We start from the raw sequence: 276,770 nt of genomic DNA on the forward strand, positions 1-276,770 counted from the left end.
TCCACCCCATGACCGCAGCAAAGATGATGCGAGCTGAGCACAGCTCTCTTTGGCTCCAAGTTTTGACACATCCGTGTATTTTCCCCACACATTTTCCCTGGAACTTGAATCACTTTAACCTTAAACCCCAAATTTAGCACAGCAAATTGAGCCCAAATGGGACTCAGCCTGGGTCTGGGATCAGTTGCTACTGCTTGGTCCTTCTTCCATGGGAGTGGAAGGGTGCTCAGGTTGACATCGTCACTGAAGGATGAGCCCCACATCATCTGCCTTTGCTAACCAGGACCTGCTTGGCAGTGGAAAAGGTTGGTACCAGCCCTATGGCTGCCACAAGCCATGGTCCTGGTGGCCAAATCTCCTTTACAATGGCCCATCACGGAGCACTGTCACTCGTGCAAGTCTTTTGTATGTGCTTAAGGTACCTTTACAGCAGGACATGGGTGTGAAGTCTCTGAAACACAGCGATGTAACAGCTAATCACAGGGACAGTCAATGGTGGGTATCACAGGAACCTCACTGCAGCGCATGACCCTGCACAGACACAAACCAGTTCACATTAAAGAAGGATTTGGGAAGTCAAAGCTGGTGTTTTGCTCTTTTTGGGGCTGTTTTTTTAAAGGTTCACAAGTTTCTTTCTTTGCTGCCCTCTGATTTTCTATCATTTAAAACATGGAGCATATTCTGCACACAAGTATGGAAACACTGGAGGTAAGGAAGCAGCTCTTTCCTGTGAGGGTGCTGAGGCACTGGTACAGGGTGCCCAGAGAAGCTGTGGCTGCCCCATCCCTGGCGGTGTTCAAGGGCAGGTTGGACACAGGGGCTTGGAGCAAGCTGCTCCAGTGGAAGGGGTCCCTGCCCGTGGCAGGGCTTGGAGCTGGGTGAGCTTTAAGGTCCCTTCCAACCCAAACCAGTGTCTATGATGAAAAAGGTTTCACATTAAGTGGCCAAATCCCAAATCCCTTCCATGAAGGATTCAAATCCACTTTCTTTGCATGCAGAAGAGCCCAGGCCGGGTCAGTCTGCTGCAGACCATTCAGTTTGCTCACTGACCACAACCTTGTTATTTCGGGCCCTCTCCTTCCACTGCTTGCATGTCATTTGCATTGTTGAAAGTCCAAACAAGCTCACTTCAGCTTGCAGCTCTCGTCCTTCTCGTTTCATACATCACTGCTCGCGCTGGAATCACAGCTTTGCATGGTATTTTGTCCCTGTGCAAGAAGCAGAAGAGAAACCAGCTTACCCCTCTGAAATCCCAGCGGCTCTGCAGTGCTGACAGCAGGGAAAACCCACAGACGGGTCAACAGATGCGATGGGGAGGCACGGGATTCCTGCTTCAGCCTTGTTTCAGCAGCCCTAGGGGTAGGAACCAACATGATGCTGGTTAAGAGCTCTGCACCTCGCTAGTAACTGACCTGGTGCGGATCCCTGCTCTGGCTCATCGCGGTTAGCATCAGCAGCATGTGCCCAATCCTATTCCTTCTTGCAGATCCTCCAAGTCTTAGGTATTTAACAGAAATCTGCTTATTCACATTTCTTTTCCCTTTTCCTTTCCCTGGTTAAAGCGCTCAGCTCCACTCTTGATTCGGATTACACAAAGATCTACTTACACTTGGGGTCTGTGTGCTCATCCAGCTGCCCTAAGCCCTGAGAGTATAGGAAGAGAAGGCTGAGAACAAGGCTTTCCTTGGAGCTGCTAAAGGCACCACGGACACAAGACCTGGGGCTGCTCCCTTGGCAGCTGAGGTCCTTTGAAAGCAGCACCGCCCTCGAAACAGAACACAGGATGAGGCCATGGGTTTCACATTGACAGTTTTATTAACGCCAACTGGTTTAATCTTCGTTTTCTTTTTAAACAATAGCACAAAACTGGGTGAGGGAAGCAGTCTGACATTAGTCTGATGACCTTCCGAAACACAGTGAAGCCACACCACATACCAATTGCTGTTAAAGGGTAAAAAGAGACGGAACCCCAACCTTTGTAATTAGAGGGTGTCGTGCCTGGTTAGTAGACCACGCTGCTTTGGGAAGGGAATGATGGCACAGAGCTTGGACTTGATCAGCACGTCAGTTATCACTAATTTAAGGCTTCTGAATCAAATGACCATCGACATCACAAGAAAAGGAACAAGAAGCTACCGTTGCTAGGGCCAGGAGGAGCTTGGACAAGCTGGGGCTTTTAGCCAGGTTAACGGTGTGTCTCGAGGAGGAGAGGCCTGCCCCAAGAGCAGCCACACAGGAGTCACCTCCTCATCTGCATGCATGGGGAGGGTGCAATTTAGGGAGGGAGTGTGTGTGGTGTGGGGATAATAAAGAAAACCCAAACAAATTGCATGACTCTTTCTCTTCTTTAATGTGGCTATGAAAGATGTTTCCTTACAATCCCGTTATCTCTAAGAAGGACATCAGCAAGTGGATCCAAGGAGGAAAACCGAAGAGCAACAGAACAGTTTGTCTTTGTGCTGAGAGGTAACACAAAAGGGAGGGAACTCGCTATCCTGAGGTTGGGGGGGGGGGGGGGGGGGGGGGGGGATGGTGCTGCAGGAACATCTCTCCCCCAAAACCTCACGCTTCCAATGCTGCACGGACTCTATGTTATACCAGCTACCTGCCTTCCCCAGCGACCTGCTCCACACCGCCACGCTCAAGAGGGCATTCACCCAGTCCTGCCCCAGGCTCGCCACAAAATGCCACTGACCCAGCAACCAGTGGGTTCCTTTGATTGAGAGCTTGGTTTTGGGAGGGGAGGCTGTAAAAACCAGAACATCTGTCAAGAAGTGGCAGGAAGGGGGTGTTAAATAGTTGAACCACTGACAAGGCTGGAGGAAGTTTCACAGTTTTGTTATGCTCTAGTTTATTACTATCATATTTACACGTTTTTCTCTCTTTTTTTTCCTTTCTTTTTTTTTTTGTGTGTGGTTTGTTTTTTGCTGAATTGCTGAGAATTTGACTAGGATTTCAATCTGGAGTGTGAGCAGGAACCAGTTAAACTACATTCATTGTCCAATCCCCACTGGCTTGAGAAAAAAAAAGACTCCAAATTCTTGGCATACGAATCAGGTGTTGGGGTCGCTCCTCCCTCTCCCCATGAGGCGGCAGCAGGACTGCAGCAGGGGCATGCACAGCTTCACACCATGGCTGGTGGGGCCTTGCGCTGCAGGAAGTACTGGTGGATGTTGTCGGCGTCCCTCTTGAGCCAAGCTGCGTTGAGCAGGATGTTCTCGCAGCACTGCTGCACCGTGCGCTCTGCCGAAGGGGCTGGGTGACTCTCAAAGAAGGCCTGCACGGCGAGACAAGGAGGCACAAAAGCACAATGTAGTCAGTTCTAAGTAACGTGAAGTTTGGTGGCTTTCTAATGGGAAAGGACTGCGGTGCTTGAAGGTACACGACCATCCAGCAGGGTGGAACACAGGCACCGGGGAGATCAGAAGTCACCGAGTTCCCCGGGTTATACAGCCATGGGAATGAGGTTCTATGGCTCATGAGACCCAGCCCTGTGCAGTTCTGGTGTCCTCAGCATCAGGACTTGGAGCTGTTGGAGCAAGGCCAGAAGAGGCCACGAGGATGAGCAGGGGCTGGAGCAGCTCCTGTATGGAGCCAGGCTGAGAACATTGGGGCTGTTCAGCCTGGGGAAGAGAAGCTGCGTGGAGACCTCTGAGCAGCTTCCAGTGTCTGAAGGGGGCTATAGGGATGCTGGAGAGGGACTGGAGCAATAGGAGAAGGGTGATGGGTTCAAACTGAAACAGGGGACGTTCAGGTTGGAGATAAGGAAGAAGTTCTCCCCTGTGAGGTTGCTGAAGCGCTGGCACAGGGTGCCCAGAGAAGTGGTGAATGCTCCATCCCTAGCAGTGTTCAAGGCCAGTGTCTTGGGCAACATGGTCTAGTGTGATGCATCCCTGTCCATGGCAGGGGGTTGGAACTGCATGATCTTAAGGTCCTTTCCAACCCTAACTATTCTATGATTCTATGCCCACAGTCCTGCTCCCACCAGCATCACACACTGAGGCATTTGCAGGCTGCTTGTCGCATTTGCAAGACTGGCAACTTCAGGTACAGAGAGGGAACAGCAAAATGCTCCATTTCCCTGCTCAGGAAAAGCAGCATTTCTACACTGCCTCCTGCCCCACCTTGTCCTTGCTGCCAGGGACAGCAAGCAGCACTTGAAGAGATGAGTTCCATCCCTCATTGGGAAGCAACAAACGAGCAGCAAATCAAGTGTGTATTTCTGGATACTTGGAAGAAGACACTAACAGAAGCCTCGAGTCATTTTGCAGAAGCATTTGTCTAGGTATCAGATTGCTGAGCGTTCTACCTAGGCCTCTTTCCAAGCTGCATAATGACCTCCAAGCACCAGCAGCACTCAGGAGTTTTGCTGAAGAGTCTCACATTTCTTCCTCCAGAAGCAACAATATCGATCCCTTGCAAACAGCTGAAGAAACTGCACCAGAGGCTGCTGTGACTTTGCATTTTAGGGTTGGTTAAAGGGCAGAGCAAGCTGGCATGGCTGGGAGTCATCCCCCTGCTCAGGCAAGCAGGCTGTGGCAGTCACCTCACCCTCATGTCCACTACAGGGTGACACAGAGACTCGGGCACATGAAGTACACCAGCTAAAGGCCTGCTGCCTCAGGAAGCAATCCTGGAAAGCAGCTCTGATTTGGTCTGGGAAGTGGTTTGTGAAGTGTTCTTTAAGAACAGAATAACTATAGAGGAAGATTCCTCTGTGAAATCTCTTCTGCTGCTAAATCCTTTCTAAGAAGAGATCACTGGGTGATAAAACACTGATGGATGGAGTTCATGGCTCAGCTTGTCTTATAGAATCATAGAACAGTTCGGGTTGGAAAGGACCTTAAGATCATCCAGTTCCAACCCCCTGCCATGGGCAGGGACACCTCACACTAAACCAGGTCACCCAAGGCCTCGTCCAGCCTGGCCTTGAACACTGCCAGGGATGGAGCATTCACAACCTCCCTGGGCAACCCATTCCAGTGCCTCAGCACCCTAACAGGGAAGAATTTCCTCCTTATATCCAATCTAAACTTCCCCTGTTTAAGTTTTAACCCATTGCCCCTTGTCCTGTCACTACAGTCTTTTCAATAAGAATCCCTCCCAAGCAATTTCCTAACAGGAAAGTGATAATGAAGGGCCATATTTTTAAGTTTCTTCTCCCAAGAAGGAGCCCCTGTAAATGGGCAAAGAGTAAATGATAAAAGCCACCCACGTTGTCAGAACTCTGCCAAGCCCAGCGCCTGCGCTCCCAAGCGCGAGGGGATGCTCGAGCCCAGCACTGAAATCCCATCACCCTGAGCCACCGACTTCACAACAGACTCTCTACGAACACGTTCACCTGCTTTGCATCAAAGCCTTGCTCTCAGTGCCCAGCACAAAGGAACACATAGAGCTTTTTCACATGGAATTTAACCAGTTCCTGCTGTGTTAATTCCCCTGGGTGCTACTGCTGTCACAGCCCCAAATGCGTTGTATCGGTGTGGGGAGGGAGAAAGTGGCAGCTGGTGTTTCAGCTTACTACAGAAGTTGTGATGACTACTGGCTTTAATACAGCTATCTTTAAAGGTTGTCTTTTGGGGAGGCTTAAAATCCCTTCCAGAAACCGGGCTGGATTTGCTAGAAGTTTAAATGAGTGAAAGTAATGAAAGAGGAATCACATTGCTCTGAAAAATGCCAATTTAACACCTTTCAATACAATAACTCAACCTAAAGCAATCGGGGAACTGGGCAACAGACAAAATAGAGCCACAGCTCAAAGCACAAACTCATGCCTCTTCCATCAGTGCTTACAGTCCAGGGCACACAACGTTTGTCACAGATGAAGTTCATCGCTCCTTTCCTTCCAATGTCTTACCTTAACTTCTGCAGCCATTTTATCATTTGCAAATCCATCCACTGTTAGCTGAAGGAAAAAACAGCACATTAACCGAGGGTAAGCATTTAGCGTTTCAGATCTAACAGTTTAGGCTTGGTCCTGTACATGAACAGGGTTTGTCTCAGCTGCACGTACCTTTATTAGTCTGGATATTAAGAATCCACCTTGGTATCGATTATAAAGTTCCTCCCAATTGTCCCTTACAAATTTCCAAGCAGCTTTCCTCCCCTGCTTGCTGCCTCCAGCTACTCCACCAATAACAGATACCGTGTCCTGGGGACGTACCTCTTCCTGAAGGGGAAAGTGCAGACAGGTATTCAAGAGTGTTCCAACAAATACAACACCCTGGCTTTCTGCACTTGTACATCACATCTGCCAACACCACCTTCCTCTTCCCCTCCCAAGCTTTAAGCTACAACTCAAAGATTTAATCCTTAAGGTTATTCCTCCTATTCTAATGCATTCCAAGCATTCTCTCAGCAGAGGTGAGGGAAGCAGCAGCTTTGCCAATGACTTACTGAAAGTGCAAAGGTGAGAACTTTTTGAATCAGTTCTGGTTGAGAGATGGCTCCAAGAACGCGTTCGATTCGGTTCTTCTCCTCCTGCATGTCTGCTTGCTTGTGAAGCTTCAAAGCCAAAGGGAGTAATATTAGGGCACAGGATTAAATGCTGTCTTCTTACCCAGCACTGAACTAGAGCTGCTAGATCAGTTGTCAAGGGTAATACATGACAAATTGAACTTGTTCATGAATCATCCTGCAGCTCTCCACGTTACAGACCTCATTACACGTGCATTAGCAGAAATTACCAGTAGTAATAAACTCATCTTCACCACTATGTAAGGTCAAGGAGGACCACGCCTCCCAGCAATGAGAAAGAATCCTCAACTGAGAGCTGCAACACTCCACTAGGTGGCAATTTCCTACTACACACGGACCAAGGAAGCCCATAAGGAAGCCCAAGGGTTCACATCATCTGTAGAACGTCAGCCTGAGCTTGTGTGCAGACAAACTATGTCTTAGAGGAACTTGTAGGGTGGAATATTTAGCTTCTTGTTGCATAAGCTGGCAGTGGTAATGAGAGTGTGCACTCACCTTCAGCATAGTGTCTAAAGTAGTACTATCTCCATGCTTCAAAATAGTTAGATATACCTAAGACAGAGCATAAACAAGGAAGGTCCTTCAAAACCCACACTTTCAGAAATGCAACCATCAATCTCTACATGTTTGGGTTAGATTTGAGACAAGTGAACAGATCTGGCACTGATCCCTTCCATGTTAAAAGTGGATTTGAGAAATGCATCAACTCCTTCAGCTCTTCCTCAATTTCAGCATGATTTTGGGAATTTCAACCACAGCAAAACACTAAAAATGGAGATCTTTGTACCAAGCCACACCTAAGTATTAAGTACTTCATATATACTCAATCCATATCCACCATAGTCAGACTTTGTGCTCCGCAGAGCCAAGCTGACCACGGTGCTTTCAAACCTGGAGGACGCAGGCAGGTCGTGGATGGATGTGAGTGGGTAGAAGTCAGCTCAAGTTCAGCACTGCACCTAAATAGTCTTCAAAACCCAAAGAGCAACCCACTCTAGAGACCAGAGTTGCCCTGTGGCAGTCAGTGTGGTACAGGTGAGCTTATGAGTTAGGACTATGTATTGGCCATGAGAGATGAGGTTTGCTTGATTCAAGAGACACAGAGATGCTTGTACCATGCTCCCCAGTATCATTTTCTTCATAACTGGACTTCTCCAAGCTCCCACTACCTCTGCCAAAACCAGCCGGTCCCATACCTTGCCTCTAGCTTCCCTATTCTTGGATATCCAAGAGCTCAGTGCACACAGTCCTAAGACAGAGGGGACAGCCTTTAGAGAACCAGCATTTACAGTAACCTACAGGACTCCTCAGATCAGCTGACAGCACATGCTTTCCTTCCACATGGTCCTTAAATCGGCGTCGGGCTTCTTCTAATGTCGCCTTGTGCCCAGCTTTTCCTAGTTTGCCCAAGACCAGCCCTCTCAGAAGTGCATCTAGATGACCTAGTGAGTGAGGAGCAGGAAGAAAACAGTATTATTTGGAGACACAATTCAACAATTAAGTGTTCTTCTACCTAAAGTCATCAATGAAGAGCTGTATAAGAATCCTTCCACATGCTTGAGGAGATCTAAAGAAACCTTTTCTCACCTTCCTTGGTGCCAGCTGGAGAACACATTGGGTTTTTTTTAGGGCAAGAGAGTCAGGAGAAGATGATTCCAGCCCAAACACAACAGGCTAGGCCTGTAACCTGAGCTAAGGCTGTACTAGTAACCATCTGCATCTACAACAGGGCTAGGACAAGCAAACATGCACACACATGGCTTTCCATCCTTGCAGTCTAATGAGTTTTAGGCACTCCAATAGATGCAAAGCTAAAGAAGATCTGTAATCAGTGACTGTTTTAGCTTGTGCCTGATAACAGGGGGTTATTGTGGGGGTTTGGGTTTGTCTGTCTGGTTTTAAGCATGGGAATACGCCTGAACACCTACTTCAGCCTCTTCTTCCTCCCTTCTCTCCCCGTTCCCAATATTTGGTTGGCTGATTTACACAGGAGTTTTCCAAAAGCACTACTGGATTTCAGAGCATAAGTTTCCTACCCTCTCCAGGTTTGGGGTCCCATCCCAGTCTCTCCCCTATTGGTGAAAAGACATCTTTCACGAACACCTGGATTTCCTCATAGAAGTCTGTGTGGGACAAGAGTGTTGAGAGAATCTCCAGGTTACAGCTGAGGTCGCTCCACACAGTATAATTGGGCTCATTCACAAAAGCTTCCATGACTTTTAGAACCTCTACAGTGCTAATGATTCCAGCTCGGGCCTGGGAGAGGAAAAACCACAGATTAATCTTACTTCCAAACGGAATTAAGGTTATTTAAGAGCACATCACATTATTTTATAGCCTTCAGTTTGCACAGCCTGCATATAAACTCTAGTTTCTCTGTTGCGGGGTTCTGCCAAGATGAGTTAACACTGCAGTCAAAGCACCTCATGGCACACGATGCTTTTTATGCACAGGTAAGCACTTTACAAGGAGGCAGCTACACAATTCTAAGCACATTTTACAACCAAGAAACAGAGGAGGAAATAAAATGACTTAACAGAATTGCAGCAACGCTGGCAAGCACAAGCAAACCCCCAGAGTTATTCTCAGCCACCCACCAGCAATCTTATTTTAACTAAAAACTGTAAAGATGTAGAGACTGAAGTTTTGCTCTTTGGGAATGAAAAGCGGCAGAAGTCTGCTTCCTGCTGCACCCATGAAGCAGTACAAGAAGTACCACTGCCTCTGCACCCCTGCCAGGGAGAGCTGATGTGAACTGCTTTACAGAGGCATGAAAACACCTCTACACTTAGTGCAGTTGATAATACCTCCCGTGGATGCCCCCAGCCATTTCTGTTAATCTGGAACTAGACCAGTAATTTATGGTACTGGAAAAGAGGTGAAGATTAATTTTTATTATCTAAGCTACATTCACCTATGATAAAAACACGATTAGTACTGAAACCAAAAGAGGAGTCTAACACAATGTTCCTACGTGTATGATTTGCTCATTGGACTGCCCAGAGAAGCTGTGGATGCCCCAGGCAGTGTTCAAGGCCAGGCTGGATGGGGCTTGGAGCAAGCTGCTCTAGTGGAAAGGTGTCCCTGCCCGTGGCAGGGGTTTGGAACTGGATAAGCTTTAAGGTCCATTCAACCCAAACCACTCTGGGATTCCATGGTTTGGAAAACAACTCAGGCTGCAGTCTCAAACCCCTTCAACTAAGCCACAACAGGAATTACAAGTTAGAGAGGCAGGGTATGAAGCCCACATGTTTAGAAGTCTCCATTCACTTGCTGACTAGCAAGAAGAAGAAACACACTGTGAAATGCAGAGTACAGCAGCTGACGGTTCAGAGCTGGCAACACCAGCTTGGGGGGCAATCCCAGTGAGAAGCCCCAACAGGCACCTCCTCCAGTGGAGGGCAGTTACAAGCCCAACTGCATAAAGCACGTGGTGCTGACAGGGTTTGATAAAGTCAAGTGGATCATTGAAATCTCCTTATTTTGAGGAGTTAAAGAAAGGAGGTTCTCAAAATGATTTTGGAAGTAAGAACCCTACAGTTCTTCCCCTCCAGAGTGCAACAGGAGTTCTAGACAGTGCTTCCACAGGGTTTTTAAGTCTTAGACTACAAGTTAGAACTTGTCAAGGTAATAGCTGTGATGTATGCAATAATCCCAAAGGCACCTTGCCTCCCGAAGCTGAGGCTGCCTCTTCAGACACCCATTTCTGCAGTTCCTGTAGCTCTCCTATTAAACACAGCTGCAAAGGGCTGCTTACCAGAGAGAAAAGATCATTCTGCAGGCCAAGCCTGTCCACAGGGGGTAGGGAGAGGTCTTTGATGGCTGGTATTAAACTCTCCAGCATGTCAGGGCTATACTGGGTACGGTAAAACCCAACTGTTCCAAGGTTTAACTGAAAAGGACCAAAAGAGTGAACAAGAATTAGAAGTAAAGAACAAAGGAGGAAATGCTTTTTAGTTTATGGACCATGAGACCTTTCTCAGTTTGGTTGGTGTCAGTAATAGACCTCAGCTCACAGATTTGTACTCATCTGCCAACAGCAAAAGCCTTTCCACTAATGAAAGATGAACAGGACTGTTTTTGCTCAGGATGGATTTTAACTAAACTGGGGCTGCCACAGGGTACCAGGAAAGCTCCCCCAGTTCAACTCAAATGCTGCCTCTGGTTGCACACTGGTTTTATGGTTTGGGCTTCTATAAGGTTCAGGTTTTAACTGTCTAGACTAGTCTGAGAAGGCAAAGGACTACACTAAGTGTTACAGAGAGGAGCTAATATGCAGTAGCAGCACAGAGAGGCCCTTCCATAAGAAAAACAAGACTGCAGGGGAGAGAGGGGGGAGAATAAAAGAAGAGGGAAATGAAATGTGAGGGAACACGACAGTGACAAACTTCCTTCCAGGACTACGTTCTCCTTGGTGTCAACTCACCTTCACCCACTGGTCTGGTTTGGTGTCTTTCAAAACCAAGGTGAGCTCTGGTTTGTCCATCAGTATTTGCATTTTGGCACAGGTGGGGTCATCACTTGTACAAATACTTATGGGGACCATCCACATGGGCAAATCCTCCCCTGAAAGAGGAAATAACAATAAGGAAGGGCTAAGGACAAGGAATGGGTGCACCCAACACTGAGATACCCTGCCTGATGTTCAGACGAGGCTCAGCATTAGCTGAAGCAAGGCTACTTAGACTGAAATCTAAAAAGGCACAAATCTGAAGGAAAAGGGCAATTCTAGAGCTAAAGCCCAAGAATCAATAAATCACCTTTCAAGCCAAATGCTTTAATTTCTCTAAGCATGGAAGATGGGTGGAATCTGTGCCTGCAGACAGTGCTGGCTGCTTCTGGAGGCATTTTTATCTCAGCACTTCTATAAAGCCAGCAGCTTGCACAGCTCCTCAGATGGCCTTAAACTGGCCATCAGAAAAGCATCTTGGAATGAAACCCAAACCAAAGGATGCAGACCAATGCTGTTCTCCATGCAAGGAGGACATGGAAACCACATGTGAAAGCAGTCAAGCTTGGCTTTTCTGCAGTTTAACAGATACTTCAACACATGTACCCAAGCAGAGCACCTGCCTGTGGTTTCATCTCTGCTACTGCATGGCAAGCAGTGAACACACCATTCCTGCTCTTAGCAATCATCTTACCAGTATATGGTCCACTGGCACAGAATTTCTTCTGGACTAACTTCAGCACTTTGTCATCTTCTTGCTGAGGGAGGGAAAAGAAGGAGAAAAGAGAAAAAGGAATTCTCAGAACATCTCATCTGAGCTTCTCTATATCACAATCCATTCCTGTGCCCTCTGTTCAAAGGAGTAACTTACACTCCTCTAGAAAAAGAAGCGACCTCAAAAAACCATTCCAAAGCATTCATCACTGTTGTTGTTAACACACACATACCCCAATTCCACATTTGAATTTGTCTGACTTCAGCTTCCAGGCAGTAATCCTCACTCACCCTGCAATCTTGTAGCATAAGCACAATTGAACTGGAGGGAGAAGCAAAACGTGTGGCAAAGGGAGCTAAGTCAGATATTCCCTCCCCCCAGCACACATTTCACACACAAAGAGCCAAGAGGCAAGGTCAGCAAACTCCCAGCACATGATCTAAAGAGCCTGTGGAATAATTCCATGTTGCTTTGCATTAGGTTCCTCAAGCGAGCTGCACTTCCCCTCTCTTCAATACAGAACTGTCACTCAACAGTGACCCACTGTGCTGCCTCCTGATCAAAGAGAGGGATTCAAATGCCCGGGTGCTAAAGACAGAAGTGCTGAAAACCACACAGTTAGATTTACCTGTTCAGCTTCCACATAAATGAGTGGAAATCCCATTTGTTTGGTCCATGTGTTCATCACAGCAGCAATAGGTTTCCCACTAACTTCTTCCAGGCTTTCCCAGAGATCCTCTGCAGAAGAGAAGCCTGACTCAGGACTCCCAGAGTCTTGCCATGTCAGGCACTATTAGGGACACTCTGTGGGCACCGGATGGGGGAGGCTGTATTGCTACTCCTGTTTGTCCTTCATGTTTTGGGTTGTGCTTTTATCAAACCATAACAAGCGATAGGCAAGAAAAAGGCAATAGCTCAAACTACTCGTGGGGGGGGAAAAGAGGGAGAAGAAATCTTCTTTACTCCTCCAAAAAATGCAATCAAGACACATTGTGATAAATGAGCAAAAAGGAGCATCAAATATTCAAAATGGTAAACAGAAAAAGCTCTTCCTTAAAGCTTTCCATCTATTACGCCAAGAGCTGATGGAACAACAGGGGCTGGTTTTGGCTGCTAGAGCACGATGTTCCACTTCCATATTTATGCCTGCTACACAAAAAGGGTTCGAGTAAAGAAAGCGCTGCGCGATGTTAGGGAAGACTTTGAACTGTTTAATCATACATGCAATCAATACTGCAAAAGGAAGCTTGCAAAAAAGGCTTGCTTGGCAAACCAACATACTCCATTTCTAAATTAGATTAGTACACAGATGGGGTTATCAAGGGGAAATGCAGCGCTTGCAGATTACCCCAGCCACGTACTCCTGAGACAGAGAAGCCTTGAAGGATGCTGAATTCTGGCTGTGCGGGGGACTCTTGTATGAAACCAGAAGCAAGGGACTAAATGCAATGAGTTCCTTGCATTTCAGTTCTTTCGGGTGGAAAAGCAGCTGTTTGAGAATCCATCACTTTAGCACTAAAGAATCTGTCTCCAGAAACCACTTCTCAATAAAGCACATCACCACCACCAGTTACCTGTAGCTGCATTCTTCTGCTGGAACTTCTTTAAATACAGATTCATTCCTTTCCGAAAGTCCTGGAATATACAATTGAACAGGTCATGGCACCAGGAGGGAGGGTTTTCAGTCCTCCCTTCCACACTGCATTTGCATTCAAGAATCAGCCAAGGAATCTTAGGATCAGTACGTACATCTGTAACTCCTACGCTTTCCCACTATCTTATTTCTCCTTGGTTAGTTCAAAGAGAGCCCAGATACAAAACACAGATTTAAGGGAGCTTTTTTACAGTGAAAAGATTCAACAATCTACATTTGGCTTTTTATCAGCCTATCTTTTTACCTCATCACCAATGTAGTCGTGTAGCATTCGGATTACAGATGCTCCCTTGCTGTAAGAAATAGCATCGAAGATTTCATCTACTTCGGAGGGATGGCCAACACTAACCTGTGGTAAAGGGATAATTCACAGTCAGAACCATGTTAACTGCTGTTAACGTTTTCATTTTGCTTGTTCTAGTGTTAAGGAGCTGACTTCTCCCTGTAGAAAGCACATGCACATCCACCACTAAGCTATCTTAGTGGATTCTCTGCCCCTGGGCAGTTCAGCTTCTCCACATATGGTTGGGTTAGGATTGGTTTATAGGTTTAACATACTTTAACTCACGTTTTGGTATTCAATCGAATAGATTTTGCTTCAATCCTTTGGCTCAGCGCTTACCCAAATGCAAAAATACCCCAGTGGAAATAGAAGAGAGAAGAAGACAGAATTACTTCAATGGGATGACTGTTGTCTAAGGCATCAAGCTCTTGAGCACGGGTGTAATCAGCAGAAACAAACTGAGTCCAGATATCATACTCGGGGAAACAGTGATCTACACACAGGTACTCAATCCAGGAGGCAAATCCTTCATTCAGCCACAGGTGGGTCCACCATTCCTGGAAAGAGAAGGTGGCAGAATGAAGAACACACTTCCAAACAGCTTCATGTAATCCACAGTAAGTCTGCAGCAAAGATAAGCTGTTAAGGGGCTAGTTTAGTGCGAATCAATCAGAGAAACACTTGTAAGCACAAATTCCTCTCTATAAAGAAGTCCTCAATCCAAGAAGTAATCAGCACCCAAAACCCATCTTCCCCTTAAGTTTTACAAACTCTGAATGGAGGAAAATGCCTCAGGTACAAGTGAGATTCCAAATTAAGTTAAAATTGGCTGATTTGGGGCTGCAGAAGCCATGCACGTTTACACAAGGAACTCCCAAACCTGTGATGTACTGGCTTCAAGCACCTGCTTGCAGGGTCTTGGGAGAAGGAATGTTGGATCTAATGAATGGAGTAAGCTGAAGCTGTTTGTGAGCAGAAGAAGCTGACAGAGAGGTTCCAGGTTTTAGCATTAAATGGGATTTCTTTGCAGGTTTCAGCCTTTGCTGGCTTTTATTCCCAGCAAAATGACTTAAAACATCAAAGCATTCAGACTGGCAGCTCCCCAGATATCCAAAGTGATTCAGATGAGCTGCTACGGAGCAACTTGTCAGCTACTGGACCAGAACTTGCAAGGCTGAGCTGGTTACTCAGCCTGCTTGGTATAAAAAGCCTGATGAGTGAATTGTGCCTCCCTGAAAGGAAAACAGCGAATTACTGCTTCCAAGCAACCTGGCTAACCAGAATCACTCCCATGGAACACCTACTCAACTCTGTGTTCAAACAACTGAACATCACTGCACATGGAGAAGATCTGGGAATACCTCTAAAGAACACACTAGTAAAGAGGGAAGTGGTAATAAAGCGCTAGTGAAATACTTGCTTCCAATATAGCATGCCTGCTATAAAGGAGCACTTGAACACACACATGATACGAAGCACATGTCAAAGAGAACTAGAAGAACTTGTAACTGTTAGATACCATGGTCACAAGGTTTCCAAACCACTGATGAGCAAGTTCATGTCCTACAACCAGAGCAACCCACTGGCGAGATGAAGAACAGGAATTTTTGGGGTCAATGAGCAATGCAGTCTCCCTGTAGTTAAGAGAGAAGGAAAACTCAATGGAGTGGTACATACCCAGAGAATAAAACACAATCAGAAGTAGGTTAAATGACCTAAGCAAGCTAAAAAGTGATCAGTGCAACTGAGAAAAACCAAAAGCTGTTTCAGTTTAGACATTATTTTGGGAAGTTCCACAGCTGTTGGAATGCTTTGGAGCAGTAATTCCTTATGGCATGCAAGAAAACCAGTGCAAAAACCCAGGCAGGAGCAAGAAAGCTTTTTCCTTCATTTATAGAATAGCTCACCTATATAATCTAGGTCCCTTAACTCCCTTTGCACTGCATGATGGATGCACAGCAAGTCTCTCCCTCCCTCATCCCCAAAGGAATTCCAGCTCTTCCAAGTGCACAACCAGCCGTGTTACACTCACCACCACACACACGAGTCTCCACACAGGGCACACACATGTAGACACACAAGCACTCCCTAGGTCAGGCACACAAGCTAGAACCCCCCCTGTCATGAGCAGGACTTGGTGGCTCACTCAAAGGGGATCTCAAAAGGGATGGTGCCTGCAGGTTCTGCCAACCCAAAGGGATGGAGCAAGAGTGCCAAACAGTATATGGAGGGCAGGAATTAACAGCACAATGGGTTTTTTTTCTACAAGGAGTAAAACACCAGGTTTCATCAGCACTGTGCTAAGCAGACAAGTAGATCTGGGTTTAGTTTTCAACCTGGGCTCAATTTTCCATTGCAATTTTTAAGGCCAAATTAAAAAGCATAGCAGAAGAAATCCCACCTATTCCAGGCTTTAAAGTCCAAAGCTGACAAGAGCAATGTTGTCCAAAGTGGAAGGAAAAGCATTCTAACAATGAGCACAGAGAGTGGAATAATATCAAGCAAAAGTACAAAAGCTTGATCAGCTGAAGGGGAAAAAAAAAAGCAAACTGAAAAGGAAGGCAAGTCCTTCGTTGTAATTTACTTGTCTCCACATGGCTGCATTGTGGGTGTAATTCACCAACTTGCCCATGACATAAAGTAACTCTTCCAGCTGTGTCAGTGAGTACATCACTTTTATAAGGGGGGGGGGGGAAGGGATGAAGAAAGTTCTCTTGTGGAACAGGCAGTGCTGCCAGACACTTCAAAACCTCACACCCTTGGACAGTGGTTGTACTAACTCATTCTGGCCTTCCTAAGGGCTGTACAATGCAGAAGTCAAAATCATCCAAACCGAAGCGAGAGTTGAAGGTATTTACTCAGTCTTAGTTGGGATGATACCCAATAATTACAGCTGCCTACAACTAATCCAATTACTTCCAAGAATTAGTGAACAAAGAGGGGGGAAAGACAGTATTTTAACAGCATACCTATAAGTAACAAGGCCCCAGTTCTCCATGGCACCTTTATAAAATAAATACAAAGGTTTATTGATATTGATACACACCTCTTCCTAAAGGTTTGAAATTCAAATAAAAGACAGTTCATCAATAAAGTGAGTTACTTTACCAGCAGCAAAGTCTGCAATAGCTATGAGATCAATTTTAGGAAGAGGGTAAGGAACATTGAAGTAGTCCTTATAAAAAGGCAGAGTTTTAGCAGCAACCTGTAAGAAATGAGAGGAGAAATGTTATGTTAACTTAGAACAACTGGTGAAACTTGGAAATTTATGACTGAAACTGCCCTAAGAAAGCAGCAGCCACAAGATTTCTTCCAGAAGCCCCATTCCCAGCTTCCAGAGCACAATGGTTTGGAAGACTCCCATCCCCTTTTTCTCCCAGGCTGTAGCCTACCCTTCAGCCTTTCTCATCATCTTTGAGCCCAAGTCTCCATCACCAAATCAGAGCTGAACTAAACCGTATGTTTTTGTCATTAGAGACATCAGTTTGCCCACAGCTGCCATTCTCTTTAATACCAAGCCCAGTGCTCTCTGAGCCATTAAAGCCAACACAAGCAGCCTCACGAGCCCTGTGTGGAGCGAGGTAACTGAAGGAGGAGTCCAGGCTGGCGGAGGTCACTGCAGCAGGACCAAAGTCACCCTGAGCACATTTACCTCTAATGCAAACTTTCCTTGTTCTGCTTTGCCCACAGGAGTGTAAACACGCACTAAGACACCATCCAGGGACCTGGCCTCTACGAAGTCATATTCTCCCACCACAAAGGCTACAAGATAGGTGGACATTATCGGGGTACGGGCAAACTTCACTTCCACCAGGTTCTCATCGTCCGGGTACGGCTTCCTGTCAACAACATTCTTCCAACAGGAAAGGGAATGGGTTAGTTTCGTGGAAGTGGAACTGGGTTACACAATCCATTTGAGTGACTGTTCCATCAGTATGAGTCATGCATTCAGAAATGAACGGACTCCTCTGACAATGATTTTAAAGATACAGACCATGATGTAGTTCCCCTTCCGAACTAAAAGCGCCCCGTCACCATGGAAGTGGACTCTCAGAACTTACATTCTATTACTATGGAATGTATATTTCATATTCCGGCTATCAGCTGCTGGCCTTCAAAGAAAGTATTGCCCACATCCCAATAAAGCATCAGGCTTTTGCTTTTAAATCATGGAATCAAAGAATAACAAGGGTTGGAAAGGACCTTAAGATCATGCAGTTCCAACCCCCTGCCATGGACAGGGATGTATCACACTGGAGCAGCTTGCTCCAAGCCCCTGGGTCCAACCTGGCCTTGAGCACTGCCAGGGATTGGGCAGCCACAGCTTCTCTGGGCACCCTGTGCCAGTGTCTCAGCACCCTCACAGTAAAGAACTTCCTCCTTAGATCAAACCTGAACTTCCCCTGTTGAAGTTTGAACCCATCACCCCTTGTCCCATTGCTCCAGTCCCCAATGAAGAGAAACAGAAACAACAACCACGTGGTCAGAAACCATAACCATGCGGGTGAGGTTTGCCTTTACAAGTAACAGTGAAAGTCGGCTACTGGCATTAAAAAAAGTCTATTTTTAAACTGACTTGCTCTTCCCCAGCAACATAATCTAGAGATACATGCACCATGGATCAAGTAGCAACCTGTATTTGTGACTGAGATACATCTATTTGCAAACTTCATCCCAGAAATTCCCTGGAGCAGAAAACATGCTTATTTATCTCTAGTGCTTATGTAGCTATAATAGCTATATCAACACACGAAGGCTTCTTTTCTCTGCAGTCACTCTTCATCAAGCAGCACGTGGTCTGACACCTGCTAAGAGTTTTTTAACCCACCACCGCTGTGGTGTGTACAACCTGTTTGGGTTTTGGGCTAGGACCTGACATGGCAATCTCATCACACACTATTAACTCTCAAACAATCCGTTCCTACAGCTTTGTTCAAAACAGTCTGCTCACACATCAAGAACTTACCATATTGGACAAAGCTACTCTGTCTTTAGGAACCACCAAAGAAATATCAAATGTGGCTTTAATGGCAGGCTCATCCCAGCAAGGGAAAGCTCTGCGAGCATCAGTAGCCTGAAAGAAACAAAAGAGCATTAAACAACCAAATGGCAAGGGACTGTGGCAATAACACACAGAGAAAAACGCAGCACATTTTAGAGGCAAGGACTTGGATGGATGCTGGCGAGTCACTGGTGTGGAGCCTCTTCACTGACACTCTTGACCTCTGCCTTAGAGCGTTTTATTCTCATTCCTCTCTTGGTTTTAAGGAAAAATAACAAAAAGCAGCAGAAAAGCACTCTGTGCTCTGATGGAATTCTACAGGCGGACTGGAATTCAGCAGAGTCATGACAGAAGCAAAGCTCAGTCATGTGAAAGCAGAGAGGGCACCCAGGCGTTCACAGACCGTACACACAAGACCCCCTCGTTGTGTTCTGTCAGCACACTGCGCCCATGAAACGTTCCATTTGTACCAGGGAAGTGCTCCCTGCTTTATATAACCAGGCAGATAACTATGGGATTGTAATTCTGTTGTCATGTCCAGGGTTTATGTAATACTTAAGGCAGAATCTGGCTCATATTTTGGGTGTCATTAAGATACTGAGATAAAGGCAAAGCGTCGTATTAATGTAACAGACTTCATAAAGGCAAGTTATACAGAGGTATGTGACTACATCTAAATAAAGAGCTGTTCTTAAACACTGCTATTGGATATACACAACGCATCTCGCATCAGCATGATCCTTAGCTGGGGAACTGCCAGATCCAGAATTTACTGACCTTGAATTCGCAAAGATAAAGGCTGGGTTTAGTATTATCCCTCCACACTAAAGGCAAGTTAACCTAATGAGTAGAGTTAAAGCCAGGAAACTGTGTCTTTGCTCCTTCTAAGTGTAAATCCCGTGTTAAGAATGACATTCCCCCCAAAGAAAAACACAGCCCATACCTCAAACTGAGTGACAGCAGCATAGCGTGTGTCTCCAGTAGGGGTGGTGTATTTACTTCGGTAAAACCCTTTCATTTTATCATTCAGCTCCCCTACAAAGTCTATCTTTAGTGTCCCTGTCCCTGTAATAGAAACAGATGGGACATTGTTAGTCACATGTGCCAAATGGAAGGTTTATTTGGTGCGGACCTTCAGGCCAGGCCATTCAGCTGATGTCCCTTCATCTCATCCCCAGCCATCGCTTCTTTTGCCAGCCTCCCTCAAACCCTTCACTCTCCTTCCACAAAAGCAGCTCCAGTAGAACAATGCAGGCAGAGCCAGACTCACCACAGCATTTGAGCATTGATCAGCAAGCAGAGCCTGCTGCAGCCCTCATCTCGTCTTCTAAACACAATGCACTAACCAGGAGGACCTCCCTCCAGCCAGCTGAGATGTCTGATCCCACAGTCCTTACCTTTGAGTAAGGCTGGCAAATAGAGGTGGCTACTCCATAATAACAGCATCCTATGAAATGTATTCCAAAAGCCAAGATAAAGCACTGGCTGCGTTCAAGCTTCTAAGTCAATTAGTCTCAGGATTTATTCTGCCCTCAATGTCTCAGTGCAAAAGGGGAAACCTGATCTTGATCAGGGAGGCAGGATGCCAACACCCCATAGAATGAGACATGAAAATTCTATCACCCTCAAATCTCTCTATTTGTATTGGTCAGGAGGAACTAAAACTGCTTCATTCAAATCAAGGAGCTGCGTTTCAATTGACAAGCTTCTCAGAACAAAAAACTGCAGCATTTCAAATGACTTAGTATGGTCATGCCTAAGAAAACACTGCAGTAATTCGGATCAGCTCCTTCGTGGTAAGAGGAAAAGAGCCTCAGTAGCTAACATAAATAGCTTCTGAGCCTAACTTCCAAGAGCAGGTAAAGAATTAGTCACCTGAGGTGTTGGAAGCAAACATCAGCATTAGTGAAATAGCATCTTCAACTCCAGAGGCTTCACAGAGTGACTTATAGTGAAGAGACTCCCCAGGGAGCACTGCAGTCCCAGTCTGACTTCAGGGAAGACAGAGCTGTCCTACTCCAGCTTTCTCGAGTGCAAATGTCTTAAACACATGGCTGGAAGCATGAAAATAGCTCTTACCTTTCTGAAGAGTACTGGGAAAGGAAAGAGTAACCTTTTCGTCCTCGTTTTGATAGTTGAACCCTGTGGCATGTACCTCTGAAAGAGACAAACAGACCACTTGGTTTGAAAGAAGGCCCAGAGATGTTCTGAACATTTCAAATGAACTGAATCAGCCAAATCCAACAACATGCTTCTGAATAATCCATAAAGATATAAATGCAAGCAACCAACGAAACCTGGCGGTTGGAACTAGATGGTCTTTAAGGTCCCTTCCAACCCAAACCATTCCAAGCCTCAATGACTCCTAACACAAGCTGCTTGTCCCAACCCTCTCACATCACTCAAATCAAATGAAAACACACCTGGGATCATGAAATGGTTCTAGGAACCTTTAGAGGTACTTTAAAATTGATTCAGGAAGAAAGATTCAATGAACAGCTTCAGTTCTCTACTGAAGTAGATCCTAGCTTTGAATGGTCGCAAAGGACAAAGAAAGAATGCTGGAAAGTGTGGTGATACAGGAACATCCTAACAGAAAAACCTTCCACTCTATCAGCTCCTTCCTTACACATGGAATTCTGAGGAACAAAGCTTATTTGAAACAACAATTTAATTTACAATGACCTGTTTCCATGCTCAAGTATCCCTGCAAGGATCCAGGTATTTGGTTTCAGAGGCAGCCGGAGCACGCTCACGAGATGTTCAGTTAAGCTGTTCCATATGTGACAACAGGAAACATGGCTCTGTTCTTCTACAATGTAAAGTGCTATTTATTCTGGAATAGCAGGATTTCAGCCTTAACTCAGAGTTAATACCAACCTCTGCTCACAGAGAACAAATGCAGGAACTGCATGAATGCATTAGCCTTAACTACTGGTTTCACAGGGCTCTGCTCAGTGTTTAATCAGAGCTAACCACCATGCCAGGGTACATAATCCACGAGTGCTTACAATAAAACAACTCTAGCTGTAAAAGAAAATACAGCACAGAAACAAATTCAAGGAAAAAAAATGTTCTTTGGAGGGCCAAGTAGAAGAAACTGGTCTGTACTGAGGAGTTCCAAGGCTTTTAAAATCCACTCCAAGAGGGATCAGATGGACCATTCAAACAGAACACATGCCAAGGACATCAAAATGCCAGCAAGCACTGGGGCAGTGAGCAACACAAAGTAGTTCAGCTTTGCTTCTTGTAACTCTGGGGAACACTGAGGCAGGAAAGGAGATGACAGAAGAGGCAGAGAGAAGACATTCAGGGAACAATGCTAACGTCCAACATCCCAGGTGGGCTCCCCAGCAACAGCGAATGGAGCTGACTGCTGACTACACCTAGAGCCACTGAATTTTGACCCTGGCTATCTTGAAGAGTCCAACAGACAATAAACCTGCTCTGCAATAGCATATTAGTGACCCTGGGCAGGGCTGGATACCTGTTGGGAATTTATGTTAGGCTTCCCAGGAGGAATCCTGCTGCTGGACAGCCTGCAGAGCTGAGCTGGCAGCCTGTGGTCAGAGGCTGAAGGAAAACCTGAGAAATGCCTGATACAGATCAGTACAAGAATGCAGAAACACTTCCCCCCACCCCTCAGTGTGTGTTTCAAATGACCACAGCAAACCAAACCAAACCAACCCCGTTTTTATCTTTTTACAGCTTCGAATGGAAACAATCTGATAGCAAAGACAAACAACACCATGACTTGAGGATCATAGTTCTAACCTACTGAAACTGAGAAATACAGAAGAATGCGGGTTATGCAGATCTTCTGCCAAAGGTTGACAATGGAGATCAAGTTTCCCCCTCCTCCTATCCCAAAAGTGGATTCTTCTTTGGTGTATTGGAATTTGTAGCTCTGATATGTTATAACCTTTATAACCTGCACTGGGGAAGACACAGGCAAACGTGCCCAGTGTTGGAAGAAGGAAGAGCTTTAAGGGTTTTTCGTCCCTGGGAAAACACCATGTAGAGAGCAAGCTTGCTTCAAAGGGCTTCTCAACCTGGCTTTTCCAGTGTTAGATCCCAATTACACCACGGTTAGAAACAAGGTTTAAACAAGTTAGAGTTCAAATGGGCTGGAAGCAGCCAGCTCAGGAATGATGCCTTGTGCTCCCAGCGCAGGCTGATCCCAATCCCCACTGAGGAGGCAGAGCTGTGCGATACCCCAGCCCCGCTTGTCCTGACCATCTCATGAACACATAAAAGCTTTATCTGCCTCCACCACAAGGTAACGCTCATTTCCAGCTTCACAACATGGGTACTCCTTGAGGAATTGGGGTCTTTCCGCTCTCAGCTCCAGCAACTTCTTGCCATTCCCACAGAGAAGCTGCTTATCCATCAATTTCCAAACCAGCAGAATACAAATGAAAGATTCAAAGATACTTTCTTTTTTATAAACTAACTATTCAGTGCCATTAATTTAATCCAGAGGAAAAAGAACCATGGAAAGCCATCAACAATACTTTTTGTTAAGAGTTTAAGAGAACTGCTTATAACAAAGATGTAATTGCAGTAAGAGGCTGTCTGAATTCCTCACAGCATTGAATACAAAAGCTCCTGAAGAGAACAACACAATTTTGGCAGCCTGTGAACTTTGGAGAGTTTGGCACGGCAAGGTTGCAAGTTAATCACTAGCACATTAGTACAGAGCCTGGACCAAGCTGCATGAGAAAGGAAAAAGCTGTTAGTGCTCCATGTCTTTGGGAAAGAAAAAGCATAAAGATCTGATCTCGCCACTCTCCCCAGCTCGGAGCACTCCGTATCAAAGTTGACAATAGCACTGGATATAAATCAGAGCCCCTCCAAAGAGGCCTTTCTGAAACTGCACAGCAACCAGAGTAGAGCAATTGGGCTCATTAACTGCTGTATTACATGCTTCTATATGGGGATCCCAGCCAGAGGTTTGAAGCAGCAGCAAACGTGCACGTATTTCAAAGTGAAGATGAAGCCAAGTGCAAGAGATGGTGTTTTTTCAAGTAGCCCTCGTTCCATGACATGGAGGAGTCCCCGACAATTAAGGTATGGTGGCTTAATGAACTTGCAGCCATCAGCTGAGCTGCAGTGAGCGTGTACACTGCTGCTCTACCTGCAAATCAAGCATGTCAGCTTATACCAGCTACGTGTTGACACAGCGCACACTGAGCTCCGCCAGCATCAGCCACCGAGCTGTGCTGACACAGTTCCCTAGAACACTAATGCTTTCGAGCCCTTTCCCATCTCATGTGTTTGAAAGCAGTGGTTGTAAAACCTTTTCAAGGAGTCAGAGGTATCTGATGTTCCCAAACTGTCCCTGCCAACACAGGCCAGGCCTCCTTAAAAACCCCACCATTACACATTCTGTCACGCCAAGCCCTCTCCAGAAGAGAGGATGAAGATGAGCTTTTCTACAAGGAAAGGTTGCACAACTGGCTTAAACAAATCTAGTTTGCCAAGGGCAGAGACAATAGCCTCATTTTTCCCACCTGGCCCCAGCTGCATGTTCCCATTCCCTTCCTTCCACTGGCATCCCCATACAATCATCGGGGTCAGGAGGTGATGGGTCTCCAAGCTGCCTTTCTTTTTTCCCTTTGCAGAGGCAGTTTTTAGCCAGTGCAGTTTCCTGACCCACAGGGATGCTCTGCAGTGCAACCATGAACTCCAGCAGATGGGAGGGAGTGAGGACAAGCACTGCTGCCCCTTCACAGCAGAGCGATTTCAGGCTGTGTGATGCTCATGGTGCTGTGGCTGTGCCCCCAGGCCAGGGGAAAGCATTGCTTAGATACACTTGGGGCACACTGCTCAGCTTTCCATAGGCATTAGAGATCAGCCACAGCTTTGATATAATCAGCACCTAGCACTAGCACCCAAACATGTCCCAAACCCTAAAACAATGAGTTCTGGCCTTAAAACCTTTGAAAGGTTGAAGTACAAATCAAAATTCACTTGACGATTCCTGCTAAGCAAATATCACTACAGTTGCATCTCATTTTCCATGAGAAACTGCCAACTACCACCCTCCAAGCATCTCTGAACTGAAGAAGCTGCTTTAGATGCCGCTGTATCAGAAAAGCTTTCCAAGCTGAAGACAATGCAGTTCACTGATTATGACTCCATCACAATTTCACAGCCCCTTAAAAGAGAGATTTACAGGACACTCCAACTACTGCACATGAAACTCAATCCCCTAACATTCAACTGAAGAACCAAGTAGCTCCAGAATGATTTTTCGGGTCTCCATTCAGCTGAGCAATCATTTGGACAGAGGTGGAACAGTACGTGCACACCCAAGTGCTAAGGCTGCACTACAGATATTTGACTACAGATGCTAAAGAGCAGCTTCTGGAAAGAACAAACCCAATTGCTCGTTCTGAGGAGTGGGAGGAGCTGCTCATGACTTCAGCAATGGAAAACTCAAGTCTTTTGAGTAGCTTTGTTCCATTACAGCATACCTGGCACAAACAGCAAATCCACAACTTCCAGTTCCAATCACTACACTCATTTTGTGATGAAACAGGATTTTTCGACTCTGAAGCATTGCACAACCCATCTCCTCTCCCAGTTTATTATTCACTGTCACTCAGTTGTGGATTATGCAGCACCATTTTTGACTTTGATTTTAAAGCTCCCTCAGCTTCCCATCAAATATTGGGCAATAACCTGATTTCCCTGCAAATCTGCATTAAACTTTCAAATTCAAATCTCAGTTCTACCCTCTGCTGTATCCACCTTTAAACGTGAATAGGAGGGGAGGGAAAACACGGCCCACAGTTGTAGCCAAAGTTCCTGTTGTACAAGTCACAGTGCACTCAAGACTACCAAGAACTACTAGGGAAAGAATCAACTATTCTGCACCAAAGTCACCAGCTCACCTGCACAAACAAGGGAAAGGGACCCCCTGTACAAGAAGGTCTCTTTCACACAGCTACTTTTCAGAGCAGAGCCACACTTGAAGGAAGATAAGCAGCCGATTACCTTTTGTCTCCCACTTGCAAGCAAATGGGATAGAAACTCTTCCCCACCAAGGTACAGGACTATGAGGATACAATTCCTCACTCCAGCCTTTAAAGGGGAAAATATCCCTAACTTCTCCCTCATTTTCAAACATACTCTCCCACTGGTATGAGCCTCACCTGAGCAACTCAATCCAAAGGATGCAGCTGATACTCCTGTTGGTTCACTGGGCTGTATTTCAGACTCTGGTTTTGAGACCAGTTATACAATCCCCATCCAAAAGCTGCTCACAATAGGAGCGTTAGTAAGTCTGACTGGATCTGTATCAACAGGTGCCAGCAAACAGCCTGCCAATCCCATGCAATTTTCCTTCCAAAGCCATTACACCAGCTGGCACTTTACCAAACTGAAATATATGCTTTTAACCCTATGAAGCCCGAGTATCACTACAGTAAACATGCAACAAAGCTGCACCTCGAGTACTGAGGATACAACGAGCTGCACTCGTGTTCCTTCGTGTCCCAAGCACCGCTTTCAAGGCTGTCTGAAAAAGCAGAAGGGAGGAATTTAAGCCACAGACTCACTTGCAGTGTGCTTGGGTTTAGGTCTCCATTAAGCTCTGCTATCGATACTCTGAAGTTACACAAGTATATGCTGTTAAAGAGAAAAACAGGCCCCTACGAGAGGGAAATCAGCTGTGAAAATACATTAAAATAGAGATCCTCTCTGTTTTACGTATTTTTCCTGATTTGACTGGAAAAAGCCTTTATTCCTAGGTACCTTTTCCATTCATTTTCATTTTCTCAATGACAAAATAGGTGGTTTGGGCCTATGGCAGGGTGGTAGGAGGAGCAGACTCCACACACACTCTGCTATTACTACCACTCTTGTTATCACCTCATTACTCAGTGTATGAAATAGCTCCAGGAGCACTTAGCAACCCGGGGGCACCCAATCAACTGAAGCTCACTAATGAAAGGCAAGCAGGAATGGAGCACCAGGGGACAACCCCGAGCCCAAATGGAGCACGTAGGAAGCACTGCTCTGTTCTTTCACTATCGAAGGCCAGTGGCCAGGCTCCAAGCTCTTTGGTAATACCCTTGCCTGCCACCCTCCCTCCCTGCGACTGCACTTCCTGCTGTGAGCTCTACTTTTCCACAACACACCCATCGAAAGCTACTTCCTTAGGACAGAGCTCCCCATCCACCTAAGCACCGCCAGTGGTCTCAACTGTATTTAAGAAGCCCTCTGGTTTCTTTAATACTCTGTTAAAAATCATTCAAAGCAATTTAACTGCAATGACTCGTTGTAGACATTCTACTTGCCACATACAAATCTATTAGCCATAGGATCATGGAATCATCATAGAATCCCAGCCTGGTTTGGGTTGGAAGGGACCTTAAAGCTCATCCAGTTCCAGCCCCCTGCCATGGGAAGGGAAACCTTCCACTAGAGCAGGTTGCTCCAAGCCACATCCAACCTGGCCTCACAGGGTTCTCCCTGTGACCCTGCTTAAGCTCTTCTGCCTAAGAGCTCACCTCAATCTCTCTTCTGGGAGGTTAAAGCCATTCCCCTTGTCCCTGTAGGCCCTTGTCAAAAGCCCCTCTCCTTTTCCCATGTTGCCTTGCCCTTGCAACATCTTGCTAGACGTCAATAAAGTGTCTTCTGTGCTTTTCCAAACCATTGCCAATGAGTAATTCCTGCTTCAGGCTATTATTGATGCATTCCTTATCTAAACCCTTGTCACAGATCTTGTCAATATTGCAAGGTCCATCAGTACAGATCATGCTCCTACACAGTTATCCAGGATAGAGATAAATAATAATGTAGGAACGGTCAAACATCCTTTAGCCTGCAACACTCGGGTACCACGATGTAGAAAGCAGATGTCATGGAAGCTCAAGGTAATGTATTTAAACATGATGTAAAGGGTAGTGATGACAAGAGAATGAAGGTTAGGTAACAAATTTTATGCTTACAGGGGTAGTTTAGCTTATCAAACTCTTACATTATGTTGCAATCACAGCTGTTAACTGTTGGCAGCAGCATCTCACGTTGGAAATGAAATGGATTAACAGGGAAAAGCTCCAAAACCAAAGGAATCCTACCTTCATCTCCTTCCGGCGCATAGGAAGCTGTGATAATGTCAATGTCCGCACAGTTCATCACAATTTGGTTGGTTGCATTTTTCACCTGGAAGAGAAATGTGATGAGCATCAAATGGGGCTGCCCTGGGTAGGGATTCCCACCTCCCTTTAACCCAAACCCCCTCTGCCATCAAGTGAAATCAAATTCAGCGTTTAAGAGCGGTAAAGAAAGAGATACTCCACTGCCTGCTCTCCCTTGTGGCAGAACATGCACACTTGAATCCTGTTCAAGCCATCCAGACCTACTTATCAAGGCTGGAAATTATTTAAGGGAACAGACTGCCTGTTAAAAATTGGTATGAGAGCTCGACAATAGGGGCCTTGTACACGGCTGGGAATCCAAGACCAATAAAAATAGATAGAAAGCCTCAAGCATCCTTTCAGAGATGACTACAATCAAAGCTCTTGAACCCGAACTTACATCTTTGGGAGCTGCTCAGAAATACAACCTTGGGTACCGTGTGCTCAACTCACGCCACTGGAAGAACTTCTTAGGTTGAAAAACATCTGCCAAGAAATTTGCCTTTCCATCTTCCTGAAAGCTTTCCTTCTGCCAGCTCTTGGCGAGGCAAGCTTTGCTTTATTTAACAAGTGGCCAGCTCCCAGCGTAGTAATAAACTGTCTCACTGCGCCAGCTTTCTATTTGGATGCAAGAGCTTGAATACAGAGGAATTCAAATGAAATATCAATTAATTACGATGGGGTAAAATATTTGGGAATTCAACTAGGAATTATTTAGAAACTTATGGCTGAAACCACCAGAATCATCCCACTGGACTGAACTGGGAACTCCGCTAGTCCAGGACACAATTTCTAGCAGTAGGCAACACCTCTACAATAGAGAGAATTTCCACAACAGCCAACTAGAGTTTAACACAGGCACACAGGAATTGCTTCCTGCCCCAGACAGTAAGCTCCTTAGCCTAAGGATTTCTACCCCTGCCTTGTTTTTTTCACTATTATAACCTTAAAATGCACTATTGACACCAGTTACCCACGTCTGCACACAGCAGAAACCAGCCGGACTGCCCTGTGGTGGGAACTGGTTCCATCAAATACAGAGCTCCCCTGTAGCAACGTGCTCTGCCCATGCACACCAAGTCACCACTCACCAGCCAAATGGAACGGTGTTTATTACAAGTACAGCCAAACTAAGGAGCTGAAGGGTCAGAGTTCCAGCTGACCTTACCACTCTGATGTAAAGGAGCTGGGATCTACACAAGGGGACTACGCAGAAGCAGATATTCAGTCCTAAGCCGCTGTACCCAGGCCCACGGAAGGAATGGCTCCTCTGTCATTTTGTACATAAACACCAAAGTCAAGTGTAGTCAGGGGTAAGAGAGGCTTAAGAAATTTAAATATACAACTTAATAAGTGAACCCCCATCCCAAGAAGGGTCCATTGAGTTAACTAAAGGGCTAACACCAGATACTCCAGGGAAGGCCAACCTGACACATGGCTGGCACAAGACAAACCTACCTCAGAAGATTCTTTCTAACCCCAGTCCCCTGGCTTATTCCTATGAACAGAGTTGTGTATAACACATCCTATGTAAGGGCTTAGACTTTTTGACAAGCCTAACTCTCAGTGACTCCTTCCAACCCCTGTCTGTCAGCCACGCTGCAGTGCATCGTATGGAGCACAAGAGCTCCATGTTGCCTCTTCATGGTAACGAAACCAAAACGATGTCACCTGATAAACTTAACCTGATTCTACAACCACCAGCCTTGCAAAGCACAAAACCAGCAAGTGTAGCAGCAGAAGCTCCACAGGTTAGGTTTGATGCTTCTAGCACAGATTTACAAGCGTGGTGCGCATGCAACTGAAGGATTACAACACTTTCCAGAGCCTCAGATCAAAGCCCAGCACTTTTCATCACTACATGAGGGTTTGGGGTTTTTCAAGGTCTTCTAAAACACACACACACACAAAAATCAGACTGAGAAAAGCTTTTTCTAAGTGTCTAAGGGGGACCTTTATTCAATCTACAAATCCAGATCTCTCTGCATGAAGAATTCAAGATGCATCAAGAGTTGTCCAAATTGCAGACAATGCTGGGTTGAACAATAGGCTCCATCTTTGAAAAACAACTTCTTCTGAGGACAGCAGAACTTTCAGTGCAGTGCTCTGCCTGCAAAATAAGCTCAGGTTTAAGCAGAGACAGCTTCAGAGGTGCCTTAGAAAGGCAACTGCCTATTTTCAGGGGTTTTTCCTTACCTCTTACAAGAGTGCAACCCAGCAGAGAACATTTAAAGTGAACCAACAGCCTATAAAGTGGTTACCTTCCAACACCCCAAGACCAAGAGCATAATCCAGTGTGCAGATGTGAATGCTGACAGTGCACTGTGCAGAACACTCACTGAATTCAGTGGGGCAAGCAGAGATGTCACGTTGGCACAAAGGCTGCGAGAGAGCCCTCCCTCTGATCCACTAAAACCCATGAAATACAGACACAAAACAAAGCTATAAACTGCCCAGCACACTTCCAACCACTCATCCCATAAGAACCCATGCCCTAATGCTTACAGACACCATGAAGATGAATCAATGTGTTTTGCTCTAAGTGGTACCTTGAAACTGCTTGGCCTTTTCTATTAGTACTATGCTTTGCAAGAGAGATACTCTGCTCAGGCAGTGCTTTTCATGAATTCAATAATATTTAAAGGTAAAAAGCATCTCACTGCATTAGGTATAACCAATTACAAAGGTGTGTATATGCAGACTGTCACCCTGCTTCACCTTGCTCTGGAACAGAATCCATTTACTCTTCAGGAAGAAGAGGTTAATCAAGGCAAGAGCAAGCACCAAATGCCCACAATGAACGTAGCTTTGCCAGAAGGCTAAAAGCAGCAGATGAACTAAAACCAATGTCTGGATGGAAGGAGTGTTTCAACACTTAAAAGCTGTTGGGTTTGATGAAACTAACATTAAAATACCTGTTGAGAGCAGCCAGGCACAGACACCTCAAGCAGGTCTGCTCTGCCCCAAAACTGCAGCCCTTCCAGACGTTTAACTGCGGTGGCAACCTGGTGTTAGGCACTTCCCAACCTCCTGCACATCCACACCTCTGCTCTGGGAAGGAAAATCTCACCTAATAGGAGACAATAGCTGAAGTTCCCCAAGAAGTTTTCCAAGATAACATCACTGGATGGAAGAAGAGCTGCAAAGGCAAAATATCTGGCTCCGCAAAGGTGTTGTGAAGCTTTTCATTTTCCCCAGTTATCAGAGCAGGAAAGGACTTGATGGAAAAAGCTTTTTAGGGCACTTCAAAGGAGAATTTGAATGGCTTCAGTAGAATGCCAGCCCACCTGAAACACAGGCTGAGGGGCACCAAAAGACATCACCTACAGTCAAAGCTAATTCCCAAGAGCCAGTTATAAGACCAGGTAACCATGATCTTGTCACTCGGCTTCAGAGTCCTTTCCTAAATGTAGCATTACAACAAGTATGTATGTTTTTAGCCCTTTACTCCCTAAGAACAGACACCTAACGTTACCTCAGTTGTGCTGTAGGTTCTTCCTGAGAACTCAGAACTTCAATGAGAAAATGAATGAAGAGTTTTATTAATCTGCACCTCAAGCAAATTACAGTAAAGTAGTAAATTACCAGTGCCACCACTGGAAAAACTCACTTTATACCAAAGAGCATCCAACTACATACTTCAGGAGTGTCAAATACACACAGGCATGTAAACCCCTCTGTAACTACAATCGATGCAATCATTTCACCTTCTGAATCACAGAACTGAAAGGGGCCTTCTGAAGGGGAGCAAAAGCATTCCTGGTTGGAAGCTTGTCTCATCAGGGTACACGCAGCCCTGAGGTTCTGATTTTGAAGCTCGAGACTCCAACACTTAGAGTCAGATCTAATTTCACAGGCTGGAAATGTAAGTTACAATGCTGGATAACACAATTTCTCCCCTCCTAAGAGATACTGAGCACAAACACTACACCCATTACAGTTTATTTTTTCCAAGGTTTACATAGAAGAGCACCACAATAAATCTTTATCTGGCATGCAGCAGGATCAGAAAACTACAGAGTCTTTAGTCTAGCAGATACTGCATAATTAACCTATAAAAAGCAACAGATACAGGTTAAACATTGCTAAATATAACAGTATCCTTAAGACACATTAAAGGGACTGCAAAAGATACAGAAGAGAGCCATCCACCTCAGGTTATAAATTCTTTATAGAGACAGGTTGCTTTGCAACCAAGGAACACCTCACTGCCATTTCCAATGAAAGAAATGAATCACCACACAACACTCTCTAAAGAAGGTGGTTTATGTAGAGGGAAATACCAGGAAGTTAGAGGACAAGCATGCACCTTCCTGGAGCTCGGCACCAGACAGGTCATCTTTGAAGGCAGGACAGCGTTAAGAACACGCATGTAGAAGCTTAAAGCGAGGGTTGAACTTTGGGAGCCAGATGTTTCTGGAGCTGGTGACTTGTGCTGCACATCCCCTCTTTGTTCCAGCCCCTGGTTCAGCCTCCCAGGAGTCAGAAACAGAATGGAAAAAACTTGGCCTAGACACTGAGTAATACGAGTGCACTGCACTGATAACCAGAGCCTGAGAATCAGGGTTAGAATAATGAAACCTCAAGCGAGCAGATGAATAAAATAGATGAACTATTTCCACCCAAAAATAAGAGAGAACTGAATTGTGCTCGTTCAGGAACAGCCCCACACGCCCAACAAATCAACAGCTTAAAACACTAAAGGGGACCTAACTGACAGAGTGAGCACAGGATTATGAGTAGGCGACTCTTTCAGCTCCAGATCTGCTGCTGCCACGCGACGTCTGCTTCTCCCCCAGCCACGGTGTGCCCTGGCTGCGATCAGGGTTCCTTGTGAAACAGTTCAGTTAAGGATTTGGGAAGATTTAACTGTGACAAATGGCAACTAGAATACTGACAGTTTATATAATTGTTACACAACTCTCCAGGCTTCAGAAATATTCATATGACCCTTATTTAAATCACATGACATTGTTTATTATCATTATCCTATGACAATATTTAAACATCTCAAGCAACCAGACAAAACTTCAGAGAACCAGACAAAACTTCAGGTACTTCACCAAGGCAGCTTCAAAAGCTGATGGCAATCAGATCAAGGGGCAGATTTCAGTATCATTCCTTTATCAAGAGCCAACAAACACTGCCCAGAGGGCCCATTCCCTAACCTGAAAACTAGAAGTGCCCCAATAAACCTCTACCACGTAGCATTTCTCTTTTAGGCTTTGAAAGGAACCTGGTCACCGCTGACACAGAAGCAACAGCCTTATCTTTTGAATCATAAAAGGCTTTATCCTCTGAAGCTTAATTGAAGGAGCCATGTTAAGTGTAACATTTATTATAGGGGCATAAAGACAAAATGTTAAGTTCTTTCTACGTACAAAAGCCAACACAAATGCACTGCCCCAAAGCCAAGGCTGGAAAGTTATTTAACATTTCTTTAGGGCTTGGTGCTCAAGTTGAGAGACTGACTAAAATTCCACACAGAGGGCTGCCAAATCCTATTTAACAGCTCTGAGTGAGAAACGCAAACTCCCTGACCAAGTGTTCCCTTGTAATACCTTGACTAAATATCACAGCCTTCCCTAATGCCACTCTGCTACTAGAGACACAAAAAGACCCCAAAGCAAATGCACACCTTTGAGGCACGTAATGAAATGGTTTCCTCATTTTGGGATTAAACAGGCTTTATTCTGGTGTCAAAGTTTCAGTACTCACCCCACAGGTAAGAAAGTATCACTGATTTAAGAACTTGACGGGGGCTGTTGTTTGTCCAGCCATTACTGTGCTGGAATGGAGCAGAGGGATTAAGACCTATGCTTGATTGGCTACCTGGCTCTTCAAGAGGAGGCAGTCTATGTATTTCCCTCCCCAAAATCTAGAACATTCAAAGTTTGTGCCCTAACATAAAAGCACCTTCCCCTCAATGACTGCACAACGTACACCAGAGCTCTCCAGCATGCTGCACACAGCACACCCCCGATGAGCAGCACTCCACCTCATTGCAAGCTGCTAGCAGAAACAGCCAAGGGGTCCTTACCTGAACCAACAGCACACAAATCTAGAGTTATTTTCTAGATTCAGGAACAAAAACCTAATAAACGTCCGCTTATTCTTAAGGAAGCCATTCCCCTTGTCCAAAGAGCATCCTGTCCATGCAGCACTGCAGGTGAGCTGTTTATTCTTCTCTCCACCCTTTAATTTTCTGGAATGTAGCTTTATTGTGCTTTGGACACCCACAGCCACAAACTTCTCCAGGTTTCCAACTCCAGACAAGCGTGTGAACACATCCCATCCACCTTCCTGCACCTCTCCTGTGCCTGCTTGCATGCAGCTGGGATGTGGCCTCATGATTATTCAGCCTACCACTGCTAAAAGCTATTTAAAACTAAAGATATGTACTCCAGATACGTTCTCCAAGCCTCACCCTCAACTTCTGTTAATTCCCTCTCCCGTGGGAACACCAGGTGAGCTCACCACCATGTGAACACGCGGGCTTTTTACAACCTTGAACCTGACAGATCCCTGTTTTTCCTTAACACATGCCCTCAGCTGGTCGGAAAGTCCAGGATTTCGCATTGTCAGGTGGTATCCATTGCTCTAGGAATTCATTGAGCAATCCCCTGCACAGCAAACAGCATGACAAATAACTCACCAGGGCTACAAAACCCCCAGCAAAACCAACCACCACCTCCACCAAAAGCCTCCAAACTCTCGTTATTCCTGGGTTCAGCTGAAGTTTCCAAGGCTGCTGTTCAATACCACGCTCTCCTCAACAGCAAGGCTGGCTTAAAAAGCCACTACTCCCCTCCCACCCACCCCAGGGGTTATTTTTAACCTGGATGATTTCAGTGATCCCATTTACAGCACAGCCCCACAGCTGTAACAGGCCTGAGGAACAGCAACTTGGGTGCGAGGACAGGAATAGGTGGCTGGGATTAAGACGGAAGAGGCTGGGAATGTCTCAAGCTGCACCATCACGCTGAAAGGCCTCTGAGCACTTGAGCTCAGAGCAGGCTCTGCAATAGGCATGCATGCTTTCAGTGCTCCTTCCACATGACACAAACTTACTCATCTCTGGCCATCCTCCCTCCAGGTCCCAAGAGTCACAAGGTTCGCCATCACCCACTCGCAGGCACCGGCTCCCTCTGTTACCTGTCCTTCAGGTTCAGCAGTTTCATTGCCTCATTGGAAACCAAGGCTTTAACCACCGCTTTAACTCCTGTGTGCATCTCAGCATCATCTCCCTCAAGCCTTCGGGAGCCCTCAACACGCTCATCCTGTTTTAAGGAAGAGCTCCCTCCCCGTTCTGCATCTAATTCAAACCATTGCACAAGGCATGGAAGGAGATTTAGGAAACCTTGGCAGAGCAGCCTGGGAATGACTGTGAGACTCCAGGGCTTCCATCAAACATCCCGGCTTTGAGGCACGGGCACTGGGAAGCCTTTGCCTTTCACACAAGGCAGCAGAACGGGTTGCACACCCTTCCCACTGCTCACCCAGCCTCTCGCTCCAGCTTTCCACGACACCGAGGCCTCCCACCTTACCGTACCACACCGGGGTGGGTGGTGGGGGGGGAGCGAGCGCCGGTTTAACCGCATGTGCGCTTGTTCGGCTTTCCAGCAAAATCCCGAGCCATCGGAACGGCTGGAGAGGGATAAAAGCAGCGCTCTGGAGGCCGGCAACAGGCCCCGGGGTGCAGCCGGGGATACCAGCGCGGCACAGCATTCCCAACGCTCCATGTCCATCCTAACACACACACAGGGGCAGGCGGCACGGGAGCCGAGGGGGGGGCCGCGGCGGCGGGGCGAGGCCCCCAGGGCCTTCCAGGCCGCTCCCGGTGCTGCCGGGGCCAGGGCGGGGCCCCCCCCGGGAGGAGGGGGTCCGTGTACGTGTGTATGGACGGGCTGAATGGAGCGGGAGAGCGGGCGGGCACCGCCGGGGCGGGAGGCGGGGGGGGGTAGCCCCAAGCGGCCTCTCTGCACCTGCCCGGCCGGCTCCGCCGCGCCGAGGGCCGGGCCCTGACGGGAGCGGGAGGAGAGCCCTAAGGGCCCGGCGGTGAGGAGGGGAATGGGAAAGGGGAGATCGGGCCTCGGCGGTGGGAGGGAGGGAGGGAGGGAGGGAGGGAAGGAGCGAACGGGGAGCCGGGCCCGGCGGAGAGAGGGGCGGGCTGAGGGCACGGGTCCCCTCAGCGGCGGCGGAGGATGAGGAGGGGCCGGAGCGCGGCCCTACCTGCACGGCGGCCTCCAGCTTGCCCTCGAAGGTGAAGTCGATGAGGTCGGGCTTGAGGCAGAGTCCATAGTTGAGGGGGGACACGTCGGCGGGCAGCCGCTCGAAGGGACGCTTCTCCGGCATGGCGGGGGAAGACCGGGGGAAGGGGAGGGGAAGGGAAGGGAAGGGGATGGGGGGGGGGGGGGGAAGGGAGGGTTACGGGGCTGCGCCCCCCCGCGGCGGGGCGCCGGGGAGCGGCGGAGCGGGGAAGCTTCCTGCCGGGGACGCGGCGGCCCCGCACCGGCACAGCGGGAACGGGAACGGGACCGGGAACGGGACCGGGAGGCAGAGGCGGCCCCGCACCGGCACAGCGGGACCGAGAACGGGCGGCGGCGGCGGGAGGAGGAGGAGGAGGAGGGAGCAGGGGGGAGGAGGAGGAGGAGGAGGAGGAGGAGGAGGAGGAGGAGGAGGAGGAGGAGGAGGAGGAGGAGGGAGGGGCGGGGGCGCGCGCGCGCGCTCCCGGCACGAGGCGGCCGGGAGGGAGATGAAGGGGGGGGGGGGGGGGGTAGAAGAGGAAGGAGGTGGAAGGAACAGCGCGTGCGCGCGCGGGCACGGCGGCACCACGCGGCCGCGCACGTACGGAGCGAGCGCGTTGGGTAAGCGGGGGAACGGGTAGTGCGCATGCGTAGCGCGCCGGCTGCGATCCCGGTCTGCTGTCGCCGTTCCGTTCCCATTCCTGTTCCCATTCCCGTTCCCTTCCCGTTCCCTTCCCGTTCTGTAGGGACAGGCACCAGGAGGCGCGGAACGGTTCGTTAACGGGAGCTCCTTGTGCAGCTCCCCCGAGGTTCCTGGAACGGGGCATCCCGTTAACGGGACTCGTGGTTACGGTGGTACCAGTGGGTCTTGCGTGGTGCCGCCGGGGGCAGATGGTGCTGGGAGATGCACCCTGCGGCGGCGGGGGAAGGGGGGGGGGAGATGAGCATCACCCCATCGTGCAGCGCTTGCCCAGTGTACGTGGAGGACACCGGTCCCGTTCTGCCTGCGTGCTGCCGGGTGCGGATAAGGCAGCTCCGCTCATGGAGCGAGGGGGGTGCAGCTGTCAGCAACGTCCAGCGCCAGGAAATCATGGGATCGGCTTAAACCTCAGACTGTGTGCAGCTGAGGAAGAGAAGGCTCCTGAAGGGGAGACCTGAGAGCAGCTCCAGTGCCTAAAGGGGCTGCAGGAAAGCTGGAGAGGGGCTTGGGACAAGGGATGTAGGGACAGGCCAAGGGGAATGGCTTTAACCTGCCAGAGGGGAGACTGAGATGAGCTCTTAGGCAGAAGCTCTTCCCTGTGAGGGTGCTGAGGCGCTGTTTCCCATGGCCAAGCAGCCGCCCTTGGGTACCACAGCCCTCCAGGGCTCCCCCCCCTCCCCGGGGTCTGCAGGGTGGCGGAGCATCGCTGGGGCTGGTGGAGGATGCTATGTGAGGAATCCCTCTTCAAAAGCTCCGTACACAATGCAGCGGTTACAGGGTAATAAATGGCCCAAGCGGGTGATGTTGGATGGCTCTTTGGGTTCCTGACAAACACCAGCAGGAAGTTTAAAAGATTCTTAATAAAGGCTTTATATGGGGAAAAAAAAAAAAAGAGGCAGAAAATGGAATTCCTTTGGAAGAGGGGAGCCTGTGCTGGTGGCTTTGCCCACACCCAGATCTGATTTAAGTCTCAGCACCCCAAGAAGAACAGTGCTGCATCTTTGTGGGTGCCACAACCTTCCTCCTTATAAGACAAGAAGCAGCAGCAGGAAACCATTAATTGCTTTCCACCACTAGAAATGCAATTCCTCCTTTTCTTCCCCCCCCCCCCCCCCCCAAATCCCCAAAGAGATTTCTCTTTGCTGAAAGCGGTGCTGGCTGTGCAAAATGCCAGTTAACTGCGGAGCGAAAGGGATCTGCTGGGACATGGAGGAGCCGGTGGCACGAAGTGGGGTGCATGGGGAAAGTACAGACAGCTTTCAGCACGTCGTTAGGAAAACCAAGGGGCCTGGGTTCATCTGGGGCTTCAGTGGGGCTGCATTGTGCTGCAGAGCCCCGAGGAGGGGAAGGGAGACAAGGAAACAGCTGGAATCGCAGCAGCAGGGTTGGGAAGCTGCCACCATCCCCTCCCAGCACCCTGGTGCGGTACAGAGCCCCAGGGGGACATGGGCAGAGCATGGATGTGGTGCTGGGGAGAGTTTTGGTGGTGTTATAGCCCCAGGCTGTGATGCCACCGGGGTGATGGGGAGAAAGCCCCATCTCTGCACAGTGAGGGAAGGGCTTCAGTGGTGATCCCACAGTTTGGGTTGGTTTGGATGGAGGAGGACTCAACCTGGATGTGCTGTGGATGCCCTGAGGCCAGTGGGGAGATGCCCAGCCAACACCACAGCCATGCTAAGAGACCTTCCCGGAGCTAAAAGCCCCTCTCCTCCCACCTTGCCTCCGCTTCCAAAGCCCTGGCACAGCTCGTGGCCACCATTGACCCTGCCTGGGCAGAGCCACGTCTGGGGCTGGGCAGGCACAAGGTCAGGGGCAGGATAAACCTATTCCTGGAGCAGAGCTGCCGGGCACCGCGGGGATTGTCTCCTCTGAGCTTTAATTCCTGTCCCCGATGGCCATGCAGGTCACTGGGTGCCCTGGTTGCCCTGGGGACAGTGAGAGGGCTTGGTTGGTGGCCACAGGGCTCCGGGTGCCATCTGCGGCTGCTGGTCCACACAGGGGATATTGTTGAATGACGGATGCTGCTGTCAGCAAGGATCCGGAAAGAAAGAAAGGAAGAAAGAGAGAACCTCCACAGAGAGAGCTGGGGGGAAGCCGCCTCCTCCGCCGTGTCCCAACCAAACCGGGTTCTCCTGCAGCGCCAGACTGGGGAAGGGAGTGCCTGGGACAAATGGATGGGGTGGAAGCCAGGAGCTGTAATTAGCCCAGAGCCTCTGCAGCCACCAACCGCTGTCAGTGCAGGAAAACAAGGGTGGAAAAGGGGAAGAAAAGAAAAAGATCCCAAGAGAGGCTTTTCTTTTGTGTTGTCCCTGCTGAGAGTGGGAGCAGCAGGAGGGCACCGGCTAATCCTGCCTTGCAGGTCTGGGCCGGAGGCTTAGGGCAGGAATCTCTGGTATTTGGGACTATGGGGACAACAGCCTGGAAGCTGCGAAGTGGCTCTTGGGGCCTGGGTTGGGAGGAATTGTGCATGGCTTCCTCCCCTCGTGCGTGCGGGTCTGACCGTCAGCCTCCTGTTGTGCCTGGGGCGAGTTGCACAAGGATGGAGGGAAATGCATCAGCACCTTCTGATGATACTCCAAATCCCAGCCCTCGTCCTGAACTCTGATGGGGTGAATCCCTGCACGGTGGTTTTGCAACAGGAAGGTCATACATGGGCTGGGGGGCACCATCAAGTGGCATCTCCAGAGGCCAAATCTGCTGGGAGCATCCCTGCCTGCTGCCCTAGTCCGGACCACAGCAGGTAGGGATGCTCCTGGGCTGTGTTCCCCAGCAACGCCTGCAGCAAGGACATGGCCCCAAGGGGGTTCCAGAGCCCTGGAATGGCTGCTCAGGGTGGTAAAACCGGCTGAGATGGCATCACAGGGCAGCTCCGCAGCTGGGAAAGCCGGATGGGCTGGAAAAATCCAGCCCCACAAGTCCGGAGGTGTGGGAAAGCGCCGGGGCCGTGGGGCCAGTTGACTCAGCCCTGGCTGCTGTGGGACAGGATCCACAATCCCATGGCTTGATCCCTGTTTTCCAAAGGAGAAACTGGCTCCGGTTTTCCTGCCTGGGGGGGGGGGGGGGGGGAGCATTGCCCCTCTCCTGTATTTGAGCCCCCACAAGCATCATGCCAGCCTTTGGGAGCCGCTGCAGGGATGCAGATGCGATCCCCACACCCTGCGGTGCCCAGTGCTCCCCCCCGGTGCCCCCCGTTTCGCCCTGCAGGGCCGCTCCCGCCGGCACAGATAACAACGTGGGCCGGGGTCAACGGTCTCGGGCACAGCGCAGCCGTCACTACACATTAACCAGCTGTCCGATGGAGCAACGCTTCCCGGGGAGCCAAGATCAACATTCCCCAACGCCAACTGGGAGCGGGGCCAGGCTGTGCGGGCCCCGCGGGGCTCACACCCCCCAGGATGCGGCGCCTTTGGGGCTGCGCGATGGACCAGAGCCGCGTCCTGCTGCTGGGGACGGGTGCTGAGCACACCGGGGTGGTCCCCAGCTGCAATTCCAAGGGAAGGGGCGTTGGGAGAAGCCGGGTTTGATTGAAGGTGTCGGTGCTGCATTCCCCCCCCCCCCGCCGAGGTGCAGCATCCCATGGGGGTCCAGTGTCCCGCACCCCTGGGAGCTGCTGCACCCTGCGGTGCCAGGAGCACCGGGCATCGCCTTGCTGCGGGGTCCCGCATCTCCCACTCCCCCCGCACCAGGGGTCCCATTCTCCCCGCACCCCCTTTCCCTGTGCACCGGGAGCACACGAAGCAGGACACCCCCCCCCCCCAATCCCGCGCTGCACCCCCCAGCTCAGGGTGTTCCCCCCCCCCCGCGCTGCGCTCATGGGCGGAGCCTCCCCCGCGTCCCCCCCCCTTCCCCCGCAGCCGATGGAATTTTCCACTCGCCGCCGCAGCGCGGGCTCCCGCCGGCCCCGCCCCGCCCCGTGCGCGGCCCCCCTATTGGCCACGCCCCCCCCGTGGCCACGCCTACTTCCCGGCGTGCTACGCGGCGGGAAGATGGCGGCCGCCATGAAGGCGGGCCTGGGCTGGCTGGGCCTGAGGGTGCGCTGAGCTGGGGGAGACTCGGGAATGGGAATGGGAATTGGAATGGGAATGGGCTGTGGGGAGGGTGAGGCCCCGCGGGAGAAGGGATGTGGGGCGTTAGCTACACGGGTATGTGCAGGCTCCAAGCGGCGGCTCTCGCTGTGTTCCATGGGGTCCTTGTCAGGGAGACAAGAAGGGGAGTAAATGGCGGTGCTGGGGGCGTTTCTGGGCCCCTGGGCTCACTGTGGTGTCTCTCAAGGCTGCGGGCTCCGTGCTCCGTGCTGCGGCTCCGGCCGGTCTCGTCGTCCCTGTGAGAACGAAGAAGAAGAAGCATTCCGTGCCCGAATGGGCCAGGGAGCTGAGCCCTGAGGAGAAGGAGAAGAGGCTGCGGGCTTTGGTGGCGACAATTCCTGAGGACCGCATGGAGCGGATGTTCTACATGGCTTCCACAGGTGGCAGAACCTCTGCTTTGGTCGCCCTTAGCTAATGCACAGCATCCTCCTGTGCTCCCAGCGTGGAGCGATGAGTCTGAGCAGAGTGACCATGGTGACAGTGCCTGCAGTAGACTGAACTGTGCACACGGGCTCCTGGTGAGGGGTGGCACCTGCCCTTCACCTCCGAAGTGTGCCAGGCTGTTGGCCCTTCGGCCCTAGGGATGAGGAATAGGGAGGAAGGTCACATTCCTTGCTGCTGGATGTGTCTTATCCACCTGTGTTGTATGGAAGAGGAGGGTAGAAAGCAGGTGTCTGTCACTGTTGACAAGCTTAGACTAGAAACTCTGCATGCTCATATTTCATATTACTAACATGTTATCAGGGTGGAATCCCAGCTCCCAGCAGCCAGGGTGCTGCCCCTTTGTTTCCTTCCTTTTCCTGTTTTCCAGCCTCCTCCTGACCTTTCTTCTCTCCTGCAGCCGATATTATAGACCCCTACGTCCCTCCTGAAGGTGATGCCCGCCTGACGTCCCTATCCAAAGACGGGGTGATGCAGAAGATGCAGAAGCTGAAGCAGACTGCTGCCTCCCAGCTTGCGTACGTGCTGCCTCCTTTTTAATCAGTCTGTGGTGCAGACGTTTTGCTTGCTTTTGTCTTGCAGGGTGAGACTGGGGGGGGGGGTTGTTCTGTACCCTCTTCTTCCATTGTTGCTGTGGTACCACTTAGCCAGGAGTCCCTGGTGTGAGAGTGAACACCAGGCTCCTGTCCTCATGTATCATGTGCACTCATTTTCATAGATTCATAGAATGGTTTGGGTTGGAAAGGACCTTAAGATCATCCAGTTCCAACCCCCCTGCCATGGGCAGGGATACCTCACACTAAACCATCTCACCCAAGGCTCTGTCCACCCTGGCCTCGAACACCGCCAGGGATGAAGCATTCACAACTTCCCTAGGCAACCCATTCCAGTGCCTCAGCACCCTCACAGTAAAGAACTTCTTCCTTCCCTTGTTTAAGTTTTAACCCGTTACCCCTTGTCCTGTCACTACAGTCCCTAATGAAGACTCCCTCTCCAGCATCCCTATAGGCCCCCTTCAGACACTGGAAGGCTGCTATGAGGTCTCCATCCATCCTTCTTTTCTCTAGGCTGAACAGCCCCAACTTTCTTGAGGATCCTTTGGGTATGCAGCCCTGTGTGCATTTTACAGGCAACCAGAGGTTATGGCTTAGTGGGGAGTCTCCAGTTCTCAGCTGCTCCCTGGTAGAAGCTGGGCTTGAGCTGAATTAAGAGCATTGTCATCATCTGAAACACGCAAGATGGTTCCAAGTTGTTCTTTCCTTACAGTAAAGCTTTTCTTATCTTTTCAGTCTGCGGAAGATAAAAGATCATGATCTGGATTTCAGCACTAAAACCTTCCCAGAGAAGGCACAGGAGATATTTATTGAAGCTCACAATTACCTGGCAAAGTAAGACCCTTTCTCTGACTGATGCAGTTAGGTAGAACCTGCTGCTCTTTGCTAATATACTCTGCTTTTCCTCCTTGTCTTTCTGATCCTTGTACCTCCTCTGCCACAGGTACTAGATCTTTTCCTGCCCCCATCTGAGAGGAGGAGAATGTTGGGAATTTGGGCAGGACCTGTTCATTTTGATAAGGAAAGGCAGGTTGCAGGAAATCCCCCCACCTGCCCTGCAGGAGAGATGAGCTGTTGCACCTCGAGTGTCATAGAGTCATAGAATAGTTAGGGTTGGAAAGGACCTTAAGATCATCCCGTTCCACCCCCCCTGCCATGGGCAGGGACACCTCACACTAAACCATGGCACCCAAGGCTCTGTGTCACTGGCAGATGAGTGCGTGCTTGGTGCTGTTCAGGATCACGCTGCAGGGAATTGTTGGGATATGAGGTGATGATGGATCCTGATTTTGTGCTGAGTTGGCAGCTGAGGAGTTTGCTTTTTCTGTTTTGCCAGTAGATTGAGTCTTGTGGGGAAGCAGGGAGCTGAGGAAGCCTCTTCACAATAAGCATATTCAAGTAACTGGGTGTATTTCACTTGCAGTTTTAACAAGCAGAAACTTCACTCCCTGGTGACAGAGCGCTGCTACCCGGTAAGTGGTCCTGTGGATGCAGCTTGTCCTTCATCTCTTGCATGGTGTTTAAGGCTTTAAACCTGACCATCTGTCTCATTTTGCTCTGGATACAGTAGAGACAGAGCTGGAAGGGAAAGCACAATATGAGCTTCATTGTATATAGTACTATGCTTGTTATTTCAAACTTCAGCAGTAGAGATCACACTTAAACAGAGGAGATTTAGGTTAGATAGAAGGAAGAAATTCTTTACTTTGAGGGTGCTGAGGCGCTGGCACAGGGTGCCCAGAGAAGCTGTGGCTGCCCCATCCCTGGCAGTGCTCAAGGCCAGGTTGGACACAGGGGCTTGGAGCAAGCTGCTCTAGTGGAAGGTGTCCCTGCCCATGGCAGGGGGTTGGAACTCGCTTTAAGCTCGCTTCCAACCCAAGCCAGGCTGTGATTCTATGATTCAATTCACATCCTCATTATGTTGGTGCTTATTTCTTTTCCCTTACAGGAGATGGTCCGTGGGAACAGGTACAGAACGATCCGGTGGAAGTTTGTGGAGTCACTGGAGCCCCCAAGGGTGGTTCATGTTCGATGCGAGAGCATTGTGAACCGAGGCAACCTCTACGGGCAGGTGACGGTGCGGATGCACATGCGGCAGGTACATCCCCTTGTGCTCCTCGTGTTCCCCAGCTGCCTCCAGCCTCCTGCCAGCCCAGCATAACTTGGTTTATTTTACAGATTCTGGCCATCTATGACCGCTTTGGGAGGCTGATGTATGGTGGGGAGGAGGTGCCCAAGGACGTTCTGGAGTATGTTGTGTTTGAGAAGTACTTGGTGAACCCGTACGGCACGTGGAGGATGCATGGCAAGATCGTTCCCAAGTGGGCTCCTCCAAAGGACCCCATTGTGAAGGTAATGCCACTAGGAAAAGGCACTGATGTGGTCCCTGGATAATTCTGGACAAAACCAAAGCTGAGTTTCCTGTGACAGGAAGGTGGTGGATTAATCTGCAAGCAGACCTGTTTATTAATGTGGCATTATCAACCTCTAGCACCTGGAAGCTCTAATAGGAGGCTGAGGGCATTTGTCATGTATGTGATAGTTTAGGGGGTTACTGCTCCCTGCACACACTGCCAGGCAAAGCCATGCAGGCGCTCAGTCTTCCTGTGTTAACTAAAACCAGGTCCTAGAGGGGAAGGAGGTGAGAACTATCCTGTTGTAGAAGGCATATCATCCTATTTCCCCTGTGTCCTTCCCCCGTGCTGCTGCCATCTGGTCCTCTCCTGTGTGCGAGGCCTTTGCGTTGCCAGGACCTGCTGCTCACCCCTTTGCATGCACTGCAACATGAAGAATTCCGATCGCAGCAGTTCAGAGCTGCTCTGTGTCATGCTGATTTTGCTCCCTGCTTTTTCAGACGGTGCTGATTCCTGGCCCAACCTTGGATCCCTCACAAGAGTACGAAGAAATGAAGTAGGAAGTTCCAGAGCCTGTACAGAGACAGCCTATGCAAGCAACCCTTTAGGGAAGAAGTGGAGAATGAACGTGGAGGTAACAGCTTGGATATGGCTGTGCCTTTCCAGTGAGCAGTCAGCAAACAAAGCAGTTTCAGAAATGGACTCTGCTCGCTAAGAATGTGTCTTTAAAGAACAAGAGGGGCTTGGCAAGGGGATTCAGGTGAGCTTTCAGAAGAGCTTTACTCCAGGTAGACATAGTGTGCTGCAGCTTAACCCTCTCTGTGTTTCTGTGAAGACAAGAAGTCTGTTCTCTTCAGGAGTGCTCTCAAGGCTAACCCTGTCCTGAGCTTGCCCTGCGAAAGGAGCCCTTGGCAGCAGCACTCTGTTCACACATGGGGTATTTGCCTCTGCCATGGGAAGTGGCATAGACCTGCTGGCCTTTCATTCAAACTTGCAGTAGGCATCAGCGCTTTCTTTTCCCATCCTCTCTGTAGTGATTCCCAGACAGAAAACTGGGCAGAACAGGCAAGCACACTTGAAATCACGTTCTCCTGGGTGGGTGCTGCAGTTGGACTCTTGCTGAGTGAATGCTTGTGAAGGGCCCAGCTTCCCAGAGGGGCTGCAGCACAGCATTGATAACTTAATAAAATCTTTTGCCTTCTTGAAAGAGCATTTGTCTTTGCTGATGAGTTTTGGAGCATTAGTTAGAGCTGCTCCTGAATTCAACAGTGGGGTGGTGGCAGTGAGTGGCTGGCACCATCCTGTGGACACAATGACATTGCCATCAGGGCCCTGGTTTTGCAGGCTGAGTGGGTTGGGAAAATGCGTACCCACAGGTTTCCTTTTTCCATAGCTGAGAGCAAGGCAAGGCTAATCTGTTCTTGCTCTGCTTTGCTCAGGTGAGTTCCATTTACAGAGCAAAATACTTGCTGGTTATCAGGTAACAAAGCATTTTCTTCAGCCGTGTCTTGCTTTTTAACTCAGCCATTTTCCAGAGCTTATGAGTTAGGAGCATTGTTTCCTTCTTTCTCGTACAGAGTGTGCTGTTTGAAAGAGTTATGGCTCCTGATGCTTCCATGTTCAGTGTTTCTGTGTCCTTTTGAAAGGGCAGAGTATCATCCCTATGCTCTGTTAGGAGAGGAGCCAGCAATGGAATCCCTGTCATCTTTTTGGGAAGTCAGAGGGGTGTCACAATCTGTCTGCCTTTCCTGAAGGAACCTACTATACTGAGTCTTCTGCCTACACTTCCTTCATGAGCCGAGGAGAGATTCAGTGCTCCAGCATATGGGAGCTAAAATAAACCCAGATGAGCTGCCTGGCTGGTGTCTGGGCAGCTCACGAGCAGGTATGGATGTGGCTCCTCAACCAGGACCTGCAGACCAGGTTCTTTGGCTCTGGATGAGAAGAGTTGAGTTTTCTGGTGGAGTAGCTGTGTTTTTCCAGGGAGAAAGGCCTTTCCTTCCAGTCTGCCAATGTGTGGCTCCCCATCAGCTTTGCCATTATTCAAACCTCTGCAACTCACCCACTTGTGTTTCTGGGTTTCCTTTCCAGCCTCGCTGCTTTCTGCTGTACCTCTTTCTTGAGCATGTTCAGTATCTTGCCCACAGCCCATAAACCAGCCACTAAAGCGTGTGCTCTGTAGATAATATGTTTTATTGTCTGTATGTACACTTACTTACACCATCGGATGATCGTGGAACACTCAGTGCTGAAGACCACAGACAGCACATGACACCAGCATCCCTTTCTAAGGAGAGTGCAATCAAACAACAAAGGAACAGCAGAACGAGCTCTGAGCCTTGTGTGGATTCAGAGAGAGCTAAAACCTTCACTGGGGGAAGCTGGCTTCCTCCCCTGCTGCATCATCTTCCTGCCCTGGTTTGACTCTTCCCTATGTATTTTAACATATTCAGGTGCCTGCTTGGACCGCAGGGACCCTGCACTGGGGCACCTACCTGTGGGAAAATGATGGGTGGTGTTTGCACCCATCTGGAGAGCTTGATGAAGGTAGGAGATGTTCATTGTCCCCTCACTGCACTGGTCCCCAAGGCCACCACCAGTGACTTCTGGAAGCATGGCCATGCCATTGGCTTCGCTGGACACTTCTGTCCCTGCTTGGGCTGTGCCATTGGGCATCGGCCTTCAGCTCAAGACCTTGTGTTCATGAAAACCATGTCTGCAGCTGGCTGATGGCCCTGGCAGGAGGGAGCTACTCATGGTCCCAAGGGCAGATGTCTGCTTTGGTTCCACTCCGGGTGGCATCCGCACTCTCCATCTCCCATGGACACACCGCTGAGGTTTTCCTCCCATCTGTGCTGGTCTTGTCATCTGCTGGTGGAGCCTCTTCTGCTTCCAAGGGACAAACCCCAGCTGGGCTGGGGCTGCTGCCTGTCCCAGGGGCTGTACCCGCTGCCCAAGGCAGCAGCTCTGCCCCAGGGCCCCGCCGGGGCTGGATGCGGCTCAGGGGCTTGTGCTTGGCCTCGCTGCCAGGTCTGCCCTTGGGTTTCTTCCTTGGGGCTGCTGGAGACACGGTGCTGGCTGCCAGCACCACCTTTGACTCTCCCATCCCAGGGGAGGATGCTCCATCAGCTCCCTGTGGGAGTTCCTTCTCTGAGCCACTGGGCTCTGCTGCTTCCCAGGGGCAAATCTCAGCTTTCCTGCTCTCTCTGCTGTCGGACTTCTTGGATGGCTCTTTTCCTGTTGTTCTCAGGGATTGCTCCTCCGTGTCCAGGCTCTCCCAGGGGCAGATGGACTCAAGGTCGAGATTTGCTTTCTTCTTCTTTGCAGGTGTGCTGTGCCCAATCTCTCTGCAGGCACCTTCACTTGTCGAGGGGCTCTTTGTCCCTATGGACAGGGCATCATTGTCCTGCCTTGATTCCTCTTTACCTGATGGAGCTGCAGCCACCTCCCAGGGGCAGATCTCTGCTTTGTCCATGGACTGAGCCCCTGGAGCCTCCCAAGGACACACCTCTGCCTTCAGGCTCTCCACACTTCCTTTCTCCTTTGCAGGTGTGCTGTGTCCAGTCCCTTTGAAGGCACCTTCCATTGTGCAGGGGCTCTTCATCCCTATGGGCAGAGCATCCTTGTCCTCCCTTGCTTCCTCTTTACCTGATGGAGCTGCGGCCACCTCCCAGGGGCAGATCTCTGCTTTATCCATGGACTGAGTCCCTGGAGCCTCCCAAGGACACACCTCTGCCTTCAGGCTCTCCACACTTCCTTTCTCCTTTGCAGACCTGTGATGCCCAATCCCTTTGCAGGCACCTTCCCTTGTGGAGGGGCTCTTTCTCCCTATGGACAGAGCATCCTTGTCCTGCCTTGGTTCCTCTGTACCTGATGGAGCTGCGGCCACCTCCCAGGGGCAGATCTCTGCTTTATCCATGGACTGAACCCCTGGAGCCTCCCAAGGACACACCTCTGCCTTCAGGCTCTCCCTGCCCTCAGATGCTCTCGGAGGCGCTCTGGGCAGCGCTGGGCTCCTGGCACGGGGATGCTCCATGGGCTGCTCCTTGTCCAGGCTCTCCCATGGACACGCAGCCTCTCGCTTGCTGCTGCCCCTCTGCAGGGCTCTCCCTGGGCTGGCCAGCGCTGCCTGGCGCCTGATGCGCTTGTCCCCCTTGGGCACCCCCCCAGAGCCCTGCTTTGGCTTCAGCTGCTGCGAGGGAGCTGCAGCCCCCTCCCAAGGGCAGATCTCTGCTTTGTCCATGGACTGAGCCCCTGGAGCCTCCCAAGGACACACCTCTGCCTTCAGGCTCTCCATGCTTGCTTTCTCCTCTGCAGGTGTGCTGTGTCCAGTCCCTTTGAAGGCACCTTCCATTGTGGAGGGGCTCTTCATCCCTATGGACAGAGCATCCTTGTCCTGCCTTGATTCCTCTGTACCTGATGGAGCTGCAGCCCCCTCCCAGGGGCAGATCTCTGCTTTGTCCATGGACTGAGCCCCTGGAGCCTCCCAAGGACACACCTCTGCCTTCAGGCTCTCCACACTTCCTTTCTCCTTTGCAGGTCTGCTGTGTCCAATCCCTTTGAAGGCACCTTCCCTTATCAAGGGGCTCTTTGTCCCTATGGACAGAGCATCCTTGTCCTGCCTTGATTCCTCTTTACCTGATGGAGCTGCGGCCACCTCCCAAGGGCAGATCTCTGCTTTATCCATGGACTGAGCCCCTGGAGCCTCCCAAGGACACACCTCTGCCTTCAAGCTCTCCACACTTCCTTTCTCCTTTGCAGACCTGTGATGCCCAATCCCTTTGCAGGCACCTTCCATTGTGGAGGGACTCTTTCTCCCTATGGACAGAGCATCCTTGTCCTGCCTTGGTTCCTCTGTAGCTGTTGGAGCTGCAGCCACCTCCCAGGGGCAGATCTCTGCTTTGTCCATGGACTGAGCCCCTGGAGCCTCCCAAGGACACACCTCTGCCTTCAGGCTCTCCCCACTCTGGGATGCTCTTGGAGGTGCACTGGGCAGCGCTGGGCTCCTGGCACGGGGATGCTCCATGGGCTGCTCCTTGTCCAGGCTCTCCCATGGACACGCAGCCTCTCGCTTGCTGCTGCCCCTCTCCAGGGCTCTCCCTGGGCTGGCCAGCGCTGCCTGGCGCCTGATGCGCTTGTCCCCCTTGGGCACCCCCCCAGGGCCCTGCTTTGGCTTCAGCTGCTGCGAGGGAGCTGCAGCCCCCTCCCAGGGGCAGATCTCTGCTTTGTCCATGGACTGAGCCCCTGGAGCCTCCCAAGGACACACCTCTGCCTTCAGGCTCTCCACGATTGCTTTCTCCTCTGCAGACGTATGATAACCAATACCTTTGAAGGCACCTTCACTTGTGGAGGGGCTCTTTCTCCCTATGGACAGAGCATCCTTGTCCTGCCTTGATTCCTCTGTAGCTGATGGAGCTGCAGCCCCCTCCCAGGGGCAGATCTCTGCTGTGTCCATGGACTGAGCCCCTGGAGCCTCCCAAGGACACACCTCTGCCTTCAGGCTCTCCACGCTTGCTTTCTCCTCTGCAGGTGTGCTGTGTCCAGTCCCTTTGAAGGCACCTTCCCTTGGCAAGGGGCTCTTTGTCCCTATGGACAGAGCATCCTTGTCCTGCCTTGGTTCCTCTGTACCTGATGGAGCTGCGGCCACCTCCCAAGGGCAGATCTCTGCTGTGTCCATGGACTGAGTCCCTGGAGCCTCCCAAGGACACACCTCTGCCTTCAGGCTCTCCACGCTTGCTTTCTCCTCTGCAGACCTGTGATGCCCAATCCCTTTGCAGGCACCTTCCATTGTGGAGGGGCTCTTTGTCCCTATGGACAGAGCATCCTTGTCCTGCCTTGATTCCTCTTTACCTGATGGAGCTGCGGCCACCTCCCAGGGGCAGATCTCTGCTTTATCCATGGACTGAGCCCCTGGAGCCTCCCAAGGACACACCTCTGCCTTCAGGCTCTCCCTGCTCTCAGATGCTCTCGGAGGCGCTCTGGGCAGCGCTGGGCTCCTGGCACGGGGATGCTCCATGGGCTGCTCCTTGTCCAGGCTCTCCCATGGACAAACTTCCTCTTTGATGCTCTCCACACTCTGGGATTTCTTGGATTTGGCTTTTGGGCTCTCCATGCTTTTCCTAATGAGGTTTGCGAAGCTCCTGCTCTTCCTGTGCTCCGGGTGATGGCCTCCCACCTCTGCCAGCTTTGCTTTGACGCCCTCCAGGCCTCTGGTCGCCGGTTTGTTTCCCCCTTTGGAAGTGCCACGCGTGTCCTGCCTTGCTCTGTCCTTCCCCCATGGAGCTTCAGGCTCTTCCCAGGGGCAGATTTCTGCCTTGGCAAGCGGCTCAGCCTCTGCTTCCCATGGACAAACGCTGGCCTTGCTGCTGCCCATGGCTCCTGCGTGCTTGGATTCGGCTTTGGGCAGAGCTGGGTGTCCTGCTGCGGGCCCTGTGCTGCGCTGCCCCGAACCCTCCCCGGGACAGGGACATCCCTGCTGGGTGCTCCCCTTGTCTGCAGCCAAACCCATCCCTCCCGTGCCCCCTGGGGCTGCTGCCTGTGGGGAAATCCCGTTTTCCTCTTGGGAGGTGTCACCATCCTCTGCTTTCCCTGCATTGGATGCGGCTGCTCCCCCTTCCCAAGGGCGAATCCCTCCTGCATCGCCATCAGCTCCCATCGCTTCCCAGGGACAAACCGAAGCCTGAGCGCTCTTTGGGATCCCTTCTGGCAGCTCGAAGCTGCTGGGACCAGGTTTGGGTGGCTTCGGAGCTCCCACCACCCCCAGGGACCTTGCCCTGATGCTCTTGCCCCGCTCACCCACCCGTCTCCTCTCTGCTTCCTGCCCCTCTTGCTCTGGCTCAGCCCCCTCTGCGTCCCAGGAGCCGGTTGCTGCTCTCGTGGTCCTCCCCTCTTCCAGGGTCTCCCATGGACAAACCTGGCCCCTCCTGCCCTCCAAAGGCCCCTCCAGCAGCTCCGAGGGGTTTGCTGATGGTTTCTCCATGCCCAGCTCTTCCCTGGGATGCTGAGGGTCCCCCCTGCTCTCCTCCCAGAGGCAGATCCCTGTTTTGATGCTGGAATCAGCCTGGTTGTCCCTAGCACAGACCTGTGCCTTCCTGCCCACCGGGGCCATCTCCTCGCTCCGGCTCCTTGCAGGGACCTTCCCAATGTCCCTGGGACCAAGGGGCTCAGGTTGGCTGCTGCCTTCCCCCTGGCACACGGTTCCTGCTGGGCCATCCAGGGCTCCTTGGGGCCAAATCTCAGCCTCCAGCTCTTCAGCAGCCGCTCTCTGCCCATCACTGATGGATGGATGGGAGCTGCTCACGCTGGGTCCTGCCTGTGGCTGCTCCACCTCTGTGTGGTCCTGGCAGGGGATGGACCCGCTGGGTCCCTCGAGCCCTTCCTTTGGTGTGACCACAGGAGCCTCATCCCCTTGCTGGGGCTGGGGCTGTGCCACCACCACCGGGGGCTCATGGGGACGTTCAGCTGCTTCTTGGTGACCAGAGCTTGATGGGGCCCCGTGCTCTGCATCCGCATCCCCATGGGCAGCACCGTGCTCCTCACCCGGCTCCTCTCCATCGCCCGCAGCGGCCCTGGCGTTGTTGTTGTGCTGGCAAAAGCCCTGCTCGGAGCCTGTGGTCCCTGCAGGGGACACGGCCGATGTCTCTGCTGGGCTTGGCCTCTCCCTCCTGCTGCTGCCCCCCCTCCTCTTCCTGAGGCTCCCCTCGCTCTCCCTCTTTCCCTTTGGGATGCTTTTCCCTCTGGATCTGTTGAAGGCTTTGATGGCCAGGCCCAGGCTCCAGAGGGACATCTTCTGGGCGGATGGTTTGATGCTGGGGGGAGTGGCTGCTGTGTCACTGGTGGTCCCCGACCCTGCTGCTTGGGTGGCTCTTTCCCTCCGGCTCAGGATCTCCTCCTGGACCAGCTCCCAGGGACAGACCTGTGCCGGGATGGATGCTGCGGGCGACGTGCACCCCGCATCTTCCTCCTTCATCCCTGCTGCTGGGGGTGCCACGGGTGGCTCTGCTGTCCCCAGGCTGTCCCCGGCCGCTGGTCCCCGCTGCCCCAGGCTCTGGCAGCGCACTGGGGGCCGTGGTGGGGTTCTCCTCACCACCACCATCCGCACCCGCCCTGGGTGATGGGAGCAGTCGATGCTGATGCTCTTGATGGGCGCGTAGGTGACGTGTCTCTGCACCCTGCCATCGCCCAGGGGGGACACAGCCCGCGAGCACCCCTCGGCGGGGCTGGGGACAGCATCAGGGCTTTGCGGCTTCCCAGCTTCCTTGGGGGGTCCTTGTGCCGTGGGGTGCCCCGAGGCCAGGCTGAATGGATGCTCGATGTGTTGCTTCCCCCATGCAGCGCGGCTGGCGGCGAGCAGGGCTTCATCCTGCGCCCCGGCCACCACGCTGAGCGACTTGTGCAAGGGGGGGGCGCGGGGCAGGGGGGACTGCCCGTGCCCCACCAGGTTGTGGGCACTGGCTGACTTGTACACGAGCGGAGCAGCATCGAGGGACTCGCTGTCGGATTGCACCGAGGCCGCCGTCACCATCATCTTCCTCCCCGGCGCAGGCTCCTGGGGGGCAGCAAGGATGGGTGAACCCCCCTGGACCCCCTCAGTGCTGCAGGAGCCATCATCCCGCATCCTCAGGTCCGTGGTACCCGCATTGAGGAGCTGCTTGGCCGAGGACCCACGGGTGCTGCTGCTGCGGCGGCGGCGTGCGAGCGCCTCGGGCAGCTCGGTGACCCGGTGGGCGATGGAGCGGGCCAGGCTGCGGCGGGCGCTGCGCTGCTTGGGGAGGTGAGGGTTGAGCGCTGCCATCCGCCACCTCCTGTGCACCTCCAGCTGCCTGTAGAGCTTCTTCAGCTCCTCCTGTGCCGCGGGCAGAGAGCAGGGAGAGGAGAGCGCGTCCAACGGGGCTGCGGCTGCACCCACAACCCAATCCCCATCCCTCCATCCCAAGGGATGCAGGAGGTTTTCCCCCCCCCCCACCGTGGCTTTGGCGGATTCACCCTGTGCCCCCCCCTCCCACCCCACCCCGTTCTTCCCACCCCATCCGCTTTGCATCAGGAGAAAGACTGCAAAAGGCACCTCTTACTCTGCAGAGCAAGCGTCAAAAGAAGGTCCTGAGTGTGGCACCCACCCGAATGTCATCGGGGTCGAGACTGTGCTCGCTCCAGGCCGACGCGATGCTGCTGTTGAGGCAGGAGCCCGAGCGCCGCATGTCCAGCTCGTCCTCATAGACCTCGGCTGTGATCTCCTCCCGCAGCGGTGAGCCCGTGTGCAGGAACTGCAGAGGGGGGGAACGACGAGGGGAGAGCTCAAGCTAGGGGGGGGCCCCCCGAAATGTTGGGATCCCCCTTTGGGATGAGCGTTACCTTGGGGATGAAGAGCAGCGCCAGGGTCATGGTGATGGTGCCGTGGGTGTGAGCGAAGAAGAGCAGCAGCGTCCAGTCCGGGTGCAGCGAGGGGACCACGATGAACCTGGCAGGGGATTTGCCACCGGTTCCTTGGCATTGCCGGGGATGGGAATGGCGTCTCCCAGCTCCTGGCAGCCCCGTGTCCTACCTGACCACGTGGAAGGTGGCCGAGATCATGAGCTCGTTGTGCAGCGCGATGCCCATGTAGCGAGGCTCGTGGAAGGCGGAGGGCACGGCGCGCGTGGCGAAGCACAGGAAGCTGCCCCACAGCAGGAACAGCAGCTCAGCTGTGGGCGAGAGCAAGGGGAGCGATGCTGAGCACCCAGCACCATCACTGTCAGCGTGTTCTTATGGGTACCGGTGCTGCTACCCACTGGGACCTCCCTGCCCTGGGGCACATCCGGCCCTGTGGGTTCATCTGCTGGCTCTGGTGCAGAGCATCCCTTGACACCCCTGCGCATCACTAGGGCTCAGCTCCCAGGGATGTACCCTGCCCCAGCGTTGGGGATGCTCAGAGGAGAGGATGGGAGGCAGCTCGGGTGCCCCAGCCCTGCTTCCAGGCTCCAAGGCACATTAAACAGACAAAGCAAGGCTGCATTTATGGGATGGGGTCCTGGGGTGGGAGGGTGCTGGTCTCACCAATCACCATCATGTAGTCCCAGTGGTCATGGCCGCAGATGTAGAAGTGGAGGCCGCCGGCAGTCTGGGTGCGGATCACCAGCGGGATGTTCTTGTCCACGTTCTCCAGCATCCCGATGGTCCAGGCCGCCAGGAACCACAGCACCAGGACCAGGATCAGCCCCAGCATCTTCAACACCCGCATGCTTGACACGTAGGGCACCCGCTGGGCCGTGCGGGACAGGAACACCTTCAGCACCCTGCGAGGGGCAGAGGGGTGAGCCCCAGTGGATCCCTGCTGCGGGGGGCACAAGCATCCAGCCCCCCCCTCCATCCTGGTACCTGTACAGCTTGAGGGTGATGGTGCCGTAGACGATGGTGAAGCCGAGCATGCGGACCCAGCGCAGGACGATGCAGCGGAAGATGCTGGGCTTGAAGTACAGGATGAACACCTGAGGTGGGGGGAGAGAGGGGTTGGTGGTGGAGCGGGGATGGATGGAGGCTCGGAAACCAGGGAATCATGGAATGGTTTGGGTTGAAGGGACCTTAAAGCTCACCCAGTTCCAACCCCTTGTGCCAGCGCCTCAGCACCCTCCCAGGGAAGAGCTTCTGCCTAAGAGCTCATCTCAGTCTCCCCTCGGGCAGGTTCAAGCCATTCCCCTTGGCCTGTCCCTACATCCCTTGTCCCAAGCCCCTCTCCAGGTTTCCTGCAGCCCCTTCAGGCACTGGAGCTGCTCTGAGGTCTCCCCTTCAGGAGCCTTCTCTTCTCCAGGCTGCCCCAGCCCAGCTCTCTCAGCCTGGCTCCAGAGCAGAGCTGCTCCAGCCCTGGCAGCATCCCCATGGCTCCACGTCCCCCTTGTGTTGCCACCCCAGAGCTGGATGCAGTCAGTGCTCACCGCTGCCATCCTTCCCCCTTGGCTCTACAGCACCCGGCACGGCTCTTGTGGGAGGGAGAGGGGATTTGGGCAGGGATTAACTCCTGCCGCCACTGGGAGAGCAGGGATTTGGTTTCCCAAGGTTTATACCGGAGCCACCGGGGGCTGTGCCAGCGAATCCACAATCAGGTGGAGTTGTGCCCATGCCCTGCTTGGGGCCAGCCCCCGACCCTCACCAGGCCGCAGAGGCTCTTACACCGAGTCCTCTTCCAGCTGGATACTCACTGGGAAGTAGAGGAGGAGGGACCCGAAGAGGATCGTCTCCAGGAGGATGATTCCGGATGCCCGGATCCTCTGCGGGGACACAGGTGTGAGGATGCAGCCAGGAGCCTTGAGCCCGCGGGGTTTGGGGATGGGATGGGAGCAGGGCAGGGGGCATGGGACATGGGGACACCTTACCTTGCTCCGTCGGAAGTGGTAGGAGACCAGCATGCTGAGGAAGATGGCCAGCATGCAGCAGGCCTGGCAGGACAGCACGGCTGCCCGCAGCGCCCGGTCCTCCTGGATCAGGCAGGGAGCATCGTCCTGGCAGGTGGAGCATCCCTGGCGGCAGGGCCGGCATCCCAACAGGGACCCCCCGTCTGCCCCCGCTGTGCCTGGAAGAGGATCATGGAATTATCATGGACCCAACCAGGCTGGGAAAGACCTCTAAGATTGAGTCTGACCGGTCCCCAGCGCTGCCAAGGCCACCACTAACCCATGGCACTGAGGGTGTGTGAACACTTGCAGGGACGGTGCCTGCAGCCCTGCCCTGGGCAGCCTGTTCCAATGCCTGAGCACCCTTTGGGGCAGGAATTGTTCCTCAGCTCCATCTAAACCTGCCCTGGTGCAGCTTGAGGCCGTTTCCTCTTCTATCACTCATTACTCGTGGTTACAATCACTGCATCACTTGGAGGCACTTTCCTTGCCAGGGAATGGGCTTGGGCTTCCCAAATCCCCCCCCCCTCAGCCTCAGCCCCCACTGCAGTGGCCACGTCCCACTGGGTGAAATGGGCACCCACCTGCCTGGGCTGCTCCACTGGCTCCATAAAAGCCCGGCTTGCACCGGCACAGGTACCTCCCGAGGACGAAGCCGTGGCTCTCCTGCGGGATACACTGAAGGAGACAGGCTGGGATGCATGGAAGCGCTCATCCCACATCCCAAACACTCCCCCTATCCCTGCATCCCTCCCACACCAGAGGCTCCAGCATCCCCTGTCTCACAGGAACCTGCCCCCAGGCCGCTCTCCCCCTGTGCAGTGGTTAAACATTGAAGAATTAAAAGCCAAAGCTTGGCCCCCAAATCCCTCCCTAAACCCTAAATGGACACATAATGCAGCAGAGAGCACTAATCCTGCCCAGCCATGACGGCAGCGGCGCTGCCCTAATCCCCTCTGCCCACATCCTGCCCCCAATGGGCTGTGCTGGCAGCTTCTCTGGGTATTGTTGTGTCCTGGAGACATTCCCAGCACCAGAGCCCATCCCTCCAGAGGAAAGAGAAGCTGGTGACGCCTTTCCCACTTGGGGACCACGCTGAGCCGTGTCGCTGCGGTGTTTGCTCTGCTTGGGGATGCTGATGGTTGCGCCAAGCCCTGAAACAGGCTTTGGCATCTCCAGTGGGTACCACCGGAAGGGATGGAGGTGATTGTCCCAGCGGTGCCCACCCATCCCCGTGGTGTCTGGGCAGGGAGCACCAGGTCACTGGCTGCTGCTGGCACAGGGAGGGCAGATTTGCACACTAAACCCCTCCACTGCAGCGGAAGGAAGCAGATGGATGGGCCGGGAGAGGATAAAGCTCAGTCGGAGGGAGGGATGGGGGCAGAGCGGTGCCCTGCCAGGTGAAGGGATGGGGTGCTGGGTGCTGGTGGATGGTACCTGGGTGCTGTTGAGGTCGCAGCGGTGCGTGTCTGCGAACCAGCCCGGCCCGCTGGCACACTGGTCAATGGCCACGTCCCGCAGCTCGATGTCCACCCGCACGACACCCCTGTGCAGAGGGATGGGGTCAGCCCCATGTCCACAACCAGCGTGGGCCCCATGCCCCACCAATGCCACCGGGGGAGGGCACAACCATGGGGGTGCTTGGGTGGCCCAGAGAAGCTGCGGCTGCCCCATCCCTGGCAGTGCTCAAGGCCAGGTTGGACACAGGGGCTTGGAGCAAGCTGCTCCAGTGGAAGGGGTCCCTGCCCGTGGCAGGGGTTGGAGCTGGAGGAGCCTTAAGGTCCCTTCCAACCCAACCCATTCCATGGTTCTATGGTTCTATGATAAGTCCCCCCTTGGAGCTGCCTCTGAGGGAGGCTGGAGCAGCAGCTCCTGGCTGTGGATTCTGCCTCTCAAAAGGGGCTTTAAAGCAAACGGCTGGGAAATAGGAGGTGCTGGGGTGGCCCCTGGTGCCATCCCGCATCCTGCAGGACCAACCCTCTCCCCTGAGTGCTCTAAGGGGGACACAGCATCCCCCTTGGAAACGGAGACAAACCCCTCTCCAGGACTAAACCCAGGAGCCCCCTTCCCTCCCCATTGTCCCCCACTGTGGCTGCTTGCACAGGGGGTGCTGGGGTGCAGCAGGGACCCCCCACCCCACAGAGTGGCCGTGACAGGGTAGGAGGTTTCGGAGGGTGGCAGCCCGAGTGGGGACAAGGGTCCATACCGTGCCTATAGGTGTGCAAATAGCCATACACATGCACAGGGATGCAGGCAGGGCGCCGGCAAAGCATCCTGCCTGCACCCCAAGGTGCTGCCTCCATCCGCACTCCCCAGCATGCACACAGGGCGCCCTCCAACCCTCTTTACCCCTCCTCCAGCCCCTCCGGGTACCACTTACTTGAACTCAGGGCTGAGGTCTGGCTTGAGCCCATAGAAAGCAGCGGAGAGTGTGACAGCCCAGGCAGGCAGGAACCGGCCGTCCCGGCACTCGAGGAACGGAGGGGACCACCGCACATGGCCCGGGTCCCCCACGTAGCTGTCACCCCGCTGCCACTTGGGGGTCTCCATGCTGCGCAGGTCATTGCTGAGCACCCGCTTGCGGAGGGCAGGGGTCCGCTGGGATTTGGGGGCATTGAACCACTCGTTGTCCCAGCTGAGGTTACCGAGGCTCGGAGCTGCAGCGGAGACATCCTGGAGCAGGATCTGGCCATCGCCCTTGGTAGCCTGCAGCATCAGCCGGGGCTTGGCGGCCAGCGGGTGAGCATCGAGGGCCAGCACCGCCCTGCGCACCCATGGGTGCCCCTCGGCCAGGCTGCGCACCAGCGCCTGGTACCACTCCACGTCCTCTGCCACGCTGGCCTCGCGGATGTCGTTGGTCTGGAAGAGCATGTTGAGGAAGTTGGCGGCGTGGGCCAGCGCCTCGGGGGCGGCACGGAGCGCAGCTCGCAGCGCCGGGGGGGGACCGGGACCCGCGGCCGCCGCCGGGACCCCCCGGCTGCAGTTGGCTCGGGCCAGGCGCCGAGCATCGCCCGTCCGCAGGAACGCCAGAGCCGCCGCCGAGCCCTCGGTGTCCCCCGGCTCCTCTGTGGGTCCCCAGGGGGGTGATGGAGCCGGGGACCACCCCGCCGGGCGGGGGGGGCCGTCCTGTGGGAGCTGGCCATGGAGCAGCGCCGTGTGCCAGCACCAGAGCAGCAGCCACCGCCACGGAGCCATGGCTGGGGCTCAGCGGAGCCCCCCGGCCTCCAGCGGCCCCGCCGGGGGGCACATGGTGATGGGCGCGGTGCCCCGGAGCCTGCTCGGCTCCACAGCGCTGGGATCGCGCTCTGCCGCTTGTTTTCCTGCCTCGGTGATGCCGGAGCAGACGTCACCAGCTCCAAAACGTGCTCATCGGCTGGCGCCGGGGCTCGGAGCCCCCCCCCCCCGCTTATCCCTGCGCTCCTGCTTGGATGCGGTGCCGCGGAGCGCCTGGCCCTGAGCCCCATAGGGACCCCCACAGCCCGGCCCTGAGGCCCGTGGGGACACCCGATACCCCCAGCCCTGAGCCCCGGGGGGAACCCGTGCACCCCTCGTGCTGCCCGTGATGCAAGCGCATCCTGATGGGAAGCCATGGCAACAGGGCTGGGAATATTCCTCCTTTCCGCAGCCCCCCTGGCAGCCGGGGGGAGAATCTCCCGTTGGTTCCCCATATGGTGCCGGCCTCAAGCCCTCAGTTTCCCCCTACCCCGGCGATGGGATGGAAGTGGGGCACCCATAGGGATCTCCCCATAGGTGGTGGGTGCAGGGTCCCCATGGCAGAGCCTGATGCTCCCCTCCCCCTCAGCTGGGCGATGCTGTCCCAGCTCCCCCCCAGCAGTGGCCGTGTTGCAGAGGGGAAACTGAGGCACCGCTGGGGCCGCTCTCCCCTGCCTGGAGCAGCGGTGACTTCCCCCTTCAGCGGCCCCGGGGCGGGAGGGGGCAGAGCCGGTGCCCGGTCCCTCGCCTCCATCCATGGGGTGCGAGAGCCGAAGCCGAGCCGAAGCAGAGCCGAGGCGGAGCCGAAGCTGAGCCGAAGCCGCCACAGGACGGCGCCGTCCACCCGCGCATTGCCCGGTGCCGGGGGGGGGGGTTCAGCCTCCCCGCTCGCTGCCGGTGCTGCCCCAGCGGTGCCCGGCCCCCCCCCGCCATTCCCGCTAAGTGCCCTGACCCCAGAGGGCGTGTCCACATCCAGCGAGGGGAGGGCGTGGTTTGCGTCAGGAGGCGTGGCCTATGGCGGAAGTGAGGGGGCGTGGCGCGGCGCCGTGATGGTGGGTGGGCGGTGCGGCCCGGTCGCGGCCCCGCTCCCGGTGCCGGTCCCGGCCATGCGGCGGCCGTAGCCATGCACCGCGCCGAGCTGCGCGACGGGGACGCGGCGGCGGCCGCTGCGGCCTCCTACCGGGTGCTGAGCCGCCTCCTGGGCTATGTGGCCGGGCCGGAGGCGGGCGCGGCGGGCGGCTCCGTTACCGGCGCTGCGGGCGCGGGGCCGCTGGGCCTCGGCGGCGGGCGGCTGGCGGGCGGTGCGGCGCTGCGGAGCCCCCGGCCGCCGCCGCAGCTGATGGTGTTCCGCAACGCGGCCGAGGGGCGGCCGGGAGAGGAGGGCGGCCCCGCGGCGGGCGGCGGGGGCCCGGCGGGAGGCGGCGGGGAACTGCTCTGCCCGCGGCACCGCTGCGCCCTGGAGCCCAAGGCGGTGACCGGGTGGGGAGCCGCGCCGGCGGGCGGGCTGGAGCTGCAGCTGGCAGCGCTGGGGCTGCGGCCGCCCGGGCTGGGCACGAAGGGACCCGCGGGGTGCCCCTGCCTCGGGCCGCCGCCGGCCGGGCCCGCCGCCGAGGAGACGAGCGATGCGCTGCTGGTGCTGGAGGCGCTGGAGCCCGACGAGGCCGGGAGCTGCTCCGAGGAGGAGCCGGGGTCCCCCGGCCGCGGAGCCGCCAGAGCTACCGGTAGAGGAGCCCCCGGCCCCGCGCCGCCGCCTGCGGCCCCCGGGGGAGCCGGCCCCGGCGGCAGGAAGGGCTCGCTCAAGATCCGCCTCAGCCGCCTCTTCCGCACCAAGAGCTGCAGCGGCGGCTCAGCCACCGGGGACGCCGCCGCCGCCGCCAGCACCGAGGCCCGGCGCGCCGGGGAGCTGCCCGCCTCGGCCGGCAGCCTGACCGATGTGTGCGGGGCCCGCGGCCGCGAGCAGGAGGCGGGCAGGTACGGGGGGGGGTTACCGGCACCGGAGGGGCTGTGTCCGGCCTTGGAGGGGAGGGTTTGGGGGTAATAGGATGGGGGTTGTGGGGACAGGGATGGTTTTGGGGTGATGTGAAAGGGGGTTCCGGGGAGCAGAGGTGGTTTTGGGGTGGTGGGGGCTGTGGGGAGCAGTCGCCTGCGTGGAGAGCCTGGGGCTGATGTGACAGCAGCACAGGGCATGCAGCGATGTGGCCCCACAGTACGGGGATATACGGGGATATATGGGGTGCCAGGGCTGTGATGCGTTGGTGGAAGTGGAGGATGAGCAGATACCACCCTGCACATGGGCATCACGGTTGTGTATGGGCTCCGAGCTGGGTTCAGGCCGCTTCCAAGCTGAGGCCTCATCTTCTGGAGCCCAGGAGAGGCAGGCGGGGAGGAACCCTCTGCTCTGGGCCTCGCATCCTTAAAGGGGATGGTGGAAAAACATCCAGGAGCAGGATCAGCGGAGGGATGGCAACGGCTGAGCAAGGAAGTGGGGCGTTCTGGGGATGGCCTCTGGTGGCTCTGTGCTGAGACCCAAGGGGCTGGTGTTTCCTCTTGCAGAATGATGTCCTGAGGCTCACCGGTGTCACCGCTGGGCTCTGACCTCGGTGGTGATGGTGGGTGATGCTCTGTAGGAGGACATAGCTGGAGGAAGCGTTGACAACCAGAGGTTGACTGGGTTTTGTTAGGCTGAAGGGATATAATCTGGGACCTGCTGGTGTGGGACCCAGGGCTGCAGCACTCCTGCTCTAGCCTCATGTCTCGGCAGAAGACATGAGCTGCTTGATACCACCTGAGGAGGGTAAAGGGCTGATGCCTCTGGTGGCCTCCTGTGCTCCAGAAACCACCTTCTATAGCATTTCCAGCAGCAGAACTGAGATCCCTCATGGAGGAGGCAGGGGGAGCCTGCCCAAGGGCTGTGCAGGCAGCCTGGGAGCAGCATCCAGTAACTAAATGGACTTTGGGTATTGCAGCACAGCCCTTTCCCTGTGGGGTTAAGTAACCCTGCGTAAGGCTTTTGGGCTCTGTAGCCTCCTTGTTGAGGTGAAGAGTAGGGAGCTCTCCAGGCTTGCTCTGAAAGATGCTGACCTTGGCTCAGGTGTGGTAGCGGGGCACTTGCACAGCCCAAAAGGCAACAGAGGCCAAAGTTGTGAAGCACAGGATGGGTTCTGAGATGGGGCAGCCTCAGCTCCCAGCCCTGCAGCTGCTGGGAGGGTGGTTGAGCCCTGTGAGGAGCCTGGCTTTTGCATAGGGTGGTGAAGCAGCTTTATACAACGGCTTCATTCCCTACAAATGACTGAATGGGCCTCAAATGATGACATTAATGGCATAATGTTCTAATGGGCTTGTGGTTTAGGCCATCCTGGTGCTTGATGAGAGCAGGAAGGAGTCCTAGGACCTCCTCTACCACCGGCATTAGGCAGTGCAGCGTTGACAGTTGTGTCTTAAGCAGGTCAGGAGCAGAGAAGCACCGTTATCACTGCCTGGGTCTTGCCTCTGGTTCAGTGGTCACTTCTGCTCCAGCATCGTGCAACTCCCCTGCACTAAGTAGGTGATGTTTGAGCAGAGGTTACTTCAAGGTGCCTGATGCAGCAGCTCGTGTGGTTCAGGGACTGTTCGTTGCTGCCAGCTCCAGTGTCCCTTCCTACTCACGAGGGCTGGGTTATTTGAGTGATGCTTTTTGTGCCCTGGAGTGCAGCTCTTGTGCTTTGGGGCTGTGGGATGGGTGTGCTTGCAGCTGGCATCTCCTCTGCTGGGAGGCTGTGCAGGGCTGGGATGGTCCCTGCTGGTCCTGGAGGTCTTCTCAATGAGGAGGAGTGGTTTGGGGTGCTGGGGATGCTCATCCCTGCCTAAGCAAGTTAGGTTTAGGTAAGCCAAGCTTGCTGGGAAGTGAATGTTTGTCCTCAGCAGATGGTGCTTTCCTTTTCCTCTCTTCTGCTGTGGCCTTTACTGGGCTTAACCCAGCCCAGCAAATGCTGTCTGCTGGCTTGCACCAGCGCCATCAGCAGCATGACCTCTCCTTGATTCTGCTCAGAGCTGGAGTTTATGGCCCCTGTTAATATAGGATGAATCTGGTGTTCCTATGAGCTGCTGCTGAGGTGGGCTCAGGGCAACTTTTGGGTTAATTCCTGCCTCTGCTTGTTATGGGGCTCTTGTTGCTGACTTGCAAGGTTCTTTGATGCAGGGTGCTCCCTTGGACTGTGGTGGGTGTTATCTGTCCCAGCTCCTTTTTCCTTTAAACATCCATCTGAAGCAGGATTCCTGGTATTTGGAGTCGCTGCTCAAGCTTCCCATCCCGGTAGTTGGAGGGGAAAGGGGAATGGGTTTAGGCACCAGTTCTGTGGATAGGTGGATGCAGGCAAACCTGAGCTGCAGCCAGCATCTGCTGCCCATCGCTGGCCAGGTTGGTACCAGGTCCGGGTTGATAGCTCCATTGATGACCTTGGTTCTTCACATGTCTCCATGGTATTACAGGTATAAAGTAGCATGTGGCGAGCTTGGATGGCTGGGTGAGACTTGGGATGAGTGGGAAGCACCATTTCAGCATCGTTTGGATGCTGCAGAGCTTGAGGGCAGGAGGAGGGTGTATGGAACGCGGTTGTTTTGGGTTGGGAAGTGGAGGATCCGGTTCATGGGAATCATTTCTTGCTCTCACCCTGCTTGCTTGAAACGAGACATCTCAGGAAGTGATGGTTGTAAGACGTTGGCATAAAATGTAGCTGTTTTGGTAACAGCAAAATGCCAGCAATGCTCCTTTCCGTCTGGCTTAGTGGGAGGGAGCAGAGCTGTTACTATATTATAAGCTTCGTTGATATTAGGCCAGAAGTGTAATTTTGTATGTGTGTGTGTGGGGCTGATAATCAGGGAATCATCTTCCTTGGAGAGGGAAAACCATCCAACCCTCGAATAGGTGTGAGAGGCTTAAAATGGGACCACTTCCAAACCTTGGAATGGGGTTGATGTATCAGGATGAGTGTTTGTAGTGTGTTTATTTGCAAGCTTATAGCTGTGAATTAATACTATGAACCCCAGTGATGTGTCTGGACACAAACAAGAGAAGCGTTTGGGCAGCTCTGTGAGGAGGTGAGGACTCCCCCATCTGCTCCACGTGGGAATATGAGCCTGGAACTCAGGTTTCTTCTCCCTCTGGGATGGCTGAGTTGCATCTGCATCACAGAGCAGAGCTGGGGGCTGAGGCACAAGCTTAAGGCTCAGGGTCAGCCTTTTGCTGGGAGGAGGTTGGAGAGTGAAGATGATGCCCAGGAAGAACAGTGTCAGCCCTTTGCTTGCAGTGGAAGCAGTGTGCTCTGGGCTGGGAGGAGAGCTGGTCTCTGAGCTCCTGCAGGTCTCGGTGCCATCACTTGCCTGCATGCAATGGGACCGGTTCCTCTGGTCAGCACGGTGGAGTTGCACTATTCAATTGGGAGTAGCCTTGCCTGACCCACTACAGACCTGGAACAGGCTGCCCCATGCTGGGATGGGCCTTGCAGGATGCTGGGAAGACCTTTGTCAAAGCTGACGCTGATCTTTGTTCTTGTGCTCCCCTCTGAGGTGGGACTGAGTGTCTGGCACCACGGATGCGCTTCTCTATTGGATTCGAGTCCTGGGGGTGCCATACTCTCTGCCTCAGTTTACCAGCAGTTTCTGTGCCTACATCTGGATAAAGCCCTTGAGCACTGCAATAGGAAGGAGGGGTTTTGCGTGGCGAGAGCACGGTGCTGGCTAAAGCCTTGTTATAAACCCACTGGTTTGGAAAGCATGGGAGCTGCTGGCTCCTCGTCAGAGGCGCATCTTTAGCTGCTTCCATCCATCTCCCCAGCGCCGGGTGTAGCTCGCCTGCCCTTCAGCTGCAGTTTGGCACCCTTTTGGGGGAGATGGTGTCCTCCAAACACAGCGGGAGGGCACTCAGTGCCCTCGCTCCAGGCACAGCCCCTCGTTGCCCAGGGACCAAACCTGTTTGTCAAAGGCATTTGGCAACAGCTGCTGCGGAGCGAGAGGGAGACGACGGTTGGGAAACAGCTTCTGGGCTCTGGTTAGCACAGCTGCTTGGGGTTCCTCTTCCTAAAGGCTTTATTAATTCCCTACTTACGGATGTGCTTCGGAGCAGGACGCAGACCTGGCTTTACTGGTTCACTGCCCTACTTAGGCTAAAGCACTGCTCTAGAAGTCCAATAAACACGAAGCAATGAGGTGCCTCGAGCTCCTGGAGCGAGGCACGGGGAAGGTTCTGGTTGGAGGAGGTCAGAAGGGGTTTCCTTGTGCTGGGATGCCTCCTCTCCACTGACAATGTTTTCCTTATTTCCTATAGGAAACACAGACTGACAAGAACTCAAAGTGCCTTTTCCCCGGTTGTGTTCAGCCCCCTCTTCACAGGTAAGGGTGCACATTTGGCTGTGAAAAGAGCAGTTGGTGTTTAAGGATACTTTGGGGTGAAGGGACCTTAAAGCTCCTCCAGCTCCAAGCCCTGCCACGGGCAGGGACCCCTTCCACTGGAGCAGCTTGCTCCAAGCCCCTGTGCCTTGAACACTGCCAGGGATGGGGCAGCCACAGCTTCTCTGGGCACCCTGTGCCAGCGCCTCAGCACCCTCCCAGGGAAGAGCTTCTGCCTAAGAGCTCATCTCAGTCTCCCCTCCGGCAGGTTCAAGCCATTCCCCTTGGCCTGTCCCTACAGGCCCTCTTAAGAAGTCCCTTTCCATGGTTGCACATCAGCATTTTGCAATTCCTCCTGTTGAAACACAAGTTGGAGGTGAAGGTCCTGGTCCTTCCTCTGCACAGGGCTCTGCATCCAGGGGGTTTGGAAGATCCCTTACAGAGCAAAGGCGTTTGACTCGAGAGGGGCTAAGACCAAGCCCTGCTTCCCACCTGGACCATACATCACCGTTGGTGGCTCTGCAGTGGGAATTGAAACCTCATTTGTGGAGCATTTTTTCCCCTTTCCCCTTATCCTGCTGGTTTCTGACCTTCCCTTTTCTGCTGGGCAGGCATGGGGGGGAGCTGGTTTATAAATGGTGTGAGGGGGAAGTCCTGCTCTGCTGGTGGCTGGAAGCTGTAGGACTGCAAAGCTCCCAGTCATGGTCATGTGCCTCTTGTGGTCTGGGTTTGTAGTCAGAACGGTCCCAGCCATAGGGCTTGGGGCTTCCTTGCGTGACTCCTGTCTCCAGGCTTGCAGGAGCAGGAATCTAAGGGCACAAGTGAGTATTTATTGGCTTGGGGGGGGTTTCCATGGCCTGTTATGGAGGGCAGGTTCAAAATAGGTTCATATTGAGGGTCTTAGTGCAGAGCAGAGGAGTCAAAACGGGATTGTGCAGCCATAGCTGCCTTAAAGCTGGTGGGGAGAGCTTGAAAGCCTCTTGTTGTTGGCGTAGGTGATGGAGAGTGGGGGGTGTTTTGTGCCCCTGAGCAGGGCAAAGCCTCTTTGGAGAGCAGTGGTGAGCTCTTCTCTTCCTCCAAACTGGTTTAAACATCAGAGAAGTTGCCTTCAAGGCAGAGCATTCGTTTGACTTGCCTGAAAGTAGGAACTGGAAGCTTCTGATCCTGATGTTTCCTGTAGCTCCTTCAGCTCTTGCAGAAGGGGAGTCACTCGGGGGTGATTCAGCTGTGCTGGGGCTTGTTCTCTCCTCCATTCCCACATCCTTTCAGCCCGTGTCCTGAGGATGGGGTGGCACGTTGAGGACTTGTTCCTCGTGTGATGGGACTCGGTTCCTCAGTGTCGCCTTGCAAATCAGGGCTGGTGCAGGCAGAAGCTGCTTCTGCTGCTTTGTCGCCTGTTGCTGGGGGAAGCTGTGAGTGTAAATGCAATAGTGACAGTGCCCTTGGAGGGGTTTTTCCTGGCCAGAAAACCATGGCATCATCCCCAGAGCGAGGATCTGGCTTTGGGTCGGTGCTGACTTCATATTGCACTGCTTGGTTTCTTTCATGGCTCCTGCATTGTGGGGTTTCTGAGGCTGGGACAGAATTCAAATGGACTGTCCCAGCTTGCATGAATTCCTTGGGGACTTGCTTCCAGGTTAGTCTGTGGGATGAGGAAGGGCCTTTGGGAAGGCTCTCCTTGCCTTCCCTGACCTCTCCTTGAGCACCCCTTGGAAGCATAAGCCCATCACAGCCCCTCCTGCTGCCTTGGGAAGGGTTGCAAGCTGAGTTCCTGCCCCCCCCCCCCTCTTAGCCTGGTTGGCTTTTGGGTTTGTTTGTCCAAGGTGGATGCAGCTTGGGCACTTTATTGTTAAGGTGTGGAAATGAAGGAGTGGTTGTGTGCATGTGTGTGTGCTCACACCCTTAACCCCCCAGGGAGAAGGTACCTTGGATAATACCCACCCTAAATACTCCTCCTGCCATCGCTTATTAATAGACAGGAGTCTTAAAAGCAGAAGGAAGCTGAGTCAATCTTGTCCTCTCTAATGCATGGTGAATACACTGTCAGATGGGTGATGCTGTGCGTGGTATCTGGAGCAGGAGAGGAGCTCCCTGCCCACAGGAATTGAAATCTAAGGCAGCCAGACCTTGTTGTCCTTGAGACCATGGTTCGGATCTTTGGGATGATGGGGTTCCGGTGCTGGTGTCCATCAGAGCCTGGTTAAACTCAGTGTTAAGCCTTGGCTGTGGTAGCACCCCTAGGGATCTCTCTTTGGGATTTGGGTGTTTTCCTTTTGCCTCTGTATCAGCCCAATACCGAGGCTGATGCTTTGACCTGGATTTGCTGCCTTCCTTTCTCTCCCATGATTTTAGACTCATTTTAAGCTTTTTCTGGCTTGAAGTTAGACATCTTAATTTGTGTGGTTATTTTCCCCCAGCGGTATCCTGGGTCTGAAGCCTTTTTAGTGCTCAGCAAATTCCACTTTTTTAATGTTAAAGCCTGTCCAGTTCCCTCGTATTAATCTGAAGAGCTGGTACCCTCCTGGCCTTTGGCATTAAAGTGCAGCACTGCTGAGCTCTGCTTGCTGTGAACTTGCCCTCCTCATCCCAGCATCCTGGTGTTGGACTCCAGGGGGATTCAGGACTGGTGTCGTTCTCCTCTGCCTGACCTTTGGGCTACAGCAGCCGAGCTAATCCATGTCTCCAAAGGGAAGCAGCTAACGAGATGGTGTTCCAAACCCTGCCGAGGTTCCTGCCCCGTTCCCCTTCCACGTGCCCTGGAGCAGGTGTGATACTGATGCTCTTGCTCCGCTAACCCTCAGGTGAAACGGTGTCGCTGGTGGACGTGGACATCTCGCAGCGAGGACTGACCTCCCCTCACCCTCCGACTCCACCACCTCCACCACGACGAAGCCTCAGCCTGCTAGGTACTGTCTTGGAGAGCATCCTTGCCCTGTGTCCCTATGGGAGCGTAGGAACTGCCCATCTGCCCGTGTAGGGAGGGAAGGGGAGAGCCTTGAGCATCCCCGGCACTGGGCTTGCTGCCTGCTCACCCTTCCCTAGCAGGGGATTGCTTTTGTTCTTCATTGACAGGCTCAGTGTTTCTCCTGGATCAGCCAGGAGGGGAGGGTGATGGGGCAGCAATGTGAGGTGGGGAGGGAACGTGTTGGTTTTGTAGCATTTCTGCTGCTTTTGGGAACTGCTCCCCTTCCTACCCATCACCCAGCGAGGCCGGTTCCTTTCTGTGCTCTGGAGTCACTGGAAGCTGCATGGGAGCTCACCAGGAGGCAGGCTCAGCTGCTCTTCATCCTCCTCTGGAGGAGGCTCCTCTGAGAAGAAGCTAAGGATGGGTCAAGTCAGCCTTAGGCAGCAGCACCTTAAACTGCACATCCCATGTGCTGGGCCTGTGAAACCTCCTTTAAATGCCTGTATTATGCATGTGAGGGGCTGGAAACCAGACTCCCCCACTCTTGGGGAGCGTGTGAAGCAGCAGCAAGAGGAGGATGCTGAGCTGCTGGTGGGAAGCTCCATCTTGGCTGCCCCAGGCAGCACCAAGGGCTGGTTTGCTCGGGTGTGTGTGTCAGGCAGTGCAGAGCTCGCTTGCTTTCCTGTTTTCTGAATCTCTCTTGCCTCTGTTCTCTCCTAGATGATATCAGTGGGACGCTGCCTACATCTGTCCTAGTGGGTCCAATGGGCTCCTCCCTGCAGTCTTTCCCTCTGCCTCCGCCTCCTCCACCCCATGCCCCAGGTCAGCTTAGCTTTAGCAGCAAGGCTCTGGCTTTCCCTTGAGGGATCTGGAACCTTCTGGGGTTTTATTTGGTGAATTCTAAGGCTGCACTTTGGGCTTTCACAGCAGCGATGCTGCCTGCGGTGCCTGCTGGGGGCCATGTGGTCCTGCACTGCTGAGTGCTCAGGCACTCTTGTGTCAAGGCTCCTGTTTCCATGTGCCTCTCGTTGCTCACAGGGGTTTTGCTGAAGCTCATCCCTGCACCAGCTTTATCCTCAGTTCAGCATCTCCCGTTTGCTCCGATTCCTCTTGGGTTCAGCCCACCCCAGTTTGTGCTGTGTCAGGGAGCATGGTAATGAGTGGCAGGGATGGGAGAGAGCTGTGGGAGCAGGGTTTGGTGCAGGAGCTCCAGCTCTGCCAGCCAGCCTGGTGTGCATCCAACTGACCAGCACACTGGGATGCTTCCTGTGCATTTACCCTCCTGCTTTCAGTTTCCTTCAGCACCCATAGAGCTTTAACTGCCCCTTTTTCAGGCTGTGCTTTCCAATGGGTGCTGCAGGGCACTTCCCTGGCCTTCCCTCCGAGCTAGCAGAAAGAAATAGCAGTGAAGGCACTGAGTTAGTCACCTTGGAGGAGCAGGTAGTGACTCCCCTGCATCCTTCACAAGGACATTGCCCTCCCATGGCTCAGCCCAGTTTCCTCCTCCCCACTGCAGCTCCTGCATCTTGACCTCCAGAGCCATGCGAGGGGGACGGGGCGACTCAGCCTTGTGCTGAGCTCCCCAAGGGGTGACCGAGGCCTGGGCTGTGTCTCCCTCTGCAGATGCCTTCCCACGGATTGTCCCTCTGAGGCCCATGGAGGCGATGCCCGGCCAGCCCACCCAGCACCTCCAGTGCCCCCTGTACCGCCCTGACTCCAGCAGCTTCGCAGCCAGCTTGCGGGAGCTGGAGAAGGTAACGGGGATGTGGGTTGGTGGCAGCAGCCCCAAGGGAAAGGCTCTGGGTCTAAGCTCTGCTTTTGGGTCTAATCGTCCCCTTTACAGACTTTATAGAGTGGTTTGGGTTGGAAAAGACCTCAAGATCATCTAGTTCCAACCCCCTGCCATGGGCAGGGATGCCTCACACTAGAAGTGCGTAGACTTGGGAGCACAAGATTAGGGTAGGACTGGAAAAAGCCTCCTGCCTTTCTCCCAGTGAGGTCTTCGAGTGTGGAATGGAATGCTTTCACCTCATCTGTTCTTTCACCGCTTTTAGGTGGTAAGGGATGTGATGGTGCACTCTCATCCAGGAGTAAGTCCCAGCCATTCCTCCTCCTGGTTGGACACAACAGGGCACTTCCAATTTAGCACTTAAAAGGAATTAACAACGGGAGCAATTCCTATTGTGTTTGGTTGCTGATGTTCTGCTGTCTCTCTTCCTAGTGTGGCTGGTACTGGGGACCGATGAACTGGGAGGATGCAGAGATGAAGCTGAAGGGGAAACCAGATGGGTCCTTTCTGGTCCGAGACAGTTCTGACCCTCGTTACATCCTGAGCCTCAGCTTTCGGTCGCAGGGCATCACCCATCACACCAGGATGGAGCACTACAGAGGTAAGAGCCATGCATGGGTGGTTCTGGGGATGCTGCTGACCACAGAGACCTGTGGCTGGGGACCAGTCTGATCTCAAGGTCCCAAAGCAGTGCTCTGGGTGCAGAGCTGGTGAAAGAAGGGGAGCAGCATGACTGTGTCCTCACTCTTGTGCTGAGGTTCTGTGAGAGGCCTTAGAAGCCGGCTTTGTCTGTGCTTCTTGGGCTTCAAGAAGCAACTCTGCTTGAAACTGGGGAGCACCAGAGCTCCCTCAGGCCTTGCTTTGGAAAACTTGGCCTGAAGAAAACGAGGATGGCGGGATCCTTGGGACCCTGTGTCACTGGGATGTGAGGTACAGCACAAGCCATCACCCGTCAGCTTTTCTCCCTGCGAAAGGAGAAGTGATCTCAACGTGTGGCAGCTCAGCACCTTGCTTGGTTCTCCCCCTGCCCAGGGATGCTTAGCAGTGGGATCACCTGCAGTAGGTCCCAGGCTGAGGCTTTAGCTCCACGTGTGGTTTCCTGTACTGACCCCTCGTGCGCACTGTCCTCAGGCTGAGGATAATGCCCAAGAGGCTCCATGGAGCTGCCCTGTGACCAGTGGGCAAGCTTTAATAACAGCTGCCTAGAGAGCCTTGTCATTAACAAATAATAGGGTCAGAGGCTTCCCAGCCAACCTGCTGCAGAAAACAGTGGTTTGCAGCCCTTCAGAGCAAAGCTCATCCTTTTCTCCTTGTCCTTGCTCCAGGGATGCTGCTGTTCTCTTCCAGTTGTGCTAGGCAAACCTGGCAGCTCTTCTGCTCTGGAGCCCCTCGGATGGGGAAGTGGCCCAATATTCATTGTAACCCCTCTAGAGCCGGTTCCCCTGTCCCTGACCATTGCTTGAGAAGGAAGGATCTTCATCACCCTGGCTTTGTATAGAAACTGCATGAATCTCTTTCAGGTGGAGGGGATGGGAGGCTGCCTGTGCCATGGATTCTCTTCCGTAAATGAGTTTTGGAGCAAGCTTGTCTGGCTGCTTACTTTGGGGTTGGGATATTTCCCTTCTCTGAGCATCCTTAGCCCAGCATCCTTCCCTTTCCTCACTCTTCTCTTGCTGCATGGATGGAGCTTGGTGCTCCCACCTTCCCTCGAGCATCTCTCCCAGCCATGGCATCACATCAAGGAGTGCATTTTTTGGGTGCAGTGCTTGGGTCTATGTGGGGCAGCAGCCCTGGGCTCCCCCCCCCCCACACACACCCCAGGCCTGGCTGCCTTGTGCTGAATGGGCTGCAGCACCCTGGAAAACTGCAGACTGGAGCACTTTGCTAAACCAATGAAGATGATAAATGGTGAGGCTGGGGGAATGGTAAGAGAGCAGTGCTTGACCTTCAGGTTTTAAGTAGATGAGGAGAAGAAACCAGCATTTATTTGTCTATTTTTAGGCAGGCTGGGGATGCTGGTGCTTGTCCTTTGCAGTCACTGACCAAGGGCTCATACAGGACCAGGATTCCCAAGAATTACCTGTGCTTGCTGATCCTGGACGTTTAGCACGTGCTAACCCAGATCACTGCTCCCAAACTGGCCTGTGGCAAGGGTGAGAGGTATCTCCTCCCAGTAAAGCCTTACTGGAGCAAGCTGTGGGCTGTCTATAGCTCTGTATTGCTGCTTGCTGTCCACCCTGCATAAAGCTGTGAGTGCTGGCCATCCAACAGAGCTCCTTCCTCTCATCTTCCTGTGGCAGGTTGGTGCTGCAGAGCCTGTGATGGTGCTGGGGGGAGGCTGCTGGCCTGGGTACCTCTGATTTGGCTGACGACAGGGGCTAAATGGCTGCGTTTTGGTGCAAGGAAGGAGGTGTCTGCTTGCTGCACGAAGCCTGTGACACCGATCTGATGTGAGGCTTCAACTCAACCTGTTTGGAGGTCTGTAAGCAGGGTAGAGGGCCTGCTTGCCCCCCGTGGCCCCTCTCCAGTGCTGCTCCAGCTCAATGCACCGCGTCGGGTGGCAGCACAGGCAGGGCTGCATCCGTGTGCCTCGCCCCTGCTTCTAGCTCGACAGTCATTTGGATTAAGGGGTTTGGAACAGCCAGCAAGGACATAAAGCTGCTGAAATAAGTGATCCTTGACAGCCCTAGGGCTGGCAGAAGAGGACTCCAACACCTGCCTCACTGCTTTTTACATACACCCCTATGTGTGGGCTGAAGCGCTCCGATGCGGCGGCTTGCTTTGCGAGTGCTGTTGAGGGGATGCTGCAGAGGAGCAGGGGCATCTCTTAATGCTCTGTTCCAATATGTTTTGGTAGTTTTAGAGCCAGCAGTTGTTGCAGGCTGCTCGCAAGTTCAGGTAAGCTTGACCTGAGGTCATCCTTGGGTTATAGAGTACTGGTTCCAGTGGAACAGCATCTTCGCAAGCTGGTGCCACTGGTGTTTCCTTTTAGTGCCCTTCCTAGGTTAAGTTGTCTGCCTGGGGCATTCACCTGGCCTTTGAGAGCATCACTCATGGCTGAATGGCTCCTCTTGCTACCAGTGCTCCTGTAACCTGAGGCCTTTTCTGTTCTGTTGGAAGGGACCTTCAGCCTCTGGTGCCATCCCAAGTTTGAAGACCGCTGCCAGTCCGTGGTGGAGTTCATAAAGAGAGCAATCATGCACTCCAAAAACGGGAAGTTCCTCTACTTCCTCCGATCCAGGGTTCCAGGTGAGTGTCCTGCTCTGCCTCTGGGGGAGGCTTTACTCTGTCATCAGCTGCTGGTCTGTCCTAGAGAGCCAGTTTAATGTGGCTTTGCTGGGATGGGCTCAGTGCATCCTGCTCCGCATCCTTGCCCACTGACTTCAGAAGGATCCTGAGGAGCACATCCCTTGCACCACTTACTGTGGTAAGGAGACCTCCTGAAACTTCCTTTCCAGGAGTGTGGAAGCATAATACAAACTCACACTATGACAAATGGAGCTGGAGACTGGAATGCTACTCCCTCAACAAGCAGCTGTTTGGCTACTAAAGCTCCTCTCTCTTCCCTCCCCCAGTCTCAGTGCTGCTGTTCTTAAGAACCACTCCATACTTTGTAGTTTCCCAGCTCTCCCTTAGCTGAAACCCACCTGGGGCTGTCAGGAGGGAGAGACATTAAGCTGAGCTGTGGGAACGTTTCCAAGTGTGAGCTCAAAGTGAGCCTCCAGCTCGCTTGATAGATGCTGTAGATTCAGAGTCCCTGGGGGGGACCCTGATGCCAGAGCCCATCAACAGGCAGGTGCTTGCAAGCAAGGGAGGGAGTGTTAGCGAAGCTTTGTTGGAGCATGTTTGATTGCATGCTGCTGGGATTGCAAAGTGCTTGTTTCCCCATCCATCAAGCTTTGGCCCCTTAAATGGGCTCGCATCTCCTGCCTGCTAAATCTGGGCAGGCAACTGGACCAGTGTCCTCGGTGCTTTTTGTTTCACTCGTTTGTCCTGGTGTACCAGCAAGCTGGCCAAAAAAACCCAGTGTGAAAGGAAGGGGAGAGCTTGCCAAGTGGGCAAATGTGCCCCTTAATTGTGAGGGAGCAGCAGTGGGGAACAGGATCTGGAGGGCGGGTGAGTGGGGATGCTGGGAACAAAAGGGAGCAGGAATGGGAACGCTGCCGTGGTGAGGTGGGTCATGGCAGTGAAGCAGAGGGGAGCAGGACTGATGAGTGTGAGGATTCCTGCAGTAAATTTGTTCCCTATCTCCTTTGCCATTGTGCCTGCAGACCCTGATGGTGACCTCTGTGCCACTGCAGCATGGAGAGGATTTGGCCCAAAGAGTTTCTGGTCTGGAGGAGGGATGGGATGCTCCTCTGCAGGGTTCCCAACAGTGCTGGAATCGCAGCCTGAATCTGTTCAGTGTTGCCCTCTGCTGCAGGCACTGCCAATAACTGGAGAGCTGATGCAGAACATGGCTGTGCTTTGGGAGGAGAGGGACAGGAAGCTGGTTTTGCAATGTATCCTCCCTTCAAACAATCCTTTCCACTTCAAGATGCTTTCCCTTCCTGATCCTGACACCTCTCCCCCTTGAGAATAGGGCTTTGAGGGCTGAGGCCTCCAGGGAAATACCTCAGAAAGCACTTGCTCTAGAAAATACCAAGAAAAGAGCCCCACCAAGCAGTGCTGAAGGGTCCCCCCCCCATAGGCTGTGCTGGCTCCTGGTCCTGCACCTCTCCATCCGGGTGCAGCACTGAACCCGGGCGCTTCTTCGAGTCGCTGCTCCTTGATCCGTGCAAACCGGGGTCTCGCCCCGATGCTTCATCTTCAATGGGGGAACCCTGAGGACCTGCGTGCCCCGGTGTGCTCCTTGGTGCTGTTCTCCTGCCCGCACGTTAACTGCTGCTCGGAGGAAGGGGCAGTTTCCAGCTCGCATCTGGCTCCTGGCAGCGAGGCATGTGGCGAGCTCAGTGTGCGGAGCTCGTGCTGCCGCCCCGTAGCTGCTGGCTGAGCTCCCAGAGGCTAATTCCTTTCTGTAAGAGAATAGGGGAGATGGGAAGGGGGGGGGGAGAATCCAGCCTTCAATTGATCGCTGTTCTTTGCTTTCTCAAAAGCTGGCTCACAGCTTCCTGAGCTGCCCGGAGCAGTTTTGAGCCCATCTTAGTGTGAAGAGCTTTCCCTTTTCTCCTTTCTCTCCATTGCCCTCGGAGACAAGCCAGCAGGAGGGGGTTAGAGTGTAGCTGGCTTTGAATCCCGCTGCAAAGACAGATAAAACCTTGTGCTGTGAATGAACCCAGCTCCCAAAGAGCCTCCCTGGTGCTCCTGCACCGACCCCTTGGTTCTGAGGGCTCGATTGTTGCCTGTAACGCTGATGGAGGAGGTGGGGTGGAGGGAAAGCTGGATGCAACTCGCTTCCAGCCCTGCGAGGCTGCTGCCTGCGTGGGGAGCTGCCTTTGTGCCCAGCCTCGTGACCCCAAGAATGAGCAGCTTGAGCTGGCCAAATCCTCCAGCTTTTTAATGCTGCGCAAGAACTGCCCAGAGGCTCATGCAGAGCAAAGCCTACGTGCGGCTCATGCTGCCTGCCCTCTCCTTTGCCTTCCTCCTGCCTCCCTTCCAGGCTCTGGGGCTTCTCAGTATAAGCAATGCTTCATCTACGACTCCACGGAGAGGGCTGGTTGGGAGGTTGTGGTATCCCAGGATCTGCTTTGCCACAGTCACCCCATGACCTCCAAACCGGTGCTGCACTGTGGGGAAGGCTGAACCCTGGAAGGTTTGGCTCCCCAGTCCCAAGCAGCATCAAAGCAGCGGGCTCCTGGGATGACGCGCTATCAACTGCAGCCTTGCGGAGAGCTCCGGCTTTTCCTTGCTGCATCAGGAGTGGTTTCGTTCTAACATAACACCTCCAACACTGCTTTATTCCCAAGGTCTCCCTCCGACGCCCGTGCAGCTGCTGTATCCAGTCTCCAGGTTCAGCAATGTCAAATCCCTTCAGCACCTTTGCCGCTTTCGGATCAGGCAGTTGGTCCGAATAGACCACATTCCCGAGCTCCCGCTGCCCAAGTAAGTTGCTTTGGTTTCCTCCCTGACCCTCACCTTAGGAGCAAGAAGTTGTCTGTACCTGCAGTGAGGGCTCTGGGAGGGAATAGAATAGAATCAGAACAGTTCGGGTTGGAAAGGACCTTAAGATCATCCAGTTCCATCCCCCCTGCCATGGGCAGGGGCACCTCACACTAAACCATCTCACCCAAGGCCTCGTCCAACCTGGCCTTGAACACTGCCAGGGATGGAGCATTCACAACCTCCCTGGGCAACCCATTCCAGTGCCTCAGCACCCTCACAGTAAAGGATTTCCTCCTTATATCCAACCTAAACTTCCCCTGTTTCAGTTTTAACCCGTTACCCCTTGTCCTGTCACTACAGTCTCTAATGAAGAGTCCCTCCCCAGCATCCCTATAGGCCCCCTAAATAGTTGGCTTCTTCAGCCTTGGGATAACATGATAAATATCCTGAGGTGTGTAGGGATGTGTACAGGAATGGTGACCAGCTCGGGAGTGAGGTGCTACCTGCCTATGGCAAAGCTTTGGGGTACAGGCTCCTGTTCCTGCTGGATGTGGGTGGGCTGGGGGAGAGGTTCTGGTTATCCTGGTGCTGGTTGGTGTGGTGGTTCAGGGTTAAAGCTTCTGCCCATTCCTTCCCCAGGCCCCTGATCTCCTACATCCGCAAGTTCTACTACTACGACCCGCAGGAGGAGGTGTATCTGTCACTGAAGGAAGCTCAGCTCATCTCCAAACAGAAGCAGGAGACCGAATCCTCCACGTAGCGAGGCTGCCTCACTCACCTTGTTGCTGTCACTGATGGTACGTGTGTGCTGCTGCTCTGTGGGGTCAAACACAGATCATCCTATTCCCTTGGATTGCAATGAAAGCACAAAACCCTCCCAGAGGAGCTGTGGCTTGACCATAGCTTTCCTTGTGCACGTTTGGGCCCATACAAACCTGTGCTCATGCTTGTGCAAACCAGCTGGAGCCTGGGGCAGATCCCGCAGGCTGCTTGATCCCTCTTCCCCTTTATTCTCCCCACTAGGAATTTGATTGTTGCCATCCTGTAAGCCCAAGCCTGGCTGTGGTGGAAGGAGGCACGCACGGGGAGCCTGCTTCTGCGGGGCTGCTTCTGCTCTCGAGCTCTTTTGTACAGAGAAGAGGGTTCAAGACTCCTGAGAAGCGCAGTGGAAGGGGGAACAAGAGCCTCAGCTCCTGCCTGAGGGAGAGGGGAGACAGCTGAGCCCGGCTCGTGGACTCCTTGCGGAACCAAGAATGTCCTGGCACTATTTATGACTTTGGGAAAGTTTTATTTTTCAATGTCTTTTGGGTTTGGTTTTATTTTTCAGCATGAGAAATAATTGTCTTATGATGAGCTGAAGTTTATTGTCCTCCCTTGGAAACTTCAAGGGGGAGAGGAAGAGAGATGGGGACTCTCTGGGAAGGTCATTGCTCCAGGTGGGATGGCAAGACTGGTCTTGAGCCCTTACTGATGGGGAGATGCAGGCAGAGAGCTGCTTGGAGGCAAGCCTGAGCCACGGTGACCTGCAGCTATGTGGAATAAGCTCTGGGAAGCATGGAGCTCTGAACCAGCGGGCAGCTGAGCTTTGCAACTGGGATTTGCAGGATGGGCCCAAGGAAGGAAGGAAGAGCACGGGAGCCTGTTTGGATATCGTGGAGCCTTCTGCCAAAGGGAATGGCTGCTGCTGCTGCACTGCAATCCTGGGCTGCTCTTCTGAGGGGGCATCGTCCCCTTAGCAAACACTGGAAGGTTTGGCTGAGCCTCTGCTAAGTGGAAGGAAGGTGGCAAAGCTGCGGTTGCAGCTGCAGTCCGTGGACCAAAGGTACTTGCTCCAGCCATCTCAGTCCTGCAGAGCCACGGGATGTGCACTTTCAGCCTTTCTCTGGCTGTCTCCAGAAGCTGTGAATGAAGTGGCTTTGTGGGAGTTGCTGGGGCATTAAGAGGCATCTCTAGGCTGACTTGGAGCCAGAAGCAGATTAAGTGAGGCTTCTCCTGGAGCAGCATCTGAGCTCTGAGCTTGCTGCTCCCTCCTCTCCCTGGGATGTCCCCGGAACCACAGCAGTTCAGAAACAGTAAAGCCAAGAGAGGTGGTTGCTCTTGCTGTGTTTCTGGGCTTGGCATTGGCTAAAAGACCCCTTCACCCCTTCAAATCCTGGTCTGCAAAGAGTTTGCATTTCATGAAGTTTAAAGTTTGCTCCAAGGGATGCTGAGAAGCGTCTTTCCTCCTGCATTTCCATGAGCAAAGGTTCCTGTGCTCTCAACCCTGCAGCAGTGTGGGCTGAAGATAGGATGCTCTTGCGTGGCCTGGGCCTGTGGAGCTGAGCACCCTGTGAGTACTCGGGAGCTGCCAGGACTTTGGTCTTGCCCTGCAGAATGATCCAAGCCCTTAAATCAGGCACAGTCCTGTGGATCTTAAAGCAGCCTGGAGGAACCCCCCCCCCCATTGCCTCTGCCAAGTGTTGCTACGATGGGTGCTAACAAACGCTGTCCTTCCTCCCCTCACCGTCCCCTCTGGCCTCCGTTTTTGGCCTTTGAGGAGAAAGGATGGTTTTTAAAAGGATTTGGCTTCCAGATGAAACAAACTGAGCTTCAGATCGTGTAGAAATACCTCATCAGGCTACTGCTCACTGCTGACTGTGTCCCATGGCTGGGGCAGGGCTTATCGGGAGCTGCCCCAAGGTGTGCTCATCGGCATATCCTGACCCTTGGTGAAATGGGAGCTAATCCAGCCTACAGCTCCCCGTGTCCCTGCCTGGGGAATGGTGATGTTCCCTCCCTTGGCTGTAGACCTGCAGCTCGCAGCCGGTTACCAGCAGAGCCTGCAAAACGAATGCAACTGCTTCGAGTGAAACGCACAGCACGGTGTGAATGTCGGGGGGGGAAAGGCATCTTGTGCAGGTGAAAGCGGAGTGTCCACAGCAGCCTGGCTGTCCGTGTGCTGAAGGTCTGGCTCTTCCAACTCAGCCATATGCTGGGAAGGAAAAGCTTCCCCAAGAGCCAAGCCTGGTGTCTGTCATGCCCAGCCCTATGCCAGTGCAGAGCAGCGTGCTTGGAGCGTGTGTGTCCTGCCAAGCTTCCCAAATTGACCCCGGAGGCAAGGATGGGATGGCATGGATAGGTGATGGCCTGGAGCTGGGAGTCTCCCCTTGCCAAAGCTGGGGAGAAGCTGGTCTTCTCCCTAGTGTGATGGTAACGGCATTGTTTTCACTCCCTCCATCCCTCCATCCCTCCATCCCTCCATCCCTCCATCCCTCCATCCCTCCATCCCTCCATCCCTCCATCCCTCCATCCCTCCATCCCTCCATCCCTCCATCCCTCCATCCCTCCATCCCTCCATCCCTCCATCCCTCCATCCCTCCATCCCTCCATCCCTCCATCCCTGTTCCGGGATGGAGAAGCACAGGCTGGGTTTGGCAAGGGGAAGAAGCCAACCAGGGAAAACTGGTGCTGGGAATCAGTGCAGAGTCCCACCGCTGGGCTTGCCTGGGGTCGAAACACACAGCCCTGCTCTGTGGTGGGTCAGGAGCTCCCCATGTTACCCCCAGAGCTCCCCTTGAGGTGGATGGGGTTGGCTCTGTGGCTTTCAGAGCTGCCGAAGCAGCAGCCAGGCCTTAGGGGCAATGCTTGCCCTCCTTGCTTCAGGAGAGCTGGAGCGTGGTCGGAGGCCACTGGGGCTGATAGTGCTGGATGTGATCCCAAGGGTAACTGGAGTTAACAGCCTTCCCTTGAAATCCAGTTAAAGTAAAGCTGTTCCCAGAGTTCCTTCCCATCCAGGTGTAAGGGGAGGGATTTGATCTGTTGGAGCATGGAGGAGGTTCAGAGCTCTTGTTCTGAGGCTGGATGTGAGTGGAGCAAGCAGAGGGGTCTTTGTGGTGGGATCTTGGAGAGGTCAATCCCGTCTTGCCAACGCATCCCTATCCCTGTTTGGGGAAGGACCAGGTAATGTCTGCATCCTGCCTGGAATGGTTCTGGAGGATGCTCTCATCCTGCTGATTTGGAACCAAACTTTAGAGCCTCCTTTGTTCCAACCTTGAATTCTGCAGAGCTGGTGCTTGTTCCTCCTCCATCAGGGACCAGGGGCCGATGATCCATGAAATGGACCATCTAAAAGCTACCAAAGCACAGAGAGCATCCATGGAAAAGCTCCTTTTCCAGATGGATGGGTACAGCCTTCAGCTGCGTGGTGGACCTGGGTAGCGAGGTCCCACTTTGCTCCTCTCCCTTGCAGCCTGCTTCACTTCAACAGGGAATTCCAAGAAGCCCAGGATAGTTTTCCATAGGGAAAACTCAAACTTTCTGAGGCCAAAAGAAGGGATAAAAAGGATTCCTCTTTGGGTTGGGTTGGTGGGAGCCGCCTTGAGCTGCTCAGGTTGGAGAGAATCAGTGGGTTTGAAAGCAGCAGGCATGGGGTGCTCCCATGTGGGGCCAGGTTTTAGACCCTAAAGGTGGTTTTGATGGGGACCTTTGTTACCATAGGGGTGCAGGGGGATGCGCAGGCTCTGCTGTGGGTCTTGGCTGGGAGCGTTTTGGGGAGGAAACCACTGGAAAGCTGGGTTTGCAGAAGGAAGGATCGTCCTGCTTCCACGAGGAAGGGAGCTGACCCTTTCCCTTCCTTCTTCCCAGTTCAGGTCTGCCTTTGGGATGATTTTACCCTTAAACCCAGACCTTTTGGAGGGCTCAGTGTGGGGATGCTGGCACCCACCTGAGCCCCTCAGGGCCTTCCAGAGCTGGAGCCATCTATCCAAGCATCCCCTAGAGCCCTTCCCAGCCCCACGCTCCTCATCCAGAGTCTTCCAGGTGAGATGGGGCAGGTGGGACCCCCCCAACCACCCCCTGCTGATGAGAGAGGGGGGTCCCCCCCACTTTGTGCCTCCAGCTGAAAAGCACAACCCTGACCCACAGCATCCCCCCCAAAAACCAACATCCCCCAGGGGAGCCGGGTTTGCCTTTAGAGGAGGAAGGAGCAGACTTTGGGGGGGCAGCTCCTGGTGCTGCTCATGGCCGAGGACTCTTTTTAACCCCCCCCCCCTTGGGTAGCAAAGCAGCGTTGCTTCCTTTGCCCCTTTTCACTCGGTGTGTGTGCGTGTGCGTGCTTTTAATTTATTCAGATAGTTGCTGTATAATTTATTTTCCTAAACTCTATTAAAAAAGTCACAGAAAAGGTTCAATCCAGCCCTGCCGCCAGCGGGGCCGCTTTTGATACCAACACCACCCCTAGCACTTTTGGGGTGTGTTTGGTTCTTTTTGGGGGTGGGAAACGGGGCTTGGCTGTATATATTGTATTAAAGGCATGTTTGGCCTCTGGGGTGGAGCCGTTTGGAGCTGCTGCAGGTCCCTGGGTGGGGAGAAGCTGGTGTGGAAGTCCCAGGTTCGGGGTTGGTTTTCCTTTGCTTTCGGGGAGGGAGAGCGGATTCCAGTGGTTGTAGCTCATTTCCAGCGTCGGTTTGACTCATGGGGTATGGTTTTAGGGGGTATTTTTTTTTGGGGGGGGGGGGTGGGAGAAGGGGAGAGAGTGGGGGTTTGAAATAAACTCGGTAGAAATTGCTTTATGTGCTGTGTGTTGCCTTGCAGCATCGCTATGGGATGGGAGGGGGGGACCCAAGGGATGGAGATGCCGCTGTCCTGCCTCCAGCATCCCCTCATCCCTTCCTTTCCCCATTGTGTGGTGCTTCCCCCCCCCCTAATTCTGTGTTTGATGCTTTGAACACCCCCGGGTTTGGCAGATCAGAGGCTGTGGAGTGACAGAATGGGGCTGAGCCTGCATCTCCCGCCTCTCCCTTTCCTCTTCCTCCTCCATCACTGGGTGTGAGCAGTGAGGAGGGGTTGGGGTGCACCAGAGTCCCCCCCTGTTGCTGTCCTGGCTCTAGGCTTGGGGCAGGGCTTTGCCCTAGTGCCCCTGCCATGGGGACAAAGACCCCCATTGAGATCCAACATCTGAGGCCTCCTCTTGGTTCTCAGTCGGACCCAGCCTGGGGGCTGGAGCTGAGATTCCCCCAACCCCTTTGGGCAGCCCTGGGGAGGTTTTTGGGGTTCACCACCCCCAAGGAGCCTTGTGCTGAGGGGAGGGTGTCAGGGGTTGTACCCTGGCTCTTGCCCTTGGTGGATGATGGGGTCCTGGGGGAGCCACAAGCCCTGGGTGGGAATGGGGCACCCCCTGTGTACCCCCCTCCAGCCCCATAAAGCCCCTTTTGTCCGGCCACGCTGGAGCAGCCCCACCACGGCTGCGCTGCGCAGGAGCTTATTTTTAACATCTCATTAGCATCAGAAAGCAGCGAATTTCCCCATCCCCGGCAAGGTTCAGAGCCCCCGGACAAAAGCTTCTTTCTTCCCCTTCGCTTCCCCCCCCACCCCAAGCCCTGAGGCGGGGTCTCCCCTTTTCCCCCCTCCCCACAACCCCGATGGGGACCATGTTGGGGGGGGTTCAAGCATCACTGCTCCTGGTGCTGCCCACCCTGTGCCACATCCGAGCCTGGGCAAAGCACCCTATTGGGGTGTCACTGCACGGTCCGTCCCCCCCCACCAGCCCTGACTCCCTTCCTAAGCCAACCCTGCTTGGACCATGACGGGTATGGGGTGCCCTGGCCCCACCCTGTGGAGGGAATGGGGTGTGGGGGGGTATCCTAGCCCTCCTCATCCTTATCCTCACCCCAATGCAGTGGGGAAAGCGTGGGGACATGCAAGGGAAACCCAATGCAGGGCTATGGAAGGGGGACCGAGCTGATGCAGGGCATGGGGCCGTGCCGCTGGCACGCAGGGCACTGGCGCTGCCCCAGCGGGTCACTGGGCCTGGCAGCGCCGCTGCCTCCGAGCTAATATTTACCCAGGGCTTGGCCCCGTGCTGGGAAACGTCGGGAGCGGCCGCAACGGGAATGGGAATGGGAACGGGAACGGGAAGGTGCCGCTGGCAGGGGACAGGCAGCGCCGGCCAACGCTGCCCCAGGGCCACCCGAGTGTGGGCACAGACATCAGCACCTCTGCAGCCCTCCGGGTCCCTCGGGAGAAGGGAGGAGTGGATGGATGGATGGATGGATGGATGGATGGATGGATGGATGGATGGATGGATGGGTGGAGGATGAGGAGGCAAGAGGGGAAGGTGGGAAGCAGGATGCCAGGTGGTGCTGGAAGGAGGGATGGAGGGGACAGGATGGAAGGGTTGGGTTGGGGGTTTGAGACGGAGGGGTTGGGATGGGAGGGTTTGGGGGGGGGGGGTGGAGGGATTGGGATGAAGGGGATGGGATGGAAGGGCTATGTTGGGGGTTTGGGATGGAGGGGTTGGGATGGGAGGGTTGGGGTGGAGGGGATGGGATGGAGGGGTTAGGATATGGGTTTGGGGTGGAGGGATTGGGATGAAGGGGATGGGATGGAAGGGCTGGGTTGGGAGTTTGGGATGGAGGGGTTGGGATGGGGGGGTTGGGGTGGAGGGGGTCGGATGGAGGGGATGGGATGAAGGGGTTGGGAACGGAGGGTGGGGGATTGGGGGGGGATTGGGGGGGCAGTGGTGGGTTCCCCGGGGGGGGGGCCGGGCGCGGTCCCCCCCCGCCGCCGCTCACATGACGCCGCTCCCGGGATGCGCCGGGCGGCGCCGGGCGTGGGCGGCGGCGGCGAGAGGCGGCGGCAGCGGCGGCAGCGGCGGGGCCGCACCGGGGCGCGCCGGGACCGGCACCGCCACCGCCACCGCCACCGGCACCGGCACCGGCACCGGCACCGGCCCATGGCCCGCGGCCCGCCCGCCGCGCCGGCCCCATGGAGCAGGTAGGAGCGGCCGGCACCGGCACAGGGACGGGTCCAGCACCCCCCGGGCGCGGCGCTGCTCCGGGGACCGAAGGTTGGGGACAGCCCCCAACCGGGACCGCGGGGACCCCTCCCGCTGCCGGGGAGACCCCGCTTGCCCCCTTTCCCTTCCCCCCCCCCCCCCGTGCTCCCCACCTGCTGCTCGGGGATCCCTTTTTGCCGTGCCGGGTCCCCACCCGCCTTCCCCAGCATCACCCCCAGCATCTCCCCATCACTCCCCTGCTTCCCCATCACCCCCCTGCATCCCACCCTAGCATCACCCTCTTCCTCCTGGTACCCCCATCACCCCCTTGCTCCTCCATCCAACCCCTGCACCTCCCCATTGCCCCCCCTGCTCCCCCATCACTCCCCAGCACTGCCCCATCACCTCCCTGCTCCCCCACCACTCCCATCACCCCACAGGATCTCCCCAGAACCTCTCCATCACCCCCCTGCATCCCACCCTATCGTGAGCCACCAGCTGCCCCCCCGACCACGAACCAGGGACCCCCAGGACCCCTCCATCACTGCCTGCCCACCCTGAGCCCTCATATCCCATGCCTGCCCCCGCGACACCAGCGCTCCCACAGGCTGTGGCATGTGCGTGGGCTCCCTGCATGGGCACCCATGGGTGCTTGCCCAGCCCAGGTCCCTGCCATGGGGATGGTTTCTTCCCCCGACATGGAGGGGACAGAGGGGATGGTCCCTGCTCTGCCCCAGGTTTCCATCTCACCCCAAGGTGTGTCTCACCCCACTTGCGTGGGGTCCAGCTCCCTTCCCGCAGTCTCAGCACCCCCCAGGCTCTGCCTCCGGTCTTCCCCACCTGCCCCATCGTGGCTTAGCCTAGATCTGAGGGAAGGATTTAATGCCTCGTGTGTGCCCCTGGTCTGGGGCCGCTCAGAGGGACCAGGGCAGAGCCACTGCTTTGGGCATGACACGTCCCCAGCACGCAGCACAGTGTCCAAGGCCAGGTTGGACACAGGGGCTTGGAGCATCCTGCTCTAGTGGACGGTGTCCCTGCCTGTGGCAGGGGTTGGAGCTGGATGAGCTTTAAGGTCCCTTCCATTCTATGGCTCTGTGTTGGGGTCTGCATGCTTGTGAGCACCCCCTGCCCAGCCTGAGTCCTCAGGAGCCCACATCCATCTACCCCACGAGAGCATCCAAAGCCAACGTGGGTGCCGCACGTGATGCTCCGCCATCCCCATCCCCAGGCTGCAACCCCGCTCCTGCATCCTCCCTGCTGCTGTGAGCGTGGGTGCCCCCCACACCCAAAACCCCCCGTTGCTCGCCGTGTCTCAGAGCTTGCATTCCCGCTGGCAGCATCCCCGTCCGTGCCCATCCAGCTGCAATGCAGAGGAGCTCCGGAGCTCCGCACGCCTTCCCCCATTGGCAGCGCCGCCGCTGGAGCAGCCGCGGTGGCTTTAGGCCGGCGGCAGCAGCAGGTTGGCGTGGGCCGGACCCCAGCAGCGAGGGCAGCCCCGGCCGCATCCCCGATGGCGATGGGCAGCCGGGGATGCTGGAAGCGAGGGGTCCCGCGGGCACCCCGCTTCCCAGCAGGGTTTCAGCCCCTCCCTGGTGTGCGATGAGCACCTAAGTCCCCGCCGCTCCCCCTCCCTTCCTCCCGCCGCTCCGCTGCGTTTCCTCGCCTCATCCCATCCCAGATCCCCCTCCCTCCCCTCAAGCCCTGCTCTTGTTTATGCCCACAGCCGGGGAAGGAGGGGTTGGGGCCGTAACCCCTTCCTCTGGCCGCCGCCGGCTCAAAATGGCTTCGTGCCGCGGTGGTTGCCGAGGGAAGAGCAGCCCTTGGCTGGGAGGTGTCTGCCTGGGGGCCGGGGGGGGCTGAGCGCCGGGAGGCCCCACCGATGGGCACCCAACACCCGTCCCCATGGGCAGCGCACGGTCCTGCGCTGGCCTCGGTGATGCTGTGTCCTGCTGCGATGCTGCTGCTCCTCCGGCCACGCCGGTGCCCTGGTTTTTTTTTTTTGCTTTTCTTCATTGAATTCATAGGATTAGGTTAAAACCTAAAGCTGGGATTCTCCTCTCATCTCCCTTTGTCTGTGGCTCCATAGGGAGCGGCAGCCTGGGCGGGTAGGGGGGGGCTCACGCTCCCCCAGATCCTCTTCTCCAGATGCTGGGATTTGGGATGGGCACCGAGGAGGTTGAGATGTGATGGATCTGCCCTGCTGAACCCGACAGCGGGGTGGCTGCCGTGGTTTTCGGGTGGATGGCTATGGAATGGGGTGTGGGTGAGTGGTGGTGGTAGCTTGGGAACGCTGTGCCGGTGCCATCCCATCCCTGCGCATGGGGATGGGGGAGCCGGGGGCCCCCCGGGGCTGCAAAAGGGGTCTTGGTGCTGGGATGGAGACAAAGAGGGCCGGGAGGAGGAGGGAGGGATGGAGCATAGGCTGGTGGGGGCATGGTGGCACCCGCTCCTTGGGGATCCCTATGGAAAAGCTGCCTCTGGAGAGAGGCTGGGGTTTTGGGGGGGTCTCCTTGAGTCCCCCCCACCCCAGTTCATGCACCCCACAATGGGGTCACCTGTTGCTGGGGGTGGTTGCTTGTCCCTCAGCTCATCAAGGGTCCATCCCTGCCTCTGGGTGGGATCGGGGTGACAATAGCCAGCTCGGGTCGTGTCACCCTCCCAGTGAGGGTGGCACTGGGGGGCCCACATGGGGACACGGGAGTCCTGGGGTCCATGTGCACGTCCTGCCAGCAATGGCTCTTCAGTGCCAGGCTTGTGGCTGGTCCATGCGGGAGGGATGCAGCGCATCCCAGCGGGACCCGGAGCTGCTCTGCTGCACACAGGCGGGAGGTGGTGGCCCAAGAAGGGGACTGGGGACAGAGGGACCCATTGTAGGGTGCTGAGCAGGGGTGGAGGGTGGCCAGAGACAGGCTGCAGGCATCCGGCTGCAGGGGAGGAAACGTCCCATCATCCACATCCGACTGTTGGCTCCCTCCGGTTGTGGGATGGCTCCCGAGGCAGAAAACAGCCGTGGTGGCAGCGCTGCTGTGGGTCCCCCTGGGGTGCTGGCAGAGTGCAGGACCCCCCCCTCATCCCACTTCCCTGTTGCTGCGGGTGCTGCGCCCCAGGGTGGCTGTTTCAGCATCCTGGGATGAAGGTGATATTCCCATCTGCCTGTGCTTGTGTGGCTGTGCATGGAGCACGAGGAGGGTGAGCAGCACTGCAGGAGCCACCGGCCAAGCAGGACATGCCCTTAAGCAGGATCAGACCCTGTGGCCTCTCTCCAGCTCTCAGTGCCCCGCGTTTCCGTGGCCGGCGGCGCGGTCCTGTGTTTGTTCTGGTGGTGCTGAGGTTTCTCCAGGAAGTCCTTCTTGACACAGACTTGCTCAATTGTGTCACAGAACCCTGGTGCTGGCAGCCCCGGGCTGGCGCTGAACCTAGGACATGGCATGGATGTGCCAGAGCCTTTGGCACAAACCTTGTGTCCGGCGGGAGCTGGGGCTTCTGCATCCTGGGTGTCCTCCCTGTGCATGGAGCCCTGTCCCTGCTGGGGACCAGGGTGAGGATGGTGACAGCAGAGGAACCCCCTCAGGGTGCTGTGATGGGAGACTGGGTGACCACCCTGCACTGCCTTGGGCTCCATGGGCTCCAGCCCTGTTGAACCCCAGCTCCAGCCCCTGTGTCCGTGCATCCCCGTGGGCTGTGCCCATCACTCCTCCCCGGTTTCCTGCCTCCTCCAGCTTTCCCGTCACGTGCGGCTCCGTTTCCCCTCTGGCGTTGCCTCCATTACCCCAAGGCTGGTGCTGGGTCCCGGCTGTGCCTATTCCATGCCATGTGCCCAGCTCGAGCCTGTGGTGACTCTGGGCTTGTGCCGCAGCAACGCGGTCGCCTGCTGTCACCAAAGCACCTCTGAGGTGCTGTTTGCACCCCGAGACTCGGGTGTGGGAGGTAATTTGCTCAGTGGCTGCTTAATGACAGCTTTGGGATGCTCTGCTGTGGTCCAAGGGGCCTGAGCCGGGCTGGACCCTGTCTGGCTGTCCCCGTCCCTCTGTCTGCCAGGCCAGGCTCCGTCCGTCTGTCCTGCTGTTTCCCGTCCTTGCCGTTTCCTTTCCCCGTGGGTCTGTGTCAGCCTTTGTCCCTCCGTCAGCCCCAACTCCGGTGTTTCCGTCCCTGTGTCTGCCTGTGCCAGTCCCCGTCACTCCCGTCCCCCTGTCCCGGTGTTTCCTGTCCGTGTGCCCTTCCCTGCTCCTCCTCCTCCTGCATTGCCTGGCCTCGGCCTTGTCCTGCCAGTCCCTGTCCTGCTGTTCCATGATCCCTCTGCCCGCTCCCCCTGTGCCTGCACTGGTCAGTTCTGTTCCTGGTTCCTGTCCTTCTGTCCTGGCTTATCCAGTCCTGGGTGTCCCTTGCACATCCTGGGGTCTCTCATCCCCATCCCCATCCTGGTCCCTGGGTGTCCCCCACCCACCCCTGGGTGCCCCATCCCCATTTGTGTTCTTGTTCTTGGGTGTCCCCTGTCCATCCCTGAGTCTGAATGTCCCTTGCTTGGTCCTGCTCCCTGCGTGTCCTTGTCCTGGTCTCTGAGTGTCCCCTGTCCATCCATGTCCCTGAATGTCCTGTCCTGGTTCTTGGATGTCCCTTGCTTGGTCCTGGTCCCTGGGTGTCCCTGTCCTGGTCTCTAAGAGTCCCCTGTCCATCCATGTCCCTGAATGTCCTGTCCCTGTCCTGGTCTCTAAGAGTCCCCTGTCCATCCATGTCCCTGAATGTCCTGTCCCTGTCCTGGTCTCTAAGAGTCCCTTGTCCATCCATGTCCCTGAATGTCCTGTCCCTGTCCTGGTCTCTAAGAGTCCCCTGCCCATCCATGTCCCTGAATGTCCTGTCCCTGTCCTGGTCCCTGGGTGTTCCCTGCCCACCCATATCCCGGTTCCTGGATGCCCCTTGCTTGGTTCCCATCCCTGTCCCGTCCCAGTCCCGCTCCCCGGCTCTTCCCGGTCCCGGCTCTCCCCATCCCGTTCTCCCGATGCCTTCGCTCCCTCCCGTCGGGGCGGTCCCAGCCGCAACCCCGCCCGCCGCCGCGGGCGCCCGGAGGAGGCGGAGCCGTAACCGGGGCCGGGGCCGGCCCAGCCCGAACCGAGCCGAGCCGAGCCGGACCGGATCGTGCGGGGCCGGGCGGGACCGCTCCGCTCCGAGCCTCATCGGGCTGAGCCAGGCTGCTCCGGGCCGAGCCGAGCCGAGCCGAGCCTTGCTAAGCCGGGCCGGACCGAGCCGAGCCCGGCCGCCGCGCCCCGATGAATGGGATCGCCTTCTGCCTGGTCGGGATCCCGCCGCCCTCCCCCGCGGTGAGCGGCACTGGGTGATACCGGGGAGGCTGTGGACTGGGGGGACTGGGAGGTACTGGGGGTGCTGGCATGGCGCCGACGTCCGGCAGCGGGGTTGGGCGATGCCCGGGTTCCTCGGGGGCCATAGGGCTGGGGCAGTGGGACCAGAGGGTTCCGGTCCCGCACACAGGGCTGTGTGCTACGGGCGATGGTGGCCGCGGTGAGTCGTCACCGGTGACCATCCGCAGTGGTGTCGTGGCAGGGCGGTGGGGCTGAGGCGCCTGGATCCGGCCATGGGGCTGAAGGCGAGAGCTTGGGGCTGGGCTCCCCCTTGGTGGGACAAGATCCGCCGCACACCCACGTGTGTTTCCTCCATAACTTCTGGCTGGGCTCTTTCCTTCTGGGTCCGGCAGCTCCATCCCTGCCAGCTCCATCCCTGCCAGCACTGGGCAGGCAGAGACCCCCCTCAATGTGCCCATAGCCCCTCGACGTCCTGTCCTGCCCCTTACACAGGGCTTCAAGCAGGCCCTCAGCCTCCAAGGTATTTACATCCCCACTGCCCCACGCTGCGGATGCTCCTCCCGTGGCGTGGGCACCGGCATCGCCCTGCAGGCGCTGGGGCCATTCCCTTCTCCCTTGGGAGCAGCGTGGTGCCAAGAAAGCCCAGCCCAGCCGTCGTCTAAAACCCCGTTTCCTGCCCATTTCACGCCAAAGCCCGGCGAAGGCGTGGGGTGGGGATGGGGACGGCGCTGGGGGCCGGTGGTGGGGGGCACGCCGGGGATGCGGCCGCGGTGCCGGGCTGGCACAACGCCGGCTGATCCGAGCACGTCCTTGCCCCAGAGCTGAATTCGGCCTCTGTTCCTCAGTTCCTGGTTATTTGAACTCGGCTTCCTCGGCCCGGCCATGGGGCTAATAACCAGCCTCAAAGGATTAATTGGGGTGTGCGAAATGGTTCAGATATGGGGAGTGCTGCTCGTTGCAGCGGCTGAGCATTAATCATGGTTTCTCTTCAGATTCCTCCCTGCTTACTCCGTCCCATTGGGTGCTTGCAGGCAGAATTGCCACGCTCTTGAAATCTGCTCTTCTGCTGCTTTTTTGGGGGTGAAATCTGCCCTTTTGGGTGGGCAGGACCTAGCGTAGGGGCTTTGCTCGGTGCCCACCTCTTCCCCCCCTGGGTGACGTGGGGGTGAGTTAGTACGGGGGTGGAAGGCTCTTTGCAACCCTCCAGCGAGGACTTTGTGCTGAGCAAGCAGAAATCCAGCCCCATGGCCATCCCCGGGGCTGCACCCCCCTGTCCGCCAGCCTTTGACCAGTGGATGCTGCCCTCATCCCCGTGCGGCTCTGCCTCCATCCCGATGCCCCTATACACCGGTGCTCTCGGCAAACTGAGTTGCTTCATGCCTTTTTTTTCCCCCCCTTCCCTTCCCTTTCTTTCTGAGCCCTGAACTTGAAAGACAGGAAAAGCCTGTGCTCGGTGCCGCAATCCCGCCTCGCCAGCGCAAAACCTGGCACCGGCGCCGTGCTGGGGCACGTGGCGTGATGCCACCCCGGGGTCCGGCTGCCAGCCCCACGGGGGGGGCTTTGGAGCCGTGGGGTCCCCATGAAGGGTTCTGACCTCACCGCTGCTGTGGCTTTAACCTTGACCTGTCTCATGTGCTGGCACCGCTGGCACCCGTCTCTTGCGCCGCGGGCGGGCTGATGGGTGATGTTTAATGTCCCAAAGCCTCCCGGGGCTGGCGGCGCTGCCCGGGTGCTGTCATCTGCAGTGTGAAGTGCCAAGGAACCACTGCAGGGAGCAGGGACTGTGGTCTCTGGGTGGGGGGGACGTTGGTGCTGCAAGCATGGGGGACGTGGTGACAGCTCTTGGTTTGGGAGCGGGGCTGGCACCGGTGATGTGGTGGGAGCTGCATGAGCAGATCCCAGGAGCCTCGGAGCTGTGTTCTGGGGCCTTTCCCCACTTTAAGCAGAGCAGGGAGAAAACACACAGGGATGGGGGGGGGTCGTGTTGGGAAGCTCCTGAGCTCCAGGGAAATGGCTTTTTATTCTCATTAAAAGGGGACAAAAAAGCTTAGGTTTCAGGTCGGGGCCATCCCATTAATAAACCAAGTTTGTCTTCAGCAGGCAGCAGGACCTGATTTAAAAAGGAATGGAGATAGATGACCTATTTTAAGCTCTCAAGTTGGAAACTATCGACCTGGCCGCCTCTGGGCCTCGAGCAGCAGGGCCGGCTGCACTGGCTGAGCCCTGCCTCCTGCTCCCAAACCCATCCGGCTTTCCAGGGAGCCGGCCCGCCTTGGGATGCCCCAGGTTGTAAAGCAGGGTGGCTGCTTTAAACCTGCCGCCAACCTCCCTGGCTATGGACCAGATGTCTCCAGCACTGGCTCCGAGCACCCGAAGCGGCTGGGATTCCCTTTTCCGTGGCTGCTTATCCCAGGATTTCATTAAGCCTTCCCTAATTGCCGCAGCCAGACGTGTTGCAAGACCCGCAGCGTCGCGGTCCGGCACGTCAGTGCCGCCACCTCGGTGGGAATCAGCTGCATGCCCTGTGGTTCCCAGCCCTTGGATTTCTTGGTGGGGCTGGGATAAGGGATTGGTGCCATTCCGCAGCCCTGCTGGGAACGTGGGAGCTGGAGCTGGGCTCTCCCCAAGGAAAAGGGTGGTTGAGAGTCATCAAGTGGCCATGATGGAATGGCTTTGTCCATGGGGGTGTTGACCCCAGAATGGGATCCAGCAGGATTCCCCTTGCCTCTGCCTGCAAGCGCTTTGCTTGGTTAAGACCCTGCTGCAGCAGGAGGGAGCTGGGGCTGCAGTAACCGTGTCCAGACTGGGATAGGGATGAGATTCCTGCCATAATTCCCAATCCAGAGCTGCGTCCCCCAGTGATGTGCAGCCAGCATGTCCCAGGGCTCTGCTATAAGATACCCATCAGTGGCACCCCCATAACAGCACCCACAGCCCTGTCACCCCCACGGTGCCGGCATGGGGGTGCCCGCAGTTGCCTTCCCCCCCACCCAGCCACCCCGATGGCAACAGTGGGCCCCTTGATGTGGCCGAGCGCGTGGGGCAGCCCCGGAGCGGGTGGGATGGAGCCCAATGGCTCTGGGGGACAATTGTGCTATTGTGGAACACACTGGGCTCTTTGAGTGCCGTGCGAGGCGGGGGGCCGGGGCTGGTGGTGACTGGTGTGGTACCAGTGGCAGGATGCTGGAGGTGATGGAGTAAGGGGGGACAGGCCGGTCCTTGGGTTTAGGGATGCGCGTAGGCTGTGGAAGAATGTCGGGCTGCTTCTAATGGCAGGGAAGCACCGCTGGGTTTTAGGGCTGCAGCAGAGCAGGAGGTGCTGTGGGAGCGTGGTGGTCCCCAAAGCTGCCTCTTGTCCTTGCAGTGGCTGGAGGGAGGCTTCTTTCCCCCATCCATTGAGGGATGCGGGATTTGTCCCTCCCCGAGCATCACCAGCCCCTTTGCTCCACCCCATCCCCGGTGCACAGGCAGCAGCCCAGGGGGGGTACAAGGGGTCCCTCCACCATGCGAGGGGTGCACGGCCCTGGCCCCCACCCCGGGCCCCCGGCCTTGAGCAGGGCAGAGGCTGGAAGGAGCCGGCAGCTCCTTCCCTTGACCTCCATGGGTAGGATTTTCCGCCGCGTTAAGGTGCCTCTCGGAGCCGCCGGAGGAAATGGCTCATTGTTAGCGCTGCTGAAAAAAACAGGGACCCGAAAACCTGCAATAATGAGGCCAGCTTCTATTTGAGGGTTTCCATGGGAAAAACAGGAAGCGCAATCCTGGTCCTTTTCTAGGGCTCGCTGCTGATAACACCGCTTAGGACAGGGAGAGAATGAGGAGCTGGGGGTGAAGGCAGACCCTCGGTCACCTCCTCGGTGTCACTGTGGCTCCGTGCTTCCCAGCCTCTCCTGTGGGGTTTGGGCCATTGGGCACATCCCTGGTGTGGATCCCATCCCTTGCCCCCACAGAGCCGCTTCCCCCCATGGTGCTGGGTGTTAAGGAGGAGCCGTGTGTCTGAGGACCTGTGGGACACGGGATGGGGAATGGAGGGGGTTTGGGGATGCCCTAAAGGAAGAGACCCCAGGATGGTGGCACCACGGGGACGTTCTGCATGAACAGGGGATGTGGTGTCCCCTCATTGTGGCTCACAGGGATGCCCTGTGGGGGGCTCTTGGAGTATTGTGGTGCTGGGTGCTGGAGAGGACCGAGCTGGAGCCACATCCTGCCAAAGGGAGCTCAGTTTGGTCACGACGTGGCCGGGAGGGGATGGAGCCAAGCGGGGACCGGGCGCGGGGCTGTGAAGGAGACGCTGTGGAGATAGAAGTTGGTGTTGGGAAGGAACAAGGCGATTTCCTTCCCCACGTTCACACCCAGAGCGGAGCGGGGGGAATGGCCAAGAGCCGGCCTGTGGCTCCTCCAACCTCCTCCTCAGCACTTGGCTCGGTGTCACCCGGGAAACAGCACCCCTGTCCTGGCTGCTTCGGATGCTGGGGATGCGGTTCCCCAGCCGGGCACATGGTCCCAGTGTGGGATGGGATTTGGCAGTGGGTCCAGTGCTGCCAAGCCTTGCACGTCCCGCACCCTGTGCCAGCCCCGGCGCTGGCTGTGAGGATGAGGATGGCGCTCAAGCTGTGGTCCTGGTGGCCGTGTCCTGTTCCACTGGGACATCCGTGGGGTTGGCCTGGGTGCAGTGATGGGGTGGGAAGGGAGGAATCTGTTGAGCATCATAGTGGATGCTTAGGGCATCCCCAGCCCTGACAACCAAAAGCCATCCCCAGAATTCCCATCCTGCCTACGGATGCCTATGGATGCTGCATCCCTGCCCAGGCTGGGATGTGGCATGGGGACTGCTGGCAGTTATTGGGAGGCACTTGTGTGTGGGGGGGTTCTCTCCATCACCGAGGTGTTGCTGCCTCCAATTCCCAGCACTGCTGCTTCTGCATGGGATGTGCATCTGCTTCCCAGCATCTCCCTGCGGGATGCAGCCGTGCTGGAGCATTCCGGGGGGCCGGGAGCATGTGCTGGCTGTGTGCAAGCAAGCCAGCACCCCCCAAATCCCTGCTGAGCCGCAAAGCTCCTCAGCCCTGGTTTGGGTTAAGGAGAATTAAAACGCTTTCTCCTGGGGTTGGTAATCCTGGAGGATGGGGCCGGCTTCTCCCAGCGCCGTCACCTCCGTGCTGTTCCCCTTCTCCTGCCACCACATCCCCATGGCCAGGCCCTGCTGCTGGACTATGCCCTGGGGTGCATGGCTTGGGTGCAGGCAGCCCCTGCTCTTGGCTCCCTTTGGGGTGATGCCTTGGGACCAAGGGGTGCTGGGGGGACCTGAAGTGGGAGCAGGCAATGGCTTTGCCATCCAAGGGCTGGGAATGACTTCTTGTCTCAACACAGCTTCCTCCTCCCCAAAAATCCTATTAAAACCTCATTTTTCTGACCCTAATCCCAGCTCACCGTTCGGGAGGGATTAATGTTTGCGTTCCCCTCCCTTCCCTGCGTGCTGTGGGGCTCCATGCTGGGATCAAACCTCCTTCCCGCATGGAAAGCGGTGCTGGAGGAGGGATGCTGGGGCCGATCCCAGCACGCCGTGGTGGCGGCAGGACCGGCAGCTGCCTGCCCCTCTGTTCCTGCCCCACGCATGACGTGGTCCTCGCTGCGTGCCAGGGGTTGTGATAGCCCCACAGCTGCCGCTGGTGGCACTGGGATGTAGTGGGGTGTCCCCCCCCCCTAGATGGGACCACCACCTCCATCCTGGGGGTGTCCCCATGGCCTGGGCAGGGTGGGAGAACCCTGGGAGCAGCAGCTATGGGGCAGGGAGGTGGGGAACAGGGAGACCCCCTTGGGAAAGGCTGACAAAGCCAGGGCAGCGCTGCCTGGGCTGCTCCGTGCTTCAGTTTCCCAGCGGCTTTGGCCGGGAGTGCCGGCACCGGCACCCATGGGTGCGCATCCCCACGCCTGCCGCAACGTGTGCCCGGTGCCGGAGCATGCCGGGAACGCCGCTGCCTTTCCCCCTTGCTCCTGTTTGGCTGCGTATTTAGGGCACTCCTGTGCAAAACACAAGGGGTTTGGAAGGCGTCCAGGAGCGCTCGCATTCCGCGGGGTGGAATCTGCCCCCGCCAACGCTGCTTGACCTTTCCTGCTTTGGGCTGCGGGAACAAGCCTGGGGCCCATCTTCCCCCCCCTGCCGCCCCCCAACTTTGGGGGGACAGGGACCCCCTGCCACCCTCCGGGCTCAATGCAGCTGGGGAAGGTGTGAGTGGAGGTGGCAGGATCGCATCCGCTGTTCCCAAGGTGTTCCCGGATGGAGCCGTCCCTCTGTGGCAAGCTGCTTTTTGCCCCCCTCTTAGCTGAAAGCATCCCCCCCCCCCTCTCCCCGGGCTCTGCTCGCACCCACAGCTCTGTTATCCTTGCCTCAGGCACCTCTTCCTGCTGGGATGTGCTGGAGTGGCTCCCAGGGGAGACCCACAGCACGCACGCAGGGTGACAGGGGGAGAAGGCAATGGCAGGGATTTGCCTCCTGCCTTTTCCCCATCGCAGTTTCTCCTTGGGTTGCCGGTACGGAGGTGATGGGATGGTGTCACCAAGCAATCCAGCCAGCCCTCAGCGAGGCTTGGAGCAAGCACTGGGGCTGTTTGGGGCCACAACCTTGGTACTTTGGCCGGGATAGACTTGCTGAATGCCATTGGGAAGTGCAGGGAATGCGGGATGCCCCATCCCTGGCAGCGTTGGATACAGGGGCTTGGAGCAAGCTGCTCTAATAGAAGGGGTCCGTGGCAGGGATTGGAACTGGATGAGCTTCAAGGTCCCTTCCAACCCAAACCGTTCTGTGATCCTGTGGATGCCAAGGCACTGCCACCATGCAGGGGGTCCCCAGGGACCGTCCCCTCGCTGCTGGCTGTGGGCATTGGGTGCCCGGCACCGTGCTGCTCCCGCTGGTGCAGTGGAGGGGGCAGAGGAGTGGAGGGGCCATGGGGAGCAGGACGCTGGCCCCAGGGCTGCAGGCTGCAATCCCAGCAATGCCCGGCATGTCCCGGCGCGGCCGCATGTGCCTCTCCTCGGCTTCCAGCACGGCAGGAATGCGGAGCGGGACCCCCTCGAGCGGGGATAGGGGCAGGGACAAGGTTGGGGGGGAGGCATCGCCCTGCTCTGGTGTCCGGGCTCACCACGGTGCTGCCGGTTTCCTTATTCCTCCCATGTTTTGGCTCAGCTCAGGGGAGCCAGGATTGAACCGTAGGGGTTGATGACTCCATGCATGGGGACCAACAGGGACCTGCAGCCCTGGGTAGCCCCCAGAATGGGAGATGAGGGGAACTCTTGGTTTGGGAAGTGATGGCCTTGGAGCCATCGCCCTTTGCCACAAGCACTGAGCAGGAGGCTTGAGGGGCTTTGTGGATCCCCAAGGGTCTGTGTTGGTCCTTGCGGTGCTGCAGCAGCGGAGCCTAGGGCTGGGTGGGACAGAGGGGACCAGGGGTGACTCGAAGCCCCCTTGTAGAGCCCACTGGTGGCTCATCTCTGAGCAAGCAGGGGGGACACTTGCTGCCCCCGCGGGGTGTCCCCCTCCCTGTCCCCAGCATCGCCTGGTGCCCTGTGTGAGTGAGCAGAGGAAGGAAGGAAGGAAGGAAGGGAGGAAGGGGCTGGGAGGAGGGCGAGGAGGAAGCCGGGAGGGTGGATGCTGGCCCGGGGTGATGGAGGAGGAAGGGGCAGATGGGAAAACAGAAAACAGCAACCCAGAAGAAAGAAAGAAAGGAAAAAGGGAAAGTCCTGGCAAAGGGACACTGCAGGCATGGGGGGACGGGCGGCTGGAGCACCAGCTGGGATGTGTGGCTGTCCATCCTCCATGCATCCATCCATGCATCTACCCATCCATCCATCCATCCATCCATCCATCCATCCATCCATCCCATCCAGTTTCCATCCCACCCTGTGTCTATCCCACCCTGCCTTCATCCTTCTCTCCATCCCTCCATCCATTCCTCCATCCATCCATCCATCCTTTCATACGTACATCCATCCATCCTTTCATCCCTCCCTCCCTTCTTCCCTCCCTCCCTTCTTCCCTCCCTCCCTTCTTCCCTCCCTCCCTTCTTCCCTCCCTCCCTCCCTCCCTCCCTCCCTCCCTCCCTCCCTCCCTCCCTCCCTCCCTCCCTCCCTCCCTCCCTCCCTCCCTTCATCCATCCATCCATCCATCCATCCATCCATCCATCCATCCATCCATTCTTTCATCCATCCATCCATCCATCCATCCATCCATCCATCCATCCATCCATCCATCCATCCATCCATTCTTTCATCCATCCATCCATCCATCCATCCATCCATCCATCCATCCATCCATCCACCCACCCATCCATCCCTCCCTTCATCCATCCGTCCGTCCGTCCGTCCGTCCATCCATCCAACCATCCATCCTTTCATACCTCCCTCCCTCCCTCCCTCCCTCCCTCCCTCCCTCCCTCCCTCCCTCCCTCCCTCCCTCCCTCCCTCCCTCCCTCCCTCCCTCCCTCCCTCCCTCCCTCCCTCCTTTCATACTTCCCTCCCTCCCTCTCTTCCTCCATCCATCCATCCATCCATCCATCCATCCATCCATCCATCCATCCATCCATCCATCCATCCATCCATCCATCCATCCATCCATCCCACCCTGCGTCCACCCCACCCTCTCTCCCTCCCTCCCTCCCTCCCCCCGTCCCTCCCTCCGTCCATCCCACCCTCCCACCCCACCCTTCCCGTCCCACCTCAGGGCTGCAGCCACGGAAGGCGGCGATGGCTGAGCCCGACCCCGAGCCCGTGCCCGTGCCGGCTGCCGGCTGAGCCCCCTCATCCCTCACCGCATGGTGGAGGAGAGCGCGGGCAGCGGGGCTCGGGGTTCCCGGTGGGTGCTGCGGGGCTCCCCCCCCCGGCCCCCGCCGGCCCCCAGCCCCGTGCTGGTGCTGAGCAAGAGGCTGTGGAGCGTGGAGCGAGCGGGCCGGGGCTGGCGGCTGGAGCTGCCGGTCGGGGTGGACTGCAGCAACCCCGAACCGCGCTGCCTGTGGCTGAGCAGCGTGCGCCGGCTCGCTGCGGGCAGCCCGCACCGCGGCCCCACCGACCCCCGCACCCATAGGTGCCACCGGGTGAGAACCGCGCTTCGCGATGGCCTTGGACGGGAGGAAAGGGGCTGGGGCGGGGGGGGCTCCGCTGGGGCTTTGCTGCGTCCCCTCGGTCCCGGAGGTTGGGGTCGGGGGTCCCGGTTCCTTCCCCGGTGCAGGGCTGGAAGCTGCCGTCGCCGTGGCCGGGAGGAGGGAGGGGGGGGGGATGGATCCTGCCCCCTCAGGATGCAGGGAAAACTCTCCTTTGTTCTGCCTGTCCATGGGGCAGCGAGGTGCCATGGGGTGCAGGTGACACCGGTGATGGGGGGGACGGGACAAGCGACCTCGCAGGCGTTAGGGCTGTGTGGCCCTAATTGCAATTAAAATCAAGCCAAAAAGGCAGGAAGGAATTGGGCTCTGTGGGGATGGGGGACGGGGTGCTGGGGACAAATGGCTGAGGTGACAAATCAAGTGTCAGCCCGCTGCTGGGGGAGCTGGAGCATCTCCCACTGCGGGGATGTCCAAGTTAGGGGCACGTCCAAGCCCACACTGGGGGCTTTACAGTTCAGAAAGCTCCAATATGGGGTGGGTGAAGAGGGAAACTGAGGCACTGCGGTGTGGGATGGTTTACAGGGTCTCTGGGTCTCTGCAGTGGATGATTTCCTCTGTCAGATGGGGGTAGAAGGGATCTGGAGTGGGAAAACCACCAAGTTGAGGCTGGAACAATCCCAAATGATGCTTAATCAGGGCAAGGAGAACCCCCCTATCAGCAGCGGGATCAGGACACTGGGTCCCTGTGGAATGGGAGCGATTTGTCCTCTTCCATGACTTATAGAAGCTCGGGATAGAGCCATGGCCATGGCTGTGAGCACAGGGACACATCCCCATCCCTGCGGGTCGGTGCTGTGGTGGTGTCTGCACTGATCCTGCCCTCTCCGAGGCTTGTCTGTGCCGGTTAAAATCAGCTGGGCACATTCAGCTGTCAGCTTAAAAATAATCCAGCAGCCACGGACACAATGGAGGGCGCAGATGGGGACAGGCGCCGGGATGGCCCCGGGGCAAAGGGATGGGGGTCCCCCGGGAGCGTGGGGAGCCCGTTGCCATCTGGTTTTGGGTCACCAATTGGGGCTTTGGGGGCTCATGGGGAGCTTTACCCCCTGTATGGTGCTGGAGTTGGGGGGGGGGGGGGTGTTCTGGCTCTGCAGTGCTGGTGTTTGGAGCATTGCTGCTCTCTGCCGTGTTTTGGGGTGTCTGTGGTGTCAGAGAATCCCAGCCTGGTTTGGGTTGAAAGGGACCTTAAAGCTCCTCCAGTTCCAACCCCCTGCCACGGGCAGGGACCCCTTCCACTGGAGCAGCTTGCTCCAAGCCCCTGTGTCCAACCTGGCCTTGTCCGTGAGGACCCAAAGCCATCGTGGTTGGGTCTGGCAGTGATGGAGTGGGTGCCGTGCCAGGGTGATGCCTCACCGGCTGCAGTGCCAGAGCTGTGCCCTCACCATGGAGCCCTCGATCCGCATGGGGACGGGACCCCCAACAGCGGGGCCATGCAGGACGTGCCGGCACCGGGGGCTCAGCCTGGCCCCGCTGAGCTGCTGTCACATTTCCCCCCCCGGCAGCCAAAAGGCCCACTCAGCAGAGCACAGACAAAGGCTGTTTTGTGCCACTGTCCCTTTGTGTGTCCCTTTCCCCTCCCCGCTCCCCATCCATCGCTTCAACCCAGACAGCGCCTGCATTTTAACACCCTCATCCCGGCATGGGCTGACTCCCGCCTGCTGCGGTGGGGAAAGAGGTCCCGTTCGGGCAGAACCCCTCCTGCCTGGCCCTGCAGCTCCCACGTTACTGGGTTCTCCCGTTTCAGCAGGGATCTGCGCTGCCGGGGCACTGGGAAGGGCCCTCTGCCCCCTTTGGCCGTGGGGCTGCAGGGCTGGCGGATGCGCAGCCAGATGTGCAGCCAGATGTGCAGCCGCATCCCTCACCAGGGCAGTGCTACGAACCCTCCCGGGCTCAGCCAAGGTCTCTGTTTTCCTGCTGTCTCCAGGCTCTGTTCCCAGTGCCAAGCGGGATGCCCATGGCTTTGCCGTAGCCTTGTTCCCCATCCCAGCACCGAGATGGAGCCGTGGCCCTCCTGACCCCATCTGCTGCTCCAGGCAGGCTCCTTTGCCAGCACCCGTGGCGGTGCCAGGTCCCTGCCCTGTCTCGGGAAGCATCACTCAGCCAGCGGCTCTTTCCGGCTTGCCCGAGGTTATTACCACGGCGTCATCGGAAAGGGACCCTTTTGTCCCCAGCTCCCCCATCCGCTCCCATCCCTAATCCTGCTGTGCTGCCTCCTGGGTCCCATCCAGACCTCCAGGCACCGCTCATTCCCCCCTCCCGCCCCTTTTTTAACATCCTTTCTATGCATCTTCTCCCAAAAGTTCCCATCCAAAGAGTTTTGGGGCATGGTCTTTGCCTGGAATTCACTGGGATTAGGGAAAAGGGTTCCTGAGAGCTCTGGGCAGATCCCAGCCCCAAGTGCAGGGCTTTGGATGGGCAGACATGGGGGGGGACACTGCCTGTACCCCCCCCCCCCCTTCCAGAAGTGACATCTTCCTCCTTGTCCCCCCCCCAACAGCCAACACCAGGCCGGAGAGATGGAGCATCCCCAAACGCCAACGTGCCCCCCGAGGGCTCCTTCCCCTGGGTGGGCCCCAAGACGGTGCTGCTGCGGAAGAGCTCGCAGGGGGGGTTCGGCTTCACCCTCCGCCACTTCATCGTCTACCCCCCGGAGTCAGCGGTGCACTGCAGCACCAAGGTAGGGCTGGGACCCCCCCTTCCCTCCATAGAGGGACCCCCGGGGGGTGGTGGGATGCAGGATGGTGATGTAAGGGTGGGAATGGGGCTGTGCATCGCCTGCTTGGTTGGGGTACCCTGGGATGAAGGAGCACTCAGGGATGTGCTCTGAGCAAGTTGGCAGCGCCTTTGGAGATGTCCCGGAGCCTTTTGGCAGGGACACGCCTGGCTGCGGGAGCAGAGGATCCCTCAGCTCCGGACGTGGCTCTGGCATCCTTGGGAATGGCAGGAAAAAGGCACTTCAGAGCCCCTGAGGCCAGGGGGGAGGCTTGGCACAGCGGGATGCTGCTCGAGCTGAAGTGAACCGCACACCGGCACTGCAATTCCTGGTTTTTGGCTCCCAATTTTCCTGGCTGGAAGCTTTGGGCTGGATCTGCCCCAGGACCCAGTGGCTGCAGCCTGGATCTTTTCTGGGTGCTGCCTTTTGGAGGGACCAACCCTGGGTTGGCCAGCACCTCCTGCACCCTCCGAGCCATCAAGAGGCGCTCATCCAGGCAGCACCTTTCCATTGGGATAGCAGGACCATGCCAAACCACCCAGCAGCTTCCAGCATGGACTGTGGTGCCCTCTGCACCTGAAGGCAATGATCCAGCTCTCCAGCCATGCCAGCTCCGAGTTCCTGGGGTCTAAAATCCTCCTCTCACCCCATATTCTGCACTGGCAGCTTCATGCAGATGAAGGGAAAAGGGTCTGGGGCTGCATCATCCATCTCAACCCTTTCCCTGCTCTGGGGTGAGCGGACCTGGATGCTTCACATCACCCTGGAGCTTCACAGCCCCACGGCTCTGGCTGCCCCATGGCTTGGCATTGGCTGCCTCCTCCCCACAGGGAACTGCCATGGGAAGTGAGTCAGAGGGAAAAGCAATTCCCTGGAATCCTCACTCAGCACCTTCAGCTTTTCCAAGGCTCCTGAGCCCGCTTCCCTAAATCCTGCCTGCGCTTCCCTGCTCGCACCGGCAACACGGACCTGAGCACAAAAGCTTTTCCCATGGGGATGGACTGAACGGACCCCCTCACTTCCTAAAGCATCCTCCAGGATTTGGTGCCTGCATTGGGCACCGGGGGCGGGAAGGCCACGGGGCCGTGTGGGAAGGAGCCGGATCAGCGCCGGGAGGTGGAGATGCTCTTGGAAAGACGCTGGGAACACTGGGAATAGCTGCCGGCAGCGGGAGCCGGCGGGGCTGGGTGCGGTGCGGCTGGCTCAGCACCCATGGGTGCCGGCGGGCAGCCAGGTCCGGGGGCTGAGTTTCGGTGGGGTTGACTCAGCCGGGAGGGTGATGACGGCAAAGCCGTGCTCACCGCATCGTGCCTCAGCCCCAGCCATGGCAACGGCGCTGCTGGGCTGCCCCGGGGGCCAGGAAGGGCGCTGGGTGCCGCAGGGTGAGGAGGGGCAGGGACTGGGTGAGGCCGTGCCTCCAGGGCCTCCCGATGTCCCCATCGCCTGCTGTGGCACCATGGCACAGGCAATGGTGTGTGCCGAGGCTGCAGGATGGGGCTTCTGCTTCCCACCATGGGGAGATGCTTCCAGCCCCCTCACTGGGATGGAGACTGGTCCCATGCCAGCACCCCCGAGAGACCTGCTCATGCTGGAGGCACTGGGGCTGTGTCCCTGCTCTTGGCTGGAGCTGAGCCTGTGTCCCCCCTGGAGACAGCAGGATCCGGCACTTGTGGAGTGAGAAATCCCCTTCCCGGTGCTTGGCTCCCTTGGGATGCTGCTGGCTCCATGGCAGGGCTGGGTGCTCAGCAGGGTGGGTGCAGCCCCATGTGGGTGCCAGCACCCACAGCTTGGCTCTGTAGGAGGATCCCAATGGGAGGATGCGGGGCGGGAGCCCACCAATGCAGTTCCCAGTTCCCATGCCAAGGGACAGACCCACATGGCTCCCAGGGCTTTCCCTGCCCGTGGCTGGGAATGGGGTGCTGGGACCCCCCTGCAATGCCCACTGCAGCCTTGAGGATGCCTATTCAAGCCCACTGCCCCCCTTCTCTGTCAGTGCCTCGGTGCTGTGGTCGCATGGGTGCCCCCAGCCACCTCCATCCCTCCCCTGGGACCCCACTGTGAGCATTCAGGCTCTCCCCTACTTGGTGGCCCAGGAGAAGGGTGCGATGCCACCATAGGGCTGGCTGGGGCCTTTGCTGCTCCCCTGGTCCACAGCCAGCCCCTTCCCCACCAGTTGGGTACCAGGGGGCTACGGTGGGTCCTGCATGGGGCTTCATGGTGCTGGCACCCATTGGGTCCCCTCCTGGTCCCCTCCGCTGCGTCCTGGCCACCAAATGAATGTGTTTCTCTTGTTTTGGCAGGAGGAGGAGAACGGGAACCGAGCAGGTGAGCACCGGAGGGACCCTGCACACGGGGGCATGGGGGTGTCACAGGTCACTGTCCCCACTGACTGCCACTGCAGCCCTAAACACTGGCTGGTGGTGAAGCTTCGTGGTGTTTTGGTGTCCCCAAAGCCCTTGGGATGCTCACGGGACCTTGTGCCCAAGGAGGGGTCTGTCCCGAAGCCGGAGGGGCTGTGGCAGGGCCCCTTCAGGTGGGCAGCTTGGCCAAGCACAGGGTGTTTGGGAATGGGGACACGGCCCTGCTCTCCTCCCCGAGGCTGGTGCTGACGTGAGTGGATGTGAAGGTGTCAGAACACATCGGTGCTGCTGGGGTGACGCGGCCCAGGGAGCCAGAGCAGGCAGCAGGGGCTGGACCCAGCACCCGTCAGGGCTGGGAGGACACCGGCCTCTCTCCGCATGGTCCCCAGGGGGTTCAGCATCCCTTGTTGCCACCGTCCCTTTGCCATCCATCCTCTGCCCTCCACTTCTGGCAGCACCCGATGGCTTTTACCCTTGCAGAGGAGTGTGGCGGCAGGGAGAATCCTAGAATCAACCGGGTTGGAGCAGACCTTTAAACTGAGCTGGGGCTGGAGGTGCTGGGGCTGTCCCAAGCTTTGCCCAGGGCAGGGCTGTGCCCCACAGGTCCCAGGGGCAGGCAAGGGGGGTAGCGCAAGGGACCAAGGATGCTCCTTGCCATGGGATGGGTTGGTGATTCCCTGGTGCTCTGTCCCCTGGGAGCAGGTCCCCCCCGGAGCCGCTTGGAGCCCATGGATACCATCTTTGTGAAGAGCGTGCGGGAGGACGGGCCCGCGCACCAGGCAGGGCTGCGCACCGGTGAGTTGTGGTGCACAGGATGCTTATGGTGCGCAGGATGCTTGTGGTGTGCAGGATGCTTGTGGTGCGCAGGATGTTTGTGGTGCGCAGGATGCTTATGGTGCACAGGATGCTCTGCCTGCTCTGGCAGGGACTTCATTGCTTATTCTGCTTGCTTTCTTGCATTCCTTCCTTTTTCTCCCCCTTCACCCCCTGGCTCTGCTCTCTTGTCCCTGGCCTGGGATGCTCCGAGCAGCATTGGGGTCCCCATGGGTTAGGTGGGCTTTGGGGTTCCCCTGGCTCTTCTTGCCAAATGGGACCAGGCTCTGCCTCTGGCAAAAGCCCTGGGCATGTTCAAACCCTGCTGTGAGTGACAGTGGGGACAGCCCCGTGCCAGCAGCTCCCCACGTGCCTGTGGTGACACTGTCTCCTCCCTAGGGGACCGGCTGGTCAAGGTGAATGGGGAGAGCATCATTGGGAAAACCTACTCACAAGTCATTGCGCTGATCCAGAACAGGTGAGTCCCCTTCCCAGGGCATGAAAGGGACCCGTTGCAGCAGACACTGGTCTGGGGTTCCATGATACAGTTCCATGATAACATCCCCTTTCCCGGCAGTGATGATGTGCTGGAGCTCTCCATCATGCCAAAGGATGAGGACATCCTCCAACTGGTGAGTTTACCAGGCGGGTACCAGGGCCTGGGCTGATTCCAGGGCTTGGCTTCCCTGTATGTCCCTGCCCTCCCAAAACTAAGGGGCTGGTCGATCCCTGATGGTACCCACCCCCCGTGGCTTTGCTATTGGGTGTCACCCAGTGTGAGGGACCCATTCCCATTGGACTGGGGGGGGGATCTTACAGCCCTGGGAAACCTGTGCCTGCCCCGTGCTCTGAGGATGCTCTGGGCACGGAGTCAGCGGTGGCTGTGAAAAGTGAGATGGGAGAACTGGGCCCGGCAGCCGTGCTGGGGTATTTTGGGAAGGAGCAGAGGGAAGGGCGGAAGGGCTGCTGGTGGTGGGAGCATTGCTCAGAGCTGGGGGCCCCATGGGAAAGCAGCAAGCGGGGGGGGGACGACACACGACACGACTGCCCTGCTGTCCCCAATGGGGGGGGGTTTGCTCATGGGGAGGGAACTGGGAATGGGGGGCTGCGTCCCTGACCCCCCCATCCCTCCACAGGCCTATTCCCAGGATGCCTACCTGAAGGGCAATGAGCCATACTCCGGCGGGGCGCAGAGCATCCCCGAGCCCCCTCCTATCTGCTACCCACGGAAGACATACACCTTCCAGGCCCGGGGTGGCGAGCCCCCCCCGGGACAGCCACCGGACCCCCGTCCCCACCGCGCCGCAGCTGCATCCCCGCTCAGCAGCCCCGCGCATCGCCCCAACGAGCCCCAACCCGGGGCTCTCCCCCCGCGCCCCACCGCACCCCACGGCCACCACCCCGGCTCCTTCTGCCGCACCAACGCATCCGACCGCTATGGGATCCCCTCCGCCACCCCTTCGAGCTTCCCCAAGCACCTCCCGGAGCACCGGACTCACTGCGGCTTCAAGGAGGGCACTGGGGGGCTGTCGGGGGCCGGTCGGTCCCGCCGGGATGCACCGAGCAGCACCCAGCGGGTGCCGGGGCGCCAGGAATGCCATCAGGCTCTGTCGCGCTGGTTTAACAGCCAGGAGCCGCGGCGCAGCTTGTCGGAGGAGCGCCGGCACGCCATGCCCCCCCGCTCCCGCAGCGTGTCCCAGGACCGGTTGGGGGGCTCGGCCAGGAACCCCCGGGGGTGGCCTCACAGCGCCTCGCATGACACCTTGCTGCAGCCCAGCCGGGAGAGCTGGGCCCCCCGTGCCCGCTCCGACCATGCCCTAGGGAGATACGGGCGCTCCATGGAGGCTCTGGAGCCCAGCGCGCTGCTCGCCCACCCCGTTGAGCGGGAGAGGCTCTGCCGGGTGGCCACCACGGTGGGGCAGCACATCCCGCGTGGTTCCTTCACGCCTTCCTCCTCCTCCTCCTCTTCCTCGCGGGAGCCGGCGCCCGTGCAGAAGCACCCATCGCAGCCCAACCTGCAGAGCGCCGATGATTCGGGGTACATCGGTTACCGCAGCTACAGCCCGTCCTTCCAGCGCCGCACGGGGCTGCTGCACGCCCTCTCCTTCCGTGACCCGGCCTTCGGTGGGCTGCCCACCTTCAGCATCACGCAGGGCTCGGCCAGCCCGCTCCTGGAGAGCGTGGTCCCCGCTGTGCCACCTCCCGCCGGGCCCCCGCCGGGCCCTGCTGCATCCAGGGAGAGCAGCCGGGTGCCTGAGCAGCCGGAGGAGAGGAGGGATGAGGTGGTGCTGAGGCAGAAGCCGCCCTCGGGCCGCAAGGTGCCGGTTCCCCTGCGGCAGATGAACTTTGTCTTCCCCGAGGGGGTGAAGGGGATGGACATTTGTGAGCAGCCACAGCCCCCTGGCAAAGGGGACAGGCCGGCAGCCGAGCGGCACGGCCGGCGTGTGGCTCCGTTAGCGGCCCCCGAGGACTCGCTGGCATCCATCCCCTTCATCGGTGAGTGGGGCTGGCTCCAGGAGGGGGGTTTAAGCCAGTCCCGTGCCAGGGGATGGGGAGCATTCAGAGCATCCGTCCATGGAGGTGTCCCCAAGCAGGGGTGCAGGTGTTGGTGATGGGGTACCAGGGTTTGGGCTCCAGCGGCGTCATCGGGGGTTGTAGCGATAGGACAAGGGGTGATGGGTTTAAACTGAAACGGGGGAAGTTCAGGTTGGATACAAGGCAGAATCTCTTCCCTGTGAGGGTGCTGAGGGGCTGGCACAGGGTGCCCAGAGAAGCTGTGGCTGCCCCATCCCTGGCAGTGTTCAAGGCCAGGTTGGACACAGGGGCTTGGAGCAAGCTGCTCCAGTGGAAGTGGTCCCTGCCCGTGGCAGGGGTTGGAGCTGGAGGAGCTTTAAGGTCCCTTCCAACCCAAACCAGGCTGGGATTCAATGATCCCTCCCTCTGTTGTCCAGCATCACCTGCCCAGCCCCTGGTACCTCTTCCTCTGTGTGAACTGGAGCCCTGTACGCTCCTGCTCTGAAGTGGGGACGAAGACGTGGAATGGTGCACTCCCTGTCTCACTTGGGATCTCCCTGCACAGCCACCTCTGCCCATGGGGACCCAAATGGGTCTGGGGCAGCTGCCAGCTCTGCCCCATCCCTCACTGCAGCCTGCAGGGGATGGACCCCAGGGGAGGGTTGGGACAGGGTACGTGTGCTCTGTGCAGGGTTCTGGGCACATCCTGTCCCCCAGCCCAGGCAATGCAAACCCACCACGTGCCAGAAGTGCTGAGGGGTCCCAGCAGGGTCTTCCCCTGCCCCAAGCTCTCCTTTAACATCACCTACCCCTCTCACAGATGAACCCACCAGCCCCAGCATCGACCTGAAGGCCAAGCACGTTCCTGCCTCCTCCGTGGTCTCCAGTGCCATGAACTCAGCACCCGCCGTTGCCACCAGCCCCTCCTCACCCACCTTTGCCTTTGCGCTGAGCCGCCATTACTCCCAAGACTGCAGTAAGTTCTGGGGCGGACGAGAACCATCTGTGGGGCCATGGTGTGGGGCAGGATGGGCAGGAGCCCCCCCTTCACCCTGCCGCTCTGCCCCATGCCCACTGGGCTTTGCCCTTCTCCCCCTCGCAGGCAGCATCAAGGCTGGCCGCCGGTCATCCTACCTGCTGGCCATCACCACCGAGCGCTCCAAGTCCTGCGACGATGGTCTGAACGCCTTTCGGGATGAGGGGAAGATCCTAAGGTAGGGTCGGACCCCCCAGTTCCCAGACCCAGCACCACATGGCTCCCATTCCCTCCCCATCATCCCGCTCACGGGGGCTGCTCTTCCTCCCCCCCAACAGGAGGATGCCCAGCCGGGTCCCCAGCCTCCGCATGCTGAGGAGCTTCTTCACCGATGGGGTGAGTGTGGTGTGATGGTACCTCTATAGGAGGGTGGTCTGGGCTGGCTCTGCTTGGATGGAGCACTGGTGGAACACGAGAGCATCACCCTCACCGTGCCCTCTGGTCGTCCCCCCTCCGCAGTCTCTGGACAGCCTCGGCACGTCGGAAGACGCCCGTTCCAAAAGACACTCAACCTCCGACCTCTCGGACGTCCCGTTCAGCGCCGTGAGGAAGGAGGGCTGGCTCCACTGCAAGCAGATCCTCACCAAAAAGGGGAAGGTACGCGGGCGCCCACCCGAGCCCCGCCGGCCCCTCAACGGGGCCGCTCCCCGCCGCGAGCATCGCTGAGCTCCGTGCCCCGTCCCTTGTCCCCGCAGAAGGTCGGGGGAGGCATCCGGCAGTGGAAGCGCGTCTTCGCCGTGCTGCGCACCCACTCGCTGTACCTGTGCAAGGACAGGCGGGAGGCGGTGACCTGCGCCCCGGCCCCAGGTGAGGAGGAGCCGCCGATCAGCATCCAAGCGTGCCTGGTGGACATCTCCTACAGCGAGACCAAGAGGAAGCACGTCTTCCGCCTGACGACCGCTGACTTCTGTGAATATCTCTTTCAGGCAGAGGATCGGGAAGACATGCTGGCCTGGATCAAAGTCATCAGGGAGAACAGCAAGGCTGAGGGCGAGGTGAGAGCCACATGGGGCTCCCGCCTGCCTCTGGCTCTCCCGGCACTAACCGCCTCGGCTCTCTCCGGCTCTTTGCCTTGTGCTGCTTCCCCAGGCCACGGCCAGCCCGGGGCTGGTGCGGAGCTCACGGTGCTGCGCTCCCAGGGGTGCATGAGGGCTTAATGGTGCCGCGGCATCCAAGAAGAGCGCGGCTCCATCCAGGGCAGGGTGCGTCGGGGTGCTTGGCAGCGATGCTCCGTGCGCCGCAGGCAGGGTCGGTGCCGGCTCCACCGGCAGCATTCGGTTGTGTGGAGGGACAGGAGCGCGCGCGGCTCTGCCGTGGTGTGTTTTGTCTTCACCGCGCTGTGTTGTGGTTCCTTCCACGGAGAGACGTTGGGCACCACGCGGTGCCGGTGCTGGGTCGGGGCTGACCCTTTGCCGTGGTTTGTGCAATGGGTTGTTTGGTGTGAGATGGGGAGAGCTGCTCCCCGAGGATGCGGGCTCCAGCGCAGGGTGCGTGGGGCTGGATGTGCCGTTACGGCCTCATTTGGTTGCTGCGATTGTGCCAGGCTTGTGGCAGGCTCCAGGCCATGGAGGGTGCGTTGAGCTCGGTGCAGTCTCTGGTTCTCTGTGGCACAGCCCCTCTCTGGAGGGTGCTCAGTGGTGCTGGCAGCGCAGGGATGGTGCTGCCAGGTTGGAGCTGTCTGGGGACCTGCTGGTGCCGCTGGGCAGGACCGTGAGGGCAGCATCCCACAGGGATAAGGCGCGTGTGTCTTTGGATGCTCTGTGGTGCCGCGGGTGCGCCTGGCGCGGGCAGATGGAGATGTGAGTGCCATGGAGAGGGATGTGCTCATCCCTGAGCCTCTGTGTCCGGCTTGGACCCCGTGTGTGTGGCAAGGAGCTCTGGAGACCTCAGCAGGGCAGCACTTCAGGGACCTGCTCCTGCCTTTGCCTGGTCCTGCCTGGCCCCGCGTGGTGCCCGGCAGAGCATGGACTTGCCTGGGGCCTCCGTTGGGATGCGCTGCTCAAGCTCTCCCTTCCCCTCTTCTCTCTGCCTCCCCAGGACCCCGGTTTTGCCAGCCAAGCACTTATCAACAAGAAGTTAAACGACTACCGGAAAGTGAGGTACGGACCTGGGGCCGGAGGGCACCGAGACCCCGAGTGCTTTATTCACCTCGATTGTAAAGTGATGGAGCAAAGCCAGTGCCTGCCTTGACGGCGCGGTGCTGGAGGTGCTGGTTGCGCCCGGCTGCGCTCAGGCTGCCGGCAGGGTCTGGTTCAACCCAACTGGTGCCGAGCAGAGGGTTTAAAGCAGCTCAGTGCTCCCCAGGGGTCCTGGAGGATGCTGGGCAGAGATGCCAGGAGGTTTTATTGCGCCGGGCTGGTGTCCCCCTGGCCGTGCTCCGCCTGAGCCTCCTGCTCTCCCTGCAGCCCCGCGGGCACCAAGCCCGATTCCTCCTCACCCAAGGGCCCTCGCGGGCTGGGGATCCGAGCCGAGTTCCTGAAGCAGACGGGAACCAGCGCGCCCCGGTCCCCCAGGCAGGATGCGGCCGTCACGAAAGGTAGGTCCTAGCCCTGCCTGTGGGGACACCCCAGCAAACCTTTGCAAGGATGGAGGGCATCATGTTCATCCCTATAGGGCAGGAGGGATGCTCTTTCCCTTTATCCCAGCTTGTTAACAAGTGATGCTGTGGGTGTTTTTTCCCCCCAGATGATAGCAGCTCCCAAAAAGCTCCGTGGGGCATCAATATCATGAAGAAGAACAAGAAATCTGCCCCCAGGGCCTTTGGCGTGAGGCTGGAGGACTGCCAGCCTGCCCCGGACAACAAGGTACAGCCGTGGTGGCAGTGCCAGCCCTCTGGGGACCCCACGCAGCCCTGGCACCTCCATCACCTCCTCCCTGTCCCTGCAGAATGTCCCCCTGATCGTCGAAGCTTGCTGCAAGGTGGTGGAGGACCGAGGGCTGGAGTACATGGGCATCTACCGTGTGCCCGGGAACAACGCGGTGGTGTCCAGCCTGCAGGAGCAGCTCAACAAGGGAGCCACCGAGATCAACCTGCAGGATGAGGTGAGGGCAGGGTGGGCTCCATGTCCCCGTCCCCATCCCTGCCTCCAGGCTGCTGGGATGCTCTGAGGTTGTTGTCATGGCTCACGGCTCTGTCAGCATGCCTAAATCCATCATCATCCCTGTCCCCATCACGGTCATCATCCCTGTTCCTGTCATCATCCCTATCTCCAACACGATCATTATCGCTGTCCCCATCACCATCCCTGTCCCCATCATGATCATCATCCCTGTCCCCGTCATCATCCTTATTCCCATCATCATCATCCTTATTCCCATCATCATCATCCTTGTCTCCAACATGATCATCATCCCTGTCTCTGTCATTGTTCCCGTCTCCACCGTGATCATCATTCCTGTCGTCGTTCCATCGCCATCCCTGTCTCCATCGTTATCCCTATCCCCGTCATCATCCCTGTCCCCATCGCTGGGACCATCCCTGGAGTGGCAGGGCCGCCTAGCGGCGGGTGGCAGCGGCATCGGTGCCAGCCTGGGGGCACATTTGTCCTCTTGCATCTCCTCACGTTGCTGCAATGGTGCAGGGATGGGGACATTGCAGGCTGGGGTCCCCCTTGGGGACTCTAATGGCAAGCGGCTTTTCCTGGTGTGGTCCCTCTGAGCATCCTCCTCTCTCCCTGCAGCGGTGGCAGGACCTGAACGTCATCAGCAGCCTCTTGAAATCCTTCTTCCGAAAGCTGCCCGAGCCCCTCTTCACTGACGGTGAGTCACAGCACCGGGGCCATCAGTGGCCACGGGTGACCCTGTGCTGATGGCCGTGGTGGTCACCAGGCATCCCCAGCGCCTGTCCCATGTTGGGGTCAGGTCCCCAGACCCTGTGACAGAGTGAGCCAGTGAGCAGCCAAGGCACTGCAGACCCCATCCTCCATGGGCCAGCCCTTGTCCTTGTCCCTCCCATCCCTGTGGGACCCCACCAGCACCCTCCCCAGCACCCCCATCTGGTGCATCGGGGGGTCCCTGGCCTCGGGGAGGGGGGGGTGCCCGGTCCCCTCCTCTCAGCTCTGACCCCCCCATGTTCCACTTTCAGACAAGTACAATGATTTTATCGAGGCCAACCGGATAGAGGACGCCAGCGAGAGGATGAGGACGCTGCGGAAGCTGGTAAGGAGATGGGGCAGGGTCTGGGGTTGGGGGGCACAGCCCTGGAGCCCCACACTTTGAGGGCTGGTGTAGATGGGGAAGGTGCAGGGGGTGAGCCGAGAGGTGACCTGGTGCCTCCCCACAGATACGGGACCTGCCAGGTCACTACTATGAGACACTCAAGTTCCTGGTGGGTCACCTGAAGACCATCGCTGACCACTCAGAGAAGAACAAGGTATTGCTCATCCTAGGGCTCTCCTGGACCCCTACCTCACCTCAAGCATCCCCACCTTGGGTTGAGCCATGGCTACAATGGGGTGGGAAAGGAGGTAGGTGCCTGATGGAGGGGTGAACACCAAGGCTCCGGTTGCAGATGGAACCCCGAAACCTGGCACTGGTGTTCGGCCCCACACTGGTGCGGACGTCTGAGGACAACATGACCGACATGGTGACACACATGCCCGACCGCTACAAAATCGTGGAGACCCTCATCCAGCACGTGAGTGGCGCCGGTGGGCAGTTGGGCATCAGCGCGGATGGAGGGGAGGCTGATCCGCACCCTAGCAATGGGGAACGGGGCTCCCTGGCCACAGCGGGCTCCTCATGGGTCCGTGACCCCTCTCCCATCTCCCCCCACAGTCGGACTGGTTCTTCAGTGACAAGGAGGACAAGGGCGAGAAGGTGAGTCCCGTCCCCATGGGGGTGTCCCTGTGGGGCAGGGTGGGGGGCACAGAGCCCGGGTGGGAACCAGGGTGACCACTGTCCCCTTGCAGACCCCCGTGGATGAGAAGGAGGCTCAGTCCGTGCCCAACATCGAGTACCTGCTCCCCAATATCGGCAGGACCGCGGCGCCCGGCGATGCCGCAGGTGAGGAGCAGCATCCGCGGCACCGGTCCCCCCTGGTCCTGGAACCCGGGACACCCCAAGGCCCCTCTCCACTGCTGTGTCCCCCCATGCTCGCAGCCCCGCGGGCAGCCAGCCCATCTCACCATAGCCATGGCAAACCCGGGTGTGCTGGTGTGGGACATCCCGGTGCCTTCCCCACTGGAAAGTGGGGACATCCCCCCCCCGTGCCCCCCCAGTGCCTGCAGGGCCACCTCCCTGTCCTTTCCCATCACCCTTCTCTCCGGTGGCTACTCCCCATCCCTCTCAAAGCTGGCAGCTCACGGGACCCCTGCTCTGGCCCATGCTGCCAAACCCAGAGCCTGGGAGCCTTTGATGTTCGACTGATTTCTTACGTTCTTTCCTTGAACTTCTCTGTGCTGTCCTCTTCCTCCTCCTCTTCCTCCTCCTCCTCCTCCTCTTCCTCCTCCAGCGGACCTCCTCGAGAGCTAGAGCGGGTACAGTTTGATTCTGGGTGCATTGCTCACGCACTAACTGCTCGGGGTGACCATGAGAGAGTGCGAGCAGGGAGGGGAGAGGGTCCTGTCCTGCCTGCCCGCTGTCCCCAGGGTCCCCAGCATCACCCCCAGGGGCTGCTGAGCACCTGGGGACCCCCAAACCCTTTAACCCCAGTTCTCTTGTGGGCTGGTTCATGTGGTGGCACTGGGGATGCTGCTGGCATGCCCCAGCAGTGATGGGTGCTGGTATCCCAACACCAGCACACTCAGATACTGGGGTATGGGAGTCCCAATGCCCCTGGGGGGGGGGGGGGTCTGCACCCCCTTTCTGCCTCCCCCTCTCTCATCGTCAGTGGCTGTTAACCCCATCCTGGGGCATGCGGGGTGGGAGAGGGTGTCTGTTGTCTTGTCTTTGTCCTTCACACTGCGGCAGCGGGGCCAGGGCTGATTGTCACCCCCAAGTCCCCATTTGCCCTTTACCCTTGGGGAGCTGGGCCAAGTCCCAGCCCTCTCCGGTTCAGCCCGTCTCAGACCCCGCTCCAAGGCTGTGGTGTTGATCCAGCTCTCCATGCCCCATCCTGGTGCAGTGGCAACGGCAGCACCGTGCCCGATGCTGGTCCCCTCTGTGCCCTATGGCCATGGGAGGGTTGGGGTCCTGTTGCTGGGGTCCTGGCTGTGTGTGTCCCCCTTATCCCAAGCCTTACTCTGGGGCTCTACACCAAGCAAGTGGTGCTGGGTACCACTGGAGCCCCCCCAAGCCTTTAGGCACCACCAGATGCGTTGGCATCCCTGTTTACCAGCCGGTCTGATGGCCCCAGCATGTCCCCATCCTGGTTTGGGGAATGGAGCAGCATCCCCCAGCTCTACCCAACAACTCCCCTCCCCAGCACTCACCCATCTCCTGGGGGGCCTGGTTAACCCCCCCTTTCCCCTCTGCTTTACAGGCTTGACCCGCAGCGGCTCCGCCAAACCGAAGGTAAGAGGGTGCTGGGCTGGGGGCTGGCAGGGAGGGATGCGATGGCTTGGACATGGAGCTCATCCCTAACCCTGGCACCGCCATCCCTAACCCTGGCATCACCACGTTCCCAGGGCACGTGGCCGTCGCGAAAGGCACCGCCGCACCGGGAGCTCCTCGCCATCCCCTTCGTCTCGGCCGCCGCACGCAAGAGGAAGAAGAGGAGAGAGGCCGAGGGCGTTGGGAGCAGCACCGACGACGACGCGGAGCGCAGGGATGCTCCAGGCCGGGAGCAGGACGAGGAGGGGACCGCGGCCATCCTGCCGGGGCATGGCAGAGCCCCCCGCGGCACCCGCCCCAAGCCGGCGGTCCCCAGCCCGGCTGGGATGGAGCAGGAGAGCTCCCTGGAGGCCGGGGATGCCGTGTCCGAGCCAGCTCCCGATGCCCGCTCCATCGTGTCGGGCTACTCCACCTTGTCCACCATGGACCGCAGCCTGTGCTCCGAGGTGCAGTCGGTGGCCGGGAGCCGCGGGGAGGAAGCGGATGATGAGCGCAGCGAGCTCAGCCACATGGAAACGGACACGGAGAGCCGGGAGGGCGCCCGGCGCCGGCTGGGGCAGGGGGACGGTGGTCCCGGGGATGAGGACAAGGGGCTCCTGAGCCGCCCTTCCTTCAATTCCCACCGCTTGATCCAGTGCGACACGCTGGCCCGCAGGAAGCTGGCGCGGCCCCGGCCGGCCGGTGACACCGCGGTGCCCAGCAAGGAGGAGCCGGGCTGGGGTCCCTCGCTGCGGGAGCAGCTCCGGCAGCGCCTGCGGGGCTCTGCCGAGGACATGGGGGTGCTGCTGCGCCGAGCCCACTCCCCGGAGACGCGCCGCAAGAAGAGCAGCTGGCGCCGGCACACGGTCGTGGTGCCCGGCGGCATCAAGGACCTCAACTGCAACGAGTGGAAGGAGCCGCGCGGGGTCGAGGTGGCCCCGGGACCCTGCCGTGACAAGGACTCGGGGCTCAGCAGCCTCGAGTCCACCAAAGCCCGGCCCTTGCCACAGCCTGGCATCACCGGGGAGGCATCCGCTACCAAGAGCCCCCCCGGCAGCCCCGCTCCCCCGGCCCCCCTGCGCTTCCCACAGTGTCTGTGACCCCCCCCCTCCTTCCCCAGGGATGTGCACCCCACAGCTCCCCATCCCCCAGAGGATTTAACTTAAGGACTCACCTTTGTTCCTGTATTTAAGTGTGCTCTGGACAAGCTGCTCTTATTTAACAGGTCCCCGTGGTCCCGGGTTTGGGGACAGCCTGGGTCCCATGTCCCAGCAGTGGGCAGCGCCAGGGACCCATGGGGACCATCGCCACCCCAGGCAATGGTAGCTCTGCCGTGTCCGTGGCAATGGGAAGTGCTGGCACTTCCTTGGGTGCTGCGGCTGCATTGGCCGGGGACATTCCCGGTGCTGGGAACCCTGCGGACCCTGGGCTGGGAACCTTGCAGACCTCGGGCTGGGGACCCTCTGCTTGGGACCCTGGGACCTCGGTGTGCTCTGTGCCATGGGGTCCGGGCTGAGCCCCGGTGGCCCTTGGATGGTGTCCCCATGGGCTGGGTGTGACAAGAAGAGGGGACCTTGATGCAATGGGGGGGACGACACACACACACACGCTGCCATCCCCTGCGCTCCATGAGCCACAGCCCGGTGTGTGGCACATGGCACAAGGCACAAGGCACAGCCCCGTTCCCCTTCCTACCCCTCCAGGCTAAAAGCACTTTAGGAAGGGGACACGGGGACCCCCCCCTAGCCTTGCCATGGGCCATGGTTGGTGTCACTTGGGGGGGGGGGGGGTCCAGTCACGTCACTGTTTCCCCCATGTCGTTCTCATACGTTCTGCAGGTATTTGCTGTAAAGTTGGGTTTTTTCTTTACTCCCCCCTCCTGTAAATACGCTCCCCGGCTCTGTAAGATACCGCAGAGGGTTTATAAAGGGTTTTTTAAGCTGTTTTGCTCCACGGAAAGGGCCAGCCCCAAGCAGGGGATGCGCTGGACCAGTGATGACTTCTGCCCCCCTCCTGCATGTGTGCCCCCCCACCTCTGTGTGTTGTACAAGTTGGGCCATGGAGCTGGTATATGCAAAAGTACACCCCCCCCCCCCCCCCCCCCCAAAACACAACACCCCCAAACACAGCCCCTCCATTGCTTCATCCCACTCCAGTCCTGGTCTATATATTGGAAATAAACTGGTTATTCAAGGAGGTGGTTTCCTGCCTCATTGTCTCTGCTTGGGGTTGGGGGGGGGTCAGGGCAGGGATCCCATGTTTTCTGTGCTACAGGGCCTGGAGCACTGGCAGCATCCAGGGAAGGATTTATCCCAGCTTTTTCTAGAGCCTGGAGGGAGAGGAGGTGGATCCATACCCCCATTGACCCATCCCAAATGGGAATGTGGGGCTGGGGTGGTCTCGGGACCAGGGATGTCCCACCCCATGGCCCAAAGAGAATGTGGTACCGGGGTGGTCTCAGGAGCAGGGATGTCCCACCCTGTTTCCCATAGGGAATGTGGGACTGGGGTGGTCTTGGCACCAGGGATGTCAACCCCACCTCCTAAAGGGAATGTGGACTGGGGTGAATCTCAGGAGCAGGGATGTTAAACCCCATCTCCCATAGGGAATGTGGGTCTGGAGTGGTCTTGGCACCAGGGATGTCCCACCCCATCTCCCAAAGAGAATGTGGTACCAGGCTGGTCTCAGGAGCAGGGATGTCAACCCCATCTTCTAAAGGGAATATGGTACTGGGGTGGTCTCAGAACCAGGGATGTCTCACCCCATCCCCAAGAGACCAAACTTGAGGAGGGGTGTGTTGAAAAAAGTACCAGAGACAGAGAGAAAACAACCCAAAAGAAAAAAAGAAAGTAATTTTATTAAAGCCAGACACTCTGATAGAAAAGAAAAGTAATAAAAGGAAAAGAAAACAACCAAAAGCAACCCTTTGTCATCGGCGTTTGCACGTTACAATGGTCACGTTGTGCACAGAACTACCCATGGCATCCACAGTGACACAGGGACAGCGGCGGGCACGGGGCAGGGAGGGCGGTGGGGGGCAGCTCCCCCCATCCCACCCTTTACCCTCTTCCCACCTCGGTTTTGGGGGGGGGGGGGGGTTTGGTTGTTCTTGAAATCCCTTTTTGCTTTTAAAACAGTTCACGAGAAAAAATTCATGCGGAGACACACGACGCGGTAGAAACCCCAAAAAACAGCTTCTAAAGAGTAGGAGGAATAGATTTTTTTTCTCTTTTTTCATGTGTTTTTTTTTTTTGTGTCCTTTTACAAGTAACCTTTTTTTTTCTTAAACAACATCCAGACAGTAAAGCGGGGTGCGCATGCAGCGGGCGCCTCCGACACATGCACGATGCAGGCAGCGCTTGGGGTTCTTCTTCTTTTTCTTGTTTTTTTTTTGGATCATTTTTGTAATGTTTTCCTGTTTTTTTTTTTTTTTGGTCCTTTTTTTTTCTTTTTTTTTCTTTATCTCTCCTCAACCAGAAGGAAGGGTTTGGTTTATGTGGGTTTATGTCCTCTTTGCTTCAGCGCCGGCACCGGGCTCGGTGCTCGCGGAGGGTTCGCGTGATGCCATGAAGGGACGGACGCACACGCACGCAGAGACACATACGCTCACAGAGAAACCAGCCTGATGGGCAGTGGGGAGGGTTGTGGGGAGGGGGAAAGAAATGGGTGCACCCCATCACCCGGTGCACCCCATCACCCAGTGCACCCATCATCCATCGCTGTGCATCGCATCACCCATCCCCGTGCACTCCATCACCCATCGCAAGGTGATCTGGATGCAGGTGGGGGTCCACCAATGGTGATGCCTGGGAGGGGGGTGGTCCCTGGACAAAGCCGGGGTGCAGCAAAGGGAATAGACCCATAGACACACCCCCCTCACCCCATCCCAACAGCTGGAGCTTGCTCCAAGTAGGAAGGGTGATGGAACACCCATGGGTGCTACTGGGATGGGGCTGTACTAACTACAGCTCCCCCCCACCCTGACCACTTTGCACCCACATGTCCATGTCACTGGGGGGCTGGTGGCACTTGTTCCCCCCAGGACAAATAGGGACAGCAGGTCCCAGGACACAGGGTGCTGCCCGGGAGTCCCCCTCCTTGGGTGCCGGCAGGATGGACCCACGGGAGCACTGGGATGGGTGTAGGTCAGGGCGGGATGGGGCTGGAGAAGAAGAGTGGGGTGACCCCATCCTGGCCATAAGAAGCTGCGGCTTTGCTACAGTATTTCACTTTGGTACCAAGAAAAAATCATCAAAAAAGGAAATAACACACATCAAGTGACTGCTATTGCTGCAGGGAGGTGGGTGCCAGCGTCCCCGGGGCCATCACCCATGGGTGCCAGCGTCCCCGGGGGCACCCAGCCCCTTCCACCCCCTGCTCCGGCAAGGGATGGGGATGGGGACAGGACAAGGAAGGTGCTGGATGGAGAATGAGGACTCAGCACGAGGGCTCACAAGCCGCTAGGAACCGACCCTCTCAAAATCACAAGGAGCTATAGGCTAACAGGGAAGCAAATCCACCCCCTAAGATACCAGACGGGACGAGATTTATTTCTTTTCTTTTCTTTTCTCTTTTTCTTTTTTTCTTCTTTAAATATTTATATATTTCTATTTATAGTACGTATATTATATATATATAATATGTAAATATATTTCTTAAAACAATATAAAATGTTAAGACACTTCACTTAAATGTAAAGAGTTGCTTTTTGCAATCCAAAGAAATTGCATCATGATTCTTTTTTTCTTTTTTCTCTTTTTTTGTCTCTTTTTTTGTCTTTTCTTCTCTTTGTTATTCAAAAAAGGCTCGTTCTGTACAAAAATGATCGATATACAAAAAAAAGAGGGGAGGGGGGAAAGAAGTAATAATACTAATAAATAACACTAATAAAAGAAAGCAACCCAAGGAGAAACTGGCCAACAAAAGGAGTGATTCGATCTAGTGTTGCACACCCAGTGCACACCCAGCTCACTGTGCTAATGGGGGGAGACACGGGCAAAGGGACCCCCTCCGTGTTCCCCCAGGCTTGGGGATGGGACTGCTCCCCAGGGAAGGACCGTGTGGGATCCCCATGTAAGGGGCTTTGGGGACCTGCTTGTCCCCAAGGGTATTTGGTGCTCAGGGAGGGGACAGTGGGGTTTCTGAGCCCCCTGAGCATCACATTGTGCCCACCCAAGTGACCCTTTAAAGTGCTACGTTGCGACCCGAAGGCGATGGCAGCTCGGCTGGACCCGTTCCTGCCCCTTCCCCGTTTCACATCCTCAGCCTCCGGCCTCTCTGGCACGTCCGGGCACCCCTTGGGGCTGCTCCTGGCTCCTTCCCCAGCCCTCTTCCCACCACCCCTCCCCGGGAAGAGCCGGGGCTGGCGCCTGGGGGGCAACCGGTGGCACCGGCACCCACTCGGGATGGCACCGGTGAAGGACACGGTGCCGCCGCCGCGCCACCCGCCACCCATCGCCAAGACCTGGCCGGAGCTCCGAGCATCCTCTCATCCCGCTGGCTCGGCGTCGCGGCGGCCGGGATGCTCGGTGAGGGCCGGGAGCGAGCGCTCGGATGGAGGGGTGTCTTCGGCAGCTGTTTCCCACCTTTCCGGGGTGGAATGGGTGCTGCTCGCATGGGCAGCGGGGTTGGGTGCTGCCCGGTGTCCTCCTTGCTTGAAGCTGGTGAAACTGGTGGAGTGAAGCTCTGAGAGCTCTTAAATAAATAGAAAACGGTGGGGTGGGAAGGGAGGGGAGGGCGGAGAAAAACCAAACCAACAGCAACCCAAAGGAACCGAAAGGAAAAGGGAAAAGGAAAGGGAAAGGGAGGAGAAAGAGAGAGAGAGAGAAACAGAAAGTGGCTGGTTGGCCATTGCGGAGCGAGATGGGAGACAGAAGTCGGGCCGAGGCGGAGCAGAGGCGAGACACAAGTTGGGCCGAGGCAGAGCAGAGGTGAGACACGAGGTCGGCCACATTGGAGCAAAGACATGGATATAAAACAGAAAGAGGAGGGACGGGTGGTGAATCCCTCCAGGTGCCTCAAGAAGACAAGTCCCAGGGAGGAGGAGCCCAAGGAAGAGAGAAGCCCGGCCCCAGAAGCAGGAGAGCAGTTGGGTTGAGCTGGCAAGGATGCTCAGAATGAGATGGAGGAGTTCCTTGCCCCAAAGGAAGTCAATACGGGGATGGATGTTCTGCCAGATGCGGGTTTTTCTGAGACCGTGGGGGAAGTCTCACTAGCCTCTTTAGTTGGTCTAGCGGCCTAGAAAGAAAAGCAAGATTCAAGGAGGAGGAGGAGGAGGAGAAAGGGGCGGAAAGTCAAACAGTTTCTTACAGGAAAAAAAAAAGACAAAAGAGAGGGAGAAAAAAGACAGAATAAAGGAAAACAACCGAGAACCAACACAGCCAAGGACCAAACAGGAGTTTGTTCAGAAGCAGCATTGAGTTAGGCCTGAGGTCAAGCAGCTGGAAAAGGTCCACCACAAACAGAGCACAAGATGAGGCTGGTCCCACGCGTTACTGGATGGGAAAGGGACGTCCCCGAGAGGAGGAGGAGGAGGAGAGAGACGAGAGAGACACAGACAGACGGACAGACACAAGGACAGGCAGGCAGGCACAGAGGCGGGTGAAGGGGAGAAAGGTGGGGGGGGACAAGAAGGGCAGTGTTAGATGTTAGACGAGGTGGGCACAGCGCAGCACCCAGCTCCACCGGCTGGTGCCGGGGATGCCACCAAGGTCTGGGTGGGCATCAACCCTCAACCGAGCAGGGCAGAGCCTCAGCAGCCCCACAGCAGGACCATGGCAGCCCCAGCTCCTCTGAGAGGTGACGGTGCCCACCCTGTACCCTTGCATCCATCACAGTGATGTGACGGCCACCAGCAGTGACATGACCCAACCCTACTCCAGTGTGATGCAAAGGGAGCCAGGGCACTGGGAATGATGCTTGGAATCCCTCCTGGAATGGAACTAGATGATTTTTAAGGACCCAGTCCAAACCACTCTGTGATCCTATGAATGGGGGAGAGGGCTCCTGCAGCCCCAGCTCGCCCCTGCTGTAGCGGGGTGGGATGCTGGGCACAGGGACACGCAGCCAAACCCTGTACATGGAGGGCATCCAGGACTAAAATGCCATGGAAAACTGGTCCAGCCACCCCAGTGAGGGCATAGGTGGGTGCTAGGGACCGGGTGAGTGCCAAGGGGTGCCAAAGGTTGGGGCATGGTGACACTGGACAGCTGGGCCTGTGCTGGTGTGTGGGTTCCAGGGAAGGGGACTTGGTGCCCAGGACAGGTTGATGCTTCCCAAGCCCTCAGAGCTCCTGGAATAGCCCTTTTGACCAGTGTTACTGCCCATGGGGCAGCCCTGTCATTCCCTGGTGCTGGGGGTGACTGGCAAGAAGACCCCAACATCAAGGATGCCTCACCACAACCCTGGGACCATCTCGGTTGTGGCCATGACAAACAGGACCTGAGTGGCTCTGATCCAGCAACGGAGCAGCCAAGGGGGAACAGAAGGGCTGCACCCTCTTGCTGGAGCTGGGAGGGACACAAGGTGCCTATTCTGCTCATGCAACAACCGCCCAGATTGCATGATGTGTCCCAGCCCAGCTTAAACAGCTGGGAAAACCCTTTGGTTTATCCAACAGCGTTTATGGATCCAACAGAATGAGCAAAACCGGGTTGGTTTGGGGTGGTTTAATGCCAGGCCCAGGGAAAGGGGATTGAGACACAGAGCAGGGAGTGGGGAGGAGAGGATGGGGATGAACCCACTCGTGGTCCTGCTGCCCACTGGAGGCAGGAGGGGAGGGCTGGGATGGAGAGAGGAGGAGTGAGGAGGGATGGAGGGCAATGTGCTGGCTGTGGTTACCTTGCCTGTGGTCTGAGCAAGCTGGAGAAGGCACCGCCAGCACTGGGGTGTCAGCAAGAACAGCGGGGATCGAGTCCCAGCACCATGGCAGGGGATGGGAGAGGGGTGGGTGCTGGGCTGGGACACACACACACCACCCCACAGCGCTCCTCTTCCAGCTGCTGTGCCCCCCCCCCCCCAAGCTCTCCCCACACTGCCCAGGTTCCACCCCTCTGGCTGTGACACCCCATCCTAGGACAAGCTGCTTCTGCAGACACGATGGGTCCTGGCTCTCCAAAACCCCCTGGGATAGGTTGCACATCCCTTCCCTTCCCAGCCCTTGGAGGCCCTGTGCCATGCACGCAGCTCTGCAGCCCATCACCATGGCCAAGATGCTCTGCAAGGAGGCTTCGGGGTCCCTCAGGATGAGGGGACCAACCCTGGGGCTCAGCCCTGTCCATCACTGAGCTGCGGCACAAATGACTTCAGCCTCACACCATACTGGTTACTGAGTTTGTCACTCCCAGCACAAAGCCATGTCCCCATTCCCAGCAGCCAGCTATGGAAACCACCGTGCTGGGCATAGACCAGGGCAAGAGCCCCCTCTGCACCCCAAGAGTCACATCCCTGTGCCCCCAACCCCACTGGGCTCAGCCAAGGTGAAGGGGTGGACCAAGAGAGCCAGTCCCTGAAAGCAGCACCCGAGATGCTGGGGCTATGGGCAGCATGTGGCTCTCCCTGGTGCCAGGAGAACTGGTCAGGATGGTGCTGGAGGTAATAACTACCTGCTGCTGGCCCTGGATCCGCATGTACTCCATCCGCTGCTTTATGTGCTTGCTTTTGTCGGGGCTGCCCTGCTGGCTCTGCTTCAGCCGGGATGCCGGGTTCACCACCTTCATGGCCGGGATGGAGACGCCACCGCTCTGTTGGGACAGAGGATTTGGGGGTTAAAACCGGCAGATGAAAGCTCACAGCAGCACCGTGGGCAGCTGGAACATCGGATGCATGGAGCTGTACCCAGCTCCCGTGGCAACCACCGTGTCTGGACAGCCCATAGAGGCAAACTCAGGCAAGGGCAAGGTCACCCCAGCATCAGTGAGGTCAGGAACCAGGCAGGACTTATCGACAGCCACCACTGCAACGCAAAGAGGGAGTTAGGGGCAGACACGGCAAACACCAGGAGACCGAGGGCAGGAGGAGAACATCCCCGCCGGGGCAGGGCTGCAGAGCCGAGAGAAAGGAAAAGAGGCGATGGGAGATTCCAGGTGGAAACGGCAGCAGTGGGAATGCAGAGGTTTTTATTCCCTGGCTGTGCACAGATGGAAGAGCAGCAGCGAGGGCAGCTGGTACTGCAGGTCCCTAAAGTGGGGCACCCCAGATCCTCTTGCATGCCTCCTGCCTGCCCCAAGCCGAGTCTGGAGCAGAGATGCTGCCCCAGAGACGTGCAATTGCTGCCCAGATTGCACCTCCACTGGGAGAGGGAGAGCAGGCTATCACAGCGTGTCCTCCCACCCTGCTCTGTGATCCATGGGGCAGACACTGGGATTCCTGCACCTCACAGCACAGGGAACTCCAGTGCCCAAGTGCCGCAGCATCCCTGGCACGAGCACACTCCGGATCTCAGCCTTCACATCCAACTCGCTGCAGCCACAAGCCCTGTGCTCTCCTGCTCTGCTTCTGGGACTAAGCCAGCTCCTGCTGCCAAGAGCCTGAGCTGAGCTTTGCTTTGTGCCTGCCCCTGCACGCACACAGCCACGAATCCATCCCCACATCCAGGCTCCAGCGGGGAGGTGACACCAGGAGAAACTGCAGCTGCATCCCCTTGAGGGCCACCCTCGGTGGCACCAGGAACCAGGGCTCGGATCATTGCTGCACATGGAGATTTATTCCCCGGCGCTGACTGTTAATAAGGGAGCAGAAGTGGCTGAGGGCATTTTCCACCCTCTTTTCCCAGCTTATCCAGCCAGGCAAGCCACAGATTCCAGCAGAAAGCAGTTTGGATGGCTCCGGGCAGCCTGCGCTGGGATGTAATTAGGAGAAACATCTGCCATGCTCCAACTGCAGTTCCTGAGACAAGGACTTATAAAGGAGGGATGCTGCTTTGTCACCACGCTGGCCCCATGGGATGCTCATCACCAGCCCCAAAACCTGCTCAGGCAGAAGACAACCAGCTTAGCGAGGGTCTAATTCAGCGCAGGCAGCATCAGCACCAGTGAGGGGCAGGATGCAGCATCACCTGTCTTCACGCTGCCTTCAATCTCCCTCCTGCTTTCCTGCACTTCCCAAACCCCTTTGAGTGACAGGGAAAGGAAAGAGATTTGTTTTCCACCTTGGCTCGGCTTGGAGGTGGAGTCACAGAGAGGGAGCAGGTAGAGGTGGAGGAAGAGAGACATCAGAGCGAGTCCAGGGCAGAGCACAGCAAGAGGGATAATAGGAAATAAACCTGTGGCTTGGGTAGCAGAGGTGGCTTGGTCTTGCTTGGAGACAGGCTCTTGGGAGCATCATCTCTGGCCTGACTGAGGTCCAGGATAGTCCCATCATCACAGCTACCGTGTCTGAGATCCCCCAGACCTTCCTTGGTCTCCTCACGGGCATCCTTGGATCCCGCTGGTCCGAGCAGTTCTTTAGGGAATACAGATTCAACGGCGGGGTGGCTGCTGATCTCACTGATGGTTATTTCCAGCTCACGGATGGTTTCTTCCAGGCTATCCAGTCTCTGGTACGTGCCTTCATAGATCTCCTTGCTGCACGGGCTCATGGAGCAGCGAGGGGACAACTGCCCCTTGCAGACCCCTTCTGCTGCCTTCCTCCCAACCCCAGCATCCTCTGTGCCACCCCGGCACGGTGATGCTGTGACATGGGGCAGTTCAGCCCGGGACTGTCCACTTCCCCACGGGGCTGGAGCCCTGCTTGGGGAAGCTCCAGGATGTGGCACTGGGCAGGCTGGGGCTGGTGAGCTGTCCTCCCTCCACGCAGAGTCTCCAGGTGGGACTGAGACCCACTGTTTGCTCTGCCCAGCTCCAACTTGGGGGTCCCCATCACTGGGATGCTGGGGGACAGCACCAAGCCTCCTGCTGCTTGCACTGGTGGAGGGGAGCGCTGCTTCTCCAGCTCCAGGACCCATTGCTTCTCGCTGGGGCTGTGCAACCAAGGAACCTCGGTGGGAAGCCTTGCTGCTGCCTTCTTGCTTGCTGGAGGCATCCAGAGCACCATCTCCTCCTTCTCCCACCATGGGGCAGCTCAATTTATGCCTTGAGAAAGGCAGGACCTTGCTGGCTGCCAGAGGGAACCTCCAGGTCTCCCCTGCTCCATGGGCACGGCCCATGGGATGGGCTCGGATGGACTTGGATGGGCTGCTCAGGGGCTGCGGGGCTGGGCCTGGAGGGTCCCCAGGACCGGAGATGCCAGCGGACCCCTGGCATTTCCTTCCCACCCCTCCTGCTCCTATGGGGCCAGCCAGGTCCCCATTCTCCGAGCTGCCCGTTGCCACCCAGACCTCCGCTTCGGCTTCGGGGGACGGTGGTTCTGACACCCACTGGGTGAGCACGATCTGCAGGAGGGAGAAGGGCCTGCTCCCCGGCTCCTAGGTAGAGAATTCAGACACGTTAAGAGCAGGAGGTGATGGAGAGCACTGAGGGTCTGCACACACCACTTGGAAACCCTATTTCTGTCACCTCCAGGCATCGTAGCGCTGCAGGGAGGTGGTCAGCCAAGGAGGGAGATGCTCAGCTCCCTCCTGCCCAGCCCTGACACCCCATTGGTCCCCACAGCACAGACAGGGAGTGTTTTCAATGTGTTTCTGGGAGATTTTGGCAGCACATTGCCTGGACTTCAGCAAAACTGAGTTGGGGTCGCTGCACCGAATGCCTTTGGAAACTCAACTGCAACTACCCAGCAGTCCCATGCTGGGATAAACTGGCAGGGCACTGGTGCAAGAGCAGAGCCCGGAGTAGCATCCACGATAAGGAGACAAGGAGACATGGGTTCTGGGGTGGCTGCGGAGCTCTGGGTCCAGAGCTGGACCAGCCTGACCGCTGGGGAGAGGGGTCCTTGTCCACAGGGACAGCAGATGGTCGATTCAGCCTTGGTGCTGGGTGTCCCAGGAGAGATGACCCAGACCCCACCAGCACCTGAGCTGCCCTGGATGAGGCAGAGCTCCTCTCACCAGATGCTTTCAGTGATACCCTCTGTCCTTGCCTCTTTGTCCCCCCACCCTGGGCATCCCCTGCTCCATCCGATCCACTCTCCAGGTGCTTTCCTCCTGCTCCCTCCACCCCAGAGCCCAGGACAGGATGGAGGGCAGGGACGGCCTGAAGGGGTGATGGAGCCAAACCCAACTGGGTCCCAGCAGCCACCAGCCTCTGGTCCAGCCCTTCACCTCCATCATGCAGACGGATCAGGCTCCCCTTGCGCAGACATGCATCACCCACCATGGCCCCCTTCCAGCGACACCCTCCCTGGGCACCCAGCGTGGCACGAGGTCAAGAAGCCCCTCCCTGTGCCCATCCCAATGTGATGCCGGGGTGTCCCCATCCATCCTCCCATCCATGTGGCTGCAGGAACTGCAGCAGCGCCGTGCTGCTGATGCAGGGGTTAGTGCTGGGTCCTGTGCCGGGTCAGTGCCGTACACGCAGTGGTGGTGAGGGAGGGAGTGGAGAGAAGCTGTTAGTTTGTTAAACCAGAGAAAGAAGCAGAAGTGAGTTAAAAAGAGGCAGGAGAGGAGGTGGTTAAAGTGCACCCCGGCAGCAGGAGGAGGGGTCGTCCGCTGTTACCTTCCATCCTTCAATGCAGGCTCCGTTGGGCCACAAGTCTGCGTGCCCAGGGGAGACGGCAGCATCGTATCGGAGCTTGGGGAGGAAAGGGGAGGCAGAGCTCCTCTGAAAGACCTGGGGAGTCAAACACGGGCCATTGGAGGAGGGAGGCTTGAGGGTACCGATGCAGCCCGTGGCTGCAGGGATGCTTGTGGTGGTCACACCAGACCCAGGGCTCAAGCGGAACATGGGGAACGTGGATGCAGCCCCGTCCTGCAGCATCACCGGTCCCCCGGCCTCCTGGGGGAAAACCAGCCATGGAAAAGCCATCCACTACCCACTTGGGCACCTCAGCTGTGGCAAACGGGGCAAGGATGTGGGGCAGAGCCAGCCTCGGGGAGTTCAGAGCCTGGCACAGTGTGTCGGGTGGGATCTCCGCAATGCCCTGCACACAAAGCCCTCCAGCTGAAGCTGCATAAAACCAAGTGAGGTTATCTTAAAGCCCACGATGGGGTGAGAGTGCTGAAGAGAGACCATGAACCAGGCAGCGAGGGGTCTGGCTGGGTGCAACAGCTCCACGCTGCCCATCCCCATGGGAGACAGGCAAGGAGGGGGCAGCCTGTGGGATGTCATTCCCTGCATCCCATCGCATTCCTGGGGGCCGGGCGCAGGGTGGCATCGCCTGCGGTGCGGGTTAAGCTGGGGCATCCCGCAGCCCCTCCCGCGCTCACCTCCAGCTCCGCAATGATGCGGTCCTCGTCGTCGTCGTCTTTGATGGCAGAGGCGATGATGGGAGGGGTGGACGCGGGTCTCACCACCTCCGACACCGTCCGCCTCAGCTTCACCTGCGGCTTCTGCGTCTCCAGCTCCTCCGATTCGGCCTTCTGCAAGCGGGGAGCAGGGCGGTGAGGGGGGGGTCTCACTGGTGGTGACCCCCTCAATGCACCCCAAGCACCATCCCATAGCCCCCCTCCGCTCGCTACCTTTATAAACCCGGGTTCTTTCTTGCTGGTGACGATGACTTCGCCGCTGCGGGTTGTGGTCAGCCCGTGGGACGAGGGGAAGCTCCGGCGTGGAGGGGGAGGCGGTGGCGATTTGGAAGGTTTCTCGGTCCGGTACCGCGGCACCGTCAGTTCGTCTGGGCACAAACGATGCTGTGAGGGCACGAGACCTGTCCCTGCCCCTCTCATCCAACACCCGAGGCACAAACCTCCCTTCGGGGCAGCACGGCTCAGCCCAGGGAGACCCACCGGGGATGGCACAGCCCCGGCGCCCCATCCTTGGGCTATGGAGGGGGACCCGTGACCGCCCCACACCATACCTGAGCCCCTGCGGCCGTTGGGGTCTCCTTTGCCCCCCGATTTCGGTGCGTGCTGCGGCTTGGAGGGTTTGTGCTCGGGGGTGGATGCGGTGCTGCCGCTGCCTGGGGCTTGCTTGTGCTTGGCAGCGAATTCCAGGTCGGGAATGGCCTTCATCAGCTCGGCTTGGGTCTCCTCCAGGAGGCGGTTGATGTCCTTGGCGCTGTATTGGGTCAGCGCCGCTCGCTTCTCCTCCCAGTCCCGCTCGGCAGCCTGCAGGAGGAACCCGCTGCAGCCCCACGCACGGCAGCATCTCCTGCCCTTGCAGGCAGGATGGGACCCACAACCCTCCTGCCAGCCCCTAAACTGATGCCGAGCCTGGAAGGAATGGGGGGGTTCCCATTTTCAGCCACCCTATTGGCTGCAAACCCAGTGAGGAGAAGGAGGATAGACCAAATTCCTGTTCACAGGTTCAGCTGGGAATAGAATCTTAGGATCATAGGATCATAGACTGGTTTGGGTTGGAAACCACCATAGACTGGTTTGGGTTGGAAACCACCATAGACTGGTTTGGGCTGGAAAGGACCTTAAGGTCAGCTAATTCCAAACCCCTGCCATGGACATGGATACCTCACGGTAGACCATGTTGCCCAAGGCTCTGTACAGCCTGGCCTTGAGCACTGCCAGGGATGGGGCAGCCACAGGTTCTCTGGGCACCCTGTGCCAGCGCCTCAGCACCCTCACAGGGAAGAACTTCTGCCTCATCTCCAACCTGAACTTGCCCTGTTTCAGTTTGAACCCATCACCCCTTGTCCTATCGCTGCAGTCCCTAATGAAGAGTCCCTCCCCAGCATCCCTGTAGCCCCCTTCAGACACTGGAAGCTGCTCTGAGGTCTCCACACAGCTTCTCTTCTCCAGGCTGAACAGCCCCAGTATTCTCAGCCTGGCTCCATACGGGAGCTGCTCCAGCCCCTGAGCATCCTCGTGGCCTCCCCTGTCCTTCCTCCAACAGCTCCATGTCCTCCTTATGTTGAGGACCCCAGAGCTTCACGCAGTGCTGCAAGCGGGGTCTCATGATATCAAAGGGATAGGATCGCCTCCTTCCACCTGCTGCTCGCTCTCCTTTTGATGCATATTCCATAGGGAAAACCCCCCTGGCAGAGCCCCCCCATCCAAGCCCCAACTCATCCCAGGCTCTCACCTCCACGGATACAGCTTTGTCTGCGCTCTTCTTGCTGGGGGTCTCGGGGCCCGTCTGGGTCTTGGCTGGCACCATCTCCGGCGCTCGGGAAGGGTTGTTGCTCTTGGAGGGATGGCTTTGGGTTTGGGGGGGGCTGTGCCCGAAGCCGGGCATGCCCAGGGTCTCAGTGGCCGCAGTCAAGTGGTGGAGGCTGACCGGGGGGCTGGTGGGCACCTCCAAATCCAGCCCCTTGCTGAAGTCTGCCTCGGGGGCCACCACCTTCTTGGGGGACTGGCTCAGGTTGCTGGGGGACGTCCACACGCCCTCGTCCACTTGCCTGCAAGGGACAGAGCGATGGCACCAGGCACGGGTGGCTTCACTGCACCCTCTCCAAGGCGCAGCACCAAAACGCAGCCCTGCGCTGCGAGGATGAAGGTGGAGGTTCTCGGGTGGCTGCGAAGGGGTTGGTATTGATGCTACAGCCTCCTCTACCTGGCTGTCTGTTCGCATGAACCTGGTAGGAAAACGGATCTTCCCCAACCCTGCCCCTCTGTCAGATCTGGCTGGAATGGCCCTTTGGATTTAGGAGTGACGAGGGATAGGGAATGACAGTGAGGGCAGATTCAGACACTGTGATCATACACGCTCACTCCCATAGAAAACCAGGCTAACAAAGAGCCTGAGGCGGTGAGCTGTGAGCCATCCGAAAGGGCTCATAATGGGAAGAGGCAGGTAGGCTCAGCCCAGCACCATTGTTAGATCTGGAAGACGATTTCCCTCCAGCGGAACCTTTTCCTGCTCCTCAGGAAAGAGGTTTCTGATCACACACTGAGGCTGCTTTTCTATCTGGTTACACCTCCAGGCTTTTCCGAGGTGATCCGGAAAAGTCAGTGTAGAAAGAGGGGCTCCCACACACACTGGGAAGGACTGAGGGGTGATTTTTAGCCCCTTAGCAGCAAAATGAGCTTTCTTTCCCCATCCCCTTTGGGATTTGCACCTGTAGCGCAGGCAGGATACAGCACACAACGCAGAGGGCGGAGGGGAAAGCGAAGGGACCGCCTGTGTCCTCCAAGATGCTCACCTACGGATCTGGGCGAGGGTGTCCGTCACCGTCTTGCAGCGCTTGAGGAGCCCATCGAGGCGGTTCGGCTCCTCCTTGAGGAACTTCACAGCTTCCACCTCCACCCGCAGCACCACCCGCATCTTGCTCTGCAGGCTGGGGAACTGGGCTGGGTTGGGGGGGAGAGGTGGGGGTCACCACAGCCCCTCTGTGCCACCAAAACCCCCACCATGGTCATCACACCCAAGGCAAGGGGACCCTCCCAGATGGAGCGGGATGAAGCCTGAGGAGCTGGGGCTGGTGCCTCTCCTGCTCCCTGTGTCCTTCATCCTTTCTCCATCCATCCTCAGGCACAGATTTTAGCCCCTCAAGGTGTAACCCCCCCACCCCTACATCCATGAGAACCAAACCCCGCTCTGGAGCTGGGAGCTTGGTACCCAGGGCTCAGTGGCAAGGGCTGGCATGGAGCAGGTGCCAGTGCTCTGCTCAGCATCCCGGCTGCTCAGCATCTGCCTGACTCCATGGAAAGGCTGCAGGAAAAGGGAGCAGCTCCTGTGTCTGCCCTGTGCCCCATAGTGCTCCCCACAGCACTCCATGGACCCTTGCCTTGCAACCTCAGCGACTGCTGCTAAATCATCATTTATTGCCTGCTTTGGCTCTGCCACTTCCAATTGGGGTGCTGAGCATCTCTTTGTGAAAGGCAGGATGGGCACAGCCTGGGAACAGGAGGCTGCAGGAGCAGCAGAATCAAGGGCAGCGTTTAACCCCATCACCCCTTGTCCTACCGCTCCAGTCCCTCTCCAGCACCCAAGGTCCTCACCCTTCAGGTCTGTCAGCGTCTCCCCCAGCTGCTTGAGCACCACTGCCTTCTCCTCCAGCTCCTGCACAGGGACGAGCCGATGGTTGTGGGTCAAATCCTTCTGGATCTTCTCCACTGACTTCTCCAGGTCACTGTGAGCACACGGACAGGGCAAGGGTGTCACTGCTGCATGGGGATGCTGCAGAGCCCCGCGGGTGGCCACAGGAGGGAGAACAAGTGGGCTGGGGACATGCTAGACATGCAGTCAAGGATGTGGCCTGGATGTGGGAGAGCTGCTGCTTTCCACCCACGGAGGTCAACGCACAAGGACCCTCTACCCACTTGCACACCCAGCCTCGGCTCACTTGAGCTGCTGGGTGATGAGCTCCTCCTCGTTGAGGTAGCGGAGCCGCTCCTCTTCCACCAAGCTGCGCTGGCGCTGCAGCGGGTCCTCGTGCTTGCGCATGGTGTCCGTCACCCGCACGCTGATCTCCGTCTCCGTCCGCCGCAGCATCGTCTTCACCATCTCCTGGTTCTGCAGCTGCAGGGGACCAGGATCAGAGGCTCAGAGAAAGGTTTTGGGGTGGAAGGGAGCTTAAAGCTCACCCAGCTCCAAGCCCTGCCACGGGCAGGGTCCCCTTCCACTAGAGCAGCTTGCTCCAAGCCCCATCCAACCTGGCCTTGAGCACTGCCAGGGATGGGGCATTTACCACTTCTTTGGCCAACCTGCTCCAGTGCCCCATCACCTTCACAGCAGCCATGGGAGGTTCAACGCGGGGAGGGATCCCCTCACTCCCCCACACCCAGCCCCATGCAAAGTCACCGGGAAAGGGGGATTTTCCTGCTCCGGATCTGGAGCCACCCCAACGAGAGCCCCCAAACACCCACCTGCAGCTTCTTGAGCTGCTGGAGCTGGTTGCGGAGGTCGCTGGCGTTCTGCTGCAGGTCGTGGAGGTGCAGCTGCATGTGCAAGCGGGTGATGGCCGTGGGCTGCCCCGCGGGGGTGCTGCTGGCGGAGGGCGGCGGTGGTGCGGGCACCGGTGTCCCCATGCTGCTGCGGCTGGTGGCTGTGGGGAGGGCAAGCGGAGGGTGCTGAGCGCAGATATCCCAGCCTGGAGGAGGCTGCAGGCTCCGGCCCCTTTGCTTTCCCAGGAAAGACCTTTCTTTCCCAACCCATGCTCCAAAATAACCCCATCCACAGCACCACCGTGCTGGATCCACCCCGGAGATGCTCCGTAGTGGTACATGGGGTCCTGCTGGTTGCCAGCGCATGGTGGGGGCTGCAGACCCCCCGCTCCTGTGCCCACCCCAAGACTCCCCACAGCCATGGGGCTGGCTCCCCAGTTACTTACACGCTGATGGGGGGGTCCCACCATTGGTGGCTTCTGTCTTCTCACTGCAATGAAAAAGAGGAGGGAAGCAAGCATGGACCAAGCACCTCCATCCTCACCGGCTCAGGGGTGGCCACAGGGGCACGGGGGTGGTGGGGGGGGGCTGGTGTCCCATGGAAGCAAACAGCATCCCCCTCCCCACAGCAGACCCCGGGGTCCAACTCCTTACCTGGGGGTCTCAGCCTCGGAGCCGCGGAGCAGCGCGCTCTGCACCAGCCCCGTCAGGCTGGCGATCTGCTTCTCCATCGCCTCCATCCGCTCTCTGCCGTGGGGAAGGGAGAGGGGCTGGGTGAGGAGGTGGCTTGGGCACCGTGGACACCCTCAGCCTTGTCCTGTCTCCCACCCCCTGGGTCCCTGCGTGGCCCAGGAGGGACACAGGGGTGGCAGCAGCGCTGCTGTCACAGCTCCACCCATCCCCTTCACTCCTTCGTGCCTCCAGTGAGCCCCGATTCAGTGCTTCATCTCCCATCCCATCACCACAGGGCAAAGCCTTCCTCTGCTCTTCCTCTCCATCCCCAGCCGCACTGACAACCTCCAGCTCATCAAAACTCATTCCAAATCCCACCTCACCTTGTTTCCGTGTCTTTAGCTGGTCCAGGGGAGCCAAACCCCGAGAGCGGGCGATCCCCAGGGCCAGGAAAGAGCTCCGGAGGGCCGGAGGAGCTGGGGTTACGCGGCTTGTTCACAGGGCTCTCCATGAAGACGGAGGAGCAGGAATCCTTGCGGAAGGACTGGCGCACAGGAGAGGAGCGGCTGGGGGGTCCCGAGTAGGGGCTGTGCGGGCTCTGCCCCGGCTGCACGTCCACCAGCCGCCCATCAGCCATCTTCTGCGGGGAGGATGGAGGCATCCGGAAACCCAGACCGGGGCCGTACGTGTCGCCGTACATGGGGGCATTGGGCTTGTAGAGGTTGTCCTCCAGCTCCGTCTGCAGGGCGGCCGCCGAGTAGGTGCTGAGGGAGCGCACGGAGCCGCGCTTGTACAGCCCCCCCGAGTAGCCAAAAGGGTCTCCCATGCCAGCCAAGGACTGCGTGGAGGTGATGCTGAGCCGGCCCTCGTGCACCATGCCGTAGGGATCGGCGTAGAGCCCCTCGTTCTTCATCAGCACCACGTTCTTCCCGGCTAAGTCCTCATCCGGTTTCACATCCCGGCGCTCCAGGATGGCGCTGGGGCTGGGCGAGACGCCCTGCGCCGGTGGCAGGTTGGAGAGGCGCTCGCTGTGATGGACGGGGCTGCCGGCGTAGGAGGGCGGGCGCCCGCCGCTGTAGGACATGCGGGAGCGGGATGGTGACGAGGACTGGAGCACCGGTGGAGGGGAGCCCGAGGCGAGGTGGGAAGCCGGGGACATGTTGTTGAGCCGGCGGGTGGGAGAGGACTCCCTGGATGTGTACACCATGTCCCGCTGCGGAAAGGGGCAAGGGAAGGGGGGGTCAGCACCTGCAGAGCAGCTCCCTGCCCTCCATCCACCCAGCTGCATCCCTGAGAGCTGCAGCTCCTGCGCCTTCACCTGCCGGCATCTCCCTTATTCCCATCCAGCAGGATGATTTACTCTGATGAACCCCCTAATTATCATGTTTATTACCCTGCTGTCAGGCCCCAAACATCCATTCTCTTAAAGTAACACTTCACAATGCTGGAACCGGGCAAGATGAATCGTAGTCATCACCCCTTCCACAAACACAAGCAATTGCCAAGTTCCTATCTCCATCGCTTTCCCTCTTTACTGGTTCCAGCCCACTGAATGCACCCACCCTGTGACAACTGTTCCCCCCCTTACCCTCAAGTCACCATTGGTGATGTGTGAGGCTGGGAATGAAGCGTAGAGAGGCTCCTTCCGATAGATCTTGATGATACTTCTGTCCTGGATGTCCCTGGAAGGAGAGGCAGAGCCATCAGCATCCCAGACAGGCAGCCACCGAGCCGGTCCCAGACGTAGGATTGCACCCACACCCACCCTTCTGCTTCCACCCCACTGATTTCCTTGCTTGGGATGACCTTAAAGAAAGGAGCAATCAATCTGTGGTGGATTTCTGAGCCCCCCCTCCCCTCTCACCGGACATCCTCCAGCTCATAGAAGACATTGCGCGACTCGTCCTTGATGAGGATGGCCGTGTTGGGAGACTTCAGCATCCCCATGGTGAGCTTCTGGGGGAACATGTGGACAATGAGGGCGTGCAGGGTGTCCATGCTGCTGATCTCGTGGGTGATGTGGACGCGCCTCGTCTCGTCCCCAAACTGCAGGAAAAGAACCCCTGGAAGCAGAGGGAGCAGGAAGCGGTCAGGCGCTCGCATCCCTTCTCCATGCAACGCAGGTTTGCCCACTGGTCACCCAGCCTCATCCTCAAGCAGTGAGGCCGAAGGCAGCTCATCCCCCTTGGCCACCCTACACTGCCCCCACCTCCATCCGGGGTTATTTGGGCAGACACAAACCAATCCCAAGCCAATCCCACAGCAGGCACATCGTGCTGGCAGGGATGGTTGCTGGTGGTGGATGTCTTGGGGCCAGGCACAGCCACGGCCCTGATGGTACCTGGGGATCGCAGCTTCGTCTGGCTGGTGGAGCGGGACAAGGGCAAGCTCTGCCGGAACCGATTCATCCTGTTGAACCCCAGGGGCAGCTCCGCTTCCGACATGGTTTCCAGGGATTCGGCCGAGGCGAAGGAGAGTTTGGCTTGATCGGCCAAGCCAGGCTGGGAGCCCTGGGAATGCCGGGAGCTCCTTGTCTGCAAGAGGACAGGTCAGAGGAGAGCTGGGCTGGGTACCCCAGCCCGGGGCTGAGCTCCCCTGGATGCTCGCAGTGATGGAGATGCAGGGATGCTCATTCCTGGCTCTCCAGCTGAGTCAGCACACTGCTGTGGTCCAGACACAGCGCCAGCTCCAGGCCCCCTCCATCTCTAAGCATCTACAACCATTCACAGCCCTCTTGCCTCCTGCAATTGCTCACTCCCGTTTTCCTCTCCGTGCTGTACTTCAAAGCCTCCCAGTGCCATTCCAGGCACCTTTGAGTTCCCCCACCAGCGACCCAGTGGAAATAAAACCAGTGCTAGCTAGCTGGTGGCGACAGAGCCAGGCTCGCACGCAAGCGCTGGGATAACCTTAGCAATTACAGGAGGTTACACATCCATTACACCAACGAACTAGCTCCCGGGACACATAAATGCCTGGCTTATTCTGGAAGCAAAGCAGCAGCAAGGTTTATGGCTTCCTGCGCCGGGGGAAGGTAATGGATGTGGGGTTTGAGCACTAAAGATTTCACATGCCACGCTTCCATGGCCAAGGGTACATCCAACAGCATAGCAAGTTCAGGCTCCGCGCGCTGGGTTCCTGCACCACCACCTCCAAACACACAGGGAGGTGCCCGTGGATCCCTCCCCATAAGAGGCTGGATTTTCCCAGACACCGTCTTTAATGCTGCCAAATCAAAGGCAGGGAGAACAAGCAGCTCCCGGGGGGTGGAAAAGGCAGCGTGGAAGGGCTCTATTTTAAGACCGAAAAGAAGCAGCCCTAGGAAATGATAACAGGCATCATCCTCCTCCTTTAAATTAGACATTAATGGGGGGGTGTTAATTAATCTGGCAGGGCGGGGTTTCCAATGGCTTGAAATGTGCTTGCTGCATGCAGCTAATTGCTGGAAAATCGAGGGCTTTAGTTCTGTTGTTGCTCCAGCACAAAGCACGTTGGCAGCGCTGAGGCTTAACGGCTTACATCGAGAAAGGGAAGTGGGGCTGGATCAGCCCCATCCGTGGGTGAGGAGGCTGCGGTGAGCAGGAGGTGATGGAGAGACCCGCTCTCCTCTAACCCAGGTCTTTGGGGCAAAGCATCTGGATTTGGGGGGGTCTCCATCCTTCCCTGGGGAACCTGGAGGGCTTTTGGCTCCCCACCTCCATCTGCGCTGGGTTGGGTTTATGGTGCTGCTCCCTGATGCAGGATGGATCTGTGGCCGCAGGGATGGATCAGGAAGTACATGGCCAGGATGTGACCCATGCTCTGCCCTCCTGGCAGCCCTTTTCTCTCTGCTCCTTCCCCTGCTCCATCTCCATCCATCCCTCCCTGCTCTCACCACCCACATCCCCCCCGCCAACCAGAGCCCACACCTCAACTGGGCTTTAAAACCTGTTGAGCTTTCACACCAGATGACAAAAGCCCTTACACCCCTATACACAACACCCCAATGCACCACAGTCCCTATAGCACAACACCCCAATGCACCACAGTCCCTATAGCACAACACCCCAACGCACCACAGTCCCTATAGCACAACCTCCCAATGTACCAGCGTGCCTACAGCCCCTACAGCACGACAACCCAGACACATCATGGTCCCTACAGCCCCTATAAACAACACCTCACCACACCATGGTCTCTACAGTGCAACACCCCAATGCACCACAGTCCCTATAGCACAACACCCCAATGTACCAGCGTGCCTACAGCCCGTACAGCACTACAGCCCTGACACATCATGGTCCCTACATCCCCTATAGCACAGCATCCCAATGTACCAGCGTGCCTACAGCCCGTACAGCACTACAGCCCTGACACATCATGGTCCCTACATCCCCTATAGCACAACACCCCAATGTACCAACGTGCCTACAGCCCCAGACACATCATGGTCCCTACAGCCCCTATAGCACAACACCCCAATGTACCAGCGTGCCTACAGCCCCAGACACATCATGGTCCCTACAGCCCCTATAGCATAACACCCCACCACACCAGTGACCATACAGCACAACACGTGTCTGTGGGGCACGGGACCCCTAGGTACCTCCAGCCAAGGCAGGATGCTGGAAAGGGCAGACCTATGGGGGGGTGTGGGTGTGTGTGTCTCTGCCATTCCTTGCCTGTGGATCTTTTGGCCACCCCAGCTTTGCTGTGGGACCTGGGTGCCCCCAACATCCCTGCAGGAGCAGCGGGGAGCTGCGATGCCCTGTCCTTGGCCTCCAGCAGACCATAATGAGCTGACTGCAAGGGAATTGGGTTTTATTGCTCTGCCTCGCTAATGGCTTTTCCTCCTAGGAGATAATAACCTGGCAACTCAGCCCCACACATCCTGCCTGTGCCCATGCTGAGGTGCCCCCCCCCCATAGGCACCCCTCAGCCCCATTCACAGCCCTCCTGGACAAGGGGAGACCTGATCACAGCCAGCAAGGCTGTGGCTCATCCCAATGGTGTCAGGACCTTCATCCATCCCCGTGGAGTTTAAACAGGGTCCTCGGTTCATGGAGATGCTTTCGTGGGGGCCCAATCCTGCCTTGCTGGGTCTGGACCTGCTTGTGCCAGTGCCTGCACTGATGGGATGGATGCATGGGCTGAGCTTTCAACCTGATGCAGGATGGATTTGCATCAGGGACTGCAGTGACAGGACAAGGGGTGATGGGTCTAGAGGCAGGGACCCCTTCCATAGAGCAGCTTGCTCCAAGCCCCTGTGTCCAACCTGGCCTTGAACACTGCCAGGGATGGGGCAGCCACAGCTTCTCTGGGCACCCTGTGCCAGCGCCTCAGCACCCTCACAAGGAAGAGCTTCTGCCTAAGAGCTCATCTCAGTCTCCCCTCGGGCAGGTTCAAGCCATTCCCCTTGGCCTGATGGCTTCAAGCCACCCCCAGGGATGCCTGCAGCGTGGGAAGCAGCGGCTTCATGGGCAGAGCACAACGGGAAGGAGCGAAGCAGCTGCCCAAAAGCAAAACAAAAACCTCCCAAGGCCGTGGGCAGCTCCTCCCATGGCACCAAGGGCAGGAAAGGCCTTGGGAGGGCAGCGCTGCGGTGATGGGCACCAAGGCCAGGGGGTCTGCAGCCTACCCCGGGGAAGAAAGCTGCTTGGGACCTGCCAGGGAGCGGTTTAAAGCCCCTGGTTTAAAGCAGGGGGAACCTCAGCAGCAGCTTTGAGTGATTCTCCCAGTGAAAACCCACTCACAGAGCACCCACATCCTCCCTGGACTCCTCCTGGGAAGCAGTGGCAACATCCCCCCCCCACAGTGCTGTTGGCAACAGGAGCATCCCCAGCACCCCCACACCTCCATGGGAGCCTTAAAGGAAAGAGATGGGATGGAGAACGGAAGGAGACGTGGGGGCTTTTGTCTTTTATCTCCCCAGAGCTAAAAACAGGCTACAATTAAGCAGTCCTTTCAGCTCCTAAAACCCCCACCAATCCCTTTCCTGTCAGTGCAGAAGCAGCTTCATTCTATCCGCCTGGCAAGGTAAGGATGCTTCTCTCCTCCTTCTCTCCTCTCCCTTCTTCTTGCCCTCATCCCTCCCTCCCTTCCTCCATACCCCTCTCCAATATAACCCTCCCCAGCTTCAAGGGCTGAATGCTCAGAGGGAAGGACCCAAGGTGCTTCCTTGGTGACGAATGGGGACATCCCTCTGGACCCAGCAGTGATGGGCACCGCAGTGATCATCAAACTCAAAGCCCCCAGAGCTCATTCGTCTTCCCACTCACTTCCTAAGACAGGCAAAAGGACCCTGGAGCTGGAGGGTCTGTCCCAGTGGATGCAGCGGAGCCTCCACCAGCACCTCAGGCTCCGAGGGCTGTGCTCCGACCCCTCTGCCCATCACACACCGTGCTCAGCAAGCCCCGGTGCTGGGGGTGTTTCAGCCATGGTAAGGACCTTACCTGCACCAAGGAGACCCCCTGGGTAATAGAAAGGGGGTCCCCGAGCACCCTGATGAGATGTGCACAGGGGACACAGCTCCTCTGCCCTCAACCTAGCACCCAGCCCAGCTCATCCCGAGCTCTGCACCCTGTCCTGGCACAGGAATCAGCCCTTCTCCCCCCAGCACCCAGCCCAAACAGCCCCCAAGCACCGATACAGACCTGTGCTCACAGCTGGGATGGATAAGCTCTCGCTGTGATAATGCCATAGGCTGTTACCTGCCCGGGCTGTGCTGGGCACTGCTGGGACTGGTGGCAGCTCCAGGTCCCTCCCAGCTCATGCTCCATCGTGTCCCGTTGGCAAGGAGGATGATGGACCAGAGCGCATCCGGCTGGCTGAGCATCGTCCTTGCATGGGTGGGTGGGTGGATGGATGGAGCCCTGTGAAGGTCCTGCAGCACTGGGTGCTGCTGCCTGTTTGCATCTCCTCTGCCAAGCCACATGATGGGGATAAAGGGAAGAGCTCCCTCAAATCCACTCTGGCCAGCTTGGGAAAACAGCTGGCACGGAGCTGGGAAAGCCAGCCCTGGCCAAGGCAATGCAACCGGTTATTTACCAAGTGCATAAAGCCCCGGCTCCAGCTCCTGGTTGGACACAGATCTGGATTAATTCCTCATAATCCCCCCCTCTCACCATTTAATCCAGCCTCTGACTACAGATCCCATCTGGTGGCTTGCTGAGCTCTCGGGATGGAGCTCAGCATCCCCATGGTCTGGGCTGTGCTGGGGATGAGGAGACACCCCCAGCCTCCAGCAGCTATGCTGGGAGCAGGGAAGGGTGTTCTGGGAGTCACCCCAGGCTCTTGCTGTGGGGCCAGGGTGAGCTACTGCTCCTTTCTGTGCCATCTCCATAGCATTCCTTGGAGCTGGCATTGGGAAGAGCCATGGGAGAGGGTAACAGCACCCTGCATGTGGGGTCCTGCCTGATGCTTCTTGGACCTTTGCTCTCCATCGCTCTTCTCCATCTCCTTATCTATAAAATTAATATAAATATATATAACACATGATAAAGAGATCTGCTTTTCTAAGCCATTACTTGCATCCCTACCCCTCCTGCCTTGAATTCCCGGACTCTGGCACACTGGAGCTAGCGGGGCCCATCCCTCCTGGCAGCTCCCAGCCCACGCCATTCCCTGTATAAATATATCTCAGAAACAAAGGGATAGGGAAAAAAACAGTGGATGTGATCCCTTGGCCCTCCCCATGCTGGGAAGAGCCTTTCCATGGACACTGCAGGTGTAGCCTCCATCCGCAACCGCACCAGCTCAGTGCTGCTTCACTGGGCTGCTTGGGGACAGATCTGAGCTTCCTCCATCCTTATCCTTTGGAGGAACGTTCCCAAGGAAAACATTTTCATTGGAACTTGAAACTTTTCCCTGCAAAATGGACTCTGGTTGGTGTCTGGACAACCCCTGTGAGGCTCCCAGCCTGGCCAGCTCACCCCATCAGGAGTGATCTGACCCCTCTGCAAACAACCTGGCGCCAGCACATCACAAACGGCTTCATTCATTCATTCATACATTCATTCATTCATTCACTCACTCACTTATTCCTAACAAACTCCACTCATCCTTAATTATTGATGCTCCCAGGGAGTGAGTCAGCGAGGAGCTGGCGGCTGCTCTGTAAGAGGAGCAGAGCCCAGGTAATGGGACACTTCCCCAGCAGACACCTCCTCGCCTTGAGTCTGGCTGCAAATCCCTCCTGGAGAGCATCCCTGGACAGAACAGAGCATCCCCAACTGGGATGCAGCATCCCCAGCACTGGGTACCACCAGCCAAGGTATCAGCTCTTGAGTTTCAAACTAGCTTCAGAGAGGGCAGCCCAGCTTATCCCAGCACCACACATCCATAGGTGCCTCCGTCCTCCTGCGCATCCCAGCTTTGGCTGGGATTTACCCTTCCACATCCCTGTGCAATGTTTCACACCATCCCCACCAACCAGGCGCACTGAACTTGAGCAAAACCCCCATGCAGGGAAACGCTGCAGCACCCCAGCTCCTGCTTCCCAAAACACAGCAAGCAGGAGATGCTCAGCTGGGAAGAAAAGGAGTTAAAACTGGAAGTAAGTGGGGCTGCAGCAGCAAAGGTGGAAGAAATGAGAGGTCAGGGTGCTGAGCATCATCGGGAGGGATATACCACCAGTGTCTCCCACTCGAAGGGGCCTCTCCATCCCTCTCCAGGAGCCCCCACCCCTCTTGCCCACTGAATTCCAAGCGTTCCCCCTCACGGCAGCAATAATTCATCCCACGTCTAATGCTCACCATTTTGTCAGGATTATCCCGATTAACCCAGAATTAATCCTGATCTCAATGTTAACAGGATTAGCGTTCAAATCGGATTAGGCTTTTTCAAACCAGACCCCTTGACTAAAGCAAGGGGCCTTCCCCGCCAGATGTGCACAGCCCGCTACCGGCAGCCAGATGTGAGCGGGAGCTTGGGTGGGTGCTCAGTACCCTGCAACAGGCCCCGCGTATGGGTGACATGGGTGAAACAGGGTGCTCCTACAGCAAGCACCTCCTGACACCAGCATCCTGCCCTGCAAAGCACAGCCTCTGAAGGTGATGAGCTAGAACCCGACCCTTGGATGTTGTATGCCGAAGCAGAAAACACCCTTTTGCCCTCAGACATGCCCCTGCCGGCTCCGTGGAGGACACGGGTGGCTGCTTCTCCCCTCTCTGCAGTCTTTTCCCCTTCCTGCTGGCACCATCAGCCTCCTGCCTGATGAATATTTCAAAGCCTGGATCCTCTGCAGCCTCATGAATATTGACGGCCGATGGCTGCCACGGTGGTGGTCCCTCTCCATCCCGATCCATCCCGAGCAGAGGGGCTGCGAGCTGGGGCCAGCCCTAGTGAAGGAAGTCTCTGTGCCCACTCGTCCTCACCTCCCAGCACTGGGTCCAACCTTGGCTCCCTTGGGATGGGTAATCATTAACCCCCTAGCAAAGGCAGACGTGCTTTTGTTCCTGGGGTTGTTTTCTCCGTGCCTCAAACAGGCATTTCCAGCCTGGCATCCATATGGAGAGCATCCGGGGGGGGGGACCAGAAACAAGCCTGATGCAGCACATCCCCTGAGGCTGAGGTGGTTGCAGGAGATGGGTTATGTGGCAGGGGTCCTGCCTCCATCCCTGGACGTTCATCCCGCTCCTCACAGCGGCTGTGCTCCATCCCTGCTCTCTGGCCACGCTGCCTTGTGTGAGAGCATCTTCCAAAATAAGCAAATTACTGCATCCTTCAGGGATGCTGGCAGGAAGGAAGCAAAGCCGGGTGTGGGAAAGCAGCAGAAAGGGGATGGGGAGTGGGGAAAGAAGGGACAAGCCCTTGTTGGGGATCACCAGGATGCAGCCACCAAGGGATGGGAGCTGGAACAGGCTGGAAACCAGCAGGGACACGGGTTAGCAGCATTAGTGACAAGGACTTCGTGGTGACAGGTGACAAGGCTCAGCTCTTTGGCATCCCAGGCATGATTTGCTTTAACAGCTGGATACAGGGAGACCGGGCTGTGGTTAACACATGCGGTGCTGCTGGTGGGGGGAAAAGGCTTGAAGGGGCTGGTTTGAGGGGGAAAAAAAAACCATTGATAACTTCATCTGAAGGTTAAAGAGCCCCAGATCTGGGATATCAGCCCAGGTATGGCTGCAGGTCCTTCTGATGCATCTCTCCTGAGTATAGAATCATAGAATCATAGAATGGTTTGTGTTGGAAGGGACCTTCAAAGCTCATCCAGTCCAAAGCCCCTGCAATGAGCAGGGACATCCCCCAGGTATATGAGGTTGCTCAGAACCACATCCAGCCTGGCCTTGAATGTGTTCAAGGGTGTCACCTAGTCCCACTGCACCTCGGCTCTCCCATTCCTACACTAAGGATGCTGCTGCCATCCCTGCTGAGACAATAAATCACGGCAACACCCAGGATCAACAGATAACCCAGAGCAGCTCCCGTGGACAGGGCAGAAAACCAAAAGCAGAGGTTTACAGCCCAAACCCCTCCTCCTGTGGGCAACAAAACAGAGCTGGTAAATGCCAGTCCCACAGAGCACGGTGGATGCCAAGGCTACAGGGAAGAGGGCTGGTGCAGGAGCAGCAGGATACAGGAGCTAAGCCTGCCTGGTATTTGCTTGTCTCCTACAAGTAAATACCACTGCCTGCCTGTAATACCAGGTCGGGAAATGCCTCGAGTCCCAGCCTGCTGTGGGATGGAAATGGCTTCCCACTAAGGAGACATGGCATTCCTGGGAAGCTCCATGCCCTGCCCCAGCTGCTGCAGCCTGGGCAGGGCCAGCACACTGTGGGTCCCCCACAAAGGTGTCCTGTGTCCCCCCTCCGGCTTTCCCCTTCCCACATCCCAGCCATTCTTTTCCCCATTACCTTTCGCTTTAGTCCCTTTTATGTTCTTTTAAAGCCCTAGCACCAAAGGAGAGATTCCAAGAAACTGCCTTCTGTTCTTCTCATCCCTCCTCCAGCCCATAAGTGACAGCAAGGAGCCAGCCCACCGCTGTGTTAGCACAGCAGAAGCCCCCAGCCCTCGGTACTGCCTCTCTTTGCTGCATCCCTAGGAAGCGATTTTCCCCCCCGGATGAGTCCCTGGAGCCCCACAAGCCCCCAGGGCTGAGATGCTCCTGCCCTGGAGGTGCTGACACCCAGAACACGGTTTTGAACAACCCCAAATTGGCAGGGATGGGGGCTGCGAGCTGGGATGTGGTTTAGGTGATGGGAAGGCGGCTGGGTACCAGGTTGTCCTGGCCGAGGGACTCGGGCGGCTGCCTGGGGACTCAGGGACCAGCAGCAGCGTGACAATGGCCATGGAGCAGCAGGATCAATGGCTCCATGCGAGGGGAAGGGACTTCCATGAGCTGAACAGGGCTGGCTCCATCTAGAGGCAAGTGCAGAAACCCTAAGGATGCGCTGGGGCAGGAGGATGGAGCAGGGCAGAGGCTGTGGCAGGACCTGCTGACACGAGGGGATGCAGAGGATAGAAAGGGCTGGGGACAGCGTGGTTGCTTGGACCCCCTCTACAACGACATCTGCCCATCATCAGAGAGCCACAACAGATGAACACAGCAATGCAGAGCCCCCCTTCCCCAAATCACGTGCCTGGAGAGCCCCAAAAGAGCCCCACATCCCCATCAGCACCTGCTATTGCAGATGGGGATGCCAGGGCAGGAGGAGAGCAGGTTCTGCCCTGGGAATCCATCAGCCACATCCCTGGGTGTCCCTAGGAATTTGGCACAGTCCTTCTCACCATCCAATCCCCTCCAACTCCCATCAGCTGGGGCGCTGGCTGCAGCCCCCCTCTTTGGAGAAGGGATGGGGAAGGGTTGAGTTTGCATCCCCAGCAGTGATGGGTGGCACACACAGGGAACCTAAAGCTTTCTTATCTGAGATTGCAGCTTCCCAGCTGAAGGCCAAGCCTGCAGCTCCACAAGACCCCAGGGGATGCAGATGGCTGCAGTGGCCTCAAGGAAGCCCCCAGCACCTGCCTGTGGGCTCAGCATCCCCGCAGGGCTCTCCCCATGACAAGCATCCTCAGCTGCCTCTGCCTCATGCCCCACTTGTTATGGGGTCAGGCAGCTGCCGGCCTCCCTCTGCTGCGATTTATCCCATAACACATTCCCACTGTGCACACATCCAGGCAGGATGCTCCCCTTGCAATGCAAGGCACTTCCAAGCTTGGGTGGGAAAACAGACCCCAATCTCTGTGGATGCAAACCCCTGTGGCTGCCGCCAAAGAGAACCCCACTGGGGTGCGTGAACCCCTAAAGTTTGTCCCCATTTTACTTCTTACTTACGAAAAGAAAGAAAGAAATCCAATAAAATTAAAGCTTTGGCACCTTCCCCCATTCCCAGCGTCGGGAATTGTCGCCAGGAGCACACGGTCAGTGAGAACTCAGACAGCTGAGCCCTCGGGGAGCTGCTGCTCGCACCCCTTTGCCACCGCGAGTCCGTCGGGGATGAAAACCCGGAGCGAGTTCACATATCCTGCATTTTACAGCTCCTCCGCTCGCCGCTGCCATCCAAGAGCCTGGGTTTGGTTATTTTCCACGCTGGAAAAGCAAACCCACCAGGGATAACGCGCCAAGGTCATCCAGCAACACGCCTGGCCTTGAAGTGTTGCCACCGCATCCCCCGGCGAGCAGGAGGGAGGAAGGGCAAGGGGAGGACGGCGCATTCCCCCTGCCACACAATGGGGTAACTGTTTGCAAGGTGCTGGCAGGAATCAGAGCCTTGCTGCTGCCAACAGGCTCCTGCCATGGTGCCCTTTGGGTAGCCTGGGAGAGGTGGGTTTAAGCACAAAGATCCCAGTGCTATAAAGGAAACGCTAATGACTGAGGGCTGGGGCATCCTGGAGAAGAGAAAGCTCCTGAAGGGGAGACCTTAGAGCAGCTCCAGTGCCTGAAGGGGCTGCAGGAAAGCTGGAGAGGGGCTTGGGACAAGGGGAATGGCTTGAACCTGCCAGAGGGGAGACTGAGATGAGCTCTTAGGCAGAAGCTGTTCCCTGTGAGGGTGCTGAGGCGCTGGCACAGGGTGCCCAGAGAAGCTGTGGCTGCCCCATCCCTGGCAGTGTTCAAGGACACAGGGCTTGGAGCAAGCTGCTCCAATGGAAGGGGTCCCTGCCCGTGGCAGGGGTTGGAGCTGGGTGAGCTTTAAGTTCCCTTCCAACCCAAACCAGGCTGGGATTTCTCTATTCTGCTTCTCCTGCAGCCTGCTGACGAACAGGCTGGTACCGTAACACCCAAACAACAGAGCAGAGGATAGACACAGAGATGTGATGGCCAACACAGGACCGAGCTGCCCCTTCCCCTCCTGCAGCTCTCAGCACCACCAGCCTGTCCTTTTCCCAGCATTAAGGTTTCTTCTGCCATCAACTAACTCCAAAGCAGCAGGGTTTGACCGTGGGGTGATAGTGGGCTGAAGGAGGGCAGGACGCACATCACCCCTCTCAGAGAGCAGGTTTGTATCTACACCACAACTTGTCCCAGAAGCCTAAAGATCCATCTCATGAGCTTAAATTGCTGCTGAGCTGAGGACAAACTACTTTGGCACAGAATCCCTTAACAAAACACCCGAGCTCCCCCCCCCCTCCCATACACACACAGAGAGACAGGGACAAGGCGAGGATGGAAAAGTGCATGCGTTTCAAAGAGAAGCATGGAAAATCAGGAATACTGACCTTAAAGCTCCAGTAGTTGGGTTGCTAACGAAAGAAATCAAAGAACAAAACAAAAGAAAACAAAAAAGAACATTAAGATTCCGCTTTGACTTTTGCTTTCCTCCTGAGAATTGTTCACTTTAAGCAGCTACATTAAACCCGCTCTCGTTTCTGCTTCAAGTCCCCTCCCAACGGGTTCCTTAAGTTTCACGCTGCGAAGGGGGAGCAGGATCATGCAAGCAGGCAGGGACGGTGACGGGCACTGAATGCAGACTGGGGTGCAAAGGAAGGGAAGCGAAGCAAAGCAAAGCAGGGAGTGGGATGGAGTCACTGGTGTGCCCATGTCCCAGGTGTTGGCCAGGCTGCTGCCCTGGGAGCCGGTGCTGGAAGCCAGGATGATGTTCATTTATAAAGGGATCTTCCAATCCCCCTTCCCTGCCTTGGCCACCTCCCTCTGTTGCTTCTTCACGGTGTTTCCATCGGCGTCAAGTCAATGTGCTACAGCGAGTGACAGGAGCTGGCATCACTTACAGCCCAGCACGCTGCAGAGCCTGGGAGCTTCCTTCCGGTGGGTTAGGGGATAGAATAGGATCAGAGAATCAAGTAGGTTGGAAAAGACCTTTAAGATCATCAAATCTGATGGCTGGACTTGATGGTCTTGAAGGTCTTTTCCAAGCTAGTTGGTTCTATGATTCTTTTCTATGATTCTAAGTGCTGAGGATGCTCGGAGCTGCGGCTCTTGGCAATAACCCTATATGAGTTAGAGACGTGGGACCCCCTCCCAGGGCAGCACTGCGCTCACACAACCAGGATGTGAGGACCGGATGGGGACAGGAGAGATGCAGGCAAAGCAGGGATGCGCTTCAGAGCAGGGCACGCACTTGGCACAGCAGCAGCACAAGCAGCTTCATCCCACCCTGGAGATGATCCCCCAGCGCCATGCAACCCAGCCCCAGGTGGGGATACCCCCGGGAAGGGAAGTTAGACCTGGTGAGGATCCACCTTGCTGGAAGGGGAAGCGTTTCTGACGGCACCGACAGGAGCAGATAATGGGAAGGGTGGAAGAAACGGGGACAAAGCAGCTTTTGTCCCAGCACTCCTTTTATTGGGATCAAAGTCCTCGGCGGCTCTTTTCTCCCCTCTCACACCCACCTATCACCTTGCTTTTATACAGCCCTTGTTTCTCCACCACAATCACTACGGCTGCAAACCTGGTTTGTTATTTTGGGTTATTATCTTAAATGGAAAGTAAACCCCCCCCCCTCTCCCAAGCTCCCCGTCCCCACCAGACCCAGCAATGCCCTGGTGCCTGCCAAGACCATCACGGAGTATTCATGCAAGGCCTTGCTGCTGGGGAATTAACCCTTCTGCTGACAAGGTAAATACAGGCCTAGCCTCGGTATATGAACACCAACCCACTTGTTAGGCTCATCTCGAGCATCAGCAGGATGCTCTTATTCGTGTGAACTGCCTTCAAGATGCAGCTCACGTTAATACGCCACAAGCCACCCGTAGAGCCAAAGTTTTGCCTCGACCAAACCAAAAGTGTTTGAGAAGTGATTGAAGTCAAACAACTGCAGTGTTTTCATGCAGACGAGCCTCAAGGCACAAAGGTCTTTTCCAAGGGCACATCGTGACTCAAGAGGCAGAACCAGAAATAGAAGCCCAGAGCTGTGATTACCAGGCACCATTAGATAACAACCAGCAGGATCCAAGCCTATCCTGGGCACGTCAAGCTCTTCCAAAACACCAGGAACTTGGAAGTCAGAAACCGCCTCAGGATGCCTTTTGGTCCCAAATGACTCCATCCATCACGCCTACAATTAACACACCCGCTGCACCAGCAGCCAGGCTGCGATGCTGGGCACAAAGCCCACCGGCAGCACTGGTACCTGCCTGGCCATGCACAGGAGCAGATCCCAGACTGCAGCACTGCCCTGTGTCGAGCCAAAGCATCGGATCCCGGGTAAGAAACCCACAGCCTCAGCACGTCCCTCCTCGGAGCTCGCTGGCTCGGGGAGGTGAGCAGCAGCATTGCATCAGCTCCTGAAGGCTTTGACGTGCTGTGCCTTGATGGGGAAACAGCTCCAGCTAAGCTGCACAGGGCAGCAGTTTTGTGGCTCTGCTGCTGCTGCTGCTGCTGCTCAGCTGCATGCAGCCCAACTCCCCAGGGCCAGGCTTGGATGCTGCCTCCCAGGAAATGCTGCATGAGAGACCCTTAACAAATCACAGCCAGGAGGGAAGCCTTCATCCCCTTCCATTGCCACACTCGCCCCCTCTGCCACCCAATTCTCCCCACCAGTACACCCAGACAAGGAGGGAAGCAACAGAACCCCCCCACCCAGGAGGGCAACACGGAGGTGCCTGGTCCCCAAAAACATGGACTGAGGGGATGCTCATCTCCCCCCCCCCCCAGGTCCTCTGTGCTTGGAACGCCTGCAATGAGCCTCAACACATATTTTGGCCAAGTGCTGCTGGGAAGAGTGGTCAATACCAGTCTGTCCCAGTCCCCAAAGGGCCCCAACTCAGTCTGTGGTAGGAGAGGATGCTCTTGACTTTGTCCTTGTGCACCTTTGGGTTTTTTCCTCCATACTCTTTCTTTTGCTGTTGAAGAGGCTCAGTAATTTTCCTCAGACCCTGATATTACTGATCCTATCTCCTGCCAGCCCTTGGTATGTATTTTATTTATTATTTTAGGATGACTGGACAGGCTTATCACAAAGTCCATAAATTACATCCCCACCGCACACAACCACCCCCCGTCAAACCGGCGATGAGCTTGTCTGAACCCCAAAGTGCTGTGGAATGGAATCAAGAATATTCTGGAAGCAATTTGGGCTGGTTTGCACGCCCTGCAGCACACACCGGGGTGCCCTGGCACAAACACTCTCCCAGGTCCCTGGATCCAGCCGCCTTTGCTGGCATCCCCATGAGAGATGAGGGATCCCTAAGCAAAGGAGCTGGGTATGGGTTGGATGCGGGGTAGGGGATGTGCTGCCTGCCCTGCCTGTTCCCTGCCAAGAGGCAGGGCTGTCCAGGACCTACAATCTGGTGCTGTCTACCAGGGCCAAGCAGGAGATGGACACCACCTTTCAGGTCTCCATCTGTCCTTGCAGGCTTTGCTGTCGCACCAGCCTGTCCTTCATCCACCCCAAATCTCCCAAAGCAAAGAGGACACGCTCCCCCAGCACAGGTACAGCGACAGGGGACGGTCCCAGCCTTACATGCAGCTCACCCAAAAGGCAGGGGACAGAGCAGGCAGAGCCCCAGCTCCCCTGCAAGCACCCCGGCAGCCAGGCAGGCTGGCGAGGGAGGGTTTGTACAGAGAGAAGGCCAAGGTAGAATTAACATATCGCTGGCTCTTCAAAAGCATCAAAGGGAGATAATGGTCTGAGAGAGGATTTGAAGCGACAGCCTTGTTACAAGCAATAAACCAGGCAGCTCGCTTGCAGCAGGGCTGTGCAGAAGGTATGGAGAATTACAAAGGCTGAGATGATAATTGCGATGAAAGTCATGTCCATGATGCTGCAAAACGATGGACTAATGAGCACTGGGGCCCCCCTAAAAGCACAGACGTGCACATGTGTGTGCACAGGCACGAGTTTACCAGCTGGGGCAAGAGCAAAACGGGGCTTGAGGTGCTCCTGTGAACCCATGGTCATGAGGGAACCTACGCACACATGAACGCTTGCAGAGATGCACCTGCATGAGTGCTGCAGAAGAGAGGAAAACCCGAGGTGGGGGATGTATCGAGGAACACGGTGGAGTTTAACAATCATATTCTTTATAGTCTTTATGAGATTATCCCAGGAGAAGACAGGAGGTAAATGGAGGAAATCCAAGTGAGTCACTGCCTTGACCAAGGCAGACTTCCCCAGGTTAGCAATTAGAACACAGACCTGCTAGGGATTAACAAGGCAGCACTGAATGCAGCCCTCTAAACCAGGCAGCGGCTCCAGTGTGCTCCTCCAAAGGGAGGGACAGAGGCTGCTTAATTCACCCATGTTCAGGAGTTGCAGTTTCTGATGGAGTCCCCCTCAGGCACAATGTCTTGACAAACAAAACTCTCCTTGAAAAATAGCTGTAAAGGGAATTTAATCTGCTTTCGCCTTATTAAAGTTGGGGTTTGGGTTTTTTTTTTAGTGCTTTCCAGCACAAGAGAAACTGAATGAAAGTGGAAATAGCAAAACGACAAGATAGAGTCAAATGCAAACAGGAACCTGATAGAGTGAAGAGTGACCCCGGCGCTGTGCATTGCAGATACTGTCATCAGAGCCCTTGCAGTTATTGCAGGAGGACCTCTCAAACCTGAGCATCTCAGCACTCAGGAAAGAGACAGGATGGGATGTGGCAGTGCAGGGGATGGTTCCCATCAGACCTGGGCTCCTGAAGGGGCTTCAGGGAGTCACCCAGCCCAGACCCCACCATGCAAAGGGTACCAAGAGGCTTGCTTTGCTTGTCTTTCAGGCAGAGACTTGGGGTTTATGACACCTCTCTCCAGTCCCCAGCCCAAAGATGCTCTGATGGCATCAGATGGCTTGTGACAGTGAGCCACTGGCAGGTATCACCGACAGACCCCTGGTACCCTGCATCATCCCTTATCTGCACACACCCCCCAGCCTGCTCTCCAAGAGAGGTTCATCAGTTCTCCATCGGTGACCATGGCCTTGACCTACAACACCCAGGTGATATTAGAGCACAAGCGCTTTTGAATGGCCATGGATTTATGCTCCTGACCCTTCCCTTCCCGATGCCAATACAAAGCAAATCAACAACGCCTGCTCCTAGCAGAGCACCCCCAAGTAGCTCTGCTGAGGAGCATCCGTGTTTGGGTGTTCAGAATCCCCCTTCTGTGGCCTCCAAGGTCAAGGTCTCTGTGCCATCACTGCCCCATACCCTGCAGCAACCAGAGCAGGAAGCAGCCATGCATCCCAGCACAGGGACCAGGATCCCCTCCCACCTCCATCCCGCTGCTGGGGCATGGGAAGAACAGCCAAGGTGCAGGGCCAAAGGTTTTGGGGGGAAAGCAGGGGAAGCAGGCAGAAGTTGGGCAGATCAGATTGCAGAGTAGCTATGGCAACGGCACGGCGTAGGTGGACCAGCACAATAGGGACGTGCAAGGTAAACCCGGCAGCGAGCAGGCAGCGAGCATCCATCAGCTCCCCACTGCACTCAGCCAGGGACAGCACCAGGGTCTGGACCCCTCCAAGAGCTTTGGGGTGAACTCCACCCTCCGTCAGGTGCCTCCAAGCTCATCCCTGATGGCAAATCCCTGAGAAACCCCATGACAAGAGTGAGGAAGGATGGATCCTCTGGAGAAGGAGGCACATTTGGGTTAAGAACAGCAGGAAACCGAGTGCCGGGGCAGGGATGGATGCACACGGTCACATCCCCGCATCCGTGTGTGCCGGAGAGACCGGAGTACACACGGGCAGCAGCACTGGCACTGTGCTCCTGGGAACCACGGTGAGGAACTGGGAGCACTGGGAGCCCAAGCGCAGCCAGGGAAGCGCGCCAGGCGCATCCCACCTGCTGCCGGGATGGAGTCAGATCCGATTCCTGGTGGGTGTGCAATGGACATGTCCCTGCTGGACTACACCACAGGCTCATCAATCCCCTCCCCAGGGCTGCCGTTGCCGTCATCAACACGGCCGTATTTATTCTCCACTTGTCAGGAAGTGGGGTGACCCCCGGACCTTTGACTGACTCCCAGCTCCTGAGAACCTGATTCCCAGCCAAACCATGGATCAGGTCTCTTTTAATCAGCCCGGAATCGTTCCCAGGAGGGGAGAAATAAGAGAATCAAATTGAGACAGCTCTGGCTGCTCCCAGGGACACACACACACACACACACACACACACACACGCTCCTTCATGTTACTCCTGACAGGCACACACGCTCTCCTCCACCATTACAGCACTTTGTGATGGTTCACAACACGCTCCACCTCTGGAGACCAAGATGAGACCCTGGGAAGCTCAATGAAGGACCCTGCTTCTCGCTCCCACCGCCCCAGCGAGCTCCCACCAACCGGTTCACTTCGGGCACCGTTCACAAGCCTCCGTCACCACTGGTTTGGCAAAAGCAGAGGGTCCAGGTACCCCGTGCCTATGGGGTGGACCCCCAGCCCAGTCAAGCACCCCACGAGAACAAGACAATGCCAACCTCACACCATGGGGATTGCAGGGACACGCTGTTAAGCCAAGGGCCAGGGTGGGCTCAAACCCGGGTGGGTCCTCATGGTGCTGGCAGGACCCCCACGGGAAGGATGCTCGGCCAAGTGAGCTGGAGGTGAGACAAGATCCCACTGGGTGCAGGGATGCTGCATGCCCAGGCCACCATCTGCCACTCTCCGTCTGCCCCCACACACAGCCCGAGAAGGGCAGAGGGGACCGGTGTCCCCTGCAGAAGGACAGGGACAAGGGTGACAATGCAGGGGTGCCCTGGGAAGATGGGGACTGCGCAGTGGGCTTGGCACGGGCACCGCGGGGGGCTTTGCATGGCTCCACGTGCACCGGGAGGAGCAGGGTGAGGCCCCCCCAAGCCAGCTCCTGCACCGAAGGGTAATGCAGGGACGATGGAACCCACAGACTGCCACCAGCACCATGCTGCGGACTTGGACGTGGGGGGAACCCCGCGAAGGGGAAATGGGGTGAACTGGGGGTATGGGGGGGCCTGGAAAAACAGGGGGGACTGAGCGGCGCGGCCAAGGGAAGGGCACGATCCGGAGCACCGGCTGGTGATGGGAATGGCAGGGGGGAACACCGGGATGTCGGGGGAGACGGAAGGGGACGTTTGGGAAGGGGGTGCTGGGATGGGTGGGAGCGACCCCAGGGTACGTGGGTAAGGGGAGGGCGGGGGGGAGGCGGGCCCCGGGATGCAGGAGGGGACCGCGACACCGGAGGGATGCGCCGCGCCCGCCCCGGTACCTGCGGCAGGTGAGATCCGCAGCGCCGGCGGGGCGCGCTCGGCCCCGCTCGGCTCTGATCGGCTCCGCTCGGCTCTGATCGGCTCCGCTCGGATCACATCGGCAAGGCGGGCCGCGGAGGGAGGGGTGGGGGGGGTGTGTGAAGAGCGGGAGGGCGGTGCCGAGCGGAGTCGCCACCTCCCGCCGCTGCCGGCCCCGCGCGCCTGCCCTGATAGGGGGCGCGGTCACCATGGCAACCGCGACTCCACCTGCCGCCCCCTGCAGCAGCGCCGGGCCGCCGCGAGGGGGAGCGCGCTCCCGGAGGGGGGGCAAAGGGGCGGGGCAGGGTGATGGGGTGCAATGGGGGGGGCAATGGGGTGCGATGGGGCTCGATGGGGTACAATAAGGATGCATTGGGGCAGGGGAGGGTGATGGGGTGCAATGGGGGGGGCAATGGGGCGCGATGGGGTACAGTAAGGATGCATTGGGGCAGGGGCGGGTGATGGGGTGTAATGGGGGGCAATGGGGTACAATGGGGCGCGATGGGGTACAATAGGGATGCATTGGGGCAGGGGCGGGTGATGGGGTGCAATGGGGGGGCAATGGGGTACGATGGGGTACAATAGGGATGCATTGGGGCGGGTGATGGGGTGCAATGGGGGCAATGGGGTGCGATGGGGCGCAATGGGGTACAATAAGGATGCATTGGGGCAGGGGAGGGTGATGGGGTGCAAGGGGGGGGCAATGGGGTGCGATGGGGTATAATAGGGATGAATTGGGGCAGGGGCGGGTGATGGGGTGCAATGGAGGGGCAATGGGGCGCAATGGGGTACAATAAGGATGCATTGGGGCAGGGGCGCGTGATGGGGTGCAACGGAGGGGCAATGGGGCACGATGGGGTACAATAAGGATGCATTGGAGCAGGGGCGGGTGATGGGGTGTAATGGGGGAGCAACAGGGTGCGATGGGGGACAATAGGGATGCATTGGGGCAGGGGAGGGTGATGGGGTGCAATGGGGGGGCAATGGGGCGCGATGGGGCTCGATGGGGTACAATAGGGATGCATTGGGGCAGGGGAGGGTGATGGGGTGCAATGGGGGGGCAATGGGGTGCGATGGGGCTCGATGGGGTACAATAGGGATGCATTGGGGCAGGGGAGGGTGATGGGGTGTAATGGGGGGCAATGGGGTGCGATGGGGTGCGATGGGGTACAATAGGGATGCATTGGGGCAGGGGAGGGTGATGGGGTGCAATGGGGGGGCAATGGGGTGCGATGGGGCGCGATGGGGTACAATAAGGATGCATTGGGGCGGGTGATGGGGTGCAATGGGGGGGCAGTGGGGTACAATGGGGTACAATAAGGATGCATTGGGGCAGGGGCGGGCGATGGGGTGCAATGGGGGGGCAATGAGGTGCGATGGGGCGCGATGGGGTACAATAAGGATGCATTGGGGCAGGGGCGGGTGATGGGGTGTAATGGGGGGGCAACGGGGTGCGACGGGGTACAATAGGGATGCATTGGGGCAGGGGCAGGTGATGGGGTGTAATGGGGGAGCAATGGGGTACAATGGGGCTTGATGGGGTACAATAGGGATGCATTGGGGCAGGGGAGGGTGATGGGGTGCAATGGGGGGGGCAATGGGGTGCGATGGGGTACAATAAGGATGCATTGGGGCAGGGGCGGGTGATGGGGTGCAATGGGGGGGCAATGGGGTACAATGGGGTACAATGGGGAGCTCTGTGCTCCACCTCCTGCAGGGGAGACAGTGAGCAGGACAATGGGTTGTAATGGGGTACAATGGGGTACAATAAGGATGCACTGGGGCAGGGGTGGGTGATGGGGTGCAATGGGGGAGCAATGAGGTGCGATGGGGCGCGATGGGGTACAATAAGGATGCATTGGGGCAGGGGCGGGTGATGGGGTGCAATGGGGGAGCAATGGGGTGCGATGGGGTACAATAGGGATGCATTGGGGCGGGTGATGGGGTGTAATGGGGGGGCAATGGGGTACAATGGGGCTCGACGAGGTACAATAGGGATGCATTGGGGCAGGGGAGGGTGATGGGGTGTAATGGGGGAGCAACGGGGTGCGATGGGGTACAATAGGGACGCATTGGGCCGGGTGATGGGGTGCAATGGGGGGGCAATGGGGTACAATGGGGTACAATAAGGATGCATCGGGGCAGGGGCGGGTGGTGGGGTGCAATGTGGGGGGCAATGGGGTGCGATGGGGGACAGTAAGGATGCATTGGGGCAGGGGCGGGTGATGGGGTGCAATGGGGGGGCAGTGGGGTACAATGGGGCTCGATGGGGTACAATAAGGATGCATTGGGGCAGGGGCGGGTGATGGGGTGTGATGGGGTGCAATGGGGCAAGGGTGGGTGCTAGGGTGCAGGGGATGCAACGGGGCGGGTGGTGCGATGGGGTGCAATGGGACGGGGTGGGTGCTGGGGTGTAATGGAGTGCAATGGGGGTGAAATGGGCAAAGGTAAGTGCTGGGGGGAATTGGGGGTGCAATGGGAAGGGGTAGGTGCTGGAGGTGCATGCATCCATTCACACCCCCCATAAATCACTGCTGTAGCACAGGGTGCGACTGTCACAGCCTCATCAATCCCCCACGGTGCTGGGACCCTGAGTTCTCTGTGAGTTCTCCCTTCCTATGAAGCGGGGAAGCAGCCAAGACACACGCTTCCATCAGGGAAACTGAGGCACGGAGCCACCTGCAGCAAAGCAGCATCTCCCCAGCCTGTTGCACCCTGCCTGCATCCTCATTGCATCCTGCCTGCATCCCCGTTGCATCCCTGCCTGCACCCCCGTTGCATCCCTGCCTGCGCTGGTGAGGCAGGACAGAGCAAGGGCCTGGCTCTGTGGGCTCATCCATCTACACTGGTTGGTATTTATTGATTCCAAAGTCAGATTTGCTCTGTGCAGCTGCAGATCTGCTGCTGTCAGGCAGCCACCAACATGTTCCCACTCGGCTCCAGCCTTTCCCTATTATTTTGTTCCCGTAGCAGAGCTGGACAAGCTAAAATCTGAGCTTTTATGTACTTCCCTGTAGCCCTGAATGAGGCACGTTTCTGCTCCAGCTCCGCTGCAGTATTTAAACCCACACTGCAGCTTAGGAGCTGCAGGGCACCCGAGCAGACAGGGCTGAATGATGTTTTACCTGCTTACAGGGAAAGGAGGGGGTGTAATCCCTTCTTTTCTGGGATTTAGCACTTATCTGCACTAAAACCATGTTGTCCTGGTTGGTACATACCCTCTGAGCCCCATCCCAAACGCACATCCAATAGGAATGTGGGCATTAGTAGGAAGCAGGGAGGGGTGATGGGGTTACCTCTTTGAACCATCATCTAATTATTTTTTTAGATGCTATTAACTTTATATATATATAAGCATAATGAGATAGAGATATAGGTATATAGATGCATAGGTGTATAAGTATATAGGTATATGGATATATAGGTATATGGGATAGATACATAGGCATATGGGTATATAGACATATAGGTATACGGGATAGATACATGGGCATATAGAGATATAGGTATCTGGGATACATAGGTATATAGATATATAGGTATATGGGATAGGTTTATGGGTATATAGGTATATAGATATATAGGTACATGTGTATTCAGTATCGGGTACCACAGGGTGGCCCCATCCAAACCGTGCATCCCAGAGCACACTGATAAGAATCCCAGCCGTGCCATCCCTCTCCTTCTAGATTTCCCCTTCCCAGGGTAGGATTCCCCCCCTCCAAAGCAGCCTCAAAGCCCAGGAGCCAACGTGCTCCATCAGCCACCTCATCCCAATTCCCATGCCCCTCTTTATTGTTAACGTTCCCATTTAACGCCTTCTCCCATCTGGGTTTTAAGCAAGGCTCGCTGCCTCCTTGGACTTCTCCGCAGCTTTGCTAGCGGTCTGTTGGGTGTTGGTACAATGATTTCCCTGTGTTCCTTTCCCCCCCCCAGCTCTGTTATATATACATACAATTAAAATTAATATTGCTTTCCCTTCCCAATGCCTCAGCATGGGAACGCTGGCGTTTTGCTGCAGGCTTTGCTGCGCTGAAAGGGATGTTGACATTCCTGAAACGCTTCTCTTCACCTCTCATTTTGGCAAACGCATTGGAAATTACACATAAAACCCCAACAAAACAGCAAAGCCTGCTCGGAAATACCTGCCAGGCTCCCCTAGAAGAGCAAAGCAAGCTTCAAACGGTATAGGAAGGCCCAGAGTGTTGCATCCCAATGTCATTTAAAGGTTGGCCCCTGGGGTTTCCAGTGTTTTCTAGTTGCATTTTTCTCCCCGTTATTATTTACCACCCGCAGGGAAAATGAGGGGAAAAAGGAAAGGAAACAAAAAAAAAAATAGAGAAGAAGAATGGGATTTGGGTGCTTTCTTTCCCCACCGGTTGCAAAGAAGTGATGCTTGTGGCTGGGCTGATGGATGGAGTTGAGCCCTTAGCATCATGCCCAGGGCAGGGGGATGAAGCCAACCTGGACCCACAGCCCTGAGCAAGGGGCTCCAGGGATACAAGATCATTCCAGAATCCAACCCATTTTCCTTTGACCTGCTAAAACTCCCCCAAAGCTCAGACCCTGAGTCAACAGGAGCTGGTTTTTTCTCCTTGTAGCTGCTGATATTAAAAACCACCCAAAACAGTCTTGAAATCATTGCAATAACAGGGGAAAGATTTGTGGTTATTTACTGAGAAATGTCACTCGGGTTGGAAATGTCACCACCAGCCAACAGCCTGCCACCAAAACAGGGATGCTGCGCTGCTGCGGATCTCTTTTTAGCAAGGAGAGGGGCTGCAGAGTGGGGACACCCCCCTCAGTGCACCCCAACACAGAGGAGACAGCGATGCTGATGCCTCGGCATGCAGGGTTTTCCTTACAAAGCCGGTTTCTTTGTGGGATTCAGCGCCTGCATCCCACCGGGAGGTGTCTAGTTGGGGATGATATAAGATCTTCCTTTCCAGGCACTTCCTCCAGCAGCTCTGTGCTCACCCTCCCCTGTGCCTCCTCATAGAAGTGCCAGTTTAGGTGGGGATTTATCACTGCCCCAACAGCATCGCTGCTGCATCACTGGTACCCAGACCAGGATGGGCTCCCCAGCACCCTGGGATGCTGCCTAGCCCAGGGGTGCACCCCCAGCCATGGGGACCACTCAACCCTTGGGCTCTGCTGCTTTCAGCAGGGGTGCCCAGACACATCCTGCTCCAAAGACCAGCAGGTCCTTGGGGTGGGATTGACTCCATGGGGAACTGGTAACCAAAGGATGTGGATGCTAAATCCTGGCACGTGTCGCCCATCCCCATCCCACACTGCACAGCAGCACATGCTGAGGTAGAGCAACAGCTCCTCACTGCCTCATCCTGCCCCATAGCCCCTCCTGAGCTCAGCAGCCCCCCAGCACCTTGTGGGGCAGTCAGGAGGGAGATATCTGCCCCAAGAGCTGCACTGACCCCCCCAGCTCAGAAAGCATCAATCCTGTCTCTTGCGCTGCTCACGTCATGGCTTTACACCAGTATCTTCAGTTTGGGGGGGTTCATAGCACAGAGGAGAGCCAGGCATGCAGCAGCACTTGCAAACACCAGCCCATGGGTCCAGCTGCCCCTTTCTGGGTGAGTTTGGGGTCTGCAGCCATCACCCCCACCCCTCTGCATGGAGAAACACCCCTCTCCTCCCCATTATTGCTGCCAGCCAGTGGGATTGAATCCACTCCCATGGCTGGATGAATCTGCCTGGGAGCCCTCCAGCCCTGGGGAGGGATGGAGGTGCTCCCCAGTAGGGCTGAGGGATGCTCCCCAAAAGGGCTGGAGGATGCTTCTCCCCAAGGATAGAGGATGCTCTTCCTCAGACCTGGGGGATGCTCCCCCTCAGGCTACTGCAAGCAGCCACCCATTTCATGCACCATCCAAACCCCCATTGAGCCTCTTCTCCCGCAGCCAGCCCCAAAGGCTGAGATGTGGTCCCCATCCCCTCCAGCCCCAAGAAGACGCCCCGTACCTGGTCCCGCATACGTTCCTGCTGCCCCCGGAGCGCCAGTGCATGCTGTGGGTACTTGTTCTTCAGGTGGTCCATGAATGCATCCCTCTTGCGCTCCATCTCCGACTTCTGGAGGCCGGTGAGGGCCTCCAGGCTCTGGGCAGCGATGACGGTGTGCCGGCGCTCCGAGGTGTGCACCAGCCCTACATTGGAGAAGCGCCGGGTGCCGTTGCCCAGGGTCCGGTATTCCCGCGGGTACTCGGCATCATCCGCCGAGATCATGTGGGTGCTCGTCCTCTCGGGATCTGCACAGGGAGGGGGGAGAGCAGAACAGGGTCAGGACCAGCCCTGGGGCAGCCCCACTGCTATGGGGCAGAGGCGGGGTGCTGAGATTTGGGGATGGGGAGGGGGTTTTAAGCTAGAGGTGAGCAGAGCCTGGATGGGAGCGGGAGCATCCCTCAGTGGGATGGGTTGGGGGGTGCAGGGTTTATGCCCCTGCAATGGCAGCGGGCACGGGGCTGGTGGTGGCAGGAGATGGATGGGGCAGGGGGGGGAGCAGGAGGGATGGAGGGGCTGGGATGCCACCGAGACCACGATGTTCAGACTGAATCATGGCTAAAACAGTGCTGGGTCATGGAAACAGCACAGACAAGACACAGGAGCCAGGCACCGCTCCAGAGCACAGACAGATGAGGGGGGGGGACATGGACACATGGACAAACCAAAAAGAAAATGAAAGGGGGGCCCATGGTGAGGGGATGCTGGTGTCTGCCCATCCTGCACTGTGCTGATGCCCATGAGAGTATGCAGGACCCCCATGTCCTCCCTGCCAGGTCCTGCTGGACCCCCTCCATACCATCAGACCCCATCCTGCATCCACTGCTCCCAGCACCCATGGGCACCGAACTCAGCAGCACCACGGCACCCTCTGCTCCATCCCATCCCATCCCATCCCATCCCGCTCAGACAGCTCCCCCCATCCCGGGCAGCAGAGCAGGCAGCGAGTGCAGGCAGGGTGCAGGCAGCACAGGGGAAGGGACTCGCCCCTTTGCTAATAATCCATGAGCTGCACGTTGTGGGGTTCCTGGGAAGCTGTGCCCAGCGCCAGCGCTGATGGATGCCTGGAAGTCCCTGCACGCTGCCAGCGCCTGGCACCTCCTGCCTGGCTGCAGGATGGGGCCACCCCACAGCCCATAGCCCCTTGCCCAGACCAAGAAGCCACTTGTGAGGGTCTGATGGCATCGGAACCTTTTGTCCCATAGTCCTGGGCTGGTCCTGGCCGCTGCCACCGTGCCCAACGCTGCCTTTGGCACTTCTAACTAGTTTGGCAAGCCGCAGCAAGCGTACTGCAGGGATTCACCACGTTACAGCTTTCCTTTTTCACTCACCATTTAACCTTGATCCATTATTCATCTCTCTCCTTGTCTTTCTCCTCCCCCCCCCTTCATTCCAAAGTTCCTGTTAAGCAAATCATAAGCGGGTTTTTCCTTTTCCCTTAATTATTTATCAGCACCACGGATTAGCTTTATATCAACTGATTGTGTTTTTAATGTAGGACAGGACTCTAGCGTGTGTTACAGACCTAACTCCTCTGCTCAAGGTCATACAATGGGGTTTGCTACGAGCCAGGCAGGGACATCACGCTCCCAGCAATGCAATGCCATGGGGACATCCTTACCCTTGCCAAAGCTTGAACATCCCTTTCCTCCTCTAAAACACAACCGGTCCAGCTCCATCACCAAACGGGACCTCAGCCAGGGGACCATCACCCCCTTACCCAGGAGGTGGAATCTGAGTGAGAGCTGAAGCTCCCGTTCCCTCATCACTTTGCTCAGGTGCCTGCATCACCGCATCGTGGTGGCACATCTGCCCCGTGCAAAACACCCCGAGATCATGGAATCCCAGACTGATCTGGGTTAAAGGGACCTTAAAGCTCCTCCAGCTCCAACCCCTGCCACGGGCAGGGACACCTTCCACTAGAGCAGCTTCAAGCCCCATCCAACCTGGCCTTGAACACTGGTTCCCTGCAGCCACCTCCCCAGTGCCTCCACCAGCCCTGAGTGTAGCATCCCTGGGCTGAGGCCACATTCCCAGCTCTTTCCCACCCTTATCCTCCTGCTCCCGATGCCAAGCCATGCATCAGCATGCAGACCTCCGCTCCCTAATTACATGCTCCAAGAGCGGAACGCGCCAGCTCTCTGCCTCTGCCGACTGCTAAAAAGGGCGATTTGAAAAGCCCTGCACAATCTGAACCGGGGTCAGAGCAAAGCTGGAAGCCACTGGGGGGTTCTTCCCCTCCCGGCTGTGCTGCATCCGCTCCCACATCCCTCATCAGGCAGCCCATGGTCCATAAACCCCATTAAACTGAGAAGAGGAAAAGCCACCGCAGACACACGTGTACCTGTCCCCACGTTGGCCACCTTTTCCCCTTTCAGGTATCCCAGCCCGGAGTGGGAGGAGGCAATTTGATAACAGCCAACAACTGGGATAGGGGGGCTCCTTTGGAAAGGGACCTTAAACCTCACGGGGTCGTGCTTCCCTGGCACTGTGCATGGGGAAAGGACACTGATCGTAGAATGGTTCGGGTTGGAAGGGATCTTAAAGATCATCTGGTTCCATCCCTCCTAATCCCTCCTGGCTTCACCTCAAGGGGATAATTGCATCCTGCCACCCAAAAGCATAGAATAGAATCACAGAATGGTTTGGGTTGGAAAGGACCTTAAAAATCATCCGGTTCCAACCCCCTGCCAGGGACAGGGACAAATCCTCCCACCAAGTTGTCTCTCTTCCCCCTCCGCAGATCCCATGCAGGGATGCTGGAGCAGCGGTACCCGCTCACAGGCTGCCCCGCTGCCAGCAGCAGCAGATCCCTGCAAAGTGCTTCCAGGGGCTGCTTCCAAGTAGGTCAACGGAGCGGGAGAGCCGGTGGCCGGAGCCCACCCAGGGTCCCCCCTTTAGCCCTGCCCCAGCCCATCCAAGCGGGGTGTCCCCAAGCGCAGGGACCACCCCATCGCTTACCCGCGGGAGCAGGACAGCTTCCATGGCGGCTGGAAAACTGCTTCGGTGGCCCGGCGGAGGCAGCCCCCGGGGCTCCAGGGGCTGGAGGAGACTCCTTGGCCGGGCGCAGGGCTCCCAGCGCAACCAAAATCCCACGGTAAATCCTGGCGAGTCCCTCTCCGAGCAGGCGGAGGTTGAGGGAGCGCGGTTCCCTTTGCCGATTCATTCATCCATCTCCCTTACCTGCCAGCAAAGGGGGTCAACCCGGCCCGGGACCACAGCCCCGGCTCCTAGCAGGATGCGGCCAGCGCCTCCATCCCAGGAAAGCAGCAGCACCGGAGGTGCTTTGGGTAATGCTCTTGCAGCTCAAGTAGCGGCTCTCCACCAGCGCCCTGCTCCTTCAAAGGGAGATGGGGATGGGAAAGATCCCTAAAGCCCTGCCCCGTGCTGCGGGTGCTGCCCCACAGGAGCGAGAACAACGGCAGGGTCGGCGGTACGGTCCTCTCTGATCCCCTCCGCCTCCCCCCCCGCCCCGCAGCAGCTTGGCAGGGCTTTATCAAGAAGAGGATCTTTCAAACACAGTTTATTACTGCAGTTGCATAAATCTTCACGAGGCAGCGGAGCTCAGGCGGGTCGGGAAAGCAGCGGCAGTTACCGGAGCATGAAACACAGCCCGAGAAAGCGATTGTACAGAAGGGGATGAGGCGAGGGGAAGGAGAGAGCCCGCTCCGAGAGAAAGGGAGGTGAAAGAATAGAAGCCCCCCGGAGCGATGCGGTTCCCCCGCACCCGGCCATTAAGGCAGCGGGGAAGAGCCCTGCGATGCTCTGGGATGCGCTCGCCTTCCTCCCAGAGGCTGCGGCTGCTGCACTGCCAGCCCACTGCCTGCACAGCACCCACGGAGGCTGCCCAGCACCCAGAGCTCTGCTCAGCACTAACCCCTTCCCTGCCGTGCTGCTGCCAGGCACCGGGGACCGGAGGCACGACTGGGAAGTGCATCCATGGCTCTGGATACACTTAACTCCTGTTGTACCGCACAGCCAAACTCAGTGGGCACCCCGGAAATGAACACCTTTACCCAAGCTAGGACCTGGTGGGGTAAAGGGACCTTCAGAGTCATTTGCTGCCCAGGGCATCCCTGATGCTGGCACAGGGATGCTCTGTTTGCGCTCATTTCGGGATGGCCAAGTGCCCTGCAGGGTCTGCCCGTAGCTCCCATCTCACCCCCACAATAGGACCAGCAAACACAGCCCAAAGCCACTGCAGCTGCACGTGTGTTGGTGTTCTCCTTTGGAAGCTGTGCCCAGGAGCAGCAATGAGGCAGTGACACACCAGGGGGGACATGAGTGTGTCCCCCCCCCACAGCACCACCCAGAGCCAAACGGACCCAGCCACCAGCACTGCTTTACAGAGCCAGGTCTTGTTTAAAATCAACCTGCAGAGAAACACATCCCTGGTTTGAGCTGAGCCTATGGGCTCTGGATGCCCCTATCCCATGGGAATGGCAGGTGTGGGACAGACCCATGGCTCATCCCAGCACACGGGTGTTGAAGTGAAGGCATCTGCACACTCTTCCTCATCCCTCACTCAGCGCCGGGTGAGCAATACAAGGAGTGAAAGCTGAAGCATCCCTGCCTTCCTCTTGCTCCCGGGATGATGGAGAGCCAGCACCAAACCGCCTGGGAAAAGCCAGGCAATGCCAAGGCCACCCATGAGGGACCGTTAACATCCATCCCAGGACAAAGCTCCCCATGCCCATGCTCTGGGAGGTGGGGGCTGTGGCTCTCCCATCTCCTCTCCCCATCCCAAAGGATCTCTCCCACCTTAGCCCGGGCTCGGCAGCTCCCAGCAGTGCTTTTCACTCCCAAATTCGAGTGGAACCAAGGAAAAATAAAGCACCACCCGCTGACCATTTCATTGGGAACTTCCCAGCCGGGGCCGTGCTGATCCCACCGGCACCACAGCCAGGACATGGTGCCAGTCCGGATGCGACCCTGCAGACCTGCCTGTCCCCAGCCTCTACGTGCCCTGGATGCTGCCTGCACCCCACCAGCGCCAGCCCTACCGATGCTGCTGACAAGGAGCCGGTCCAAAGCAATGTTGGTGCCCCCTGGTTGCATCCCAGTTGGAGCATGGGATGATCCAGCTGGCAGCTCTCCACTGCACTGCCCTGACAAGCAGCTCCTTTAACTTTGGAAGCAGAGAAAAGACCGGATAAATTCCCATGTCATTGTCAAACCCCAAACCGAAGGAGAAATCCCATCTGGCCAGCCCTGTGAAAAGCAGCAGCTACTTCCCACCTCGCCGGGTGTTATGACACCCACACATGCACATGGAAATGGGAGAGGAGTTCACTTCCTAGATCCCATGGACAGCAGTGCCAAGAGCAGGACCAGCACGCCCGACTGCTCACTTTGTGCTCAGGATCAGAGCCCTATCCCCACATCCTTTGACATGAGGCACATGAGCCAGGCTGCTCCCCATGCTGCCATCTGCAAAAGGGGGACCTGGCACCCAAGAAGCTCCTCCAGCTTTGTCCGCTTCATCCTGCAGCTCCTGTTGTGGTGTCCCTGCCACCACCCTGCCTGTCTCTGCCTGCACACAGAACGAGCATCCCACTACAGCAACTGAAAAGCATCAACCAGCCCTTGTCCTTCCTTTTCCTCACCCTGTCTCCTTGACTCAGCATCTCCCTGGAATCTCCTGCCAGGTCCAAGCTGGGAACTGTCCCTACCCTCACCCGAGTGCTTCAGTGACCAGAGGGGACAGCACCAAGCACAGATGTGACCTGACCTGCATCATGGGCCTGGTACACAGCATCAGGGGATGCTCTGAGGGCAACCAACGGGCAGAAATGCCCTCATCACCATGCAGTAAGAGCAGCATCCAAGTGGAAGTTTCTCCCCACATGTCCTTGCCCTCCTGGAGACCCCAGCAATGGGAAGCATCGATCCCCAAGGAGCTTCCCATGCTTGGGCAAGGGCGAATAAGATGGGCAGAGGGCACAGGGAGGATGGGAAAGCCAGGGCAGATTTTTGCCCTGCCATCAGCTTCCTCTCTGACTGTTGGCAGGAGGCTGAAGGCAGCAGCATCCTCTGTGCATGGAGAGCATCCCTGCTGGGAACGGGAGGAGAAAGGAGCCCATGTACCCTTGGCGGGGATGGCTGGGGACATGCCAACAGCTCGGGGATGCAGGACACAAAGGAGAGGATGGAAGAGGCCAGGCTCTTCCCAGCACAGACACAAGCCACATTGTGGTCTGGTCTCCATACAGGCAGCAGTGATTTGAGGCAGCGCAGCCTGGCAACTGGGTTGGAAGCAGTCAAATCTGAGCCTGGGGATCCCCTTTGGAGCCAGATGGGAGAGGGAAACTGAGGCACAGAGCCTCAGCTCAGGAATAGCCCCAGAGGCACAGCCGTACCCATCACGCTCCTGCAAAGCCAAGTCACAGCACGGGTCCTGGGTGCTCCTGCCTGGAGCTGCTCAGACAAATGGCTCTGGAAATCAATTCCAATCTATCAGGCATCACTTCAAGACACCAAATCGATGGCTCCTCTTAGCCCAGAGCAGAGGGGGGGAGGTGGGAGAGGGGGAAGGGATGAGGGTTGGGTCCAGTTGGAAGAAAATGGCTCCAAAGCCAGCTCTTGGTGTGGCAGAGAGCAGGGGAGATGCATGTCTGCATGTGGTGCAGCTCCAGGGAGGGACAGAGAGAGGGAAGGACAGAGGGGTGGAGGATGAAGGGATGGAAGGATGGAGGGAGGGAGGGATGGAGGATGGAAGCAGGGCATCATCTGAGCTCCCAGTCAGAGCTTTGGATTCATTTCTTCCTCTCATCTCTTTGCAAGCAGAGCAAGAGTGCAGAGGCACGGGGAGGTTGTGGAGCCTGCAGGGGGTGAGGAGGTGCTGGCAGAGAGGAGGAGGGAACACACATCACGACCAGAAATGAGTTCCTGACAGGACCATTGTTCCCTCTAATGAGACACTGAGGAGAGTCACTAAAGAGAGCAAGGCTGCCACAACCGCTTCCATGATGGGAGAAACGGGAACGGGCAAGCGTGGTCAGGCAGCAGGAGCCTCCAGCCTGGCCCGTGGCCACAGGCAACTGTGAGCTTATAGCCAAGAGCCAGGCTGTTTGCTGCTCAAGGCATGCACCAGCTTGGGAACACAGGCAAAGCTGCACCTCGGAGAAGCCTGAGATCGAAGGCAGAGACAAAATGCAACAAGTGGATGGAGAGGAAGGTTAAAGGATGGGAGACACCTCCCGTGCAGGAAAATGATGCAGGGGTGATGCTCCGGCCCCTTGTGCCAAACGCACTGGGTGCCATTCTCTAAGCCAGCTCAGCAGCACCTCTCATCTCCTGCCGTCAGCGCAGCGATGCTGACCGAGGGAGCTGCTGACAGGAGCTTCAACGTGCTGCACCCTATCAGGAGCTAATTCATCTGATAGAGCACGGCAGGGCTGAGGGAGGGAACCACCCCCCTCCCATCATCGCTAAGGGAAGAATCCAAGCCAAACCCATGGCTTTTCCAGCCCTTGTGCTGCAGCCTGGAGTCACCACAGAGCTCAGCTCCATGAGAAAGCGCCCAGGAGGGGGATTTTACCCAGCTTGGCACATTGGGGACCACTGGCTGCTCAGCCCGGCACAACACTTGGCCCATCTCTGCCTTGGCAGGGGAAGACCCAACTCTTCCAAAGACTTGGCTCCTGCTGCCATCGTGATGTGCTTGGATGCACAGCCCGGAGCTCAGCAGGTCCAGCCACAGCACCGAGTGCTGCTCCCGCAGCCTCCAGGCTGGAATTATGGGGGAGCTGCCTTTTGGAGTGATTCCTGCCAGGAGATGGGGTGATGCCAGCTCTGGTGGCTGCGGGGGAGAGGCTGGAAGGAGCTGGTTTGGTGTTATGGAGGGGCTCAGGAAGGCTCCTGATGGGGTGTGGAGAACAGACCCTATTTATAAGCGCCCAGGTAGCAAGTAGGCGGGTGGCCACAGCCCGCTGTGCCAGCATGGTTAGTCACAGCTACTTAAAAATCAGGAATGCTGAAAACAACCTGCTCAGACCCACATCCAAAGCCTCTCCCAATCCAAAATCATGGCGTGAGATGCGACAATGCTTCACCGACAGCCTGATGAGAGACCCTGCGTGCACATGGCATGGGGATGCTGCTGGGACACGTCATCCCCTCTCCACAGGGCATGAGGACACTGAAGCACACAGTCCCTACAGCGCCTGGCTGGCACCACATTCCCCAGTACATCCCACCTCGGAGTGGGATGCTGTAGGTGACACTAGGATGAGGTGCACCGTCCCCAGAGGCAGATTCCATCCCTCCCGCTGGCACAGAGCAAACCCTCTTGCTCTCTCTTGCACTTCTTAACCCACACCAGGGCACATCACAGGGAGAGCTCCGGCCCTTCCACCAGCACCAGTCAGAAGCTGTCCAGGCAGCGAGGTTTAGTCAAGCAAAAGGAGGGCAGCAGCATCTGCCTGCAGCCCTGCTGCCTCCTCCCACCCCAATAAGCATCCGACCCAGCCCCACACTATCACCTCCCGGGGGGCAGAGCCCACCTTCATGGTGCTGGGACCATTCCCGAGGGACCAGCATCACCTGGTGCCTGCATCCCCATCACGTCACCCCCCCTGGTCCATACCCACGAGCAACGGAGTGAGCCTGTAGTCCCCGGGCTCGGCGGGTCTCTCCTGCTCCCGCAGCCTCGGCACGGCTCTAGGGGAAGCTCCAAAGGGATGCTTTGCCCAGCGAGGAAGCATGGTGGTACCCAGGCAGCCGAGAGGAACCAGGAGACGGCTCGGAGCAGGGCTCCGAAATCTGTGTGACAAACACACGCATCTCATCGCATATGTTTAAACCGAGGGAAAGATGCTTTTCCTGATCACTTGGCATTTAAAGCGACACGTCAAGTTAAATCTAAGGAGACGGATGGAGCCGCTTGAGCTGCTTGTGTTAATGAAATACGGGATCGGATCGTTATTAAACACGGATGCAGCGAGCTGGGGTGGTACCGACCTTATCACACGGCGCTGACCCGGAGGAAAGCTGCACGCAGCGACCGGCGGCGCTCAACCCTGTGGACACCGATCCCTCACATCCAGAGCCGGATCCCCCGCACCGGGAAGCGGAGCCGGAGCAGCGCTGGGTGCCTGGAGGAGCTCCGGAGCTGGTGCCCTGCTGCCACCCGGGTCCTGGCCCCCGTCAGTCCCCACTGCTGCCCCCAAACTAGCGAGGGGTGCGCGGCAGGGCTGTCTCCATGGCTCACAGGCAGTGCCACAGCTCCTCTGCCAGCCGCCATTGCATCCTCCCGGCTGCCAGCCAGCACTTTTCCTCACATCCTTTCCCTATCCCAGCAACTTCTCCCTTCCCTGCCCGCTTCGATTCCTCTTCCGATGCCTGCGTCTCCTGCTCTCCTGGTTCAGGCGGCTCGGAGCTCCCTGTAGGTCTCCGGGTGCGTTTTTTCCCCTTCTCTTCTGCTGGAAATGTCAACGTGCCCCCTCAAACACATCACATGGGCTGGGAGCCAGGAGCTGGTGCTCAGCCACCAGCGCTGCCACTGTCCCCTCCCTGCCCTGCCAAAGCAAGGGCTGCTGATGGGGCTATCAGCTCAAGGAGCCCTTCCTGTGCTCCCGCATCCACCCTGGCTCTGGGTGCAACCCTGGAGGATGCAGGGTAACAGCAGAGCCCATTTCCAGGCTGGCATGGGCAGGGGTTGATGAAGTCACCCTGAAGGAGTGATGAACAGGCAGTGATGACCTGAGGGATACTTGGAGGTTCAAGCCAGCTCCTCTTGGTTCACCCAAGCTAACGAAGACCATTGCTATGCCTGCATTCTGTGGGTGTTTGCCTGCCTCTCCCCACAAGGAAGATGCTGACCTCGCCACAGGTACTCCATAACTCAGGCTTTCCCCAGCCCAAGGCCGTGACACCCCAGCACAGCCCTGACCTGTCCTGCAAGGATCCCCTATGGTCAAGCAGCACCCAAACACTGGGGCGATGCAATTGAGAGCAAATTCCAGCAGCACCCAAAAACCACCTGCACGTGCATTTAGGGGGGACACTTGCACTGTGGCTTTGCAAACTCCTCCTGTTTTCCTCCATCCCCCATTCCCGGTGTTTCTGCCTCCATCCAGCTCATTCCGACATCCTGAAGGATCTCTCATGGACTTACAGCCACCCGAGCCCACTCAGGCCTGGCTGGGAAGGGCTGTAGAGCCCTCATACCAAAGACCCATAGGTTGGTTTTATCCTCATTTCACAGATGGGGAAACTGAGGCATGCATGGAGCAGAGGGGGGGGGGGTCAGGAGCACTCGTGGCTCAGAGCCCAGCAGTGGCAGGACAAGAAGGGAGAAGCTTGGGAGGGCTGGAGCCCTTCCAGGCTCTCCAACAGCCTTAGATGTGAGTCACAGCTGGCACAGGCATTCACTGCATTGACAACCCCCCAAAACCATGGTCCTCTTTGCTGAGCACTTCAGAAGGAGCTGGCTCCTGCACATCGTACACATAGAAGGGGCCTATTCCCCTTTCTCCTTCAGTTTGGGACCAAGGGCATCTCTCCCTTCACATTGATATCACAACTATCATCTGTACCCTGTGTGTTATTTGTATTGGCACAGCAGCTGTGCTCTGCTCGGCCAGCACCATGGGGAAGGGGTAGGATTTGCTCCAAAGAGCTTTGAGTCAATACAGGCAACAGAGGTGAGAGGCAAGGAGACACAGCCAAGGGCAAACAGCAGATCTGGGGCCCTCCTGCATGCCAGGACCCACAGCATCTCCCCTGTGCTCCCTACCACAGGATGCTAGAGCTGAAGCTGGAGGTTTGGGGCACAAAGAGTGTCTGGGGATGGGAGGATGCTACATGGGAAAAGCAAACACCATTACCGCCAGCAGGATTAATTGTCCTTCCTGCTGATCCCTGAAACCTGGCTCACTCCTGCTGCGGGAAGGGCCAGAGGATGGGGTGACCTTTTAATTCTGATTGCTCTACGATGAGGAGTAAATAAGCATTATTATCAGTTAAAAGCTGCTCAGAAGGGCCCGCCTGCAGATCTGCTGCTGTCTCACATCCATCACATGGATGGTGCCCTCTCTCCTGCAGGTCAGACCCCCACACATCCCTTATTTCCAATGGGGAACTGAGCTGCCATGGAATGCCAAGGGCAGCACCAAGCACCCAGGTCTACCCCAGGATGCTTCCATCACCTCCAGGTCCCACCAGTACCGCCTGCTGCACCATCACCACAGGGATGGTCCTGCTGTCACTGTGGGAAGAGGCACCATTCCCTACACCCAGCCTTGCTCCATCACGGAGGCAAATGGTTGCTTTTAAGTCCGAGGGGGATCTTCCCCCTCTGCGGCTTCCAAGGCTCCAACTTCTCTGCAGTGCAAACCTGAGTCACTTGTACATGTGAGAAGCCCATTTCTCAGTGACACCTCATCCTCACCAGGGACCTGCTGTGTGCCAGCAACGCAAGCCCCAGGGAGAGGCTGGTCGGAGGAGCTAACACACCAGGGTGAGACATCCCCATTTACACCTGCAATGCCAGACATGGCTCTTAGCAGCTACACAAGGAGCTGCTTTCAGACAGCAACAGCATCAAACCTGCCTGCAGGGGAGAAGGATGCCCATTGCCCTGCTCTTGTGCCTGCTCTCCAGCCGCTGGTGCCAGCTCCGGCCTCTCCCTTCCATCAGCCGATTCCTCCATCTCCATCCTCCTATTTACTCTGTAAGCTCTTTAGAAAGACGATTGCATCTCACAATGCCAGTGTACAGCCCCGAGCACAATGAAGCCTCCCTCTGCCCCGGCACCACTTCAATCCGCACAGTAAGACAGTCATGGGGTGGGAATACAGCCGGGACACAGAGCACAGCTTTGTGTCTGCTCACAACTGGGCTCAGCACATGCAGTCTATACAGCAATATTCATGCATGCGGTGCCCTGACACGCTGCTCACAGTAGGCCTATTGTACATCATTTAAACTACGAGATACTGGGGACTGACCAAGGAGATGCGGCTCAGAGCAGCGATGCTGAGTTCCAGTGCTGGAGAAGGAGGAGGAACCTGTTGCACCAGGCAGCCAAGGATGCTCAGAGATGCAAAGAGGAGTTAACCAGAAGTAAATCATACATTCCCAGACTGGTTTGGGTTGGAAGGGACCTTAAGATCTCTGGGCACCCTGTGCCAGCACCTCAGCACCCTCACAGGGAAGAACTCCGCCCAAGAGCTCATTTCAGTCTCCCCTCTGGCAGGTTAAAGCCATTCCCCTTGGCCTGTCCCTACATCCCTTGTCCCAAGCCCCTCTCCAGGTTTCCTGCAGCCCCTTTAGGCACTGGAGCTGCTCTCAGGTCTCCCCTTCAGGAGCCTTCTCTTCTCCAGGCTGCCCCAGCCCAGCTCTCTCAGCCTGGCTCCAGAGCAGAGCTGCTCCAGCCCTTGCAGCATCCCCATGGCCTCCTCTGAACTCACTCCACATCCCTCTTACATCGGGAGCTCCAGCTCCATGCTCAGTATCGCTGCGTGCCCTGTGCTGCGCTGCTAGGGCCAGGTCCACCCTGTGGGAAGGGACATGCCCCATTCCTGGTGGCTGGGGAAAAAAGAGATGTAGGATTTGAGCTGTTCCGGCAGCAGCCAGTTTGCCCATCCCCATGGACAGAGCCTTTCCTTGCTTGTCCCCAGGCGCTTGAAGCATCGGGGGGGGGGAAGAGAAGGAGCCTCTGCTTAAAGCATCAACTCTGGCGCAACACTGAGCTGGGCAGTGCAGACCCGATGGGAAATCAGGGTCTCTCTTTCCCCTTCTCACTCCACAATGCCCATTACTGGGCCAGAAAAGGCCCCATTAAGACACGAGCCCTGCCTCGATGTAGCGGTGGGGACTGTGATTGTGGGTCAGGCGCTTTATATCAGACCTTATCTCAGTCCTCAGGGTGTCACAGGCGTGAAGAACACCCTCACCCGTGCACAAGGGATGCGCTGGTCTCAGGGCAGCTTAGAGCTGGGTGGACAGAAAGGTCTTTTCCATCTCAGAGGCACTGATGGGACCACACCAGATGCATGTCTGCTGCTATCAGAAATGGGGAAGAAGCCAGATAAAGGAAAGGAAAATAAAATACCCGTTGGAGACCTTTCGACACCACACAGTTAAATGCACTCAATGCATTTCACAGCTGAAGGGCCACGGAGCATAATTTCTCATTAAACCCAGCCAACTGATAGCTGATAAGTTCTTAAGCAATAAAAAAACCCCTCTTTTTAAACCCCCGCGAGCACCCGGAGGTGTCAAAGCAGCTCGGGAGATGGCTCATCCCTAAAGGGAACAGATCTGCAGGAGAGAAACCAGCTCCACGTGGCTGCTCCGCCTGTCGAGGCTACAGGCAACATCTGCCGAGGCTGGCATCACCCGGCAGCGCTGGCAGAGCCCATCACGGATCCAAGCCGGGATGTGCCAAGCGGTGGCAGGTGGAGCCGAAGGGAGGACTTGGCACCCGGAGGTGCATCAGCCTCCCACGGGGACCGGTGCTGCCGTGCGCCGGGGCTCGGCTCCAGTCGCATCCCAAGCTGTTCCGTCGGGCGCCCGCTTGGTGAGCCCATGGGGCTGGGGTTTTGCTCCCCAGCTGGTGAGGAAGCCAAAACCCGCCTGGAGAAGCGGGGAAGCGAGAGTTTGCTCCCCAAACGGCACAAGCCGAGCGGTGCCTGGCAGCGCAGCGCAGCCCCGAGCTGCTGCGGCACCCAACACCTCCCGGGCCAGGCTGGCGCCCGCAGCACCCGGCTCCCAGCCGGTGCCGTGGCACAGCACCAAGTCCTTCCACGCTCAGGGTACTTCAGCACCCTTCTCCTTTTGCTCACTTGCTGAGCGCAGATGCAGCAAATCCCACTCGACCAACGGGATTCAGAGCTGAGCCTTGTCCCATCCTGGAGCCAGGGGGGGGGTTAGAGGAGACGTGCCCTGTTCTGCATTAAAATAGCAAAGGGAACATACGCCAGGGCCAGCTGCAGCAGCACTTGGTGCAGGATCAGATCCTGGTCCAGGTCTCTGGAAGGAGCTTTCCATTTTAGCTCTGCAGAGAGAAAGCCTTGGCAAGGGCTGTGCTGGGTTTTGGGGGGCCACAAGCTCCCTCCTCCCCAGCACTTTCTGGGGAAGCAGAGATCCCAAGTGCCACAGAGGAGGCTCATGGCTCTTAAAGCCACTTGGCACGGAGCAGCTCTGCAAATGCTAAACTCTTTGAGTGCCTGGGGGCAAACCTGCAGGATGGGATGAATCAGGGGGTGTCACAGCAAGCCCTGGGAGCCGCATCCATCTGGACCAACCAATGATGCTGATGCTGCTCCTTACCCACCTGGAAAGCCAAAGCTCTCCAGGACACCCATGCCAGAAGGGAAGCAGTCACCTGGCTTAAACCCAGAGGAAAGGTAGAAGGGGTTTAACAATTACTTTGCAGGGCATGGAAAAAAAGCCTCAAGCACACATCCCTGGTGTTGGGATCAGCGACTCCGGAGCTGCCCAGGCATTTTGGCAACCCCTAGCTCCTCATCCCCTGGGAGCATCACACCCTCAACGCCCCTATGCCAGTCCCCATTACCAGAAGGCCACTGCTTCCCAGTCAATCTTACTTTGAAGGCAGCCCTGGTTTACTCTGATTTAAATCAAAGCACCGCTAGCTACAGTGCTATTACCACTGCCAAAAACTGGGAACTAAATGGCATTTCCCCACTGCTCCATTTATATTTCTGTGCTCTTTACCCATTTGTAAACTGCAGGAGGGAACAATTTAAGGCATCTGAGTGAAATGCTTAAATTAACAATTTACAAATAGCTTAATTGAGGTCCTGGTCTCCCTCTTCCTGAGCAGAAGCTGCTAAACGATTGTGAATCATTCCCATTTATTGGTTCTTGTGCTGTGAATTACAGGCCCTGGACTACGATAAAGGCTTTAATACCTTGGTGCAGGCTGGGAGTACCCATCACTTACACCCAGCACTGCTGGTGACAGACGGCCACAGCCACGGATGGGAGCTGAGGAACCAGAAACCATGGTAAGAAGCAGACAAGTGATACAGGAGATAGGCAAAAGTGCCTTGACTGGAGGGATGCTACAGGGTGTGCAGCCGTCTGGGGGCTTTCTATAGCTCTGAATAAGGGGCTGAGGGGTTTGCACTGGTGGAACACTGGGAAGAGGTTGGTGCTTAGATGCAGTTTGGAGGATGGGGAAGGTCAGCCCCGTGGCTTGGTCACAGCGAGGAGCTGGGGTTTCACACACCACCCCATGAAACCAGTAGTTGAATGCAACAACCCATTCCCCAACAGCAGCCTCCACTGCAGACCCCAGGTCCCGGGGCTGGGCCTTGCACCTCATCCATCCCTCCCAGAAGTCCATTCCCAGCAGGAAAAGAGAGGAGCAGCCCCCAGGGAGGGCTGGGATCTGCTCTGCCTGCAGCCTCGCACTTGTTAAACCTCTCGCTGGCAGCCAAGGACACTCACGTCTGCATCAAACTCCTCAGCTCCCAGTCTAATTCTGGCACATCAGACAGTAATTATAGGTACATCACCGGCGCTGACAAGTCTGGAGCTCGTCATTCCCTGTCAGCACGGCACTGCAGACACCCCACAGGGAGCACAGAGGGGCCATGTCCCTCCCACCCGCTCCTGGCTCTATTTTAGGGATCTCTTCACACTCCTGAGACCCCCCCCCATTACCAGGGGCTCATCCCACCACCATCAGCCCCGTCCGTCTCTGGGTGCTGGCTGGAAAGGGAGCTCCATCACCTATGGGGTTCCATGGCCCTGGACCGTGTTGAGGTGGAAATTGCATGTGGGGGGAGAAGCAATGATTTTAATTAAAAGGCAAATGACTGCACTGGAAGTTGACTTGAAGCACAGAGATATTAAAAAGCCATTGACTCTGTGAATTATTTCTCCCTGGGTTGCTTATAACAGGGAAAAGTGTTCAGGCAGCATGGGCTGCTTTAGCATCCTGACTTGAGGAGCCCCAGCAAGGGGAGAAGTGAGGGGGAGCTGCTGAGCAACAGATGGGGACATCCCCGTTCCCTGTCCCATGGTAGCCAGGAGCCCCTCGCCCTTTGGTCTGTACGAGCCAGCATCATTCCTGCCTGTCCTTCCCCTGGGAAAGCCACAACAAGTGTATCCTCAGCATCCAAGCCACATGGACCTTCCCAGCTCGGCCCCATCCTTTGCTTCTCCCCTCTCGGTCCTGGGGCTTGGCTCCATCTAATGAGTCCCTGTTGCATCCTGTCTGCCTGCAACAGGACTTGGGAGACCAGAGACACCTCATAAACCTCCCTGCCTGCCTCCAGGGTTACCCTGAGCCGCATCACTGCCGGAACATGAGCCAGGATGAAAGAGCAGTGCTGATTCCCATCACCAAGCCGTGGCTCTGTTCACCTAAGCAGGTACCAGCAGCCTTTCAGAAGGGGTCAAAGCCACCTCCTTTCCATGGGAGACAAGCTCATTAAGCAGCATCATTACCCGGCTGCAGGATGACCTTATATCTGTCTATGCGTTCACCTCGGCTAGGATGCAGCTTCTGAGAGCGGGGGGGCTCTTTAATCTTGTTCAGACAAAGGCGGAACGGGATCTGATAGCGGGAAGCTGAAGCATCAGACACGCAGACGGAGAAGGGAAACGCGTCCAACAGGACCAGGGAGAGCCTGCACGGAGCAGGGCGGCTTCTCCATCGCTTCCCACTTTGAACCGAGGCAGGGTGAAAGACAGCATCCCCTCAGCCGCAAGTTACCTTCCCCATGCAGGAGTTAGAGCGGGGACTTGACAGGCTCCGTCACACAGCTGGGTTCAAACTGGGTGATGAGAGGGGTTTTTCCTCTTGAAATAGGGTCTTAAAAAGATCCCTTGAATGCAGAAAAACCCCACAAACGCTTCACCCCCCACCCCTCAGCCCTCCTTGTTGTGCTGGTTTTAACACCTCCACTCAAGACCGGGAATCCCAGCAAAGCATCACCATTAGGCTACTTCTTCCCCCAGTACATTGAGGCTCAGCACCAGCAGGACCTGCAGCCCTCCCCATGAGCACCAGTGATGAACCTACCAGGGCTGGCTGTGCTTCCAGTCTGGAGAGCCAACTCCAGGCTCCTATGAGGAGCAATAGAAGCCACGGCCAGGAGCAGCCTTCCAGCCTTCTCCCAAGGAAGCAGTCGTGCAATCTGCTCTCCAGCTGAGGGGCAAAGCATGCACACCATTTGGAGCCCGGAATGCAATTCCATGTGTAATTCCAGGGCAGCAAATGAGCTAGAACAGCGTTTAGCACCCCAAGCCATACCCTCATATGGAGGCAGGACCTGGCTGTGGGCTGCTGTCTTCATCCTGCTTCCCCACTCCCATTATCCCATGGAATAATGCTTTCATTCCAACAAGGCAATTAAATTACAGTGCACTGTTCCGTTGCCTTGGTTTTACACCACGAAGGCTCTGGGCTGGGGAGACCTGGCACACCCCACCTATTACAAGCTTGATTTCCTCCATCTCCAGCCTGGGTCCCCCAGCACAGCCCTGCCTGACAGCCACAGAGAATCATGGAAGAGTTAGGCTTGGAAAGGATCATTCAGTTCCAATCCCCTTCCACTAGAGCAGGGTGCTCCAAGCCCTGGCCAACCTGGCCTTGAGCACTACCAGGGATGTAGTAGCATTTACCTCTTCTTTGGGCAACCTGTTCCAGTGCCTCACCACCCTCACAGTAAAGAGCTTATAGCTAAGGAACTCATGCCATAAGACAGGCTGGTGCCCCTCCCCATACATTCAAGCTAGAACCAGCACAGAAAATCTACCTGCTCCGGGGCAGGAAGCCACCAAAGTCTTCAGGACAGCTCCTGAAGAGCCCACCCCATTGCTGTTCCCCAGAGCATCCAACTGAGTGATGCTGCTGATGAACAAGGAGCTTTGGGTGAAGGGAGATGTTTCCCTGATCACCTGCATTGCTCAGCTCTGCTGCTTTGGGGGTTATTTAGCCTGGGGCTGCTGCCCTGATTGACAGGGCTCGGGTGCACTTTTCAGCCTCCCAAAAAAAGAAGAGCTGAAATCACTGCAGAGACACTCTGGCAACGCAAACAGCCTGTTAGAGGCCAGCAGATGCCACCGAAATCAAATCTATTATTATGACAGACCCAGCAGGGGTTGCTGCTGAACAGATTCCACCACACTTCCCCTCTTACAGCTCTTCTGAACCAGCCACACTTCCCCAGCCGGCTCCTAAATAAGGCACCTGCCTCTCCTCCTAACCCCCAGAGAGCCAGCATCCTCCTCTCCTTCCCCTTTGAGAGCTTTCCCTTCATATTCCCAACCAGGAAAAGAAACCCCAAACCTTGCAAGCTCCAGCACTCAGTGGAGAAATGGTCCCTCCTGGAGCATCAGTGATGCCTCCAACTGCAGAAAGCCTTCCCTGCAAAAAAGGATGGGGGCTGATGCCTTAATCACCAATGCAACCAAGAGACCTCCTATAAACACCCCGAAACGAGCTCAAGGTGCTGCTCTCACCCACCACATTCCCTGCACCTGGAAGAAGGGTGGGGAAGGAGCAAACATCAAACATGAAACAAGCAGGTATGGGGAGGAGCACGCTGCTGGCCCCCAGCCCCGGTACTGACCTGGAGACTTTAAACAAAGGGAACAGAGTCCTGGCTTCTTCCCTCCTGCAATTCGATCGAGCCCTGGTTAGGGACAGGAAAGGAGGAGATTCATGAATGAACGCGATCCAGGCAGGAAAGTTTGCCAGGGATGGAGGGGAATAAACAAATAAATGAGAGCAAGCAAACACATCATAATCGTGAAACAAAAGAGCAGCGGCAGGAAGCGTCTGAGAATGAAACCCGGTGCTGGGAGCGATGGGGAGCTGGGCTTGGCCTCCCTGTGCGGGCAACGGGAGCAGCAGCCCCCTTCCACCCCATGGCCACGGTGCCAGACACCCCCTTGTCTGCGCATGGGGAGGTTGCTCCCATGCATAGGGGAGCAAACACCGGGCTGCAAAGGAAGCCCAGGATGCCCCGATCCGCTGCTGCTGTGGGGTCTTGCCAAGCCCGGGCGCAGGATGCTGGTTGTGGGCATGGAAGAGCAAGGGGGAATGAGAGAAGATGGGTTTCTCAGGGTGTTTTTTGCATCACATACTCCGATTGGACCTGTCTGTCCTACGTGAAGCTGCACAAGCTCGAGGTGATGCGAGCAGCAGAGCAGCCTGGGCAATACCAGCACCAAAAAGCACCTTCCTCACCCCAGCTCTGTGGGGCTTGGACCTCCTCACAGGGAGAGACATGAGCACAAGGCTGAGAACTGAGATGGGTGAATACAGGGGGGAAGAGGCTCTGCAAGGAGCCCCCCAGGGCCAGACCCCCCCTCTGAGCATCCTGCCTGCAGGCGCTGAGCCCTGGCTCCCAGCAAAACAGCCCCGAGCTGCTTTGAGCCTTTGTTTTTAGGGCCATGGGGGGGTTTGGTCCTCCTCCCCCTTTGCAAGCCCCTGTGCCTGGAGGAGCGGGGTGACAAGGGCAGGGGCAGGCAGGGGACAGCCAAGCCAGCAAGACCTCAGCACCCACAAGGATCTCTTTCTTTGCTGGCAAGCAGGCAGAGCAGCACCCGTGGCCAAGAGGCAGCTCAGCTCATCCATCACAGCCAGGGGACATTTGTCCCCTTGTCCCAAGCCTGTCTCTGCTCCACGTGCTCTTGCTCTGGTGTCAGTTCTTCCATCGCTGCCCTCTGGGGTGAGATGAGGCCCCCCCCCTTGCCCAGCAAGGAGAAGGAGGAGGGCAGCAGGGGGGATGAACCCTGTTTCTAACTCAATATCCCGTAATAAAACGGCACTGATGGACTCAACCCTCCCAATGCTGCTGAAGCTTTGCTCTGCCATTCCCGGGATGCTCCCAGGATGCTTTGTGGTGGGATCTCACCCTCAAATCCAAGCAGGGGGAATTCAGAATGTGCAGCTCCCCCCCCCAGCTCCCTTCTGTCAGAGCATCCCTGTGGGTCAGGGTGTGGATTCAAACGCTTGTAGCTCGGGAATGGATTTCATGCCCAGAGAGAGTAAATAACCTTCAAGGCACAACAGGAGAGAAACAAAGACAGAAAAGTGGGAAATCCTTCCTAGACGTGCTTTATTCGTTTGTTTGATAATTGCAGTTTGGGTTAAATTATTCATGCCATGCTTTGGAATATGCCAGGAACCATTCCAGAGTCAAGCTGCTGCTGGTCGTGGCTGCGGTACCTCACTGAGGGCAGGGTGCTGGGCCATAGGTGCCAGCCTGCCCAGGGTGATGAGGTGCTGGTTGCCCAGAGGAGCTGTGGCTGCCCCATCCCTGGCAGTGTTCAAGGCCAGGTTGGACACAGGGGCTTGGAGCAAGCTGCTCCAGTGGAAGGGGTCCCTGTCTGTGTCAGGGCTTGGGGCTGGAGGAGCTTTAAGGTCCCTTCCAACCCAAACCATTCAGGGATTCTATGAAATCATAAAAAGGAGGGGGACAAACGTGGCTCCTCTCATACATTTTCCATAGACTAAGACTGAGCTCTCCAATCTCATCCTCAGGATGCTCTTGGTTTTGGGGGGAGGAAAAGGCTGGCGGTGTTTTCAGCACTGCCGAGCATCCCAAGCTGAGGCCCAGCAGCAGATCCCAGCTCCCGGTTTCAGTCTCCGCTTCACTGTACATTACCTTGGGCAAAAGACTTGCACCTTGGCTTCCCCACGTGTGGAAGGGAGATAACAGCCTTGCTTTGTGAAGAGCTGGGACTGACAGCTCAGAGGAGCTCATTATTATCTGCGGAGCAGCAGTTAACTTTGGCTGAGATGCCAAGTCACAGCCAACCCCTCGCTCGAGGTCCTGCTGCATCCTGGGGATGGAGCTGGTCCTGGAAGCTCCCAGACCAAAGGGATCCTACCCCACGCTACCACATGTGCTGGTTCCACAGGGCTCAGCGTTATCAGGGGCCCTTTTGCACTCTTGTGCAAACCTCAAGGGAGCCACACAGGTCCCCATCCTCTAGGTCTATCCTCTAGGATCCTCACAGGTCCCCATCCTCTAGGTCTATCCTCTAGGATGCTCACAGGTCCTCATCCTCTAGGTCTCCATCCTCTAGGATCCTCACAGGTGCCCATCCTCTAGGTCTCCATCCTCTAGGATCCTCACAGGTCCCCATCCTCTAGGTCTCCATCCTCCAGGAGCCTCACAGGTCCCCATCCTCTAGGTCTATCCTCTAGGATGCTCACAGGTCCCCATCCTCTAGGTCTCCATCCTCCAGGAGCCCCTCCAGGTCCCCATGAAGAGGATGCTGCTTCACACCACAGAGCCTGGGCAGCTCACACGGTGAGAGCAAACCAGAGGCACAGGCAGAGCCAGGAGCCTGGCCAAGCCCTGGTTGTGCCATGGGGCAGGTTGAGAAGGGCAGGAGCAGGGCATTGCTCTCTGCAGGTGAGGAAGAGGAGGAGGGCAGGGAGAGGAGCGGGGAAGGCTCCATCTGAATGTCCTTGGGTGTCCTTTAGCAGCTTTGCTTTCCACGCAGCGCAGCGGATGAGGAAGGACTGACAATCCCAAACTGCTCTCCTCTTTGATTCCCACCACCACAGAGTTGAAAGGAAGCAGTGAAGGCGAGAGAAAGGAGGAGGAGTGTGGGAAAGGAGGAGGGGGAGAAACAGAGCAGGTATGGGAGGGGGGGAAGGAGACACTGCTGGTCCCTTTCCCCCTGGGAATCAGGTCCCTTTAGAGGGCACATGGGCTCTCCATGAGCCTCCCGCTCTTGGCACACAAGGGAGGTGAGGGCAGAGGATGCTCCCAACAGCCGTGCACTGCTGTCCTTTCCCCAAAGCACACCCGTCACCAAATAACCCCAAGGGAACAGCATTCCCGAGCCGGCTGCCTGCCCCTGGCTGCTCCTGGAAGAAGCTGGAAGAGGAAAGGGAAAGGCGGATGGCCACGGTCCACACGCAGCCATCACAGCCTTCAGCCTCCCCATCATCCCCTGCAGCCCTGCGGGCGGAGGGCAATGCCACAGGCTGGCACGGGGAGGTGAGCTGGCAGGGCTGGAAACACGCAAGTGCTCTGTGTTTAGTCTGGGCAATGTGTTTTTAATGAGCCATATAATGTTTTTCAAATGATGCTGGAATCATTAATCCTCCTGAAATGAGACGGATCCTGCCGCCCGCGGGCAGCGCCGCGCCTGCCTGTTGCACAAGCAAGCAGGCAGGAGCTGCCTCCGCTGTGCTGCTTTCAGCGGGGCCATTGAGCTGGGACACCCATAGCCCTGTCCCCCACTTCTGCAAGGGACCCAACGTGGGGCTGGCTGGAGCCCTGGGCCACAAGTGCTCATCGTCAGCAGGAGGGGGACCACGGCTCTGCAGCTCCCACTGCATCCCCTCTGCTTCACGGTCCCTCACTGCATCCCCTCTGCTTCACATTCCCTCACTGCATCCCCTCTGCTTCACATTCCCTCACTGCATCCCCTCTGCTTCACGTTCCCTCACTGCATCCCCTCTGCTTCACGGTCCCTCACTGCATCCCCTCTGCTTCACATTCCCTCACTGCATCTCCTCTGCTTCACAGTCCCTCACTGCATCCCCTCTGCTTCACGTTCCCTCACTGCATCCCCTCTGCTTCACGTTCCCTCACTGCATCTCCTCTGCTTCACGTTCCCTCACTGCATCCCCTCTGCTTCACATTCCCTCACTGCATCTCCTCTGCTTCACGTTCCCTCACTGCATCCCCTCTGCTTCACGGTCCCTCACTGCATCCCCTCTGCTTCACATTCCCTCACTGCATCCCCTCTGCTTCACATTCCCTCACTGCATCTCCTCTGCTTCACATTCCCACACTGCATCCCCTCTGCTTCACATTCCCTCACTGCATCTCCTCTGCTTCACGGTCCCTCACTGCATCCCCTCTGCTTCACATTCCCTCACTGCATCCCCTCTGCTTCACATTCCCTCACTGCATCTCCTCTGCTTCACGGTCCCTCACTGCATCTCCTCTGCTTCACGGTCCCTCACTGCATCCCCTCTGCTTCACATTCCCTCACTGCATCCCCTCTGCTTCACATTCCCTCACTGCATCCCCTCTGCTTCACATTCCTTGCTGACACCCACTGATCCAAGCTGGATCTGGCCAACACCAGGCTCATGCTTCTCCTTGCCCCACCATGCACCTACTGCCCCTTGCAGACATGGGCTGCTGGTCCCCAGGGCTGCCAGGCACTGCAGCTCCCTCCCCACTGGAGATGCTCCACAGGGGCACAAATGATCTGGGAAGCAAGAAAAGATCTGGGAAACAAAACTGATCAAAGCCAACCCCATAGGAATGGGGAGGAGGTCCTCTCATCCCAAACCACCCTGCCCTCCTTGCCCCTCCAGCCCTCCCCACAGACAGCACAGCTTGGGATGGGCTCATCCATGTCAATGGATCCATGGGATGGGCTCATCCCTAGCAGTGTTCAAGGCCAGGTTGGACACAGGGGCTTGGAGCAAGCTGCTCCAGTGGAAGGGGTCCCTGCCCGTGGCAGGGGTTGGAGCCGAGTCCCTTCCAACCCAAACCAGTCTGAGATTCCATGATTCTGGAAAAGGAGCAAACATGGGGGGGTTTGGGCCTTCCCACCGGGGTGCCTCTAGCAGGTCACTGCAAACAGGATGGTGAAGCCAGGAAAAGGCACGTGCTGGCCAAAGCAGGGCAGGAGGTGGCCACTGATGCTGCCTCACAGAGGAATGTCTCCATTCCCGCCTGTCTCCCAGTGCGTTCTCCCAGCGCTCCAACTGGAATCGCGGGAGGGAGGTGCTGTGTTTTTCCATGCACGAAGATCCAAAGTGACACTTCCTTCCCTCCTCTCTTTTCGGAGCGCGAGAGCTGCTTCATGACCATCAAACCACTGAGGCAAAGAAACCCCTGAGCGGCGTGACAGCATCCCTCCAAATAACAGGGGAGAGGAGAGGTTCTGCATCTCCAGCTCTGCCCTTGCCGAGCGCCACGGCGAGGAGGAAAGTCAACTGGCAGGTGGTTGTTTCACACCCTATTCCTGAGCACTCATCTCAGCCGAGCCGCCTCCGAGCCACTGACAGATGGATGGGAGCGAGCAAAGGGGATGCTCGGGAAGGGCAGAACCACTCAAAGCCCTTGGGAATGCTGGGAGAGGAGTGACCAAGCCCAGATGTTGGGCAGCTGGAGGAGGGGTTTCTCTCTACAGCATCCCTGGCACCAGGTACCCAAAACCATCAGGATCCCGGTGCACTCGTGATCCCTAAGGAGCTTCCAGGCAAAGCTGGAGGTGGGTGAGGCAGTGCCATAAGGCTGACTACAGGCTTGCAAGATGCATATTCCATGCACATCAAGTCCATGGGAATTTGGCTGTGGTAGTGAGCCTGGATCCAACTGGAGAGGGAACCCAGTGCAGCCCCTTCCTCCCTGCACATCACTGGATTCCCCTCCATATTTTCATCTCTTTTGCCTCCTTCCTTCCCTGATTGCACCATGGGATTTAGAAAGGACCAGGGGGATCCTACACTGGGAAATGCATCCTGCAGGAATCCCACTCCACCTCTCCATCCCTCCCTCCCACTCCCACAGCAGCTTCCTCTGAGCTCAGCTGGGAACGGGATCGGAGCCTCTGTCCTTCCTCACTGGGTCCCAGTTCAGCTCCAAATATCCCATCAGAAAAGAAAACCACAAAAGCCAGAGCAGATGCCACAACCACTTTTCAAGTCCATCCCTCTGGAAGTCAAGCTGCAGGGCTGGGAGTTGCAGCATCCCTTCCCCACCTTGGGTATCCCTGCATCCCATAGGAAATGAAGGCCGTTAAGGGGAGCCACTGACCATAAGATTTTGACGCCCATAACTCACAGGGAAATGTGAGTTATGATCCCCATGCTCACAGGGAAAATGCCAGGGGACAGGGACATCAGCAGCCTAACGCTGTTTCCCATCACTGTGGCTTGCAGAGCTTGTGGGGCAGCAAGACCCAGGCTTTGGGCCGAGCCATGATGCTCTGTGAGGCCGCAGCTCCGGAGCAAGGGAAAAGCAGGAGATGCCCAGGCTGGCTTCAGGACAGGAGCCATAAATCCGGGCAGCTCTTGAAACGTGGAGGCTTTTAACAGGCTGTAATTGAAATATATAAACTTGAGGTGGAGGAGATCCAACAGTGCCAGCCAAAGAGGCTGTGCACAGGCTTGGCTGGAGCGGAGGGCAGAGAGCACCCATGGGTGAGGAGGATGGAGCCCTCACCTCCAGCCACAGCCACGGCCCATCCTCCTTCAGGTGCCCTGTTCCAAGGGCTGAGACAGTGTGGGGTGAGCTGAGCAAGGGGCTATGGAGTGGGACTGGAAAAGAAGCTGCTTCCTGACTCTCCTTTCCCAGAGGTGCTGGAAAACTGGTTCCCAGTTGGAACTGGAGTGCAGGCGCTACGTTTCCCCCTCCCGGAGCTATTCGTTATGCTAGAAACCCAAATGCATCATCTGCCTTCGCCCTCCTCCCTTTGCAATCAGAACATTTCAGCATGGGGGTGAGGGGAAAAACAAACAAACCAGAAGTGTTCATCCCCCCTCCTTTCCTCTTCCTCCCGCCCCCACCAGCCCTCTCCATCAGCCCTTCTGTTGGAGCTGAATTTAAGAAAAGGGGGAAAAAAAAAAACACCCCAAAAAAAACCCTAAAAAATCTTCATTTGCATTCATTCTGAAAGTGGAAACCAGGCAGGGGGAGGGAGAAAATAAAAACAGCTGACAGCCAACTTTTATTATCCCCATTGGGCGGCGAGGAGCAAATCAGTGGTTTTTTACCAAGCATTGAAGCTCCGGGTGCCTCTTTGAGCCTTGGTGCACCTGCAGCTTGGCACAGCCAGGAGGGGGGGTTAACAAGGACCTTCGATGGGGAGCAAGCACAGCTGATGGGGAACAGCACCCGGCTCGAGCTGAAGATGCTCACGGGGATGAGCTGGGACCAGCCTGCATCCTCGTGCCTTGCTGCGGCTGCTGGGGATGGAGCCTGGCCTATGGGCATGACCCACTCGCAGGGACCCATCGTGGGCTCCAGACCATGGTGATGCTAACGGGGTTGCTGGCTGCTGTTTGGAGCCAGTAATTCTGCAGAGCTTGGCCAAGCAGCTTCTACCCCCATGGGACCTGAGACCTGGCATCCCTCGCCTCACCCACCTAGGGGTGTTTTAACAGTAATAATTATGGTCACCAAACCTGGCTGGGAACGAGCCCACTGAGCAAAGCGCTGGTGATGGAAGAACTTCACAGCCACAGAGCCTGCACAAAAGGGGGAGCTGTGTCCTTCTCATAGCTCCTCACCCAGCCCCATGGCAGCGGTGCCGCAGGGCTGTGGGTGCTGGTCCCCATCACACTGCTTTACTGGAGCTCCAGCACCTCCAAGCCAAGAGCTGCAGTGCTGGAGCAAGCAGCAGTTTGTGCTTCATAAATCACAAATAGCAGCAAGGCGGGGATGCTACCCCAGCACCGGGAGCAGAGCAACAGCATGGGGAAGCGATTCCCCCCAGGAGTGGGGACTGCGGCACAGCATCCTTCCTCCTCCCTGTTTGCACACTGCAGCTTCCCCGTGCCCAGGTCAAACCCCACTCCACTGCACCCTCGAGCCTCTCCCAAACGCCTCTCCATGCCTGCAGCCTCCCTCTTTCCTCCCCAAAACGTTAACAGCAGGAGCTTCAGCATCACTTATCCACGCACACAGCACCCTGGGGATACCCGTACCCCTTCACCTCCTCTTTTAACCCACCACATCCAACTCACCCCCTCACCAGGTACCCAGCCCTGGCTGTGTGGGGATGCTCCCTGCAGCCCTAGGCCACGCTCCACGCTGTGGGACATCGCTCGCATGCATCCATGCGTGCCAGGCATGTCCCTGGGGCGCAGAGGCAGCCACCGTGCACCCGGCTGGGATCGATGTGTGGCAACCAGAGGAATCAATGCTTATAATTAAACCCTGCGCTGCTGGGCTGCATCCCTCCTGCTCTGCTCCCCCCAGCAGGCGCTGCTGCTGTGGGGTCTTTCAGCCCCACAGCAGTGGTCCATGGGGAATGATGCTCTCAGCCAGTGCCAAAGGAAGCACCCACTCAGGTCCCTGAGGCAGCAAAGGGCACCCAGGGCCTCCTGCTCCCACAGCGAGACTTTGGTATGGGGAATTTGTTGGTGGAAAAAAGAAAGCGGAGGCAGGCAGGGGTGGGTGTTTCCCACCAGGCCGGGCCTTTGCTGTGAGGCTGATGCTGTGAGCACCAGGGGAAGGGAAGGAGAGAGGAGGAGGAGGAGGATGTGGGGTGACAGAGGTGCCCTCCCTGGATGGAGCAGGGTGATGCCCCAGGCAAAACACACGCAGAGAGGGGCCTTTATCCCCCTTCCCCAAAAGGGAAAACCCACGCTTTGGGGGAACTGTGCAGCTTTCCTGCGTGGGGAACCAGGTCTGAGCCTGGCACTGATGCTTCCCTCCCAGTCCAGTGCAATCGCCAGGCCAGTTCTCAGCATCACCCCCCCTTTTGTTCCCCCCCACCGCATGCCAGCCCAGCTCCCCGTGATCAGGATGAGCATCTCCCAGAGCATCACCTGGACCACGAGCAGGACATTCCAGCTAAAACCAAACGGGGAGAGCACCACTCCCTGCCCATCCTGCTGGGAGGGGAGGGACAGCTCCTGACAAAGACTAAAGCTCCCTTCACACAAATGCACCAGCTCTGGAGCTGCCAGGGCCTGTGGGTGCTCACTCACCCCCCCCCCCAAAAACACCCACCCGGTCGGTCCCCCCCCCCCCACCTCGGGGTGGTCACAGCCCACCAGCAGCTCCCTGGGGGATCCATTTCCACACTGGCAGCTTCTGGTGGGGGGTAATTAGCACATTGGTGATGTATTCCTCATTAAAACGAGGGAAGAGCCACCATGGGGCTTCAAGCAGCTTTGGGGGGGGGGGAGCATTCCTGCACCCTGGGCTGGGTTTGCTGAGGAGGGGGGGATCCTAACCAGCAGCCCCCACACCAACAGCTGGATCCAGGCAGAGCTTGAGCAAGTTTGGGGTCCCTATTTAGCAACAGGGAAGGGCTGAATTCCCTGCCTGGTATTGGGCTAGTGGACACCCACCCACCCTGGACCAGCCGAGCTGAGGGACCCCTTCCATCCTTAAGCAAGAGGTGTCTGGATGTGACCCCCTTCCCACCCCAAGATGCCCACAAAGGGATGCAGCTCCCAAGGGCCCCACTCTGCAGGCGCATTCCCAAGGCTAAGCACAGAGAAACCCAACTTGCCTGGGAGTTGGGTGCTGGTACCCACGCAGCAGCGGGTGGGTGGGTGGGTGGGAGCGGAGGCTGAAGCATCACCACTCCCCAGCCTGGCTCCCCACAGCCAGGGTGAAGAACACAGAGAGAACAAAGAGGGGAGAGGCTGCGGGGCGCTCCCGACAGCGAGGGCAGACAAAGGGACCCCCGACAGCATCCCTGTCACCCACCGGGGCTGGGCAGCTCCTGTGTGACACAGGGAAGGGGTGGGAGCGGACCTGTTACCCCCAACCACGCAGGGAGCAGCCGCCTGTGGCACAGGGCAGGGAGGCTTTGGAGTTATTTTAAGTTTCCCTCCCCAGCGCCTCCCCCCCACACACACACCCCCAAACCCAGGTATTTTTCCTCCTCCTGCAAGGATGCTGAGAAAGGGGCGACCTTGCAGCCCCACGGCTCGCCCTGCCCTTTGTGTCTCAGCAGCAGCTGGAGAGGAACAAAAAAGGGGAGAGAGCAGGTAGGAGAGCACCCGCAGCCTCCCTCCTCCTCACCCATCTGTCCCCACAAGCTCACAGAGAAAGGAAATCCAGAGCCTGGCAGCATCCAGCCCGGCTCGGTCAGCAAAACATCGTGTTTAATGCACAGCGCTGCAACAACGGAGCCGGAGCAGCCAGCGGCACAACAACGGGTTTCTTCGAGCATCCCCGGTGAGCCTCCGCCCCCAAGCACCCCATCGCTCCAGCTCCCCGCACCGGTGCTTCTAGGACAGTGGCTCTCCAGCTACTTTATCCCTCCAGAGCCAGGCAGCCCTAACAACGACCCAGCCCCGAGCAGCAGCATCACCACCAGCACCAGCTCAGCATCTCCCCCCCCCACAGCCCATCGGTCCGAGGCGCAGGGGGAAGCCTCCAGGCAAGGCACCGCATCCCCAGCGCAGCCGATCCCGACGCACACACCGCCCCTCCGGAGCATCGCCGCCTTCACGCACACCTTTCCACCAGGGTACCAATTCACCACCAGCGAACTCCAGGGCTAATTCTTTCCCCCACCCTGGGCATCAGCGACGCTGCCCCGGTTGAGATGGAGGGAGGAGGCAAAAAAACCAACACGAATAAAAAAAATACCTGCTACTTAAGAATGGATGCACATAGTGAGAGTGACATGCCTTGAGAGGGTGTATTCCCCATTCCTGCTCTGCTTGCTCGCCTGCTTTTTCCTTTCCTTTCTCTCCGAGAGAGGGGCTCAGGCCCGGGCGAGCATGGGAGACGGAGGCAGGAGCGCGAGCGAGCGGGAGCGAGCGCGGAGGGATGCGCGTGGGAGCGCGCAGCTCGGGATGTACAAAGGAACAAATGGGAAAAACACATTAGCTCATGAGAGATTAATGTGCGGGGAGACGGCTCCCCCTCTCCGCTCCCTCTTAAAGGCCCCTACGTTTTATTCGGCGATAGGTGGCTAGATCAAATGCCAGGAGCAAGCCGGGGCTGGTGGCAAGATAACACCCCCCCACCCCGGTGTGTTGTCGCCCACCGGCGAGCGGAGGAGGCAGCCGGACCCATGGGGGATGCACAAGGAGAGGCAGCTCCGGGTGATGTGCAGGAGGAGCATCCCTAAGGTGTTCTATTCACTATGTACCTCGAAAGGGGATGGCAAACCAGCATCTGCACATCCCTAGGGAGAGGGTGGGGTGGGTGGCATCGTGCCCGGGCAATGGGATTGACTTGTGGTAAAGGCAGGACAAGGGAAATGAAGGCAAGAGGGTGATGGAAGTGCTGGCAGCAGAGGAATGACCATAGCTGGCCCTGTGAGACTCCCAGCTATCACAGTGCCACAGCCTGTCCATCGTGTGGCACCTGCACAAGCAGCCGGCAAGGAGCAGTGATGGCACCGGGGCACCTTAACCAAGGCTCCATCTCCCCCTGGCAGTGCCCACCATGGGGGAGACCCAGCCACAGGCTCCAAGAGCAGCAGAGCAGCAGCGTGATGGGTACATAAAGGTGCCCCCCCCCACTGGCACCTCACCCCCGTTGGCACCTCCTTGCCGAGAGAAACAAACCTGAGGTCCCACCAGGGGGAAAGGGGAGGGATAGGGGAGGAAAAGCTAAATAAGCATCCGCTTTGTCTTGTGCTATTTCCCCAGAGCAGCACGGGGGTTGCTCGCAGGATTCCTGCCTTTCCCTCTACACCGGTGCTGCTCTCACCCCTGCGGGATGCTGAGCCCACCAGCACCTTCCCAGCATGGGGAAGGGGAGGTGAAGAGCCACCAGCTCACACCAGCCCCGTGCTCCCCCCCCAGCGCTGCATTAGCTGCTGCCCAGCGGCACGGGGAGCACGGCAACGCCGGCTCCATTAGAGAACATCCGTGGGGCAAAAGCCTTTTCCAGCACCAGTGAAGTGCATCTTGATGGGGTTGACGTGTTCCTGACAGCAGGACGCCCCAGCACGCATGGCCAGGGGGGACTGGGGCATCCCAGGGCTCCACTGCAACGTGCTGCTTGCTCCTGCACCCCAGGAGCCTGGTCCCGTGCTCCCCATCACCTCCCAATGCACCCCATCACCACCGTGCACCCCTGCGACTGCATCTTGGTGGGAGAGGGGGAAAGGGCAATTGTGGCTGCTGGGGGTGCGGGTTAGAGAGAGAAAAGTGATGAATGAAACATGGGAATGGAAGGAGCTGCTGTTAGACCTGGGAGCACTTCAGAGCTGTAATAAGAGGTGAAGTGTTTGTAACACCGAGTGAAATCCCCCCCGGCCTGTGTCTTGCTGGTAGGCAGATTAAGAGGAGCTCAGGTTCCCCACGGCATTAAAACAGTCTCCGGTTTAACACCAAATCCTAATCTGCTGCTTTCTAAGAGGTGCCACCAGGAAAAGTCTGAACCTCGCTGTGCCCGAGGGGAGCGTGGTCACCCCATGGGGCCACCCCGCCACTCCCAAACCAAAGGGCATAACCTGCGTGGGACAGATCCTGCTCTCCCTGGGGGCTCTGGGGTTTCCCATACCACTGCTTTACTTCATATGGAGCATCAGGTGGGAAATGCAAGGAGAGAGGGTGTCAACCATTCCCTCCTAGGAATGGGAGCCAACCCTGCCACCGTGGAGCAGATGGGAAGCATTTTGGGGTATCCGGGATGGACACAAAGCTGAGCAGCTGGGAAGGGCCAGAAGAACCCAACACAAGCCTAGCGATGCTCTGACAGCTTCCCGGTGCCACCAGGCATTTGGCAGGTGGTGGGGGGGGCCCTGCTTGCGCAGAGGCAGGGGTTTTGATCACAGCAGATCCAAGTGAGGCGGTGAAACGTCTCTGAGCGAGCTGAAACGCAGCCTAATCGGCACATCTATTTCCTAACAAGTTACATATTCCCTTCAGAGCTCGAGTCATTTCAAAAACACATTAAGGAGAAATATTTGAAAGCTAAAAATGTATTAAACAAGCACTTCATCCTCATCAGCAGAGGGGTTATGGACCTTTGCTGGTCTCCTTCCAATAACCTTGCATGCAAGTTACCACGAGGCAATCTCCTGCTTTCAAAGCCCCATTAAAAACACGTGCACAAGAGGCCGGTCCTGGGGACACGGTGGGGTTGTCACCCCTCCAAGTGCCTCTGTTGGGGGTGCACAGGGCAGGGCAGTCATGTCCCCAGGGGGTCCCCTATGGAAGTCAATGCAGCGGGCTGGGGACGTGAGCCAGATCCACCCAAAACCATGGGAGTGACAGGAAAATACCCAAGGTTTCTTGGAAGAAAGTCAACCAGGAGCACAAGCCGGTTTATTTCGGAGGCTTTACAGAAGGGGAAGGGAGAGGGAAGGTCCTGCAGCCACAAGAGAGAGGAATTCAGTGTTGTTTTCCATGCATGAAACCACACCATGGAACCACATCATGCATTCCAGCAGAAGAGCCAACACCTCAGATCCACACAGGAGCTGTGGGAATGGGATCTCCTGGGGGCTGGGTCTTCCCCCAAACCCAACCCCACTGCAGAGACCTGCAGCCTTTTCCTTTCCAATAAAGGATGAAAAGAGGCTCCTCGACCTTCTCCTGCTCTCCCCATCTCGGCTGCTCTTTCATCCTCCCATCCCCAAACCCCCTCAGCCCTGCAGAAAGGGCTCAAGATCCCTTCACTGCTGGGTTGGACATGGAGAAAATTGAGCTTCAGCTCTCAATTATTCATCATCCATTTCTTTTGTTGCCTCACTTGTCTTTGAAAGGCCTTCACAGCACCCACCACACGTGAGACTTGGGTGCTCCTTGCCTTTAATCAGCCTTCCCCACGCACACAAAACCATTCTCATCCTCTCTCCTCTGCTGGGCAGCCCAAGCTGGCCAGGGCAGTTCATCCCTGCAGTGGGTGAGCAGGGTTCTGGGGACCAGGAGCTCCTGCCACAGATGGATGAGGGTCAGCACCAGGCTGGATCAAACCACCCCTGAAGACCCAGTGAGGCTAATAGGATGCTCTTATTAGCCCCGCAACATCCCTCCTCTTGGTGTCAGGAAACTCCCCCAGCAATAAGCTCCATTCAATCTCTGCAGCCATCAAAAAGGGTCTGATCCTGCCACCCACCTCAATGGGGAGTCTCATTCTCCATTAACAGTGCTAAACTTGCCCCCTCCTCCTCCAGAAACATAAATAAAGCCCCAGGTTCTCTATAAAAGCTCCACCCAAGGGAGGAACCCGGGGCTTGGGAGAGGCTGTAAGTGGGCTTCTCAATGGGAGCATTGGTGTGAGCATCACCTGAGCCTGGGTCAGCATGGGAGGGGTTGCTCTGAGCTCATCCCTCTCATTAACAGCAGCTATTGATGTGGCCCCTTAGCCCAAATCCCCACAAAGGGTTTAGGCTCTATCCATAGAGATTTAGTGGGTGCAACCCTGTTCATCCCATGTGCAATCCCTGCAGACCCATCCCAAAATGGGGAGAGGGGCAGGAGCGAAATGAGAGGGCTGAGGCTCAGCCCTGCCCTCCAGCCCCATCCCTCTCCCCTCCCCACCTCAGCAGGGAGACTTGGAAGCAAAGCTGAGCATCTGAAGCACCAGCGTCTGCCTTGCTCATGCGTTTAATATAGCTTCACACGGAGCCATCCCACACACATCTGTCCCCTCGGCGCTCACCCGCATGCCCAGCCCCTGCCCACATTGGCCACCCGTTTCCATTTATACTGCGCCCAGTCACGCAGCTCCATCCTGCCACACGCAGAGATTGGGGACGTGCCTTTGCCGTTCCCCCCCATCCAGACACGCTCCATCTTCCTCCCAAACCCACCTGGGAAGATGAAGGAAGCCTTTACGTTCTCTTTGAGCACCAGCAACCAATCCTAAACCCCCACTCTCGCGCCTGCAGTGCCCAGATGTCCCGCTTCTGAGCAGCCCCACACCTATAACGCTACATCCTCTACATGTGATCCATGTTATTCCTTCCCCAAATGTAAAACCAGGAAAACAGAGGAAAGGAAGTGGCTTTGCCGGGTCCCTGCTCTGCCCCAACTGCCTCAGCCCATGGAAACCTCCCTTTGGGAGGGCAAGGAAGAGGCTGGAATGCTCCAGAAACGAGCTTGGACAAGCAATAAGAGGTATCTAGAAGAGAGGACAGACTGTAGGACTGGAATGGATCCCCCAGCATTCCCAGCCAGGGATAAAGCTGGGAGGAGCTGGCTGCCCACGTTCCCAGGGACTGGTGAGGGCTTAGGAACAGTTAAATAATATATGGATTGGCAGATGTTTATCAGCAAAGCCACCCCCACGGATAGGTTTTGTTGTCTCGGGAAGGGGCCCTTGGCTGCCTGCATGTCCCTTCCCATCTGGAGCACGTGAGGAAGCCAACAGTCCTTCTCGGAGCCTGCCCATGCCTGATTTCCACTGGGAATGGGTTTGTGAAGCTCACGTCTGCACAGCAAGCTCCAAAGACTGAGTGATCCCTGTCCCCCAGCCCTCCCGCAGCAAATCCGGGGGGGCAGATGGGGACAGCTACCCCATCCTGCACGGAGGTAGGTGATGGCAGGAGGTGACAACCTTCAATTGCAACAGCTTGAAGGAAAAGGGTTGAAACCAGAGAAGGTCAAAGAACAAAGGAGAGCAGAGGCTTTGCTGGGGGAGTTTGGACTCAGCTTGTTTCTTAGGAGAGGAAAAGAGCTCCAGCCCTCATGTGGAAACCCAAATGAGCCAGGTCCTCACTCACCCACAGCCACGCTGGCATCAAGGCTGACCCGCAGCAGCTGTACCTATCGCTGCACGTCTGGATCGCCTGTCTGAGTCCACAGGGATTGCCCCAGGTAGTGACAGTTCTGCATCAATACCCAGTGCAGTCACACCAGCAAAGTCAGCTGGTGGCTGGAGCTGAGCTGGACCAGAGCTGTGAAGGGGATGCTGCATCTCACGCGCCCTGGGATGCAGGATGGCAGCGGCCATGCAGGCGCGAGGCTCCTGGGGTGATGTGCTCCAGCAGCACCTCCCTGCCCTGCCGTTATCCACTGCTTTCCTCTGGGCATTGGGAAGAGGACAAGTCTCCATGGCAACCGAGGACAGATGTGACCACGACACGTTTTGGGGCTGAGCGAGGCACCCATGAACCAGGCAGACCGCAAAGCACCTGCAAGACCTTCCTTGCATCACTCGCACAAGGAGGGCTGACCTATTCCTGCCTAAATTTCACTGCAGGGAACCTGGGAGAGCTCACACAAGAGAACTGAGGCTGAATCCCAACTTCTAATCCCCAGGCTCAACCAGGATATTTGGGCTGCCCCCACGGATTTGCCAGGAAAGGCTGCAAGGAGGAGGGTGGGATGTGCTGTGAAATACACCAAATCTGGAGGCTGTGGCCAGCTCCTTGGGTTAGCGTTGAAGAGGAAGCTCTATCTTTCACCAGCCCATAGCCAGGTCTCTCTCCACAAGTGCTGTGTCGGTAAGGAATTGTTGATGCATAATGTATGGACATCCGAGCAGGAGGGAGATGGAGGGAGCAAGAAAAGATGAGGAGAAGGGAAAGAGGTTGAGGGAGTCAGGTCCGCTCCATCTTCAACCCACAAGGCATCTTTCTGTGCTATATGTGGACCCTTTGTTCCCTAAAGCCTCACAGAAGTCCCTGTTGTCCTCAGTGCTGCTCTATGGGATGTTCATCCACAGTTAGGGCTGTCCCAGAGCCTGGCCATTAACTGGGGACAGTCCTCAGGGGCCACTGGGCAGACCTGTGCCCAGGACAAAGAGCTCTGCATCCTCACAGGAGCCATCTGAGCCTCCCCCTTCCCCACAGAGCCACCCCAGCAGCCACGAGCCCTCCCCAAGGGAAGGCAAGCCGGATGCTTTACAAGGCTTGTTTTCTCCCTGCAGCTTTAAGAGGATTTCCTCGACCCAAGGAGCAGCTTTGCTGATCGCAGGGATGACCGATATTTCCTGCCACCAGGCAAGAAACCCTGCACTGAGCCCCGGCTTAGGAGCCCTGGTGGGGGGAGCACAACCTTGGAGCTCCCCATGCTCCACCTTTCCCTTTACTGCTGAGGATACCACCAGCCCTGCCTCTACCAAACCCCCTGTAGGCCCAGCTTGGGTGGCAATGGCAAGGCCTTCCATTGACTAAAGAGAAGAAAGCCCTCTGAACCAAGCCAGCCATGGCTTTAGGGTGATGCTGGCGATGTAGCAGCAGCCGAGGGGTCAGTGCAGGCTGGAATACCTGGACAGGCCCTAGTGCAGGATGTCCCCACACCCTGCAGAGCCATGCACCACCCTCATCCCAGCAAGGATGCGTTAGTATGGATGATGGAAATCACTTCAGTTCACCAGCATCTTACTGGTCCCCAGGGTTTAGTGAAGGCTGTGGGAAACAGGAGCCATCCAGAAGCCCATAGAAGGCTGTGGGGGTTTCTCCAGAGCCTTGGGGCATCTCAGGAGAAAGCCAAGGTGTTTGCTGGGACATTCAGCAATGGGACAAGAGAGATGAGTGATCACAGGCAGATGCTGACAGTGAAAAGGGAAGGAGACGTGCTGGGGCAAGCAGGGAGAGGTCGTAGAAGGGCTGAAGAGCAAAAACAGCAGCTGATTTATGAAACCTGTTTGTGTGGGGAGGAGGAAGGGCAGCAGAGAGGAGCAAAGGGAAGAGCCACATCCACAGCAGCATCCAGCATGGGGCAAAGCAGCATTAGTCAAGGTCGAGAGCAGCCCTGCGGTGCTGGAGACAGGAGCAGAGGAGGTGCGAGCGATGGGCTCGAGAAGGGACCGCAAAGAGCAGAGTTTGGGCAATATCCAGTGCCAAAAATAAAGGGACTGGTAGGATTAAGACACTGTGGAAGGAGAAAAGCAAGGAGAGAGCTGAGTCACAGCTAACACCTCGCTCACGGGTGAATGCCACAGCCCAAGCAGAGCAGCGCTGTCTGCAGCAGCCAAGAAAGAGAAGGGAAAGGGTAGGGGAGAGGACTCAAAGGCAGGGATTAAATGTTATTTACCATGGCTGTGCTTGAGCCGATGGCTAGACAGCCACCAGGAGACAGCACAGAGGCAGTCCTGAGGCATTAACAGAGAGAGAGCGAGCTCACAGCCTCCCAGTGCCCCGAAGTAATAGCAAACGATGGAGAAGGAATCGAACTGGGGCGAGGTCCTCACTCTCCTGAAGCAGAATTGTCTCTGCTTCAAGCGAGAGGGTCCTTGTGCTTCCCATGACACACAGGGTACAAAGAGGAGCTTGCCTTGGGTGGGAGGATGTGCGTGAGTGATGCACTGAGCAGGGCAGCCACGTTGGGAGGTGGAAATGCCTAAAAAGAGTGAGTTTGAGGGCTGTTTCTGCAGCAGAAAGAACCAGAAATCTGGGTCAGAAGGGATAGGAGATGTGTCCGTGGTTTGCTAGATGTTTCTCCAGACTTAGAGGATGAGCTCCCCACCGCCAGCAGCTCAATCACGCTCCAATCAGGGTCAGGGACTTGGTACCATTTCCAGCAACACCCCAGGACTGCAAAGCACATGGAGTTAAGGAGCTTACAGGGATCTGCCTTTCCATATGGGTTAAGAGAGCCGGGTCGATGCCGAAGCGTGCCTGCAGCCCCAGCACCGTGCCGTGCTCACGCCAGGAGGGCCGGCGACGGGAGGCAGTTGGGGATGATGCGCTCCGCAGCGATCGATGAGCAACGGGAGCATCGCACCAAGTTTCCTCCTTGCTTGCTACTGACTCACTGATCTGGGCTTGGCAATGCGGAGATTGTTGATTCTCTCTCTCTCTCCTGTCACACTGAAAAAAAAAAAGAAAAAAAAAAAGAAGGATTTTGGCAAGGATTGCGAGAAAACTTGGGTTCATCCCAGTGCAAGTGAGGAAAACTTTTGAGAAGTCTGAAACGCACAGGGTGGGGAAAAGCTTTTCCTGAAAAGCTAAAGCTGGCGACTGCGGCCCTCCTCTTCCCGATGAAGGCGGCAGCATCTGCCTGTGCCCATGGCGCTTTCTCCATTGGATTTATACAGGGGCACACACCCTCCTCCCCAGCTTCCTTGCCCTGCTCTCCTCCACCTGGAGAGGAACTCTCTGGGATGTGTAAGAGGACAGAAGTGCACACAAAGCCGCCCGGCGGGGGAATCCATCTCCAAGAGCTGGTGAGCCCCGAGGAAACCAGCTCCAATGGGTTTTTCCTTCCCTTGTTTCCATGAAGTGCAGCAGCAGCTGCCTGCAGACTGTACCTTTAAATCAGAGACAGGCTGATCCCCAGGATAGCAGCTGGAAAGGGCATATCCATAGCTCCGACAGGGATAAGAGCCTCTGCAGTCCCTGGGAATTAGCAAACATGGGTTGATGGAGTGGAGCCTGCCTGGCGGCAGGTATTGGAGGCTGTGAAGATGATGTTCAGCCCCATGAGCTGGACGGGAGGCAGGAGCTGAATGCATGATGCAAGGGGAGCTGCAGAGGACGAGTGAGCCCGGCTCACCCCATGCCAGGACTGATGTGACAGGACTCAGGCTTGGCTTGGACCATGACCAGGAGAGCACAGCCTGAACAGAGGGAAATGCTCAGAGCCTTGCCCTAGGGAGCATCAGCTGCATCAGAAGGAACAGAGCTAGGAAACCAAACCAAAGTCATGGCCCAAATCAGAGCGGGAATGCCGCAGTGGGGCAGGAGCACAGACATTCCCTGCCTTGCATCGAAGCCCCAAAGGACTTCCTGATGTGATGCTGTTTAGGATAGAAACACCACTCACATTTACCTTCAATGTGATCTTATCAGGGTTGGGCTTGGCAACCGGAGCTAATTAAATCCTGGGTGCAGTCACTGCTTCAATGCAAGTTTGTTTCCTGCCATAGCAAAGCCAAGGATGGAGGCAGCCTGTGCTTACTTGCACCTAGCAAGAACATCTGGCACAGCCAGCTTGTAGGGGTCCTACCTGCTCCATGCTGCGTGCACAGGTCCAGAGCCCCTTCCCGGATTCAGGTTTAACATCCATGGTGCTTACAAGGGACTAATAACCTACATGCAAGAGCCAGCTGCAATTCCCAGGGTGGGAGCTGCTCCTTGTCTTCAGCCTCAAGACCCACTTGGGGTTACAAGATGCATGATGGGCACCAGTCCATCGGGAGGCCTCAGGGGAGCCCGGCAGTTTTGCATTGCATCTTCTGTTGCCATGCTGGTGGGGCACAAGGCACTGTATCGACAAGCTGGACCCCAAAAGCGATGGCTGGAGTGGGAGATTACAGCACAGCCCAGCACAAAGACAACTGGAAGCCCATGGGTTGTGCTTGCATAGCCAGGCGCTCAGTTCAGAGCTGCCAAAGACACTGCTTTGTGTTCCAGCTCACAAAAGGCAGCCAGGAAAGGCTCTTACCCCCTTTAACCCAGCTCTGGCCAGGAGGCAAAGCCATCAGTCACTTTCCAGAAGCTGATGAGCAAAGGAAAACAAGAAATAGAAGGAGGAGATGGGGGAAACAAGCTCCAGGGAGCGCTTTATTAGGAGAACTTTAGCACAGGATGGGAATATTCAAGTGCCATTTGCAGTCTGAAACCCAGGGATGCTCTGGTGCAACAACACGATTGCTCTCTTCTGGTTTCTTCCAGTTAATCCCCCCTGCTCCTCATGGGGCTTCTCCTTTAAGGGAACTTCAAAAGGCATCACAGCTTTAAAATGTTGGGGAAACCTCCCTAATCTATCTTCTATATCACTAAGTCCTCATAGTCCTCAGAAGCCCTCACAGGCATTAACCCAACAGGCAGAGTCTATCCCCTGAGCACGAGGAATAGCACAATACTTTAAAGCTAAGCAGAGAGGATGGATGATCATCCAGTTAAAGCACTGACAGAACACCCGATAGTCAGGGCTCTGGTCCCATCTGCCATATGCTTCCTCAGGGACTCTTCATCTCTATTTTTGGGCTCTCCATCCTTGCCTGCCTCTAAGGGAAGGTGGGTGGTGGGGAGGCTCTCGCAAGCTGTTGTGCTCTGTGGGACTTTTTCAGTGCTCTTAGGAAAGCTGGGTACCAGTTTGCAGAGGAAACGGTTTCCCCTCATCATCCTGAGATGCATCCAGTCGGTCTACATGAGCTCTGGCAACCACAGCCCGGTCTGCACAGCACGAGCATCGTGGACATCCAGGGCTGGGCACAAAAAGGGGGTGCAGACCAAGGAGAAACCAGGACTTGCTGAACCCTCATAGTTAGAGTCAGGTTTTGCCTGGCTCCATTCACATCAGTCTCTGACACCAGGGCCTGGGAAGTCATCCCTAAAAGAGCTCAGAGTCAAGCAGGGAAAGAGCAAGGAGGAGATGGAAGAAAAATAAGTGCTTACAAGCTCCCATCCTTAATTCAACCTGCCTAGAAACCACCTCTCCAATAAACCTGCTCAGTACCACTCGAGGCCAGAAGATGCAGCACATAAATCATATTCTTGGGACGGAAGGGCCTGCAGGCAGAGCTGGCTGTGTAAGAGGCAGGGAAAACCTGTCTCACTGCATGGGGTTTGCATATCACTACCCAGGCTTTTGGGCAGCAACCTCATCCACACAGGCACCGTGGCCAGTGGCTTCTCCTGCATCCATCACCCTGCAGGGCTGAAGGCTGCCATTAACCAAGGAGAAGGGAAGGAGCTGGGACCACAGTGCTCAGCAGCACCTGCAGCTCCACAGCCCCTCTGCATCCCAAGAGCCATCAGGCCCTACAAGGTGAGCATCCATCCAGCACACCTGGCTGCAAAGCAGCTCCCTGCCACTGCCATGGTGCTAATAGCTGCTGCAAATGAGTCTGGATCCAGAGGTAATCGCACTTCATCACAGCCAAGGAGCCTGCCAAGTGTCTTTCCTGGCTCAATGGAAGGAAAAGTTAAGCCCATTCACTGCATAGAGCAGCTACAGGTGGCAGAAGTTGCTTCCTGAACCTTTAACCTGAAGGATTTCCCCCCCACCAGAGCCAAAAAAACCATTGGACTTCAGGACAAAGCTGGATCAATGGGGCTCTCCCAGCCCTGCCCTGATGACACTGAGTTGGTGTGAGCAATCACACCACCAAGGTCTTCAAAGAAGTGGAGGAATGGTATTTATTGAGCCCAGAACCCACCAGGATGATGGATTTTGGGTATTCTGCACAGAAACCAGACCTGTTTGACGGTTGCTGCTGTTGCCCTGGAGACACAACAGGCCTCAGCATTATTTATGCTTTTCCAATGACCAAGACAGCACCAGGATGATGTGGCTCATTGATTTCCCTAATGAAAACCTTGGTGAGCCATAACGCTGGACCACAAAATAGTGGTGAATCTCCTAAGCCAGACAGGAGTCAGCATGAGCTGCTGTTACATTCAGAGATGGATGGAAACCAGGATCCTCCCCACCTGCATGTGGAGAAAGGGAAATAACCAGGCAACCCACACGGAAGGGCCAGCATCATCTCCACTGGTGCCAGGACTCCTGGCATCTCCTAAGCCACGGTGTTACCCTAAGTGATTATTCCCATTAATGGTGCAGAAGACCCCAAAGTTCCCATTGCTCCACGTAATGCTTTGATCAAATGCTTGGAGCACAGGGTATAAAGATTCCATATCCCAGTAAGCCAAGCTCTTCACCGCAGGGATGCAGGGAGAAGAGGTGGGGATGCCCACCCTCTTAAACACCAATAATTGCTATGCCTGAAAACCACACGCTTTATACATCTATTTAAGAAACCCACAAGAATAGAGGGGGGGAGTGTGGAAAAACTCCACGTTTCCTCTCCTGGATTATCAGCAAACTGCTTCCTGCAAAGCTGACAGCCAGGAACAAAACAGTCATTACCCTGCAAAGTGCTGACGGGAGGGAAGAGCTGTGTCAGGCAGGTTGGCGATTAAGCATCAACTGTGTAAATGGGAGCTGCAGCCTAAGCGAGGGGTCAGCGCTTGGATGGAGGGCACTGGGAGCTGGGGGGGGGGGGGTCCAGGGAGCTAAAAGATGGGATGAGGTGGTGAAAGCAAGGCAGGGTTGCTCAGAAGATGGGGGGAGATGGGCAGTTGGTGGGGATGGAGAGAACTGGGATAAAGCAGGTAGGGAACACGCGGATGTTTCGCTCAGGCCTCCTGAGGCTCAGTGGGTTTGGCAGCAGTGGAGGTGTTTGTCCATTCCTGTGGCATGCATCGCATCCCCGGCCAGCATCGGATGTGCCAAAGGCTCCATCCCAGGGCATGGGAGGGACGAGGATGGCAGCAACCACTAAGCTGGGTCCTGGTCTGCCAGGAGCCCCAGCAAAACACCCCAGCATGAGGACAACACGGGTCCATCAGCACACGTTTGGCCTCTTCACCAGCCAGTCCTGAGCCTGGCTCCAGGCAGATGTGGCACATCAGTTGCAGCAGAGCCCAGCCCTGCAGTTTCCATAGCTATCGCACGAAGGCACCATCACCTCCCCAGAGCTCCCCAGTGACCCTGTGGGAAGCCTCCACAGGTCACAGCTTCCAGAAGGAAGAGGAAAACACATCCAAAAGCCACCTGTGAGCAGCCCTTCGCTGGCTTGGAGCAGATGCTGCTGCAGCTTCACCCGTTGAAGCTGACTGAGCAAACCCCATCCCACAGCCTTGTCACCCATGGAAAGCGGGGAGGCAGCAGGCAGGCTGGTGACACCCGGGTTTATTTAGTCTGAATGAGAGGAGACCGAGGGAGATGTGATGAAAAGCCCTCAAAGACATAAAGGGCAGCAGCAGAGGACGGGAATAATCTGTTCTTTGTGTCTGCTGTGGAAAGGACAAGAAATAATGGGCTTAAACTGCAGCAAGGGAGATTTTGACTAGATAGCAAGAAAAACTTTCTAATAATAAGGTCTATTAGAGCCCTGCGACAGACAGGCCAGGGAGGCTGGAGTGAGATCTCCATCACTGGAGCCTTTTAAGAACAAGGCAGACAAATACCTGTCAGAAATCATATAGGAATAGTTGATCCTGCCTCAGGGCAGGGGATAAATGAGATTTACCTTTTAAGGGCCCCTCCAGCTCTCCCGTTCTGCAGTTCCTTGTTAGCCATGTCGCCAGAGGCTGGATGTGCCTCTGAGGAGAAAGCATCTCCCTAAGGAAACAAGCCCACCTACCATCAGAAGCACGCTGTCACGGGCAAAGCTTATCCAGGCTGGTGCAGAGCTGTGCAGAGCGGGGACCCATCATCCCTGGTGCAAAGATGCAGGATGGAGGGGTTGACCCAGGAGATGGGGACCAGCTCCCTGCAAAGGTGTCCAGGAGGAGAAACCCTCAGCAAAGGCAAGGGAAGCCAAGTGCAGAGGCAAAGGAGGAAAGGAATCCTGGAGGAAAGGACTGCTGGGTTGGCAAGGTATTTCAGATGGGGTTAAAGAATAAAAGCTCTATAAAGCAGCATCTTTTTGCATGACAGCCCTTTAGCACCATTTGGGAGCATTCAGTTCCCACTAGCTCAAGTATTACCATTGCTAAGCTCTGCCCCAGCATACCAGGAGTACCCAGAGCTACGGATGAGCTCCATCTATCCCAGGAGAGGCACCTACATGCAGGAAGAGGCTGCCTGGAAACAGCAGGACTGATCCGCAGTGTAGAGCATGAAATGGTGCTACCAGTGACAGGGTTTCCCTTGCTTTTCAAAGAAGAGTTCTTCCTTCATGTCAGCTCTTTAGCATAAACCCAACAAGCGAGCCAGAGCCACCTCCTACCTCCTGTAACCTCTATTCCTCACTGAGCAGCTTGGCAGCTATTTGCTGAGCGGGTGCAGAGCTATCTGGGAACATTATCTCATGCAGGGCAAAGGGAAGAGCCTGATTCTCCCAGGGGACATGGGATGTATCGGCACGGGGTCCAGGTTGACTGTTTGTTTGGGCATTTTGGAGTGGTTTACAGCCAGGCTGCAGACAGAGGGGCTACATCCACTCCCCTCTCCTGACTGGGGTGGGGGGGGTAGGACCATTCTGATGGGCTCAGTGCCTTGCTGATGCTATTACACTATAAATCAGTCGTGTTCTCCGGAGACAGCTCTCCAGACACAGGAGAGGTTGGGCACAGCTTCCCAAGAGCTGCTGGCGAGGCTGGAGTCTGAGGAGGGAGCATGGGAGGGAAGGGGGATGCTGACTGCAACCAGCTCAGGGGCAGCAACAGGAGAGGGATGGGGAGCTGTGGAGTTGCTGTAATCTGGGTTATAGCCAGGAGGACGTGAAACATCCAGAGAAGTTCTGAGAGCCTGGAGAGAGGGAATGCGATGAGCACAACCTCCACTAATGCAGAAAGCTCAGAGCATCTCACAAGCCCTCACGAGCAAAGCCAGGAGCAGGGTGGTGGCGGTACCACTGTTTTAAAGGAGAAAAGGGGGCGAGGGGATGGGGAAGGGATGCTCATGGGGCAGGTGGGAATCGGTACCCAGCTCCCAGCCCGTCATCCTCCTCCCCAAAGCCTCCCAGTCTGGGCTATCACAGCCCTACATATGCAATCAAATCACCGTGACCTACAAATTAGCTTCTAGACCTATTTTATGCTAAACGGTGTAGGACTACAACAGGCTCTGGCAAGGCTTCAAATTAAGACTGCAAATTAATGCTCCTCTTGGGGCTAATTAAATATTACTTTCCACAGCATCTTTCCCCACCCCTAAATACTTTGCCAACTACTTCCAGAGCCAGCATAAAGCAGCTGCCTGGAGCAGGGGGATCCTCCCTTGGATCCACGCATCCTCTCAGGTCCTAACATGGACTGAAGTGATTCGATTTTGGAGTCATCAGCGGGTAAATTGGCCTTGCAGATGTTTCAGTCAATGGGTCCCTGAAGTCAAAAGCTTGCAGTTCCTTCTGCTTGGATCGAAATGCCTTTAGGGGTGTGAACTGCACAAGCAGAGATGATGGCGAGTGATGAGGGGCAGATTCTCACCTGATCGGATGAGCAGGGCACCACAGGTCCCTGTGTGACAGGCAGCAGTGCCTGCAGCTTTAACCCTGCCTCGAGCCACACGTCCAGCAACAGCTTTGTTCTCTCTGACCCGGTTTTAGGGTTTCCACAAGGCCAAGGGCACAGGCGCACGTCAAGCAGCAAGAGCAGATGTTGCAGGACTCACCCCACAGCAATTCCCCTGCGTGCCAGCTTCCATTCAGGGAGGACAAGACTTGGGAACGGCGAGAAAACCAAAGCTCAGGGAGAACATGAGCATCCTCCTCACTCCCAGAGATGCCACACGATGGCATCTCCAAACCCAGCACCAGCACTGGGAGAGGAGCTGCTGAGAGCAGCAGCTTGCACAGGGGTCGATAGCCATGGGTGTCCCAAACCACCTGCACACTGAGGATGCTCCACTAGGCTGGAAAACACTAGAAGCTGGGTTTGTCAAGGATGCTCCAAGTGCATCTGCCAAGGGCTGGACCTGGAGTTCCACCTATGGGTGCTCAGAGTCATCCAAACCATGGGAGCTGCTAGGAAGCATCCTAAACATGCCCAACACACACCTGAGCCTGCAGACAGCCTGCAACCATCACCACATACAGAGAGAGGTTTGGGACGGGATTGGGGGTTTCAAAGCATGTTTTGGTTTCAGACCGCACTAAAGAGTGGAGCTGCTGCGAGGAGGATGGGGTGTGGGGGTTCTTCCTCTGGGGTGCCCCAAACCAAACAGCTTGGATGACCTCCAGGCAGGCAGGAGCTGGGCATTGGCAGAAGAAGCCTCCTGCCTACAGCCCTGTGGGCAAAGCTAAGGCAGAGAACACCCACTGCAAGAGAACTTCCAAAAGGGTAGAAAGGGGAAAAAAAACCCACAACAACACAGGAAAAAAGGAGAAGAAGGAGAGATGAGAAAACATCACGGCTGGTAGAGCCGGCCCCGAGCCCCAGGAGAGCATCAGCTACTGGGCTTCTCCTCCCGTTTCCATAGCAACACAATTTGGTGCTCTTTAGAAGAGCTTCGCTCCCCCCTCACTCCCCTGTTAATTTTACTTCGTGTTTTGAAATGAAAGGGGTTGGTTTGGCTTTTGTCTCGGTAACATCACGGGTGTAGGGAGGAAAGGGAGAACAGCAGCAGCCCACAGCCCCAGATCAGATGTTAACATCCGCGTTAATGGACATCGAGGTGCTGCCCATGAAACGTGAAGGGAAGTGGTGGCTGCCTTTAGAGGTTGGAGATGGGTGCGAGCCCCATGGCTCACCCCTGACCATGGGAAACACCCTAGGACCTTGGTCCCCCTCGTGTGAGCTGGATGCCACCCTCCTCCCTTTGCCCATCGTATCCATCCACGCAGGGCAGACCCACCTCCGGCTGTGCAGATGCAGCGCTCACCCTCCAGCCCTCGGAACAACACAGCAAGGCCAGCTCAATGTATTGGGTGCAATGAAAGAGCACAGTGGCTGCCATCCTGATCCCTCCTGCTCCAAGAAATCACAGAATCCCAGCCTGGTTTGGGTTGGAAGGGACCTTAAAGCTCATCCGGTCTCAACCCCCTGCCACGGGCAGGGACACCTTCCACTAGAGCAGCTTGCTCCAAGCCCCATCCAACCTGGCCAATCCTCCCTTTCCCAGACACAGCACCAGGCTGGGAGCAGGGAAAGGGCTGGAAGACACAAAGGTCCCATCCCCTGTACAAGGTATTTCCTCCACCAGAAACACACATTGGAGCTGCACGTTCCCAACACTCGCCCACAGAACCAGGAGCACTCAGCTACAGAGCAGGGATGCGCACTCAGCCCAGTGATGCCGCTCAGCTCCTATGAGCATCCAGGCTAATGAACGCGGATGCATCTGTTGGTTGCTAACAGTTGGGTTGTTTGGGAATGTTTGGATTCAATATTTTTTTCATTGAAAATTCCAGCTGGTCGAGATGGAGCTCGTTTGCTTGAAATCCTTGGGGTGGAGAAGTTGCCCTGTTAAAGGAAAAGACCCAAGGAGAACTGTGCTGGGATTTTTCTTCCTTTAAACTATAATACATTGTAATTTGCCATTTAATTTAGAGGGAAAGAATGTTAAGAGAGGTCAAGTCAATGTTGTTGAAGTGGCAGGAAGGGAAAAGGCTCAGGAATCAGGTGGCTTTGTGGGTTTTCCACTGCCTCCAAAACACCTTTTTATCCCAATCAAGAGTGGGGAAACAGTTGGAAACCTCAGTCCTTGTGGCCAAAAAGCTGCTCACCTCTAGAAGCCAGCAAGGCAGGTACCAGCCTGGAGGAGGCCTCAGCAATCCTCCACCTCTGAGGCGCTTGGTGCAGGGGTGTGCGAGGGGTTCCTGTTGGGTCCCCAGGGGCTTTGCTTGGAGGAAGCCTCAGAAGCTCCAGCTCCACTGAAAGCTCCAGACCAACCCTTGCCATGGAGCTAAATCCATGCTCTGGGATGGGGAATGAAGCCGGAGAAAGACTTTCACCCCAGAGCATCCCTGACCCCTGCCCTGCCACCCATGGGCACAGCCACCAGCTCCCTGGAACAAAACCCACCCCTGGTCCCCCTGACCCCACACATTACCCTTGCACAGAGAAAAGGCAGGATGCTGCCCACCCCCCTTCACCGCTGCACCAGCACCAGCACAGCTCAGCCAAAGCATAACAGGGGAAACAAGTGAAAACCCCCCATTTCTGGGCAACAACCCCCTTATCCGGGGCAGCAGAGCCCGGGAGCAGCAGCATCCCCCCGCAACCTCTGCGCTTGCCGAGCAGATATTGCCATCGTGTGGGGAGGATGCGCCAGCACCAGCTCAGGTTAAACCCTGCAAACCCTTCCTCACGTCCCTCCCATATAGAAACCAAACCATATAGAGCCCTCATCCTCCCTGGGAGGGGAGACTGAGATGAGCTCTTAGGCAGAAGCTCTTCCCTGTGAGGGTGCTGAGGCGCTGGCACAGGGTGCCCAGGCTCACGCTTCTCCTTGCCCCACCATGCACCTACTGCCCCTTGCAGACATGGGCTGCTGGTCCCCAGGGCTGCCAGGCACTGCAGCTCCCTCCCCACTGGAGATGCTCCACAGGGGCACAAATGATCCGGGAAGCAAGAAAAGATCTGGGAAACAAAACTGATCCAAGCCAACCCCATAGCAATGGGGAGGAGGTCCTCTCACCCCAAACCACCCTGCCCTCCTTGCCCCTCCAGCCCTCCCCACAGACAGCACAGCTTGGGATGGGCTCATCCATGGGATGGGCTCATCCCTGGCAGTGTTCAAAACCAGGTTGGATACAGGGGCTTGGAGCAAGCTGCTCCAGTGGAAGGGGTCCCTGCCCGTGGCAGGGGTTGGAGCTGGAGGAGCTGTAAGATCCCTTCCAACACAAAGCATTCCATGGTCTGCAGCCAGAATCCAGGCACAGTGAGGAGCAAAAGTCAACCCAGGCAGTGGAGAGCTCACCCTTCATCTCCAAGATCACTGTATGGACCAATCCAGAGAGGAGAGGTGGTGGGGGGCTCCTCTTCCCTATCCCAGGGGAATGCTGCTACCAAGAAACACGGAAAGCTCTGAGGCAGTTGGATAGCCACTGTTAAGGCAAGGGCTGCTATGGAGAATGATGGCTGTGGTCCCTCCTGGCTTTATAGGACAGCACAAATAGGAATTAAAAAGCTGTTGCTACATGATAGATTAAGCAGGATTGGGGTTGGTCTATATCTCTCTGTACACCTAAACCTGTGTGCTCAAATACACAGTCCCCACTAAAGCCCCTGCACTGCACATGGGATCAGGAACGGCCTTCGTGCTCCAGCTCCATCCTCCTTGGCAGCTGCCAGAAAACATGCAGGGGATGGGACTGCGAGAGCGGGGCTTTGGGAAATAGTAATAATAGCTTCTTTATTTGCTTTGATAGCTTTTTCTTTCCTTTAAAACCTTGTTTGGTTTATTTTTAAACACAACAGTGTTAAAACAGAGCAGAGCACTGCCCGCTCCCCCGGGAGAAGAGAAGGCAGAGGAGGAAAAGCCATGCGGTGGGATGGGAAGGGAAGCTGGGGACTCGCAGGGTAAGGTGCAGAAGCAGTTTGGGGCTCCCTCCAGCAAGAGAGAGGTTCCATCTGAAGCAGAAAGGGGTTGGCCTCTGGTCCAAAGAGTTCTCCCTGTGCTGCAGCTCCCACTTGCACACGGCAAAGGGACTTAGGTGCAAACCAGCTTATGTGAGCCCAGCCTGGCAAGGAGAACTCCCCACTAATGCTTGGGCAATAAATTTGATGGCAGCTTCTTTCTAGCAGGCTTTTGGTAAGCGTTTGACCCAACTCCAGTCAATCTAACATCGTTACGGTGCAGTTAATGTCAGTTTGAAAGTGCTTTTATAGCTGAAACACTGCCGGACTCAGTGTAAACACCGAGGTTATGAGGATCCTTGCGTTGACGTGGGAGGTTGCACTGATGGGCTTAAATCACTGCCGTGTGGTATTAGTTAAAAGGATGTAAAAAGCAGCATCTGAGGCCTTGTCTGTGCTGCAGAGCAGGGTTCATTGGGGACCAGCTTCCAGCGCCTAAAGGGGCTGCAGGAAACCTGGAGAGGGGCTTTGGGCAAGGGCCTGTAAGGACAGGACAAAGGGAATGGCTTTAACCTGCCAGAGGGGAGACTGAGATGAGCTCTTAGGCAGAAGAACCAGGGATGGGTTTGTTAGGATGTTACTAAAAGCACCCAGAGAGCAGCGCCGTCAATGCACCCACACTGGGACCCCAGCACTGCTATATGGGGACCCTAAGAGCTCTGGCACAGCAAAGACTTCCTGGGCTGGGGAGGCTCCAGGGGTGATACCAGCAAGTCCTGCATCATATCCTGATGGGATCCTCATCCTGCATCGCACCCCAGTGGGTTCTTCATCATACATCACATCCGGATGGGATCCTCATCCTGCATCACACCCCAGTGGGATCCTCATCCTGCATCACACCCCAATGGGATCCTCATCCTGCATCACATCCCAATGGATTCCTCATCCTGCATCGCACCCCCATGGGAACGTTATCCTACATCACATCCCGATGGGTTCCTCATCCTGCAGTGCATGGATCTCCTCAGTCACCCTGTGGCAGGGGACAGGGACGTGGCTTCTGTCCAGATGTGCCCAATGTCATCAAGAAAAACCATCACAAAGCAGAAGCACCAGGCTGGGGGAGTGTTCTGCATGGAAGGAAACACCCTCCAGCACAAGAGGGTCTTTGGCCCCCTTAGCTGGGCTTTGGCAGGCAATGGACAATAGGAAATAGGTTCTTGGCGAGGGTTTCTGGTTAATCTGGATGGAAACAGGGTCAGATGTGCTGCAGGAACAGTCTCCTGTAGGAAATCAGGTTGCTAGAGGATGCGCATGGGCTGCAGTGGGACATCAGTGCTGTTCGCTGGCAGGCCTGTGCCTTCACCAGGCACCCTCCGAGGGCAGCAGAGCAGGGTGGGAGCACTGGAAACCCTCCCTCCTGCACAAAATGAACCACCAAATCCCATCCCCACCCTCACTGCAAGCATCGTCTGACCCCTCTGCTGCCGTTCCCCAGCGTACACCCCTATAGACCAGGGCATCACCCCAACCTGCACCTTGTCCATGGGGAAAACACAGCCACATCCTTCCACTGCTGCAGTTGGGTTGGGTTTTTTTCCTTGAGAACCTTTATAAAGATCTCATTGTTGAAAGGAAAAATGGGATCTCCTTTCCTTTTCCCTTCCAGGGCAGCCCTAACCCCTCTCCCCTCGTACAAAAACACACAGGAAAGGGGTTTCTTTTCTGCTTGATTAGATTCAAAGGGATCTTTGTCTGGGGGTAGGTAGGGAAAAGCCCTCCCCCACCTCCCTTTTGACCCTCAGGACTCTGTCTGGTTTTGTTTTAAACCAAGAGAGACGGAGCTACACCCCTGGGATGTTATAAATACATAGAGCAGGAGGATGGGGGGGTGGCGTCACTCGGTTTGCCTGCACCACAGGGCTCCGTGACAGTATGTCAGTTACATACGTGCACACATGTACACATGGGCTCTGTGTGATGGCTGAGAACACCAGCACCCATACAACATAGGAACGCAGCTACATGTATTAGTACCTACCAAAGGTTTATCGTGCAGAAAACACACCAGACCCCCCAAGAAAAACCTTTTTCCTGTCTGAATTTTTCTCACATTTAATAAAACATCAAGAAAATCGCTTTGGAAAACCACGTTCCTCCCCTTCTCTTCCCCTGTAATTCATCTCAAGGGCTTTAAACATGGTAATACATGAAGAGGAGACAAATCCCCAGCACCCACAGCTCCCAGAAAACTCACCTTGGTTCAGGTTTTCCATCCTGGAAGCAGCTGCAGACACTCTGCATCCCTGCCCTCCCACCAGGCTATGGGTACAGCATCTCCTCCAGCCTCCCCAAGCTCCTACCACCCTTCAGGACACGAGGTGGTCCCACAAAGGAGTTGCTTGCTCCCAAAATCCAGCCCTCCATTAGCTTTTTGCCTTCATTACCAACATCCGTGGGGCAAAGTGACCCCAGCAAATGAGACGCTGCGAATTGCATCAGAATAGTTAAAACTAAGAACATAAAACTCTAAATTTAACAGCAGCATTTTGTGATTTCTCTCTTTTTCACCCCCCTCCCAAAGTCATCTCCAAAGAGGAATTAAAGGATCGCTTGAAAACAATCCCTCAGCTTAGACCTTTGCTGCAAGTCAAGGAGGGGGTTTTATCCCCTTTGAAACCATAGCAAAACGTGGCCCTTGCTGGAGACCCAGAGCTGCTGGGGGAGGATGGAATTCAGAGCACATCCCGATGGATCATACCTTTTCTTTTTTAGGGTATGCCACTTGCACGCAGGATCCCAAGTTTCCTTCGCAACGTCTTCACTTATTGGGGTTTAGCCACTGTGATGAACGGTTAACTGCAAGCAGCCATCCGGGTGGGTGCGGGTATTTCCAGCTGATTAAAAGCCTGGATGAGGCTAAAACTATAGGAAAAAAAGGGGGATTCAAGGTAAAACCCCTGAGTGTGTGGGCACCGGAGTGCAGAGGGGCTGGATCCTCCTGGAAAGGGAGAGTGGATCTGGGGAATTGGGGTGAAATGAATCCCGACTCCACACACCCCCAGATCCCTTTGCCACAGCCCCATCCTGGCTCCATGCTCTTTGCCACTGTGGAGGGTGCAGACTGGACCGCAGTGGGGATTCCTTGGCATTGACACCTCCAGCCCAGGATGGGATCGATGGAAAGGGGAAGAACCAGAACCCAGCCCCTGAACCCCCTTTATCTGACCCCAACCTCCCAGCCTGGTGTTGAGGAGGGGGTGACCACAGTTGCCCATCTGGCCTCATTTAGGGTAATTCCTTTCAATGGCTAAAAGCATAAACTCCACCTCTTGAGCCCATAGATTTATATGGAACAGCTGAAGGATCCTCTGAGGTGCTCTCACCCTCCCAGGAAGCTGAAGCAGCATTCTTTCTCTTTTTTTCTTTAATTCCCCCTTTTTTAACCTTTTTTTAACTACTTCATTTAATTTTATTTTAATTTTGTTTGTTTAATTTTTTTTTCCTTGCCCTTTTTTTGAGCCCCAAGATTTTTCTTTAGGGATACAGCCACAGCTCCTTTTTTTTTAGGGAGATACCAGAGTTCCAAAGAGCCCCATAACTCACAAGCAGCCCTTGCCCATTCTCTTCTATTGACTACATGTAAACACGGTAAATGAAAGGCCTTTAGTGACACTTAATCCCTCACCCCCTTCCCAACCTCAAACCCCCCCCCCACTCCAGGCCCCGGGAGGGGGTTAGGCTGCTTTTTGCTTCCCAGCTTGCTGCTTTACCAGCCCCTTCCCTGCGATCTAATTTATCATTAACACCCTGACACTAAACTAAATACATGCAGCTCAGCTCCCCCCACACCTTGCTGTGGGGCTCCAGATTTGCTCCTTCCCCCGCCTTTAGTTGGGGGATGAACCAGTCACAAATAGGAGATGGGATGGGGACACCCCCCCCCCCCCAATCAGGTCCCTGCAGATAATTAACATCATTATTAAATTACCTTCTTTAAAAGCTAATAATAATAATAATAAGAGCAGGGTCATTTGGCTGTGATTAGAGCGGGGTCGTTGCCTCTTGCTCCGGTTGCTCCCAGGCTTTGCCTCTCCCAATAGTAAATTTTATTGCAATGGGATTCATTTTCATGTGGATTCCTTCCCTCCCTGCCAGAAAGGAGGAAAGGGAGGGGGAAAAAAAACTGTAAAGAGGTGCTTTGCAGATCGATATTGATGTGATTTGGGTGTCAGGGAGTTTCACTAGGGGGTTTTACCTGCAGCACCGAGGGCATCAGATGGTTATTGTGGCCATCAAATAACACCTAATGAGGTCCTGACTGCGGGTGCGTTTTGTTGCTCTTCCCGTTTTTTCCTGGTTTAGAGAGAGAATCTCCCCGCCTGTGTAAACGCTTCCCAGGTTGGAATTTCAACTCGCATCCAACAGAACAGACTTTAAGGCCCTTTTCAACACGTTGCACTGATAAAAACCCCACTTCTAGTCCTTGGCTCGCTCGTTGTGATTTACTCTGGGGTTTGTGTTGGGGTCTGGCTCTACCAGTGCTGCTTCAAGGGGATCTTCCACTCCTTGGGCGTGTTTTCCTTTGGCAGGGATTTAAAACTCTATCTGGCGTGCTCCTGCCGTAAGGGGCACTACCTCCTGAGGCCCTCAAAACAGAAACACATGTTTGGGAGCAGCTCTGGCCTACGAATTAGAGGGGAAAAGCTATCGATTTCCCATTAAATGTCGAGGGAAAATGTTGCTTTCAGGCAAAATTTGTCGACGGAAACAGCCCCCCCCCCCCCCCCCCCCAAGCAGCTGAGCACATGTGTGTGCAATCACATGTGATGGGCACGCGTGTATTGCATGGCACAGATGTAGGGCATGGAGCTGTGCGGAGACAAGGATGCGGCCACAGACACGCAGGGACACGCTCGCACACGCAAAACCACGCCTGGGAGCAGGAGCCACGCGTCCCATGTGGGATCCAGGACAAGGAAGGGTGCCACGATCACGGGTGGGAGCAATTGGAGGAGCGCATGTTGCAAACCACATGCTCCAGATGTGCACAGCCACAGCTGGCCGTGGACCAGCAGCACACGCTGCTGCCTCCACAGCACACAAGCACATGCATGCGCACACCCACATTCAAACACACGTGTTCTGGGTGCACAAACACACACCCCCTTAAAGCAAGCGCTCCCCAAGAGCACCCACACCTTGCACACACATGGGTGCACACCAGCCCCACCGCACCCCACCCAAAAAAGAGCCGAATATCAGCCAGTTCTGTAAAAAAAAAAAAACAACAAAAAAAAGGTATTTATTTCTCAGCCTAGATTCCATATTGCACGCAGGAATTAACACTTTCATCGTCATATACTTACAACAACTTCAAATAAATAAAGGTACAGTAAATCTAAGCAGAAATCCCAATCCATGGCTGGAAAAGGCTCTTTTCCTCCCCTGGCTGGTTGTATTGAAACGCGTGGTTTAGGGCAACGGCACCATCGGCCGCTGGATGGGCCCAGCCCGGGGAAATACCCCCCCTCCCCACCCACAGCACCCCTCAAAAAGGGATGATCCTGGGGGGCAGAAGCATCCCTGGAGCCAGGGGGGGTCCATCAGAGAAGCACCCACGAAGGGAGGGACACTTTTAAACCGAGAAAGGGGGGGAATATTGAATCCAGCAACGCAAAGAGAGAGCAAAGATCCCTGACACCCCCCCCCCCCCAGCCCGAAAAGAAACCCTCACAAACCGGGATTACAAAGCACCACAACCGTATCCAAGCTGAGACATTCTCTTTTCCTGAGTCTAAAGCTGCGTTTTTAAAAGCAGCACCCTTTCATAAAAGTTTTATTTTATTTAATGTATTTTTTTTTTACAAGATACTTTCGGTTTTCTCCTCCCGACACAAACGTTTTTATGGGGGAAAAAAAAAAAAAGTAAAATCAAATAAAATCACAAAAATCGATATTTTTTTCCACTTCTTTTGCACCCGGTTGGAGATAAAACAACGCAGTAACCTCCTTAGAAAGGTGCCTTTATACCCTTTACGCTGTTCTGGCCGTGCGAGTTGATCTTTTAGCTCAAACCAGAACTAGTTTTGTATCGCCCGAACCTCGAGCTCACTGCGTCCCGCGGAGGAATTGCTTCTTCCACCCGTCTAGCGCTTGGTTTGTTCAGTTTTGATGCCAAAATGGGCAATTTCTGACAATAATTTCGGGGTTCCTTTCTTTTTCATTTTAATTGGGATTCTATCGATTTTCAATGCAAGGCCACCCCCACCCTCCAGTTTCCTACTAGAGGATCGCTAGGAAGCTGGCTTTTTCTTTATTGAAACCTCTTACTTCCCTTTAAAACAAGTTTAAAACCAACCAGGGGGATTATAATTATGGTTAATATTAATAATTATTACTATTTGCTGGGAATGGGATGGTTCTGCTGCTTGAGGAGCCATTCAAAGGTGGGGGGGGTGGCAAGTTTTGAGGTATTTTATATTGTTATTCACAGCCCTGCTACAGCCCCCTCCCTTCCCTCCCGCATTATATACAGATCCCTGCACCTACCCCCAGCTCGGCACATCAATACCTACGGCTTGATTCACGTTCCCCCCCCCTATATCGTGTATGAATTAATCGCCGTGGTTTCCGCACACCCACACGGCCATAGGCAAATATACACTGAGATAAATAGCCAGGGATCCGCACATGCGGAGGGACCCCCCCCCCCCATCCATGCGCGCTTCCCGAGGTGTTTATATCCCTTAACAAAAAGAATTCCTGAGTTATTTGGCTGTTGCAGATGGAGCGGCGGAGTCTGGGGGTTGCTGCTTTTATACGTATATAAATATACATACGTTTATATGTATGTATATATGCATCAGCATTCATTCCCTGCACGGATCTCGGGGTTTCCTGCCTGCTTTCCGCGGGCGCGGAGCGCGGCCGCCGCTTTGTGCGCTCACGGCTCCCTCCCGCAATTGCGTTTAAATTCCATTTTATTTCATTTTCCATTTCTTTTTTTTTTTCTTAGAAAATACATTTTTAACCCGATCCGGATTTAGGGCAGTCACGGGCCGGGAGCGAGCGATCGTGCTCGGGGGTTAACACGGCAACCGGGAGCGTTATCACGCCCCCCCATCTCCATATCCCCTTCCTAAGTTGGGGGGTGCGGAGACACACGGGGTAAGACCCCCCCCCTCCCCGATTTGCCTTATTCGTGGGTGCGAACTCCCCAGAATCGGCTTTTCTCCACATCCCCCCCCCCAGGATTGGGGGTTTTGGGGTGATTTTTTTGGTGAGCATCCTCGGCAATAAAACCTGAATATCTGGGGGGAGCCGAACCCCCTTTTCTGCATGGGAGGAGGGGGGGTAGGGGGGTGGAGATAAACCAAAACCTGCAGTTAACCAAAAAAAAAAAGCCTCTAAAAACCCAAGTCAAACAAACATCGCTTTCAACAGCAATTCCCGTCTCCAAGAAAAACAGCGATTCACAGAGACAAAATACGCTTTGACCTCAAAAAATATCTTTTTCCTCACACACCCCCTTTTTTTTTTTTACCCACTGATAGAATTAAACCAAAAAACAACCAAATCAAGCCGGGCCAGGCCCGATCGGGATCTTTCCTATTGAATCCTGCCATGATTCTCCTTGGCCTCCCCTTTCCCTTCCAGCAAAAGACATTGAGAAAAGGGAATTTTATCATTATTATTATTATTATTATTATTGTTAATTATAGTTTTCGGGGAGCCAATTTTTGGAGGGAAACAATAGAAATTCCCGAGCGGGCGTTAAGCGATTTTCGGCCGTGGGCTGCGAATATTTCCTGTTGCAAAGAACGGAGGGAAAAATAACCCACATCTCCCTCAATAAAATATAAAAGAAGGGAAAAAAGGGAACACACACCCCCACACACCAGCTTTGATTTCCCAAACCAGAGCGGACTTCAGAGAGCCCGTAGGGCTTTGATGCCAAAGCGGGGTGGAAATCACATCAGGAATAGTCAAAAGGGCCTGTTACAAAGCCACTGGTTCGCAAGGAAAGTTAAACTGGGATATGGTTTCCTCCGCCGAGGAGAGGCATTCCCCCCGCATTCCTCCCCGCATTCCGCTCCGGAGCTCGGCCGGGATCAAATTGTCCATCTGTCCCTTCCTGCCAATGCTCCGGATCCGATTTCTTGGGGGGGGGGGGGGGAGGGAGGTTTTCCAAACGCTGCCCTCGGGCTACCGGGGCTGAAACCCTGTAAAACCTCCCTTTTCCTGCTCAGTTTTCATCCTTAATTTTCCTTTCTTTTCTCTAACATAGGCGCAGCAGTTTCAAATCACTTCCTCCCCAAGAATCCTGCTTTAACAAACTGAATTTCCTGCTCTATTCCTTTTTTTTTTCCTCCCTTCCCGTCTCTCAAACACACAGAAATCATCATCGCCCCGCTGTAACGCCGTGATTTGGAATCGCTGCTCCCGATTTCCCGGGACTATCCCAAGCGGACCCCGGTGCCTGTGCTCGGGGGCACCGTTATTGCCCTCAGTTTGTCATTATTGATAGTTTAATCCGCTGCATTTTTTTTCAGGAAAAGGGAGAAATTGGATCTTTTCTCTCCCGGGTTTAACCGGGCGGCCCCTTCCTCCGCTCTCAGCTCCGCGGTTCATCCCAAATCCCTTCGCCGGGAATACCCCCCCCCTCACCCCAGAGAGGATGGAGAAGGGAGTTGCGGGGGGGGGGGGGGGGTGTATCGCCACCCCGGGGGTTTTAGCTTCATCCTTAAAGGAAACCAACACCGGACCCCGGCACTTACACGGCCACAAAAATATCTCATCTCCCACACAACCAGAGCGGGGCCCCCCGAAACGCTCTCGCACCCTGCGGCCCCTTCCCCCGGTTCCTAAGGCAGCCCCCCCAGGCCGGGACCCCGCTCCTGGGGCTCGGTGGGACGAAGGGGCCGCTCGCAAACACCCCCCAGCCCCGGACCCTGTCCCCGGGTCCCCCCCCCCCCCCCACACCGCTTTCATCTCTTGCCCGTTAACCTTTCCTCCGGGCCGGGCGCTGTCCTTAGAGATCCTCCAAGCTACAGCCCCGGAACTTGAGGCTGGGGGGCACGGGAATGGCGCTGCCCCCCAAGTGCCAGCTCCACAGCGGGTGAGTTTTGGAGAGAGCCCAAGAGTTTTTGCCCCCCAGGGAAGAGGCAGGACACAAGTCCCCATCTTCCCCCACGACCAAGGAGGGAATACAAGGGAAGTTGCCCATGAGGCTGAAGGAATTCCGAGGCGGGGCCGGCCCGGCGTTGCCGAGGCGTTTGCAAGGAGCGTTTCCCTTCCTGGAGTTCCTCCGCGGAGCCTTCCGTGCCCCCCCCTTGGCGGAGCCCCGTTGCCTTTCCCCGCCGGTGCCGCGGGCAGGGCGGCTGCGTTTGCCGCTCCCCTCCGCTCCGCTGCCCCTCGCAGCCCGGTTCCCCGGGGCGCTGGGGCTCCCGGGCCGTTTGCAGCCGGTGGGGGGGAGCTCTGCAGCTCTGCCGGGCTCCGGCCTCCCGCCCTGCCGCAAACTTTTCCCGTCCAGGTTGAAGCCTTTGGCGTAACACCACAGCTTGGACTGCCGGATCAGCCGGTCGAAGTGCTCCCGACGGGGCTCCCCCCCATCCCCAGGGGGCACCGGGCCGGGCCCCCCCGCCAGCTCCGGTACGGAGGCCGGGGCCGGCTCCGGGGCAGGCTCTTGCCCGGGTAAAGCTCCGCTTGGCCGCTCCGCCTGCTCACCGGGGCCTAACGAGGCTCCATTGTTCGAGGCATCTTTGTGCAAATCCTCCCCTTTGGCGCAGGGCTCCGCATCCCCAAAGCCTCCCTCCTTTTGTTGCGGATCCCCCCCAGGGGTGCTGCTCGGGGAGGGAGGGGGGGAGGAGGAGGAGGAGATGGAAGAGAAGGAGGAGGAGGAAGGGGAGGCCTCCCGCTTTGCGTACAGCTCCGGCTGGGCCCCCGAGCCCAGGGCTGGAGCCGGGCTTAAACTTTCCAAAGTTGATGCTCGCAAAGTCCTGGCCCAGAGCTGCTGCGAGAGGAAGAGGAGGCTGGGGTCAGGCCGCAGAGCTTTGCCCGCTCCGGGGAGAGGGGGCTCCACGGGGCGCTCCTCACCCAGGGGCTCCCGGGGGGGCTGCGGTGGGAAGCGCGGCAGAGCCGCCTGCCTGTACCGGGTGCTCTGCACCGAGTCCCCGCTGCACAGCGAGCTGCTCTCCGACTCCGAGGAGCTGCCTTCCTCGCTGCTGCACGAGCTGTCCCCTTCCTCCTCCTCTTCTTCCTCCTCCTCCTCTTCCGACGAGTCGCTGGAGGTGGCGGGGCTGGACCCGCCGAAGTCCAGGCTGGAATCTGAGTCGCTGGAGTAACCGGCGGAGGTTCCCTGCCGCTTGGAACCGGGGAAAGCGGCGGAACGGCCTTTCCCGGGGGCTGCGGGACCCCCACCAGCCGGGAAGAGCCGCTCTGCGCAGCAGGGCCCCCGTTTGCGCGGGGCGGGGGGCGCAGGAGGGGGCGCAGAGGTAGGGGGAAGCCGAGCCAGGGCTCGGGGGCAGCTGGGCAGGACCCCGGCAAAGAGCCCCCCGGCCCGGCCCGCCAGCCCGCAGCTCCGCCGGCCCCGGGGGGGCTCCTCGCCGGCGGGGAGGGTCCGGTGGAAGGGCTGCGGCAGCAGCGGGGCCGGGGCCGAAAGGGCGCAGCAGCCCCCGGCTCTGCAGGGCGGCAGCAGCGGGGGCCGGGGGCAGGGGAAGAGCCCCCCCGGGGCCGGCAGCAGCAGCTGCTCCCTCCTCTTGCTCTTCCTTTTCCTCTTCCTCCTCCGCGGGCCGAGGCTCTTGCAGGAGGTGCAGAGAGCCTCCAGGTCCGCCTTGGAGATGAGCGAGCATTTCACGGCGCGGGTGGGCACGGAGTTGATGGCTTTGAGGGTCCGGAGCTCCTTGAGATCGCAGCGGCGGCTCTTGATCTTTAAGGTTTCCATCTTCTTGCTGATGGTGGTCCTGGGGATATCCTTAAACAGGTCGCTGAGGACCTGGGCCAAAGCAAACATCTGGGTGCCATTGATCTGTAAGTATCCCAAGTTTATCCCTTCGATTTCTTGATAGCCGGCATGAAAATCCCCCGGCCTGGCTTCCCCATTGTAATCCATGGTGGCTGGAACAATTCCGAAGGTCCCTTCGCAGGTCAGGAACATTTTGCAAGGAGCATTTACTTTGTCTCTTTCAAAGGGGGCATTGAAAATAAGGACATATTTGTTTCCACTCCCTGATCACACACATCCCTACCCCTCGCAGAGGTGGGGGGCGAGGGGGGTGGTGGGAATAAAAGCCAAAGCAGTCGATCTCCCTTTCAAACGCTCCAGTCAATGGGTTGCAACATCTTCCGAACACCCAATTCCTCCGCCTGCACCGGGGCTCGACTCCTCGTCTTCCCCCTCCCCAGCCAAAAACAAAAAAAGGAAGAAAAAGAAAGAAAGAAGTCAAACATTTTGTGTGTGTCCCCATATCCCTCCCGGCCGGCTCCCACCCGCGGCCGCGCACCCCACCTTCCCTTGCAGAAATAATTGGGGAAGGGGGGGGGGAAAGAATCAACAAGCGCAGCCCCCCCTGCGCTGTGTAACCCCCCTGAGGTGCTTAAGCAAACAAAGCTCCCGATGGGGGGGGGGGGGGGGGAAGTGGAATATGGAGGCGGGGGGAGCCCCGGGGCTCTGCGCGGTTCCCACCTTCCCCGCGCTCCGCACTCGCGGCCCCGCCGCCGGTACCGTATATTCTAAGGGAACACCCCGCCGGGCCGGCCCCGCCACCCGCCACCCGATTGGGCGTTCCGGGCCCGTGATGTCATAAACCCCAACATTTCACACGCACACACACACACACACACACACACACCCCCGCGCAAAACCTGCGCAAACCCCGCGCAGCCCCGCTCCCGGCCGTGCCCGCCGATCCCGACCCCGCGCACACAATGGAAGCCACCTCCTTGGCTGCTTCCCCCCCCCCACCTTTTAAAATATGTATATATTAAAATTTACTCTTTCCGCTGTATTTCGAGGTGACGGCTGCGCGGGCGCCTCCGCTTTGTTTCCGCGGTTTAGCTGGGGTGGTTTTTTTTTTTCCACGTAGGGTTTTACGAGCCGTTGCTGCGCCTTCCCAAATCTGCCCCGATTCCTCTGGGATGGGTGTGTGTACGTATAGATTTAATAAAGCGTAAAAGATCCGGCTCTAAGCGAGTTGTTCGCAACGATTGACTCCGCAACAATTCATCCTTCAACCTTCAATGCTTATTAATTGCCCATTACTGTATTTATTAGCTGGCATGAGCGGGGTGTCCACAACAACATCGGTAGCATGTGCGAATAAAAGCAACGCGAAGATATTTATATTCCTTTTTACTCACACACGTTCTTTATTCACTCCGTATCTTTTTTTCTTCCAAACTATTCCCTTTAAAAAAAAAAAAAAAGAAAATTAAGGAAAATTATTATTATTAATAACAATAAAAATCCTTTTGCATGGATTTGCGCTGCTTAACTTTATTTCAAACTTTTAAGCCCCAAGATTTCGATTCCTTCGGTGGCTGCTGCCTCGCTCCCGCCCTTCCAAACCAGCCGCTGTTTTCCCAAAAGCAGAGCTGCGGATTCCCTTCTCCAAAGTTGGGGGGGGGGGGGGGGGGGGGGGGGGGAAGGGGGAAAAAGCCACCCCCCCCCCCTTCCCTTTCCCCTCCTTTCGCCCTCACCCGGCCCGGAGCTCCATTGTCCCGGCCCCTCGATTTCTTTCTAAACCTGGAGCTCCTTGAGCGCAGGGAGCGGAGCGGCGGAGGCCGGGCCGAGGGGTTTCAGTCGCTGCTCAGGGGGCTAATTTTGGGGAAACAGTTACCTCGGAAACCTTTCGGGGGGGAGGGAAGGGAAGGGGAAGCTCCGCCGTGCACGCTGCGCCCTTCCTCGCAAAGCCTCCTCTGCCTCCCCCATGAGAAGTCGCTTCCAGCCCTCCTCCGCCTTCTCTTTCTTGCGGTTCGGATGGCAAAAATCGGGGTAATTTGATAATAATAATTTGTTAAACTCGAGGTACAAATCAACCGCAAACGATCCCGATTTAGAAACAATCCCGGAGGAGGAGGAGGAGGAGGAGGAAGCGCATTCCTGAGTATGCCTGTAAAAAAAAAAATTCAAACTCGCTCCACCATCGCCTTTAATTCAGAGCCGAGATCACCTGATTTGCTTTTACCTTGGATGGGAGGAGAACCCCCGACGCCAACGTGGGTGCTGCTTGGGGTGGGGGGGGGAATCACTGCCAGGGCTCCCTCCTCCCCAACACCCATGGGTGCACCTCCCCTCAAATGCTTGGCCTTGCTGCTGAAAGAGAATCCCCCTTTTTATTTCCCTGCGTTAAAACCCACCACATTTCACCCCCGTTTTCCACAAGCGAGAGTTTCCTGTGAGTAAAGGTCTCCCGGCCAACACAAACACCAAATTCCTCTTTGTTTGGGCAGAGGGGAGGGGGAAAAACTTCGCTCTGGACGGAAAGTGGCCGGTTAGGGGATACTGCAGCTCCTGCGAGGGACCACAGAAAGTCCTGCCTGGAGCTTCCCTTCGCAAATATAGGGAAGATCCTGGGTATTTTTCTTTCCACATAAAGCCAGAGCCATTTTACCTATAGGCTGAGCTTTGCTCCGTGCCAGACTGGAGGAGGGGAGCAAGGGGCCGGACCTGGCCTGGAATATCCCCAGCCGATGGGGCTGATGCAGTTCAGGGATTGGGAAAGGGGCAGCTGGTGGAGAAATGCAAACCCCAGCAGCACAAGAAACTCTTCTGATCACTTGTAGGGTTTTGGGAGGGGGGGAACTGGAGCCCCTCAAGTGCCGACTGGGAAACAGGGCTTGGAGGCCACATGCAGGCGAGTGTATGGATACGTCATTTCCCAGGAAAGTGCCAGCAATAGGAGCATAAATCGGCAATATTTTGGCTATGGATGAAGTTCAGCGGAGGGGGTGTGTGCCTTGATGTCTCTATATGGCCCCAGACAGCCTGACATGGGCCTAGAGATACTTTATGAACCCGTGTATGTATATATATACCCATATATCTATATATATATATATATATGCACCCATATATATACATAGGGAGGGTACTTGCAGCCAGGGTGGTGGTTCAGAAGCAAATGTATGTTGGCCACACCAGCAGCCTGCTGTGTTTCTGCTGTCCCTGTTATGTCCCCTGTTGCCCACACCACAGACCCCCCCTTTGCATGGGGCTGGGGACAATGTCCCTTCTCCAGCCACTCCATGCATGTATGGATAAATGAGCTGCTCCGTCTGCGGTGCACAGGGGCTTTTATACCTCTCATGTCTGTCATTAGGGTGGCTGCAGGCCTGGTGTGGCAATGGCCACGGAACAGGCTGCTCCATGGGTCCCACATGTGGGCTGGGGGCTGTGTTGGGGGAGAATGGGACTGCTCTGAGCCTCGGTGGTGCTGTTCTGGGAATGGGCACAGCCAGGAGAGCCGGCAGCATCCGGATCTGTGCATCTGTTCATCATCTGTGCATCTATACATCTATGTGCCTGTGTATCTGTAGATCTATACACCTGTGTATCTGTACATCTGTAAATCTGTGTATCTGTGATTTGAGTATCTGTACACTTGTATATCCATGTACCTGTTTATCTATTTGTGTATCTGCATATCTATATATACGCATCTGTGTGTCTGTATGTCTGTATATCTCTATATCTGTGTATTTTTATAACTGTGTATCTGTGTATTTTAATATTTATATATCTATGTATTTGTGTATCTGTGTGTTTGTCTATTTGTGTATTTTTATATCTGTGAATCTCTGTATCTCTGTATCTGCATATCTGTACATTTGCATAACTGAGTATCTGTGTATTTGTATACCTATGTATCTGTGTATTTGTATATCTGTGGTTCTATCCATCATCCATCTATCTATCTATCTATCTATCTATCTATCTATCTATCTATCTATCCATCATCTATCTATCTATCTATCTATCTATCTATCTATCTATCTATCTATTACCTATCTATGTATCTGTGCATGTGTGTATCTATTTGCCCCTCAGCCCAGCTACTCCTTCCAAGGGCACAGAGGGGATTCCAACCCCCCACAAGTGAGAGGACAAGAACCACGGGGGGAATCCCCATGGGAATCTTCACCCATGAGGCACCCCCAGGAGATTCCTCCCTCATACCTGTCCGGGCTGGCTGTTTCTGCAGGAAGCAATAGAAGTCAGCAGGGTGGAGCTTCCCATGGGGTTTCCACGTTGGTTTCTGGGTGCCTTGTTCTGCTTGACGTGCTGCAAGGACTTCAGTGCTTGGGGAGGGAAAAACCACCCCCAGAACCCCCCATAGGTTTGGGCTGAGCTATTTGGAGGCAGCTTTTGGGGCCAGGGTCCCCTGTGTGGGCTGTGCTGGGTGTACACGGAGGGGGGTTGCTCTGACAGCCCAAATCCCAGGGGCAGCTCTCGAGGTCCAACATCCCTGGCAGGGAGCAAGTGAGGGGGATCCTGTTGGAAAAGCAGGTTCCAGCAGGAAAAGAGGGGAGATGCTGCTGGTGAATGCTGGGGTGAGGGCAGAGAGTGGGCAGGGAATGGGCAGGCAGGGATTCGCAGCAGCGCTTTGGGAGGATACGTCAGATTTCCCATGAACAAAAGCGATCAGAAGTGAGTATTGCCCAAAATCCCCTAAAATGAGGTGGCCAAAATGATGCCGAGACCCTTCCATGCACAGATCCCTAAAGCAAGGAGCAGAGTAGACCCCATTCAGGAAACGCTCCCAAGCAGCAATTCCCACCTAGAAACCTTTATGGAGAGGCTGCAATTCCCCACTTTCCTCCTGTTACAGAGCCAGGATGGGTCCAGTGCTCCCACTGGGATGGAAAAGCCAGAGCTGAGGGGTGTTTTCAAGGGAAAACATAGAAATCCTGATTTCTTTCCCTTTAGTTTCAAGCACTTGATAACAGACCTGCAGGCAGCCCAGCACCAGGCACCAGTTACAACCCCGAATACTTGGCTCCGAGGCCGTTCCTCCTGACAGGCACTTAAACTGTCCAGCATGAAAATATTCCTACAAATCACTCGGTGCACTGGATTTTTACACGTCCCAGGGACATTTTCCAGGCTGCTGAAAGGAGCTGGAGAAGCAGATCCAAACCCCACCACCCCAGCCTGCAGGATGGAGCCGGGGGGGGGGGAAATAAGCCCTCCTTCATCTTGGGCTGGTGGGTGCCTTTGTGATGCTCGCCCTGCTTCGGGACCCACCTTCCTGCTGCCAGCAGCCCGGGACTGCTAAAATGCTCTCAGAGGCACTCAAAGGCAGAGAAAGTACCTTTCATTTACACAGGATGGGTTATATTCAGGTTTTCTTCCTTGTTTTTCAAGGTATCTTTCTTATTTGTCAAGATTTTGCTCTTATTCAATATTCCTCTCTTATTTGTCCATATTTCCCTCTAATTCCTCAAGACGTTGCCCTTATTTTTCAAGATTTCTCTCATATTCCACGATTTCTTCCTTATTTTTCAAGATTTTTGTCATTTCCTAAGATTTCCTTCTAATTTTCATGATTTCTCTCTTATCTTTCAGAATTCAGCTCATTTTCAAAGATTTCTTCCTTATTTCTTGCTTTTTCTCTCTTATTTTTCAAGCTCTCTCTCATTTTTCAGGTTTTATTTTTTATTCCTCAAGTTTTCGCTCTTATTTTTTCAATATTTCTTCTTTATTTTTCACAGTGTCTCTTACATTTTTCAGGGTTTCTTATTTTTAAAGATTTCTTTCTTATTTGCCAGCATTTCTCTCTTGTATTTCAAGCTTTCTTTCCTCTTTTCCAGAGTTTCTTATTCTTCAACATTTCTCCCTTATTTTTCCAAGTTCCTCTCTTATTTTCCCAATATTTCTTATTTCCCAATATTTGCCAAGATTTCTCTCTTATTTCTCAAGATTCCGCTTTCATTTTCCATGGTTTCCTCCTCGCTTCTCCATCCCCACTTTGTGCATAACACTCGGTGCAACCCCTGAAAAACCCCCTCTCTGCTCTCAATCTAAACTCCAAGCACATTGAATCGCCAATAAACAGGATTTAAATAAATCCCACTGCTCCTAAATGAATATTTGGATCTATGGACTCATTAATTCTCCTACTGAGAGGAGGAAAACCAGGGGCTGAGGACACAGCAGCGAGCGGAGCTCTGCAGGGCCGGGTTGGCATCGTTTGCAGTGGGATGCACTGATATTAGTAGATATTTGATTCTTTTCAGATTCCTTTTTCTTTAGGTGCTCCCCCCCCACACCACCACCCCCGGTGCAAACAAAAGCAGCATTTAGTGACAATTTATAAAGAGGCAAATCCCCCTCCTCTCCCTTTTGTTTCAAAATACAAAGACAGAAAAGTGGGGTTAGTTTGAAAATAGGCTCAGGCAGGGGCCAGCCCCGCTGCCGGTCCCTTCTCCCACCGAAACAACGCAGGTTTGGGAGGAAAATAACACAAAAAAAAGGGAATAAACCCCATTGAAACGTGTGCGATCTGATGTAAAATGTGGGGTTAAAACCCCAGAGAGGCCTCAGAAGCTTGCACCTGACCAAATGGCGTTGCTTTAGACCACGTATAAAACACTTTGAGCCTTGCTTGGGATAAAACTGAGAGGTTTGGAAAAAAATGGGGATAAACCTGAGTGATTTAAGGCAAAGGCAAGGCAGGTTCTAGGAGGAGATCCTGAAAGGATGGAGAAACGAGCAGTTGTTTGCTTCAGAGCTTCTTTCCCTGTTGTGGGCGGAGGTTCCCAGCTTAGGGAATTTCCTTCCACCGCCTTCAGCATCCCAAGGTCTCCGCGTTCAACTTTCCGCTTTATTTCTATCTTTCTTCCTAAAGAGCCTTTCACCATCCTCTGACAAAGAAACCACATTCTTCCCGGGAGCAGCTGAAGGAAATTATACAGTAATAAACACTGCCGACGGGGAGGAAAAATAAAGGTTGGTTTGTTTTCCTAAGCAAACGCAGCGAAATACTTCCAAGAGGGATTCTCCTCCTGGAGGAATCCCTGCGGAAAGGCTTGGGGGAGCCTCCTGCTAACGCCAGTGACCTGGAGGGATGCGACGGGAGGCTGGGAAGGGAGAACCTCCATTTCCTGATGTCTCCAACGAGCCTGGTTTATCCCTGCTTATTTAAAGGCTGATTTTTTTTTCCCCCGGCCACTGAGAGAAGTGTTTGTCTTTAAAACAACCCCCGGGAAAAAACACAAGGCACTTGGGAGAAGGAGGAAAAATGAGGTTGGAGATGGGAGATTTCATGCCTCAACCTTAAAGCCAGCTGAGAATTTGCATTATTCTTCTGTCGCCTTTTGATGTTTCCCATATTAACGTCGGGATTCGGTTGTTTTCCCCTCTTCTTGCTTCAGCCAGGCTCGTCCTCCCTTTAAACCACGGCTGATGAAACACGGCGCAGATTTGTTAGTGATAAACCCGAAACATCTCCTCTTTCACAAGTCTGATCTGAAGAAATCTTCATCGGGGGCTTGGTTTCTTTTCCCCTTTTAGCCCAGCTGAACAGTCTCTGCTTAGGTCCAAGCCATTGATGCACTGAAGCAGGATTCTGCTCCCTAGTTCAGCTTAGAACTAAAAGAATGCTGGAAAACATTTCTGTGGCTAAGATAAGCTCAAATCAAAACCCTTCCTTGCCATTCACTGAGTGCTGGTATCAGAAATGAAAGGCAACGCAAGAAAGCCACAATCTTGCAGGCTTTGTAAGACAGAGAATGGGCTCGATATCTCCTTTTCCCTCGAGGAGGAGTTTATGCTCTTTGGGCAACATTTACCAATTCTTATTTAAATCGCACTCGCACCTACAAACTCTTATTCCTTCACTTGAAAGTGTGCGATTTAAAGCAGTTCGGGTTTAAAACAACAGATAAAACACCCTCAGAGTTTTATTTCAACTGGCTAAAGTTTCATGTTGGCAAACTTTAAAAGGCAAAAAAAAACAAAAAAAAACACAACCTTTTTGGGGGTGTTTTTTGTTATTTTTAAATTACTTTTATTATTTTTTTTTTACCTTTTACAAAGTATTTCTCCTGCCTGTTATTGATTGACAAGTTTATTATTATTATGAATGGATTCTCCCATTTCCCAGTCCTCTTCAAGGCCTGATGTGGATTGAGAGCCTGACCAGTTGCTTATTGACCCATGATGGCGATACAATGACCCCGCTGCCCCCAGCCTGACCCTGGGACCCCCAAGGACCCAGCCCAGCAGCCCAGGGCTCAGATATGCAAAGTCGGAGCTTTATGAGCTTTGGGGAGGGGAAAGGGGGAGGTTGCAAAGTGGGCGAGGGTTTCATTAACAGAAATGTGTTTATGGTAAATAAAAAAGGCAAAGGGGCTGTTTCAAGGAGCGCGTCCTAAAGGGATGCAGCTCCCTCTGGATGGGGAGCGTTGGAAGCCTTTTTATCCCAGCACACGCCTAATTGGTGGCAATAAAAGCCGAGTTTCCTCGCTGCCTGGGTGATATTCCCCAAGTGTTGCTCCGCTTGGAAAAGTTGCTGGATTTGTTCCAGTTTGAAGCAGCAACCTCCTTTGAGGGAGGAAAACAGGGATCAGGAGCTTGGAGCATCCGCCTGTGTGGCATGGGAAGCATCCCCCCTTCTTGTGCTTCTCCTGCTATGAGAAGAAGAGAGGCCTTGGTGAATGTCACCAGCAGGGATGAGTGAAACGGAGAAGGTTAGAGTGGATGTCGACGTTAATATCCACCCATTGCCTTTCTACCCACTGAGTGGGGAAATGAAGGGGAAAAACATCTCCTCCCAGCCCCAAAACGTGGTTCCGCCACTCTGTTACTCTACAGGGCTTGCAAATAACCCTTTGTGAGGGGTGAGAGGTAGTATGTGGCCCCCAAAGTGTGTGTTTTGTGAAGCAGCCCTTCATTGCAGAGGGCAAGGGGATCCGTTCCCCACCCTCCCTCCCTCCCTCGTTTAATGGAGATACAGTTGTTTAAATGATTTCCCTCTTCCCAAAACAAATGCAGGAGAAAGAGAGCTCATTTTTTATCCTAATTGATGGATCGTTGAAGACAACCCTTTGAAGACATGGGCTGTCAGCAGTGGGAGATACCCAGAGCATCTGGGTTAGATAGGTATAAAGCAAAGAGCAACCTGCATTCTTTGCGAGGCTGGATGCTCTCAGCTTAGGAACCACGGCGCTTGCTTTTGATTTCACCATGAAAACCAGCAGCAGCAGCAGCAGCAGCAGCTTGTTCTGACACTCTCCAAACATCTGGATTGTAAAGTTTGCTGCTTTTCTGGCAACAGCAACAGTGATAATAAAACCTCCCCCCGTATGGGCAGATCCCCAGGGCTTCACCAGGGTTTCAGCTCGACCCAGCCAAGGTGGTTGCTCTGCTGCACACCAGAAAACATGCATTTGTCTGCACATCCCAAACACCTCCCCGTGGTGCGCGGAGGGGAGAACGCGCCAGAGCTCAGCACATCCAAAGGGAAAAGGCTCCCGCAACTTCTGATCGCGGGGTCTGTGCACCTCAAGGCAAGAAAGAGCAGAGCTGGGGGGGGTCCACGCTGTGTGTGCGCTTCCATAGCCTCAGTTTTGAGTGGAATCTTGGGTTGGGAGAGAGGTTTACGCCAAACCTGGGGTGGAAGATGCAGCCGTGTCAAATGCTCCAGGGCACAAGGAGTCCAGGAATGGAGTGGCTGCATGGCCTGGAGGACTGAGGAATGGTCTGTGCACATACGGACACATGGACACATGGGCACACAGACCATGGACATGGATGCGCAGATACACGGACATGGAGATACACAGACACATGGGCGTATAGACCATGTATATATGGACACATAGACACACAGACACATGAACACAGATTCACAGACACATGGACATATGGACACACAGACACATGGACGTATGGACAGAAGTGTGGGCTCTCCCTACTCAGCACAACCAGGCAGGAGCTGCTGAACCTGCTCCTGAGATGGGTTAAAACCCCTGGGATTTGTGATGGAGAAGTTCTGGAAGGGCTGAGAACTGTTCCCAGTTCCTCCTGCGGTCACCCTGGGTGCAGGGCAGGAGGTGACATCTGTTTGTCTATATTTGATTTATTGCTTTTGAACACGGTGGTATCTTCAGCGTCTCCATTTCAGGGGTGTTGGGAACGTAAGGGACACGGTAAATACAAGATTTGCTCCAAAATGGACATTTCAGCTCCACTTTGGAGTAAGCTCCTGCAGAAACACCCTACTCAGTCACCTTTGCGGTGTGTGAGGGGGTTTCATCCCCAAAGGGATGTAAGACAACAGGATGCCTTTGGGAAGGGCAACACAGGCAGCGGAACGGGAGAGGACACCGAGTACCGGGGGCAACACAGGCACCAGGCAAGGGGACGGGACACGGGGAGGACACCGGGAGCCCGAGGCAAGCGGCGCCCCAGGATCCGTCCCTGTCTCCCTGTTCCGCCGCCTCCTTTCACTGACCGTTCCCTTTGGTGTTTGTCAGAGGGGACCCACAAAAACCACCTGAACACCCCCGGAGCCTGCTTTAAACACAGTGTCGGGAGGGTGCGGGTCCTGTCCCGCCCTCTGCTTGCTGCTGGGATGGGGAGAGGGAAACCGGGGTGGAGCAGGGAGAAGCGGGAGCTGGATTCGGCAGAGAGGGGGACTCAAGCAGAGGACGGATGAGGCGGATGGATGGAGAGATGGATGGAGGGATGGATGGAGGGATGGATGGATGGAGGGACGGATGGAGGGATGGATGGAGGGATGGATGAAGGGGCGGATGGAGGGATGTATGGAGGGATGGAGGGATGGATGGAGGGATGGATGGAGGGACGGATGGAGGGATGGATGGAGGAATGGATGGATGCAAGCAAAGTTCCGTCTCTTGCGGTCATTCCCGTTCCTGAAAGGTTTCACTCCCTCTAAAAGCCATCTCTTTCCCCCGCCGTGACACCCCCCCCCCCCCACTCCCTCGCCCCCTCCGTTCCGAGCTCGCCCGGGGCCAGCCCCTGTCCCTGCCCGCTGCCCGGAGGGGAAAGGCGCGGTGCTGGCGCCCTCCGGAGGTCTCCCCCGCCCTCCCGGCCGCTGGGCACGCGTTTGGGGATAAAAAGGGCATTTTTAGGCTTTGCCCAGCAGAGGTCCCCGGCTGCCTTCCCACGAGCAGCCGGGTGGCTTCCCCCCCCCCCCCCCCCCCAGCCGGTGCCGCAAAGCCCTGACCCCCCCAAGGGAACTGCTCGGTCCCCCCGAGACCCTGGGGACCCTGTGGGGCTGGTACATCCCACCCCCCCCCCCAGCCCCAGCGGTCCTTCCCCTCCATGGGCTTCAGCGGAACAAATGGGAACTCCTGGAATGGGAGGGAGTGAAAGCGCGGGGGGGGAAATCCCACTTTCCCGGCACATTCCAGGCAGAGATGGGCTCCTGCCTCCTGCGCGGCAGGGCACACGGGGCACAGAGCAACAGGGAACTGACTCAAGAGGGCAGGGAAATCCCGGGACCTAGAAATGACACCCACGGCGTTGGGAAGATGCGGTGAAAGCCAGGCAGGAGAAAACGCGCACATCCCAACACCACAGTTCCCTGCAGCAAGTGGCCTGTAGGGAAAAGCACCGCTGAAACCTGCCGCATCAGAGCGAGCGCTCAGAGAATCTTCCTTCATCAGGGACTGCAGCGATAGGACAAGGGGTGATGGGTTCAAACTGAAACAGGGGAAGTTCAGCTTAGCTATAAGGAAGAAGCTCTTCCCTGTGAGGGCGCTGAGGCGCTGGCACAGGGTGCCCAGAGAAGCTGTGGCTGCCCCATCCCTGGCAGGGTTCAAGGCACAGGGGCTTGGAGCAAGCTGCTCTATGGAAGGGGTCCCTGCCTGTGGCAGGGCTTGGAGCTGGATGATCTTAGGGTCCTTTCCAACCCAACCCATCCTATGAAGCTCTGATTCCGCCTCCCCGAGTGGAGCAGTTCTGCAAAGTGAGTCTCATTTTCAATTTCGGGTTTTCTCACTATTTTTGTAACCCCGCTGTCAGCGAGCCAAGGCAGAGCGACAGAAAGAGAACAGAGTGGGTTTGCCTATATTAGGAAATCCCTCTAAATATACCACCGTGTTTGCGCAAGCCTCTCATGTAGCCCCACGGCTGCTTCACACTGTGTTTACGGCAGGTTATTTTCACGGAGCAAGCAACCAGGTTGAAAACTTAATGGAAGTCTTCATCAGAGCTGGATTTAGCGCGCTTGGGTTTGGCATCTGTGAAGTTCCTCAGCGTTGTCCGCTCAGCACCACGCCTTCCATCCATGACTTGTTCCAAGCGCCCTCAGTGCACCTGATGCACTGATTTTTGGTGATTTTAGGAATTAATTCCCATTCCTGGGACTCTCGTGTTAAGGGGAAAATATGTGAGCATCAAGAGAGACTGACAGGAGTACGGCTAAAGTGATTTAGTCTAAATATTATAGAATCCCAGCCTGGGTTGGGTTGGAAAGGACCTTAAAGCTCCTCCAGCTCCAAGCCCTGCCACAGGCAGGGACCACTTCCATAGAGCAGCTTGCTCCAAGCCCCTGTGTCCAACCTGGCCTTGAACACTGCCAGGGATGGGGCAGCCACGGCTTCTCTGGGCACCCTGTGCCAGCGCCTCAGCACCCTCCCAGGGAAGAGCTTCTGCCTACGAGCTCATCTCAGTCTCCCCCTCTGGATGTAAGCTTTGAGGGTGTCAGAATTTGCCCATCTTTCATTTCACAAAGGACAAGCTGTGACTCACCAGTGACTAAGTAACAGGTTAAGCCTCAGAGTTTCTGATGAGTAATGGGGTGAGCAAGAGCTAACCCATTCTGTAAGTCACTAAAGGAGGCACATGATTACAAGGATCCCAAGGCAGATTGGCAGAGGCCATGGCAAAGCACCAAAATTAGCAGCAAAGGAAACAGTTGCTTCCTCTGACAAATAGTCAGGACATTTATAGTAAAGAGGCATCTCAGACCGGTCCATGCAAACCTCCCAGAGCAGTGATGAAGGGCTAAAGGTTTGATCATGGGATTTTTCTGTCCTTGCAGCTTGTACTGGTTGGTAACTGTGTAAAGTGCTGCCTCAACCCCCACAGCAGGCACCCCTGGCCCCAGGTGCCCTGGCCCTGGGGGACTTCAGGGGGGCTCAAAGGGGTTTGAGTATGGAGAGGTGATAGAATCACAGAATGGTTTGTGTTGGAAGGGACGTTTAAAAGCCATCTGGTCCAAAAGGCATCACTTCACTGCAGTGAGCAGGGATATCTCCACTACACCAGGTGAATAAAGGGATGGAGGGCTGCAGAGGGGAGTTCAGGGAGGTAGGGATGGAGGGGTGCAGGAAGGGATGCAGGAAGGGATGCAGGAATGGATGCAGGGCCAGATGAAGGGATGCAGGGATGGATGCAGGAACAGATGCAGGAAGGGATGCAGGGCCAGATGAAGGGATGCAGGGATGGATGCAGGAAGGGATGCAGGAAGGGATGCAGGGCCAGATGAAGGGATGCAGGGATGGATGCAGGAAGGGATGCAGGGATGGATGAAGGGACAGAGGCAGGGAGGGATACAGGGACAGAGGCAGGGAGGGATGCAGGGAGGGATGCAGGGACAGATGAAAGGATGGATGCAGGAAGGGATGCAGGGATGGATGCAGGGATGAATGCAGGGCCAGAGGCAGGGAGGGCTGCAGGGAGGGCTGCAGGGCCAGAGGCAGGGAGGGATGCAGGGAGGGATGCAGGGCTAGAGGCAGGGAGGGATGCAGGGAGGGATGCAGGGAGGGATGCAGGGAAGGATGCAGGGCTAGAGGCAGGGAGGGATGCAGGGCCAGATGCAGGGACGGCTGCAGGGCCAGAGGCAGGGAGGGATGCAGGGAGGGATGCAGGGCTAGAGGCAGGGAGGGATGCAGGGAGGGATGCAGGGAGGGATGCAGGGAAGGATGCAGGGCTAGAGGCAGGGAGGGATGCAGGGCCAGATGCAGGGACGGCTGCAGGGCCAGAGGCAGGGAGGGATGCAGGGAGGGATGCAGGGCCAGATGCAGGGAGAGCTGCAGGGCCAGACGTGCTCCGGGGCACTTCACGGCCTCCTCCGCCTGCAGGTGTGGGGGCACCGGGCCTCCTGCGCTCCGGCCCACCCGGTCCCGGGCCGGGGCCGCTCTCGCCCGCCGCAGCCCCCGCTTTCCTGCCCGGCCCCGGCGCTGCGCGGCGGCAGGATGTCGGTGCCTGAACCTCAGAGCGCTGCAGCTCGCAACCAGAAAAGCCACCGATCGTTTCCTGTCAATATTGACGGGGCTCTCTCAACCCCGCAGCCCCGCGGGGGTCCGGGCAGCCCCATGGCACCCGGGGCTGGGGGTAAAGCTGGTTTTGTAGAGATCTTGGGGAATGGAAGGGTTTTGGGTCCCCTTCTGCAGCGCTGGGCGCTGTGCAGGGAAAGGGGCAACAGCAGCAGAGCTTGTGCGGCTCCATTCCTGCAGAGCTCTGCGATGGATTCTCTTGCACACGGGAAACCAGCTCGAGAAGTCATTATTATATATGTATATACCAAAGTGTATCTATAAGTGATTTGGGAGGAAGGGAGGAGAAAGCCTGGCTTTGAATGGGTTTAAGCCCTAACTGCTGCTGGTGTAGAGGGTTCTTGGCCTATCCTCACCTCGCTGTGCTGTGGGGCCCCACTCAGGACATTTCCAGCCCTGGAGAACAGCTTCAGCCTGGAGCTGTGACTTGGTTCAGTGCAGTCACTGCACGGCTGTTACCTTCAGGCTTTTACCTCAGGTTTCCTGTCTTAAAGGCAGTTTCCGATAGCACAGCCAAGAACAGAACATACAACTGCAAGTTAAGCTGCTGCAATGCTCTAAGCTGATACAAGGACGTCAGAACCAAGTGCTTAATTAAGCTGGATTGTAAACCAGTTAAATGAGAGCAACCGGTGAGTAAAGGCAAAGCTTCAGTTGCTGCCAAGTATCTTTTAAAGATGCTAAAAAGGCAGGAATGTGAGGGAAAAGTCCCAAGGCACAAAGGGACCCAGGCGCCAAACTCCCATTGAACACAACCTGCTTGTGATTATCAATCTCCCCCTTCCACACCAGGACCTCAGACCTGAATCCACGACGTACCGGATGCTCTGCTGCATCAGAGCCCCCCGCCCACGAGGGCTTAAATGCTCCCACAAGCCTCGGTCCTGCTCCGTGCCCATCAGCAGAGGCTTGGGCTCACCAAGAGATGGGAGCAGCTGCAAAGCTTGTTTAGGTTTAAAGCCAGGGTGTCTGCTTAGGTTCCGAAGAAGGAACTTGAAATCCTGAGTACAGGCTCCTTCAATATACTCTTGGTTTCCGGACATAGACCACATCATTTACTACTCTGGTAACTGTTGTGCACTTTCACCACCCAATGTAAATAATAATAATACAAAAAATAATGTGGCATTAATAAGGCCTCTTTTCTTCCTCCCCATAGGGAATTAGCCTAATTGGTCTCTTGAAGTTCCTTCCAAAGCGATGTTTATGTGGTTTTAGGACTATCCCACTACATTTGTTAAACCGGACTTGTTTTAGGGATGCTCCTCAGCTCCATGGTCTGCAGCACACTCACTCTTCCACAGGAAGAAGTGGATAAACAGCGAAACCACTTCAAATACAGGACCCACAGGAATCCCCGTTACCCCAGCAGGAGGGGACGGGGAGGTAAGCAGGCTGGAAAGCTGTCATCAAGATGGGAACGTCACAAAAGCCAGGGAGTCTCAGCTTACGGAGGGAAAAGAGAGCAGTTCCAGCAACCCCTTCAAAGTATTCCCATTCCTAAAAGATGAATTTAGTACCAAGAACAAATTGGTCATCTTCCTGTACAATGACCAAGCCCACAAAGCCACCCATGTGCTGGGCTGCATCCCCAGAGAGTGAGCAGCAGGTCAAGGGATGGATTCTTCCCCTCTGCTGTGCTCTGGGGAGCCACCTCTGCACTCCTGATCCAGCCCTGGGGCAGCAGCACAAGAGGGATGTGGAGGGGATGGATGAGGGCAGAGGAGGCCATGGGGATGCTGCGAGGGCTGGAGCAGCTCTGCTCTGGAGCCAGGCTGAGAGAGCTGGGCTGGGGCAGCCTGGAGAAGAGAAGGCTCCTGAAGGGGAGACCTGAGAGCAGCTCCAGTGCCTGAAGGGGCTGCAGGAAACCTGGAGGGGCTTCGGACAAGGGCCTGTAGGGACAGGCCAAGGGGAATGGCTTGAACCTGCCAGAGGGGAGACTGAGATGAGCTCTTAGGCAGAAGCTCTTCCCTGGGAGGGTGCTGAGGCGCTGGCACAGGGTGCCCAGAGAAGCTGTGGCTGCCCCATCCCTGGCAGTGTTCAAGGCCAGGTTGGACACAGGGCTTGGAGCAAGCTGCTCTATGGAAGGGGTCCCTGCCCGTGGCAGGGGTTGGAGCTGGAGGAGCTTTAAGGTCCTTTCCAACCGAACCCAGGCTGGGATTCTATAATTAATCAATTGGACTGTTTTGGATGCTGCAAACCCATGAAGACAAATACAATCCACTGCCTCGTTTGATTTAAGCCGCTAGAGTTAAAATACAAAGACAGGCGTAGGAAGATATTTCAATCTCTGCTTTTTTTTCCCTTAGAAGTCATTAATGGCACTATTTCCTTCCAAAAGTTGTTACTGACATCACTGTTTCCTTTCAAAGTCCTTAATGGCATTGTTTAATGAAGAATAACTTGCACTTGTAGAGGGCTTTTGCCGACAAACAACCCCAAAGTGCTCGGCAGTGGGGAACTGGTGAGGCAAAGAGGGAAAATGAGGCACAAAGGGAGGAAGTGACTTGTCCAAGGGCAGAAAGGTCCTGACGAAGCAAAGCTTGGGAGCGCGGGTGGCTCTTGGCTTCAGAATCCTTCTGTGGGTGTTTGTGCATTAGAAAAGCAGCATTTAACCCCTAATGGAGCAAGAGCAAAGTAACCCATCTGATAAACCCCACCGGAGGCAGAGCTCAGCGGAGCTGCTCCTTAAGAAGGGATGCCTCGATGTGATGCCTTTTGAGAGGATATGAGCAGGGAAAAGGGAGGAGGAAGAGCATCGGGGAGGGTGGTAGGTGTGGTTAATGAAGAGCAGGGCCAAAGGTCTCACTTTCTCTCCCTCGGGAGCAACGCGCTGAAGCTCCTGTTTAAACAGAGACTTTGCCTCGGCAGGTCCCAGCTCCCGGTCCTGCTGGGTACCAGAAGTCTTTGTGGACCTCAGTGGGCTTTTTTCCTTGTCCTGTGATGGGGAAAGAGAGTTCAGAGGCGTTGATAGAGCGGAGGGAAGTGTGCCCCACGGGGCTGGCTGGTTGCACTGGGAGGCATCTCCCTCATCTGTGGTGTAAATATCCCAGTTCTGTGCCTCGTCCCTACCAGCCTGTGAATACGGACCTGGTGTTGTTGCTGGGTGATATAAGCGTTGTTGCTGAGTGTTTGTGAAGAAAAAGGGACAAAGTTTATAGCCTTTATAAACCCACTGCAAAGGCAGTAAAGGTCCAGAACTATCCCATTAGCAGCATTATGTGTCAGAGAGGAAAAGAATAAATGGGGTAAAGTTTTGTGCGTATCACATGTGATCATTCCTTGCTCTGTTACCATCATTCTCCTGTTTCTTCCTATTACAATCACTGTGAATTATGATGCTGGAACAAGCCCGTGGCAGGGGGTTGGAACCAGATGGTTTCTAAGGTCCCTTCCAACCCAGACCATTCTGTGATTGTATGGTGCAGAGAGTCCGAGTGCCATCAGGACCGTGCTGACCCTAGAGTGATGCAGAATGTGTGGGAAACTGGTATTCCCTTCTCAAAGGTCTAATAAGGCAAATAGAAAAGAAGGAAGAAGGGAAATAACTTACCTGAAGTCTTGCAGCAGGTCCATGGCATCTCCCCAGCTTTGCAGAAGAATCCTCTGCTATAGATTCTTTGCTTCTTCAAGGAGGGATGCTTGTTGGCCTTGAAATTTGACAACTGGTGTATTTCTAATGTTAGGGGATCCAAGCAAAGGATACAGAGGAAAAGCATCACCAGCAAAGCTTTAAAGAAAGCTGAACTAAATGGTTTTGTCTAAGTAGGGTGTAGAAATAACGTGTGTAATCGTCTCACCGCGCTACTAAGTGTTCGAAGAGAGATGGAGGAGCTCAAGGTGTAGACATCAGTGAGAAGGATGGAAAGCTTGGCCTAAGTGAGAAAACAGCTTTCTAAAAGAGATAGGGTTTGGAGAGCTCTCCTGTTCCATGGTGTTCTCCCCGGTGGCTGCTGCTAACAGAGGATAAGACTTTCCTGCTGCTCTCTGTGGAACTGATCCCACACTTCCAACTGAGAGATTTAGACTTTAAAGTAGCGGTTCTTGCTGGGGACTGGGAGGAATTTGGCTGCCGAGGGAGGATTATTGCTCTTATCTGCACAGTTCTCTCTTCCTCCAGCCTGCCTGAGAGGAACAGGATAAAATCTGATGGAACGAACAGGGTCGTGAAGCTGGGGCACAGATTTGCGTGGCCACAAACAGGCAAGTTTTAGCCCAGATAAATTACGGTCCTTACTCATGATAATCTCAAGCCACAGTTTCCCCCTAAATGAAGGAAGGAAGAATCTTCAGTCCCAGGAGAAGCGGTTGGAAAAGGCTGCAATACTGCCCAGAGAGGCAATCTATCACTGCAAGCCATTAAGTGTGCACATCCCAGTGTTTTCCTTGCATCGACCCTTTGGGTAAGCCAGGCCATAAGCACTTCTCTAATGTAGATCAGTCATTACATTTCCGAAGAGCATGCGGAGTTATCATGAGCAAGATAAGTGTTCATGTTGGGGGTTTAGTTGTTGTTCTTTAACATAGGATGTACGTATTCTATAGATAAAGTAGCTGACATATGAGTAATCTGGAAAATGAAACGATACAGCCTTGCACCCTGGTAAGAGCATTTTATTTAACATATCTCAAGAATTTCCACGTCAGGCACTTAGATGGTAACTAAGTTCATGTTATTTCTAAATCCTACTCAAGGAAATGCAAGGGACCCCCTTGGAAATGGAAGCTCATCTGTAACAAAGCCTCTGAGGACAGAGAGAGCAGTTCTACTCCCAACATACGAGCCTTGAAGCCAGTCCCCTTACCCGTAGTTTTATGGATATAGTCATAAATCACTCAGTTTAGTAGCAACTTCTGAAGTTACCACTGAGATCCTGAGGACAACGGTCCCCATAAGTTAGCACGCATCCTTTGACCTTTGCCTGCTCCCTATATATAGCCCCAGTTCCAAACCTGGCGGCTAAAATCACAACCGAGCATTGTAAATTAAATCCCTCCACGTCTCCTTTTCCACTAAGTTGTAACTTTCCCCCTACTTTCTCCCAAGAAACCGCCGTGCCCTTTCCTCCCTGGCCTAGCCTTTCCTCACCACAGGAATTACTTATGTAAATTGGAACTTAATCCCCTAAAGGCAAATTTGCAGTTCAAGTCCAAGTGTCTGCTGGCATGGCCAACTGGAACCAAGACGGTCAGGGGATGGTGGATGTTTAGCATTTTGTCCCGTAGCCGAAGACAATCCCAGCCCACAAGGATCTCCTTCAGGTTACAAAGGCACCCAGCCAGATTTTCCCTCTTTTCTTTTAAACACGTTCGTAACACAATAGATAAAAGGAAGAAGAGAGCAAAAGAAAAAGAGGGGGAGAGGAGGGGAAACCCTCCCAGAAAAGTGAGCTAAGGCTCAGTGAATTTCCAGCAATGTGGTGACCGTATTGTCTGCCCCTGGGACTCTCAAAGGGATGGAATAAAAGGAAGACAGCAACCCAGCAGGCAGCTTCTCAGGGAGCCGTCTGCCTTCCAGCCCCTTGATGTAATGCTTGAACAGGTGCAGTATAAAGGATGCTAAACTGGTGATTACTGGGGCTGCTGGAATGGGTTTCCTCTCCGCTCTCGGCTGAGGTTTGGCTTAAAGAAATGAGATGATGGGCTACACCGACCTCCCAAAGACTACCTGTCACAAGGGGAATGCTTTCAGCGAGAAGAGGGTCACATATGAGACATGGACCTTGTTTCTGCTCTTCTTTACGTTGCTATAACCAGGAGCAGTTCCTGTGGAGCCACTGCAGCGATGCGCTCGCAGCATGAGAGCAGAACTGAGGTTGTGTTCCAGGGATAACCTTTCTGCAGGAACATCGATGGTGGTGGAAACTCCTGAGTAAGGATATGGCCTCCTGGCTACTCCCGTACATGCCAGCATCTGGAAACAGTTTTAAGCCCTACAGGCAGCACAGCAAGTGGAGGGGACCCATTTTTCTTTATTGATGCAGGCAATAGAATGTTCACTGTGAGGTTTTCTACTGTTCCTCTGCACACTCTGGCACCAGGCACTGCCTCTTTTCCATGGGGCCAGCGTGGTGCCAGGGTAAGGACCCACACAAGACCAGGAAACCTGGCTCTGCTCCCTTGGAGGTGCTCTGGGTCCTCCAGCAGACGATTCCAGGCAGAGCCAGAGCCACAGGAACACATTACATGGGTTCTTTGGGGTCCTCCTAGGCCTCTTTTCTAAGATCTAATTACTTTTGTGCTCAGCATTTGGGTTCTCCTCACTTTTCCTTGTCCGTTCTGGATGGTATCTCCAAGGCAAGAGCTGTTCCTCACAATATACCAGGGTTTTCACATCGGCACAGGGTGCCCAGAGAAGCTGTGGCTGCCCCATCCCTGGCAGTGTTCAAGGCCAGGTTGGACACAGGGGCTTGGAGCAAGCTGCTCCAGTGGAAGGGGTCCCTGCCCGTGGCAGGGGTTGGAGCTGGAGGAGCTTTAAGGTGCCTTCCAACACAAAGCATTCCATGGTTCTATGATTCCCTGGGTCTGTTTCTAGGATTCTAGGATTTATGGGCCCTGCAGGTGCAATCCCGTACAGCACAACTCACTGTGCTTCAGCACCTCCAGCATGAAGACAGGCTGAGAAAGTTGGGGCTGTTCAGCCTGGAGAAGAGAAGCTGTGTGGAGGCCTCAGAGCAGCTTCCAGTGTCTGAAGGGGGCTACAAGGATGCTGGGGAGGGACTCTTCATTAGGGACTGTAGTGACAGGACAAGGGGTGATGGGTTCAAACTGAAACAGGGGAAGTTTAGATTGGATGTAAGGAGGAAATTCTTTCCTGTTAGGGTGGTGAGTCACTGGAATGGGTTGCCCAGGGAGGTTGTGAATGCTCCATCCCTGGCTGTGTTCAAGGCCAGGTTGGACAGGGCCTTGGGTGAGATGGTTTAGTGGGAGGTGCCCCTGCCCATGGCAGGGGGGTTGGAACTGGATGATATTAAGGTCCTTTCCAACCCAAACTATTCGATGATTCTATGATTATTTCTCTTCACTGTTTTCCAGCTGATTCCTGACCCTTGTCCTGCTGGGCACAAACCAAGGGGTCCCTTTCCCTCCATCCACGCAAAGATAACAAAAACAGGTGCCAAAGGGGTTAAAGCCTCCCGCAGAAGGAGCCGCCGGGAGCAGGACAGCCGGTGGCGCTCTCGGAGCCCGGATCTGTCAGGGATTGCGGAGATAATGGGATTTGCGGAGCGGTCCCGGCTCATCCCTCCGGCGCGATCCATGTTGGCTGGCTCGGGCACGCATCCAGCGGTTTGCACACCCGGCTGCACACTCGGATTCCTGCTCGGGAGGGAGGGGAGAACAAAAACACGGAGATGCGGCGTAAAGCGGCCGGAGGGGGGGGGGTGGTGGTGGTGGGGATGTGTTTGTGTGTAAAAACAATACTGATACCAATAATACAATTAAATCATCTCACACACACACACACAGAGGCACGGGGAGGAACGCACCCGCACCAGCCTGCGTGCAGCACATGAACCTCGGCTTTTAGCGGAGCCATGATTGTACGGGGGAAAGAGGGGGGGTTCTGTGTGTCCATAGGCTGGCCCCGAAGCCCCCCCCCCCAAACCCCAGCGCTGCCCGGGGGGGTGTCGAACACCCCGCAACCCCCGCGAAGGGCGTCGGGGCTGCGAGCGGGGCGGGGGGGGGGGAGAGCGGAGGAGGAGGAGGAGAGAGGAGGAGGAGGAGGGAGGAGGAGTGTGTGCGTAAGGGAGGCGGGGGGGGGGGAGGAAACCCTCATGGAAGTATGAAGGAGATGGTGGGAGGCTGCTGTGTCTGTTCTGATGAGCGGGGCTGGGCGGAGAACCCGCTGGTGTACTGCGACGGGCACGGCTGCAATGTGGCGGTGCACCAAGGTAAGGCACCGGAGACCGGCTCGGCCCCGACCCGACCGGCACCGGGCACCGCGGGGCCGCTGCCGCCGCCGCCGCCGCCTTCCCCCTCCGCCTCCGCCGCCGGGAGCCCCGGGGAGGCCAAGGGGAAGGTGACGGGGAGGGGGGGGGACGACGGGACACACACACGGGGGAGGCGAAGGGGGACGGGAGGGGGGGGGGCTTTGTTTTATCCCTATTGTTCCAAATAACGGTGTCGCCGCCGGCCTGGCTCGGCGGAGGAGCCGCGGGGGGGAGCGGGGCGGGCATCAGCTGCGCCCCGGTTGTCGGGGATGGCGAGGGGGGGGACACACGACACACACGCACCTCTGGGGGTGCTCGTTACCGGGAGCCTCGGGGGGGGGGTGTGTGTGGTGGTGGTGGTGCCTCCTGGGGCGGCGGAGCCGGGTTCTCCCCCCCCCTCCCTCCCTCCCCGTTCCATCGGGTAGGGCGGGCTTCTGAGCCCCGGGGAACGGGGCTGGAGGGGGGGGGGGGGGGTCCGGTACCCTCCGGTAACCCCCGGGGCGGGCGGTAGGAGGGCAGCCCCTCTGCTCGCAGTGCTGCGGGTGATTTGCATTTTAAATGACTTGGAGCACGCCCCTAACACACGGCACCGGAGTGGAAAGTTTGTCCTCGGGTCTCCCACCCAAACAACAACAACAGCGAGATTAAAAGGATATGGGTTTGCTTTCGCTCCACGCCAGCAGAAAGGCACCGTGATTACCCTGGCTGCGTTGTTTTGAATAGCACGAAGGTTTCTGGGCTCATCTGGCATGTCTGTTTTTCCATCTATTATTATCCCATCCATCCACCAGCACATCGCCAGCCTCTTCCTGTACAAGCGCTCCCTCGGTGCCTTGATGCATGCTCCTGGTTCCAGCTCCGCTGGGCTCTGGGTCCGGAGCTTGGGCTTGCTTTTGCTTCCCCTGCGTTTGGTGTGTCCCTGCTCACGGGGTTATTAAGAAGTCGCTTACAACCAGGTGACTAGAGGGGAGTTACAATGAGGAAGTGAAGCTTGTGGGGATTTCTCTTCAGTCCGAGGTGATGCTCGGGTGTCTCCTGGCATCAAGCAGCCCTGAGGACCTGGCAGGACTTCCCTATGGAAAGATGCTTTTTTTCTGGTTTAATTTCACTGTTAGAAGTCTAAAATTCTCATTATTTATCAAACCCCATGCTAGAGAACAGGTTTCTTCATTGCTCTCTTTTTTTTGGAGGGAGATGAAGGGCATTGGCATCCTTCTGCCCACTCCCGAGATGAATAGAAACACTTTTGATTACCAGCAAAGGACAGCTTCACAGGTGGAAGAACATGCACCATGCTTTTATTCTTTTAGGGTGCCTGTTCCTAGGCCTGCACAGGTCTGGTGATTGGATGGTTTTGCCCTGCTGTTGTTTTGGTGGAGTTGGAACATGTTAGAAAAGCTTCAAGAAGGGCATCGCTTGCGTGCCTGGAAACCCCAACTGTCTGCTTAGGCCCTGGATATCCTTCAGGATATAGTAATGCATTTGTTGCTCTGGGAAGCTGTGGCTGCCCCATCCCTGGCAGTGTTCAAGGCCAGGTTGGACACAGGGGCTTGGAGCAAGCTGCTCTAGTGGAAGGTGTCCCTGCCCATGGCAGGGGTTGGAGCTGGATGAGCTTTAAGGTCCCTCCCAACTCAAACCATCCTGTGATCCTATGATATGCAGTGTAGCAGTGTGTAGCCCCTGTTCTTCAACCCTCTTTTTAAAGCCTGCTCATAACCCTCTCAGTAGCGTGGTGATTTGGTGGGCTTTTATTTCTGAAGTAGAAACAAACCACTGGAGGGGATCGTCTCATTGGGTGCAATCACACCCAGGGTTTGGTGCCTGTGCTGCTTGGATATCAGCAAAACCAAAGTTAACCTTTTGATATGATTGTACAGCTAAAGAACACTGGACAGCTAAAGAAACCTTGTTTTATAGCTACGCTTTAGGGCTGACTCTTAAAACTCCCAATCCCAGTTCTGTGATGGTGCTTAGAAATCTGCCTACCGAGGAACCAATTCGGAACGTTAACAAAACCATCTGATTGAAATGGAGCTCTAATAAGATAGTTAAGAACGCTTATGAATCATATTGTCAGCTCTGCCTTACTCGTGGTCTGCTTTCCTCCTTGCTTTCCTCCTTCCTTGTTTCCTTCCTTTTCGAAGCAGTGGGCACAGAAGCTCACACTGGCTCCAGCTGAGTGCTTGCCTTTGGCCCTAAGCCCGCTGCTAAAGATGGACCCAGACTCCTCTGTCATTGCTTTCATGTAGCTTCTATTTTCTTGTGCGTACGCCTTGGCTCATCTCACAGTCAGCTCTTTCAGTTTAACTCTACAATTGCATTCCTTTTCCTGCCTCATGTGGGATAACAGACCTTAGAGAGATGGAGAGAACCTATTGCGGGTCGTGTCTGGTCCATCCCCTGGGGAGCATCACAGGATTGCTTCCAGCAGGATATTTTCAGATGCTTTGTCCAACCTAGTTTCAAATGTCTCAAGTGACTGGGATGCCATTCCAACTGCTAGCTCGCATTTGAAGGTGGAAAAAGGAAGATATAATTTGTTCTTTCCTAGGAGACTCCCATACCCTTGTCTGAGATGCGTACTCTTCTTACCACTATCTTCCCCAGCCTCTTTTGCTTTAAACCCACTTGGTTTGGTGGCTAAGTGGTGGCTAAGAGCCCTTTGAGGGTCAGAACCGCTTCCTTTGGGACTCACAAAGACCATCCTTGGAGAGTTAGAGGGAGGAGATCGCAGAAGAAGGTGAACAATCTTCAAGCAGTGTTGCCCCATCTGAGACGGGCTAATTGGAAAGAAGTGGGAGCTGCAGCTTGCAGAGGATAGACCCCGAGAGCATCAGTAGTGATGTAGAAAGCAAGAGGGATGTGAGGTATAGCTGGATAAAACCAGATCTGTTGGGTTAGCAGCTGGGGACTTGTATTGACGCAGAACCTGCTCACAGGAGTAGTCCTAAACAGCCTGAACTCAGTGGTTTTGGAAGCCTGCTGGGAAAGGCTGGACCCGGAGCCAGTTCTGCTTGGTGTCTGAATTCTCATGGAGAGTATTTCCTTCATTGTGCTGAGATTTCATCTCAGTCCTGTTTCTGGTTAAGGGGCTTCATAGCCATCCTTTTCACAATGTTATATTTAGAATGATAATGACTCTTCAGAGGTAAGAAATGACTCTGTTTGTGTTCCCTAGGCCAGAGGTAGCCACGGTTGATGAAGCACTCCATTCCTGCTTAGGCCAGGTTTCCATAGGAATTTCTCATCCTGGGCATGAGCTTATTGGAAAGCTTGTGTCAATGGATCTCTTGGAAAATGCCCCCTGTTGCTGGGTATGGAAACTCGAAAGAGGAATAAAACATGCTGTAGATGTCATTTTGGGGTTTTGACACGCATCTCTGAGAGACAACAGCTCTGGCAACCTTTTGTATACCCCTGACATATGAAATGGTTGATTTAAAGATGATCTAATGAACTCTCTTTGCTCTTCCTCCAGCTTGCTATGGAATTGTCCAGGTTCCTACCGGACCCTGGTTCTGTCGGAAGTGTGAATCTCAAGAGAGAGCCGCCCGGGTGGTGAGTACGGAGCACGCTTGTACTTACACAGAGGAGCAGGTTCATTCAGTGCCCTTCATGCCACTACCGGGAGCCCCTGGCAGAAGCTACGGAGCCTGGAATTCCAGCTCTGCTGTGATTGCAGCCCCAGCTCTGCCTGTAACCTGCTCTATCTTGGTTATACCATAGGAATAGTTGTGTTAAACAATCTGATGCAATGCTGTTGGCCATTTTGGTGACAATTCTGCAGGATTCTGCTTTTAAGCAAGTTATCAATGTCAACAGCTTTGAGTCTTGGAGACCTCAGTCTCATTTAGAAAAGAAACAAAGCATGGCATTCTCCTAAGAGGTGCTTCCCCTGCTCCGCAGGAAGCTTTAGAGTGGAGGAAAGTTGGCATCCAGAGATGCTGCTGTGCTGTCAAAGTTACCACGCTGGCTGCCAGGCTGGATTGGCACTCGCATCTCCCTTGCAGCAACAGTCTCCTGCATAAAGGCTTCTGAGTCTGTGAAGCAGCGAAGTGACAGGGAGGTGGATGAGGGCTCCGTTTCTGGCGAAAGCAGTGATTCAGCAGCCTAGAACATTTACAAATGTTCTCAATTAATTCTGGCATTTCCCGGTGAGGCAGGGAAGTGGAAACAATCAGGCCTAGGGCTGCCTCTGAGCTCTATGTGGCGAAGTTATTTGGGCAGTAAACTAGGCTGTGAGTTTATGGCATGCCAGCTACTCTGCAGTTACTTCCCATGTGAGCCCTTATGTGATACGGCTGCACCATAGAGCATCTCGAGTTGGAAGGGACCCATAGGGATCATGGAGTTTGAGTCCTTGCTCCTCCCAGCCGACTGCTGGGGCATTGGGATGCAGTGTTAGGGATGCTGTGGGTGCTGCTTTTGCCGTGCAGTAAATCTTCCCCATTTCCTGCCTTTTGAACTGGTTTAGCTGAATCTTTGCTAAAGCACATGCTTAGGAAAGTTGATGTAGGTGAGCTCTGGGGATCTGTGCGGATAGCGTGCTTCATCTCAGCTGGGCTCTGCTCGCTGCGCTACAGAAGCTTAATCTGTCTCACAGATGGGCAAAGAACTTGGCAAAGATGAGTGAATGGGGGAATTAGGTGTCTGTACCATGCTTTTGGCGTTGCCTTAACTCATTCCTCATTGGAAGTGGGAGTGTAAACAAGGCCAGACTTTCAGACCCGAGCTCCTCTCCCATTGTAAGATGCTGCTTTTATGTGCACTGCAGTAAAGAAGATCAAATGTGTCTTTGAGTGGTTTTACATCCCGCAGGTAGTTTCATAGCAAAGAAAGGAATTTGGGTTTCCTGGGCCTCCTTCCCCCCCTGCTCTCCCAAATGTGCAGGTAGAGTGAAGCCATTCAGCATTAGCTACAACGCAGCGTGAGCTGTTGTAACAGGTATACACACAACCCTCCTTACCTGTACTCGTTGCAAGGACTGACTTTTCACGTGCACATTACACACTTCAAGCTGCCTTCAAGGTATCAAGACAACAATAACCCTGCAGGTGGCTCCTTCTTTAACTGGCTCTGGGTGAAAGCCGTTAGACAATGCCTGGTGGGCTTCAGTCGTGTCATTCAGTCCCGTGCCATTCAGTCCTGCTACTATAATAACTCAACAGTGATAATCTTCCTTCCTAAGCAGAGCTGGGGGTGATTTCCTATCTAAATCCCTCACCTTTTCAGTTAAACAGCAGCAGTCATAGCAACAGATGTGCAGATGGGTAAATCTAGCTCTTTGATGTAGGGAGCAGCATGATCAGAGTAAGGGAAATGAGTCAGGTCTTAAGAGATCTGTGCGTGGCTCTGCTGCTAAACCACTTCAGATCTGGGCTCTGTGGTCCAGCGAGGCTGGAGGTGTGACTCTTCCACTGCCCTGGGGTTCCACTGCTTTCTCCAGCTGTAAAGAGGGCATTACCACCCTGCAGAACCTGCCTTGAGGAGCTCGAAGGAGAGGTGCTGAGATTTGAGCACGAATTAGCCTGGCGGCAGCAGCAACAGGGTGGATTGCTGGTCGTGTTTCTTTCATAATGAGTGTGTGGCAAACTCCTTTGAAAAACAAGGTTTTTCTTCCCACATCTGCCTTCCCAGAAGCATCTCAAAGCAGTTTACAAGCCTTGTCCATAACAAACAGATTTCTTGGCTAAATCCTGATACTTCTGCTTTGAAAATGAGATGCAGAGGCACGGGCAACGTTGCACTCCTCGGGGAGTGCTTTTAAAACACAGCTCTCCTGATTCCTCTCTCTGTCCTTTGGAGAGAGATGGACTCCATCCCCAGTTCGGCTTTGGAGCTCTAAGTTTCAGGTGTAGTCTGGTGGTAAATCCCGGAGTGAGGAGCCCCAGGGGGTCAGGAGCTCTCATCTTACCCATCACAACCGGGTTGAAATCAACCGAGCTCAGCTCTTTTTCCCAGGGTTGAAATAAACCCCCCAGAGACCTCCTTGGCCTATGCAGGTTGAATAAGAGGAAGAGGTACTGCTAATCCCCGCTCATAACCCCTCCTCAGATGCTCAGGTCCCTAAAGGATGCTGTGGATGCTATTGTGCTTACAGTAAGCAACTGAAAGCCCCTCCACTTTGTAATCAAATTGTCTAGGAAGCCCGGTGAGCTGAATGGCCAGAGGGCACTCATGTGAGGGATCATGTGAAGGCTTTAGCTGTCATTTGGAGGCAGGGCTATTAAAAGTCTTGTGTGGGGCCGATGGAGCTGTTAACCCCTCTTGTTACAATCAGAGCTTTGCTAATCGCATGGTGGGAGAGCGGCTTTGATCTGAGGGGTGGAGGGGAGAGCGGAGGGGCCTTTTCAAGTGCAAATTTCTTATTACAGTGTCTCAGTTAACCCATTTCTTCTTCTGTCTTGGCTCTGCCGGGCTTTCCATAGTGATTGTGAGAGCAGCTCTGGCAGCCCAGACCTGACCAGGAGCCCTGAGAACCCTCTCCTGTATCACCCATCCCTATTTCAGGGCAAGTGAAACGGGGTCCTTGACAGCAGTGCTGGTCTTTGTCCTCTCATCTCTTCTATGTTATCACAGGGATGTGGGGCTTGCCAGAGGTGCCTGTTTGACAGCTCTCCATGCTTCACTCCCATGGAAGCACTTGAGGATTGGGCTTAGCCTCCCTTGTTGCCCATTGCGTTACAGTCCTATTTATTGTGCCAGTCTGTCCCGAAGGTAGAATTGCAGCAGAGGAAAGCTTGCTTGAGGGAAAACCTTTGTGGAAGGTCCTCGGGGACTACTTGGTAGCAGAGGCTTTTCCTTGTAGCCGGTTATTGCTCACTACGGCGGTGTTCTTTGAGGCATGGAGCATCTGCGCTGTTGAGCTGAGCCATCACAGCGAGGCGCAGAGCACAGGGTCCCACACGCTCATAGTGGCAGAGGTTCCTGTTTCCCTTTGACATCGGGCACCTCATTTAGAAACCTTCTGACAAAACCTCATTTAGAAACTTTCTGACAAAGCACATTTTTTTTTTTTTCACCGAAAACAAGGGGGTTTGTTTTGGGGTTTTAACAAATCTGACATTTTAACTGGGGGAGGAAATGCAGAGGGACTTTTTTTACAGGGGCCTGTAGGGACAGGCCGAGGGGAATGGCTTTAACCTGCCAGAGGGGAGACTGAGATGAGCTCTTAGGCAGAAGCTCTTCCCTGGGAGGGTGCTGAGGTGCTGGCACAGGGTGCCCAGAGAAGCTGTGGCTGCCCCATCCCTGGCAGTATTCAAGGCCAGGTTGGACACAGGGGCTTGGAGCAAGCTGCTCTAGTGGAAGGGGTCCCTGCCCGTGGCAGGGGTTGGAGCTGGAGGAGCTTTAAGGTCCCTTCCAACCCAACCCATTCCATGACTCTGTGAAATGGTTTGCACCTCTTCATGCCCTTTTTTAAAGTCAAAGGAAGCAAAAAGCGCATTGAAATCTCCCCTGACCCACGCCATCAGAAGCCAGCGGCTGTTTTCACGCATGGTTTGGGGCTGTTTTGGTGTGGCAACGTACCCCAAAGCCACCCCACCTTCCACCAACCCTTCCTAAAGGCGTTATGGCAAGGGGCAGAGCCCTCATGGCATAACAGGCTAATGTGGACGCTGAAATGAGTGAGGGGCTCATGTCTGGTGCCCTTGCTGGACCCCAGTGGAGGAGGCAATGTGTTCTTCGTGGTTCTCCCCCAAAATACGTCCAGAGAGAAGGAAGGAAGGGAAGAGGCAAAGACAGATTGTAGATAATGGTTTCTTTCTGTTTGCCTCCTCTCCGAGTCATGGCTTTCAGTTTTACCCCCAACCACAAAGCCTAAACCCCTTTTTGTTTCAAAAAGCCCCGTGCAAGTCAAGGTTCACTCGTTGCCCCGCGTCTCTTGGGCTGAGGCGTTAAATACACCCCCATCAGACAGGACGGCATCGAGCTGTGTCAGAGCATCTTTGCGCACCCAAACCACCCTCAGCCCTTCTTCCACTTCCTCTCTTTGAAAGCAGCCCCAGCTTTCATACCCGTGTTGTAAATGAATCATCTTTCCCGGCCCCGCGTCGCCGGGAGCTCGATTAAACTTGTTGTTTCTGCTTTGATTTCAAGAGATGTGAACTGTGTCCCCACAAAGATGGAGCCCTGAAACGGACCGACAACGGAGGTGAGTACATCCGTGCGGAGCTGGGTATGTCCACAGAGGCCTGGGGCTGGCTCGGAGCACACAGGAACTCGTTTCTGAGCCTGTGTCGCCAGCAAGGGAAGGCTGGAGGCTCCACACGAATGGAAGCACTGCCTTTTCCTTGCAAAACTTCACTTGCTGAAGCCCCCACACTGACAAGACCTTTCCCTATGGAGAAGCCTCCACAGAGCTCTGGCTGGCATTGGGACAGGCAGCTTCTTGAGCGTAACCAACCTTGATCTGGCTCTAAGAGAAATGGGGATGTTGCAGATATTTGCTTCATGCTTGCTCAGCAGCAGTGTGATCCTGGAGTTAGCAGAGCTTCAGCCCGGAGGCCCCATTCGAGAGCAGGGACCAGGACCCAGTAAAGATGCTTTTCTCTGCAGAACTCATCGTTGATGCTTCTCAGCCTCTGGTGCTGGGAAGTATTGTGGAGCCTGATTTAATGATGCTGCTGGCTGTAGAGATCACATTTAATTCCTCTCAAACACCTGCTTTTCAGAAAGGCTTCTGTACCTACCTGCCACTTACCTTAACACACAAAGAGTTAAATTAGAGAGGTCTTTCTTCTGATCCCCTCTTTAGAGAAGAAGCACCAAGTCCAGGGTATTTTGTAGAAGCATCTTCTAGAGATGGTCGTAAGTGCTAAGAGACTTGGTGCAATAGCACAAGTATTGTGCTGGGGGATTGTTTTATAGTAACATAGCATCTTCTTCCAAACATATTATTACATGGTCTGGTCAGGTCGGTGTAGGCAGGCAAAAGAAGTGCTAGAATCATGTCCCTTTACACAATTATATAGCTCAAGTGCTTATGCTGCTGTAGGATTCTGTAATCATGGAGTTTGGTTCTGCCTGCCCAGGTGAATCCATCCTTATGCTAACTAAATCTTTCCAGTGCAGTTGCCATACCAGGATGGATTAGCCCTCTAAGGCTTCTGACCTTCGAACTTGCTCCGTTCTGACGTGACCAGATGGAATTTCACCTTACACATCTGTATTTGTGCAGTGGCTCAGTGGATTTAGGTTTTAACTTGATTTGACTTGCTGAAAAAGAGCCTTCCTCGCGGGTTGATAACAGCCAATAAAGGGAGCTTTGTCTCCAGTGGTGTGGGGCTACACATCAAACCTGTCCCATCGACAGGAATTGCATCTCTTGGATGCTTTGGTTAGGTCTTAGCTTTGGGTCTCAGGTGCTGGGGGGATGCTTTTCAGGACGGTGGGTGCTGTACATTTCTGTTCCCAAAGAAACCTCTGTGTTCTGATTTAATGTGGAGGTGGTATCCGTCTGCTTTCACCCACAAAGGATTTGATTCCCAACCAAGTTACAACAAGCAGTATTTCAAATCTAACATCTAACTTCACTTGGCTCCCTTCCTATACTCCCTTCCCTCCCTCCCTCCCATGCTCGTCTGCAGCCCTCTCTGGATTTATGCCTCTCCTGGGTTGCTCCCTGTGAACCTCCTCTCTCTGTCTCATTTGCTTCCCCAGGGTGGGCCCACGTTGTCTGTGCTTTGTACATCCCAGAGGTGCAGTTTGCCAACGTGCTCACCATGGAGCCAATTGTCCTGCAGTATGTCCCCCATGACCGCTTCAACAAGGTAAGGCCACCTCTCTCTCCCGCTGCCCCAGGTGTGTTTGCCCTCCCTTGGCTTTTTGGGGTCATCTTATTCTACCCTGTCTATCCAGTTCGTTCTGATTTCCAGGGACTCAGATCCCTTTCAGAATAACAAAGTCAGTCCCCATTGTTGAAAATAACTCTTGGGTCTTCCGTTTCTCTCTCCCCCAACTCCCTACAACTTGAGCCATCTCCACTTTGGAGCTGGACGTTGGTCACTGCACCTTTTGGTCTGGCACTGGGAAATAACCCTGAACTGCTGTCCTAGGAGGCAGATGAGTGGACACAGAGTTAGGAGTTCTTGAAGGCTTTGCCTCCTGGACAGAGCCTTGGGTGGCATGGTTTAGTGTGAGGTGTCCCTGCCCATGGAACTGGATGGTCTTAAGGTCCTTTCCAACCCGAACTATTCAATGATTCTATGAACAGCAAGAGCAAAGGCACGGATTTTATCTGCCTAAATGAGGCCTTTTCCTTTCCTCTGCAGACCTGCTACATCTGTGAAGAGCAGGGCAGGGAGAGCAAAGCAGCCTCTGGTGCCTGCATGGCCTGTAACCGGCACGGCTGCCGGCAAGCTTTCCACGTCACCTGGTGAGTTCCACGCTGCGCACGGAGCTGGGCTGATGCTGCTGGGTGGCTTTGGTGCGAGGGGTCCCTCACCCGTGCTGAGCTCGGGAGGGGAAGGCAGAGGGTTCAGCAGCGAGGAGGAAGGCTGGGGATTTCCCTCAGCCCCTGTGGAATCCAAGAAGAGAAGAGATGAGTCACAAGGCAGGAATGTTCCTTCGGCAGCGCAGCACATGCACAAGTATCACTCGGATGATGCGATTTCAAGGGCTGATATTTCGGCGTGCCCTTGCAGCCTGAAAACAACGCTGCCTCTCAGCAGAGCAGGGGGGATTCCTCTACACGGATTCCTTCTTTTCCTCCATCTTTCGTTGGAATCACGACTGGTTTCCCAGGCCTGCCTTAAGCAAAGCAAAAAACTGCAAGATAAACCTGGTAGAAAAGCAGTGACACGTTTGAAGATGTTAATATGAATTAAAACCAGTCTGAACTTTTCCCCCCTTCCTCCTTGCATACCATTCGCCAAGCAGAACAGGAATCTTCAAGACCCTGCCTGGCTATCCTGAACTGCTCTTTGCCCTTTGATGGGATCTATGGTCTGACTGTGCAGTTTGCTCTATTCTCCCCCTGCTCTCATGTATTTCAGTGCCCAGATGGCTGGCCTCTTATGCGAAGAGGAGGTCCTAGAAGTCGACAATGTCAAATATTGTGGCTACTGCAAGTACCACTTCAACAAAATGGTGAGTGTCTTCATGCCTGCTGTGGAGATTTTGTCACAGGAAAGGCATTCCCTTCATCCTGGATTGTATCTGTACTGGGAGCAGTAAGAAATGACAAGAACACATAAGCAAGGTCTGCTGCCTATTTTCAGCCATTCAGTCAGAGTCACTTGGGAATAAAGATTAGTTTATATTTCACGTTTCTATAGCAGCTGTAAACCCATTTCCAAAAGTAGGTGTTGAGCTCTTCCCATCTGTGTTGGCCTCCCCGACCCACTCAGTGTGGCTGAAAGATAAGGGCCAAGAAAGGAGAGCAGCCACAGTGTTTGATGCTCCAGGGGAGCTTGGGGTAGAGCTCAGACACCCTGGGCAGGAGGGTAACACAGAACTGCTGCCCGAGGACACAGCCCAGAAGAGACTTGGAGTCGTTCACTATTGGAGGGTTATTTGGGGCAAAGGACTTCCCCCTATTAATTACAGTACAGGCGGAAAGAGGAACCCTTTTCCTCTTCTGCATAACTAGTAGACACCTGCTCTCCCTGCTCCAGCAGGAAGGAAACTCGATGCTCTCACTGCAGCTTTCTGTCTCAGTGCCACCTTTGTTGCTGGACTTTCCCACTTCTCCTTCCTGCTTATCAGTGCTGTCACATACAGTGACTGATGTCTTGAGCTTCCCCTGCAAGTCAGACTGGAGGACACCATTCCTGCCCTTCAGGTCCCCTCGCTATCTGACACAAGTGTAGCTCTGTATCAGGTTTACTGATGCTGAGCTAGATAGCAGGACTTCTGCTAGAAGCAGGGCATCCTTCTGCAAGCCCTCATGACTGAGAGCTGGACTCTGCTGTTCCGGAGGGCCGGCTTGTCTAAGCAGCCTTGCTGCTTCCATTGGGTTTGAAGAATGGGTTCTTATCAGCCGTGCCCTTCTTGTACAAGTGTCAGTGTACGTGGGCCACCAAGAAACAAAGATGGGGGAGTTAGATCTGTGTGTTGTTTGTAGCCCACTAGTAAGGTGCTTGTTGGGGTCCCCATGTTGGGAGCCAGGCTGGGCGCTCGGTACAGAAAGAACTTGGTCCTGCATGTCCTAGATAAGCCGTTCACCGTAACAGTGAAAGCTGGACTGTGTCACACTGTGTCCTCCCTCTCTTTCTCTGTTTCCCCCCCTTTTCCCATCTCCACCTCCTCTCCCCTTCCCCACTTACCTCAGAAGACCTCACGTCACTCTGGCGGTAGCTCCTTCATCGCTGGAAGGAGGAGTCGATCCGCATCCCCTGCTCAAGAGAAGCACGTATCCCACCACGAAAGGCCAAAGAAGGTAAGAGCCGCACAGAGTTTGTCAGCCCCGAGAGGCACGGCCGTGTGGGGTGGAGGGGAGAAGGGGAAGAGCGTGCAGAGAGCACCCATGGCCTCTCAAGGCGAGCCTTGACTCTTCCCAGTGAGTGTCAGTGTCAGGGAGCTGAGCTGTAGCTGTGATTTTAACGGGTATGCACAGAGAGCAGCGCAGCCATGGGGAACGTGAGGCCAAGTTGCCACGTTCAGAGGGGTCCTGGTGCCTGTGGAACGTGCAGCTTTCCCCTCTCTGTCCTTACAGCAGGTCCACTGTGAGACTTGAGTGGTTTCCAGCCACTGTGTGGAAGCAGCCTGGGCTGTGGTTTCAAATGCAGCAGCTTGAGGACATAAACTGGAGGTCGTTGGCCTCGGAGCTTGGATTCCAAGGGCAAAAAGGCAGTGATGAGTAATGTGCATTGTGGCCAGGAGGTTAATTGTAGGCAAGAGCAATTAGCATGAGCTAGGTAGGACTTTGTTAGCTGGATTAACCAGCCACACGGGTGCCAGCTGCTTCAAGCCTCCTTGTGAAAAAGAGTTTATCTTCATTACACAACTGGGTAGGAGAACTTTGTATGCCCGGTCTGACGGGTACAACAGTTACTGATCCAGCTCTGCTGCTTAAGACCTACTCATCCAAAGTGCTGCAGTGCTCCGGGACGTGTTAACAGCACACCAAGGTTCATCATTAACCAACTGATGCACGTGACAAATGCTCCTGTTTCAAGGGAAAGCAGCAGGGAATGTGGAAGGCAGAATCCCAGGAGACTCCTGGGCTCTGACAGGGGGGCAGGTTCCAGTATGGAAGGGGATAATATAATACAATAGCAAATATCTTATAACAATGAATAGCCCTAAAGGGCAGGGCATATGGTTTCTTGGAGGATTCAGGCTCTAAAGCAAGAGGCAGCACCCCTGGATGGATACACGGCTTTTGCAATAGCAAGAAACCACAACACAGTATTGCCACCCTCCTTTGCCACCCCATCTATCCAAAGGGTTGGGGTAGGATGTGATGCAGAAATAATTAGTACAGGGATACTGTCAGTATGGACGGGTAGGTTTTAACACCTTATGGGCCACATCCTGGCTTTTTCTAGCAGTAATCCAGAATTCCTTTACCAAACAACCCCTGGATATATTCCACTATAGCCAAAAGCCAAACTTACCTTGCTGTATAAACATAACTGATGCCCCTGTAAACGGCAGCGTGAGGCTTTTAAGCCCTGCCATATGTGTCTGGCTGTTTACTTCTTTACTTGGTTTTGCCTTGTGGCACTAGGGGCATCCTCAGAACGTGGCAGTGATTTGGAATGGTTCATGATAGTGACCCACATCCAGAAACAGCCCAGTGACACTCCGGTGGCTTAAGCTGCCTAAGTCGGATGGACCTCAGCCCAGTCTCCAGAGGTCAAGGGCATCCAGGCTTTCCAAAGCAGTCTGGCCATCAGTTAATACTGACTGACACCCCCCCTGTGGCATGCCCAGCTGAGAGGCCATAAATCCTGTGGGCAGGAAAGACATCTCCTTCTTTATTTACAGAGGTTATCCCGCAATACCCAGTTTGAAACGCTGCCCACCCTGCCTGTGACGTGTTCGGGAGGCTTGCCCAGACCATACCTGATGCATGGGCAAACAAGGCAGCAACCTCTACTCACTTAGTGCTGCCTCCCCTTGCTGCCCACAGCGAGCCAGTACATTTCCTGCTGCCGACAAGGCTGAAGCCTACGGGGAGTATTTACTCCTCTTGTGTGCTCAGCTGCTGCGAGCAGAGGAGGAGGAGGGAGGGAGGGAGGGAGAAAGAGCATCTGTGCCACGGCCGGGGAGCGGGCGCTTGGCACAAGGTGATGGGCTGTCCTGGAACGGGCTATTTTTAGCCAGGAAGCAGGCAGAGAAGGGTGGGAGAGAGGGCAGGATCGGGGTGATTGATGGCAGCTTTGGAGAGCACGGCTGTAATTGGAACTGACAGACTGTGCACGTCAAGGCTGGGGACCGTGTGAGGGTTCCCTGTACTTGCAGGGCTGGGAGCACGGTCAGGTAGGAGCAGGGGTGTGAATAGCCCGCTCCCCTGCTTCAGTTGGCAAGCAGGTCAGCGCCAGGGGGAGAGGGAAAACGGGAGGAATATGGATTTATTTATAGGCTTCTCGGTGGCGCTTGCCACTATTGTTAGCCTGTGGGATCGTCAGGAACATGCAGAGGCTCTGTCTCGCTGCTGCTGCCTCGTCAACTCTCCTCTTCCTGATGGCTCCTTGGGTTTGCAGAGGCCCCTTCCAGGGCTGGGATTGCTTGGCTTTTCCAAGCCAAGAGGGGGAGTCAGCAGGGAATGGGGGGGTGCCGAGGCGTGCGATGGGCAGGGTGAGGAAGGCACCGCTGGCTCCCAAGGACGTTGGGTTGTGAAGTGCAGTGTGGGAACGGAGACCTTCCGATGGGGTCCCCGCCGAGGGGGCTGAGCCGTTCCTTGCCTCATGCAGTACGTGACTCGCAGCGCATGATCTAACCCGCACGTGCTGCAAGGGAACTGGGCGTGCTGCTGCGCTGACCCCGAGGGGAACAGCTTCTTCTTGAGCCTGTCCAGCTGTGCAGCAGCTGGTCCCTTCCTCTCCCCCCCGGCCCCGGGGCTGGAGGCTCAGCACACACCACAGAACCCTGTGCTGCAGGTGCTCCTGGCTCTCGGCTCCAGAAGGAGCTCAGTGCCTGACAGCTCCCTTCCAGAGCAGGGCTGGGGCTGTTGGCTTAGCCTTTCTGGAACAAAACTCTGGCTGAGTGAATGGCGATGTTGAAGGGTGCAGGATTTAACCCAGTGGCTCCAGTAAGACAGCAAAGACATTTGGGCTCCTAAGCCCTGCTGTAAAACAGTTCAGCGTTTGTGAAGAGGCTTGTTCTCTGAGGAACAAGGGACAATTGTGATGTGGGGCTGGAAGCCAGCGTCAGCAGCACGAATGATACCAGCCCAAGCGTTTCCTTCTGGGCAGTCCTGAAAATGGGAAAGCTCCAGGCTTTGGGTTTTCCTCTCCACATACCAGGCCTTAGCAAAACCAGCCCCATTTATGTCTCTGGGGTTGGTATTGCCATGTGTGTTCTCTACCCTGTAGGAGCTTTGTTTGCTTAGAAAAGAAGAAAGAGAGAAGGGAAACAATAGCTAAATACCAAGAAAAGGCCGGATGACGCACAGGGGTTGAATGAAGTACAGATGTTCTGTCACCTATACTGACTGCTCGAAATGCAGAGGGGAAAATCACCACGCTCTGTGGAGCAGATGGGAGCACGTGCGCTGCAATGCTTTCAGGTGGATACCCCATGGAGGGAGACACTCATCCAGTGTTATTCTTCATGAACACTTGGGACCTATAGGCAACATGGGGAGGTGGGGGGTTAGTTTGGATTTGGAGGAGGAGAGGGACAGTGTGTGCCCAGTGACACAGGAAACAGAGGCAGGCACTTGGAGCAAATAAGCCAAACCTGCAGTTGTTCCTCAGCTCTGAGTGCAGAGCCAGTTCTCCACAGTCATAACGCACCTTTAGCTCCTGAACTGCTTCCCTAGCCACGGAAGGGATGGCTTTATTGGGATACAGGGACTGTGTCTGTCCTGTGCCCTCTCATCCCTTCAGAACCAGCCAGGGCAGTGCAGGAGCCCCGGTCCCATGGTGGCTGAGCAGATAAGGCAGAGCCTGCCTGCCCATCATGTCCTATCTCTCTAGACCTGATGCCAGTGGAGGAAGCGAGCCAAGGATCCAGCCTGGCAGCTTTAACACACTGGAGAAGTTGGAGTCTAAACCCCCCCGGGTCTGTGAGGGGCTTTGTGTTGGAGATGAAGGTCTGCTTCTTGGGGTTTCACATCCACGCAGGCACCAAAGGGCAAAGGGGGCATTTTTATCAAGTGGGATGCAGGTGGCTGCTTGCATGGAGTTTTCAGGGAGTGCTGAACTTAAACCTGCTCCCATCTAGCAGGAGCAGCCTTGTCTCATAGCATCCTTAACCATCGTTCCATGCCCTCTCGTTATGTGGGTCTCCAACCACCCCCAGCAAATCCTTCCGTTAGCAGGGGCAGCAGTAATTTGCGAGCACACAAAGCCCAGTGAGTGCTGTCTGTCTGTGTCTGTCTGCCTCTCTCTTGAACTCAGAGGGTGTCTCAAGGCAAAAGCACAGACTCCAGGTCCACCAGGACCCAGTGCGAGCGGGGTCGCTGGGAAGCGTTTAGTGCCCCTGTTCCTGATGCTGCTTCCTCCTCGCTGCGGCTGCCATGGCTGCAGCCCAGAGCCGGCCTCCTCCTCCTCCGGGTGAGGGAGTTCAGAGAGCCTGGGAAAGAGGGAGGGAGCAGCAGAGCCCACTCGGCTCTTTGCAGCTCCCGGCTCTTCCCTCCCTCCTTCCCCTCCATCTCCTTGTCATGCTCCAATTGCGGGTGTCCGGCACATCAGAGGCAGGGGCTCGGGGAAGGGGAGCGCTGCACATCCCTTTTTGGCACCCGCAGCTCCCGTTTGGTCCCTCCTGCGCCGGGGAGCTCCGGGGGAGGCCGTGTCTACGGCACGCCCCCCCCACCCACCCCAATGTCCCCCCCCCCCGCAGGCCTGCCCTGCTCCGTGCCCGCATGCCAAGCCCCGGCTGCTCCGCGCTGCACGGGGAGCGCTTGTGCTGCTCCGTGCCGCTGGGTGCCGGGGGCAGGTTCGCGTTCCCTGCGGAGCGCAGCGAGCACCGGGCAAGGTAGGGCTTGGCTTTGGCTTGCGAGGACGCGATGGGGGGGGGGGTGTTGGAAGGTTTTCTCCTCTCAGGGCATCCCCTTCTCCTTCTCCCCTGGCTCCTGCCTCATGGCAACAGCCACGCAGGTCCCTGCTGTTGGCAGCGGCTGTGTTGTCGGTGGAGGGAGGGTTTGCAGGGCGCCTGTGTGCCCGGAGATGGAAGGGCTGGATGGGGAAGAGCCAGGTAGGGAGGGGACGACACGGTTCAGAGGCAGGGGTTCGAGTGCTGCCTTGTGCCCTTGTGGCTCTTGCAGGAAGCACTTGGAGCCTTCCGGTTCCTGGGGAGAACCCACACGTTTAAAAACCTCTGCTGCGAGTTGAGGAATGCCCCAGGTTGTCTGAGGACCTGTAGACGCAGGCAGGAGAGCCAGGAGGGACTGAGCATCCCGTGATCCCTGCAGCGTAACCTTCCCAGCAGTGCCATGGTCTGGGGGCAGCGAAGCGTCTGTGGGGTACCAGGACTGATTGTCCTGCCTGTTTAACACAGGGCACTGCCTTTGACCGCTGATACGGACCAAGATTGTCAGGTCCTGACACCTTTCTGAGTACTCAAAAGCATTAGAGAGTCACTGGAGGCTGGGAGGTGCGTGCTGCTCGGGCAGGCAAAGGCAGAGGATGCTCAGGCTGTGCAGAGCTTAAGGACTGCAGCGCAGAATGATCCAGAGTGGCTGGTGCTGGGGGTTTCTGCTCTGACCAAGCAGAGAGCCTGCAGAAGCTGTGGTGGTGTGGGAAAGAAGTGGTTGGGAAGCAGAACAGAGGAGGAAGGTGTGCCTGTGGGCACGGCCTGGGGCTGCGTGCAGGGACGTGGAGCAGAAGTACATTGAGTCTGCGGTGGTTCTGGTTTCAATGCAGCCCTTTGAGCAGAGCACGAAGCCTGGTCTCTGTGGGCCAGATTTTCTAAATAGCTTGAGTGCAGTTGCTCAGCACATGGAGTCGGGGCCAGATCTTCAAAAGAACTCAATAGCCAGCAGTTGGCTTTTGGGAAAACCTGACCATTTATTCAGGCATCTAAATGGGAGCTGAGGCATTCCAGAAATCTGGTCCCTGTTGTGCAGGCTGGGCTCTCGCTGAATGTGGACACATGTCCACGCTCCTACATGGAAGCAGAGAGCTGCTCAGTTTGATGTAGCCTCTGTGCTGCCGACAGCGAAGGGAGATGGTTCAGGGGGACAGGACACAGGAGAGTTTGGTGGTTGCCATCGCAGTGAAGCTGTGGGAGGTTTTATGGCTTGCTGTGCTAACAGGCAGGACATCGCAGCCTGTGTGCATGTGTCTCTGTGTGCAGGTTCGTTGCGGTTAGCCAAAACGGCTTGGCTCTGCCTTGTGTCATCCTGACCATGATATGTGAATTTAAACGCTCTCAGTGCTGTCCTGCTGCCGTTTGCCGCTTCATGACTGAAGTGCATTTGGGATTTGGGGCCTGGAAAGGAGAGGATAAGCTCTGTGGTACTCAAAAAGCTTAAGGATTGGGGTTCGTGCAGTTGTTTGGCAAAATGCATTGCAATGGGGCTCCTGTTTTCCATCTCTGGCTTCCATGAGCGGCACTGGCAGCACCTCCAAGTAGGTGGGATGGGGATCCCTGGTGTTTCTGAGTGTATGGATGACTTTCTGGGAAGCATCGGCAAGTTCCTCCATCCCTGCTTTCCCCATCTGTAAAATGAGATGTAGACATTAAAATCCTCTCTTCAGCCCCTTGAATCTCTCTCTGCTGTGTGCTATTGAGTGCAAATTGCTGCTACTGCTGGAATAATGAACCCTGATCCGCACATGGTCTGTGCTTCACTTAGCTGCTTAACTAACTGGGCTAGTTTCCCCATCCTTCTGTCCTAGAAGGCCCACGAGACACGGAGTTTATAGCACGAGAAGCCCCGAAGTATTTAAACCACGCTGAGATTTAGTAAAGATTTAATTTTCCTCTGTCTTTCGGCACTTAGGCTGCAGGAAGCGCGTTTTCAGGCTTTCCATGTTCACTGCCAAAGCTGGGAATATGCATTAAAGAAAGGGGGTGGAAGAAAACAGGGATTCATGTAAAATGCTGTAGCTCTAACAGAGCCTTTCACAGATCCGCTGAATGCCAGGAGTCTGGTGATAAAATGATGGATACTGGCAGCGTTGGTTGGGCACTCAGCAAGTGCACTGAAGCTCGAGGCTGTGTTGGCCTCCTTTTTCCACCAGCTCGTCCCAGGGAAAGCTTCCGTGGTGCTTTCCCTGCCTGGTGGCTGCTGCATGGGTTTCCTTTCAAGGGGAATGAAACCTCAGCCGGATTCACACTGGAAGGTGCTCATTTCTGGAGCTCTTTTGCTTCACTTCGTGCCTGCCTCCTCCAGCCTTTTCCTCCCGCCCTGTCCTTCCTCCTGTCCCTTTCTTCCCCCATGTTTCCTATCTCCATTCCACTCTCTCCTCCCCAAAACCTGGCGGTGGAGCTCATGTATTCACTGCAATTGCATCTTCCCCTGACAGCATCCCAACGCTGGCATGTGCTGGTGGCTGTCGCCTCGGGGCTTTGCCTGCATGAAGAAGCAATCAGCATCTTTCTGAGAGCCAGTGAATTGTGATACGACTGCTCTGTTCCGGATGCACCTTTGGTCCAGACTGAGCACTTCAGCTCCTAGAAGAAAAGGCCCATGCAAGGGAGTTGTACCAAAGCAGGCACAGAAAGGTGTCAGACAGGAGGATGGATCTCTCTGAGCCCTGCATCTCCTGCAGGTGTTTGTCTGCTCTCTTGGTCCACACACCAGTGACCACACTGGGAAGTCTGGAACTGAGCACGGAAGGGTTCTGTACCTTCAGCAAAGCAAGCCACATCTTTAGCTGGTATCAGCAGCACGCCAAGCTCCTTTGGTCGACTCAGGGTGTTCCCATGGGAGCTAGGGAAGCAGGGGAGGAAGCAGGAGTATGGAGCATGCTGTTCTAGCCATCCATCCTCAAGCTCCACTGGCTTGAGGTGACACAGCCGTACCTCTTCAGTCCTTTCACTGAGAGCATGCAGCTAACACTAAGAGTAATCTCCTTGGTTACAGTACGTCTATAACATCAGAGCAGGCAGGACTTGGTGCTTCCCAGGCCACGATTTCCCCTTGGTTTTTCCCTTTGAAGAATCCCACGGCTCTGGGATTTTAATGAGATTAAAAACCAGAATGAAGAAATCAAACTAAATAGAGTGGCTCCTGTGAGCAGAGGTGGACCCAGAGCAGCTGTCTCTGTTGGGAGGGCAGACGTGAGGGCTCTCCCTCTAGGTGAAGCCTCCGTTGTGAGATCCCCGCTGCCTCACCTCTTTACCTGTGCACGCACAATATGGGCTGAAATCAAGCTTCTCCTGTTGGCTGCACAGGGTGGATCTGAGAAAGCCTTGAAGAAGGTAGAGAGTGAGGGTAAGGGGGACAGAGTCCTGCTGGGGGGGAAACAAGAGGAAAGCTCAGGTTTCTTGGAATCAGCCAGAGCTTAAGGCCTTCCCTATCATAGAATCATCGAATAGTTCGGGTTGGAAAGGACCTTAAGATCATCCAGTTCCAACCCCCCTGCCGTGGGCAGGGGCACCTCACACTAAACCATCTCACCCAAGGCCTCGTCCAACCTGGCCTTGAACGGTGACAGGGATGGAGCATTCACAACCTCCCTGGGCAACCCATTCCAGTGCCTCAGCACCCTCACAGGAAAGAATTTCCTCCTTATATCCAATCTAAACTTCCCCTGTTTCAGTTTTAACCCGTTACCCCTTGTCCCGTCACTCCAGTCCCTAATGAAGAGTCCCTCCCCAGCATCCCTATAGGCCCCCTTCAGACACTGGAAGCTGCTCTGAGGTCTCCACGCAGCTTCTCTTCTCCAGGCTGAACAGCCCCAACTTCCTCAGCCTGTCTCCATACAGGAGCTGCTCCAGCCCCTGAGCATCCTCGTGGCCTCCTCTGGACTTGTTCCAACAGTTCCATGTCCTTTTTATGCTGAGGACACCAGAACTGCACGCAGTGCTCCAAGTGAGGTCTCACCAGAGCAGAGCAGAGGGGCAGGATCACCTCCATGACCTGCTGGTCACGCTGCTTTGGATGCAGCCCAGGACACGGTTGGTTTCTGGGCTGCGAGCGCGCACTGAAGGCTCATGTTCATCTTACCATAAACTGATGTGGGGGCTTCTGTTGATATTGTGTGCTCCAGATGTTGGCTGCAGCTGGGGTGGAGGTAGTGGGATGCTCCCAGCCAGAAGAAGCTGGGATGGGGGGGGAGAGGGAGGGAGGGATACTGGGCTCATGCGGATGGGTGGAGAAGGAAAGAGGGATATGAATGTATGGTTGTAAATCCACACCTACACACCCTCCTTTCTTTTCCCTCACAACTCAGTACTTCCAGCGCTCTCTGGTTTCTTTTGCAGAGTCGGAAGGACAAAGAAAGACCTAAACAGAAGCACAAAAAACGTCCGGAGTCTCCCACCAGCCTTACCCCATCCTTGGTGCCCGTTGCCGCAGAGAAGGTACCAAACCTGCAGGATGTGAGTGTGGGGACGGAGGGCAGGGGGAAACCATTGGCGCTAAGTGGGGAGGGCAGGGCAGGAGAGCTGAGAAACGGGGCTTGTCCCTATGGTTTGACTCCGGATTCGTCACGTTCTCACTCCCTGCCTCGCTCTCCCCACCTTGGGAATTTAACGTGGCAGCTGGCTTGATTCCTGTCAGCGCTGAGGAGGCAGCCATGGCGCTGAGCTCCCAAGTGATGGAGCTCTAAGTGCCAGCCTGTTCTGCAGCAGATGTTCAGATTGGAAGCTCTCATGGAAAGAGCCAAATATCCCTGCTTTGGCCTCGGCTGCTGCCACAGCGTGAGCAGCGAGGCAAGGCTTATGGGAGGAGGTGTTATCCCCCATTGAACAAACTGATGGAGCTGAAGGCGAAAAACCCAGACCATCTTAGAAGCACAGATCTTCAAAGGGCATCGCAGAGGTGGCTTTTCTGTGCAAGGCAATGGAGGGGGAGGTTGGTTTCTGTTGAGTTCCCTCATTTCAGGACCATTGAGGCAGAGGGCCACAGGGAGGTGGCCTGGGTTGCTCCTGAGGTGTAGAGGCAGGGAAGATGCTGCATGTGTGGGTTTGTCTCCTCAGCGCCCGGGGCTGGTGGGACACAATCAGTGTGTTTCCCTGTTCACATCATGCTGCTGGACGTGGGCTTTTGCACCTGGCTGTAGAACAGGAAAACCCATGAGCCCTGAACTCCCAGTAATGCAGAACAGACACAGCTGAGTACGCAGCAAGGTGAAGGCCAAGTCTGTGGTTGTTCAGGGTCAGGGAACAAGCGAGGTTACTCCATCACCTGGACCTCCTGTGTGTAGTGGGAATGTAGATTAACGCAGCTCCTTAGCAGGGCTGTTCTGGTATAAGCGAGAGTAGGACCAGGGCCAAGCTCCTGCTACAGCAAATGAAACAGCGTGTCCCAGGAATGTCCTTTTGTGCACAAAAAACGCTCCTTGGAAAGGCTTGGGTGTCCTTTACGTGTCAGGACTGCCTTGTGGAGATGAGGATTCACAGGCTAGCGGGGTCTGCGTGTGTGAGAAGCACTGCAGGAGCAGTCTGGAAGGGGAGCAAGCTCCTGCCAGTCAGCACGGGGTCGCTTTGGGTTAGGGCTGAAGAGGATTTGCTGTGTTCTGGGAGCAGATGTAGGTCAGAGCTGGAATGGCAAAGCTGCTCTCGTGGTTCTCAGGCTGGGAGAGGCAGGAAGGTAGAGCAGGACAGAGCAGAGGAAGAGCCTCGGAGCTGCCATCGCTCGTGATGGACCTGGGCTTTTGTTCAGCCCCGCTCTGGCTTTCGGACGCCGCAGATTCACCCCGTTACCGGAGCTGCCAGGAGCTGATGGCCTAAGGAGATTACTTTCAAGCTGAACTGAAACCCAAGCCCTGACTCCTGGCCAGCTCGAGCGCCTGGGAGACAATTGCCCACTGTCTCCCCCAGCGCCCTGCCAGGCCTTTATCAAGGAGGAGGAAAGGTGCAATGCAGTTTTACAGGCAGCTTTCAGCTCTTTGTGAGCTGAAATTCAGGAGATCCTAATTACTGTAGCCCTGCTTGAGCGACAGGGTTTTAGTGTTTCCCTAGGGAGTTGCTATTAATCCTCATAGCAGCGAGTGTATTTCCCTTGCCTTTTTTCAGTGCATAGGTCCCAAAATCCTGTTCCAGCTCTGCTACCAAAGGTATTCCAGGTGGAATTTAAGAGCTGCTCAGCAGCCTGCTGCAACCCTGTGCAACCCCCTCCAAGGGGGGTTGTAGGAGGCTTTCTGCATAGTTGCACTGGTGTAACGTTGCCTAATGGAAAACCTGGAGCCCCATCGATGCAGCACGTCCAAATAGGTGTCCTCTTGGAAGCCAAGACTCTCTTGGACCGTTCTGGGTCATAGATTAGTGCAACTTGTCACAGTAGAGTGTACTGCAAACCAAAAGCTGATGTGCATGGTGTGACCGTGCAGAAGAGCATTGCTAGTCCCTGCTGTGCCATGGTTAGAGTCTGGAAAGAGCTGGGGTCTTTTCCTCTCCTTACCACTTGCGTGGTCTTGGGTAAGGCATTTATCACCTGCATGGTCTTCTCCAGGGAACCAGAGCCCAAACTCCCCATGGATAACCCCTGTAGGTGACGCAGCATCCCGTCTTTCATGGGGAGCAGCTGGATGAGAGCACATCTTAACCTGATGCAGCACCAAGGGCAGATGCTCATGTCCAGGCTCCTGGGAGCAGGTCACTGGCTCAGTGAGCAGAGCCACAGGAGGTTGGTGCAGCCCTTGATGTCCACGCCAGACCCATGCTGCCAGCACTTTGTGATGCTCACACTGGAGCCAGAGGAGCACCACACACAGTGAGGCTCCTGTCCTGGTGCACAGGACTGGTGGCACTGAGCATCATTGGTGTTCTGGAGGCAGCAGTGAGGAGAGGAGCCAGATAATCAGCAGATTCAGGCCTTGGCACTGTTTGCTCCTTGGACATCAGGACCATAGTGTGGCACCAGCCATGGAGAGGTGTGACTGGTACCTGAAGCCACACTTCAGGCTACTCCCAGTTTACTTAGCCTAGAAAGAGCCTGCAGCAATGGGGCATCTGAGCCCCAGCATCTGGTGTTGCTACCAAAGCCCTGTGAAACCATCAGCAACCCTTTAATAATGTATTTTCAGAGCTATACTCCTATGCAGCAGGACTTTCAAGCTCCTCCAGCAGGCGAGGCTGATAGCAGCAGCAGCCCTATGGCATTGCTATGGAGGAACCGTGGCACATTTCCACTTCCCCGTTGCCTCCGGCAGCCTGGCCTTCCCGTTCACATTACATTTTGCTTTAGTTTTGCAATGCAGATTTCTCATTCAGGTCCAATTTTCACCTCATCCATCGCCCACCCCCTGCTCCCCTCTTGAACCATTTAGTTCCGAAGATCCTTTGATGTGGTTTCAAGTCTTCCTCTCGCAATCAATAGCGGTAGACCTCTGACTCTTGACGGCTTTTTGAGCATCTCCCCGAGTGCTTCCCGGTGTCTTCTAGGGATCTAAATGCCATCAATCCCTGACCCTGGGGCTCTCCCAGGCCTCTGTGTCCCAGTGCCTCGCTCAGGTTTGGCAGATCAACATCCTGAGCCCACGGCGTGGCCTCAGCTCTCGTCTGCACCGGAAAGTGAAACCAGGGTGTGAATTCACAGCATGCAAATGCCTCTTCCTAACAGCTCCTTGCAGCTCGCCTCCTGCCTCTGCAGTGTGGCTCTGGGTGATGAGATGTTCCGGAGGGGCAGGAGACCTTGCTGGTGGGGCACAGGAGCGTCCCTTTTGGAGGGCACACAGAGCTGTGAGCTGCAAACCCGCCACTGTTGGTTTTGGGGGGATTGGGGGGGATTTGGAGCATGGGTTTGTGCTGGGGAGAGGCTCTCTTTCACTGGCACATTGGCTGCTTGGAGCTCACACAGACTGTCTGGGGAGTGGGAGGGAAGCAGAGAACAGCCCCTCTGGGTAAGAGTTTCTGCCTGTTTCACGTGGTCCATCCAGAAGTGGTGCCAAAAAGGATGCTTCTGAGCAGCCTGTTGGAAAGATGGCATCTGTGGAGGGGGTCTGGGGCAGAGGATAGGGTTTCTCAGCCCGGCAGGAGCAATGAGCCTCACCAGTAAGCGTTGGCAGCCAGCGCTGCTCTAGCTCTACAGTCATTGCCAAAGCCAAGAGGCAGTTTGTGTGCTCAGGATCTCTCCACGGAGCTGGTGCCCGGTGCTGGGATGGGGTTAGCGAGCAGCAGCACCGCAGCAAACCTGCCCCTTCCCTCCCGCTGCGAGCGCCCCTGGGGAGCCATCCTGCTGCTCCCTGTTGCAGTAAACCTGCACTATTGCAACCCCCCCCCATCCCATCTGCCTCCTCCTGCCAGCTGCAGGCATCAGGAGCACTTGTTGATGCACTCACACATGCCCCGTTTTGGGCTGCAGCATCTGGCTTGCTCTGGGTTCCCTAAGCTAAGCTGGGGATGCCAAGGCCTCTCTCCGCATCCATCCTCTTCTCCAGTTGGGTGCTGGAGGAGGAACAGCTCCTGATTGCAGACACCGTGGAAAGCAGGGAGGCTTTCCAGGTTTTCCACTGTTACTTGAGCTCTCGGTGTCTTCCCAGAGTGTGCCTGGAGCTGAGAGATCCTGGGAATGTCTGCGCTGTGCCTGGCTCAGGCAAACGCACAGGCACAGTGATGGGGTAGGAGGTTGTGGAGGGGGCTGATGATTATTCCTGCTAATCACAGCATGTCTCAGCAGGGATATTTACCGTAAGAATTCCTTTAGCATCCCTTGTCCTGACATGAGTGGGAATTTGCCAGTGACATCAGGGTCTTAAAAATAAGGTCTTCATACAATCCCAGCCTGGTTTAGGTTGGAAGGGAGCTTAAAGCTCCTCCAGCTCCAACCCCTGTCATGGGCAGGGACCCCTTCCATAGAGCAGCTTGCTCCAAGCCCCTGTGTCCAACCTGGCCTTGAACACTGCCAGGGATGGGGCAGCCACAGCTTCTCTGGGCACCCTGTGCCAGCGCCTCAGCACCCTCCCAGGGAAGAGCTTCTGCCTAAGAGCTCATCTCAGTCTCCATTCTGTCAGCTTAAAACCATCCCCCTTGTCCTATCACCACATTGCCTTGTCAGAAGTCCCTCAGCCCACCTGTATCTCCTATTTCCCCCTACAAACAGCAGCAGCACAGTGCTGCCCGATCTTGAGATGGAGGGAAGGGACATGCTAAATACCGTGAGTGGCTCAGACACAGAGAAGCTGCGAGATGCTGACGGAGACTCGTCTGATCTGGTGATCCAGCATGGAAAGGCAGCTGATGCTCACCCTGCCTGCGTGGCTGCTTCTGCACATCACCCTGCAGTGCATGGCTGGAGGAGCCCTTGCTCTCAGCGCATTGTTCCTCCTTGGCATCCTCCCTGCTTCCCCTGCCAGTAGTTTAATCCAGGGCAAAGCCTCCCCCTTTTCCTTCTGGATCCTCTCAGTGGTTCCCTCTCGGCGCTCGCCTCGCCAATCAGGAGGCAAAGAGATGCTCTTCTGATTTCCCATCAATAAATTCATGAATGAAGAGCTTGGGGGCTGCACAGTGTCCCAGGGAGGCCAGGAACGAGGTACAGCCCCGCGGGGGACAGGAGGTACGTGCATCCCTGCGCGCCTTCATCTCACTGCGGGCTCCTGGGTCGAGGCAGGACTTTCCCCATCAGGCTGGCACCTCCAGCTGGTTTATGCTGGTGACATTTTCCACTTGGTTGCTTGAAATAAACCTTCAAAACGTAGCTCCTGGCTCGTTTCGAAAGAGAGCTCTCACTTCCTCAGCGCTTCCCTGCTTTCCCCCGCCTGCTCTGCAGCATGTCATCCCCCCCCCAGCCTGTTTGCAGCACATGAAAGTGGTGTTTCTGCATACACACACATGGATTTCCATGCTGGAGGAGAGCCGATAATCCAGGGATTGAGACCTGTGGCTGTGCCCGAGGCATGCGGGTTGCTCCAGCCCTTCATCAGGAAGGCGATGGGACTGCAGCCCTCGTCACTGTTATTACCATTGGCATGATGCTAGCGGTCCCCTCCCCTTCAGATCACGGCCGTGTTGTGCTTGGCAGCCCACGTGTGTCTCCTGGAAGGCTCCACTGCCACCCAGGCCCCATGGAGCAAAGTGGGACAGAAACAGAGGCACAGAGAGGGGCAGTGATTTAGCGCGGCTTCGGTTTCCCCCTCTTTGCTCCTCAGCTGCATTGCTTGGGCCCTTGCCCCACATTTGGGCTCTCCAGAAAGGCTGCTTAGAGAAGGGCCCTTGGTAGGGTAGAGGCTGGGAGTTTCCACATGGATTTGTCTGCCGTGACCTGCTTGGCCAATGCTGTCTAGGATAGCATTTGGCAGGAGGTGGGGAAATCCTGCCCCTGTCGTCCCTGGGAACCTCTCATTGAGGCTGTGAGGTGGGATCAGCCCTGCAGGTGAGTGTCCATCCCTTTGCCACCTGCGGCTGAGCCCCCTCAGCCTCCCTTACCCTCCTTTAATTCCATTTGCCCTTTAGTTTCGCAGTTCAGATTTATTCCCCAGCTCTGGTTTCCCCCTCCCGCCCTGCCCTCATTCATTACCTGCCCTACACTCCCTTCCTGATGCTGCGGAGCAGGAACCTATCTTCTCATGCTGTTTCCCCCCCTGCCCTTCTGTGGCCTCGTGCACCTCACCCGGGGAGCTCCGGGGAGGTGAATTTATGGGAGGAAAACCCAGGGCTTTGCATCTGTGCTCGGCCGTGAGCCATCTCCTTCCTCCCTCCCACCCCGAGAGCAGGCTCCGGGCTTCCCATAGCCCCCTCCCAGCCGCTGCTCCCCTTTTCCTTCCCCAGGCAGATGTGGAAAGTCAGGGAGATTTTCATGTTCCCTGCGAGCTCGTAAATCAAGGAGGTTTAATCTCCTGCATCCAGGAGTCTGTGATGAGAAAATACAGGACACCCCCCCCCCAATTTCCACCACTCCCTTCCTCCTGTCTTTCATATTCCCAGCACATCTGGTGTGCGTTAGGCTGCCAGCTGTTGCATGGTGCGGAGTGATTAAACCGTGTGGGAGCAATGGGGAAAGAGTCTTATCTGGCCACTCAGGAGTCTGCATTACGAGCCCTTTATTTTTGCCTTGAGCTCTCCCCAAGAAGAGGTCATCTGGAGTCAGGGATAGTGGGATATGGGAAAGGGGTCGGGCTTCTTCCTTCTATCTGCTCGGTCGGAAAGGAAAGGAGTTTGCGCTGATGTACAGGTGTTAGGTTTTGGGCTTGGAGCCATCCCGTTAGGGCTGTGTCTATGCTATCGATTGGTTGCAGTAATACCTCGCAAGAAGTCGTCTTTGAACGCTGCTGGTTTGGCTTTGAAGTGCCTTGAAGGTGAAGGTTTCATATCCCAGTGTGGGTGCCCTAGGGGATCTGGGTTTTGGTGCATTCCGCTCTCCCCCCCCCGCTGATCTCCCACACTTCTTCCCACTCTCTCATCCCAAGCTCCTGGATTTCCTAGCATCTGGCCAGCCTCTTCATCCCCCCCTTGCTTCCCTGCCTCCTGCAGGCTTAGATGGGGTTTGGAGAGCATCTGTTGCTGCGTGCTCAGATGCTGCTCTAACAGTGTCCCTATGAAGTACTGCAGTAGGTCTTGGAAAGCCCTGGCTGGCCCCAGTGGGTGCTTTAGGGAATCCAGGGAAACTCCTGTCACAGCACAACGACAAGTAAATTCCCCCCATTGGAATGACCTTGATGAGAGCAGCACACCTGAGGGATGCAGCGGAGATACATGCTTGAATCCCAGCCAAATTCAGGTTGGATGCGGGCTGGATAACCCTCAGAGGTACTTCCCTCTGCTGACAGTGCAGGGAATCTCTGATGTCTGTGCCCGGATCATCAGTTCCCTGTTTAATTTCCTGCAGTTGGATGGGATGGGAAGCAGCAAGAGGGGGAAATGGGGCTTTTTTTTCTGCTGAGCAACACGACCTGAGCATCACTTTGTGGGCTGAGGGGGCAATTACTTCTCTTAAGGGGAAATGGGTCAAAAGAGCCCCTGCTGTGACCACATCTGGCCTGAGTGAGTGACCTTTGTGTTTGGTGCCGCCAGGGCTCTACCAGCCACCATGAGGGGAGCAAAGAGCCCTCGGAGGTGGGCCGCTCGGAGGTGAAAGGCAGGAAGTCCTCAAGCCATGGAAGCAGCCACAAGGGGAAAAAGACTGGAAGTGGGAAAAGCTCGGTTGGCTTCAGCTCGGCTTCATCCAGCGGGACCTTCCAGCCTGCAGGTAAGGGGTGAAGGAGAGAAGGGGAGAGTGGGTGCTTTGCTTTACCCCTCTTTGAGATGCAGCTGTAAGTACACCAGCAAGTGCTCATGGCTGTGCCTTTAACCCCTGGAAGAGAAAGGGGAAAGCCTTGCTGCTGCTAACTCCATGCACAGAGGGAAGAGCCGAGCCCAAGGAGTGTTACAGCTCCCCTCCTGCACTGCAAGGGAAAACAGATCCAGATGTGTGAGCGGAGGGAGGAGGGAAGGGATGCAGGCAATGTGGGCAGCACCTGCCTTCTCCTCCCTAGGTGGTACTGTCTGTAGCAGTGTTTTAAGGAGTATTAGTGGAGAGATCTGAGCCAAACTCTGGTATCCAGGCTCCCCTGAGCTCTGAATCAAAGCCGTGCCAGGCTCCCATTGCTCTGACCTTGCTCTTCCCTGAGCCGTTGCCATAATGGCCAATGTGTTTCATCTTCTGGTACCCTAATGGGGCTGGAGGGATGGACGGGGGTGATGCGGGACCTGGGGGAGCAGACATGGGCATGTTTGGGTGGGGTGAGGATGCTGGTGTGCACCTCTTGTGTTTGCCAGAGAGCATCAAAGGTATGGGCTTGGAGGTGACAGGGGTGGCTTTTGATAACCAGACTCTATTAGAGGAGCATCAAAGGTATGGGCTTGGAGGTGACAGGGATGGCTTTTGATAACCAGACTGTGCTAGAGGAGCTAGGCCAGGTTGGACGGGGCTTGGAGCAACCTGGAGTAGTGCAGGGTGTCCCTGCCCTTGGCAGGGGGTTGGGATTTAGCTTTAAGGTCGCTTCCAACACAAACATTCCATGGTGCTCTGGTTCTATGACCTGTGTTGTGGCCGTGCTCCTCTTGCCAACCTCCTGTTAGGGACTGAGGTACTGCTGCCATGAGCCTTCCTATCCCTGCTTCCTTCCCCCCAGGTACCTCCTGCAGCAGCCTGCAGTGCTCGCAGGACTTTGTGACGTTCCCCAAGCTCGAGCAGGACGACGAGAAGTACCGCAAGCCTGTCTCTTCCTCCTCTTCCTCGCACTGCTCCCCTCTGTATGAAGGCCAGAAGGGGGACATCTTTGAGCAGAAGGTCATCTTCTCCGGCTTCGGGTCCATCATGCGCTTCTCCACCTCCGCCGTGAGCCAGCAGAGAGGCCGGGATGCTTCCCCCGTGGACTATAAAGCCTCCAACACCATCAGTGGCCCTTCGGTGGGGAGCAGTGGGACCAGCAGCAGCAGCAGCAGCCACAAGCGCATGCCATCCCTCAGCATGGAGGAGGGAGAGGTGCTGAAGGAGAAGAAGCACAAAGGCAGCAAGAAGAACAAGCATGGGCCTGGCAGGCCCAAAGGGGGCAAGAGCAAAGAGATGTTGGGTGCCCAGCTGGCTGGGTCCACGTCGACGTCCTCATCGCCCTTCTCCGGGGGCTCCCTCGTCAGCTCCAGCATCGGCAGCTCCTCCCGGCCCTTCAGCCACACGGGGAACCTGCCCAGCCTCAGCATGGAGTCCCCGCTGCTGGGCTCAGGTATGTTCCCCCCGTAGGGCTCCAGGTGTGCAACGGCTCCTCCTTCCCTTCCCTTCCCTTCCCATCCCGTGGAGCTGGCGTCTGGACCTGGCTGCACCGGGTCCAGTGCCTTTCCTTCAATCCCTGGAGCTGGTTCTCCCATTTCCATGTTGGCTTTCGGGCTAGGATCAGCCCTAGGTCAGCTTCCCTGTCGATAGAGCTGTGGAGCATTTCAACCCCTTTTTGCTGGAGCACCTCAGCCAGAGCTGGATTTCCAAAGGGATAGATAGGGTGGGATATCCACAGCCCAAACCAGAGCAACCAAAGCCTCACCCCAAATGAGGCTCTCTCATAAATGGTCCAAGTTTAACCCCTCTTTCTAAAAGCAAAACCTCCCATCCTGGTCTTAGCCCATCCACACAGGGTTGGGACACTGGGTCACCATTCACTGTGCTGAGAGGCTTACAGCCATTCCCAGCCTGCGCTCCCTTCCGCAGCAGGGATGGGGCAGGCAGGATGTGTGGCAGGAAGGGGTTAAGGCAGCAGGCAGAGGAGGAGCCTGCTGCTCCGGGCTGAGGTTTGACACTGTTCTGGCAGCAGAACTTGTCATGGGTCTATTGTGGGTTGTTTGCAGATGTTCCAATTTAGGTCAGATTGCACAGGGAGGAGGGGGGGGGGTGTGGGTATGGGTTTGTTGTGTGTGCCTGGGAGCCCTGCCCTGTTTGTCTGAGAGAGGAGAGGAGCTGCAGGAATTGATGCAGCTCCCATAATCATAACCTGGGGCCAAGGGTTTTCTGCCTTCTCCCTGGAACAACAAAGGGATGTTTCAGAGAGGAGGCTGCTGCCAGGCCCTGCGCTCCTGCCTGCTTGTTCTGCCATTCTTCTGCTGCAGAGATGTTGGCAGGGCTCAGAAGGAGCTGGCTTTGGGCCCCTGCTGCGTGTACGAGCCAAGGGGAAGTCAAACGGGTCCCATCCCTCAGCAGCAGCTCCCTCCTCGCCCTTTCTTCCTCATTCATCTGTCCTGCCCCACCGTGGTCCCTGCGCATCACGCAGGGGGACAGGTCAGCTCAGCAAGAGTGTGGTCCCTTGGCTAGCACAGGCAGCAGAGAGTGGGGCTCTGAGTCCACGACCTCCTCCTGCCACTGACTTGTGCCTTTGGTGGGTCACTTTATGGTGTGATTTCTCTGTATCAGGGGGCTGGAAAACACCTTGGGTATCGGTACTGGCTATTGAATGTACCTTTGGATACCCAAAGGCTGTGATACCCGGACAAGGGGTAACAGGTTAGAACTTAAACAAGGGACGTTTAAATTGGATATAAGGAAGAAGTTCTTTCCTGTGAGGGTGCTGAGGCACTGGAATGGGTTGCCCAAGGAAGCTGTGAATGCTCCATCCCTGGCAGTGTTCAAGGCCAGGTTGGACAGAGCCTTGGGTGCCATGGTTTAGTGTGAGGTGTCCCTGCCCATGGCAGGGGGGTTGGAACAGGATGATCTTAAGGTCCTTTCCAACCCGAACTCTTCTATGATTCTATTCTATGATACCTTGGGATAGAAGGACTGCGAGCTGGGACCGCCCTCACTGCACGCCAGGCCACGAGATGCTCGGGTGTCTCGTACGGTTGTGCCATGGGGCCCTGCAGACACCCAGCTCCTTGCAGGCTGCAGAGAGGAGTGTGGCTCTCTAACCATGCCCTCCCCTTGCAGGGATCTACACCAGTAACAAGGACCCCATTTCGCACGGCGGTGGCGTGCTCCGCGCCGTGTGCAGCACCCCGCTCTCCTCCAGCCTCCTGGCACACCAGGGCACGGCATCCCTCCCGCAGCTCAACCGCTCGCCCTTTGCCAGCACCATCCCAGCCTCCTCCTCCTCCTCGGTGTCCACCACGCAGGTAAGAACACGGGGGAGCGGGATGGGGGCTGTAGCTTGGGAAGAGCTGGGCACAGAGGAGCTGCTTTCCTCACTTGGGAACAGCTCCTCTTCCTTCGCTGCAGCTTCCCGTAGAGTGGGTGGAAGGATGCAGGAGGTTTGGCATCACAGCCCCACAGCCTGTTTGAGGCTGGGAGGAACTTCAACCTAAAAGGATGCATTGCTTTCCAGCGTTAGAGGAAGCACAGGCAGTGCCCAGGTCGCAGAGGCTGTGCTTCCCAGTGCATCCTGCTGCTGGTGCTCACCCCGCAGCACCGATAACGTGGTGGGAGGGCTGGCGCATCCCCGCTGGGTGGGCTCTGCGTGTGCCAGGAGACAGAGCCTGGTCCTGTGTCGGGAGCTCGCTGTGGGAGGTGTTTTACAGGGAGGAGAGAGCTGGGTTTACAGCTTCACTGTTAACACGGCTCATTCAGACCTCTTGGCTCCGAGAAGGGCTTGGGAAGATTTCAAGTGTCTAGCGAGGCTTCCAAGGAGGTATTTTTAACACTGTCTCCTGAGCCAGCCAGGATCGAGAGTCAGGAGGAGATGGGAGAGCAAAGCTATTTCCCTCCTGCCCCTTTGAGAAGTCATTCCTCTGTCTCTGCCTCCTTCTTTTGCCACGTAGGTGTTCTCCCTGGCGGGTTCCACCTTCAGCCTCCCTTCCTCGCATATCTTTGGGAGCCCCCTCACATCTGGGCTCTCGATCAACCCGCTCTTAAACCAGTCGGAAAGCAGCCGGGCAGGTACGTGAATCAGAAGGTATGTGAGCTTGGACTTCCAAAGGGCTCTCCCCTGGAAGAGCTGGGACAACCACATCCATAGCTCTCCAGCTGCCCTCCCTGCTTGCTCCCATCCTGTGCCCGTGCGAGCCAGGGGCTAGGAGAGGGGGACAGTGGCTGTTTCCCCAAGGCAGGGGGTGCTTGTGTTTGCCTTGCTGCAGTGCTGGCTTGCAGCCCTGTAGAAGCACATCTGCCCCTGTGCCCCTTGGCTAACGTGTGGCCCTGCACTTGTGCTAGAAAGGCACAGGAATGTGAAGTCCTTCCCTGCTGAAATTCCTTGTCTTTTCACCCAATGAAGCTGCCCAAAGGGAAGGAAACCTATGGCGAGCTTCTCCTTGCTAGGAAGAAGTTAACAGTTGGGGCTTCAGTTTCTGGGTTTCTTTTGGGATGAGGGGTGTCTCACATGCCTAATTCCCATCTTCCATTCCTGGGTTACTTCCAGCCCTTCCCCTTTTGGCTTTGTTGTGAGCACAGCAAACCCCACTGGTTTAAGCTTCCAAACACGAGCGTGCCAACCCTGCCTTACTTACAACTGCTCATATTTTCCCACCGAGGCAGATCCATTTTTCTTGGAAAATTGCCTATTTAAGAAGCAGGAAACTGGAAGCATCGTGAGATTTTTATTTTATTATTATATTTTTCCACCCCCCCCCCCCCCAAAAAAAAAAAAAAAAACCAGAGTGGGCCTCGTCTTTGCCTGGCACCAGTAGTCAAACAAAAGCACCCTCCTCCTTTTCAGACGGTTGCCGTTTGGGCTGCCACTGCCTCGTGCTCCCCTAGCCCAGCAATGCTGGCAGCTCAGCATGCTGGATGCTGAACTCCAGGGAGCAGTGTCCCACTGAGTGCTGAGCGCTTGAAAACACGCATTAGGGGTGGCTCTGGGTTCTCTGGATCAACCAAATAAGCACGCCCTTATTTGCCTTCACAAGCGTGCATGCCTGCATGTAAAGCATGAATGAACACGTGTGCTTGCTCCTGGCCTTTGCAAGCCCTGGGAGGTGCCTGGCTCTCCCCTGTGTCCATCACTGGCAGCATTGGGTCTTGTGTGGGTCCCCCAACACCAGCAGCTTGGCTTGCACTTGAAGGGGCAGACCCAGCACAGCTGAGCTCAGTGGGAGCCAGAGCCGCGGGCATGCGAGCTCTTGAGTCAGGAGTGATTCACTCACCTGGAATTAAGGGAAGAATGGGATGATTCAAGGGGTTGCTCTTCCCTCCCAGCAGTCACCAAGAGGGAGATGACCCACTGCTGCTTCCCCTTGGCTGGGGTTTTGGCAAGGTGCTGACAGCAGGAAGAAGCGAGTCAACTGTCAGGAATAGCCCCAGCAGCCTGGGTTCTGTTCCAGCCCTGCAGCTACTGCTGAATGAGTCCTGGAGGCAAAACCCTACACACAAAGTGTTTGCCCACCACCCCCCCATCCCCTCCTGGTTCTTAGGTTCCATTTCCAAACCTGCTCCTTTTGTTTGACTGGGATTTTATCAGCTTCACGACATGTTTGTTTTTTCCAGTTCAGGCAGCATTTAGACGGGCTCCTGGGTTTTGTCACATTTAAGGTTTGCTCATCGCTATCTCCTGCTGCTGGAGCTGGTGGCCCAGAAGGTGTTAAGCCCAATTCCCTTTTGTTTTATTCCAAGGGGGTTCATTAACATGCATTAAACCTCCTGTGTGGGGCCATTTTCACTTAAAACTGTGGTGACTGCTTTAATCCCAGCTTGTTAACAGGGTGGTTGTGAAGTTTCAGGTAATCCTCCCTTGTCCTGAGTTGTGATCACCTTTCCTGAGCCTATCTGTGCAGACAGATCCCACGGAGACATCGCTTTCATGACAGTAATACTTGAGCTTTCCCTCGTTTGAATGTGATGGAGGGAGATGGTGTCACCCTGTCTTACAGATGGGGGAACTGAAACTGTTCTCACTGATGGAGCTTGATACCAGGGTGCCTTTGGCAGTACAAAAAGTCTGATTCTTATCTTCCCACTCCCTTAGCTACTGTCTAGTTCTTCCTCCCACGGCTTGTCCTGGATCCTTCCTCATTATGATGACGGGCTGAATGTGTTTGTCTTCTCTAGTTGTCTTCAAACCTCTCTTTCATTCTTGGGGCCTTGGAGAGGGCTGTCTCGATGCGATAACTCAGTCATCTTCCCCATTCAGTAGACAACAGGGTGGTGTTGGCCAGGAGATAATTGAACCTGGAGCCTGGTACTGTGTCAGAACCCCAGCATTGTATGTGTATGTGTGCATCCTTTTTGCTGCCAGCAGACGTGACAGTAACAAGCAGGCATCAAAGCTTAGCTGCATTGAGTGGTCGGGTTGCCAGTTAAAACCCTTGCAGTGAAGCTGCGCACAGTGGGCTCTGAGCATCTTCCAAAGGGTTTTTAGGTGGTCCTTGGATGGAAACAGCCCTGCTGTGGGCTGACTGTTCCCAGCCTTCTGGTGGCTGAGAGAACTTAGGAAGTCTTCATGCCTTGTGGTGGCCTTGAAATCAAGACTTGTCTCCATGTGGTGCCTTATACTGGGAAACTCTTGCTGACTGCCAGCTGCTGGTCACCCTTAGCAAGCAGTGGCTTCTCCCCAGAAGGGTGGCCCAGCTGTGATGGTCAGAAGGGCGTTCCCATAGGGATAAAGGAGTGAGCATCCCACTTGTAC

The 276,770-nt window shown here is 55.8% G+C and overlaps 8 protein-coding genes and 2 long non-coding RNA genes across 31 annotated transcripts in view; 5 read left to right on the forward strand and 5 right to left on the reverse strand.

Annotated features, from left to right (window-relative positions):
- Positions 1-2,331: 2,331 nt before the first annotated feature.
- On the reverse strand, positions 2,332-36,350 carry NPEPPS (aminopeptidase puromycin sensitive). The gene is made up of 23 exons (XM_062629758.1): positions 35,963-36,350; positions 27,671-27,755; positions 20,661-20,738; positions 19,525-19,646; positions 18,546-18,653; positions 17,232-17,432; positions 16,688-16,784; positions 16,549-16,582; positions 15,099-15,213; positions 13,972-14,136; positions 13,541-13,645; positions 13,217-13,277; positions 12,271-12,380; positions 11,622-11,685; positions 10,904-11,043; positions 10,235-10,369; positions 8,514-8,733; positions 7,777-7,919; positions 6,973-7,029; positions 6,397-6,504; positions 6,014-6,169; positions 5,858-5,905; positions 2,332-3,277 (listed from the first exon to the last, which is right to left on the reverse strand). The coding sequence occupies exons 1-23, from the start codon at positions 36,083-36,085 to the stop codon at positions 3,125-3,127; spliced, it is 2,628 nt and encodes an 875-aa protein (XP_062485742.1). The 5' UTR covers positions 36,086-36,350; the 3' UTR covers positions 2,332-3,124.
- Positions 36,351-40,620: 4,270 nt separating this feature from the next.
- On the forward strand, positions 40,621-45,317 carry MRPL45 (mitochondrial ribosomal protein L45). The gene is made up of 8 exons (XM_062629762.1): positions 40,621-40,707; positions 40,949-41,141; positions 41,603-41,720; positions 42,492-42,590; positions 43,180-43,228; positions 43,705-43,854; positions 43,935-44,108; positions 44,611-45,317. The coding sequence occupies exons 1-8, from the start codon at positions 40,663-40,665 to the stop codon at positions 44,668-44,670; spliced, it is 888 nt and encodes a 295-aa protein (XP_062485746.1). The 5' UTR covers positions 40,621-40,662; the 3' UTR covers positions 44,671-45,317.
- A 749-nt stretch (positions 45,318-46,066) lies between these two features.
- GPR179 (G protein-coupled receptor 179) lies at positions 46,067-58,938 on the reverse strand. Its single transcript, XM_062629761.1, has 12 exons — positions 57,854-58,938; positions 56,911-57,019; positions 56,058-56,151; positions 55,456-55,652; positions 55,282-55,350; positions 54,464-54,573; positions 54,143-54,381; positions 53,652-53,790; positions 53,462-53,567; positions 53,227-53,373; positions 47,912-52,955; positions 46,067-47,689 (listed from the first exon to the last, which is right to left on the reverse strand). Exons 1-12 carry the CDS (start codon positions 58,666-58,668, stop codon positions 46,860-46,862), a joined length of 7,899 nt encoding a protein of 2,632 aa, XP_062485745.1. The 5' UTR covers positions 58,669-58,938; the 3' UTR covers positions 46,067-46,859.
- Positions 58,939-59,719: 781 nt separating this feature from the next.
- Positions 59,720-77,391, forward strand: SOCS7 (suppressor of cytokine signaling 7). Of its 3 annotated transcripts, XM_062629763.1 has the most exons (10): positions 59,720-60,657; positions 64,988-65,052; positions 67,851-67,955; positions 68,675-68,776; positions 69,578-69,708; positions 70,176-70,344; positions 72,864-72,992; positions 75,650-75,785; positions 76,425-76,582; positions 76,809-77,391. In XM_062629763.1, the coding sequence occupies exons 1-9, from the start codon at positions 59,810-59,812 to the stop codon at positions 76,543-76,545; spliced, it is 1,806 nt and encodes a 601-aa protein (XP_062485747.1). In that variant the 5' UTR covers positions 59,720-59,809; the 3' UTR covers positions 76,546-76,582; positions 76,809-77,391. The 3 variants fall into 3 exon arrangements, with proteins under 3 accessions (XP_062485747.1, XP_062485748.1, XP_062485749.1); XM_062629764.1 differs by lacking the exon at positions 68,675-68,776; XM_062629765.1 differs by lacking the exons at positions 67,851-67,955; positions 68,675-68,776.
- A 6,076-nt stretch (positions 77,392-83,467) lies between these two features.
- On the forward strand, positions 83,468-115,146 carry ARHGAP23 (Rho GTPase activating protein 23). 3 transcript variants are annotated; one of them, XM_062629794.1, is made up of 24 exons: positions 83,468-83,537; positions 100,500-100,679; positions 103,016-103,040; positions 103,778-103,870; positions 104,288-104,366; positions 104,466-104,520; positions 105,025-106,384; positions 107,223-107,378; positions 107,505-107,616; positions 107,717-107,774; positions 107,898-108,035; positions 108,134-108,433; positions 109,476-109,537; positions 109,844-109,974; positions 110,124-110,242; positions 110,325-110,480; positions 111,119-111,197; positions 111,523-111,596; positions 111,721-111,810; positions 111,949-112,074; positions 112,215-112,256; positions 112,349-112,442; positions 113,860-113,891; positions 114,005-115,146. In XM_062629794.1, the coding sequence occupies exons 1-24, from the start codon at positions 83,529-83,531 to the stop codon at positions 115,007-115,009; spliced, it is 4,575 nt and encodes a 1,524-aa protein (XP_062485778.1). In that variant the 5' UTR covers positions 83,468-83,528; the 3' UTR covers positions 115,010-115,146. The 3 variants fall into 3 exon arrangements, with proteins under 3 accessions (XP_062485778.1, XP_062485777.1, XP_062485775.1); XM_062629793.1 differs by lacking the exon at positions 83,468-83,537 and adding an exon at positions 88,608-88,853; XM_062629791.1 differs by lacking the exon at positions 83,468-83,537 and adding an exon at positions 97,630-97,936.
- Positions 115,147-116,746: 1,600 nt separating this feature from the next.
- Positions 116,747-188,478, reverse strand: SRCIN1 (SRC kinase signaling inhibitor 1). Of its 15 annotated transcripts, none has more exons than XM_062629766.1 (22): positions 188,271-188,478; positions 177,529-177,591; positions 158,936-159,219; positions 146,029-146,052; positions 134,735-134,927; positions 134,258-134,456; positions 133,982-134,075; positions 132,777-133,606; positions 132,376-132,468; positions 132,168-132,211; positions 131,704-131,882; positions 131,181-131,356; positions 130,837-130,967; positions 130,038-130,185; positions 128,978-129,293; positions 127,800-128,049; positions 127,462-127,616; positions 127,210-127,362; positions 126,500-126,613; positions 124,171-125,310; positions 122,513-122,650; positions 116,747-119,603 (listed from the first exon to the last, which is right to left on the reverse strand). In XM_062629766.1, the coding sequence occupies exons 1-22, from the start codon at positions 188,467-188,469 to the stop codon at positions 119,163-119,165; spliced, it is 5,364 nt and encodes a 1,787-aa protein (XP_062485750.1). In that variant the 5' UTR covers positions 188,470-188,478; the 3' UTR covers positions 116,747-119,162. The 15 variants fall into 15 exon arrangements, with proteins under 15 accessions (XP_062485750.1, XP_062485756.1, XP_062485754.1 ...); XM_062629772.1 differs by having other exon boundaries at positions 188,230-188,478; XM_062629770.1 differs by lacking the exons at positions 177,529-177,591; positions 188,271-188,478 and adding exons at positions 167,559-167,734; positions 167,933-168,284.
- Positions 188,479-216,387: 27,909 nt separating this feature from the next.
- EPOP (elongin BC and polycomb repressive complex 2 associated protein) lies at positions 216,388-219,549 on the reverse strand. Of its 2 annotated transcripts, none has more exons than XM_062629781.1 (2): positions 219,411-219,549; positions 216,388-218,813 (listed from the first exon to the last, which is right to left on the reverse strand). In XM_062629781.1, the coding sequence occupies exon 2, from the start codon at positions 218,571-218,573 to the stop codon at positions 216,450-216,452; it is 2,124 nt and encodes a 707-aa protein (XP_062485765.1). In that variant the 5' UTR covers positions 218,574-218,813; positions 219,411-219,549; the 3' UTR covers positions 216,388-216,449. The 2 variants fall into 2 exon arrangements, with proteins under 2 accessions (XP_062485765.1, XP_062485766.1); XM_062629782.1 differs by lacking the exon at positions 219,411-219,549 and adding an exon at positions 219,102-219,206.
- On the forward strand, positions 218,308-219,760 carry LOC134169319 (uncharacterized). The gene is made up of 2 exons (XR_009966856.1): positions 218,308-218,446; positions 219,502-219,760. It is a non-coding gene; the product is annotated as an uncharacterized LOC134169319 (long non-coding RNA).
- Positions 219,761-226,419: 6,659 nt separating this feature from the next.
- On the reverse strand, positions 226,420-230,033 carry LOC134169332 (uncharacterized). Its single transcript, XR_009966859.1, has 2 exons — positions 229,907-230,033; positions 226,420-227,044 (listed from the first exon to the last, which is right to left on the reverse strand). It is a non-coding gene; the product is annotated as an uncharacterized LOC134169332 (long non-coding RNA).
- Positions 230,034-240,428: 10,395 nt separating this feature from the next.
- MLLT6 (MLLT6, PHD finger containing) overlaps positions 240,429-276,770 on the forward strand; it is a 43,874-nt gene continuing 7,532 nt past the window's right edge. Inside the window, exons 1-12 of one of the 3 annotated variants that reach the window (XM_062629783.1) lie at positions 240,429-240,561; positions 244,079-244,158; positions 248,698-248,752; positions 250,261-250,370; positions 250,872-250,975; positions 251,595-251,688; positions 252,872-252,979; positions 262,087-262,203; positions 269,773-269,947; positions 270,873-271,463; positions 273,146-273,330; positions 273,973-274,090. In XM_062629783.1, the coding sequence (XP_062485767.1) occupies positions 240,453-240,561; positions 244,079-244,158; positions 248,698-248,752; positions 250,261-250,370; positions 250,872-250,975; positions 251,595-251,688; positions 252,872-252,979; positions 262,087-262,203; positions 269,773-269,947; positions 270,873-271,463; positions 273,146-273,330; positions 273,973-274,090 (1,846 nt within the window). In that variant the 5' untranslated portion in view covers positions 240,429-240,452. The remainder of the gene's footprint in view (positions 240,562-244,078; positions 244,159-248,697; positions 248,753-250,260; positions 250,371-250,871; positions 250,976-251,594; positions 251,689-252,871; positions 252,980-262,086; positions 262,204-269,772; positions 269,948-270,872; positions 271,464-273,145; positions 273,331-273,972; positions 274,091-276,770) is intronic. The other 2 variants (XM_062629785.1, XM_062629784.1) reach the window with 2 other exon arrangements.

Source organism: Pezoporus occidentalis, unplaced genomic scaffold (assembly GCF_034315485.1).
Source record: "Pezoporus occidentalis ecotype Australia unplaced genomic scaffold, CSIRO_AGI_Poc_V1 ctg341, whole genome shotgun sequence".
Lineage (NCBI taxonomy): Eukaryota > Metazoa > Chordata > Aves > Psittaciformes > Psittacidae > Pezoporus > Pezoporus occidentalis.

Excerpts from the sequence above, each read along its gene's own strand:
- ARHGAP23 (XM_062629791.1), top strand. The coding sequence starts at position 97,658 with ATGGTGGAGGAGAGCGCGGGCAGCGGGGCTCGGGGTTCCCGGTGGGTG. Across the intron at positions 111,198-111,522 it reads CGAGCCCCTCTTCACTGACG|ACAAGTACAATGATTTTATC; the intron begins GTGAGTCACAGC and ends TTCCACTTTCAG. Across the intron at positions 112,075-112,214 it reads TGGAGACCCTCATCCAGCAC|TCGGACTGGTTCTTCAGTGA; the intron begins GTGAGTGGCGCC and ends CTCCCCCCACAG.
- SRCIN1 (XM_062629766.1), bottom strand. The coding sequence starts at position 188,469 with ATGTGTTTTTCCCATTTGTTCCTTTGTACATCCCGAGCTGCGCGCTCC. Across the intron at positions 134,076-134,257 it reads TATGAGCTGGAGGATGTCCG|GGACATCCAGGACAGAAGTA; the intron begins GTGAGAGGGGAG and ends CTCTCCTTCCAG. Across the intron at positions 131,883-132,167 it reads TGGGACCCCCCCATCAGCGT|CCACCAGCCGCAGCAGCATG; the intron begins GTAAGTAACTGG and ends CCCTCCCCACAG.
- EPOP (XM_062629781.1), bottom strand. The coding sequence starts at position 218,573 with ATGTTCCTGACCTGCGAAGGGACCTTCGGAATTGTTCCAGCCACCATG.
- MRPL45 (XM_062629762.1), top strand. The coding sequence starts at position 40,663 with ATGGCGGCCGCCATGAAGGCGGGCCTGGGCTGGCTGGGCCTGAGG. Across the intron at positions 41,142-41,602 it reads GTTCTACATGGCTTCCACAG|CCGATATTATAGACCCCTAC; the intron begins GTGGCAGAACCT and ends TCTCTCCTGCAG. Across the intron at positions 41,721-42,491 it reads ACTGCTGCCTCCCAGCTTGC|TCTGCGGAAGATAAAAGATC; the intron begins GTACGTGCTGCC and ends TTATCTTTTCAG.
- SOCS7 (XM_062629763.1), top strand. The coding sequence starts at position 59,810 with ATGCACCGCGCCGAGCTGCGCGACGGGGACGCGGCGGCGGCCGCTGCG. Across the intron at positions 60,658-64,987 it reads CGCGAGCAGGAGGCGGGCAG|GAAACACAGACTGACAAGAA; the intron begins GTACGGGGGGGG and ends TATTTCCTATAG. Across the intron at positions 70,345-72,863 it reads CAGGATGGAGCACTACAGAG|GGACCTTCAGCCTCTGGTGC; the intron begins GTAAGAGCCATG and ends TTCTGTTGGAAG.
- NPEPPS (XM_062629758.1), bottom strand. The coding sequence starts at position 36,085 with ATGCCGGAGAAGCGTCCCTTCGAGCGGCTGCCCGCCGACGTGTCCCCC. Across the intron at positions 19,647-20,660 it reads TCCCAGTACTCTTCAGAAAG|GGACAGGGACACTAAAGATA; the intron begins GTAAGAGCTATT and ends TTTCTATTACAG. Across the intron at positions 6,505-6,972 it reads CTTTAGACACTATGCTGAAG|CTTCACAAGCAAGCAGACAT; the intron begins GTGAGTGCACAC and ends TTGGCTTTGAAG.
- GPR179 (XM_062629761.1), bottom strand. The coding sequence starts at position 58,668 with ATGGCTCCGTGGCGGTGGCTGCTGCTCTGGTGCTGGCACACGGCGCTG. Across the intron at positions 57,020-57,853 it reads GACCTCAGCCCTGAGTTCAA|GGGTGTCGTGCGGGTGGACA; the intron begins GTAAGTGGTACC and ends CCCTCTGCACAG. Across the intron at positions 56,152-56,910 it reads GCGACCTCAACAGCACCCAG|TGTATCCCGCAGGAGAGCCA; the intron begins GTACCATCCACC and ends TGTCTCCTTCAG.